This window comes from Astatotilapia calliptera, chromosome 2, assembly GCF_900246225.1.
Source record: "Astatotilapia calliptera chromosome 2, fAstCal1.2, whole genome shotgun sequence".
Taxonomy (NCBI): Eukaryota; Metazoa; Chordata; class Actinopteri; order Cichliformes; family Cichlidae; genus Astatotilapia; species Astatotilapia calliptera.
In genome coordinates, this window is record NC_039303.1 from 28,933,241 (window position 1) to 29,163,661 (window position 230,421).

Genomic DNA, 230,421 nt, shown 5'->3' on the forward strand with positions numbered 1-230,421 from the left:
CAAGTCCCGAGGTGCCAGCTAAACAGTAAAAACAAGGAAGGAGGAAGAGGAGGAACCATCATGGGAGGATAGGCCCCTGCAGAGCATGTACCACCGGCAGATAGAGGAGGTGACTGACATCCAGAAATCCTACCAGTGGCTGGATAAAGCTGGACTTAAAGTCAGCACAAAGGATATTGGAAGCACAGGAACAAGCTCTGAGCACAAAATCCATAGAGGCTGGGGTCTATCACACTAGGCAAGGCCCCAGGTGCAGACTGTGTAAAGATGCCCCTGAGCTAATCCAGCACATAACAGCAGGATGCAAGATGCTGACAGGCAGGGCATACATGGGACGCCATATCCAAGTGGCCAGCATAGTATACAGGAACATCTGTGCCAAGTATGGCCTGGAAGTCGAGAGGGGAATTTATTTTATTATTATTTTTAGAATGAAATCAAAATTTCAAGACAAATTTTAAAATGTTATTTTGAGAAAAAAGCTAAATTTGAATTTAAGTTGAATTTAATCTCAAAATAGTATTTCAAGTTTATTCTCAAATTTGTATGTTGAATTTCTCATTGAAATACTATTTTGGAGAATTAATTGGAAATTTTGAGATTAAAGTCGAAATAGTATCTTGACTTTCATCTTGGATATCTTTTATTGTCATCTTTAATTTTAAGAATTAAGTCAACATTTCTAGATTAATCTTGAAACACTTCTAAGAAAATGAAGTTGAAACAGAATCTAATTACTTTGGTAATCTCCAAGCTTTTCTGCCACTACAAGACTCATTTTGGTTTTGAGTGAAATTTCCTTTTAATACACTTAAGATCCATGTACCCTTTGAGTGACTTATGGAAGCTTTATGTGTAGATTTACATAATATCCCAATTCAGCTTTGGCTGTAACAGAGTTAACGCTAAATAGCAAAGATATATATGGGGTCAGTTATGTGACAGACAGAGCTCATTAAGCAGGCAGGTGTGAGCCTGGTTGCTATAGTGACACCATCCAGTGGCACCACACACACACACACACACACACACACACACACGCACACACACACACACCACACACACACACACACACACACGCACACACACACAAACAGACATACACCTCTCTGCTGCTGCTTTAACCCTTTAAAACCGGTCGGAGTTTGTTGTTGTTGTTTTTTTTTTACCTTCGGAGCCCTTATAAGCCTGTACTGGTGTTTTTAAAAGTCATGTTTGACTTCATACTTTTCTGAATAGTTTCTGGGATGCTTAGAACTCAAATTGCACTGCTGAAAATAGTTTATTTTGATGTACATGCTGTATTTTTGCAAATTTGCATTATGATATTTATTTTCATTTTTCTAGCAGTATATAAAAAATTGGTGTGAAGACACTCAAAATAAATTTCCTGTTGTTAGAAACTATTTTGTGCAACTTTTTTGTATTTACAAACTTCTTAAATTTCTCTAACTAGAAATATATGTAAAAAAAAAAAAGATTTTCAATTTTTTGTAGTGTATTGTACTTTTTTTTGCAATTTATGTAGTTATTATAGACTTAATGCACACATATTACCTAATTTTGGGCTATAACAGCTATACTGATGTACAGCAACTTGAAATGCTCCCAAAAATGGCACTACAGCATGTAAAAATATAAATATAACTCTAGTGGACTTGGTTCTATGGTAGGTCCTAAAGGTTTAAATAAACAGAAAAGTCATTGTGAAACAAATGCTTCCCAAGAAAATACTACAAGTCGTATTGACAAAAATAAATGCTTTTCAGCATTCACACTAATAAAGATTTGAATAACAATACTGTCAATACTTATCAGCATTCACACTAATTAACAAAAAATCCAATTTAGGATTTTTTTTTAAACAAGAACAAAAGACAGGGTGAACTTGTATTTAGAAATGCATATCTAACAGGGCTCTGGAGGTAGAGCAGGTCATCCACTAATCAGAAGGTTGGTGGTTCAATCCCTGGCTGTTATAATCTGCATGCCAAAGGATTCTTGGGATACTGAACCCCAAGTTACTCACCGATATGATAAGTGTGAATGCTACATAGAAAGCACTTAAGTACAAAAACAGTAGAAAAAAGTACTTCAAGTGGAAAGGTTCTTTATAAGAAACAGTCTATCTAAAAAATTCTATTATCAAACAGATTGGTTGATGCAGGATAGTTTAATTCTCATTAAGATTTTCAGTTACACAACAATAGCTGCCTGCCACCAAATGAGATGTAAAAACAATTCCTGATCCTGATTCTATCACATTTGTAAAACAAATTGAGCCAGGGGAGTCCTGAATTGGGGTCCTTTCCCCGAAATGTAAACACATATACATTCACTCAGGTGAGAACAGATTCTATTTATCATCACATACCAGGGTTTAATGTTTTCCAACAGAAGACAGCCCAGACATGGTCACACGGCACGTGGAGCAGCTTACCTTCAAACATTTACCACAAATTTTGAGCCTCCTTTACTTGGACTGAACTGTACTGGTCCATAATAAATAAATAAATAAATAAATAAATATATATATAAAATCAGATGAAAAGTTTAATCCCATGCCGTAGCAATTATTCTCAGGCTTTATACCAGGAATGGACCAGGAATGAACAGGTAGACAGGTATTATTAATGTAAGTTAGAGAATTTTTCATGGAGTTCCACAGAGTTCTGTCCTAGAACCAATACTTTTTACATTATACGTTTCCCCTCATGCAATGTTATTACAAAACACATGCATTTTCATTGCTATGCAGATGAAACCAAGTTATATTTATCTACGAAATATGATAACACCATGCAATTACTTAAACTACATGCATGTAGGCAAAGGAACATCCATGCAGGAATTAACATCTGCACATCAACTTGCTATAAGAGCTGCATAGTAGCAAACTCTCCAAAACCAGCTTTTTTAAATGTCTGTCAACATACAAATGCTCTTATAATTAAATGAGTTACAGTTGCATTAGAAGCTATTACAACTGTAACGCTAATTGTAATGTTGAAAATCTAACCCTCTAGTTTCCATGCAAATTTTAAGGGGCTCTTCCATTTAGATTTTTTAAAATGTAAGAAGTAGTGGTGTTGTTATTCCACTGTGTCCCCACACGTGTGCGTGTGCATGTGTGTGTGTGTGTGTTAGAGAGAGAGTGAGACAGAAAGAGGGAGCGAGACAGAGGGACAGAGTTGAAAAATTCATATAAGCTCTTTAAGGTCTTTTTCAAATCATTACACTAATTCCATATTCAGACATCTTCATGCAATGCAAACAACTATCAGAATTTTACATACATTATATAAACGATACATGTTTTTCAATGCCCGATAAAACTTTTATACAAGCTTCTGTTTAAAGATATACAGAAGCAGTTATACTTGTATTGCATTTGAGAATTTGACAATATAAAAAGGCATATTTAAAAATTGCCCACCATCCCTCAAAACACAATGATAAAAGCTACAAACAAGTGATGTATGGAGCTGGATGCACATAACAGAGGTAGAAAATACCCATGGAAGCAAAAGCTAGCAACATTATCCAGCCTGATATCACGGCAAAGCATGTAATAGGCACGTTGGTCCACCGTATCTATTACACACTTTGCCAAGATACTGGACTACATTATCTGTCATTCCATAAATATCCATAAATAGCCTGTGAAGAGAAGCAAAGCAGACACTATTTCATGCAAGTAACAATTCTAATTTATTGTAAATGCGTTTATATTGCACAATTTAATAAAACCCTGATTCCTGTAATTCACACTTAAGCTGCTGTAACAGAATATTTGGAGGACAACACTGAGTGAGATTTATGTTCTCATACCTGAGGAAAATTTAGGAAAAAAAATTAAAAATTCCAAAGCTTTCCAGAACCAAACTGTTTGCAAGACATGAACTTACAAATTTACAAGCAATCTTGTTAACTGAAAAAATATATTTGGAATCCATACATTTTACAACAGCACATCTTTGTGTGAAAGATAAAAAAACGGATCATGCATCAACACAGTGCGATTAACATCTGTCTGCATGGTCCTTTTCCTGTCCGTGTATGGCTTTGCAAAGATGAAAATGGAAACAATAATAAACTCTACCTGAATTTTCAGCATACTGTTTACGGAAAGTTTAGTTTGTCTGAGTTATAAACATCACAGATAGTTGTGTTTGAAGTAAGAGATGGTGCAAAAGGCATGTCTAATCCTTTCAGTTCAAATTGCGGCTCCGGGTCTGATGAGAGGAAGTCTGGACCGACTGAGGGAGCTGGAGTGGAAGCCTGGTTTTCAGGTACTGAAACCTGGAGACATCGGTAAAACGAAAAAAGGTGCATAAGCACAGTGGTTAAAATGAATCAGTCACTGACAAGCCAAAAATGCCTCTGAATGAGGAAATTTCTGTTCTTAGTTTTATGCATTCATGGGGATTTTTGTATGTTTGTTTGTGTGTATGTACCTCAGGCTGAGCGGGGTTCTCATGGATATTCACTTTGTGGTACAACTGTGAAGTTAGGAAAAAGCACATGAGTCAGAAGAGGATGAGCGCTAATGTGAGTTGCCAGGCAGTCCCAGACGAGATAAAGACTTAGTGCCCCAATCCATAAATAACTACTATTTCTTTTTAAAACAACAAAAGTGGCTGAGTTCCTTTCACCTCTCTTTTATCTTTGCCTTGAATATAAATCAAGCTTTACACCTACCAGTGGCTCAGAGGAGGTAGCTGAAGGTTGTGTAGAAATATGAGAATTCACAGGCTGATAAGACAAAGCTGAAGGATGTGAGTAACTTGGGCACGCAGGTTGATTCTCAATCTGTAATTGGAATAAGAATTTTAAAATAAGAACATCAAATATTAACACAGCTGGTCTTAATTTCCACTTAAAAGAATACTTACATGATAATATACAGCAGGTGCAGGTGAGGCTGCAGTCTGAGGAGCAGACTTGTCCCTTTTACAGCACTTTTTACAACAACAGCAACAGCAGATGATCCCGACGACAATCAAGGCAATAACGGCCATAAATATAAACTGTGGCAACATTTCTGTAAGAGTATGGAGAAAGTTAGGGAATATGGTGTAGAGGGTGGGGGTTGATGTTAGTTAGAACTTCTACTCTATGAGGAGAAATGCTCTGTTGCTTACCAGGGGTCACTTCAAGCCGAGCACTCAAGATCAGGTTGCCATCTGGGTCTCTGAACTCAAAGGTGCCAGAGTCTCTAATTTCTGTAGAATTTATAATTATGCCATCCATCACTGCATGAATTCTGCCAGAAAAGCGATTATCTTTTATGATCAGACTGCCATCCATCAGTGTTTCGGGATCCATTTGGCCCTCAGGTGTAAAAGTCACGGTCCACTTCTTAGGACCCCGAGGGTATTCAATGAGAATGTGCTCATTCCACCTTGTTTCATAGTGTCTGGTTTGTTCTGTTAGTGACACAGATCAGACTTCATTAGAACATTTAATCTGGTAAAATGCAGAAATCTCACAGGCAGCTTCTCACATCACCTTTTACTTTGAGCAGCACCTTGGCCAACACAGAGTGGTTCTTATCCATGAAGTTGTAGTACCCACTGTCTGCCTGAGTGAGGTAAGACAGCTGCCAATTACCGTTTTTCACCTCAGCTCTGCTTTCTCTGATCTGAGAGTCTGTGCGATTCCACAGGATCTTTGGCTGGTCCGGACTGTGAAGGGGAGTAAACTCCAGGATTTCAGCCCATCTAGGGATAGAGTCCTCCCACGTATAGTAGTAATCCCTTGTGACATTTTTAGCACATTCTTAAAATGCAGATTAAGAAAAAAAAGGAGGGGACTTGTGCTTAGGAACAGGTAGCTAAAACACATACCTATATATTTTTGATCTAAATATACAGTACAGTTCAAATTCTTACCCAAGACTTTCAGTTCAACAACATCTTGTCGCTGGTAGCCACCAGATGAGACAGAATAAATTCCTTCATCTCTTTTTTCTACATCTGTAAGATAAATTGAGCCAGGAGAGACTCTAAAGCGTGTGTCTTTTGCCTGAAAGATAGACAGCACATATATATTCCTCAGATTATAACATATTCTATATACTTTGATTTAATTGTTTCAAACATAGGCCTAACATTTATCATATTGCCGAAATGTAATGGTCACATAGAGGCTGCTCACCATTCCATTATTTATAACAACTTTTTTGGATCCCGTATTAGTTTCAGTAAAGTATATTGGTCCAGTATAACGTGAGGGTATATAATTAGATGGAAACTGCCACCTCCTGCCATAGCACACCTCATCAGTTTGTATACCAGAGGATGAACCTTTAATCAAAAAGATGCAAGAGAAGAAGAGACAGATGGAGGTAGTGTTAATGTAACTGAAACCACAAACATCTGACAACATAATATCAGTTGTTTCCATTAATATACCAAACACACACACACACATACCGGTATTTTGTTACACTCTGAAAGTAATTTTGAAGACAAGGTTCTGGAACCTCACTGAATTTACACAAATGCAGCAGCATAAAAAAGCATTCTCATCCCCAAAGCACGAGGCAGAGTAAAGTATAACTCTCAATCTGATGAATTAACTCACATTCGTCATAAAGCATCAGAAATAAACCAAGTTATTATTAGCTGAATGAAGGAAATACATGAACAACATCTCACATCAGTAAATTACCCTATTTTCAGCTCAGTCACCACAGCAGCTCCAAACCATTAAACCATTTCTGCCTTGCCTGTAACTTTGTCTCCAAACGGTTCAACCTGATTGGTCCCTCTGATGCACTCACTTCATCAGCCGCTATTCTCAAACCAGCAATGGCTGACCATCTTAGAACAGCAACTGGCCACTTTTAGATATCAGCACTACTGAGCCATTAACTCAAACCCATACATTACAAACAGCGAGGTGTATTAATGAAGCCAGATCTATGGCTTGACCAGCTATGCTGAGATGGCTAAGCTCAAAGTAAGAGTCACTGTGGTCATTTATGCTGGTGGCGGTCCTGGCCTGTTTGGCGCCCGGGGCGAACACTCCCTGTTTGTTTACTTGCACCGCGGTAACTGGAGCCTCGTCGTCTCGTCTCTCTATATACTGGACTGTATATAGCGGAGATGACAATAAAGTTTACTTTGACTTCAGCACAGCTACAAGCAGGCGCTCCTGCGCTCACTTTTCGCGTATAGAATTTCGAAAAAACATCGGTGCAAATTATAAGTCTGTATCATAATGTCTGGTGTTTTCGTGTTTGTTGTTTAGTTTTTATTTTGTTTTATTTTGCGAGTTGGTTATTAGATGCTGCTTCAGCCAGCCAGAGAATCCCCCGCCCTCTCCTCTCTGTGCCGTAAACAGCAGGCGCACCTCGCAAACGGAGGGCGCCCTTACTCCCAGGAAATGGGCGATAGAAAACCGATCGGTGCCTATGCCATTCCCAATATGCGCTGGCTGATGTCGGGGCAGCATGAGTACGAGCAATTTTTTATTTTTTGCCGATGCCCGTGATGCCGCCCCCCACCACGATGCCGCCCTGGGCAGCCGCCCGTTTCGCCCGTATCAAAAACCGCTAGGGAGCAGGTCAGGTTTCAATTTAAATCCTCCAGAAACGCAACGTGTTCACTGATTCTTTTATTTACAGCATGTTTTAGCTGTTAAGCGAAACCTTATTAAAAACCAATGAATGAAGCACAGAGTGTACAGGAATGTGCACATATAATTAATCAATTCGATATAAAAAGTATAAAAAAAAATTTAGCAACAGATTAAAACCACGTATTGTTATATATAGGAATACGTGGTTTTAATCTGTTGCTAAATTTCTTTAGCACTGCTGGAATTGCAGCTCCATGAACATTGAACATAAACCATGAACACCGTTTCAACTAATAAAATACCAAAAAGTTGACTCTGTTCATCTAGACACAGGATTAACTTTTTGGGATGTCCTTATCTGGATGATTGAGCATGCATCAAGACAACCAATAAAATAATTACACTTTGATCTGCTGACAAACTGCCATTCGGCAGAAACGCTGCCTATTCGGATATTGGACAATGGCCTTTAACGTTTAAATAGATCCAGTTTAAAGTTTCAGAGCTCTAATCTGCAGCTGTTACCTTAAACAGCAGTGATAACGTGATTAACTTGAATGGATATGATATATTTTTTTCTTTAAATATTATAAATGACCATTTTAAGCGCCACTCTTAGGGGATTATCGCATGCGGACGATGAGTCACGTGACGCTGCAAAACGCCCATATTTACGTGTGAGCGCTCACAGAACCGGAAGCAGAAGACAAATAAAGAATAAGAAAAAGTTGATTGCCACCGTCGTGCTACCCGTTATCTCTGACTGAGGTTATATGTTTTGTCAAACCAGCTAACGGAAAGAAATCTCGGCTGTGCTGAATTTTCTGGTTTCCGTCGTGTAAACATTTCCTTTCACTTTGCGGCTAAAGACATTAATGACAATGCATAAATACCGTGAATAGTTTAAAACACATAAATATGTAACTGTATATTTATATTTCAATGAAATTAATCAGATTATTGTTTTGTTTTCTTTCGAAAAACAATAAAAAAAACCCAATATGCTTGCTTATTTATTTATTTTTATTTATGGGTGGATGTACGTTGATAGGTGTTTATGTTTCCCAAATAATTTATTGATAAATGAAATGCACCAAGCACTAATTCTGGGAATAGCAGATGGGTGTGGAGACAATGCGTATTGTTCTTCCTGTGTTCTGCTACTGATTTAAATTGCATTAGTCTACAGCAGCCCCACAACACCAAACGTCTTTTACTACAACATGCACGCACTTTAATTCGCTCCGGCAGAGTGCCACTTAACACCTGGCTCCACGGAGAGATTGGATAACTTTGTACATGCTGTATCCACGGAGTGTGTGGCATGGAAATCAATTAACGTTTGTTGTAAATAATCCCAAACCATCGAGCGTTGTATTTCAGATTTCAGGTGTTTATATGTTAGAATGTGGGAATGAGCTCTACTCACCGAAGAAGACAATGGAAAACATCAAAAACACAAGCGACATGTCCTGCAGAAAAAGAGCAGAGAGGTGACTTGAGGCTCTTTTTTCTGAGTGTTTTTTCCCTCAGCTTCCAAGACCAAATCCGTACCGCATTCCCTTCTATAATGAAATGTTCGGATAACACACAAAAATTAACCCCGAAAATAGCAAATCAGTGACACAGGTGATGTTCAGTATTAAAAAGCCTGACTAAGAAGAAGTTGTGGACAAACAGAAAAAGAATAATGAGACCGTACTTCTTTTGTGTGATTGAGTTCTGTGCGTCCTGCAGCTGCTGGGTGGAGAAAAGAAGGACTGGGCGTGGCTTAGGCTCCACCTCTCCCACTGTAACTGCATACAGGGCCCATCTCCCAGGATACTTTTCAATAACAAACCAGGCATTTGTGTTGTTTCTGCCTCCAAGATCGCTTTTAAAACCACCATATCATAAATAAAAGCAGTTTAAAGGGGATAAAAATACAACTTTTTGCACCGTTTTGTTGGCTGCCGTCCCATTTCAAGTGAATTCAGTAGGAATGAATTCTAAAGGAATCGCAGTCAAGACGTTTTTAAACATGTTACATAAAAACACTGGGAAATAACTGGTCCGGCACCATAAAACCTGCTTTATTTTAATCATGTATATAACCTATACTAAAAACATATTTAAAGTGTCAGCATGTGCACTGTTAAGGACTTTACTTATCTCATGTGACACTTATCTCATGTAAACCTCCCCAAATAAAGATAAACCACACACCCTACACTCCTGAAACAGCAAGTTTGCTCATTTACAAAGACACGAACAGTCTCTAATTTTTATGTTTGTTTCATTTCAACGGAGAGAGACAAACGTCAGGTGTGCCCATGTGGCACACAGATAAATCAGTTTTGTCATTTTACATTTATTTCTTATCATTTAAGCCAGAAGAGTTGTGCTGGGTGATTTCTATAGATTTCTATTGATTTCTATATATTAAAATAGAACAAAATGTCTTTATCATGTAGTAAAACTAAGATGTATCAATGAAATTGGACTTCTTATATTGAGAAATCTGAGGGATGTTGTCTACCTACTTAAGATCAAAGTAGGCTGTATGTGTAATATGGTGTAATAAGAGTTTGACATTCCTGCCATAGAAAATCAATAGAGCGTTTCTGTAAAGAGGAGTAAAAGAGATGAGTCCAAACGTGGTGACCAACTACAAGAAACATCTGCTGCGCTTGCCAACAAGGGTTTCTCCACAAAGAACTTGCTTATGTCGTTCTTGGGGATAAAACACTCACTCAATGACATGAAATCAATTTATTATTTTTATGTAATGTGTTTTTTCCTGGATTTTTGGTCCATATTCTGTCTCTCCCATTAAAATGAAACTACCATCAAATCTAGAGACTCTTTATTTCTGGGGAGCTGGAGATCAAGTAATTTTCCCTCACTGTAGAAACTAACAAGTTAATTTTGTTAATTAACTTTTGTTAATTTTTTAACAAGAAGGAAAATTTAAGTGAGAGGTGTTCCATGTCGCGTTATGATCTCTTATATTTTCTAAGATCATCTCATCATTTGCACGTACAGTCAGAATCTGACGAGTTACTACAGAAGTCTAAAATCTAGCAGCATAGTAAGAGGGAGGGAAAATATGTTCCCTTACAAGAACTGCAAAATGTGACGCACTTTGCGTATCAGCGGCCGAGAATACGACGTATCCATCGCCATAACAGAAGGGGGAGCAGTGGGCATGCGCGCTCTGCGGAGGTCGTCGTTATCCTCTTATCCTCATCCACAAAAACATTTTTTTTTAAATTACCCTCACATCCTGCAGGTGAGTTCACATTACGCACAAACTGAGTAATCGTTTGTTGATGATCGGTAACTGATGACCCGGCAGCCAGTAGTAGCGCTACAATGGTTCAGAAGATGGGAAACATGCTGGACACCTGAGTGGACATGACTTCAAAGAGCGGACAGGACGTCATGGGGGGACATGAGTGTGTGCAGTGCGCTGAGTCCGCATCGACATCATTTGGGCTGTCGCTGAGCTCCCCGCCTTTTGCAGCTTGTTGATTAATGATCGCATGTCCCGTCTGGCCGCTTGTTTTCGGAGGAGGGTTGGTGTGAATGTCAATTACGTTTACAGATGAAACAATCCGCTGTCTTTTACAGGAGAAGATGTCCTCCTGCGTCCTCTACACTGCACTTTTCACCCTTCCTTTTGCACTGGGTAAGTGTGGCACCAGTTTTTAATAAGACTACCCGTAGTTTTTCTGTTTCTTTCTGCTTAAATAATTATTAATAATGCACTTACTGGTGCTTTATATTACGGTTAGGTTATTCGTAGTAAAAGTGAAGTCAATGTTACTATTTTAAAAAGTGACTAATTAATACATTTGTCGATAACGTCACCATTATCTGCAGAATGTTTCTAGAAAGCCATTTCATTAAAGGGTCTTGGATTAAGTAAAACAAAGGCAAAGAAGAATGGCCAGCCCAGATTTGAAGAGCAGAGATTTTTGTTTTTTAGCACTTCAACTCTGAAATATAATTCTCACAAATATAAATTTCCAACATGCAAAAATATAATAAATGTGAGAGGTGCCCAGAGAAAATGCAGTGGAAAAATATGCAGTATAAAGTCAGTACGTGAACAGTAACAATTAATAAACGTGTACATATGCTGAATTAAAGAGCTTAAAAGTTAAATCACATACCAGACTCTAAAAATCTGTTACAAAATAGATGACCTTAAATGACCTAATAACATAAAAGTAGGTCAACCTTTTACATATGTAGGAGAGTTTACAGTCCGTATCTGAGGTCTGAAGAAAATTATTAATTATGTTACTCGTACTTTTCCTGCAGGTTGGGAATTACTAGGTGAGTCAAAAGTCACATTTTACCGCTCATGCATCCTTCTTCTGCAGCACATGGTCTCCAATGATGTTGCTGACTTTCATTTGCACCTCGACAGGTGACCGAGAAAAAGTTCAGACTGTTTGCGTCGGGAAGGAGTTTCGTCTACCGGTGGACTCAACGTCGCGAATCGTGACTTTTACACCGTATCCCGACGGGCCGAAACGCATCCTGCTGGAGAAAACCACTGTGAGTGGACGAGTGTTGACACTTGGGGGTTTTTTGTGTGTGTGTGTGTGTGTTTGGTTGCTGTGTTGCCTAAAAATGGATCTGCCATGCAACTGTAGGTTAAGGACCCACGGTTTGAGTGGACCAAAGATAAGTCGTTAGTCCTGAAAGAAGTGAGTCATGCTGACCAGGGAGTTTATGCCAACAAGCTATCCATGGGCTTCACCTACGAGACTGTCCGTCTGATCGTTTCGGGTATGACAGTTGCCTCTCTTTGGCGAAATTCATTGCTTTGTGTCATGATGCAAAAGAGCCAGCTTTTTCAATGATCTGCCTCTCTTTGCTTGAAACATTAAGTTATTTAATAACTTAATGTGTCCCTATGCTTTGATGTCATAGGCAATCTATTCATTGCCTTAAAGCAGAGAAGTTGTAGCAACTGTTCTGACTCCGTGTCAGGTGTGTTTGTGTGTGTGTATATAACGTTTGCCAGCCACACCCCTGCTGCATAAAAAGAGGAGAGGTTAATTGGTATAAATATACAGCAGGTGTGGCATTACTTTACCTGCCACTGCCCCCTGAACCAATCTTTCCCACCTCTCCTGCAGCTGAACACTGCCGTAAGCATGCATAGCCTACGAATGGTCCCTACACAAGTAATGTCAGGAAAATGTACTCATCAAAGTATCATAAAGAAAGATATATTATCACTTTTCTTTTCGTTTTGATTTGTGATCATTTACAGTACACTGATGTGTGTTAGGAGTGGGTCTTTTGCAATATCACTTTCCTTTTCACCAGTTTAGTTAAAAAGAAAGTAACTTTTGCATCTCTAAATTGTACTTAAATAAACTTGTTCTCTTTCTGTCTTTCACTTACCTCGTGGTTCTTCGTCTTCCTTCAGAATGCATTAAACCCTACCGCAGAAACTATGGGGAGACCTTTGAGCACAGCATCCCCGAAAATGGCTCCCTGCTGGAGTTCTCTCACCGGGGCGCTCCGCCTGAGGCTGTGCCGGTCGTGCTTTGGAACCGGACAGACCCCGAAACCGGTAACGCTGGCCGGGGGCGGCTGCTAAGAGGGGGGAAGGTCTGGGTGGCGGAGAGAGTGACGCAAGCAGACCAAGGCAACTACACCATGAGAGACGACAACGGGAAGGTGCTGGGTCGCAGCACCCTCACCGTCCGTGGTGAGCAGAGCAGAAACGTGGGTTTTAAGAAGCTGACTGACTACCTTTAACTTTGTGACTTTACAGTGCTAATGGTTTTGTTTTATCCTTCCCTTTCTATCTGATGCCCTCTCATACTTCCACATTCACCACTACTCCATTTTTCATGATTTTACACATGGATGGATGCAGGGCATTCCTTCAACATCACACGCTTTACCAAAGAGTCCATAATCCTGCCTCTATATCTTCCTCTTGCTCATGCCCATCTCATTTTTACCCCTGGCCATTTTCCTGATGAATCCTCCCTGGGCCCCTTTGACCCCAAACCCCCACGTGGCCCTGTGCAGCTCATCCGTGAGGGGCAGATAACGGACCATGACCTGCACTACAGGGGTATCATCTCACTGAGTAGGAACGGCTCCATCTACGAGGTGGTCATTGCAAGGCTGACCTCAAGGCATGATGGGCTGTATGAAGTTAAAGACAGGAATGGCAACCTGGTATCCTCCACCTACTTGCACGTGATCAGTGGGTATTGTGCCACGTTTTTGGAAGCATGTATCAATCAGAAGTTGTTTGATCCATAGTTGCCACTCCTCCTAAAATCCATGTGTCTGCCATCTTCTCAGACAAAAGGGGAGGGAGTTGGCGAGCGCTCCTCAAATCCGTTACTGTCCCTTCTGGCATGTTCGTGTCCCTGGCTGGTTTCATCCTGTTCATGAAACGTTACCCAAACTGTAGCCTCTCCCAACTCATCACGTGCTTTAGAACACACCGCACGCTGCCAGCCAACCCCCCGAGGGTCAACATCCAGGTGAGGAAACCAGGAGAGTCCACAGCTAAATAAATGATTACAAGCCGTCGAGCCAATCTTATTGCAGATGCATGCACTTTGACACCGACAGAAGCCACTTGTTGACGTTTTTTGACATTTCTTTTTTGCTCCAGAGAGTCTGATGAACTGAAGTATCTTTAAAAAGTATGGAGAAAAAAAACTTATGGTAGAAGCTCTTTATTCAGTGGGTATGTTTTATTTCAGATATCCATCCATCCATCCATTCGCTACCGCTTATCCTTTTCAGGGTCGCGGGGGGCGCTGGAGCCTATCCCAGCTGTCATAGGGCGAGAGGCGGGGTACACCCTGGACAGGTTGCCAGTCTGTCGCAGGGCTAACACACAGGGACAGACAACCATTCACACTCAGATTCACTCGCACATTCACACCTAGTGGCAATTTGAATTATCCAATTAACCTATCCCCTCTAATTATTTCAGATAATTTGTAGATATTTTTATATATTCTGTCCGAAGTATTTTGACTGAAGCTCCGTAGATGTCAGCGTGATGATGCCACACACATCACTAGCAAGGAGCAACCTGATATCACGGCTAAACATTTAACAGACACACCGGTCCACGATGATCACTAAAGGTCACATTTATTGTTTTTACGAGCAGTAACCGGTGAATTGTGGTGGTCTGTGAGTCGGATGAGTTCCTAGGTCTTTGTCGTTATTGGTTTATTTATGTTTGTGGGGTTTTGTTTTTTCTTTTGCAGCACTACAGTCCCCCCTCTCCTCAGCCCCCAGGTCACTACAGCTACTCTCAGCAGACTGGAACACCAAGAAAATGGACCCCAAGAGCCAGTCCTGTTCACACTGTAAGACTGATTAACTAATATAATCTTCTTCTTTTTTAAGGGAGCTAAAATCATTCAATTGAATTGTGTCTTTGTGCATATCTGTTGTTGTTTGTATTTCTAGGGTTATGCTCCGGTAACGGTAGGGTCTCCAAGAGCCGAGAACCAGGATGTGCACAGAGCAACAGCTGGGAGTTCCCCTAGTCATAACTTAACTGTTGAGGTAATACAGCTCTCCAGCTGTGAATATTTAGATGCCACAGATTATTATGATATTTGCTTAAGCTTGTGTCTTCATCCCTTGCTAGCAGGCTAAATCTAATGAGGACGAGGACAGGATTTCCTTCCCTGTGCCCGGAGCTTCAGACTGCCTCCACTCATCCGAGGACTGCGTTCAGTTCCAAATCAAAAAGGATGGAGATAAGGGAAGGGGGAACAAATCACAAGACTTCTTTTCCACGCTGCCACTAGACACAGACACCTCTGAGTCCTGCAGTATTTACACGTCAAAGAATCTGAACTTTTCATAAAAGAGAGAACATGGAGAAATCACACAAACGGTGAAGCTCCTGACCGAGAAGAAGAACCTCACCTGTGCCTTATGCACGGTTTTAATAGTTTGCTTTGTGATGTAATTTTTCTGAAGCATGAGTTAGGGCTGCTCAATTAATCGAATTTTAATCACGATTACGATCTGGGCTTTCAACGATCATTAAAAATGACTGAGCCGATTATTGGCCCCTCCCTCATTTATCCGCGACACCTTAAAGGCCGGTCCGTGAAAATATTGTCGGGCATAAACCGTCTGTGGCGCAAAAAAGGTTGGAGACCGCTGATTAAGAGGACCCGAGGGAAGCTCGGAAAGCTAAGCAGAAGTTATTTGGAGAGGAGAGTGACTGCCGTTGGTTGAAAAGAGAGGTAAAAAAAACTTCAGTGGTGTTGCACACTATTTTATATTATTTTTTAAAGTCATTGTTAACCCTTTAGATCCGGTCAGAGCAGCACGCTCCGTTTTGCATAACTATTTTTAAATCCCTGTAGAACCTGGACCGTGTAAGCTAGCGCAATAATTTGTTTTGCATATGAAACCGGAGGAGTTGTACTTACATCTGATGCCATCAGCTTGTCCTCGGTCACGGTTTCCTTCCACATATAGCTTTGCAAAAACTTTTACTTGTAGGCCTTAAAAGCCTATACTGGTCATGTTTGACTTTTCTGAATAGTTTCTGGGATGCTTAGAACTCGAATTGCACTGCTGGAAATAGTTTATTTTGATGCTGTTTTCTTTGCAAATTTGCATCATAGGATTGTTTTTTCGTTTTTCCTGCAGTATATAAAAATTGATGTATCTCCAAAATAAAACTATGAAGACACTCAAAATAAATTTCCTGTTGTAAACTATTTTTTGCAACTTTTTTGTATTTAAAGTTTTGAAGGATAAGCCTCTTAAATTTCTCCAAGTAGAAATATATGCAAAAAAACCAAAAATGATTTTCAATTTTTTTTTGTAGTTTATTGCACTTTTTTGCAATTAATGTAGTTACTATGGACTTAATGCATACATATTATTAAAATATGGGCTATAATAGTTGTATAGCAACTTGAAATGCTCCCACAAATGGCACTACAACATGTAAAAATATAATATAAGCTCTGGCGGACTTGGTTCTATGGTAGGTCTTAAAGGGTTAAATAAATATCGTCAAATAATCGAGATCTCAATTTCAGTGAAAATAATCGTGATTATCATTTTTGCCATAATCGAGCAGCCCTAGCATGAGTTGAGCATAATCCTTCCTGTCTCATATTGTACTGCCTGATGGTGCTCCTGAAATCTCCTGCCGTTACCTACCTCCGGACCCTCAGGACCAATATGATCTGCACTGCTCCTGTGTTTAAGACAGTCTCTAGGGCTACCCACCAGTTGTTGTGGTAACGTTTGATAAATTTCATTTTTCAATACTGTACAGCAATATAGACTTAACTTAAGTTCTCACCCATCATGTTGTCCATACTTAATTATTATTCTAAATAGCTCGTCTGCATTTTTAACAATTTATGCAGTGTATTAAATCTTTGGGGTAATTCTACTTATAATAGTTATGTGACATGTTTCACCAAATACTGCAGTTAATATTTGAATGTTGTGTGCAGGATAACCTTTTATCCCCAAAGCTTGTAATATTTTCATAATGTCAAAATGTCATCACTCAAAAAATAAAAAAATAATCTTTAAGAAACACATTTTAGATGATGTCGTCTTTACACTGTATGTATATTGGCCACCCAGGGGTGGTCCTCTTCTCTTTGCTCTTCTCTCTCTATGCAAATGACTGTTTCTCAAAAGACCTGTCAGTCAGAATTGTGATGTTTGATGACGGTCTGAAGTCGGCCTTATCAAGGACACAGATGTGGAGTTGAACAGCTGGCCCTGTGGGGCAGTCAGATCAGCCTAGAGCTGAATACGCTCAAAACTGTAGCAGTAACAGTGGAGTTGAGGAGTCCCTCTCCATTATGCCTGCTTGCCACAATCTTCCAAGATCTAAAGTGGTCACTCCGTATAGACACTATTATCAAAAAGGCAGAGCAGAGCCTGCGCCAGCTCAGGAGGTTCAACCTGCCTCAGGAGGTGATGATCTATTCAACTCTGGAATAATCCAGTTTGTTCTCTGCTCACTCATGTCGGTATTGTTTGGATCAGCATCCATGCAGGACAAGAACAGACTATGATGGACAGTGAAGTCTGCAGGAAAAACAAATCCAGAGTCAGGACACAAGCAGGCAATATCACTCCATACCCTCTGGTAGGTGCTACAGAGCACCGTTTGCCCAAAAAAGCAGCCATCTGTACAGTTCCTTTCCACAGGCCATCACTCTGATAAACATTTAGGACACTCACATAGTCTCTGTATTTAAAACATCCACCATACCTGATGCTGAATCAAAGCATACTGTATATACTGTTCTGTCCTGTTGTACATAGCTATATGCCGTATATATATTTATAGTCAATCCTCATGGATATACTGTATATATACTAACTAGCTGTCCATCTCTTATTTATTCCAACAGATTTGCACTCTGCAACTTTGGACTATAAATATGCCATAAATGTATTATTGTCTGTGCCGTGTTGGTGTCATGTTGTTACTCTGCTTGTACGTTGGCTACTCTGTCATGTACACTGAGTGCAAAAACTCCTTGTATGTGTACACATACTTGATCAATAAAGCTGATTCTGACTCTTGTGTCGTGAGCGTCTATTTGGCTAAAACTCGTTCTCGTTCTCCTCAGCGCATGACGGTAGGTGGCAGAGTTTGGGACATTGAAGCTAAGTCAAAGCGTAGAAGAAGAATCTTCGTTGTAGCGGCAATGAAAGAACAGCGTGCTACTTCCAAACAGAAGTAAAGTCTACCTTAGCTGCAACAACTTTAAAGTAAAGCGCGAGCATAAATCACAATTAAGACGAGACTTGTAGGACTCTGCCTGGAACATGGCTTTGGTTTGTGCAAGTAGGTGAAGCTGAATTCATTGATATGACGGAGGCCGGTTAGCACGGTACCGCGCTAATGCTGCTAGCTGATTTAGCTAGCGTTAGCGGCCATGCAGCACCGCCTTCTGCTTTTATATAGTTCAGCGAGCTCTCTTTTTTTAATTGTGTGTTTATTTAAATTGCTGGTAGTTATGTGGTGTTAAAAAGCCGGAACTGAACTCTTTTACAGTTTCTAATGAAGTGCCAGAGCACCCGTGCGTCTCTCCGGTGTCCAACCAGGTGTTTGAACGGAGGCTGATCGAGAAGTACATCGCAGAGAATGGGACGGACCCGATGAACGGACAGCCGCTGTCCGAGGAGCAGCTCGTAGACATCAAAGGTGGGTTTCTGGGTGTTTTCTATAAGTCAATAGACCGTAATAAAGCTCATACAGAGTAATGCTACTTCCGTGAGAGAGGTCGTTATCAGTGGCATGATGCTCGGCTTTGGTTTAGTAGGCTGAAGTTTGCAGGCGTGTTGCATTGTACTGTATTGTATCTATCATATAAAAAAACCAAACAATACCTGAAAAATTCAAGTGAAGCGGAAAAATAAAACCTTCCAAACAAATCAACTTTTATTTTCAACTTCAGAAGAAGCAAAATATTCTACGTTTTAATTTTATTTGTGTGGCCTTCAGGGGTGAAGCAAACCTCGATTGGTGTTCGTGAACTACTCTTTGTGATATTCATAGAAACATAGAACATTATCAAGATTTATATATGAAAAGAAAATCAGTGCGTCATATGCCCTTAAATACTCAAATCTCATTGCAAATAAGCCTTGATAAGTTACTGAAGAGGTTTCCTGTCTTTTAGTGGCTCATCCTATTAGACCAAAGGCACCATCGGCAACCAGTATTCCTGCCATTCTCAAGTCCCTTCAAGATGAATGGGTAAGTCCTGTAAACTCTGAGATATCAAAGAACAGAGCACTTTATACTGTATCTATTGTATGTATCATTTTGTTTTTAAATTGATTTTTCTTATTAATGTTTAACACTACATCAACAACACATTACACACACACAACATTTAAGAACCTTTAAACAAGTAGGGAGTCAGCTATTAATCAATCAATATAAATTAATAATAATAATAATAATGGATTGGATTTATATAGCGCTTTTCAAGGCACCCAAAGCGCTTTACAATTCCACTATTGATTCACTCTCACATTCACACACTGGTGGAGGCAGCTACAGTTGTAGCCACAGCTGCCCTGGGGCAGACTGACAGAAGCGAGGCTGCCATATCGCGCCTTCGGCCCCTCTGGCCAACACCAGTAGGCAGTAGGGTAAAGTGTCTTGCCCAAGGACACAACGACCAGGACAGAGAGCCCGGGGCTCGAACCGACGACCTTCTGGTTACAGATCCGTTTCCCAACCCCCTGAGCCACGGTTGCCCCAAATTAGTTATAAATATGTAGAAGTAAAATCAATCTGTAGGGTGTTACATAGTTTAACAATTAAAAGTGTGTTACAGTGCACCATTTATCCCTCTCTGGCAGTTTTTAACAACAGGACAGTTGTTTTGGGTTTATTTTGTTTGTTTGTTTTCAATTGTGCATTGTATGATGGGTCACAACACATTATTATAAATCTAATCTGTGCCACAAAATAATAATCTAATGGAAGATTTGCCCCTTTCCTTTGTTGAATTGCAAGTTTTGTGACAAACCCTGGGTCTTTAGAATCAATTTTAATTCATTTCTATTAGTAGAGGATCAAAAAATATGTTTGTTTGGTACATTGATTTAAATAACTTGAATTCTTTAGCTGAGACCAAAAAAGCGAATTCGATCTTGTTATCCTCCTTTTTTCATTTAAACACATATTCCAGTGAGTCTGTTTGTTTTTGTTTGTTTATCTTCCTTTTTTAAAATTTGTGAAATAATACATGTGCTCCTTTCTCACTTTTTCCTTTTGATATCTGTTCTAGGATGCTGTAATGCTTCATAGTTTCACCTTGCGGCAGCAGCTGCAGACTACTCGCCAAGAACTTTCACATGCCCTCTATCAGCACGATGCCGCCTGCAGAGTCATCGCTCGACTCACCAAAGAGGTCACAGCTGCAAGAGAAGGTGGGTCGACAGCAGTTTGGGTTTCTACACAGTTATGAAACATGTAGAAATGGCTTTAATGTGATCGTCTGGTCCAAATGAACCTGGATTCATTGATATTATGTGTGTGTTTTATTTATTTTAATGAGTTGATTTCTTCTTTCCACAGCTCTTGCCACGCTCAAACCCCAGGCCGGATTGGTTGCCCCTCAGGCAGTGCCCGCCTCTCAGCCAGCTGCAGCAGTGAGTAGCTGGGCTTTATTTTCAGCTGATAAGACAATGATCAGACTGACAAATCATGCCATTTAAACAATATTTAATTCTGCCTTTTTTACACCAGGGGGCTGGTGGAGAGCCTATGGAGATTAGTGAACAAGTGGGAATGACTCCAGAAATCATCCAGAAGGTAATATTGATTTCTTTTTTTTAAATTGATTTTTTTTTACCATTATGACCTTTGTCATAATTGCTTGATGGTTTTAAATGTGCTTTTTTCTGTTTGCAGCTCCAAGACAAGGCTACTATCCTCACTACAGAGAGAAAGAAGGTATTATATTTCTCTTGTATTTAGCTGCTAATGTGCAAACACTTGTTTTACTTGTTTTGCCACAAGCTCTGTTTGTGCATAATTTACTCTCGCTCTCATTTAATTGCTTTACTGTGGTTCTCTACAGAGAGGCAAAACTGTCCCAGAGGATCTGGTTAGAGCCGAGGATCTTGGCAAATACCGCCAAGTGGCCTCCCATGCTGTAAGTATAGATTGTGCAGGATCACGAGGATGCGTTTGTTTCACAGAGCGATCCAATGTATCAACATTCTCTCTTATGTTGCTTTCAGGGTCTTCATAGTGCCAGTGTGCCGGGTATTCTGTCTCTGGATCTGTGTCCCTCAGACACCAACAAAGTGCTCACCGGTACACTGAATCAATCTTTCATTCTGTATTTCATTTGCTGGGATGCCAGACAAAGAATCTGATATTAAACCTGTTCTATCTCCCAGGTGGAGCTGATAAGAACGTGGTGGTGTTTGACAAGAACGAAGAGCAGATCGTGGCAACGCTTAAGGGTCACACCAAGAAGGTTACCTCTGTCATTTACCACCCATCTCAGGTAACATGTCCTCTGAGAACCTAAATGCAAACATTCACCTCCATTTTAATGGAGATGTGACTAACACGATTGTTCCTTTAATCCGTTGTTCCTCACTCGCTTGCTGTCTTTTCTCTTCTAGTCTGTGGTCTTCTCCGCCTCTCCAGACACCACCATCCGTGTGTGGTCTGTCACCGGGGGCAACTGTGTGCAGGTGGTGCGTGCTCACGAGGGAGGCGTCACTGGTCTCTCTCTTCATGCTACTGGAGACTACCTGCTCAGCTCCTCTGAGGATCAGGTGCGTGCTTGAAATTACCGACAGGCCATGAACTTAATCACTGAATGATCGACCTTTTTGCCATTAAACTGCTTCACCGCTCTAACTCTTATTATTTTTATCCTGTAGTACTGGGCCTTTTCTGATATCCAGACGGGCAGAGTCCTCACCAAAGTTACTGATGAAAGTGCTGGCTGTGGTAAGTTTCTCTTTGCTTGCTTAATGCGTTTGATAGTCATAATAACAGTCCTCTTCCAGGCATAATGTTTCTGATTGCACCCCTCAGCTCTCACATGCGCTCAGTTCCACCCTGATGGTCTCATTTTTGGCACTGGTACTGCGGACTCCCAGATTAAGATTTGGGATCTGAAGGAGCGCACCAACGTGGCCAACTTCCCCGGTCACTCTGGACCTGTCACCTCCATTGCTTTCTCTGAGAACGGATACTATCTGGCCACAGGTGAGACTGACTTGATAGCATTTTTTGCGTAGATTAGCCGTCAGTCTGTAATGTGCATAAACTTGTAGAGCTGCATGAACATTTTCTTTAGAGTATCAAAAGTGACTTGTGCATCAATGACTTGCATAGTTTTGGAGATTTCCCCGTGTCTTCAGCCTTACAAGAATAAAAATGGTGTGCCAATAGAAAAAAATTAACTTATCCTCGTTTGCTCCAGGTGCCCAGGACAGCTCTCTGAAACTGTGGGATTTGAGGAAGCTGAAGAACTTCAAGACCATTACTCTGGACAACAACTATGAGGTAAGAAATTTGGGATTTCTTCTTTCTAAAGGAATTTTTTAAGTGTTTGAGAAATAGTCTTAGCATCACCTGTAGGCTGTCATTGCACGCAGAGATAAATGGCTGTGGATGAAAAGTTGCATGTATAATTGTCAGGGTGCTGGTGGGTGGATTGTTTTAACTTCAGAAAGAACCAGATTATCAGTTTTTCCACTGCGTTCTCTTTATTTTTACTAAGCCGAACTCCAGCGTTTCACTGTGGACCAGCTTTGAAGTTGTCCAACCCATCTTAGGTTTGCTTCTGAGCCTAATCCATTCATTTTTTGTTTCAGGTGAAGTCCCTTGTGTTTGATCAGAGTGGTACCTACCTGGCTGTAGGAGGGTCTGACATCCGTGTCTACATCTGCAAGCAGTGGTCTGAGGTCCTCAACTTCACCGGTATGAAGACAAACAAAAAAAAGTCAAATCTCTTTCGAGATTTTCAACTAGTATGCACGTGACATTTACCCCTGATCTTTTTCTTTTCAACCATAGACCATACAGGATTGGTGACTGGGGTGGCCTTTGGAGAGAATGCCCGGTTCCTGACTTCTACAGCAATGGACAGAAGCCTCAAATTTTACAGTTTGTAAAAAATAAAAGCAGAAATTCAAGATGAGGGGAGGAGGGCAACTAAGACGAGAACAGTCTGTGTCAGAGCTGCCGCTACCTCCGACACATTCATTATCAGAAAAGGAAGAAAAAAAGAAATCTGTGCTAACTTTGCATCTTTTTTAGTGAGTCAGTCCTCATATCCAGTGAAGAAATCTGTGAGATTGTCAGCGATTTGAAGCAGCATGGTTAGTGCGACATGTTTGTTGGCTTTATGTGTTTGAAATCTAAATGATGTAAAATGACATGAAAAGCCTCTAAGTTCCTTTCCTGTTTGCCAGCAATTATGATTTTACTGTAGTATTTTCTTTTTTTTGTGTATGTATGAAAGGAGAGGGGGTCTTTGGAAACTATTATTGCTTCTTAGTGTAGACCAGCTTCATTATAATATCGTTAGGGTAAGATAAGATACATCTACAGTCATGTACAGTGAGATCAACAGGTGTAAGAAATTGATGTACTTCTGTGAAAAACCTTTGCCACATTTCATTTCCTGTTTTTATTGATTCCATTTAAACATTTTTGTCTTTTGTTTTCCCCCTGGGTGTGTATTTCTTATTACCTGCTGTTTTACCTGTTGCACATCTGCCCTTTTACAATTAAATAAAATATCTTTTGTATTGCCATACAAGTGTCTGTCCCTGTGGGGGTCCTCAGCTAGACTGGTTACTTTGTAGATACATCCAAAATATAAAGTTCCTTTCAAATCAAAATGCATTTTACTCATTGCTTTCTTGATGTTTGAGCTTTATACCAAACAATGAGAGTGATCTTTATTTTTGATACAGTCGCGGTCACCGGTTCACATACAAGGAGGATTGGATTGTTTTGTGTTTTTTACCCTCTTTTACGTACTTGCATTGATATTTGGTTAAATGTTTCCTTAGAAGGGCTTGCCTTGAGCAGACAATCTAGGTATCCATCAACAAGCTTCAGTTGAGCTTGAAGGTCTTGATTTTGGAGCAGGACCCTTTTTTTTTTTTTTTTTTTTTTTTTTTTTTTTCTTTCTTTTGACTGGCATCCTCAGTCTGTCGTGACGTAACACTCTAAAACTCACTTCACTGTGGACAGTGATGCTGCCTGTTCCAGCAGTTTCCAGTTTAATGGCATGCTTCATTGTAACCATTTTCCTCTTATCTGACAGTGACAGTTCAGGTCTTCCTCCAGACATACATGCAACCCCCCCCCCCCCCCCCTGACAAAGTAGTGACACATTTGCATAACAAATCCCTTTTATGTTGGCAAAGAGGAACTCATGATCACATGAACAAGAAGTTAATATGCGCTGGCCTTTTCAAGTAAAAAGACAGAACCTTCAACACCAATTAATTAAAAGACTTGATTGTGTGTGGATTAGAGGAAATCCACAATAAATTCAAACGTGCACTGAGTTCTTGTTTTTTTTTTTTTTTTTTTTAAACCATTAAAGATCTATGCTGTACAATCATTCCACCCTAGAGAAAGAATAGCTTGAAGAAATCAAAACGGCCATGGTTTTCACACCTATGATACATATCTGCATGCTTAGAGGCTGTGATTTCTACGCAAATCCTACACAACATCTCAGTTGAATTTTAAGTGTTCATTGTTGTGAACTTCTACATTCTTCCTTTGCCTGCTGCATAATAATGAAACTACTAAGAAAGGAACTATTTTTCAGTTTCTTTAAATGTAACAGAACTGAATTAAAAATCACTTTAAATGTATGGTTGACTTTTACTTTGAATAGTGTCCCTAACGTTAGCATGTATCTTTTGGAGACATCACATGCTACAAATTATGGTACTGACCTTGGTTTGTATGTATTTAATAAAGTTAGGAGAGAAAAAAAACAGGGCAGGTCTGGGTTTATCAAACGCACGTGACTGCGGTTTCCAGATGACTGTACACGGCCAAACCAGCTTCTCCAGATGAGCTTAACTCTAATATCAAACCGTGAATTATTAATAATAAGCTTCTGACTTCCTGTCAGACTAAAATTCTAATAAAAAAGAACAAAGAAAAACATCCACTTATTGGACTCGTTACCGCCATTAAAGATCCTAAAATCTCGACCTCTCGCGGTGGAGCGAGATTCAAATGGTAACTATCACGTGCCTCCTGCAGTAACGTGACTCTCACAAACAGGAAGTGCGGAGCCAGAGAACTTCTACCCCAAGTCTCGCAGACGCGTCTGCTTTGTCCAGGTTAGCAGTCCCGGGTCAGTCCGTCCCGCTGGGTACCAGACTGCCTGACAGACACCAGGTCGAACTGCAGCGGAGGTAAAGAACCAGACAGGTGAGGTTTCCGACATTCAGCTCAAATCTGTGTTTTTATCAAGCGGGTTTATCTCCTATAGTTGTCGCCGAGACTAAACCAAACCCCTCTGTTACTTTTCTTTAATGTGGCTGATATTAATGGGTTAAATATTTTTTAAACGCTTCAGTGTTTCGGCTTTTCCTTCACTGGAGTTGTGTGCTAGCGATGATAGAGAAAACGAAACTTTGCCCCAGGCAACAAAAGCTGAAAAGCAGAGACAATAGTCGATAGATCGAAGAAGACCCGAAGTCAAATGCTTTTTCCTTAACAGCATGGATCTTTTTACATTTATAAACTGAAGCCATGCTCCTTTCATGTAACATCTATTTTATGATATAAGTAATTTTGTATATATTCTTAGTGGTCGGTTTCTCACCCTCATGACACTCTTAACGCTCAGTTTATGAAGAAACTGTTCCAATTCACCGCTCATTCCTCCAAATGAATGAGGTTAGTCTGACTATAGTGCGAGCACCGCAATGCTTTGAAAAATGATCCAGCGCTATAAGCTTTTTTAAAAAAAAGGATCAAACACTGTAACCTTCATAAAGGGGGGGTTTACTGTAGAGCGCTTGTACAAAACAGCTTTGTATGTAGCTAGGGGAAAGCAGTAATAATGCACCTTATTGGGCCCTTCTAAAATATAGTAATGCTTTTTAATATATATGTACATCTTTGATTAATTTATTTAACTAAAAAAAGAGTCCCTGTGCTAATTTTGGCAGACACATGTACATGCAACAATGGAAACCCCACCTGATCATCTGGTCAGGAGGACCTGATGCTTCCTCTTTCTTAAGTTTCCACTTAGATACTTCTGCACTGAGTAGTTTTTATTGCTCTAACTGAAAGTAGATGCCATCTGTTAACACCATTGTCTGTCTTTTTTTTTTTTTTTTAAATTCATATTCCTCTTTATATGGTGCAGTACTTTCACTCAGCTGTATCCAGAGGACGGTGTGTGTGTAAAGTTGTTTCTTTGGTGTTGTACAGACATGGGCTCCATATTTCGCAGCGAGGAGGTGTGCCTGGTGCAGCTCTTTCTTCAGTCCGGCTCGGCCTATAATTGTGTCAGCGAGCTGGGAGAGCTGGGCCTGGTTGAGTTCAGAGACGTGAGTCTATTAAACCCTTTATTCCGTTCTTCTTCTTCTTGGTGCAGTTCATGGAGTCCAGTGCAATTGTTAACCTGCAACAGACTGTGTCATGGGTTTTGGTGAAGGTCATGTAGACTCGCTCAGTAACCTTATTCTCTGCTCTCCGCTTTCAGTTAAACCCCAACGTGAACTCCTTTCAGAGGAAATTTGTCAGCGAGGTCAGACGATGCGAGGATCTCGAGAAGACTTTCCGTGAGTACTGACTCATAATGCTCCCCTTTACATTTCCATTAATCTTCTTTATTTTCCATGATTCATCATCCACCTTTTCCACCCTCCAGACTTCTTGGAGCAGGAGATAAATCGCTCGCCATCCTTAAAGGGTCCACTCCCTCCTCCGTGTCCGATACCTTCTGCCCCTCAGCCCCGTGAGCTCATCACCATAGAGGAGGAGAGCGAGAGGCTCGCCAGGGAACTCAAGGAGGTGAGTGCCAAAATAGAGCCTGAGGAGTTAGTCTTCGGTTTTTTGCTTAGTGCACCACGAGAGACAGAACAATTTTTGGGATTAATGAAATATCGTGTATGTTTCCTACTAGGTATCCAGGAACAGAGATAGCCTTAGGGCTCAGCTGACGCAGCTCTCCCAGTATCAAGGAGTCCTGACCAGAACTCACTCTCTCACGGCGTCACACGTGGTGAAAAACTCCATTTCTGCTCCATTTTCTGTAATTGTTGTCATGAGGAAAACTAAAAAAGAATGTTCTCTGTCTTATTCTCACAGGTGCCACCTGCAGTGGAGAGCCAAGGTCTGTTTGATAACCGCCAAGATGTCCGACTCAGGTAGGTCTCAATTAAATGTTAAAGAGTAAAATGTTGTCTTTTTCCTCTCTATATAACAGTTTTCCTCTCCCTCAGTTTTGTGGCAGGAGTGGTCCACCCCTGGAAGGTGCCCTCGTTCGAGCGACTGTTATGGCGGGCGTGTCGCGGTTACATTATTGTGGATTTTAGAGAAATGGAGGATCGACTTCAGCACCCTGACACTGTAAGAGCTCGGGGAAAAGGAGAGGGGATCGCAGAGAGTTTCTGCTGTGAGTTTCATTCCAGGTGTTTTACCACAGCAGTTTGCTCTTTCTCCATTTGCAGGGGGAAATGGTGCAATGGACCGTGTTCCTCATTTCCTTCTGGGGAGATCAGATTGGACAGAAAGTCAAGAAGATCTGCGATTGGTGGGGATTTTTTTTTCTTTCTTTTATTTTTGAGATTCTGAAACTGCACCTTGCTGTGTTTTGAACTTGAATTTCTTTGGATTTTCCCCCCTCGCAGCTTCCGCACTGAGACATTTGCATACCCCGAGAGCTCTGCTGAGAGAGAGGAGGTTCTCCAGGGACTTCAAGGTAGAATTGAAGATATCAAATCAGTGAGTGATTTTCTTTTGGTTTTTGATAGTACATATTCACATCAAAATAATTAAAAGACTGTAATCTCTGGTTTTATAGTTTCTACATAGGATATTATATTACAGTGCTTCTAGAACATTCATCATGCCTCTTTTTGTGTTTCCTTCTGCGACTTCAGGTGTTGTCACAGACAGAAAGCTTCTTGCAGCAGCTGCTGATGAAGGCGGTGGCCGTTCTGCCCCAGTGGAAGGTGCGCGTCCAGAAATGCAAGGCGATCCAGTCGGTACTGAATCTCTGCAGCCCCTCTGTCACTGACAAATGCCTGATCGCTGAGGCCTGGTGTCCCACCGCCAAGCTGCCTGAACTGCAGAGTGCGCTGAGAGAGGGAGGGGTGAGACAACAGATGAGCAGAAACATAGAGCTGTAAAAAGCACAGATGAGCAAATCGCCTAATTTCCTGTTTTTATCCCACCCTGTTCTCTGACCTCAGAGGAAAAGCGGTAGTGGGGTTGACTCTTTCTACAACCGCTTGCCTTGCTCTACACCTCGACCTACTCTGTTTCCCCTCAACTCCTTCACAACAGGTTTCCAGAACATTGTAGATGCCTACGGAGTGGCAGCCTACCGTGAAGTCAATCCAGGTGCGTCATTAGATGACATAAATAATTTCTTCATGAAATGTGTTCAAAGTGAAGTCTTTCAGGTATTTGTCTTTGGCTAAATCTCGTCTCTCAATGCTCCTGCAGCATTGTTCACCATAATTACATTCCCCTTCCTGTTTGCGGTGATGTTTGGGGACGTGGGCCATGGTTTACTGATGACTCTGACTGCTCTCTGGATGGTCCTCGAGGAAAAGGATCCCAAACTTAGAAACAACAACAATGAGGTAACTTAGGAGAGGAGACACTCTGTATTTAACAAAATGTCTAACTTAAAGGCAACTTAATTTCAGACCAAGCAGCATCAGTAAAACAACAGACCACATTTAGATTGTTCCTCTGTTCCACAGGACCTGCTTGTCACCACACTAATAACCAAATGAACTCACTTCCTGTTTAACGGATGCCCCAAAAAGTGTACTGAAATTCCAGAATGCTTTCATAATCTGCGTGAGCCAAGGAATCCGCCAGTACCTTGTAAATTTTGCATGTGGTTTGAAATTTGCATGCACAAACATGCCTCTGGCTTCATTCTTTTAGTGGCATTACAAGTTGAACCAACATGAAAATCACCGAAGAGAAAAATGAGAGCAAAAGTAGCAATGGTTTCTGTGACCTCAATTCCAAAAACGTCATAGAACCTAAATAATAACAAAACGCATTCATTTGCAATTCTCATAAACCTATATTTGATTCACAGTAGGACATAGAAAACATGTTAACCGTTTAAACTGAAAGCATGTACCATTTTTAAGGAAAACAAAACAAAACATGGCAACAAGATGACGCAAAATATTTGGGACTAAATCATTGCATTCTGTTTTTTGTCACACAGCTTCCCATTTATGTTTAAATGTAAAAAACAAAAAACAAAAAGTCAAATAATTCTAATGTACTAAAACATGTCCTTGACCACTTTGTGTGTCAGATCTGGAGGATGATGTTCGGTGGAAGGTATTTGATTCTGCTGATGGGACTGTTCTCCATCTACACGGGAGCCATTTACAACGAGTGCTTCAGCAAAGGCCTCGCCACCTTCAGCTCGGCCTGGCACGTCGGCCCAATGTTTGAAAAAAACATATGGAAGTAAGAACATTTTCGTGTATTCACCCTGCTTTTTTTTTTTTTTTTTTTTTTTTCCAACAATGTGTTTATTGAGTTTTTAGTACACACAAAATACAGGTCAAATAAATCATAAACAATAATATAATAAGTAATATTTATTTTCTGTTTACTCCATTTTCAACACACTTTTTTACCTTCGTGGGGTCTCTTTCAGTTCATCGGTGCTGGCAGGGAGCCAGTACTTATCCATGGATCCTGTTGTGCCCGGCGTTTTCACAAGCCCCTATCCATTTGGCATTGACCCGGTGTGCCCATCATATTCATTGTCCTCCAATCAAATATGGACATAAATATGTATATATATGTCTCGATTGTAACTCCAGTTATTCTCTCTGTTGTCGTCAGGTCTGGGGGATGTCCAACAACAAACTAACATTCCTAAACTCTTACAAAATGAAGATGTCAGTCATCATCGGCATTATTCACATGACTTTTGGAGTCTGCTTGTCATTCTTCAACTACTGGTAAATAATCTTTACCCTTTGGTTGCATGTGTTTCGCTTGCACATGTGTTTTGTGTGTTTCAGATTAGCTCTGTGTTACCTTCACATCCTCATGTTCTTATCCTTGTTTCTCCCTGGTTGTTGTTTTTTTCTTTTTCTACAGGCACTTTCGCAAGTTCAGCAGTTTGATTTTTGTGCTGATCCCAGAGCTTTTCTTTCTGCTGTTTCTGTTTGGCTACCTGGTGTTCATGGTGGTCTATAAGTGGGTTGCTTACGCTCCTTCTCAGTCCAAAAGTGCTCCCAGCATACTGATCCACTTCATAGACATGTTCCTGTTTACGGAAAACCCTGACAACCCTCCGCTTTATCATGGACAGGTGTGTGCGTCGTTTGTGAGCTTCACTAATAGGAACATATCGGGTTTGCTTTATTCATTTTCTTAGCTTCCCACTTCCCGAAACGTGTGTGTTAGTTGGTCACACTGAGCAGTAGTTATCATGAAATCTTATTATAAACTGAATGATAGTCTTTATGTATGTTGTTACCATATTTACATCTTTCAGTGGTTGTTTGTGGTTTTTATTTTGTGAAAGTCTAGCATGTAAATGCAGCACTGCTTTGGCAGGTCAAACCCCAGATGCCACATCTATTACAAGCACATGAACACAATAAGGGACTTTCCAAATATAGTAATCAGCACTTTAACTGCATTATCAAGCAACAGTGATGTAGTTGTGTGTCCGTTTTGTTTTTTGAATGACAAAAATGCTGCATTCATTAAGTAGATAAATACATGCAAGCCCTGAACTGAATAAATTAACGGTCAAATGAGGTTAACCTCTTCTCTGTAACTCTGTGTAGGCTATAGTGCAGAAGGTCCTGGTGATACTGGCTCTGTGTTCTGTGCCATTCCTCCTCCTTGGGAAGCCCACGTTTGAATACATTATGTTCAAGAGAAGACAACGTCGAGTCGTGAGTCTGCGTTTGGTTGGATTTTAATTCCTTTTATGTAGCTGCATTTACTTTTCTGACTGATCTTTAATTCTCTGCAGCATCTGGATGAAGACAGGCGTCCACTGGTGTCTGACGAAGGCTCGATCAATGTTCATCAGGGGGAAGTAGAAGGAAGGCCGCTAGTAGAAGAGGTGAGGGTGAAGCTAGAGTAACTAAATTAGTTTACCTGTTTTAATACGGTCTGGTGAACTCCTTTTGTTTTTGTTTTTTTTTGTTGTTGTGCTTTCTGTAGGAGTTTGATGTTGCGGATGTGTTCATGCATCAGGCCATCCACACCATCGAGTACTGCTTGGGCTGCATCTCCAACACAGCCTCTTACCTCCGACTCTGGGCTCTCAGCCTGGCACACGCACGTCAGTGGCACTGCACATACAAACACAATGCTTATCTTCATACTCACATGATGCACACACACACACACACACGAGACTTCCTCTTTTAAAGGAAACTTACTCATACTGTTCTTCTTTTTTTTTTTTTTTTTTTTTTATCCATTTTATTTCTCTAGTTATACACACTCATGTTGTTGTTTTCCAGCCAGCTGTGATTCTCTAACAGTGATTCACTTGTGTCTCCACAGAGCTGTCAGAGGTGCTGTGGGAGATGGTCATGCGTAAGGCGCTGACGTGGCAAGGTTACGTGGGAGCTGTAGTCCTCTTTGTGATTTTCGCCTTCTTCGCTGTGCTGACAGTCTGCATCCTTCTGGTCATGGAGGGGCTCTCAGCTTTCTTGCACGCGCTCCGTCTGCACTGGTGAGAATGACAGAAGGGTTGAGACGAAGGGGGAAAATAGCTTTGCTTAACTAAGATTTTTAAAAGAAATAGGCTGTATGATTGGACTGGGTAAAATCCTGAACCACTTTTTAATTTATTTTTTATTTCGGAGTGTGTGTCAGGTTTTATGTGTCTGTGCATTGTTTAAGCCAGCAATCCATGGTCACATGTTTTTGTTACATGCTGGTGTAAACATTGCACTCTATTTGCTGTCTGTCGTGTGACAGATGTAGTGAAGGCAATGACTGTGCTAAACAGACTTTACAGCTGCCTCTGGCAATAACCCTGCATGCAAAGTGGAATTTGACTGTAGGAGACACCACCTACAGTATGTAGCATTAATGCTGTAGTTTTCTCAGGATGGTGGTGCTGGAGAAAAGATTGACTTAACCTTTAGGAACAACAAGTCAGACTATTACCAAAAAAAAGTCCACTGTAGAATAAGAGTATGGTACTTGCTCTGAGGTTTCTGTTTGTTGCTGGAGATTGACTTATGCCCGTCTCTTTCACAGGGTGGAGTTTCAGAACAAGTTCTACAGTGGAGATGGTTACAAACTCACCCCTTTCTCCTTCACATCTATAATAAATGTCTCAAACCCTATATGATCAGCCAACGGGTTATTCAGGGTTGCTAGCAAAGTTAATTTATGTGTCTATGAATCAGAACGACCCTGTCTTAACAACGGTACTCGACCTTTGGTTCCCTTTTGCTATGAAAGGGTTTAGTTAACTTGCACAATGATCGATGAATGATGTACTCTTATTTTTGCATCAGTAGAATGATTCCCTATACGTTAATTTACCACTATATCATATCATATATGAAACATATATTTTGTATCCCCATGCTAATTATTTTTCAAAGTGTAATGTACTGCTTTCTAATTACTCTATCAGTAGCATGAGAAATTGTTGGTAATCATGTGCTTTTCACTCTCTCAACATTTATAATAAGCATCAATTTTGAAAAGGGAAAGTACACTAGTGAATGGATTTGTTTTGCAGTTTAAGGGAAAGTTTAAGTTTTGACCTGAAGTATTAAAGTGCAAGTTCTTTAGAATTCTTCAGATAATGACTTGGATGATTTTTATGAGCCAAAGATTTTCCCACATTGTCATGTCTTCCAACAACACCACACCAAGTATTTATTGATAAATACATTTTTCTCGGGTGCCTTACTAGGACTGTTTGTTTATACATTATGTGTTATGGACAGATGGTGTCTTCTATTGTTAAACCACCACTTTGTACAAAACACTGCAATGGAATGAATTTTCCCCTCCCTGTTTACACTGTAAAATTGAAGAGTTTTCAGCAGAAAATAAATTAAATGTTGAGTTTTATTAAATGAAGCACTTGAAGTATCTGTTGCCAGCCGAGTGATACCATTTATATGCCACAGTACTGTTTTGAGAAGTTACCACAGATGAAAGTACTGTGCAGAAGTCTAGAGGAGCCAACTGTTATTGTTTCATATTTGGCTTCTGAGGAACATTTTTTGTCTTTAGGTCGTTTTTTCTTAACAGCCTGTGACAAAAAAAAAAAACGATTTTTTTTTTTCCATTTCTTTGATTCTATCCAACATCACACTAAGTATACATTTTATTTTTTGTACCAACAAGGTGATTCTCAGTCTGTAGCAGCATAACAATGATCCAAAACACAATAGGACAACTGTCAGCCATGGCTTGACCTCAACATTACTGAAGTAGTGTGGGATCATCTTGACAGAGAACTCAGCAACATCCAAATGAGAGCTTTGTTTGTCCTTCAAGATGTCTGGAAACTATTTGTGAAGACGACTTAAATAAATGACAAAAAAAGCTTGACTAAAAGAGTTCATAGAGTTCAGAGTTATTCCAAATTTTGACTTTCAAGCTCATAAGAATGGTAAAAACTCTTGTTTTTGTCTAATTTACTGTATTTCTATGTATGTTTTCACGTTTCAATAAATCACTGTACTAATTTCCCATTTTCCAAGTAACATACAGTATAAGGAAATGAGGGGTGGCTCGAGACGTTTGCTCATTAGTGTAAAAGATGTAAATACAACAATGTAACAACAACTCCTACACAAAAGGAGTCTGACATTAAATAATAGTAATAACTTCTTTTGCAGGGAAGAATCTTCAGATCACTGGTTACTCTTGTTGCCTGATAGTTTTAGTAGAATTAAAAAGTTGTTGGCGTTTCCCACCGTTTTAAGTTCCGGAGTTAGTGTAAACGGAACCTTAAGCGCGTGTTCGGTTTCTATCTGTGCTGTTTCCTAAGTAGCACAGAGTGAACCGGATATTATCGGAATGTCAAAGATGGGACTCCTCATGTAACGGTGGATTTTTCTTGAATAGTTTGTTTGCTTGTTTTTGGCGTCTTACCGGATGGTAACACATTGATTGGACTTTTTATTTGTGAGGGGAGCACTGCTCGGGAGGACATGGCTCTGAGCCAAGTTAGTCGCAGTGTGCGGCTGCTCTTAGGTCAAATTCAACACTGTCGGCCAGCCCTGCTTTCAAACCAGACGGGTAAGCAAGTAAAGCTAGAAAGCCTTAAACTTTCTATCTGCAGTCATGAAAGCTGACCAGACTCTAATTGTCACACAGCTCGGTGTCTGAGTCAAGCAGCTTCTCAGCCAGAGCCCTCCGCGGATGAAAATGAAGCCGTGAACCCGACCTTTGTAAACAGAAATCCCCGCAACCTGGAGCAGATGGCTCTGGCTGTGAAGGATCGGGGCTGGAAGACAACCTGGCCACACCGGGAGTTCTACCACAGGTCTGTAAAGGTTTAAGTTCTTACTGTGAAATCCAGAATCTGAGTACCACTGTGAGGGTGCATCCTGTTGATTTAAAGTGAAATTAGTCTGTGGAAACAGGTGGTTTCTCTATAACGGAATTCTGGATTCAGACGGAATATTGCTCATATATGAAATTGTAAAGGGCTTTTACTTTGAAGTCCAAAATCAGAGTAACGTTATACTGACCGAGTAGCACTGCTAGGGTGTCTCTTGTTTATCTAAAATCACAATAAAATACCAGAGTGTTAAAAAAGAAAAAGAGTGAACCAAACGTTAAAAAAGATCAGTATCAAACCAGAAATTTGACATGAGCATGAGAAGTGAAAGCAAAGTTACCCCAAGGTTCCTGATACAAGATTTAGCAAATATCAGAAGGGGACCAATCTGTCAGGGGCACAAACAAGGACTTCAGGTTTTTCCATCATTATTAAGTAGGAGAAAGTTGTCAGCCATCCATCTTTTAATAGCCTAAGCATATATTCAGGATCTGTAGATTATAAAATTCTTGGGCCTTAAAAGACGACCTATAACTGAACTTCGTCTGCATAGCAGTGATAAGAAATGTTCAGAAATGTTCAGAAGAGAGAGCAGATATAAAGGCCCCAATACAGAACCTTGTGGGACACCATAGACAGACCCCCCAACATGATTGCATTATAAGAGCTGTAATGTCACATTAGCTGTTGTATTTTTGTTTTTTTCTTCAAATGGCAGTTTTTAAATTTCATTCATATTTTAGTATTCCAGAAATAATTCTAGTTGTGATGAAATAAGCATAGTCGTGATACAGCTTACTGTAATTTAACAACTATTGTTAGTGAGGACTTGTGAATTACTTTCTAACTTTATAGTACCAAATGTTATGAGGTAACACATTGTTAGAAGGTTATACAATAACTATATCAGTGTAATTAGTAATGTAACCAGTTACCTTATCAAACTAAATTACACATTTAAAATGACTTCAGTCTATGAAGGATTATGACTTTGTAACAAGCAGTGACACAGTCATTGTTCTTGAGACGTGGTGGCGCACATGCATTGATCTAAAGAAACAGTCAAAGACACAAAATGAACAGAAAGATATGTTTAAAAGTGTAGCAGTTGTTGGTAACAAAATTCAAAGAGAAATGGAGACAACAGTCATGTGCATCAACCCCACATTGGATCACAGCTTACAGCCTACAAACAAGTATCTATTTATCTAAATTTATTAATTATTTTCTTAAATTAATGTTAAGTTGTATAACTAAAATTGGGAAACAAAGATAATTGTTTTTATATTCACTACTATTATTCTAGATTATACGAATATTCTGTATTTGTTCTACCCCATTGGGTTCAGAACTGTCAGTATGAAAGGACAAAAACGTAATGTAATCAGTCAGGTTGATATGAAACATAGCATATTCATGCATAAAGAACAATTATCTCTATTTAATTTCCTCTCATGCCTGTCATTGTTTCAGGTTGATGTTCTCCCGTAGCCAACACCATGTGACAGCCCAAGTGTTTTCCAGCTGCTCCCCTATTCCGGTGCTTTCTTGTTCGACCAAAGAGTGGGCTGTGAAGAAGGAGCTGGCTTCTACAAACTGCGTGGCAGCCTGTCAGGCTGTGGGCGAGGTGCTGGCGCATCGCTGCCAGCAGGCTGGCATCACCAGGATGGTGTATAGGGTGATTCCCTGGACATACCGCTCAGATTCTGTGAGTACATGCAGCAGGGACTGGAAATAAAGTTACTGTCATTTTCCTTCACTTAGGTAGCCATTTGCTTCACGTCTCTCTCTCTCTCTGGCTTTTCTGTTTTGCAGGTTCAGTCTTTCAGAGCTGCAATGAAAGCAGGAGGAATAATTCTAAGTGAACCCAGAAGGAAATACATTGGGACCTGACTTTAATTCATCAGTCAAATCAGCTGTTCTGTATAAATCTGCTCTTTATCCCCATTACCCCTCTCTTTTGTTAACTATTACTGTGCTGATATTAAGATTACAACTGCTACAGTAAAAAATAGGAATCAAAAGAAGGCTTGTCCCTGTGCCATGTCTCTTTTATATTAAATCAGTCTCCTCTGGTTTATTATTTAATCAAAAAATAAAGGTTCTTGTTTGGAGTACAATAATTTATTTTTTACTCAGGTGCATGTAAACAAGAGTGAGGTGCAGGCAGCAGAGAGTCTGTTACAATAAGGAAATGGATGACAATAAAAACCAATCACTGATCATTTTAATCATAGTACAGTGTGAAGTTGGCTCAGGCGGTGGGAACAGTGTGTTGGGATTATAAAGTGCATGTTTTCTTTTTTCCTCTTTTTTTTCCCTAATAGTGAGCATGCAGGTTAAATGCTTTCTTTCTTTTTAGCTTGGGTTCACTGGATAAAAAGTAATACCAGCATAAAATAAGAAATGTCCTCATCAGCATCTAGTGAAAACAGAACATGGAATAATTTAAGTTGATCCATTCAAAGTCCATATAAATACAAACTCAAACCCTGAACAGTGTCTTCTCACAGGCTGGTATAAAACACAAAACATGCACCCAGGCCATCAGCAATTATGTGACTATATATACTGTAATTGTGCACAAACTTGTAAAGTCACATTTATGATGACAAAAAAGTGGCAAATGGTACAAGAGAAATGCAATATATTACCACCACCTTGTACTTAAGCTAAAACATTAAAAACATCATTACAGAATCACTTTTCATTCTCAGGTTGAAGGCACTCATGTAGCCCTGGAGCCAAAATATAATGGATGAAAATAAAATGGGTGGGAAAGGTTCCTAGCAAACCGACATTTCCTTTAAATATATTGGCACACCGGCACAGAGGAATACAGTTTGGCAAACTGGCGTATGCCATAAAACTAGCCATGACATAATCCATAATGCACAGCTTAGATACAGTGAAATCCTCCATATCTGCACACGGTATGTGTTGTGAGAAGGAGGAAATGAACACTTTCTGCTTTGGGCTGGCAGGATACAGCCTCGTATAAGGAAATTAAAACAGTTATTGCATAGATACGTCTGAAGTGTTGAAAGGAGAGCTTAAAAAAACGGAAGAGGGACTGAGGGAGCTCGGCAGGGACATGCTGGTTCATATATGTTTGGATACCTTCATAAACATAAAACATAATAATACAATAATGCACAATGATTTCAGATATCCTGGCTTTCACTGGTACAGCAATACTGCAGCATGGCCCTTATAAAAATCAACTATCTACTATAGCTTTTATGAGGTGACATATGCAATCCAAGACCTGCAAAATATAAATTAAGACTTTAGGATCATTGTATAAAAACCTTGGCATGTTCCCAGAGCACACGTTCCTTCTTTTCTCCTCTGTGCCTCGTTTATAGTTCCTCTTGTACCTCCCTGCTTGTTCATCTTTTTAATCACTTTGCGGCTTGCTTTGGCCCGCGCCCGGCCGGCTGGATGGTTCAGGTGAAACATCCACACATGCTTTCTGGTGAGTGAGACACCGGCGCCCATAGCTACGCCTCCGCTGTCCTGGTGACCGCCTCGGACTGCCAGGCATCTTTGAAAAGAACAAAGTAGGAAAGTACAAAGTTATAACATTGGGATTAATTCTTCAGCAAGAAATCTACTCCACAGATACATCGCAACCCCAAATGCCTCTGAACGCTATGTGACTACCTGACGTAAACCTCGGTCGAAATCTAACTACACGTTGTAGCCGGCGACTACTGTGATTATCCTGCTTCAGTACCGTCAATACCTTCTATTTCTGGCTACTTATTCACAACAGTTTTTTAATTTATCAGAGATGGCATAACAGTCCTCGCTTCAAGATAAGGAATAACAACGAAAGGACTCACAAATGTCAAAACTATTGGAACTGATGTAAGGAAATGTACAAAGTAGACAAAAACTTGACAGATAAATATTTTTAACTGTAACTGTGAGATGATTAGCACCTAAAGCAACACAACCATAAATGCTGCCAAAAATAATGTTGACCCCTGAAGTGGATTACATCATAATCTCTAGAAAGATTCACACAGAAGACTAAATCAGCTACTATTTTGGTAGTATAGTTACTGGCAGGACACAAGGTGTGAAAAAGGGGGGATGGAAGGCCTTACAGGTCCTTATATAGAGTCAAACTAAAGATTTTGATTAAAAATGAAACCTAGTTTGGGTGTTTTTTCCAATATGTATGTCTGTAGAAATATTAACATAATCACAAGAAGAAAAAGTTGCTATAAAAACGGCCTCCAGTGCTACCCCTCAGTCTCCTAGTAGTAATGACAATATAAAAAAATCCTACATCACTTCATTCTTGCGGTGACGACAATGCTCCATCAGCCTTTTACAGCTGAGAGGTAAGAACCATGACTCATATAGTTAAAACCTTATTCATGAGCTATTTCAAACAACAGGCTTCGCTACATGTCCTCAATCTAAATTAGCCATTTCCAAACTGTCAGCTTAACTACAAAGAGGAGGCTAGAGAGACCAGCACTCTGCTTCTTTTACCTGATCATATCCTTTATCCACATCATCCATCTCGCTGATGGACTGCATTAATGAGTAGAGGTTCATTCTGCCACTACGATTAACACTCGGCATGACCTGGAGATTAAAGAGAAGTAAAAAGATGAGTAGCCTTTGATGCACTCTGCGTGAACATATGAGGACAAATGTAGGTCAGGCAGTCTGCTCACCTTTTCTGGTTCATTTACAGTAATCACAGGGCCTGTCTGCACAGGGTCTTGGATAGTGTCAGACTTTGGGGCAGGCTGTTCAAACACCTAGATGAGGTTGATAAGATATAAAGGAGTTAAAGCTGTAAAGGTAAAAAAATAAACAAATCCGGATTTTAAAAAGTGATAGATTGCTCAGGATCTGATTACCTCACAGTCTTCCCCTGAGTCATTTTTTTCATCTGGAATATCTACGCCATCATCCTCATCAAGTCCGTCATCGTCCTCATCATCTTCTTCCTCCTCCTCATCTTCTTCTTCTTCTTCACTTTCGGCTGTCTTTTCTTCCTCCCCTCTTTCCTCGTTTCGAACTGATTTTTGTCTTTGGTCTCTCGACTTTCGCTTCCAGAGAGCACTATGGCGCTGCTGGCTGGAATGATAAATGCACACAGAGCACATTCCTCAACTGAGCTCCCAAACTACAGAGAACAGGAAAAAAAGAGCACTAGGCCTAACCTTGCACTGAGGATGCCGCTGTAGGTCTGGAGCTGCTTCATGAAGCCCTCATTGGGCTTGATGATGGACCGGCGATCCCTGACGTAGGTCAGTGCCACATCCAGTGTCCAGTGCTGCTGCTTCATAGCGTAGGCAATCACTGTAGACGCAGAGCGGGACACGCCCATCTTGCAGTGAACCAACACCGCCTGACCACTCTTCCTGTAATACACAAAGATGAAGACGTAAACTCACACCGTGATTTTGGATTTTACTTAACAAATATTAAGTCGTGAAGGGAGAACTGCTGGGATGTATACACACATGCAAAATAATGCTCGGCAGTAAAACGCTTCTGGTTTGTGAACATGTGGCAGCTTTAAAACTGGCTGAGGAGCTGAACAAATTTAAGATTTGCAGCTTTAATTGTAGGGTAGCTTGGCCTTCTCTCACAGGTTTTGTTTCAAGACTCCAAACTGTAAACTGAAAACACAGAAGCAGTATTTTTCTATTTTCATTGTGTGAATACTGCCTGTCATGATGTTTCACAACTCAGTCGTCGTTTGTAGACATCATTCACACAGATTAGACTTGAAATGGGAAGCAGAGTCACAGTGTGAACTGCGAAATTGGTGGTTATTCCAATCTTGATGGAATTCAATATTTGAGGAAACGTAGCCTTTCATTTTCTGTTAAAAGTGGGCACAGAGACCGACAACACTCTCAGCAGTATCCATTAAATATGAAGCTGCATGAAGCAAGCATAGCTCATCATAAAGACTGGAAACAGGGGGAAGCACTTCGTCTATAAAGGATTAAAGTAACGCATATAGTGCGCCAGTGCTGCTAAATCTCTCTAACATTTTATATTTTACGCTCACTGGCCACTATATTAAGTACACCGTTCCAACTCCTCGATAATGCAAGATGGATGGAAGAATGGTGATTTCACCACACAAGCATCTCTGGGATTTACAGAGAATGGTCTGGAAAGACAAAATATCAGCTGAGCAGTGGTTCTCTGGATAAAAATGCTTTGTCAGTGTCAGAGGGGATTGCTTAGAGCTGACAGAAAGACAACAGTAATTCAAATAATAAGTTGTTAAAACTAAGGTATGCAGAAGAACATTTCTGAATTTATAACATGTCAGACTGTGAAGACTTGTACAGTCTTGTTGCAGACCATGGGAACATAGTGTACCCAGAGCATCTTCAGCTCTGCCACCTCCACCTCAGCCTTCTGTCTTTTTGTCACTGTCACTGTCAGGTCTCACAACCATCTTGCAAACCTTCCCTTTCACTCTTGCTGCTATCCTTCTTCACAAATAACCCCTGACACTCATCCCCACCCACGAAACCCTGTCTGCACTCTCTTGTGCATTTAAATCATCTACCTTTATTATCTCCACTCCTTTCTTCTTCACCTTTCCACCTGTCTCCCTCTTATTTACAGTATGTCATAGACAGACCTCTATGGATATTTAGATTCACACATTTCAGCCCCTAACCGAGCTTCTGTCCCACTGGAACAATTACAACCCTTTTTACAAGTCTCGATTTAAAAAGCCTCTGGTACCTTGCAGTGTTGATGAAGTTAAATGTAGCTGGCCAATGGGACAGCAAGTCTGTGGCTTCCACATCGTACACTCTGATGTTCATGTAATTGAAGGACTCTGGGAAAAAGTTGTCAATCTCCCTCGTCACATTCAGAATGTAGCCCACGCTGAAAAACGTGCAGAGACACACTCAGAGCCAGAGCAAAACATAGTGCATAGTTAAATATTACCCTTATAGTGAGTTAATGGGATACAGAGACAGACCACAACACACAGAGCTGCAGAAAGTGTTACAGGTTCAACTACTAACTTGTTTTTCTGCAGCTCCTCAAAGTTAGCTGCGTTCCACTCGGAGCCCTGAAACCAAATAAAAACAAAAAAGGTTAAAGAACGGTCAGAGAAGATGAAAAGGAAAGGGCTGACAGAGCCATCTTCCCTATCGCTGTCAACACAGATCTGAAAGGGGAAGTTACAGTCACATGACAACATCCTGGCACTAAAAGCCATGTCAATTTTTTTGACCAAACAAAAGTGGCTGTACATAATATGTCTTTTAACTCTATCTGACCTTTAACAATGACTCACCAGGTATAGATAGTCAAATATTTTAGAGGGCTTGTCCATCTGAGCCATGGTGACCAGGATCTCATTGTCGATGTACTCCTTGTAGGGTCTCATGTCAAAGCCTATCCTGGTCTCCAGGGTAGCGTGCACCTACAGCAGAGAATGAATGCATTTTGTCACATTTTTTCACCTCAGTTATGCTCTAATAATTTGACTTTTTTTTTTTCTAAAACCAACTTCCTGTCTCTAGCTTCCCACACTTCTCACCATTTTGGATGTGAGGTTGTCCAGGTCTTCAGTCCTCATGATGTCTCTCAGGTGTTCTTTGATCAGGATCTCACTGGAAACTCTCTCTGCCGAACTTCCCAGAGAACAAAAGGGAAATTTTAGTACCAACTGGCAGGGAGGCACAAGCAATAAGAACAGTTTCTCATTATTACTACATTAATAGCAACATTAAGCATTGAAAGTGCCATGTTTAATTAGTATTTTTGAGGTATTTTCCACTTGATGCTACAGCTGTTCCTTTTTTAAAACATGGGATTTTAAGCACACAACGTTTACGTGTGGTGGATTGTGAATTTTCCAACTCCGGGACCAATAACTTAAAATGATACTTTAGTAAATTATCTTAACGTACATTATTTTTTTCTATCACATCAACTCCCTTGGCTACTACAAATAAAAGCATACCTCTGTCCATCGCTGTCCTTACGGATCGACTCCAGGTCATTCATGACCTCCCACTCATTGAGGCAGTTGCGATCGGACTCGATGTGCCGGTGGTAGTGCCGAGCCCATTCCAGCCCAGAGCCTGGGATCAAAGCTGCCTTGATTGCACGCTCACAGCAGCCATGCAACACCTGCAGCACTGACCTTACAAGAGGAGAGAGGGGAGAGGAAAAGCAAACAGAACATCACTATGTGTATTAACGACTTATCTTGAAATTTAGAGCAAATGAAAGCTATTGATATGCAAAGTGAGCAGCTGGACGCTGCCACAGTGGGGATATAAGCATCACTCACCACATGGTCTGCATGGAAACCGGTTTAAAGATTCTGGTCTCTTTTGCTGAGCTCACGCTAAAGCCACTACAGGAAACACACAGAAATGTGAACGCTCATTATTAAGCCTGACGACGAGAAAGAGAAGAACGAGAAATAAGACAGTAACAGTGTTAAGAAGCATCATTGTACTACATCACAGTCTGACACACAAGAGAGAAATAATTCAGTGTGATTAGAATTAGTTCTTGTTCTTGTGGAATGAAAACGCGAGGACAGTGATTGATTAGCACAGTTGGAGGTGTGATCCAGCCTGATGAGGGGGAACATACTGGTGTGACATGGCAAACACACTTGGATGACACTAAAGCATGCACGCGCATTTAAAACACAGCAGATTAAGCACTCCATCATGTTAGCCCAACTGTTTTTAAACCCGACACCTCTCAGTTTACTGAGAGATCAGCTCTTCTATCCTTTTTTGAGCATCAGCAGCCCAAACTGTTTTAATCAAGACATAGCCGGCTATTTGAAGACACACTAAATGTGCTGGAATGGACATTTGATGTTCTTCACGCACTACAATGCAGTCAAAGAATAAATTTATTAAGACTTTAAATCAGCTAAACTCACTAACCTTTCAATACACAGTCGCATAAAGAAACTAACCATACTTTACTTTCATTTCATTATTAAAAACACATGACCTCCATGCTTATGCAATGATGTGACTGAGTGACAGGAGCTGTTGTAGTTCACAGAGAATGATTCAACTCCAAAAATAAGGACATTACTCATTCATATTATCTCTGGCCAAAATCCCAGAAATCAGGCTGCACCGTCTGTGCAGCAGCCTACCAATCACTTCCTCACGCTTGCTTTCACACTGAATATAATCCTTAATCCTTCTTTAAAAACATGCTTCTTACCCATCTCCGTCCAGATAAACTTGTGTATTGCTCCATATTGGCAGTACCAGACCGATGGTGCAATGATCACTAGAAACAGAAGGGGAGGACACATACACACAAGACAAAGGAGGAAATTGTACTTGTTAAACCTTAACCAGGAATTATTAACAGAACAGAAATCGTATCTTGTGCAACTGTACACCTTCGTCTTGGTTACACACACCTGTCTGAGTTGGGGAAATCCATGCCCAGCAGGATGCTCTCATGTTTGTTGGCCAGTGTGGAAACCACGATCAGATACCTGACTCTTACCGAGCTAACAGAATCTAACTGCACCGCCTGCATGAAAAGATACACAGAGGGAGGGATGACAGGGAAACACACAACTTGTGAGCACTGTGTTTTACATGCAAAAAAAAAATAATAATCATGGTTTTCTTTTTAAGTCTAAAGTTGCCAAATAAGGTTGGGTATTTGCAAGTGGTGTAAAATATCCTGCGTAGTTTATTTTCTTTGGCCTTAAAGGAAAACTCAAATCAGGGAAGTAAATGTTGTCTTTACAGAGATCATGGCTGGCTCCTGTCTGGTTAAAGGCCTCTACCTATAGTTTTGCTGAAACAAGCTGAAACGAGAAAAGCTACAAGTACAGTTTGTGACTTGGTGCTTTATAAATAAAATTGAATTGAATGAAATTTTGATGTGACATAAAAATATCATATCACCATTTCATTGCTATAGCAACACCATGCATTTACATTCCCTAGAGCAAGAATAAGACAAGCCCGGGCACGTCTGAGGGCAAGAGCCACGTGTCCCTGGCAAAATATGCAAGTAAATTGTTCCCACTGAAGGTGGACAGAACAAAAGTTTTTCACCACTTTAGGGCAAAAATGCAACCTGGCTATAAAAGTGAAGCAGCTAGTGATGTGCAACACAAAAGTAAACAAATGTCTTACATCAACAATGCTGAAGCAAGCTTCATATGACAGGAAGCAGAAACAGTGGATGGAAATTACTAATATATATTGTTTGGTCAAAGCGATGATACCAATCCAAATGGAAAAGGAGGGCTATAAGCAACTTGCTGAAAAGCTCAACCCAAGAGACAACAACCCAAATGGAAAACATTTTTTAGTTTTCTTATGTGACAATATCATGCTCCCCCTGAAGAGTTGCAAGGTTAAGTTACTTCAGCTGTTATTAACCCAAAGAATAAAACAATTATCTTATACTTTAACTAAAAAATTTTTTTAGGACAAACACTACCTGACTTTGCCCCTATTCTGTGTTATAATGCTGCTGCTGGTACATTGTTTCACAATTCAAATTTGGAAAGACAGTAGCTCATTGGAAAACAAAGTTTGAAAATGCCTTTCATTTAATTACTCTTAAAACTCCAGCTGCCTGCAAGCATCAATAAAATGTTGTTCCGTATTTTTCTCCATACATCCTCAACAATGTTCTTGTCGCAAATTTGCTTGGAATATTGCGATATACTTTCAAGATTAAATTGCCCACCCATCACACGTGATATTTTACTGATGCTTCCTACCAGGCAGTTTCACACATGCACTGGTGACTGGATATTTTCGGGATCTTATCCAGGAGGAGCTTTATGTGCTGCTAATTTCATAGTACAAAGTCTGTGTGATGCCTTATTAAGCCAGTTTGAGATTAAGGCAGGTAGTTTTTTGGCTACTATACAGAAAATTAAATGGGAGTATTGTGCCTTTCTTTGTGAATGCTGTCATTAACACCAAATAATAGCTCTGTACATAGCCACAAATTTTCCTATACCATACTATAGAAATATTACAAGAATAATATTTACGCAAGTTAGCTTGATGCTAGTGATACTGAGGACCAAAAAGCTGGTAACTCACTGTCTCTAAAGGTTTGTGACTTGTAGTGAGTCACTGAAATTTTCCCTTTAGTCACCTACCCTTTGAAAAAATCAATATGTGCAACAACACTCACCTTTAGGTTGTCTTAACATCATAAGCCATAATATTTACCAAAACTCAACATTTTGGAGTTACGGCCTTTGCCAGTGATACAATCGTATAAGTTTACTTGTTGATCAAAGACAAAAATAAATTGTTTCAGTGTGACATTTTTCTGATTTTGCTGATATGATCTGTAAAGACACGAGTCCTCACCAGCTTCACTGTATCTTCTGGTCTGAGGTGTTCAATCATTGCACGGAGATGTGTGTGGCGCATGTCTGGTGCGCCGCTGCTTTGCTTGACAGGAGAAGTCGGGGTGCGAGACATCTCCTGATGAAGGCTCCCGCTCTTGCCATCTTCCAGCAGGAGGACTGCCCCTTTAACGAGGGCAAAGCTCTCTCTACAGAGTTACAGAGAGGAGGTTACTGCTGCAGCCATCAAGTAACTGGTTATTGTCTTTCCTATGCAGTTTAGAACTATTTAAATGTCATGTGGGTTACAGCTACCTTTTCTGAAGTCTTCCTCTTCTTTGGAGGCCTTCATCCTTAGAAAATAAATACATTTAAAAAATAAATCTTCATCATCAGGAATCATGAACAAAAAAAAAAAGTCTGGTTGGTTTGTATGTGTGCAGTTCACCACGTTAACTTTGATTTACCTATAATTACATTTACAAAGCCTGTAATGATTTTGTTAGGCAGGCTGTTGGCAACTACAATAAAGTGAAAATATCTAGCTCCCAAAAGAGGGTCAGAGAAGATGCTGGAGATTCAAATGCTACTTAAAATGAAAAACCTGTTACACAGTGTTTCTAATGCTCTCAGAATTAATTCATTCCAACTTAATAAAGACCTGAAAGAAGGTCCTGAAAGAAGCCAACAAATATCCTGGAAACACTAGAAGCACTGTATGTACACATGTATGTACATGTTTGAGTGTGATGTCTTTCCTGTCTAAAATTTGGCCACAGAACAGTGGGGAGAAAAAAGTTCCTCGGGTGAAATGTGGTACAATACAGATAAGGTGCAGCAGTGAAGAGACAGACACAAAGAGCTAAGTGGCATAGGGGAGGTGGAGTAACATTAAGTAGGTAAACAATGAAATAACAGAAAAAAAATAACAGTAAATGAAAGAGAAATGCAATGCGTAAAGAGGGAAGGGGGGGAAAGAAACAAGAGAAGTAGCAGTAGTAACAAGGGTTTACAGAGAAAGAAACTTGAGACAGTAACATTACCTGTTACGCAACTGACAAGTCCAGACAGAGTCAAGAAAAAGAGAAAGAAAAAAAAGAAACAGAAGAGGAGAAGTGGGCAGGAGCCAGGAGCGGAACGATGAGGGTTTGAAGAAGGAAAAAAAAAAAAAAAGGAGAAAACACAAGTTAAGATAGCAGAGCGTTTAGATTCTGTGACATAAATATGCAAAAAATGAGACTTGGAAGCACAGTAAAGTTATTTATGGTTTAATTTGCAATGATAGAGACCAGAGGGGAAAGCCAGGCCTTTGACATAATGCTGAAAAAAAAAATTTATGATACAGCAGGAGAATGAGAGAAGAGGAGATGTGAGTGACAGAAGCAGATGATAGAGTATTGATGCAGTGGGCCTTTATATGCAAGTGATTTAATCACTATCTGACAATGCTTTAACAAGAGTTATATCTGTGGTATTTCTACCATGTAAGCCTATCAGTGCGATCGCATCCCTGTCTACAAGTGAAAAACAAATCTGCCTTGTTATCATTCAGGCAAATGTAGTGATGATATCCACAAAGGGACACATTCAGGAGCGGCTGCAGTTCACGCAGACCTTTTCAGGGGCTGGCATGAATGGCTTGTAGTCAACGTTCTGAATCATTCTTTATAAAAGAAAAGTAAACAACATAATATCTGCTGACACGATGCAAAATGTTTGTGTGCAGCAAAACGGGGAGATAACTGAACTCACTGGCGTGGTGGAAATGGATGGGATCCTATGCAGGGTCAACAGAGCCATTGTGCAGGTCCGTCTGCACTTAACCTGCTGTTTCTTGCAGACCTAGACAGGCTCTGCTGGTTCCTCAGCCAAAACTGTGCCGTGGGTGGGGTCAGTACTAGTATTATTTTCTGAAATGAAACATGGATGTTTGGAATGCAGTTTCGTTCAATAAATAAGCTTGGTATCAGTGTGGTTTTAGGAAGTCAGGAAAAATTGCTGCTGAACCATTTTCACAAATCCAGGTAAAGCGTAGTTGTGCAATATGAGGAAATACAATATCCATATATATATATATATATATATATATATATATATATATATATATATATATATATATATATATATATATATATATATGTGTGTGTGTGTGTATATGTGTGTATATATGTGTGTATATATATATATATATATATATATATATATATATATATATATATATATATGTGTGTGTGTGTGTGTGTGTGTGTGTGTGTGTGTGTGTGTGTGTGTGTGTGTGGAGCATCCACGAGCATCCACGTGCTGTCATATTTCTGTACGGATTACACCACTAATGGCAAACCATGGCTATATTTACAACATCTTACCATAATTGACTTAAAGTACCAAGAACTTTCAGCAATATCTAAAAACAGCATGCTCATCTAATTATTCTATATATAAAAAAACGTCATATTTTATAGATTGTAACTTTTAATAACAATGGATCAATTACCACCATTCCTCCCACAGAAATCAAACGGCATGACTTTAGCGCTGCAAAACCCCCTATTGTGTACATAACAACACGAACACGATTAGAAGCAGCCACAAAAACAACACTGCAAATGGCATTATATTAAAACAGATAAACCGATAACTGAGCGTCATGCTCGTTAGTTTTGTGCTGAAACATGCAGTCTATATAAGGATGTGGCTGGGGTAAAAAAAAAAATATATCGGCCAATAAAGATTAAACAGAAATTTAGATAACTGCTGGTTCTCCGTGGTTTGCAGGTTCAGACGCGTTCAGCGTAAATGGTGTTGAAGTTAAAAGCATATTGAAGTTAAACTACTAGAAAAAAAAGAGAGAGAGAGAGAGAGCCTCTTGCCGCTACCTTGGCTCTATTATTGACACATGAACACCGCGGTAACGCCTTCGTAATATGACAGCAAATATGCGATACGGCTTCAGCTCGGTGCATGCGGACAATAAAGTTATTTCTTTCCTGGAGCTGTTATCGAGTGAGTTATCGTAACTACATGGTTGTAATACTGACAGACGGGCTCGACGCAAAGAGTAGCTCCTTTTGCAGTGATCACAAACAAGCTAGCAGTAATATGTAGCCTCTTACAGCCAGTCTTGGCATTCAACAGATAACCTCTAAAGCCTCAAGAAGGGCTTTTTCTTACCTCTCCAAGCTGGGTCCTCACTCTAATTTCCTGCTTCGGAGCCTGCTTGTTTTCCTTCCGTACCGAGAGCTCCTTATTCCGCCCTCTGTTGCTTTCTGAGGGTGAGGACTTGACCATTTACAGAGCGCAGAGGCTACTCCTCTGGAGAGTTTTTTTTTTTTTTAAACCAGCGAGCGAAGAGCAGCGTCGCGCGGAGCAGGAGGAGACGGTGACGTCTTACGCAAGCAAATTGTTCAGGCGCGTGAAGAAAATTATGCGTCTAGTTCATGTCTAGTCCACGAGTCTCTGGAGCAGTAGGCTGAAAGATTTTGCACGTTTTGCTTTTGCTGTGCTGCTGCAGAATCAAATAAATATGAAGCAGCAAAAGAGGAAATATTAAGTCAAACGGTTTGCACGCGGTAAGTGCATTTCACTGTAGGGGGCAGCATTGAGCTTATAGGGTGAGTCCCAACAAACTGCATGTGTTGGACATGTTGCTAACAGGGAGAAATCATTTTAGATATACAGTGGATATACGTTTTGAGCCACTCCTTATTTAACAAATAATCTCTATATTTTATAGATTGTAGGTGTTTCTTTTTAATATTTTCTTGGGACCATTTTGCCTTTATTTGACTTGTAGCGATAGTGGAGACAGACAAAAAGCTTGGGGGGGGTGTGACACACAGCAAAGGCTCACAGGTCTGATTCAAACCTGGGCCACTGCCTTCTGGCCTGCTCGCCCAGTGAGCTAACCTGAACCATTTCTGTCTTTTAACTTTAGCATGCAGTTGTGTGAATTAATTCTTTAATTTTTATTAAACTAAAAACATACTTGAAGCATCCATTATTTAAAAAAAACAATTGTCTGAGTTTTTTGTGTTGATTGTCAGGTCTATTTTATTTATAGCTTATAGCACATTTAACCAACATAAGCTGTTTGATTATGAATTTATATACACATGCCTGTAATGAGGATCCCCGGGGAAAAAAACTTTACAGTTGTGTACTTTGACATTACAATGCGCATGCGTTTTACGACCACAGTTTATTGTTATGGTTTTGTCCACTCCTTTCATTTTCATCCCGCCAGGTGGCAAGGGGTAAAATCGGAAGAGTGATGTAAACATTCCTTTGCTGGGATTCCTGTATGATAATCCTGTTATTGTACCCCCAAAAATGAATAAAAACACGTGGAAGCAGGCTTTGAACTCTAACCAATAAGATAACAGGCAGATGGATACATGTCTTTTAAGGCTATCATTAAATTTTATTCGAATTGTATGGGAAAAGAAGTAGCGAGTCAAGTATCTGCACCCAGTCCCTACCACGCAGGCGCAGTGGTGTGAGTTTGACTACTTCCTGGCGTCTCGAGAGTAGCCCGGGCTCTGCTGACGTTGAAGGTTAAAAGCTTCAAGTTTCAGTCTTGAGTGTGCAGGTTTTCTGTCGTTAAAGTGGGATGCAGTCAGCGGGAAAACTCATGAAGGTTTTCATAACGAGGCGCATCCCGCAAGAGGGGCTGAAGATCCTGTCAGCGGCTGGAGTGTACGAAGTGTTTTTGTGTGTGAATGAACAGCAAGCTGTCGTTAACAGTGTTGTGCAGATCGGCTCATGCACGCTGTGATTCATGTTTATACACTCCTGTTGCCACACCATTACTCGAAGTTTTCTCTGCTTGCACAAGCTAGCCTGCATGTTTGAATGACATGCTACTTCATGCATCTCGTTCTTGTCGTGTCTCGTTGGAAGCAGGTGTGAGGTGTCTCAGTGGGACTCCGATGAGCCTGTTTCGAGGGCAGACCTTCTCAAAGGTATTCAGGGGGCTCACGGTCTTCTGTGCCTGCTGTCGGACAAGATCGATGCTGAGGTCCTGGAGGCTGCAGGTACGCACTGCCCTCAGGTGGTAGGGTGACCAGATCTAAGCAGACTAAATAAACAGTATGAGTGTGGGTGATTTTTAATAATGCTTTTGATATATTTATCACCAGAAAAAATAGTTTTTCCTATCTCCCTCTTTCTGCTAATCACCTCATGTGTGTTTTCCTAACTTTCATTCCCTGAGGGACCGTGGGGGTCAGGAAATATAAATGCTGTGCATTCCCACACAAAGTGGGGCACTTGATTACCCTGTGTAGTAGTACTGATTTGGATCTGTCTGTCAGGGTCTGTAGCACACTGGAATGGACAGGAGGCCAACTTTAACATGGGGGGGGGGTTAGACTCCAACACGCTATACAAGATTACAACCATACATTGTACACTCATAGAGTAATGTTTAAAAAGTTAAAACTAGCCGCTCAAGCACCTGTTTTTGGTTTCAAAGGGTTGCTGGAAGTCTGAGCTGGAAAGGCCTGTCCATTCAGCCACCTCAGCCATGCTTTGTTACCACAACTGCTGCAGAAGCAGTAAACTACTTTAAACCATGTGCATGAGTTAGAATTCCACTGAGGGGGGACAGTGACTTTATTTATCAGGCCTGAACCCCTTAGGTCTGTCCATAATCACTGTTAATCATTCAGCTTATATTGTCTGGATGAAGATGGCCATTTTGTTGCTTTTAACCTCGGGATTTGATTACATTTATTTGACAGCTACGTGACTGCTTAGCTGTTTTGTCTTTGATTTCAGGGCCGAACTTGAAAGTGATCAGCACGCTGTCTGTGGGATTCGACCACCTAGCCATCGATGAGATCAAAAAACGGTGAACCAACTGAACTTCACTTTTAACCAATAACAGGACACACTATATGCCTCCTCAGTTATACCTATGTTTTGTTTTCAACAGTGGTATTCGTGTTGGATACACCCCGGATGTCCTGACTGATGCCACAGCAGAGCTGACTGTGGCTCTGCTGCTGGCCACCGCTCGCAGATTACCAGAGGGAGTGGAGGAGGTGAAAAAGTCAGTCTCACCTCAACGGTTGTTTCTCTAACCGTTCAGCTCAAATTGCTGATATTAGTTATACAATGATCACACTTTTTCTTCCTGTAAGTGGTGGCTGGAGCTCATGGAAACCTCTCTGGCTGTGTGGTTACGGTCTTTCTGGCAGCACTGTAGGAGTCATTGGACTGGGACGCATAGGTTGACTTTATAACCATATCTAATTTGCAAAGTCTGATCAGATTTTCCTCCTAGCATTTAAGACTTGATGGTAGTTGAATAACTGCTTGTGTTCGTGTGCAGGCATGGCCATAGCTCAGAGACTCATGCCATTCGGAGTAAAGAGACTTCTGTACTCTGGGAGAACAGCCAAGCCGCACGCTGCTGAAGTGAACGGAGAGTTTGGTAAGGAATGAATAGAGAAATGCACACAGCGAGAGGGGGATGATAAAGCACAGCAAGGTAGAAAGGGGAGGGCAGTAGTTGTAAACCTAATTTAACCCTGTTTCCAAAGGCATGTGGACACAAAATGTGAATTATACAGAATGCAATGTGTTGCACATCAGTTAAACCCCACATTTAACTGTAAATGGCTGGATTGAAACAAAGAAACTACAGTGAAGATGCCATCTGAGCTCTCGTGCAAATTTACACACAAGGCCTGTCCAAAGGTTTTATTCCTGGCAATTAATGATGTAGATTTAATACGTGGTAGATTTAATGGATGGATAGATAGAATAGAATAGAAAAATAAAGATCAAATCACAGTACTCTCAAGTTGCTGAAGGGATTAAATAAATTAGGATAACACCATCTTACATCATCACTAATACATCCACAGGCCTTGGTATTTCCATCATCTTTAGATGTGACAATAAGTGTAACATATTTACTTCTACTGCAGATTTCTGTCTGTGATAAATGCAGCGCTGCCCAAGGGCCCAGAGATCACAGACACAGCCTTGTCCCTTGTTTTGTGAAGCAGACGTGATTATTGTACTTTTAATGTTTTGTATGTAGTGTTTACAGAGTGGTGAACCTCTCTGTCTCAGTTTTACTCACATCCTCTTTTTTTATACCCAGTCAGGCCTTTTGTTCCTCTCCTTTTAAAGGCGATGCTGGCACTGGAAGCAAACACTTTACAAAAAACAGGATGCGTGTTCTCATATAGGGCTTAAATTGCTTTATATCCTTATTTACATTGTACATAACAATTTTTGGAGGAGTACATTCACATTTATATTCCAACAAACTGGGTTTTGGGAAAGACGTTCATTCAAAACAATAATGAAGTGATGTGGATGAAAAGAATAAGTCACGGTCGGGTACATGATCAGTGTTGGCTTCATAGTTTCATAGTGGATATTTTATTGATTGTTAATCTACGTGTTTGTCCTGTGTCACCTCTTCTGTTGATCAGTTCCCCTGGACACACTTGTGTCTGAGAGCGACTTCATTGTTGTTTCCTGCTCCCTGACACCAGAAACCCAGGGCATGTGCGACAAGAGTTTCTTCAGCAAGATGAAACCCACCGCAGTCTTCATCAATACTAGCAGGTACTTTTTTTTTTGTACTTTTTTAATAACAATAAATCCCCATCATCATACAGTGAATTATTTGATTTAGGGGGGCTGTGGTGAATCAGGAGCATCTATATGAGGCACTGAGCAGTGGACAGATAGCTGCAGCTGGACTGGATGTCACAACACCTGAGCCACTTCCAACAAACCACCAGCTTCTCACGCTAAAGAACTGCGGTGAGCAGAAAGCTTGTTCCCCACGTAGATGTCTGCTTCTGACCTCTAATGTTTAATTTACTGTTTAAAAAATATTTTCTGTCCTGTTTTTATCCCATGCAGTGGTGTTACCTCACATTGGCAGTGCCACCTACTCCACGAGAGGCGTCATGTCGGCATTGGCAGTGCAAAACCTGCTGGGTGGTCTGCAGGGCACAGACATGCCCAGTGAACTCACCCTCTAAGAGCCTCAAAGTGAGCCGCTGTGCCTCTTCTGCTGACAGCAGAAAACAATAATGAAGTAATGTGGATGAAAAGAATAGTAAGAATGTAGTTCAGTCACGGTCGGGGTCATGATCAGTGTTGGCTTCATAGTTTCACTTTAATCTGTCATTTTTGACACCGATAGCACTTGTTATATTCATTGTGCATTTTTGAGGAAGGAAATGATTGGTGCATTTTTGTGAAATATATTCAAGTACTTAATGGCCTAAATAACAAACCATCGGCCCTTGTTAACCCTAAAACTTCTCAAAATACACTATAATGTATTCTTAAAACTCATCTCCCCCATTTTAAAATGCAATATTTACCACAATGAACTTACTTATCTGCACTTTCTCTGCTAATACTTCATCTCTCCCGTTACTGAAACAGCATAACACTCCAGTTTTTGTAATGAAATATGATTTTTCTGAAGAATAAAAAGCCAACTTTCATGCACAAAAGTGTGTAATTTTGTATTATCTCATGTTAAAAAATAGATTAGCGATCTATAAAAAAGACCAAATGAATCATTTATTCTCATTAACTTGTAGCACAGCAGCAATTTAAGCCATCATCAGTTCATTTGCATCAGTTTGGATACATTTTATAGACTTAATTTAATTAAATAGTAATAAATAACAGTCCATATTTAGAGCAAAGTGCCTGCCAAAGACTGGTCATCTTTCCAGTTTAAGCAGGTGTTCTTCGAGTGCTTATACAGGTGGGAGGACTGGCTGAAGCGCTTGCCACACTTGGGACAGGGGTAGGGCTTTTCTCCTGTGTGGACACGAATATGCTTCTTGCAGTCAGTCAAGTTCATGAAGGTTTTACAGCAGATTTTGCAGGCATATTTTTTCTCCCCTTCCACCAGTAGCACGTGGTCCTCAGCAGCTGCTTTCTTGCACTTGGAGAGAACATCCTCTGAAGCTCTTGTCAGAGGTGGCCGATCGGCGACGTCCCCCCCAGAGCCATGGGAAAGCTCTGTGCCGGCTTCTGATCCAGGTTGCGTTTTGGGGGCGATTCGACGGAAGGTTGTTGCTCCTGAGCTTTTCCCTGCCCTCGAGGGTTGGACGACAGGGGCTCCCGCACTGAGTGGTGATCTGACGGTGCTCAGGAACCCTGTTAGAGAGCTCTGGGTGGGCTGGAGGATGATGGTGTCACTAAATCCTGGACTCTGAGTTGGGAGAAGCTGCTGCAAGGGGACCGAGGTGACCGGAAAGATAAGTGAAGATGAAGAGTCTGAAGACTGAGCAGTAGAGGTGTTTGCTTCGTCTGACTTTTGATCGTGCTCACCTGCATCTACCAGAGCTGGAGGAGCTTCGCTGGCGGCGGCGGCAGCAGCTGTGGCAGCAGCTGTGAGGCTGGCTAGACTGTCATCTTCTTCCAGAGCTCCCATGACACTTTCAGTGCCGGGATTGAGGAAGCAGGAAAAGGCCAGGTCTGACAGGCTGTCCAGGCCCTCACCATCTGCCGAGTCCTCATCCAAATCTCCAGTTTCTCCCTGCTCCTCGGTGCGAAGATCTGTGCACAGCTCTGACTGTAAAGAGCCAACATTACATGTTGCTGGGCTGGCTGCAACCATCTTCTCGCCACTGAATTGTGCATTCAAATTATCTGTGCAGGCTTCCAGTGGAGACGGAGGAGAATTACTGGTTAACAAATCTGGAGAATATGAGCTTAGATTTTCTTTTTTCACCTCAATCACTGCCATCTGAGGTTTGTCTCCCTCTTCCTCTCCCACCTTTACCTTGACCACACTGTCTCCATCTGTATGTTCACACTTCTCCCACACACCTGCTATGCTGCTATCCGACTGGCTCGGCAGCTGGATTTCCTCTAATTCTCCTTTGGGTGCTTTGTACTTCTTCTCCTCATCATCACCTTGGTTTTCCCAGAGTGTGTCAGTGATCTGCAGGCAACCTGAAAACAACGGAGCTTCTCCTCTCTCCTCATGGCTCACACAGCTCCTGGTAACAATAGGCGAACACTCCTTATAGTTTGATCCAGGAAGTCTGCAGGTTCTCTTCTTGTCACTGAGCCTGTCCTCATGCAGCTTTCTCTTATGCCCCACTATCACCACACAGTCTTCATCCCCACCAGACTGACTCACCTCCTCTCCCATTTCCTCTTTATCGAGGTCCTCTTCCAGGCCTGATCTGACCCGTTGCTGTGAACTGCCTGCTACCTGGGAAGATGGACTTTCCTGCTCCTGCTGCTGCACAGACCTCCAACCTTTAGGCGCAGAGGCAGGGAAGTTTTTCCTGGACAGGTGTATCTTGCAGGCCTTGACCACGGCGTTGAGGTGCAGGTGCGATGCCGCCAGTAACACATCCATCACATTGGAGGTCCCTAGGGACAGAGTGGAGGTGTAAATCATATCGAGCAGGGTGGAGAAAGACTCTGGGGTCACCACCTCCGGATCGAGCTCTATCACATTGGGACCATCTCGACACCTGTCAGCCCCTGAACCTCCAGCCTCATCTGCAGTGTCGCTGGAGGTGAGGAGAGCCCTGAAGTGAGAACTGCATGCTGCCAGGATGGAGCGGTGAGCCTGAAAGGTCTGACCTCCAACCACCACTACACAGTCACACAGCTGAGCTTGGAGGCGCTGGTGGTTGAGCTGCTTGAAAATATGCTGGAAGTGACTTGGAAAGTTCATCACGGCCAATGGAGCTGGTTCTTAAACACTAAGGATATCAGATTATCATCGAGAATCCATCGGGCCGGTCGATCGATAAGAAACCGATCTTATCTCCTCATCCGCTGCGAACAGCCTCTTGGAGCACAGCTCCAGTGTTTAGCAGCGTTATTGTCTGATTCACCGGCTTTTCTAGAGATGTTCTGGAGTATGGGCGGGCCTGGTCCAACGGTAACACGGAGGAACGCGAAGGATCCCGCGTGCGCACAGCTGATGCTCTCCTCACCAAAACGAACCTCAAACTGCAGGCGTGATCACCCTTATGCGGTTGGTAAGCCACACAGCTCACACACGATAGCCCGGTTTAGCGTCCATTGCTGACGCCTCCATCACTTGCAGTCTCACTAGTCCGCAGACTTAAGTAGCAGCGCCCCCACATGGTACGATATAGGAAGTTCGGGCACAAACCAGCCAAAATATTTGATCAAATTTTTTAAATTGTAGCAACAATACAGCAATAATTTATCTTCAGAGAGCCAGAAATAGTTGTATATTATCTATAGTTTCATACTACATACATATTAGTGCTACTAATACGTGCTGTGTATTAAGTATATCTCTCAAATATTAGTTGCTGAAGAAACACTTTTACACTGGCAACATAAACATGGATTGACTTTATTATGACATCTGGAAGAAACTATTAAAGACAAAACATGTATAAACAAAGAGTGACAATGTGTTTTAATAATAATAGTTAAAAAAAGAAAAAGAAAAAAAAGTTTACAAAGTGAAACAAAACTGAATGTGTGTGAGCCGGTTTCTCCACTGCAGTGATGGACAAACGCTGGTAATTTTCCGCTGTGATTTTGTAATGGAACCAGCAGTCTGCTTCTGGACATCCATGCCGTCTCTGATGCAATCAGCTCTCTGTGAATGGATGGAGGAGGAGGAGGAGACCAGCTGCTCCGCTCATATGCTGTCCAGCTTCTTTAACACATACGGCGCTGTAAACACAGACAAACGTCATATAAGCTCAACCAGCACCAGTCCAAATAGATACACAGCTCTCAGGTACAGATGAACAGACACCGTCTTACCTGCTACAGGTAAACAAATTCTTATAGGAAGAGAACAGGAAAGACAGAAGCACGCACCAACACTAACATATACAGTACTGTGCACAAGTATTGAGTGACTAATCCAAATTTGGCATTTTGTGTTCAAATCATTGTCAGTATTTACAGAGGAGGTCAGGAGCTACACAAGTGTCATCTGTAAAACACGGTGGAGGCTTTCAAACTCATTAGAATTGAACTAACTGTGTTTTTCTGTTATATACCCCGTTTCTATGTATGTTTCCACATGTTTCGTTAAATCACTGCACAATTTCCCCCATTTGCCTAGCAATACATAAAGAATAAATGATGACCCTACACTTTTCCACAGTACTGTGTATCAAGCTCAGTACTCCCTGGCACGTGAGGTGTATGTGATTTATAAATACTGTAAACCACAACATAATATACCTGATTGTGGCAACATTTTGATGTGCTCGGGTTACTTCACATGCATGATTATTACAAAGAGAAGGTGAGCAAATGACACAGTTTACTGATAATGAGCTGCATTAGATACCCGTGAGCGGTCTACTCAGCTTTCAATGTCATCTGACGCTACTCACTGGCTCTAAGCAGAGCGACGTAAATAAGGAAGTTTCGTAAAGACAAGATGACATCTTGTCGCATTTTCTTCTTCATCTCCTCCGGGTCCATTTTGGGTCCCAGCCCTTCCAGTTTAAACATTGCTGCTGTAATTCTACTCGGTCTGGTTCGCCTGAAAAATTCACCGTTTCAGGCGCATGGACGAATTAGCTAAAACGGAAATACGCAACACCGGAAATTAAGACGAAATACGGTGCCTACATAGGGACAAACCATACAAAGGAATCAGAACGCGAACGTGTATAGTGGCGCCTTTATTAGACCTTAACAGTTTTATCGTATATTTAGTTAAAATTGGAATAGTTTAGTTATTTTAGTTATTTCTAATTATGTTTTATTTATTATATTATTCTTATGTATGCTCTGCTGGATACTTAAAATAGTCTTATCCAGTGTAATGCAGAAGAATTAATACTCCTCAGGAAATTGTCTTTCTGCTAAAACATAATATCATGTTAAGAAAATAAACTAATAATAATAATAATAATAATAATAATAATAATGTTGGTCTCTCGGGTGTGGTCCACAAGGGTCAATTTGACCCTGTTTTTCGGTGATTAGCTTTAAAAACATTTAATTTAGGAAGTGCATAGATCTTTTTGAGAGTGGCAGCAGCACAGGCTCCGCTTTGGGACCGTTGTTATTTAACTGAGTGATTATGTGTATGATGCCAGGCAAAGTTGTAATTAACTAAATTACCTGAGGCCAGCTGAAATAGCCTACAATAAATCGGGAACCCTTTGGGAACCCGGCCGTCTGGGGCCCCTGGCAAATTTCCTGTATAGCACAGCAGTCTATCTGTGCGTGTGGGCTGCTTTTAAAATTAAGATTATTTCAACACACACACACACACACACACACACACACACACACACACACACACACACACACACACACACACACACACACACACACACTACTATTATTATTATTATTATTATTATTATTATTATATGTTGATTTATTTGACAGTAAATCTAATTTTATGGTTTTGATTTGCTCTATAACTTCTTCACTTAACATACTAACCGAAGAACTTATCAGAAACGCCCAAATGAATCCTTACTGACTACAATGACTATAATAACTCATTTGCTGTAACTAACTGACCTTGTGGAGAAGGGGTGGGATGATCGGGTAGAGGGGGGGGGGGGGGGTCCTCCCGGACAGACAGCGATGGAGGCAGCGAGGGGGGGGAGAAGGAGAGAAAGCGAGAGAGAGAGAGAGAGAGAGAGAAAGAGAGACGAGCAGAGAGAGGGGGTGGGTTATTTCTGAGCTCAGGGCCGAGGATTAGGCAGGGAGCAGTCCCAGTACGATGACAGCATCCAGCTTTTAGCCAAACCCCCCGCACACCACATCACCATCATCATCTGGCGCGGGAGGATATTTTCGAGAAACGGATTTCGTCTCGTATAAAATCTCTCGTCTTTTAGTAGAAAAGAGGGGGGAAGCCTAACCACCAATCCCCCCCCTCCTTAGACTCCCGGTCTCCCGATCAACCACGAGGTGAGTCCTTTACTTATTTCGCGGCGTTTGCTGTCTGATGAAGGACAGGAGCGCCCGGCTGGTTACGCAGGCGCCGACCGGCACCTTGCGTTCAGACAGCCCTGCCATTTGCACCGATTATCATCTGAATATGAATAATTTAACTCGTGGTCACTTTCCCATCACCCGCGGGCTACACCCGGGACCCTATATTTGACGGAGGTGGCGGAGATTTAAATCCGATTAAGATTACGCTGTAAGGGAAACAACAAAAGAGTGACGTTTCTTCTTCTTCTCTCTTTGTTTAGCCCCCTGGATTGAGCGGCATGGCTGATCAAAGTTAGTGTCTGGCCTGTGAGATGGCAGATATCGATGCTTTTAGGGGCATTCATGATGGGTTTGTGAGAGAGGCGCTGAGGTTAAATCTCACAACCCCCAGTATATTAATATTATATCAACACAATATAATATACAGTTATAGCAAAATCTCAACAAAATAGTGCTCGGTCTATAATTCACCATATTCTCAAACGCATGTGTTATGCATCGGTATTGGAAATCCACGCTGTCGTGTGCGCAGTGAAATCACCGTCACTAGCTACAGATGGGAAATGCACGGACGAAATCCTGGCTGATCAGAGGAGGAGGGGGGTGGGTGGGTAGGGGGGATGCCAGGAGTCTGGGTAGTAAAACACGCACACTATGAATGGGCGTAGGCGATGTGCAGCCAGCCTGAGACAATCGTCTCTTCCGATTTTTTCTTCGCTCGTGTCCTTTGGCCATGCACCGCTCTCCCTGCTCTATCTCTCTCTCACGCTCCCGTGCCGTGTCGGGCATGACAAGAGCAACATAACTAGACCGGAACAATGCGTTTCGCTTGTTCTGGGGCCCTCCGTTTAACGCATGGCGTGATTTAATGTGACCGCTTTGTTGCGACCCAGACGTGTGTAGTAATGCAGCTTCCACTCATTGCTATCTTCTCATTGATATCTTCTTTTCATGCTTCTGTTTGCGGTCCGTATGGCGTTTTGGCGGATCCTAAACATAAAGCTGCTTTCACTCAGCGTGTATACATGTGAGCACGCCGCCTGCGCTCCTGCCAGCGCTGCAGGCTTTGTGCTATGACTCAGGGATGTATGCTGAAGCATGTGATGGGAATTGCTGCTCTGAGGTCACTCCGCCAGAGAAGAAAAGCGACGGGCAGAACTTGCACATCAGGAAAAACTTGATGCCTGGCTGCATTATCCTCGATCTTCTCTGCTGACTGCTCCTCTGCCCCACTTAACCAGAGCCAGTCTACCATCCTCTCCCTCTCTCTTCATCTTTAGTCTCAGCTCCATGTCTCCGGGGCAGACTGTGCTGCTGCTGAGCTGGTGTTTGGCTGCTCCTGCTCCCAATACGCTGACCAGTACGACCTGCTCAAGAATTCATCTTCAGTTCATGTTATTATAAAGAGGAAGATTTCCGCTAATTAGTAGTCACGGGTTGCCTAATGTGATTGTAGAGGCTGTTTCTGGTGGATATATGAAGGACTATATCCATGCATCATGGGTTTATTATTGAGTATTTTGCACCTGTTTCTTCCTAGAGCTGTCGCCAGAGGAAACAGGAGACGTGACCTCATTCATGTGACAGCTCTCTGGTGATGCCACCACTGACTGGCAGTGGTATCTTAATGTAGGCCAACCCCCCATTTCTGTGAACATATAGCAAAAGACTTTGAGAATGAAAAGAATTTTCCTTAAAAGCCCAAGCAAATCATCGGCTCCTAATAATCAGGTTTTCTGTTCTTAGCTGTGATATGAAATATTGAAAGCCTGCTGTATCTGCGTTATTACAGAACCCGGGCATTATTATAGCTTGTAGCAAACAGACTGAACTCTTATTGCTTTTACTTAAAGATAAGACTTGTATTGTGTTCCTCTTAAGGATCACCGACTTGAAGGAAATTGACTCAGACAGCAAAAGAAAAAAAGTGTTGCAGAAATTCCAGACTTGCTACATCTATCACCCTGGTATATCCAAAAGCTTTCCTCAGACATCAGACATCTCCTCTCTTTTTATGTCTGTCTGCATGTTTCCTTCTCTTTAGAACCATGAGAACCATTGATATAGATCTGTGACACAACACAACGTACCCATTATTTAATAGTGCACAGGGGAGCTCAAGCCTTGCCAGGTCGCTGATGAAAGGGGGAATGAAACAAGCGGTGCACGGTGAGCTCGGTCTCCATAATGCTAATGGAATGAGCTGACAGACGGAATGAGAAACAGAAGATGGGATTATGTCTGGAAGACAGGTTGCAGTAACAAACAACCAGCAAAACACAACATGCCGTGAAGTTAAACAAGCAAACAAGCTGTTCCTTTTAAAATCGACCTTATCAGTGATTTTATTCCTTCTTATTTTTTGCAATTGCATAGCATGGACCACTGCCACATGCCGCATCATATAAGGAAAACACGCAACCTCCACCAATAGAAAGTCAACAAAAACCCCTACAGCTAGCTTTGGTGATGTTTCTACTTAATTTTATGGCAGACCATCACCTGGAAATTTTGTACAGCATTTTATGCTGGCATGCTTAGTGGATGTTGAATCTAAATATTTAATGGGCACAAGAAAGCATCAGCCTCATGGTAGCCCTAAACAAAAAGTCAGAGATTCTCCAGAGTCAGCTGGATTCATCATCCATGCGCCTCAAGAGTCTCCCCCAAATTCTGTGGTAATATTTGTAGACATACACATCATGGTGCCCACGGAGCCACAGCCAATCTGGCTAAAAATACAAGACTATGTAGGGGCGTCTCACAGGTTTGGTGGTTTGATCTCTGCCTCCTGCTACTTTGTATCCTTTTACTGGATATCAAAGCACCTCTAAAAACCTCTTCCAATCTATGTATGTATGTGTAATACCATATAAATACACACGCTTTAACTCTTTACCCCCTGAAAGTCTATTAAGAGCAACACTTGAAATGCTTTTCTGAACTGAGCAGCTTCTGTCATATTTCAGGCCTGCTTATAGAAGAAAATTACTGGGTGTGTATCAGAAATTAGTGAGGGTGGTCTCTACCTCTGCAGCTAACCTCGGAAAAGGCCGGAAACTGTCCTAATGGCAGTCAAACCACAGCCTTATTGATATATACTGAGGTGTCAAAAGCTGTCATTAAGGGTGCGGGGAAGGTCGTCAAATGTCGTCTTTATGGAGAAAAGAGTTAATGAAAAGCATCTGATGATTCATCATGGAGTCGCTTTTTAATTACTTTAACCAAAGTTGAACATTATTTTAGACACGGTCCATTTTAAGTTCTGTGGTTATACAACATCCACATATTGAGCTTCTTACACGAAGCGACTTACAGTTCCTTACTTACACGCATAGAGCTACAGTGAGCACTCAAAAGCGTCTTTTTATTTAGACATTCATTAGCAAATTTAATGAAATAATCAACTTTTTTTGACTTTCTAAGAACACATTGTGAGCGTTTCCCCACCTTATATATAAGCAGTCAAGCATTTATTTACTTTATTTTTAAAGTCCTTCAGTATGAGTAAAGCAGGGCTGCCCAATCCCAGTCCTCGAGAGCTACTATCCTGCAGCTTTTAGATGCATCCCTAATCCAACACAGCTGAATCAAATGGTTTGATTACCTCTTCAGCATGCCATCGTGTTTGGCAAAGGCCTGATAACAAGCCATTCATTTGATTCGGGTGTGTGGGAACAAGGATGCATCTAAAAGCTGCAGGACGGTAGCTCTCGAGGACCGGGATTGGGCACCCCTGGAGTAAAGTATCTTGTTGCACTAAGTAAAAGACAAAGAACAAATCCTGCACTCTGACTGACTCTGGGGGGTTGTGTTGTGTGCTCTGCTTGTTGTTCTTCACGTTTACAACTTTGCATTTATGAAATCTGAATCATTTCAGCTGTCTCACATTAAATCCCCCCCCCCAAACACCACCACCACCACCTCCTCCAGTCCTCCAAGTATTGAAACACGCAGTATTTTCTGCCAAGCGTGCTGCTGTTGGACTGAATGTTCCCTGAAGTCTGTGTCCAACTTTATTGGCAACAACTGTGAGCCAAAATGAAATGTGGAGTTGCTGAACCAACCCCTGCTGCCGCTGTCCTGCACCTCATGCGGTGCAGCTGTATTCGGCGTGTCGTGCTCGGCTTGGGAAGGGGGTTGGGGTGCGTATGTGTGCACGGGACAGATTGGGAACAAGATGTCCAAAACACCCAACCGGTCCTTTCTAAATAAAATCTGTTGTCGAGTCAGTGGATTCATGCCCTGATGCGACTTCTCTGTGCCACGTTCAGGTTTTTCTGTACCGACGTGGTTTAGCCCAGCAGTGCTAATTGGGCTTAAAACCATTTTCTCTTCAGCTGACTGCACAGGAACTGCCCGTTCAGTACCACCTCTCAGCCCCCCTGAGGATAGAGTCCAGAAGCCCAATTCTATGAACTGCATGCGTCCTCAAACTGGGATTAAATAACTGGCTGTTTTGTCAGCGACAGAGAGACATTGTGTGAGGAAAATGAGCAGACGGGGGAGGGATTGTCTTAGAGAAATCAGACACAGACAAAAGAGAGAGAAAAAAAGAGGGAAGACAGACTTTATTACCTAACAGCATTCTTCTACGTTCGCCATGTAAAGTGAAGGCTGGTGTAGGGGTGAGAAGGTGAAGGGAAAAAGAGGAGGGAGACTGAGTGAAAGGCCAGGCAGGCTCTGAGGCTTACTGATGAGTTGTTTGCATGGTGAGCTCGGGGATTTCAGGACGTGACAGTGCAGGATGGCATTTAAGATTCACTATTGATTCAGAGAGAGATTAAGGAGCAGACCCGTCACCGTCTTCCACTGTGCTGGGTTTGGATAAAATGAAGATGCTGGCACATATTGAGAAAACTGAAGCGATCTCTCACAGTCAGAGAGGAGGGTTCTACCAACGCTACAGGTCTGAGTGTTGTCTATCTGTTTGTTAACAGCTCCTTCTGTCTCACTGTTTGCTCTCAAACGGTGGTAAAAAACCTCGCCTTCACTTGACCACCCTTTCGCCCGCTCCTCCTGATGAACGGACTCTGTCACCTTCCACTTTTTCTTCTTTATTTCCCCGTCCTCTCCAGCAGCTTTCTCCTTTCATTTCTTTTGGCGCTGCCCTCTTCACCCTTTTTAAAACTCTCCCCCTTTTCTTTTCCCTCTTCAATATCCTGTCCTTTCTTTCTTTTCTTTGCCCTGACCAATTCTCTTTCTGTATCCCTGCCCCTTTTCTCAGCCCCCTTAGAGCCACCCCCCCGCGCTCCTTTCTCCCCCTGCTTCCAACCCCCATTCGCCCTCTCTCCTTCTGTGCTCACTCTTCTTCTCCTGGCCTGTGTTGGCAAAGTGGCAGAAGGAGGCGGTTGGAGGCTGAGCTAGCTGCATTAGCCCCATACATTATTCATGTGCCCTGCAGTCTGTGTGGGTCCAGGTCCTCCTCTGCCTTGTCTGAGGGACACATGGGCCTCGTGAAAGAGCTCTGTGTGTGGGACACAGGGCCCGATGGAGGAGCTACATGATGGGACTATCAGCTCCTTGATTTCTGCTCCCTCTTGTAGAAGAAAGCAACAAAGAATGAGCGTTTACATCATAGATCAACATTCAAGTGCAGAATAAAGTGGTTTCCTTAGATGAGAGCAAGAATGTTTATCCAGTGTTTTCTCCTAATTCAAATTTCTCCTTGTACACATCAAAGCCCTTCATTTCCACTGAAAACCAGAGTCTGGCTTAGGTTTCCAACATATCTGCCCTGATGTTCACATGAAAGACTTGTCCCCTTTTAATATCGGCCAAGATCGCTGTTTGCCTGGCAGTGGTTCTCTCTCCAGCTCATCGGGATTCACAGGCTGTCCTCTCTGCTTTTAGAGCACACCCAGTTAACTGAACTGTTAACTGAACTGGGCTGTATGAAATTTTAATTTAGACAACCAGACGGAGATGGAGTGCCTCCTCTCTCCATCGCCATGAGCTTTTGAGGCTGTGGAGGAGCAGTGGATGAGAGCGAGAGAGCCTCTGGGACTAGAGGAGGAGCCTTTTTGGAAAACCACAACCAGATACTTGTTTCATGCTCACATCTGCTTTGCCTGACACACTTATGTGTTAACAAGAAAGTATACTGACTACTTGATTAGAATTCACTTTCTTTTAATGAACAGGTTAAAAATTGAGCTAATAGAGGTTAATCAGTCCCAGAAACCGGTTGTTTCCTGCTTCATTCTAATTATAAACTTGTCACGTGGATGTGTTTTGACAGGTTTTCCTGATAGTGTTCTGCTCTGCACAGGTGGTGTAGCTCCAGATTGGCATCGGCCCTGATGATCGCAACAACCCCTCTCCACCTCTTTTCAACCTACCCAGAGCTGATGTCTCAGAGGGCGAGGGGGTATGTTTGTTCCGGAGTCTTGAAGAGACAAGCTACATCACGGTGAGTCACGCACTCTCTGAGTCTTCAGTGAAAATGTGAAACACCGGGCTGTTTGCTTTCTCTCCTTTTTTCGAGAACTATGAGGGAAGTGCAGTCACAGTGTATTTCCTCTTGGATCTGCTAGACTAGCTTTACTAGTAAAGCTGCAAATGTGAGCTGCAGTTGATGATGGCCAAGATAGTAAACTCGTTGCTCCAGTGCTTAGGTTGTGTACAGTATGTATATAAAAAGTGCTGCCCACAGAGACTGTCACTGGAGATGACTACCTGACTCTGCAAGGGCAATGAAGGTGAGAGAAAGAGGGAGAAAATGACAGACAGAAGAGAGGAAGAATCATCTCACCCAGCACTTGAACGTGCACGTATTTGCCCATCCATACACCTGCACGTTTAACACATAGTGAATGTTTCTTCCAGTGATCAAAGGGGGAGCAGATGTAATACTAAGTGCACTTGGTTCCTTGTGTGCATTTGTCTACTACCTACTCTCACTCAGTCTTCTTCATCCATGTTTATCTGGCTCTATCCGGATAAGCAGGAGGTGCTAAAGTGACACCCTGACCAGTGCGGGCTTGTGCAGAGCGAGTACCTCTAATCCTCTTAAAGGACAAACCTACACTGCATGTTTTACTACCATTAAGGAGGGCTAGTCAGCGCTGGCCTCCATTCAGCAGAGACACTGAAGCAGAGGTGGGTGAATGTGAAGAAAAAGACAAATTCTATCCCATAGATGTACTTTTACACACAGTAGTAGTGCTTAATATCTACCGTTTACAGCACAACATGCATTGTTTTTACATAACTCAGAAGTACTGTGAGGTAATTCCTACTTTAATGACTCATCCTTCCTCATTTATTGGACACAGGCATGTTTTTAAAATGCTAGGAACAAGTGTGGCAGACGGCCAGAGCCCTGCCTCTTTTAAGCTCTTCACAGAACTGTTGGCATGCAGCAGTTTGATCCATATTTCCGAAGGCCGGTCAGACCGAGCACTTGGATTGGTTTCCCCCAGGCCAAGGTATGGATCATTAAGTTTCAGGAGGGCATTCATCATCGTTAGCCAAACAGATCAGATCTAGGTCACTGCTTTTCCCGTCCCTGCCAAATTTTCCCCTTTGTTTTCCCTCTTTCAGTGGATGAAACCGCCCAGCATGGCCACAAACAGCAGATGAAGTATATCACGAGGGAGTATCTGCTGAAAACAAAACTCAGCATAACTTAATTCCCCTTCATGCCGCAAATAAAGGCTGTCAAGTAATTATCAGGCGCTCTACAAGCCTCTTCCAGCTGCAGAGTATTGATTGGCTGAAAGAAACAAAACCCTTTTGAGGGGCGTAGTAAGTCTTGAGATTTGGTTTGCGTTCAGTCGAACTCCCCAGGGTTAAAATGAGCCCTCCATCGCTCTTTATGTCCTCACCACTGCCTTGTTTAAGGGGCAAGCTCAGCAGAAAATGTACAGCTGCAGAGTGGTGGTGTTGTGAACGTTCATACTGGGGCATACTTGTGAGTCCTTTTATTGTGTGATGATGCAGTTGTTGTTGTTTTTGAGAATCAGGTCATTTCGCCATGTTTTGCTGCTCATGCTGACTAAACTCCACCCCTTTCTCTCACAGCCTTTTTTTTTTTTTGCTTTCTGCTCACACATCTGATTATTCATAGTGTTCGAGGCAGGCTGCATGCGGTGCATATAAAAAAGGGCCTAGATGCAAATGTAGCTGGAGCACAATTCTCGCACTGATTGCACAGTCCAAAAAAGACAGAACTGAGCTCTGAGCTCAGTTTCATTTATTCCAACCAAATCCTTTCATCTTCCTCCCACGTTTCCCTGTTCCTCTGCGTGTTCATGCACTTTTCTCTCTTTGTCGCTTCAGATAAATGGAGGAGCAGGAGCGATGCAGGAGCAGGTCTCCGGCTCGGAGGGCCAGTCGGGTGCAGCAGGTGGTGGGGACAATAATACGACGCACTCGAGAGTCTCTTAGCAGGTACGGAATTAAAAGGAGTCTGAGCTGAGGGGGAAGATGTTTTTGTGGTGAAATCAGTGCAAAGGTGTTTAGAGGGTGGATTTTGATGGGAAGAAACTGAGTATGACAGAGTTTTAAAAAAATATATGCTTATATGCTAAAAACAACTAAACAATGTGTAAAGAGTGGAAGAGGAACTTTAAGCACGTCTAAGCCTGGTGCCAGATTCTTGAGTGACACAAAAATGAAAAATGTGGGAAGTGCAGGTGTGTATTTGTTCAGCATGCTGAGGAAATTTACTGACTCATTGTGAGTTAGCAATAGCTAAAAAAAAAGGGTAAACAGCACGTGAAAAACAAAAAGAGGCAAAAACTGAAGAAGAAGCTGCCTTTCTCAACCTGTTATGGACGCACTAAGACACAAACACAAACCAAACCTCCTCCCTACACCCACACACTGAGCCACATAGCTAAGTACATATTCAAACCCGAACTGCCTGACTGTCCCTCTCTCATACACAAACTTGTCCCACAGCAAACCACAAATATGTTTTAAAGAATCCTTCATATTTGGCTGTCCGCTAAGACACATTCTCAGCAATGAACGCGTTGCTGAGAAATCCCAGTAAACTTCCTCCTGGGAATTCCTGGCGAGAAGCATATTCGTAATCGTCCCCGAGGGGAATTTCGGTTCACAAATAGTTGTCATCACTGTCATCGCACATCATAAATAAACGACAAGCATACATTAAATGCAATCATGAAGAGAGCTGCAAATGCACTGAAAGTCCGCAGTTAAAAACTGTGTACTACCCTGGCCTGCAGCTTGTTTAGCAATCCAACAGCTGACAGAACAAATGATCTCATATATTTATTTGCTTTAGTCCTCCCCAGCCTTCTCATATGACTTGTGTTGAAGCTTTGCATAAAGAGGGTGTTGAAGGCCTGCCAGAGAGACCTTTGCCCTGTGACGGGGTCTTAGTTACCAAAACACAGCGAAGATCTATCAAGTTGGTGCAAATGATCTTTCACAATATTCTCCCGGCCTGTTTTTGTTAATCATGTTGAGGTTGTAAAACGCACAGATCACACCAAAACCTAAACCGATTCAATAAAAGTGTCAATGTCTGATGTGCCTTTGTGAAAACGTCAGACATTTTTTCATTCAAAAGTAAACCTATTTCCAGGGTGCATTCAAGCCAAGGATGTATGTTAATCTGTTGGTGTCATTTAGTCAGTGTTAATAACAGATACAGCTTCTGAAAGGTGATTATATGATACTTTTCTCTAATTAGTTATAAATTAAGTGTATTTAATAATAGTGAACAGACAACAACATGTCACCTTGAATTCTATATCATTTTGAGATTCACTTTGGTTCATTTTGACCTTCCATTGCCTTGAAAATGTTCAAGGTTAAAGGTTCAAGGTAAATGTACACCACAGTAGTTATTGTGACTTGAATAAATGCTGTTATTTTACACCAGTAAAGTGAACTTAGCATGCTTTTCCATTATCTTTGGTTATATATATCCTCTTATGATGGTTAATGTTCATTTAGACAAGTTTCTAAATAAAGAGGTTAAATAGAGAGTATTCCTGACCTGAATGATCAAAACACTCGATTTTAGAAAGTTTCTTTCTACTGCAGCTCTCGGTGTGGGTGTAGCAATCCCACTTTTGTGAGGAACAGCCAATCAGAAGAAAGTTGACTTAACTGTAGAGAAGCTAAAATAAGTTGTCTTCAGACAGTGAGTGAAATGAGAGGCTGCATATGGCCTAAAATATATACAAGCTGTCTGAACTGTGGAGCCGGAAATACTGTGTGACACCGCAGAGAAGGTTCGCTTTACAGGATTTCTGTGCTACGTTTTAATCAGCAGTCACTGTGGAACAAATAAGAAACGTGATCTGGAAGAGCAAAAAGTAAACTTTCTCCTCTTTGAATACACTACTTGAATACATAGTATCTCTTCATGGCTGTCGTCGCCTCCAGTTGGATAACCCATCACCCTGTCTGACTTCCTCAGAGAGCGGTTGCTAGGCGATGGGAGGTCGCAGCGCTCCAACAGTCTGTCCAATCAGAACTTCCAGGCCAAGCTGACATTGCAGATTACCAGGGACCCGGTCCTGGACAGCAGCACTGGACATGGCTTCACCCTCACCACAAACGCACCCCTGCTGGTCAGGGACATCGCCACAGGTACATCGGCCGTGCAGTGGCTGTGAGTTAGCGTTACCAAATTGCCACCTGCTTTATGCAATTTTCGCTGCATGCAGCAAGCATATTTACACTTTACCACTCTCTCTCTATCTCTCTCACACACACATAACACGCACACACACATTCCTGGCATTCAGGCCCCGGGGCACGGTGCCAGAGAAGCCACGAAAACAACAGAGCCACCTGCTCATCCTTTCTAAATTCAATCACTTTTCATTTATGCAACTTTGATGGGGGATAGAGAGACTGATAAAGAGAGACAGAGTGCAGGGGGGAGAGAGGGAGAGATGCTGATCCATTACTTTATGTCTATCCTGTAAAATAAGCTGATAAATGCAGTGAGGAGGGTCCCACCCTGCCACTAGCGCTGTAGCTGCTGCCAAGGAAAAGGAGAGACGAATGAGATAGGGAGAGTGAAGTGATAACAGAAGACAAGATTTAATTGAGAGAGAAGATGCCAGCAGGAAGACCCAGAGGGAAATACACAACCAAAGTGCAAACATGGCTAAAGAAAGCAAAGTAATGAGCGTGAAAGTGTACAGAAAGTAGAGAGGGGATGAACAGTTGGTGACACTTAGGGATTGGGAATAGTCAGAGAGGCCATGTTGGTAGATGCTGAAGGAAAGTGAAGGATGATGAAGTAGGGTAGAAAGAGGAAGAGGAGGAATCGCTATTATGAAAGCTTAACAGGAGGGGACTTTGGCTTTTGGGTGTGTGTGTTTATGTGCAAAAGCTTGCCATGCTGTACGGCTTGCCTTCAGTGGGTCACAAATCAGGGACAGACGGGGCTTTGCCAGGCAGACTGGGTGTGTGAAAATTTGTGGGTGCATGTGTTTACGTGCACAGATGCTCAGCGTGTCTGTGTGCTTGTGTGTTAGAGTAAGCTGAAACTGCTGTGCCTCAGTCGTGCTCGCTTGCCTGAAGACAAATGAGTATAAATAGCTACAGAAAGCAGAGCCGAGCCGGGCTGGAAGACACCCAGAATAACCTTAACCCTTCACGTCCCGGAGAGCTCAGCCGAACGCTGTTGAGTCAGCCATATTGAACAAGCACGTGTGTCATTCTGTGTGTGTGTGTGTGTGTGTGTGTGTGTGTGTGTGTGTGCGTGTGTGTTTCCCTTTGTCTCCACGTACGCAGGTGTGGGTTTTTTTGTTTTATGCAAGCACTCACTCTTTTCATTGTGTGAATTTGTGCATCTGTGTGTGTGTGTTGATGGGAATGCGTGTGTTTAGGAAGTCCTGCAGATGGGATACTATTCCCAGGGGACCAGGTGCTGCAGATTAATGATACAGCAATGGAGGATTTGAGTGAAGAGCAGGTGGAAAATGTCTTAAGGTGAGGAGATCCATCTATCTATCTACAGTTGTGGTCAGAAGTTTCCATGCACTCATCATGGGCATGAATCTCAGGGTAATTTGGGGCTTTTAATATTTTATTTGAACTTTTCTTTTTCCAGGGTTGAATTAATGCTTTTAAAGACTTTTGAAAGCAAGAATTGGGTGCAAAAAATCGAATTTATTTTCCATTTTTCTAAATCACACAGGATCAGTGGTATCCACACAGGCTCAAATATATAGCCCAACTAATATTTGGTTAAATGTTGTTTAGAAATCTTTCCAGCTTGTGTAAATCTCAAATTCTCCTTCTTAGAAAACTGTAGATTTAAGGGACTGTATGTATATAATTCAGCCTGTATGTGTACTTTCGATTATGTGTAAATTAGAGAAAATTCAAAATAAATTCTATTCTCGTTTTTCACAGTCATTAAAGAAATCAATGACAATTATTTCTGTTGTTTTCTGGGATTTTGACGCTGATTCATGTGTGACTGCGGGTGTAGAAGGCTTAGTGAGTTAGCGGTAGAGGTCAGAGCAGAAGATGCTGACTTAATAGCTGAGCAGAAAGGTTATGATCCCTCCTCCGTCTGTGTGAATGAATGCTTCTTCTCTGTGTTCAGGAACTTGGAGGATTGTATCAATGTGACTATCCTGCGGCACATGACAGTGAGTACAAAGAAGACATTAATGAGCTCCTCACTACACAGTCTGTATGCCATCGCTCATTTAAACATAAGCTGTCTGTGTGCTCCCAAGCATGTGACTCTTAGCTTGCCTCTTCTGACTGGATTAAGCACTTTACATTGTGCTGTGATGTATGTATCGACCGTCTGAGTACAGCTCTGAATGTTTGCATTTTAAAGCCTGCTGGCGTCAGTGTTACTCATGTGTGTCTTAGCCCATGCTTCATCCTTCATGTACAGTAATGGTGCTGATGTGTGTGTGTGCTACAGAATCCCAAGTCATCCATTATGTCAGCAGAGAAGAGAGCTCGTCTGAGGAGTAATCCAGTTAAAGTGCGCTTTGCAGAGGAGGTGGTGGTCAATGGGCACACTCAGGTGAGAAAACCTTATCTGATACAGAAGGAGGCTGCCAAACAAAAAAACAAGCATTTACTGTAAGGCTACAAGCAGCAGTCAATTCACAGTCTTCCACATAATGAAATATTCTTCATTAGGGCTTATGGGCTAACATTTCTTGCAATCATTTAATATTTGATCTTTTCTCATCTGATATCGATTATGTCTGACCACATCTCTCACTTCTTTCCACCAGGGAAACTCTCTTCTCTTCCTGCCCAATGTTCTGAAAGTCTATTTAGAGAACGGACAGACCAAGGCTTTCAAGTTCGACAACAACACCACCGTCAAGGTATGTAATAAACAGGATTACCGGCCTAGTTAGAAAGTTTTACCCGAAAAGAGCATTTAGAGCTTTTACTTGGTGGCTTCATTGAGTGGCTCCATCGTATAGTACGTTACACGTTCGCCTAACCAGCAAAAGGGGGTGTGATCCTGGGGCAGGAGGAATGGGGCAAATCCATCCAGGGTTATGTTAGAAATGGCCATATCAAACACGCAAAATTACCTGCTCTGGAAGCCCTCGTGAATAGGAGAACAGCTGAAAGTAGCTCGCTCATCGGCCTGATGGACTTGTTTATCTTTTGATAGATATAGTAACTAAGTGACCCAAGAGATGCCTACATCATTCATGGTTGACGTTTTTATTACATAACAGCAGTGTGCCCCAGTAATAAGAAGCCTGACAACAGCTATTTTTAGCGTAGTCTTGAGAAATAGTTCTTCTGGGTTTATAAAGGTCTTTCAAAGTTTTACCTTTGGACTTTTTCACTCATATTCAGTCTAGTCCTTGTGTCTTTACACACAACAGAAAATTTGGAATAGACCAATTTCAAATTTGAATTTCAATCTATGAGAAGATAACACAGTTTGACTGGCATAAAATAGTATTTTTGCACCAACAAAAAAAACAATTAGCCAAAACCAAGGCATATCTCACCATGGTGTGCAGTGTGCCCTTAAAGAAACTGAGGAAACAGGGTCTTAATCTACTCTTCACTGTAGCCTCATCAGAAATGGTCTCAGTAGAAGGATGGCCTCCCCAGAGCGTGGACCTCAACAATATTGAAGCAGTGAGGGATCATTTTGACAGAAAACTGAGTAAAATGAAGCCAACATCCAAAGAACAGCTTTGAATGTTTTTCAAGGAGCCTGGAGAACTGAAGACTACTTAAACAAATTACAGGAAGGCCTACCTAAGAGATTTCAGGCTATGGTGAAGAATAAGGGTGGTCACACCAAATACTGACTTTCAAGCTCATTAGAACTGTATAAACTCTATTGTTGCCCTATATATGGTATGTTTCATGTATGTTTGCATACATAACAATAAATTGCTGCACCTACTTACCATTTTCCTTGCAACATATAAAGAAATGACTCAAGACGGTCCTCTTATGAGCCAATAAAAAGCCCACACAGTTTCTTAAAACCACCACGAGACTGAGCACACAGGTGAATGTAGCTGTGAGATGCTTGGTAGGACCAGGTGGGACTATTTTGAAATTAAGTGCACCAGAAGCTAAGGTATGATTTCCCCCAAAGGTGTCACAGTGTGGGTTGGCTATAACAGTTGTAGTTCATTGGGAGATACTGTTTCTGAAAAAGAAAATTATGAAAAGGTCAGTAAGTCACCATCAGTAGGTACATGCTTCTGTCTTTATGAGCAGGGTATTATTTTTACAGCAGCTTTTGTATTTCTGTTTGTTTTCCCAGCTGAAGCAAATCTGAGACAGGGAATCAGCTTTGTCCCTTTGCCCTCAGTGGAGTGGGACGAAACATGTTTGTCTAAGAGGTGTGAGCTGTTGGTTTTTTTGTCATTCCAGGACATTGTTCTGACTCTGAAGGATAAGCTGTCCATCCGGGCCATCGAGTACTTCGCCCTGGTGCTAGAGCAACAGTACAGCATCACCAAACTGCTGCTACTGCATGAAGATGAGCTCATTCAGAGGGTGAAGGAAAAGAATCCATGTGGAGATATCTCGTAGATATGTATGAAGATTAAATGCTACAACTTTCCACCTCTATCTTTTGTCTTCACCAGGTGGTGCAAAAGAAAGACTCCCACGATTACAGGTGTCTGTTCAGGGTTTGTTTCATCCCCAGAGACCCAGGAGACCTACTGCAGGATGACCCCTCTGCCTTTGAGTACTTCTTTTTACAGGTCAGAGAAGCTCCTTTATTTGTTGTCACCATTACGGTCATGCATTGTTTATCTCAGAGACTTTTGCTCTGAATTATTTCGCAATTAGACTTTGGTCCTTTCTCTGCGTATGTACAGAAAATAAAACTTTGTACCCACTTTATGCTGAGTGTGCTCTGAAATTCTTCGAAAATATTGCAAAAGTAGCTCTGAAGTCAACATGCAGCCCCTCCTTATAGCTTCATGGCCTTATCCCTATAACACGTTGCTCACATTCTTTAGTCCTTCTTTTGTACAAAGCAGTTACATACTTGCTCTGATGATGCTAAGTCTTGATATTGTTACATGTGGCCTGTGCGTGTTTTTGTTGCTCACTAAAGCAGTGGAGAGTGCCGCTTATGTCATGCCAATTTACTGTTTCATTGTCTTCGCCGATTGTGTTTTCCCTGTCAGTGTCAGGTCGCTGGTTTACTTACAGATATGCTGATGAGCTACGTGCTTTGCAATGTCTGACATGCAGAGTATGCTGGGACAAAAATCAGGTCACTGTAAGGTGCGTGTGTATTATGTAATACTAAAACTGTGATTCTTTCTGCCTGCAGAGTGTTGGCGATGTGCTACGGGAGCGTTTCGCGGTGGAGATGAAGTGCAACACTGCACTCCGCCTGGCAGCCCTGCACATGCATGAGAGACTAGATAGTTGTGGACAGACCAGAACCTCAGTCAAGAGTATTACGTGAGTCATACGCGTGGGAGAGTTTCCGTTTAGGGGTCACACTAGTAGGACACTGTAATTGTGGTACTTCTCATTATAGGTTTTGAGTAATAGGGCCTTGACATTTTTTCACTGCTGCAATTACTGTGATTTGTCTAGGATGAGGCAGCTCACTAAATGCCTAATCTATTAATGTGATGGGAGAGGTTTAGTGGGTGTGTGGAGGATATTTGCCCCATTACTTGAGAGTGGAAGTGTCTCAAAATGCAAAGCAAACATCCATTTTTTCTAAGGATTGCGGCCTGGTTGTCATACATTGTTGTACATTGTATATATTGTAGTATAGAGCAGTTATCTGTACATTTCTATACTTATCCCACAAGTTATAATTGTGAAGACAACTTGCAATTAATGGGGCTGAAAGCTGAACTATGACTGTTTAGTAATATCTACTGGTAGTTTTTTTTTTTTTTTGGTTTGTTTTTTTAAAGAAATAAAGCTCAGTGAAATTTCTGAATTTAACTTCCGATATTAAGTGTATCTTTGTCCTTACATTACAACCTCTTTTCACTTTTCATGCATTTCTTTGTAACATTTTATTCACTGAGTACTTTCATGCCTCTGCAAATGTGGCGTTGACAGGAAGGAGTTCGGCTTGGACAGCTTCATCTCTCCTACGCTGCTGGGCAACATGAGAGAGAAGGACCTGAGGAAAGCCATTAGCTACCACCTCAAAAAGATCCAGTCCCTGCTAGAGCCACGCCAGAAGGTAAATGGATAAGTGGAAGGAAAATGTGAGAGGTGTAAAGAGACACATAGTGACAGCAGTGACTTCAGGCTACGTTTTAGCTGAGATGTATGAGGACTGCTAATCTTCCTAAGGTTTAAAGCGGTATATGGAAGAACAGCAGCTTGGAGGAAAAATAGATGTTGAGTAGGAGGCTAATTAAAAAGGTGAATAGTCAGTATCAGGCTTGGGTAATGCCACCCACCGCCTTTTTTGTCTGTCTTGCTCATACTGTATATCTTCTCTGTGGTGTTATAGGTAATATCTGCCAATCAGGCTCGTTTGGCCTACCTCACTCAGCTGGGAGAGCTCATTTCTTATGGGGGACGGTCGTACACAGCCACAATGATGGTAAGGGCTAAAGGCCTCATGTAAATTGGTGGATCCATTTGCTAAACGATGGAAATTGCAACCAATTAAAATGACTGCAACACTTATTTCCTTTCTTCCTTCTCCTTCCAGCTTCAGGACAGGGAAGTGCTGGTCACGCTGCTGGTGGGAGCCAAGTATGGGATGAGTCAGGTCATCAACCACAAGCTCAACGTGATCTCTACGCTGGTCGAGTTCAGCAGCATCAGCCGAGTGGAGCTGCTCACGGAGTCGGACAAAGTCAGCTTGCTGCGCATCTCGCTGCATGACATGAAGGTGAGGGGGCCTTAGGTGGGATATACATGTTCATCGAGTTGCAAGGCTGTATTATTCGTAAACATATAGACGTGGCACAGATGTTCATTCACCACACTATATTCATGAACATGACACTAAATATAGGTCAAGCATTCTTTCTCTACTATACATGCGATATAAAACAGTATACAGCCTAAGGCTAGCTATATATAATGTTAATTCATGAATGCAAAGGTGACTGTCTCTCCTTCTTTCTCCCACTCCATCGCTTTCCCCCTCTTACCCTTTGGCTTTAAACACTACTACTTTACCTTTTTTCTGCAATACCCTCCCCCTCTCAGCCATTTGCCTTACTGATGGACTCTCTGGCAGCCAAAGACTTAGGGTGTCTGCTGGGAGGCTACTGCAAACTCCTGGTGGATCCCAATGTCAACGTCTTCCGTCTGGGGCGCCCAAAAGTGAGGGTGCACCGGATTCCTGCTGAAGAAGGTGTGTGTGGGAGGTTCGCCGTAATAGAGGGCGTGTGCTATGAATCCCTATCAAGTGAGCAAAAACTGTTTCACTTAAAACGTATGACTTTCTGGCTTTGGCCTTTTTGATAGCCTTTTTTTCACCTCACATGTTTATTTATGTCACCATCCAGTACGGATACGGATAAAAAAAAAAAGATAAGATGTCATTTTTTTTTTTTACTATCAAAAATTAAATATTATTCTCCTTTATGAATGCACTAACACAGCTTTCGCAATGCTTGTCTGGTGTTTGTGCACTTTCTGGGTTTTATTAGGTTATGTGTCTCGCTGCTGCAGTGACTCAGACGACTCAACAGACGAGGATGACCCGATGGATTCTCAGAATTACAAACGCCCAGACCCAGCAAGTCAGGACTGGGAAGAGAGGAGAAGAGAGGAGGAAGAGAAGAGGAGAGAGGAAGAAAGAAAAGAGAGAGAGGAGCACAAAGGCAAACAGGAAGTGAGGATAATAGTGACAACAGAAGGTAAAGGAAATGAGAGTCCAGATGAAGGAGGAGCAACAGGAAGTGGTCTGCATAAATTCAGTGTTATGGATGAAGAAATGAACCTGGACTCTTCCTGGTACCACACTGACCTGCGAGTCACCAGCAGCTTCTCCAGCTTGTCCAGCAGTTCCTTGAGCACTGCACTTGAGGAGAGCAGTGCTGCCAGCAAATCCAAATCTCGCCTTCACGGGCCGCACGTAGGCGAGGATGTTCCGAGTTTTGATGTTCACCACCCCTACCTCCTGGAGCCAAAACGCTATCAAGGGCCACGTAGACCCACTAACCTCAATTACCGTGGGAATGACAACTCTTGCCTCTGCTTTGCTGACCTCTCCAAGTCTGACTTCCTACCAAGCCCGCCTGGGGCTACCAGTGATGACGATGATGACGATGAAGAGGAGGAAGATCGGGGCGCTGAGACACTTAGACGTATTTCTAAGATTCCTAGTTCAAGAGATTTGAGAATGATTGACAGCATACCCTTTCAAAGATCACCTATTAAAAGAAAGAAAAAGACCCCTCCCAAAGTCCCAGTAAGAACAAGTTCAATTCCTGGGAGCAAAGCAGGAAAGGCTGAGAACCGCCTATCAAAGGATGAAGACAGCATGTTTCTGACACCTTCACCCAACCCCAAGCCGAATCTTTTGGTCAAAGACAATGTCTCAGACTCTGAGGATGAGTTTTTCGATGCACAAGAGAGATTTACTCCTCCAGTTCCTGATCTCTCAGGTTTGTTTACAGCATGCTTGATAACTTAGTCCCTTGATGGTATATTTATCTGTGTACTGGTGACATGTGACAGCACTGTGACTACGATATGTTGAAAGGAGACGGGACAATTGTGAGAAGATGTGTGTCGGTCCATTAATACCTGTCTTTCTGTTGTTTTCATTTCATTTTTCTCATTCTCTCACAGATGCAGAGCTGGCTGACCGACGCAATGCTAATCGTTTGAGTGGAACCTGGAACAGTCTTCCAGCTGTCTCGCGGAAAGAGCCGTCATCTCCACTTGCCAATAAAAGCCAATCCTATAAAGCCAAGAAAGAAGCGGATACACTTAAAGCCCCTTCGAATCAACTCAACAACCAGCAAGGCAGTCCTTCAAAGCCATCACAGAAACCTGATGTTAAGGTCAAACCACCATTGGCACCGAAACCACAGCTGCCTCCCAAACCTCAGATCATTCCTCCCAAGTCTCCCCAGCATGGGAGATCATATGCCCAATGCAATGGAGATGCCTCTGGACGTTTGTCGTCGGAACTCCTTGAAATGGAGCCGGACACCATGGAGTTCAAGTCGGTCACATCAGGTGGATTGCCTATGTCGTCATCCTTGATCACAGCAGTGCGATATAGCAAGCAATCACTATCACAAGATGAAGAAAAGACAAAAAGACAGGAAAGCAGCACAAAACAAAGTAAAGATCTAGAAAATGGAGCGCGTGCTGTTTCCAAAAAAGAAAAATACATTCCTGATGAATCGCAAATTCCTGAAGCTGAGGGGAAAACCAGTGGAACTGACCTGCTAACAAAGAGGCCAGCAAGCCTAACCCCAATCACTCGCTCTAATTCAGGAACTAAGCTAACAATACCCCCTCCAGTGCCTCCCAAACCCACTTCACCAAGCAATCTTCACCCCTTATCGCTACCTGCCAGCTCTCCCGTCTCTCCTACTGATCCAAGCAAAGGGATCTGTAAGGATGGCGTCAGTACTCCAAATGGAATTCACCCTTGGAGCAGTCGTAATGGGAGCATCCAGTCAGGACCTAGAAGGGTCTCTCTGAGCCACGAGAGCCTTTCACCCAAAAATACAGATGCACCTCTTACAGTTACCACCTCGCTGACCTCAACCAATTCTAAAGGGGGCCTAGAAAGCAGAGAATCTGGAAGATCTGGTTCAGGATCTGACCTGAGAACCAGCTCCTCCAGTCTAGGAGGCAGGCTACCTGCCTCAGCCCTGAGAGGGAAGATTCAGGCCCTTCCTTGGTACATGACCCGTTCCCAGGAGATATTAGGAACTCTGGACTATCCGTCCACTAGTTCCATCAATGGCGACACATCTGGATTTGGCTCTGGTTTGTCTGTAGCCAGTGGCTTATCAGACCTAAACAAAACTCCTGTCAAGGACAAAGAGAGTGTGCCCTCAAAATCAGGAATCAAAGGGACCATTTTAGATGATGGAGCTGAAGTTGTCATAGCAACAATCAAAGAGGCCCAAGAATTGTCGGCACACATGAAAAAGGCCAGTGGAACAAACGGCTCCCACCCTAATCTAAGTTTTAGAGAAAATATTGCACGTAGCAGCAGCGTTTCATCAGAGCAGCCTCAATCGCGGTCTCACTCAGCAGTCGGGTTGGGAGGTGTGTCCAGCATGGAGATTGGAGGTGACTCACCGACCTCTTCACTGGCAGACAGCACTCCTCCACAGCAACACCGGGAGGCTTGTGGCTGCCGCACTGTTTACGCCAACTGTTTCAGCGGAGACACAGAGGATGGCGTTAGCTTTGATGATGAGCTCACAGTTTATGAGTTCTCCCGTCGCATACGCCCAAAACCTGTCCAGCCGGCACCTGCCCCATCTCCTACAACAACACCCTCTCTCAAACCCAATATTCTTTCACTGCTGAGGGACAACCCTCGCCCGCTGTCTACTTTCTCTACGACCTCTTCTGAACTCAGTCCTCTTGTTTCGTGTCCAGTTTCACCCACAACCTCATTCGGCGGCTCGCTTCGTTCCCTAACTAACAAGAATTATGGTGGGCTGAAAGGCGGCTTTGCCTCTCTGCGTCACGATATAGATCAGCTTCTTCTGGTCTTAGAACGAGGTGCACCTGAGCAAACAGAGCAAACATCATGCCAAGATGCAAAGCAAGATAGCACAAAGTTAAAAGTAGGGCCTGATCTAAATCATAATGGAACCGAAGACAGCCCTGCCCCAGAAGCAAGCCTAAAGTGTAATAGGATGACACCTGCTACCATGACAGAGGCCGAGAGGAGTCTTCTTCAGGCTGAGGCTCGACGGTTAGCATCTGGATGTCAACGAGCCACGCGGGTAGGCTGGGCGCCCGATGAAGCCCTGCGTTCTTTATCCAATAGTTTTAGTGCCCTGGTACAGCTGTCGGCAGCCTGTCTGCAAACAAACCCTTGCACTGGTTGTGACATGTGCCATAATACAAATCTGGTTCAAAAAGTTGAGGACAATGATGGCCAAGAGGCCATGGACAAGCTGAAAGAGATAGTGGGGCTGTATCGGGAGTTTGTTGGGGCTGTTGAGACAGCTGGAACTGGCGCTGGGGCAGTGGGTAGGAGCGGGGGCGTCAATGGGACCGTACAGGGTCAGGGAGAGGTCGACGGGGTAAGGCTGCTAGCCAAACGATGCACTGTGCTCATCTCGTCTGTATTCGCACTCACTCAGCTCTTCCGGACACCCACGGTAGAGCCCTCGGACACACCCGGACATGTACCTCTAAACTTTTGATCTGTGAACTTTTACCCACTAATAACGCACTGACTCTAGAGGTGAAGACAAGAAGAAGCAGCACAGAGCTATCTGGTGTGTAACGCTTGTGTTCTTGTACAGTAAGTGCCATGCACACCACACCACAGCACACACATCACACACACACCCACATTGAAACACAAACACCAAACACACCCCTAAAACGAAGCGATGTCACTTCGTTGCTAAACCTCTCCTTGGACGCATATGGACTATGCATTTGTACATATGAATTTTATAATTATCTCATAATTCTCTTATTTTATGATACAATATGTGTATGTATGTAATGATGAATTACCCATGTATGTATTTATGTATTTATTTTTACAATATTTGCACCATGATCTGTGACTGGCAGGTCTCTGGTGAGGAAAAAAAGAACTATGGATGTCACTGGAACTTTTTTTTTTTCCCCTCCCCTTTGAGACAGTATTACGTTATCTTTTTGCTGCTTTAAATATTGCTCCACTCCACAAGGTGTAATCTGTAAATTGTCATTTTCTACGTTTATGATTACGGTACATTTACTGACAAACTACAGGAACTATTCTGTATCTCACTTGCGAAATATAGTAATAAACTGATTTGTTTTATATGTGCAGGTTTTGCACCTTTGTAAGGATTTAGTTTTTCAACATTACAGTCACGACTATACCATTACACAGCAGGGAGAGCACTTTTGACTGTTACAGATTGCACCTTTTTTTGAGACATGTACCCTTGTGTAAACTGTTTTTCTGCCCCTTCCCGGTCCATACCTGACTTTGTGTGAATGCTTCCTGGATATAACCCCATTACCCAATCGTATGCAGTATTATAATATTACTCTAGTTTTCATCCAAAGGACACTACATACAGTATATATTTTCTGGGAATGTGTGGGTGAGGTCCACCCAAACAGGGGACCTTATTTATGTAGTTTTTTGGGTTTTTTTGACGAGGCACAAGAGTGACTGTTAAACTCTATCCAGATGTAGCAAAGATCCAAAGTCTTAAAACACTGAGCCACAACTGTTCCCTGCCAATGTTTCGTCTTTGGGTGCACCACTTTATTAACTGAGTACTGACTGATGGATGGGCTGATGGTCAATGCTGGGGTCAGAACTGTAGATATACATTTATATCTCTGTGTCCTATTCTGTCCCTACTTTAGTTTATGGCTATGCAAACATAAACCCCTCAACCCCCCCACATACTCTGTTGTTTTTTGCGCTAACATTAAAAACAAACAGCAGCTGCATTATGTTTGCTTGAATATAATGGATGCTTTCTTTGTTTGGAATGTTGGTTTTTGTCTTGTTTCTGGAAAACTTTCTGCATTAAGGAATGCAACATTTTGCAAGGTTGCATGGCATTAGCATTTTGTCAATATAAAGACTTCTGTCTATACTGATGTCTGTGAACTTTCAGTAAAAGGACTACGTTGCTCAATCGGTTTGCTGATGTACAGTGTTCACTTATCAGCTCCTCCATATCACATGACGCCATCCGATTTGAAGGATTTACTCGAGCCACCTACAAACAACAGGAAGCTAATTAAGCCAAATCAGTCAGCGGTTGCTTATTCAAATATGATAAGGGGATTAGCTGAAATAAAGACTGCTTAAGTGCTGAGAAACAGCTGGTGAGGGGAAAGGTAGTGTATTTAATCTTCCAGACTGATGACTGAGGGAAATTTTGTTAAGGTAGTTGTGCAGCCATTACCATGCTAACGTCAAGACGTTGTGTCTCAGGAGGGTCTCCTGTTGTTCATTAGGCTGGCTCCATCAGTAAAGAGTGCCTGTGTCACTAACTCTTTCCTGTACGGGAACATTGTATGAACAGCATTTCATAGTCAGAGAGTCCACTGTGTTTCTACAGAAGCAGCCACTTTTCCATCCCCACATAAAACATGAAGTTAGTGTACCAAGAAATGTATTGTTTGGGAATAAATGAAACACTGACCTTAATAATGCTGTCTTGAATATTTGGGAACTGTGTGTACTTTCATTTACCAACAAGCAATTCATGAAGCTCCATTCACAAATATCGAGTGTTATTTATGAGATCATAAGAGATATCACTGCACACCGATATTCAACCCCATGGTGAATATTTCACTTCAGCAGATAAACTAATATTTATGAATCTCATAGCCTCTGTACCATCTTTACGCTCCAACTCCAAAAGTCTTGGGTCACCCCTTATTTCTTTATATGTTGCAAGGAAAACTGTAAATTGGTGCAACAATTTATTGAAATGTATGTAAAGATACATGAAACATACAGCATAAAATGCAAAAACTGAGTTTGCACAATTCTAGTGAACTTGAAAGTCAACATTTGGTGTGACCACCTTCATTCTTCACCATAGTGTGAACTCTCTTAGTAGAGTAAATTCTTTAAGTAGTGTTCAGGAATGGTTCTCCAGGCTTCTTGAAGAAATAGCAAAGCTATTATTTGGCTATTAGGTGCCTTTTGCTCCCTTCTGGATCAAGATGATCCCACCCTGCTTCCGAAAACGATTGCTCAAGAGCAATATAACAAATCTGGTTTATTGGAAGCATAGTATAAAGAAATGAGGGGTGGCTCAAGATTTCTGCACAGTACAGTAACGAATGAAGATTGTAGGATTGTTTTTTCAGTGTTAATTTCCTACAGTTTCAAGATGGCAGTGTTTGTCTATGCATGAGGCCACCCCCTCCCCTTTTTGCTTTTTTGGTACTGGTCTTCAAACTATGTGGAGAGCCAATTAGCAGAGTTCAAGCAATATTTCTGCTACTATGATTAAAAAGGATTTTTAGATAAATTTGCACATAAAAAAAAGTTAGATTTCATCTAAGACAGCAGTCAGAAGGACACTTGATGTGGTGCAAAGAGAGCTGAGAGGCTTTGAAGCAACAGCAGTTCAGCGCTTCTTGATCTAAAGTCCCTCTGTCAGATTGTCCTTAATCTGATCATCATCTGCTGTCAGACTTCTTGACACAGCAAGCTAGAAAGTGGTACTCTGTGCTGACCCAAAACTCAGTCTCACAGTGCTGACTTGATGTCATTTCTTTTAAACAAAAATCCTTGACAACACTTACGCACATTGCATAAGTGTTGTCACTTACAAAGAAGGGATTATAATTAATAAACGGGAAAAACAGGTCGAATAGTTTACACATTATCATTGTATGACTCATAGGTACAGAGCAATGAGGTCACAAAACAGACACAAAAACTGTTTCATAACATATGTGTGTCTCAGTTACGTAAAGGAAAATCTTTCTTCTCTCTAGGTGAAAAAATGACAGTCAGCTCATTTTTCCTGAAGTACTTCTGTATTTATTCAGGTTTTAACTGAGATTTAAAACATTTTAGCACAATTACTAACGTGACATTTCATTTTCGTAGTGATCCAGAAACTTTTGCTTCAGGAAAGTGATAAACAGCGTTATTTGATACACTTTTGAAGAGGATATTAGAATGAAAAGACTTGAAGAAATAGGCCGAGTGATCCATTTACATGGCAGCTTGAGCTTTTTGTGCCACTGAACATTACCCTCTGTCCCCGTCTTCTCTCTGTGCCACTACTATGAAGCCTCTCTCTCAAGTGTCCAAGCAGCATGCCTTTCCTCTTCGGGTTGTCGAACTCAGCAAGAGCTGCAGTATGGTGACTGCAGCTACTCAAGCTTGAAATCTGAGCCCATTATGTCAACAGATGTTACAGACAGAGGGGAGAGCAAGCGTGACAAGAGAAGATATTAAAGTGAGAGCAAAAGGGGGGAGAGATACTGCCATTTATTTTATTTATGTAAGTTTTAAAAAAGGAAACAACCAGTGAGGAACATTTGTCTCATAGCCAATAAAAGAGCAGTAGTGATGCAGAACTCAACCACAGGTCTTCTTCTCCTATTTGCCATCTTACACATCAAGACTGTTTTTTTTCCTCCCTGTATTTCAATTAAAAAAAAAAAAAAAAAAAAAAAAAAAACTGACAAGAGAGTACACCACAGGGCACTTATCAAAACACACACACACACAAAAAACCCCCAAAATAAACAAAAACAAAACCAAAAAAAGGAAAAGAAAAAAACCCCACACACTGGCAATAGCACTTCAGAAAATAAATCAAGACAAAACATTATTTAACAAAAATGTCAATTAACTGACTCACGTGTGAAAACTGAGACCTTTCTGTTGTAAAAAATAGAAAAAAGGGAAAAATCTTCTTATTTCTTTGTTCCTTTTGTTGAAAATTCCTAGACTTTGTGCACTGCTAATACTGATTTCAACAGTCACTTAAACATTTGCCGTCTTATGTCTTACTTCAATCTGAACTGGTGAGCACAAGAACAATGCTCTAAACATGGGGAAAAAGCACAAAACTGTTTAAGTGGCAGAACTTCTCTTCACAGGAGGCGGCGCTCTTGGACAAACAAACATCACAGCAAACAGCATGTCCACAGAGAGGGATTCTCCCACAAAACAGGAAATCACTCAAGTTTTAAAGTTTCCTTTTAAATCTTTGAAAAAGATTGATGGAGCTTTGTGTGCGTCCTCAAACTTTACAACACAGACCAAACACGGGCATATTAACTGGACCCTGGCACAAGTTTTGCCTGCTTTTAACACTTTGACAACAGCAGAAAGTAACAATAGCAGGCAGTTATCTTACAGTGACTGTTGGCCCCAGTCAGAAGTACAACTTTACTGTTATCTTTTAGTTCTGGAAATGTTGGACAGCAAGTGCACCGACTTTACTTTACAACCTCTCATTTGTCACTTTAGACTGGCTCTGTTCCTCCGCTCAACACCCCTCCCTTAAAACACTTTCTCTTCCAATCTAGATCTCATTTTTCCTCTCCATTCCTCTTCTCATAAGAGCTTCAGCAGCAGCTCATAGGTGGCATTGATGATCCCCCAGGAGAGAAGAGAGCGATGGTAGTTGAGGTGGGCTCCTCTGAACAGCATGGCTATACTGCCACCCCTCTCTCTCCACACTGTTAACAGCACCTCTCTGCAAGGATTGAAGGCTCCACCCACCTGAGACTGAGCCCGCGATTTGACGACATTTAATGGGTAGAACATGATGCCAAGGCCTGCCCCCAGCAACCCTCCGCAAACAAAATCATTAACCAAGTTACCTGCCTTGCTAGTAGCTTCTGGGAGCTGCTCTTTAATGGGTCCCCTGAGCCCAAAGAAGAGAACATTGCTAGGGCCATTGCGCAGTAGTATGGGCACGAGGCCACGGTAGCACTCTCTCACACCATACTCTGTCACAAGTGTCCGGAAGGTGTGTGCTGTGTTGTTGAAGCGCCCGTGGTGCCGGTGGTCTTGTAGGAGAGTCTGCACACGCTCAAACGGTGTAAGGATGGCCTCTGCAGTTCCTGCCAAAGCTGCAGCAAAGCTTCTTGTAATCAGCTCTGGCACGCCACTGCTCCCAGCATGGTCTAGTAAGACTCTAGAGAAGTCCTCATACAAGCCAAACATGATGGCTACTGTAGTGCTCTTTTGGAGAAGTGGGGGAAGTAAGCCCCGATAAAGATTCCTCAGTCCATCCCTCTGGAGCTGTCGCACCGCATCGATGGCCAACACGCCATGCAGCTGTTGGCGGAAAAGGACTTTCTGGATCGGAAAGGTCAACAATATATTGGTAAAAGCTGCAAGGGAACCGCAAACATAGTGCTTCCCTTGAGGTCCAAACCTGGCGGTCAGAATGCCAGCAGACAACAGGGAATGGCCTCCTTTTGTCAGGGCTTGGGTCTGAGGTGTCCGCGCTGACTCGGAGTCCATGGTGCTAACAGCCATCAGAGGCCCGGTGCACCACAGCCTTATCCTCAAGCATCACATCAACATACTTCTGTAAATTTATGAAACACATTAAAAAGAAGAAATATCAGCAGGTGGTTTTTTTTTTTATATCTCTTCACCCAAACAAAGATATTAAGTATGACATTATTTCTGAAGTACAAATAAAAAATTTATCTGTGGCTCATATTCTCTAAATGTGGCCTAAAGCTGGCTGAACTTTTCCAACTCAATAACCTGCCTTAGACTTCTACAATTACACTGCAACAACTGCCAACTGATAAGAGTATTACACAACTTAGCAGCCTGATACGTGCATGCTACGTCATGAGGGAAGCAAACCTGTTATGTACAGACTACACCCTTTATTTGCCTTGAGCATTAAATTTAGTTATTTATACAAAACATGCAACGCATACATCTTGTAACATACAATAACAGCAGTACAAATGGATGTTCCCACCAAAATTATAAGAAATTGTCAAAAACATCTTTAGTATATAAAGCAACAGAAAGGAGAAGTGGTGGTAATGGTGCAAGGTCAGGAGAGGTCAAAGGAAATCTACCAAAAGACTCTTGACACAGTTTTAAGTCAGTATTACAACACGAGACGACCACATGGCTGCTTTTGCATGAAATTGCATTGTGACATTGAAAACACCTGCAAGTTTAAAGTAACCAATATTTTTGTGTCTCTGCGCCTCTTTGTTGCAGATTTGCTTCCATGATATTTTAGAAGAAATTACCCAACTTCCCTGCGATGAAAAACGGACATTCCATATCCAAGCATACAGATCACTGTTAGAATGGTGACATCTAATCAGAAATACAGTCCAACCATCCCTTTTATTATGCTGCATCTTGCATGTTATTGCATAACTATAACAATCAGTACATTACATTTACTTTGGATATTCGACTGCACCTTCTTGCTTAAAACCTCTACATTTACTTTAAAATAAGTCATAATCTAACACAATAAGGTATTATTGTCGCACTAAATAAATTGTTAGTCATAATCTTATTTTGATCTTGATATTTTGACTCAAATTTGAGCGGAAACAAACCATCTTAACACAACCTAATCTTAGGCGAACACGCCCTCTGTGTACCGTTTCTTTAGGATTCAGTAACGTGTCGCATCAAGATTTTTCCAAGTTTTCCAAGACAAATAGCAAGACCTCTCGAACATAGAAACACTATTACTTGTTTTCTGTATGAATTACTTAGTAAGGACAAACACATCACTGAGGAGTTAGCACGCTTAGCGTAGCAGCCACACATAGAAATGATGGACTGGTTAGCTAGCTAGCTCAACGGTGCTAGTACCTGCACCCCTCGCTTACGTTTACGTTTAAGATAAAATGAGGAAGTGATGAGATATATAGTCACTGCATGCTACGCAAAGACAATTGTCCAACTAGCATGCTAAGTGGCTAGCAAGAAGAGAGTCAAACGGACAAGTGTTGATCCATGTTTGGTTGGAAATATCGTCCGCTGCCACTGAAAGTCAACAGGCAAAATAAGAGTCGCGTAGTTTTGGTAACATGAGGACCTGGCCCACAACTGAACCTTTACCTGCAGTGAAACCAGCCGCTGTCCTATCCCTGGACAGGTAGAGCGCTGCTTTCTGCTGGGTAATTGGGCCACTACTGTAGGTCGCGTCTGCAGTCCTAACAAACGCAGGTGACAGCAGCGCTTTTCCACGCCTGCGCACTGCTGTCGATCTGAAACCGTATGCATTGGGTAACGGCTGATTCGGAGGTAGTTTTGAGATTTATTTTAGAATTTATTGTATTTAACAGTGCAAACCTCAATAACTTTAGTTGTTTAAATTTTCCTGATTGTTTTTAAAGTACGTCATATCAGAATAGTCGTGTTACAATTGTTCTTATTTTTGTTGTTGTATTTTACCTGATCCGGTAGCCATTCGACGTAGCTGTCGTAAAACGACACAACGCGTCGTGACGTCACTATCGTAAAGCTAGTGAGTGCGTCGGTAAATAGAGATTTATCTTTTACTTGCTTTCGCTTCTCATTATAAGTGTAGTAGTTGTATTGAAATAGAATAGTTGGATAATAGGCGGTGGTCTGATGATCAGTTATTGCAAATATGCCGGCTGAAAACCAAATAGCTGACGCTAGCTAGCTAGCTAATGTGGCTAACTGTAACGTTACATTTGGCTGCTACATTAAAACACGCATGCATATTTTGACATTTTGTCACATCCGGCACCTAAACCCAGAAGTATAGAATGTCAGCCCAAAAGGACTGTGAGTTTTTGGTGAAAAGAGCCCGGGAGCTGGTCTCTGATGATCCCTGTGCTGCCAAAGCCTGGCTCATCACTGCCAGGACCCTTTACCCTGCAGACTTCAACATACAGGTAACGCAAATCATCTCCTCTAGCTGCAAAAGCTGTCAGTAAAAACATCTTCTTACACATCGTGTTTCTGGACCTGTTTTTACAGTATGAAATGTACATCATTGAACGTAATGCAGAAAAGACAGCTTCAGCCGGGCGGCTGCTGTACGACATGTGAGTTACATTTTTAGCGTTAATGTCAAGTTTCCTATCATGAGTCTGACCTCTTACTTAGTTTTGATTTCCCTTTAGGTTCATAAACTTTCCAGATCAGCCCATTGTTTGGCGTGAGATCAGTGTTATTACAGCTGCCCTGCGGAGTGACTCTCAGGATAAGCAGGCACAGTTTCTGAGAGGTGAGAGGGTTTTAACCCTTCATTGCATGCATTAAAAAGTGTGACAATGAACAATGCTTCTTGTGAAAATCTAAAGACTATTTTTTTATTTTATTTTCAGGACTTTTTGAGACACTGCCTGGTCGAGTGCAGTGTGAGATGCTGCTGAAAGCCACGGAGCAGTGTTTCAACACTTTGGAGAAGGCAGAGATGCTGCTGTTACTGCTGAAGCGCTTTCCAGAGTCTGTGGTTCAACATGGGGTGTGTAATATTAGTATTTGCATTGTCTTTTGAAAACTATATGTAATGTTAAAAGCTATTAAAGAACCTGATGTGCTGTTAGGTCAATTTAGGAGAGACATTGCTGGAAGCAGAGGCATCAGAGAATTTGGAGACTCCTGTCAACTGCTTCAGGAAGCTTTTTGGTGAGTACATATTGTCTTTGAATCCATTTCATTTCATCTGAAAAAACAAACAACACTTGCTTCATACAGTTTTTTCCTCCTACAGTGTGTGATGTGCTTCCTTTGGTTATAAACAACATGGATATGCGTCTGCCTGCCAGCCTAATGCAGAAATACATGTTGAAAGCAGCAGAATTCTACATTGGTTATGTTACCCGTGGGCCCTCGCCGGATGGACAGATACAAGGTGAAGATACACTGTGGTGAACTTGTTCTTTGCTTTCTATTTTAGGGCTGTCACAGTGGGATCACTTTCACTCTTAAAAATTTCAGTTCTCTAGTGGGCTTTATAGTGAAGCCTTTGAAATATTTATTTTTTCTATTTACTTTGTTTTTCTTGTTTTCTGTTTCAGGCTCTCAAGAAGGTGGGGCTCTGAAGTCACCGAGTGTGTCACGTGCTTCCCAGCGTTACGTGATTGATGGCCTGACAGAAAAATCGTCGGTGGTGGCAGAACCTTGGGAGAAACTGCTGGATATTCTTGCTGTGGTTGGGGCACGATGTGAGTGGCAGGGAGACAAGGGACAGAGGTAATCTATCACTTGGCCTGTCACATTGTTATTTAGCTACTGCTGTTGTTCCTGCACAAAGGTGACATAAAGTGTAGGATACTTTGCTCAGGGATACCTGATTTGTCTGATTTGGACGCTAAGTGGGGTCAGGCTGAATGCTATCTGCTACCTTCTTGTTTTATGTTCATGTGTTGTAAATGTTTGAGTGTTTAAGGACCCCAGGAAGAATGCCTTTTTTAAAATTACATATGAGTTACATTGTGGGTAATAAGTAAAAAAAATCTTAATTTAATCAAAAACAAACAAAAACAAACACATAATAAAACAAATATAATGTGCCCACATGTAAAATATAAAGAATAGATGGTTAAAATGTGGATCGTTCAATGACTTTGAAGGGATTATTTAAAATTAAATTTTTCAAAGGAATGTTTTCATGTGTTTATTTGCACTGTAGGAGTTATATTGAGATGCTGCAGAGAGTGAAGGAGCTGTGTCGCTACCTGCCTGGTCTAGAAGGAGAGACGAGGGCCCGGTGCTGCAGTCAGGTGGTCATCTGCGCTGCACTTGTCCTCTTCCGTAGTGCCTTCTTCTACGTCTCAGCTGTACAGCCTGCACTGTTCCACGGTTAGCTTCTACCTTTGTAGATCTCCATCTTCATTTAATATATCTACGGTAATCTTTTGAGTAAAATGTTACAAATAGGTTTCAGTGTTATTTTTTTCTTTTTAGGAATCAGTGGGTTAAGTTCCGGGCCGTGGATCCTTGTAGAGGATTTGAGCTCAGTGTACAGTGATGTGGAGGTGGAGCGAGGAGCACTGAAACATGCGCATAAGAAACGCAAACTAGCAGATGGAAGAGAGAAGACTATGGTGAGAAAAGTTTAGATATAAGTAAGACACTTTAATTATCCCAGATTGGGAAATTCTTTTGATTATATTTGGATCTGTGTGTCATTATAGAGCTCAGATGATGAGGAAGGTTTGGGGAAAGGCCGTGGTCGACACATTTTAGTAAACAAGAATGACATGACCAACTGGTCAGAGACTTTGGAGAGCTTTCGCACAGCGAGAGAAAGCTGGGACCTTCTTCACTCCCATGATGGTCTGGAAGCTGGTAGGAGATTTTTATGTTCAGTCATGTTGTCACTACATCAAAAGGTTGTTATCAGAACAGCTGAAAATTGTACATTTTAATGTCTCTTAAAGAGTTCAAGAAGATCTGCGCCGCGTGGAAGACAGACAGCTGGCTGTGGTTCCGAATATTCCTCACCGACATGATTATATACCAGGCAAGAGTCGTTTTTAATTTACCTTTTCTGTTTGTGACAAATCATCTGCATCCCTTTTATTTGTTAGCAGCAGCATCTTTAGCTTATTATTTTAGCTTTAGGATCAAAATATGCCATCATTTTAATACTGCTTTGAATTAAATAGCCCCGATCAACGTTGGGAAATGCAATTATTGCATAAGAAAGAACAGATTATACAGATGCAGGCACTCACTGACCACTTTGCCTTCAAAAATTCCCTGTGACATGGCATGTTATCCTGCTGGAAACAACCAGAGAAATCAGAAGATGGCTACTGTGGCAATAAAGGGATGGAGATGGTCAGCAAAAGTACTCAGTTAGGCTGTGACTTTTAAATGATCCTCTCTGGGGGTTTTTGAGTTACCATCATCTTCCTATCAGCTCAAAGCCATCTGGACCTTCGCCTCTGACCTACAGATATACCTAATAAAGTGGCTGGAGAGTGTACATTTTAAGTTATATAGAATTTAAAGAATGAGGCAAATGCACGCAATAAAACTGGTTGAAGTTGGCAGATGAAACTGGCTATTTTAATATAATTTAAATACACTTAAGCTAACACATTAATCAACATTTGGATATAATATCTTTTCTAAGTTGTCTTTGGTTATATACTGATTATGTGCTAATGTATTATCTCCAGGGACAGTACCGCAAGGCCCTCTCTAGCCTGCACCAGATGGCTGCAGTGCAGCAGCCTCAGCCTGGGCCACAGAGTCCCTCAGGTCAGGCCAGTCTGGAGCACCACAGGGCCTTCATACAGCAGGCATCCTGCCACTACACCCTGGGAGAGTACAGGGTATACACATGCACACAAACACACTCTTAGCGTACATTATTTTGGTTTTGTCAGGAGACATGCATATGCTTATATGCCTTTCTTTTTCATAAATCATGTCAAATGTATTTATACAGTATGTTTTAAAACAAATGTAGCTGAGAGAAGTGATGAACTGAATTTGGGAATGTGCACACAATATTAAGGCAGAAAACTTAAATAAAGAAAATAAAGACAGTAATTGATTGAATATTTCAACTTTTTTATTTTTATTTTATGAAAGCACAGCTGGCAGGAAATATACTTTACTGTAACATTTATTGATTCACATTGAAACTTTTGATTTGTAATTGGTCATATATAATTTATTTGTTGTTTTTTTTTTTTACATATATATTTACTTAAAATATGTGATTGTATAATAAAATGTTTTGCAGGCCATGTATGAAAAACAAATCAGTGACACCAACTGGCCTGAAGGTGGCACTACAGTTAAAATGGGTTATAATGTCCTAGATTAAATTCAGGTGTTTAGAACAACTTGCATCACTTTTATTCAATTTTCTCTAAACCAAGCTGACAGACCTGGTCCATCACAGCTCTGTCATTTAGTCAGTTTTACTATATTAGTATAAGTTTCTTAGCCTAACAACATGTCCTTTGTCCAGTCAAATTGTGTGTAATAGTTTTGTATGGTGCTGTTTCTTTTGACAGATGGCCTGTGAGAAACTGCTTGAAGTTGTCAGTGGCCTACTACCCCCAAACCAGGAAGCACCAAAGACCCCAGAGGATCCGGTTAGAGTCAAGACCAAAACGAGGAAAGGTAAAAGTTTCCTGAATCTACTCACTGATTCTGTTCATGAACAGTTTTGATTTTTTTTTTTTTTTCGCTAATCTGAGATATGACTACGTTTGTGGCGTCTTCATACAGAGTCTGTATGAAGACGTCTGTATTTATATGTTGCTTTGAGTACTGTTAACATTCCCTGTTCTTTGGTTTTAACCAGGTAATGACTTGCGATTACTTCCATGCACCAGCAAATCTGTGCTGCCGTTCTGTCTCCAGCTGATGCTTGCCTGCTTTAAGGTACATAGACAGGATACATCTGTGGAAATAAGTGGGTGCAAGGGCTTGGATACGTTTTCTTATGCAGACTTTGAGGAGACATGCTCCGTGTTGTAAGGCTTAATGAGACTGTGACAATCTTTGTTTCCTTTTTTCCCCCTTTTTTGGCCAATCAGCTACGTGCCTTCACCGACAGTCGTGACGACCTGTCCCTTGGTCACGTGGTGGTGCTCCTGCAGTACGACTGGCCACAGGGCGAGATGCTGTTTTTAAAGGCAGTGGACAAAATCTGCCAACAAGGCAGCTTCCAGTATGAGAATTTCTTCAACTATGTCACCAGTATCCTTTTTGCCTTGATTTCTTGCCTTTATTTTGGTGTAAATAAACAGTTCTCTTTGTGATTCCTTTATGTGTTGGATGTTGGTTTCCTTAAACTCATGGTTTTTCTCAGACATTGACATGCTGGAAGAGTTTGCATACCTGCGTACTCCAGAAGGAGGTAGAATTCAGCTGGAGCTGCTGCCCAATCAGGGAATGCTGATCAAGTAAGCAACCTCCTTCCCATTATGAGCGTTTCTTTAGTTGGCATCGTGACTGCACTCTCCCTTTCTGTTGGTGTGCTTTTAAAAGAGGACAGTGCTACTGACTGATCTACATAGACAAGGCCTGTGGGAAAAATTGACCTTTTAAACTGAAAAAGCTGTAAATGGAGTGGGCGTTTATAAAGAGAAGGAGTTCATGGTTTAAGTGAAGAAAGAAAAAACTGTTTTCTGACTCCTTCGTTCATTACTGTAGAAGTTCAGACGTTTGAATGCACCCTCACTGACAGTTGTTGAATGTTGCTGTCCCTCAGGAACCCTAGCCCTGCCCTGGGGGTGGAGTTAAATACTCTCCTGCTACAAGGGGTGCAGACGATGGACAGGTACCCCAGGCCCCTCCTCCCACAGTCCCCATCCCGCCCCTACCACCCCACCAGTCACCCTTCCTTCATCCCCAGCTTCAAGGCTTGTCATCCCCCAGTTTTAATTTGGGCCTGTCATTTTACATCAAGAGTTAGTCGTTCTTTGATTTCTGTCGGCGTTTGTTTATTTGAGCCATTATTCGCCTTTCTGTGGTCATCACTGTTGTTGTTACAGAAGACGATGTTGGTGTTTTTGTATAGTGAATTTAGTTATTTTGCCTTGTCATAACTCTTGATCTCATTTCATGTGTGGACATGTTTCATGTGGTTTTGATTATTATTATAATGGAATGTTTTATTTTATGTTTTATTTGAAAAGACTGAAAATGCTGTTTGTCTGATTTATGTGTGTGTGTAAGGAAAATGTAACCTGAAGTATTTATGAGTTATTTTTATTGCATAGGTTATATAATCTAAGCCTCTGTTTATTTTAAGGTATCTCATAAAACCCTATTTCTGACCATGTCTATGTTTGCATTTATTTTTAAAAAAAAAAGTATTTTTCCTCTTCCAGACACCACACAGTGACTCGAGGAATCACCAAAGGAGTGAAGGAGGATTTCCGTCTGGCCATGGAGAGGCAGGTGTCGCGTTGTGGGGAAAACTTGCTTGCTGTGCTTCACCGTTTCTGCATTAATGAGAAAATAATCATCATCCAGTCGCTTCCCTGACACCTGGACTTTAGCTTGTGAGGTTTCAGGCACAATTTAAATGCAAGTGGACTGACTTAATGACCAAGAAAGCTGATTCTCTGCAGACACATTTCCAGCTCTCTTGTCTTTCTCAGCCAGCACTGAACTCTTAACATGCAGGCTTATTCTTTACCTTCATAGTGAACTTCTCTTTTTAGAGTGTTAGCAACAATACTGATAGACAACTGCTTTCATTTTCACATTACAGTATGTGTATTTTTTCTTCATCAGTGGTACAAAGTTGAGATGGTAACATAAATAACCACCACATTTCATATTGTGATGTCTTGCCGGAGTCAGTAATGACAGAAAACTTAAAGTGCATTTTTGATACTTTTTGTTAGGTAATGTTTTTGCTACAATCTTGAATCAAATTGTTAGTTTGTATGGATGTTTCCATTAAATGTTACTTGAATGGTTTAAACAAGTTTATGTGTTATTTCATAATTTATACATTGCAATCATATCAGATGGTCATTAAATGCTAATTAAACAAATGAGATAAATTAACCCTAAAAGGTGCCCGGTCTTTAAAGGTGCAGGGTAGCTATGACGTATTTCCAGTGTATCCAAATACTTCTGTAGCCCTTTTTTTACCCCTTTAATCTGTGTCCCTCTTCAAGTCTTTCCTCTGCCCAATGCTCCTGTACTTGTGTGACTGGAGCATTGGGCAGGTCAGTCTGTAGGGCAGCTCTGAGGTTAGCCCAGAATAACCTTTGTTTTGCCCTGTCTTGAGGCCACTCCAGATATGTGTGGCGGTTCATCATGGACTTCAGCTGGTAGTACTTGGATGGGATTAGGTATTGAGGCAGAGGCTCAAGCAGTACCAGCACAATGCTGTCTGAGCCCAGAGTGAGACGTTGGTGGGTGGCGAAGTAGAGCTCGTAATGACACCACTCGCTCTTGACAAAGTGAGCAGAGAGGACAAACACAGAGCGCCTGCATTTCTCCACACAGCTGATGATGTTCTCAATGATCGTCTTTCCCGGCACAAAATGTTTCTCGTGATGACAGATTCTAAGCCCTCCTGCGGGGCCTTCGAGGTTGGGAAGAAGGGAATTGCGCACCCAGTCAACATCGTGCTGGCTATAAGACACAAACGCGTGGAACTCCAGACCCACCAGATCCTCGGGCCGAGCTTGTTGCAGTCTTGCACGATGTTTGGCTCTTGTCCACTGCCAGATCATGCCCATGTACCAGGGAACATCCAAACAGTGACACAGAATCACAATGGAAATAATCAGTGTCCCTGCTGGAACCAAAATTGCAACCACTAGAAGGCCAATGCTGCAGGAGACCTCTGGGATCGAGATGTCTCTTAAAGTTGAGTTTCTAACGTCCTCGGGGTATGTGCAGTAATAGCCCTGTGGCCAATTCAGCAGCTCAATACCTGATTGGTTGTTGTTGTTCTTTTCAGAATTGGTAGCGAGCTTTATGAAACCTCTGAGAGTGCAGGTACAGGTGAAGGGGTTAAAACTGACATCTAGGATATGCAGTTCGGGACAGCTTTCCAATATGTTCACAGATGGGGCATGGAGAGAATTTGACCTGAGCAGAAGCTTGTGGAGTGTGGGGAAAGTGCCACAACCTGGCAGGTCCCGCAGCCGGTTAGCATTTAGATTCAGAGTTGAAAGGTTTCTCAGTTTAAAGATGGATTGCGGAACCACCGAAATCTGGTTGTTCTGGAGGTCCAGTATCTGTGTCCCATTTGGTAGACATTGAAAAACTGACTCAGTCAAACTATTAGAAGACAGATTTATATTGGTGATGCTTGCTGGCCAGATGCACTGTGATGACTGGTCATACCCTATGGAGTTGACGCTGAGGTCCAGATGTTGCAGGGACGACATATATCGAAAACGTTGGCTCAGTAACTCAAGTTTTTTAAGACTGTTGCCTACCAGAGTCAAGTTCTTCAGGTTACGCAGGTTCTGACATTCAACTACGTTTTTACCCACCGCACTTGAGAAGATGGAATCAGACATAGCACCAAAGGAAAAATCCAGCTGGCGTATTGGACTCTGTGACTTGGGACAGGTCATGTGTATCATTGGTGCGTCAGTAATCGCAACACTCTCCACTGGCATGCTGATGAAAAAGTTGTATAAAGCCTCCTGTGAGAATTGGAAACTTGTTACCACTGCCTGGCTGGCTGTGAAAGAAATCACCTGTGATGTTTTGATCACTTCAGTTGTGTAGTGAGGAGGATTCTTTACATTCATTTCAGAAACACGAACATGTTTCAAAGTTGTATTTAGAGCCACATTTACATATTCAGTTAAGTCTTGCCATTTAATTGTTATGTTGGTGAGATAAAAACTCGTTGTGTGGATTTTCACCGTCTCTCTTAGCTGCTTACTTAGGTCTTTGTAGCCATTTATCATATTCATCATCTCCACTTCAGCAAACAGAGACAGAGCATCAGCAGTCAGATTACGGTCAATTTTTGGATTATGTCCAAAGGCTATCTGCAGCCTTTGAGCATGAACATCCTCCAGGCTGCCTGCTTCATAATAAAGTCCATCCTCTAGTAATAACGTCAATGTACGTAGTTTCATTTTAGCAATGTTCTTGAAGTCACCCACGCTGATGTTTTTTGCTCCAACTGTTAATCTTTCCAGTTTTACAAGAGAGCTGAACTCACTCCCCAATGTCATGGTAAGAAATCTGTTAAAGGCCAAGTTTAGCACCAGGAGGTTCACTGTGTGTAGCAGGTATTGTTGACCTGAGAGATTCTTGAGATTGTTGTGCGACAGGTCCAGATGTTCCAGGAGAGGCGTGTCAAGAAAAGTCTGTGGATCGATCTCCTCCAAATTATTCCATGACACATTCAGGAACCTGAGGTGAGTGGTTTTTTGAAAGTCTCCATTGTGAAGCTGACGTATGTAGTTGCGAGAGAGGTCTAAAAACTCAGTCGTCTGTGGCAGGTCAGTTGGGACAGAGGAGAGGTTTTGGGATGATCGGTCTACAAAGTTGTCAGGTGATGAAGTGCTCTTCTGAAGTCCCACCAACACGGCTGCTGTCCAGAGTACGGCTGCTGTGACCCTCATTGTAGCTTGTATAAGAAAATATAGCCATTAAACGGGTAGCATTTGTCTGTGTGTCATTCTGTCTGTAAATATATAATAGCTTAAAATGATTTGAATAAATTCTGATAAATGTTCGTAATGTTAAAAAGTGGAGTCATGTTAACAATACATTATAATTTGGTTACATATACCAGGGTTATCAAGGTCAACTTAATAATAATTAACAATATTGATCAAAAATTAAAAAAAAAAGGAGATTCTAAATATCACGTTACCTTGGGTGTCTGACACTGAAGAAGAAGTCAGAAGATATGTTTAAAATTCTACTGCTTTTGTTCGTATTGCCAACATTTAGGGGAAGATACTGATGTTGTGGGATTTTAACGATCACATTATAGTTTGCATCCAAATTTCATTGCAAATTTGACCTCTGATCTCACATTTACATTTCACATCTGCCTTTCTTTTCAAGAGTTTTGGAGTCAATACAGCATTGGCTCCAAAATGCATATAATAATAATGCTCGGAGTCAAGTTCGTGACATATATAATGTAGTATAATGTCATATAATATGATTAAGTGATTTGTGTCCAGTCAATTGCAAATAACTAACTTTAAATTTTAATAAACAACAAAAGTAAATGCCACACATGTACTGCACCTACATGAATACAAATAAGAAAAAATAATTATACTCAAAAAAATGTCAGGTATATTAAAATGGGTTTCAAACTAAACAAATATATACAAAACACAATATTATATCCTTAAAAGTAAGAAACTACCCAGAGAGTGAGCTGCCTTAGTGGAGGTTTGCACTCTTGGAGTAGTTTTTGTTTAAAATAAATGCTGTCTACCTTTTTGTTGGCTACAATTCTCAGAAACTGCTGGGGAGAAGTAAGGATTTGACTTAACGATCACTTTATAGGAAGCAGTGTGAAACAGTATCCTTTCTAAACTTGTTTAAATAAGACAGGATTGATAAAAGCACAAATCAGGTTTTTATCATCTGAGTGATAACAAAAATCTGGTATTTGGAAATCATCATCATGTGTCTGTCATGAATAAATAAATGTGTAAAATTAAATAAATGGTTCTAGTAGCTCATCGGTCAGATGTCATGCAAATATAAAACAAAGTTTTTGTTAATTGACAGATGTCCCTTTTTCAGAATTGTCTGTAGTAGATAATGAAAAAATAAGAACTTTTCTCCCATTTATTTGTTGATCTATCAGTTAATGACTCTGGTGTAGTATGAAGTACCATGGTGGAGGTCTTTATACAGCTGACATTTCACAGAGCCACCCAGTGTGATGGATTGGTGTCTTTACTGGGTCGATTCTGCCCAGAATTTGATTTTATTTATTTCAATCTAAATCTTAAAATAAAGAAAACCCAAAACCACATTCACATTAATTCAAAGGAAAACACAATTTTATTCAAAGATGGTTAAGAGTCCACTAACCTGTGTTGCCGTCTGATGGTCACATTTTGAAGTCTCAAGTACCAAAAATATCAGAGTCACAATGGTTCAAAATCTCTATATGGGAAAAGAAATGGAAATCAGTCAAACAAAACTGACTGATAGAGGAACATGTAGCAGCAAATGAAGTCTGGCTCAAATGTGACCAAAAGGCAAGCATCAGCACTGAGTCAACAGTTGCTAATTTTAGTTTCTAAGTAACAGTAAAAAAAAACATGAAGTTGAGCAGAAACAGGCACAGAAATAAAAATAAGTTCCCAGGCTCTTCATCCTCTTTTACCTTCCCTTTTTATGCAACAGTGCATTTTATGGAGAGAAACTTATACAATAATGTATATTAAAAAATGGAGATAAAGTCCAGAAATTGGATTCAGTGTATATTATTGCCTTGAGGAGGGTTTTGCTCCTGGTCTCTAGACACATTTTTGTTTGTTTGTTTGGTTTTTAACACATTTTTTTTTGTGATGGGGAAGCTATGTGTGTGTGTGCAGACAGATAAACAGACACACACTCGCATTAACCCAGTTCCGAGCAATGTTTTTACTCTGGCAGTGCCAATCTTGCCTTGGGTCAGCGACTGCTACGCAAAAAGCAATAGGAGCTCAATTGAATATCATCTTATAAGCCAGTGTCACTAATCTCACCTGGAACAGTTTGATCAAATTCTAAAAGAACACTGCTGATTCGGTTATAGCAGCTTCTGGCTATAAGATAACAGAAAACTGGCTGTCTTTGTACAGCAAATGTAGTTATTTTGTCTTTTCATAACACTTGATTTCATTTGATATGTGAACATGTTTCATGTGGGTTTCATTATCATGATGCCATATTTTTCTTTTTTTAATTTGAAAACATCACGTTTTGCTAATTATGTGTGTGTATAAGGAAAATGGATCCTGCAGTATTTCTGACTTACTTTTATTGCATGGGCCATATAAATTTAAGCCTCTGTTTATTTTAAGCCAGCTCATAAAACCAGATTTCTGCTCATGTCTGTTTTCATTTATTACATGTATTTTTTTTTTTATCCTTTTCCTCCTCCAGAGAACACACAGTGACTTGATGAATTACCAAGACTCAAGAAGGATTTCTGTTTCTGTGAGAGTGACTCAAGTGACTCATTATGCAAATGTCCTGTTTATCAGACCCGTTGCCCTGACTTCACACCTGATGAAGACCATGGAGAGTGTTATGTATTTAGTAAAATCAGTTTATAGTTTGTGGTACTACTTTCTGTTACAAAGTAGAGAACACAAAGTGTGGTGTATGTGCGCATTGAGATGCCTGCGCCTTTCCTTAGACTGGTTATTAAAGTAAATTACTACAACTAAAGAAGGCGTCGTTACTTACCAGTTAAGTTATAAGAGAGAATATAACAGACTGGCGACGAGGATTAAAACGGATCCCTGATGTGCATTGGACGACAGAGAGGGGGAAATCCTTGTGAAAGTGGCCAAAAAGACACGAAAAAGGTTAGGGCCAAAACAACTAACCCTCCGTGTGGATGCTAGCTCACCTGCCTGGCTAAAGAGAGGACGTGAGTAACATCAATTCTTTTAAGTGAAGGACGCTTATAAAAATACCGAGAAAATGTCAGGAGGCGTTGGACAAATGGACGTTTTTGATAATGGCACAGAGGATTGGACAACATATGTAGAGAGAGTTGAACAGTATTGTCGGGCTAACAAAGTAGAGGATGAGAGGAAAGTTGCTGTGTTACTGAGTGTGATGGGAGCGAAAACATACAACTTGTTGCGCAGCCTCATCACACCGACCAAACCAGCTGACAAAAGTTTCAAGGAGATCACAGAAGTGCTCCAAAAACATTTCCAACCGAAGCCACTGGTTATAGCCGAACGTTTCCGATTTCATAAACGAAATCAATTAAAGAATGGATTTGGCATGCCTGGAACTGTACACAATGCAAGAGAAAGATAATGATGCAATATGGCTCACACCTAAAATACAAGGGATTGAGTTACAGATGGAACTGGACACTGGGTGTGCTCTCTCACTGATTTCATATGAAGATTACAGAAACAAATTCCCAATCTGAAACTGAAGCACACCTCAGTGAAACTGAAAACGTACACAGGTGAAAGAATAACTCCTCTGGGAAAACTAAAAGTGAAAGTGGAATATGAGAAAAAGAAATGCAACCTGGAACTTTATGTTCTGAAAAATGGAGGTGTGCCATTATTTGGGCGTGACTGGTTGAAACACATCCACCTCAACTGGAAAGAAATAAAGTCAATGAGACTAGAACGAGGCCTGAGTGCAAATTCTGTAGATGAAAGACTGAAACAGATCCTTAATAACCATGCCCAGGTGTTCAAAGATGGAATCGGCACCCTGAAAAATATTAAAGCACAGATCATACTAGAGGACAATGCAAAACCAAGATTCCACAAGGCACGCCCTGTACCTTATGCTTTACGCCCTAAAGTTGAAGCAGAGCTCCAACGCTTGGAAGAGCAAGGAATACTTACCAAGGTGGAATGGTCAGATTGGGCTACACCAATAGTATCAGTAAGCAAGAAAGCAAGTGACAGTGTGCGGATCTGTGGTGATTTTAAGGTTTCAGTGAACCCAGTTCTCCGCATAGATCAGTACCCACTTCCACGGATAGAAGACATATTCACAGCAGTAGCAGGTGGCAAACACTTTTCAAAAATTGACCTTGCCCAGGCTTATCTCCAGATGGAAGTAGAAGAGACATCCAGGAAATATCTGGTAATAAACACTGACAAAGGCCTATATCAGTACAACAGACTGGTATTTGGTATCGCCAGTGCCCCAGCAGTATGGCAACGTGCCATGGATCAGGTCCTACAAGGCATTCCAGGAACACAGTGTTTTCTGGATGACATAATCGTCACTGGTGCTGATGAGGAGACTCATCTGGCTAACCTAACAGCAGTCCTGGCCAGGCTAGAAAAATATGGACTGAGAGCAAACAAAAACAAATGTAAGTTCTTTAAGGATGCCATTGAGTATTGTGGACACAAGATCGACAGACATGGGCTCCACAAAACCAAGGACAAAGTTGAAGCAGTCCTGAAGGCACCAGAACCTAAAAATGTGAGTCAGCTACGCTCTTTCTTGGGCTTAGTTAATTATTACCACAAGTTTCTACCAAACCTTTCAACAGTCCTTCAAGCGGTCAATGAAAGCCAGTCGCACAGAGGGGAAGCCGCTACAACAGAAAATAGACAATTTCTTACTGGCTTACAGGAACGCCACTCATGCAACAACTGGACACACACCTGCAATGCTCTTCATGGGACGGAATCTGAGATCACGTCTAGATTTGCTGAAACCAGACATTCGCAAGGATGTCCAAGATAAACAGTCTTCCATGGTGGAAGCAACAAGAAACAAAACTAGATTCTTCAATGTTGGACAAAAAGTTCTCGCCAGGGACTACAGAGACCCAAGTCAGAAATGGCAGCCTGGCACGATTCTGTCACGGACCGGACCACTGACATATACTGTAAATGTTGGAGCCAACTTAGTCTGGCGTAGACATGTTGATCAGATTGTAGATGCGGAAAGTCACATGGTTCCACAGCAACCTGAGAGCACATCTACACATCAAGATTCAGAAGAGTTTGCCCTCGCTCCACCACCTGAGGTTCAGGATTTACGTAAAACTACCAATGCTCAAACACCTGAACTTCCCACACAGAGCACTATGGAGTCTGACCAAACAGGCAGACGGTACCCTGAGAGAAATCGCAGAGCACCTCAGAGACTGAACATATAGGTTTCAAGTTAATTCTGTAGGAAAGCAGTTCAAATGTTTAAGAGGAAACAACCTACCTCCATGTTGTAAATCACTGAGTAGGTGTCATATTTCAGTTCAAGTTAAATTATTGGTTTACAACATTTATCTGAAAATATTTTGATTGTTTGGTACCTATTGTGTTCATCAAAGTTGGATGGGAGGAACTGTTATGTATTTAGTAAAATCAGTTTATAGTTTGTGGTACTACTTTCTGTTACAAAGTAGAGAACACAAAGTGTGGTGTATGTGCGCATTGATATGCCTGCGCCTTTCCTTAGACTGGTTATTAAAGTAAATTACTACAACTAAAGAAGGCGTCGTTACTTACCAGTTAAGTTATAAGAGAGAATATAACAGAGAGTATCATTCTACACCACCTTTGCCCACTAGTCGGGAGAGATCTAGACTCGCTGCAGTTTACCTACCAGCTGAACATCGGGGCGGATGACGCTGTCACGTACCTGCTGCATCGGGCCTTCTCTCATCTGGAGAGCACCAGGTGCACACTGAGTCATGTTTTTTGATTTCTCCAGTGCCTTCAATACAATCCAACCCTCAGTGCTAAGGGAGAAGATGCAGGGAGCTGGAGTGGACCATCAGCTGTCCTCATGGATTATTGACTACCTCACCAGTAGACCCCAGTATGTGAGGCTGCGGGACTGTGTTTCTGAGGTGGTAGTCTGTAGCACGGGGGCCCCACAAGGAACAGTACTCGCCCCTTTTCGCTTCACCCTGTACACTGCGGACTACAGTTATAACACGGACACTTGCCATCTCCAGAAGTTGTCAGATGACACCGCCATTGTGGGTCAGGTGTCGGAGGGAAATACAGTGGGGTCGTCAATGACTTCGTCAACTGGTGTGAACAGAACAGATCTTTGCATCAATGCCAGCAAGACAAAGGAGCTGGTGATTGACTTCAGCAAGAAGCCACCCCCTATTACACCAGTGAACATCCAGGAATTGGACATTGAAACGGTGGAGGAGTACAAATACCTGGGTGTTCACCTCAACTACAAACTGGACTGGTCCACAAACACAAATGCACTTTACAAAAAGGGTTTAAGTCGTCTCCACCTGCTACAGCGGGTGAGATCCTTCAGGGTGAACAGGACACTCATGAGGACATTTTCCGACACTGTGGTGGTGTCTGCTATTTTCTATGCTGTGGTCTGCATGAGTGGTGGAATGGCAGAGAGGGACAGGGGGAAACTCAACAAACTAGTCAGGAGGGCCAGCTCTGTCCTGGACTGTCCACTGAAGTCCATCGAGCAGGTTGGGGAGGAGAGGATGTTGTCTAAGCTAATATCCATCATGGACAACACCTCCCACCCCCTGCATGAAACTGTATGAGCACTGAGCAGCTCATTCAGCAGTCGAGTTTTACACCCACAGTGTAGGAAGGAGCGCTACCGCAAGTCATTCTTACCAGCAGCTGTCAGACTCTATAATGCAGCTTAACATTCTTTTGGTCATCTTACTCACCAGCTTGTTTGTTTACCACCTTGTGTCTTCCTTTTATATTTTATTGTCCTTTGCTGTAAGAGTTCTGTAACACCGAAATTTCTCATCCGTGGGATAATAAAGGTTTATTCTATTCTATTCACACCCCGTTCTCTGTTTACCATCGGGGAAGGGGGTGTACGGAGGAATTGGCCATCTGATTGGGGTCTGGATGTGGGGCCTCCCTGCTGCTGGGGGCGGGGGCGGCCTGCTTGTCTCCACCCCAGGGAACAGGGTATCATCTCCTGGGTCTAGGTACCATCACCTCTCTGAGGGTGAAGGTGCCTGGACCTAGGGTATAGAGTATGTTTAGGGATTGTGAGTGTGTGTACAGTGTCCATTTATGTTTGTCTCCACGTTTGGCGAGTGACAAGTATTTGTATATGTGCGCATGAGAGTGGGAATGTACACTTGTGTCTGTGTGTGCCTGTTTGTCTGTGTCTATATGTCAGGTCAAGTCTTAGACTCCACCTCTCTGGGAACATCTCAGGCCCTCCCAGGTGTGGGGGCCTATCTCCCCCACCACACTATCTGTCGTTGGCTGATGCCCTCAGACATTGGTGCATTGGTGGTTCTGGGTGTCTGGGGCCGGGCGCTCAGGTATGTACCGGCTCACTCCCGGTGGCTACCTAGCGTGTAAACCAACTGATTACATTTTAACATTCTACTAGAGTTTATTCATTCATTCAAGTGTTAAAGTCTAATGTGAACTTCAAAGAAAGTTTCAATGACGCTGGCCAGCAGCAATTGACAGTAGCGTTGAGCAACTGAAAAGTTAAGGATATCCTCAACAACTTACCTTGGTACCAGAAAAGAGTCATTTTTGTTGCATCTTTGTGCTGCCATCCTGCCCTGGTTAATATATCATGATGACCATGCTATCTTACCATTTTTGACAACAAAAGTTTCTCATTCAACTTGAGGGGGTTTTTTTTGTCAGAAGATGCATGATTCTTCATGACTCTTCCATGGCAGCTGATATTTCACACACATGGTCTGGAACTGATTAGTTTCAAATTCACTGCACAGCAGGAACTGCAAAATGACACTGACCCTGATAATAACTCTTTCTTCAACATTAAAATCTGTTTTTATTACTCCCTGGACGACCAGTTTAATAGCACCATCACACAAGATAAATTTTCAATACTTCACAGTTTTACACTTTAATAACAACAGAAGCCTGTAGGCCAACTTTCACAACATCAAACATTACCCCAGTCACTTTGCACATATTTTAATACAATAGCTATATCATTTGAAATGTGTCACAACTGAAATTTTTATATGAAAAAAGAAAAAGGTTATTGTAATTTGTAGAACAACAGGCTCTAGTATAGTTGCATTTAATAGTTGGAAGAAAGACCTGGAATAAAATTTTACCAAAAACACCCACAAAAATAATGTTTATCTTTGGCAATGTCGATACTGATTTGTTGAATCCAAATTAGCACAAATCAACAGATGATTTTATCAACATATACAATATATACAGACTCAACTTATGTCCTAACCTCATTAGACCCGGCTGAATTCCTTCTCATTGTGTAACATATATTTACTAATAAAGAACATTCTAGAGAATAATATACTGAGTGCATTATTTAAAAAATGATATCAGTTACAACGTACCAGTATTTAAACGAACTGTTTTTAATGTAGCAATTTTCTACTCTGCTTGAGCACTCAAAGCACTTAGTACAACACATGCAGGCATCCATATAATCTAACATTCACTCACACTCCAGTGAATGCATTGCAGTTCAATATCTTGCAGAATGATACTTTGGCATGATTTATTGGCAATGATTTATTGAATCCAAACAAGCACAATTTGACAGCCAAGCATCGAACCACCAGCTTTCCAATTGGCAGACAACTTGTCAGGGATATCCTTGTAAAGTAATTTCCCCTTGTGTTCTACATAGTTGTTAAATTCGCAATTTACAGTTTACAGGTGAAGATTTTTCCGCAATTTTTGTGAATCGCCTGTTTTTAACTTAAATAACTTATAGAATGCTAATAAAATAGTAAATCAATCAATCAACATTTCATAATTTATGTATATCATGTCAGAGCTTCATTGACTAGAAAAAAAAACTATAATTTTTTATATTTTTTATATTATTATTTCTTCTTTTAATTCATGCTACCTAGAAGAGTGGCATGGTGGTGAACACTGTTGCCTCACAGAAAGGTTCTGGGTTCAAATCAACCATCTAACTGGGGCCTTCCTGTGTGGTGCTTACTTTTTCTACCTGTGTCTGCATAGGTTCTCTCTGGGTATTCTAGCTTCCTCTCACAGTCCAAAGTCAAGCAGTTATTGGTGTTAAATGGTGAATCGAAATTGTGTTTATGAGTATGAATGATTGTCTATCTCTATGTGTTAGTCCTGTGACAGGCTAGTGACTTGTACCCAGCATCTCACCCTATTTCAGCTGGGATATAGGGTAAACCTGAATTGGATAAGAGGAATAGATGGAATAGATAGGGTATTAGGTGACCATGTCTTTAAAGATTCAGGGTAGCTACGATGTATTTCCAGTGTATCCAAATGCTTTTGATGCCTCTTTTTACCCTATTAACCCCTGTCTCTCTTCAAGTCTTTCCTCTGCCCAATGCTCCTGTACTTGTGTGACTGGAGCATTGGGCAGGTCAGTCTGTAGGGCAGCTCTGAGGTTAGCCCAGAATAACCTTTGTTTTGCCCTGTCTTGAGGCCACTCCAGATATGTGTGGCGGTTCATCATGGACTTCAGCTGGTAGTACTTGGATGGGATTAGGTATTGAGGCAGAGGCTCAAGCAGTACCAGCACAATGCTGTCTGAGCCCAGAGTGAGACGTTGGTGGGTGGCGAAGTAGAGCTCGTAATGACACCACTCGCTCTTGACAAAGTGAGCAGAGAGGACAAACACAGAGCGCCTGCATTTCTCCACACAGCTGATGATGTTCTCAATGATCGTCTTTCCCGGCACAAAATGTTTCTCGTGATGACAGATTCTAAGCCCTCCTGCGGGGCCTTCGAGGTTGGGAAGAAGGGAATTGCGCACCCAGTCAACATCGTGCTGGCTATAAGACACAAACGCGTGGAACTCCAGACCCACCAGATCCTCGGGCCGAGCTTGTTGCAGTCTTGCACGATGTTTGGCTCTTGTCCACTGCCAGATCATGCCCGTGTACCAGGGAACATCCAAACAGTGACACAGAATCACAATGGAAATAATCAGTGTCCCTGCTGGAACCAAAATTGCAACCACTAGAAGGCCAATGCTGCAGGAGACCTCTGGGATCGAGATGTCTCTTAAAGTTGAGTTTCTAACATCCTCGGGGTATGTGCAGTAATAGCCCTGTGGCCAATTCAGCAGCTTAATTCCTGATTGGCTGTTGCTCTTTTCAGAATTGATAGCGAGCTTTATGAAACCTCTGAGAGTGCAGGTACAGGTGAAGGGGTTAAAACTGACATCTAGGATATGCAGTTCGGGACAGCTTTCTAATATGTTCACAGATGGGGCATGGAGAGAATTTGACCTGAGCAGAAGCTTGTGGAGTGTGGGGAAAGTGCCACAACCTGGCAGGTCCCGCAGCCGGTTAGCATTTAGATTCAGAGTTGAAAGGTTTTTCAGTTTAAAGATGGATTGCGGAACCACCGAAATCTGGTTGTTCTGGAGGTCCAGTATCTGTGTCCCATTTGGTAGACATTGAAAAACTGACTCAGTCAAACTATTAGAAGACAGATTTATATTGGTGATGCTTGCTGGCCAGATGCACTGTGATGACTGGTCATACCCTATGGAGTTGACGCTGAGGTCCAGATGTTGCAGGGACGACATATATTGAAAACGTTGGCTCAGTATCTCAAGTTTTTTAAGACTGTTGCCTATCAGAGTCAAGTTCTTCAGGTTACGCAGGTTCTGACATTCTACAAATTTATCATCCACCACACTTGAGAAGATGGAATCAGACATAGCACAATTAGAAAAATCCAGCTGGCGTATTGGACTCTGTGACTTGGGACAGGTCATGTGTATTATTGGCGTGTCAGTAATCGCAACACTGTCCACTGGCATGCTGATGAAAAAGTTGTATAAAGCCTCCTGTGAGAAGAAGAAACTTGTTACCACTGCCTGGCTGGCTGTGAAAGAAATCACCTGTGATGTTTTGATCACTTCTGTTTCAACTCGAGGAGGCTGCATTATGTGCACATCAGAGGCATCAAGATGTTTCAAAGTTGTATTTAGAGCCACATTTACATATTCAGTTAAGTCGTGCCATTTAATTGTTATGTTGGTGAGATAAAAACTCGTTGTGTGGATTTTCACCGTCTCTCTTAGCTGCTTACTTAGGTCTTTGTAGCCATTTATCATATTCATCATCTCCACTTCAGCAAACAGAGACAGAGCATCAGCAGTCAGATTACGGTCAATTTTTTGATTATGTCCAAAGGCTATCTGCAGCCTTTGAGCATGAACATCCTCCAGGCTGCCTGCTTCATAATAAAGTCCATCCTCTAGTAATAACGTCAATGTACGTAGTTTCATTTTAGCAATGTTCTTGAAGTCACCCACGCTGATGTTTTTTGCTCCAACTGTTAATCTTTCCAGTTTTACAAGAGAGCTGAACTCACTCCCCAATGTCATGGTAAGAAATCTGTTAAAGGCCAAGTTTAGCACCAGGAGGTTCACTGTGTGTAGCAGGTATTGTTGACTTGAGAGGTTCTTGAGATTGTTGTGCGACAGGTCCAGATGTTCCAGGAGAGGCGTGTTAAGAAAAGTCTGTGGATCGATCTCCTCCAAATTATTCCATGACACATTCAGGAACCTGAGGTGAGTGGTTTTTTGAAAGTCTCCATTGTGAAGCTGACGTATGTAGTTGCGAGAGAGGTCTAAAAACTCAGTCGTCTGTGGCAGGTCAGTTGGGACAGAGGAGAGGTTTTGGGATGATCGGTCTACAAAGTTGTCAGGTGATGAAGTGCTCTTCTGAAGTCCCACCAATACGGCTGCTGTCCAGAGTACGGCTGCTGTGACCCTCATTGTTGCCTAAATAAAAGATATAGGTATTAGCTTTCATAATATTATTTATTTTTACCATCAGTTGTCAGAGTGTTGGATACATCAAAAAGAAATGTTCAAAAGTCCTACAATAAATTCTTTGTGGTGGTTATAATGCTTAGTAATTGCTGTAGAGAGGTGTGGATTTGATGTAATCATTTTAAAGGATTCAGTGTGCAATGCCTTAATTAAACAGTTTAAGTTTTTAATTAGGGTAGACAAATTGATAAATGTACAAATTAGGTTTTTATCAACTGAATAATGCAAAAATTGGAAACTGAAACTTCAGTAGAGTGTTAGAAATAATTGTTACGTCTCAAATTAAAACATTTTAATTTGAAGTCAGACTTGCACTGTTAGAAAAATCTGTAATTTCAGAATTTTCATATAAATTTTACAGCATTTTCCTGTCATTTTAAACACATGAAATATCAGTAAAATTACAAGAAATATTCTCTGCATTAACATATCTGATTTAATAAAAAATAAATAGAGAAGTGTACTTATGAATAAACATGTTTTTTTACATGCATTTACAGAAAATGTATTCATTTTTACACATAAAAAGAGTGTAAAAATACAGTTGCAAGCTTAACATGATTTATAGAAGAGAATAGAATAGAACAGAATGCCTTTATTGTCTCTATACATTTGTACAATGAGATACAGAGCATCTCCTACTCACTTGGTGGGGGGTGGGGTAGGGTGGTGGCACAGTTCTGCAGCACTATATACAAATATACAAGCCAGTTTTAAAAAGTAATATGTAATAAATAGTGTTATTGCACATAGAATTTGGTATTGCACAGTGGGGAAACTGTTTTTGAAGAAAAAGAAACTGTGGGGAGTCGGTGCTCAGTGTGTGAGAGGAGGAGAGATAAGCTATGATACTGATCACTTATAAGCTATGTTTATTTAAAAAATATTACAGCTAAATTCTAATTTAATTCTAGAACTACATCCAAATTTTGATTCATTTAGTATAAAATTACACAAAACTGACTGATGAATGATGCAGGGTTACTTTACAGATAAATATGACAAGTACTGTAGTTAATGTCGTCTTGATAATAGACTTCAGGTTCTTCCCTCAGTGTTTTTCACTCTCCATGAGGTCCTTTGGTGTTAATTGTTATCATTATTATTACGTATTGTTATAATCTCTGTGTATTCCTGTTTCAAATGATTCTCTCTTCCAGTTTTTTGTTTTTGTTTTTTGGGGGGTAGTCATTTCTCTCCTGTGTCTTGCATTTAGTTTTGCTTCCTTTGTATCATTTCCTTTGTTCATGTTCAGGTCATTCTTTAACCTCCACTCATGTGCTCCCTGTTCTCCAGATGTTTTTATTTTTTCCCCGTGGATATTCTGCATACATTCTAATTAAATTGTAGGTTTCACTTTCATTTGAAGTACTGCATTTCTATGCCTCTCACTCGATCCTTCATGACAGATCACACATGCATATGCAAATGCTGCTCACGCTGTTACACAATATAATTAATTTAGACTTTCCACTTAACCTAAACTCTTTACATACACACTACTCTAGTGCAAGAATAACTCTACAAAAACTTTGCAAACTCTCAATGATTTGCTTGGTGATATATCAAAAAAATATATATTAATGTCAGTATCAATGTAATTGTAACCTGGACGTGTGTCCCTCTATCTATAAAGAGATGATCTATACTGCTCACCCAAGTGCAATCTCTACAATATCCGAATCTAGGTTTGGGAAGGAGATTGGCAGTAGCAACTCTGTAAGAGCAATAAGACTTCCAACCCACATAACACGCACAACCACAGGTTTATGAAACAAAGTTTGCTTTATATATATTTCCTTTGGATCAGTTCCCTTTACTCATCCTCAATGTAGGGATAACTTCAAATGCAGTAACTATCTCAAATGCATCACAAAAATAATTGAAACAATCAAAATAGATGTAAGACAAGAAACAATATTTCAACACCCCAAAGAAAAGGAAAAAGAAAAGAAAATAGCATGTGAGTGTCCAGTTCTTTATGGTGTCAGTTTATTCAGTTACCCACTGTCCTGGGTTAAGAACTGAAAACGACCTGATTCTCAGGCGGGGAAAAAGTAGCAAAAGAAAATGATAAGGTATCTCTCAGGTGGGCTTCCTTTTGTTTTTTTCCCTACCGCCCTCCTAGTACGGCAGGCATCAACGTGTCGGTGTCCTGACACACAGAAGGCCTCCACAACAGCAACAGTGTCTTAGACTCATGATACCAGCTCCTCACTCGGCACACATGGAACTGTACCTCAAAAAAAAAACAAAAAAAAAAAAAAACAGTCTGCACACAAATACGCAGAATGTTAGATGTCCACAATCCTTAAATGTCCTTGTTCCTAATGTCCTTGGTTCTTTTTAAATATTAAAATAAATTTGCATCTTGTGACACCTTAAAAGTAAATACACCGGTATTACTGTGCATCACCCGCAGTTACAGCTACAGCACAGCTATTGCACGTGAACTGCGCATAACCACTTAGCTGGCCGCGGCTGAACTAGCAGGCCCAAGAAAAGAAAAACACTAGACACTCATAATAAACAAAACTGTCACAACGTCACAATACTATAAAAACACATCTTAAACATCATTAAACACATTTACTACTATTCTGACTGGTTAGTTATTTTTTTCAGTGCATTGAACTGCAATCCGGTTCTTCAGTCTGACGTCACTAGCCGTGTCTGGGTCTAAACTCCGCTGTAGGTCCATATATCAAATGATCACTATGGCATTACTGAGAGTTGAAAAACTGTCTAAAGTCTTTCATCTTTAATAAAATGATCAGCGTTCTGCTCTACCAGGTGTAACAATTGAGTTTAACATCCAGGCATCCATGAAAACGGAATTTATGACATTTAACTGAGTTAGAAGTTAGCAGGGAGTTAGCTCGCTAGCTTCTATCTAAATACAATATAGCATGTCCTGACTGCGGGGTTTTGGAAACAAATTAAAACGTACAGCTCTGTTATCACTTCCAGCATAAATGAAGACAGAAAACTAAACAGCAGTGACGTTTGTAGGGTTACTGAAGTTGGGCTAGCTGGTATATAATGATGTGCTACGTGACCGCTAGCGACACAGCTATGTTAGCATAATATAAACAAGCTAACCTTTTTTCCACTCGATAAAAGTTAACGTGAGTGTTCTCGGTGGTCAGGAACAAATGTAATCGCATGGCAGGATGCTGTAAAATGACCAAACTTCAGCCAGGAGAACAACTGAGATAATCCATCCACAATACGAGGTTAGTCCACATCTCCTCAGACCTGACATGGGCTGCCCACATTCAGGTCCAGACCAAAAAGGCTAGGCAGCGCCTGTATCACCTACGACAACTGAGGAAGTTCAGGGTCTCTCCAAAGATCCTCAGGATTTTCTATACAGGCGCTGTGGAGAGCATCCTCACACAGAACATGACATCGTGGTTTGGGAACAGCTGTGTGAAGGACCAAAAAGCTCTCCAGAGAGTGATCCGTACAGCAGAACGCTGCTGCAGGATTGCTCTCCCCCCGCTTCAGGACACCTACACCAGGAGATGCCGGACTAGAGCAGCGCAGATACTGAAGGACCCGTCCCATCCTGGCAACAAACTGTTCCAACTTCTGCAATCTGGTAGAAGGTTCCGCATCTTCCGGGCAAGGACAGAGAGACTCAAGAGGAGCTTCTATCCCCAAGCCATCCGTGCCCTAAACACACACACCCGCCCTCTCACATCATCTATAATTGACTGAGTCAGGACTCTTCCAGACACTAAACCAAGGCACAATGTACATTTCAATTCCTTTAATTTTAAATATGTTTATATTGTCTATCCTGTAAAATAGTCAGATGTCTATTCATATTAATGTACAGAATTCACCTGCTTGCTGCTACTACTGCACATTCACCCAATGTATATACTATATACTATATATATATATATAATGTTCTTCCTCTACACCCCCCCCCCCCAATTTTTTTTGCACATGTCGAGGAGCGTGTCAGGCTACATTTCACTGTGTGTTATACTTGTATAACTATGCATGTGACAAATAAAGAACCTTGAACCTTGAACCTAGTCATTCATATACTGCTGCATGGGATGGGCTGTAGTTAGGGCTGCTCAATTAATCGAATTTTAATCACGATTACGATCTGGGCTTTCAACGATCATTAAAAATGACTGAGCCGATTATTGGCCCCTCCCTCATTTATCCGCGACACCTTAAAGGCCGGTCCGTGAAAATATTGTCGGGCATAAACCGTCCGTGGCGCAAAAAAGGTTGGAGACTGCTGATTAAGAGGACCCGAGGGAAGCTCGGAAAGCTAAGCAGAAGTTATTTGGAGAGGAGAGTGACTGCCGTTGGTTGAAAAGAGAGGTAAAAAAAACTTCAGTGGTGTTGCACACTATTTTATATTATTTTTTAAAGTCATTGTTAACCCTTTAGATCCGGTCAGAGCAGCACGCTCCGTTTTGCATAACTATTTTTAAATCCCTGTAGAACCTGGACCGTGTAAGCTAGCGCAATAATTTGTTTTGCATATGAAACCGGAGGAGTTGTACTTACATCTGATGCCATCAGTTTGTCCTCGGTCACGGTTTCCTTCCACATAAAGCTTTGCAAAAACTGCATAAAAAGCGCTTGCAGGAACAAAAACATAATATTCCAGAAACAGGCTTTGCCGATCCGATCAGCTGTTCGTAACACTTCCCACAGTTAAACAGACGTCAGCGCGAACTGTCACATGTCCGCCATTTCCTGCCCGAAACCGGAAGTGACGTCATTTTCGCGGAAATTGTAGTTTTTTTACTTGTAGGCCTTAAAAGCCTATACTGGTCATGTTTGACTTTTCTGAATAGTTTCTGGGATGCTTAGAACTTGAATTGCACTGCTGGAAATAGTTTATTTTGATGCTGTTTTCTTTGCAAATTTGCATCATAGGATTGTTTTTTCGTTTTTCCTGCAGTATATAAAAATTGATGTATCTCCAAAATAAAACTATGAAGACACTCAAAATAAATTTCCTGTTGTAAACTATTTTTTGCAACTTTTTTGTATTTAAAGTTTTGAAGGATAAGCCTCTTAAATTTCTCCAAGTAGAAATATATGCAAAAAAAACAAAAAATTTTTTTTGTAGTTTATTGCACTTTTTTACAATTAATGTAGTTACTATGGACTTAATGCATACATATTATTAAAATATGGGCTATAATAGTTGTATAGCAACTTGAAATGCTCCCACAAATGGCACTACAACATGTAAAAATATAATATAAGCTCTGGCGGACTTGGTTCTATGGTAGGTCTTAAAGAGTTAAATAAATATTGTCAAATAATCGAGATCTCAATTTCAGTGAAAATAATCGTGATTATCATTTTTGCCATAATCGAGCAGCCCTAGCTGTAGTTACATCGTAAGGTTTTAAAAACTGAGCTTAAATAAATGATTAGCGGTAATAAAAGCAGAGGGAGGTCAACAGTGATCACTGACTGTTTTAGGAGCTTTTTGAGATTAAATAGAAGAAAATACATAACATTAAACATGTTAACAACACAAAAGCCATATTAAACGCAGACTACTTTAGGCCCGGAAGTAGGATTCCTCACGTCATCACTTAACAATCGGATAGCGGTGCTAAGTGAGCTAGGCTAACTCACCAGAATAGTTCAAAAAGTTCAAAACACTCCGACTCCTTTGAGGTAGGTACCCGTCTGTGGTTCACCGCTAACGACAGCGCTCTCACAAATGTTAATAGAATCTCTTTTCTCTCTTTCAACTGGGAAAAACCGTGCTCGCGGCAGCATGGAGTTTTTCCTTGCCGTCCTTTTCCCCCTACACCACACCTTCACGCGCACCGAGCTGCAGATGATGCCTTCAGGGCAAGCCCGGAAATTAAACTATCAAACAAGAACTACGATGCATTCAAAGAACCCTGTACTTCTGATTGCTGTAAATCTTACCAGGGTTACATAATTAAAGTCAATGTTTACTTACTAACTACAAATTATTTTTTTGTTTGTTTTTTGTATTTAATTCAAATGATGCTTCTTGAAGATAAATCCTAGCACAAGATGATATAGAGAAGAACACTTTCAGCAGCCATCTTCCCTGAAATGAGAACATTTTCTCATCTTTAAGGAGAACTGGATGCTAGTCTGGTTCTGATATTCTTTGGAGAATGTCAGATGATTTTCACAGTGCGGTACTGTGAGCACGAGTCCCACTAAAAGGCTGCCAGCATTTATTCTGTACCTTTTTGCACAAAGAGATAGGTCCTAAGGCTCAGTCCTGTCCTGTCCTGCTTCCCTCATGCAATAGCCTCTCCCCTGGTATCCCCTCTACCACATGCAAAGCTTTTAAGAAAAAAAAAACTAAAAGCACAGAGCTGCAAAAAAAAAGAACTAGGTTGCAGGGCTGGCATTACCAAACTGTTAAATGGTGCGTTATACCCATTTCCCGGTGTGTACATTCACATGCATCTGAGGGAATTTTACCACACGTGCCTAGCCCCCACAACAAGCGACTGTGCCGCCACTAAAGCAAAATCAAAAAGAACCTAGAAGTTGTGGCATACAAAACAGCAAACAACTCAGGAAATAAAATATAAGGAGACAAGAACAAATGCACACACTCTAAAATACAACTCCTTTTAAAAGCACAATTACAATTTAACAAACAGTTAAGATGAAAACACCATAAAACAATGAACCAGTCAATGCCAGTCCATAAATAACAGCAAAGCAACAACAAGGCTACAACAAGACAGCAGCAGTGTGTAGGCCTGTAACAAGAGAGGGAAAACAATCATCCAGTGTCCACCCTACGATAGATAACCCATGAGGATCCTACTTACCCTTTAATAGTTATACATATTATTATTATAGTATTATTATTATATTCCTCCCTGCAGCTGTCAGACTGTACAATCAGAACTGTACTGTACAATCAGAACTGCTCCCAAAAAACATAGATGTTTACATCTGCGCTGTAACTGCAATAAGTTAATTAACCGATTCGCACTACAACCTGGTTTGCCTCTTACCTGTAGTTATTTTTATTTAATTTAATAACTGTACAGTACTCTGTTTATAGTAACCATTGTCCTTAATGTAAGAAAAATTGTGTATGTTTCTGTTCCGTGTCCTGTGTACTGTTTGTTTGTATATGTGTCTTTTTGGCTGCTGTTACAACCAAATTTCCCCTTGTGGGACAATTAAAGGATTATTCTATTCTATTCTATTCTATTCTATTCTATTCTATTCTATTCTATTCTATTCTATATTAACCAGTTGCCAGGGGAAATGAATGCGGTCTGCAATACTTAACAGGCTGTGATCTTTGCCACCTTGAACAGAAATTAGTGCAAACTGCCAGAGCTCAGGAGTAGACTACAGTTGTTCCTTATAACCAACATCTGATTAACAGCTAAGGGAGAGGTTAATGTTCATGCTGCATTCACAGAAAGCATGTTTGAACCAACATCCACCACATCTAACCCACTACATTTACTTTTACAAATTGTTAGGAGTTTTCTGTATTAGTGCATTACAGCAGTATTATGAAATTATTACACAAAGTAAATTTAGTGTTTTATTTAGCTAAACTCTTTCAATATTCACATCCATCAGTATGCACTTGATAAGATCTGTAATGTAATTACAATAACATTTTCTGTATATTTCTAATATTGTTTAATTTCCATTTACACCTAAAAGAACTGTATTTTAATGTAATACAACGTAAAAAAAAATATGGACTTTTTTGTGTATTTTAATTATAGACAATTTCTGTGTTTTTACATGATGACAAATGTAAACACGGTAAATTTCAGTTATTGTGCGCTATTTTTCTGCTGCTAGAATATTACTGGGTTTTATGGGTTTAAAAAAAAATAGTTTATGTAACACTTTTTGATTTTAGTCAGTATACTAAAAATATGCCAGACGTGTATTAAAAGCATCAAGGCTAAAAAGAAATTTGGCTGAGCAGAAAGATGAAAGAAATTTAAGGAACAGGCCAGAGTGATGTGAAAACATCATTTTGAAAGGAACTTACCTGGAACAACACTGGTTACTTTCTTTAAGATCAGACTTACTTTTAATTTTTTTGAACTGGTTAAATTCTAATTGGTTTGGTTTACCGTTTTTTCTGGAAGTGAGTTTTTCCTTTGTGAATGTGGCTTGCTGTGTGCTTATCATGGAATTGTTGCTCTGTTTTCTTTAATTCCCGTGGTTTTCTTGGTGTCAGTTTTGTTGGAATCTTTATATATATATATATATATAATATATATATATAATATATATATATATATATATATATATATATATATATATATATATATATATATATATATATATATATATATATATTGTTGGGGACAACAAAGAAAGCAAATAGACATTTAGAAAAGCTGCTTTTTCTAAATATCAAAAAACAGTGTGAGCAAAAAGGGAATGTTAATACTGTCATAAATATAAAATACTGCCATTTCATATCATGGTATGAGTTTATGATTATTTATGCATTCATAAATCCCACCAAAACTTTAAAAGCAGACATTTGACATCGTCATATTTTAGATTACTTTCAATTAAGTGTTTTTCTTGACTCATGTAATCTAGATATTAAAATAAAATAAAAAAATCCAAAACCACAATAAAAAAACCACTCTGGGAAAACACCATTTAGTTCATAGACGGATAAAAAAAAGAGCACTAACCTTTATTGTGGTCTGATGGTCACGTTTTTAAGTCTCACGTACAAAATCATCAGAGTCACAGTGGTTCCAAATCTCTGGATATGGGGAAAAAAGGAAATCAGTAAGACAAAACTGACTGATCGAGAAAGGTATACCACCAAATAAAATTTGGATTAAATGTGACCAAAAGTCATGCGTTAGCACTGCTCCAGCAGTAGTTGCTAATAGTTTTTAAGTTACAGTAAAAACAACATGAAGCTGAGCGGAAACAGGCATAGAAATGAAAGCAATTCCCAGACTACTTATGCTTTTCTCACTTCAACATCCTCTTTTCACTTCCCTTTTTATGTAACAGTGTATTTTATAGAAGTAAACTGTGATAAAAATGTATAAATAAGCGGAGCTAGTGAAAGTAATGAAATCAGTTCCTTGGATTTAGTTTACGTTATTGTTTTAAGCAAACTAATACTTCAGATTTTGTTTTGTTTTTTGTTTTGGCACCCTAAAAGACGTTGGTCTGTAGTTTGAGAAACATGAACTGATTTTAAAATATTCTAAAAATCAATGAAATGGGCCTTTACTAAGCAATGCCATGAGTATACTGTATCTTTAGTTTGTTCTACTATGTTGTGAAAAGTATGAATGAGAAGGCTAAACTACAGTGTTTCTGAGGTAGCTCTCTTGTATCATAGCGACCACACCGAGGTCACCTGGGTAGTACATGAACATTTTCCAACTCAATTGACTTATCGCACTAATGCCTTGAGGCAGAGTGGCTTCAGGTCCACTGTGTTGTTTACTCTAGACACTGTGTTAATGAAGGATGATGAGAAAGGGTTTCTTTTAAAATGGCTTTTTATTGTGATAGGGAAGCTATGTGTATGTACAGACAGACAGACACACAGACACACACACACACACACACACACACATATGCATGAACCTTCTTCCCAGCAGTGTTTCTAGCCTGACAGTGCTAATCTTGCCTTGGGTCAGCGACTGCTACGCATACAGCAAGTGGAGCTTAATTGAATATTGTCTTATAAGCCAGTGTCACTAATCCCACCTGGCACAGTTTGATCAAATCCTAAAAGAACACTGATGTGATTAGAAGCTTCTGGCTGTAAGAAAACAGAAAACAGCCTGTTTTTTCAGCGTCACAGTGTAAGATTATCTCTTATTTAATAAATGTGTCAAAATGTGCCGTTGCTGATTTGTTAGAAAGCTGAAATCCCCTAATGCAAGTGATTACAAAATACAGTGTGTGTGTTTGTAATGTGCAGTAAGTCTTTCTTATGAAGCTAAGATCAGAGTACAAGCTAATTATTGACACAAATGTTCTTTACAGCAATCAGCATGTGCCTGAGAGCTCTGAGTCAGTCTCTATGCACCCTTTGAAAGATAGCTCACTATTATCTTTATTAGCTGTGTTGAATTATGACTCTTTATTTATTTATTTTTATTAATTTGGCTGAGATCCAAGAATAATCAAGCGCTTTTTGAAGGACGGGTTAAATTAATGAGCCGGAATGGCCTCGGTAGTAAAACAAGTATGTGAGGACATGAGTCAACCTTTGTATGTGTGAACGTTATGTGGTAGGGAGGGGTTGAGTGGGAGCAGAAGTACACTGGGAGTGAGAGATAGGGACGCAGGGTGTCAGATGGAGAGCGCAAAACCTCGAAGCTTCAAATGTTCCACTCTGCTCGCTTTGATCACTTCAGCCTCTTCTTCACCCACATTATGGATCTCTTATCAGTCATAAAGGAATGCATTATTTTCAAACGTGCGCTGACGGACTGACATCAGCTGTCTCATTAAGGTGGATTTTGGAATCAAGGTAGAAACCTTCAGTATGCTGAACCAGCCCAAATGTCACTTCCTCTTGTCTTCTCTCCTGTTTTCCTTATATTCTTGGAACAAGGCAACCTGCTCTCTTGGGAAGGGCAGGGATATTTGGCAGCAGCCCAAACCGGATCCCACACTCAAAGGGCAATCTTTTCTACATGACACCTTCCCTCTAGGCTTCCTCTGGGGCTCTGGAACTTCTGCTTTCCAGACAGAAGGAGCCTGGAACCAGAATGGGAAAGGTGCCTCAATTTGGGACAGTTTCACCCACTCCTCTGTCAGTGGCAGCTTGGACAGAGAGGCTGCCAATGTGGCAAGTGACAGCTACAACAGATGGGAAGAAGATGTGAAAGCATTGGAGTATCTAGGTGTAAGGTCATACTCTTTTTCTCTCTCCTGGCCCAGACTCTTTCCTGATGGAAATGCCAGAGGTCAGCCCAATACTGCTACTGTGAAGCATTACAGCTACCTCATAGAGAGGCTTCTGGAAAAGAAAATTGAGCCCATCGTCACTCTCCATCACTGGGACCTGCCACAGGTGCTGCAAGAGGATTATGGAGGCTGGAAGAACGAAACTGTGGTGGAACTTTTCGAGGAGTATGCTACTTTTTGTTTCCACACTTTTGGGAGTCGTGTTAGGTATTGGCTCACAATGCATAATCCCTACCTGGTGGCTGTACAGGGATACGGGACAGGAGTCCATGCTCCTGGAGAAAAAGGGGGACCTGCCACCTCTCTTACTGTGGCACACAATCTGATAAAGGTCAGTTACACATGGGGACCTAGCAGATTTTGTCAAATTTCTCACAAGTATGTAATTTTTACTCTTCGTGTTCCTCATCTGTTTTGGTTGCAACGCCAGCGATATGAAGAATATCTCCAGTTACACACATACACAAACTGTGTAAACTTTGAACTCTCACAGCTTTATCATTTTACGATAGACAGTGAATCTGTATATTGCTCGAGTGATTTTAGGTCAGAGGACAGTGAAGCAAGAAAGCCCTGATATTTCATTTTAATACAATCAAATTGGTCAGGGCGTATAAAACTAGTGCAAACAAGTGCAAAACCTGGCTGCTTGCTTTGTTTTGTTTTTTTGTTTTATCTCCTTGATGACTCGTCAATTTTATTTATATTGATTGGCTTGTGATAAACATGACAGTTAAAGAGACACTGCGGTCAAAGTCCACCACATCAGCACTTGTCTACTGGAGAAAAATGGTGTGTGTCAGGAAGTCGGGGAGACATGCCTCATTAATAATCACTTTCAGTTTACGCAAAGAAGCACAGATGGTGTACCTGCAGCGCCCAGTGAGCAAACAAAACCAAAAAAAATTCAAATAAAATAACCATTTATATGTAATTGTTTTCATAATTACTCTCTTATCTCTCATTTTCCCTCTCCTTATCCAGAATTAACTATGTTATGTATACCTGTGCTTTTCATAGAGACACAGTAAATTTTGCTGAGTCAAATAAGTTTATTTTACAGTGAATATGTTCAGGAAAAAAAACAACAAAACTAAAAACATCACACTAATGTGTCTGCTGTTATTTCCAGGCTCACGCTAAAGCATGGCATGCCTACAACGCCAACTTCCGCACAACTCAGAAGGGTAAAGTGTCCATTGTTTTGGGCTCCCACTGGGTGGAACCTCAAAGAGGCAAAGCCATTGATGCAAGTGCTGAGCTCTGTCAGGAGTCAATAGAGGCAGCACTGGGCTGGTTTGCCAGTCCCATCTTTGGTGATGGGGACTACCCAGTCTCTTTAAAAACCAAGCTTGGGGCTCTTCTGCCAGCATTCACCCCTGAAGAGAAGCTCTGGGTGCAGAAGACAGCTGACTTTTTCGCCCTATCCTTTGGGCCTAACAACCTCCGTTTGGGGCAGAGTGTAATCAGCTACGGGCAGACGGTGACTCCAGACCTAAGACGACTCCTGGGCTGGATAAAGTTGGAATATGGGAATCCAAGTGTCTTAGTAGCTGAGGGAGGCTGGTTCTCTGAAGCCACTGTAGGAAAGGAAGACACAGTGGGCATCTATCTGATGAAAAGCTTTATCAACCAAGTCTTGCGAGGTAAGCAGAACGCTGGGAAGAACAAATAAATATGAGTTAGACAATAAAGTCATTGAGACACAAACATTTGTCTATCTTACTCTATTATTACTTTGTTTTCTTTCATAGCCATTAACCTTGACGGTGTACGGGTGTTTGGATACATGGCCTGGTCTTTAGTGGATGGATTTGAGTGGAATTATGGGTATAGTATTAGACGAGGCCTTTTTTATGTGGACTTCAGCCAACCAAACAGAACTAGGAGCCCCAAGAGCACCGCTCAGTACTACAGAGAAATAGTTAATGATAATGGCTTCCCAAGTGATGAAACCTCGCAAGAGGTGAAAGGCTATTTCCCCTGCAACTTTCACTGGGGTATTGCAGACTCCACTTTACAGGTAACATGACTTTATGATTATCAGCTATGGAAGATGTTCAATAATGCTCCGGACGCCTAAAGAACACATTTTAATTGTATTGTTTTGTTTTGTTTTTGTAGGTCAACTTCTACCCTTTCTCCCCACAGTTTACTGACCCTCATTTGTACAGTTGGAACTTGACAGGTGACGGATCGTTGCATCAGGTCCCAGGGGTGAAGCTCCAGACCAGGCGAGCACAGTGCACAGACTATTTGGCTATCCGTGATCATCTTAACCTGCTGGAATCGACAAGGGCATCTCACTATCGCTTCGCTCTAAACTGGTCTCTGATTTTACCCCAAGGAGACCTCTCTAATGTAAACACAGAAGCTCTGAGGTAAAGATGCGCACACACACACAGTGACAATTCAAATAACACAATTCATGTTATACCTGTAACTTTACCTGAGTCACACCCCGGTTATTGACAGAGCAATTTCGAGTTCATACGCACTTACTTTGCCTGAATCAGTCTCTCTGTGTCTACACTCTTTACTTTTACAAAGATACTACCGCTGTATCGTGACCGAACTCAAGAAGCGGGATCTCGAGGCTCTTGTGGTTATTTATTACCCAACACACCGATCTCCAAATCTGGGTTTACCTGTGCCGCTGCATGCCTCAGGTGGTTGGCTCAATTACAGCACAGTGAACGCTTTTCAGGAATATGCAGCACTTTGTTACCAGGAGCTGGGTCCCTGGGTTCAGAACTGGATCACTATTAATGAGCCAAACAGACTTGTAGACGTTTATTCGAGTGGGGAAGACAAGCATCTGGCAGCTCATAACCTTCTTCTGGCTCATGCAAAAGCCTGGAGGTTATATGAGAAGGAACATTACAGTCAACAGCAAGGACTGGTATCGTTAGCACTACATGCTGACTGGGCCAAACCTGCTAACCCCTTCCTGGAGTCACACACAGTGGCAGCTGAAAGATTCCTTCTGTTTGAACTTGGTCGCTTCTTAGACCCATTGTTGGGGACTAGACGTGAGGAGAAGCACAACATGGGGGACTACCCACAAGAAATGAGAACGTATCTAGAAGAGAGAGCTCGAGTAATGGGCCTTCCTGGATCTCCTCTTCCTAATTTTACTGAGACTGAGAGAGAGGAACTGAGAGGGGCCTTGAGTTTTATCGCACTAAACCATTTTACTACCCGTTTGGTCTCCCCGCGTTCCCACACACAGGACAGTTTTCAGCAGAAACCACCTCCTGATCATGACTGTCTGATTCTTTCTGATCCAACATGGCCCTCTTCTAGCCTGCGGCAAGCTATTGTGCCGTGGGGCTTGCGTAAGATGCTAAAGTGGGTTAGCCAGAGGTATGATGGAGCTATACCTATCATTGTCACCGGGAGTGGGATTGACGATCAGGCTCCTGTTGAGGATAAACTCCGGCAACACTACCTAAGGAGTTACCTGCAGGAGGCACTCAAAGGTAGGGCAAACATTTTAGACAATTTTCTACCTCAGTCTAGGATGTGTTGTGTAACAATATTTGGCAAGAATCAAAATAGAGTCTGCAGTGTTCAGGATGTTGAGACAGAGATACAGTTCCACATGTGATACAGGCTTAATGACCTTATTGCTTCCTACTATAAAAAGCTTTATATACTGAGAAACCATGAAAACCATAAAAGCAGAAACGAGGGACGAGGACAAACAGTGCCATAAAGGCCATATTGCCCTTTATGGCACTGCCCTTTATGACTCACCTGTATTTGCACATGGAAGCAGTGTAGTTTTCTAACACAATAAAAGCCGTGTTTTTTAGATAAAGTATTCATCTTACTTTTCTGTTGTTATATTTCTATTTCTTTGCAGCTTACCATCTTGATGGAGTCAACTTGCACGGCTTCTACGTGTGGAAACTCCAAGATCGACACGTACCGCAGTATGGCCTCTTCACCTCAGCCCAACACCAATCCAAAGCCAAAGCCTCCATTAATGTGTACAGAGAAATCATTGCTCTCAGCGGATCCCCTAACAATGACTCAGTGCAGCCCTGCAGGTTTAGCGAGCTGCATGAGCCTTGCTCTATATGCGCATGGATGTTCACAAACAAAGCAATGCTGGTTTTTGGGGGGTGCCTCCTAATAACAGCTGCAATGCTGGCAGCGCTAGTGGTTTTTGTCATAGTCACCAAAAGAAACCAAAGACATGGCAGAGGAAAAGCGAAAGTTGGGTTGAGCAGGAGGAGAAGAAAGGAAGGAGTGTGTTTGTGTCCACCTGGTGTAAAGCGATAACACTAGGAAAGACTGACTCATTCGTGTGTCATAAAAAACCCTGTGGCTCACTGACTGGGAAGGGCAACGACTTGTGTACGCTCCATTTGTGTCTGTTTCTGCTCATGTGACGAATGTGTGATTAGTTGTGTAAAATGTAAATAAAAGCAGAATGCAATGATTTGCAAATCTCATAAGTTTTATTCACAGCAGAGCACAGGAAATATATTAAATATTTAACAGTCCATTAAGATCTAGAAATCGAGAAGACCAGCTGTTCATCATTTAGGAGAGGAATATTGTCCCATTCATGTCTGATATAGCATTGTCTTGCTGAAATATGCAAGGCCTGACGTCATCTGGACGGGATCATATGTTGCCATAAAACTGTATATACCTTTCTTGTTTGATGGTACTTTTCCATACGCACTAATACACTTTCATACCATATGAGATGCAGGCTTTTTAAACTGAGAGCTGACAACAATACGATACTATTGGATATGTGAAGATCACGGGTCTTGTCTCTTGCACATAGGGATTTCTCCAAATTTTCTGAATCTTTTGATGATATGTAGTATAGATCAGTAGATATTCAAAACTTTCTGTATTTTACCTTGAGGAAAAATATTCTGAAATTGTGCCACAATTTGTAATCACAGTTCTTTTCCAGAGTGGTGAACTTCTACCCATTTTTACTTCTGAGAAACTGCCACTTTAAGATGTTCTTTTTATATCCAGTCATGTTACTTAACTGTTGCCAATGAAGTTAAACAGTTGTATCATGTTTCTCTACCTGTTTCTTAGTGGTACCACTTATTTTTCCGGCCTTTTGTTGTCACTCTCCCAACTTTTTGGGACTTGTTGCATTTTCACAAAATTGTAAAGTGTCTCAGTTTAAATGTCGGATATTGCCAAATCATTGCATTCTGTTTTTATTTACATTTTACACAACATCCCAATATTTTCAGAATTGTTTTTGTGAAGCTATTTTGTTTTATTGTTTCTACATATTTAAAAGACTGTAAAATGGCAACAGATTTAATGACTGTTGCAGTGAGAAGCTAGGGCATGTGTGAGTTTTTTATAACCTTACGTAAGTGATTACGTCAGCTCTATGTTTTATAATAAACAAATATGAGAAAACATACCAGTGCAAAACATCTCATAACAATAAAATCTAATAAAAACATGATCTCAAATCACCAATCAGTTTTATAAAAGTGGCTTTCTTTTCATAAGACAACAAAGGCATTTATTATAACATGTTTTTTTCATAGACTGGATGTTCATGGGGCAATGATGCCCCCTAGTGTGACTGTTTGCAGGTATGATGAAACACTATGAAACACTTCTCTGTTATTTGTTTAAAAAAACATGCATATTTCTCATGTGTGTCCTGTGATAAAGCAGTGTGGCTACAGAATGGGGTTTGTGTCTGATTGCTGCACAGCGCAGTTTAACTGACAAAAAAGTCACAAAAGCACAGTGGGGTACTTTTGGTGTTATTATATATATACATACATATACAATATTATACATGAAGATTAAAGATAAGTATTCCACCCTGATTACAGCATTTAGCCATGTTAGTCTGTAAAGGTTTGCTGATGCAGATATTTAAGACTATAACATAGTAGTTAATTTTGATCTGATTTTAACTGGGTTTTGACTCTTTTCTGAAGATATAATGAAAGTCCGATTTGACCAAAACGGAGCATAGCATTTTCCTTCTCATTAATAAACATATATTTTTTTAATGTTCCTATATAAAAATCACTTCTTTTTTTAAAAAAATAAAAGATGTAACGATCTTGTCTCTGATAAATTATGGTCCTAGGTACTTTGGACTATTCGTTGGGCTCATTTCAAACAAGTTACATTTGACTGATTGGTTTATAACTTTGTTAAGTTTTGAGTTATTAGTAAAAAGAATATTTTCGGTCTTCCTCAGATGAAGTGACAGCTTATTTTCCTCAAGCCAAATGTTAAGAGATTCTAATTCCTGACACAATTTGATATCCTTAGGATTTCTTCCCACTAACTCTAAAAGCAGAATTAGAATACAGCTAAGCAGGATCACATCTGAATGGCCACAGTGGCCTTTTAGTTGTTTCATTTTTGTTTTTTATTCTTTCTACACTTTTTCTACGCATATGTTTGTGTCGCCAAAATGCATAAGAGCTTTGCTCTGATCATCAGATGAAAACACCTCCTCATTTCTGTAATGTGTTAGAGGCAGTTTTCATACTGCATGTGGTGCTTTAACAGTAATAGTTATCAACAGCAGAGTTGTCAATTTTGACTAAAAGGAAGTTATCACATTTTACTGATTAAATGTAACCGTAAATGCATGCCCCCCACGGACACCCTAATATATTCATTGTAAGCCGATGAACCAATAGCAGAAGGGATTCGGGATGGCAATACTGATCACATGACCCCTCTCCTCCAGACTGCATGCAGTTTGGTATTAAAATGTTTTCAGTAGCCCCAACCATTGTGTTCTTATACATTTGAGATGACAGACAGACGTTGAGACATTTTGGCGAATTATAACTTTGTATAAATAGCGAGGACTGACGGCGCTCGGCGGCCAGCAGCCTTCCTGTTGTTATTTTTCAGAGTGTATTTAAAACGTGCAAAGGTACTGTAGGCAGAGCAAGCTAGCTTTAGCTTACGTTAGTCAGGTCGGACGGCGACGAGGCCCAAGCCGGACGGGAACACGGGTGAGCCATGGCTAACATCGCAGTTCAGAGGATAAAACGGGAATTCAAGGAAGTGCTTAAAAGTGAAGAGGTGGGTTGTCATGTTTGCCACTCGAAGCTGTGGCTTTAATTCTTTTCTTTCCTCTTTCCGTGACTGCGGGGGCTGAATGAGAGTGACGCGTCGCTGGCTCAGCTGTCAGACTGCTAATCACCGAACTGCTAGCTTGAGCTAGCAGCCTCGCCGATAGTTATTAATACACCACAGCGTGGAAGATAAAGCCAAGAAATTAACTTTTGCTCCAATTTGGAAGCATGACCGCATTAAATCATCCACAACTTCTTGTTGCTAGCAGTACTCGGTAGCTTACCATGCCTTCTGTGATGGTAAAGCTAATCGGGATAGCCATAGCAAAGAGTGTAAGGTGGTGTCCGCATGTTTTATTGAAGGTGTTCTTTGCACATTTACCCTGTACAAGCTCTTCCCTATTTAGATTAGTGTGTATATCAAACCTAAATCCAAAGGATTTGCGCAACAAGTTGATCAACTTTAGTTAACGCCTGTGGGGGGTGTTAACTTGTGCTGCATAGTCTTGTTTTATATTTGGTGACTTAACACCTTGCGTTTTCCTTTTCTACTTAAGCCATAACGCACATTTGGTTTTCCACCTTTCAGACTAGCAAAAACCAGATAAAGGTGGACCTGGTGGACGAAAACTTCACAGAACTTAAAGGAGAGATAGCAGGGCCACCTGACACGCCATATGAAGGTGAGGAGCTTTGGGGGACACGCTCTCGGCTCTCGTGAATACATGGTTGCATAACTTTTGTGATATTTATCATCACTGAGAAAAGGTTGATCCTGAAGTCTGCCAAACTCTTTAAATGCTTGAATTGTTCTGTATGATATCCCCATATTTTCTTCCAGGAGGTAGATATCAACTAGAAATTAAAATCCCAGAGACGTATCCATTCAATCCACCCAAGGTAGGGCTCAATGTCTCCTTCTCATACAGTATGAAATACTCTTGAAAGTATTCCCCTCAGAAGTTCTCATTTACTGTAAGAATCCAGCAATGCTTTTCTTCTGCGTTTTTCTCATCTCAGGTTCGGTTTATCACGAAGATCTGGCATCCCAATATCAGCTCAGTCACAGGTGCAATATGTCTGGACATTCTTAAAGACCAGTGGTGAGTAAATGTGCTCCAAGATTCTTGACATTCTTCATCTGTCAGACATCCATTATGAAATATTTTGTGAAATTTAAGGCCAACTGCAGGTTGCTTCTAATGCCTACATGATCAACAGTTGAAATTAGCACAAAGCTTTTGGATGGTAATTTAGGGAAAATGACTAGATATAAATAGGATTAAATAAAAGATTGTTTAATGCATTTTTTTTTTTAGTCATAATATTTAGGCCTTCTAAGAAAACTTGCAAGTGTCAGAGGCCACGGTGTATAGGTACTATGAATAGTGGTTGCTTTAAAAACTGCATGCATGTCATTTCAGGGCGGCAGCTATGACACTGAGGACAGTTCTCTTGTCATTACAAGCCTTACTGGCAGCCGCAGAACCAGATGATCCACAGGATGCTGTGGTAGCTAATCAGGTGGGTGTGTATTTATGTTTTCACTTCTTTTCCTGCTTGAACATGATGCATCTCTACTAGCAATTGTTACTAAATATGTATTCACATGTATACCATACTACAGACGTGCCTCATAGTGACTAACAGTACTACAGTATTGCTGTAATTTGGCTGATATATATGCAGTATGTTATTTATACTGAAAATTGAAAAAATGTGGGGTCATTGTGTAATTTTGTAGCGTTCTATTTAACTATTTAGCTACGTACTTTGAGGCCTGGTTGATTCTGCACCTTCTGATCACTTGCAGTGGAGAGTGTGTTCAGAATATATCAGTTTTGTTTTTAGCCACTTGTGTTAGCTTTACAGTTTGAAGCCCTGGATTCTTCCCTCAAAGACACAGTTTGGTGTTTTCTTACTGGTTGAGCAATGTTCAGTGGTATACCAATACTGCATGTAGGTTTAGTTTCTTTTTTGGTTGTCATAGTAAATAAAGTTTGCTACCAAAAACAGAGTATTATAAAACATGATCATTTTGGGAATACAGTCAAAATTTTAAGAAGAAATGAAATTGTATCCAGAAAAAGTCAAAATGTGCAGATTTCTTTTTGTTTATGTGCTGAAATAAAATTTTGTGTAACTGATTCTGTAATATGATTTCACTAACTCTCTAATCCACCTTGTAGAGGGTATAGCAGCCATGCTCTAATCTCCACATATAGGCTTTGTTTTTTCTCAAAATGGTATTTTCTTAATGTGGCCCTAATACTCTGTAATTTACTGGGATTTTTTAGAGAAAAGGAGGGGAAAAAAGGCCTCCCAAGCCCTTGGACTTTACATTATTTTGGCTTTGTATCAAATACTTTTATTCTTCCCATACACGGAAAATAGCAGCCAAACCCTGTAAAACTTGGCAGTTGATCCCTTCAAAGTTGATCGCAGTTATTTTTTAAGTGTAGGAAATGCATTATCCTGCGATCCTGTGAGAGGTTAGTGGGCAGTGTCTTGTCTTTTTATTTTAAAAGATTTCATTTTCTAGTAATCAGTGTAGCAATGGCATCCAGCCTATAATCTTTGGAAGGTATGTTCCTTCACCAGCTATTCCAGTTTTATAGTTAATAGCTTTTCTAGTTAACAAATGCAATCCTACTCTGAGCACATTACTAAACCTACTGTTACTAATCACTTGTACAGTTAATTTATCCTTTGGTGAACAAAATGCACTCCAATGAGAAACAAAGTAATGAAATGAGGTTAAATAAGAGGAGTGGTATAAACGTTTTTGATATGTATATCACAACAGTGAGTTTTTCTTTTTTAAGTTTACACTAAAAAGCGTTTCAAAGTTGATCGTCTCTTATAGTACACCAGTTTCAATGGCAAAGATTAATTTCTGTGATGTACAGTAACGGAAGTATCAGTTCCCTGAAATTGTTTATGACTAAAGAAAACTTCTAAAGTGCATCTGGGTAAACTTTAAAGAATCATATTACCATGTGGGATAGGTGACTCGTCAAAGCGCGTTAAAGGGATATGAATGCGCTCCCTATATGTATTTTATTACCCGACCCATCTACCAGCCACAATTGCATCAAACGATTTCAATAATAATCATGTTTTAACATTCACCAGACGTGAAGTTTGTGGTCTTGTTTTGTTTTTTGTTTTTTTTTTTCGATTTTATTCATGAGATTAGAATTATTGTATTGCTTGAAAAAAGCGTGACATACTGCGCTGCTTCATCATGACTACATTCCTGCCTCCTTCACCTTTGCACTGTGGTGCATACTTGAATGCTTCTATTTTGATAGAGGTGCTTAACCTTCAATTTTGAGGAAGTGGAACTGGCAGAGAAAGAAGTCTAGTAAGCAGAGCTGATGGCAAATGATTATGCTGGTGGCCCTGGGAGACATAACTTGGTGATTGTCAGTACACACACCTAAAAGGACAAGCATCCTGATCATACTTCTGCTAACCTAAATCGACTTTAGAAACTGAAACTTCATAGCTAGGGACCTGGCTCTCCTCACCAGCAACAATCCTCTACATGTTAGTTGGATTAGCTTCAAAGAGAAGTTGTTTTCTTGCTGTTTGAGGTAAATGCTGAAAATGCATTTTTGCAAGTATTGATACAGATCCTCTAGAGAGCAAGAGATAAATGTCCTCACCATTGTTGGGTATTACCAAAAGTTTCCAATCCCCCCCCCCCCCCCCCCACCCCAAAAAAGAAAGAAAAGAAATTGTATTAACAGGAACCTGCGTCTAATGTCTTATTCACTTAGCAGCTTCGTTGTTAATAGTTTATAGTGATGAGAAATCTACACTCTAAATTTCAGCTGAATAATGCCTACACAGCATGGAAACGGAGCGCTTGGCAGAATTGGCTACCTGGCAAAGTACAGCTCTACCACTTCCTCTGGCCCTGAATTATCATGTTAGTAATTTGTTGTGTACAGAAGAGTGACTATAGCACTTGCCCCAAAATATATGTTAATTGTGACACTGAATATTTAATTTCTTAACACAATGCCAACATGGTGCTTTTTAAATGTTTCAAATCTAGATAATTCTTCTCTTGGCATTGATGACCTATATACAAGAGTTTCTGTTATGGAGGGTGGTGTGCATTATTTTAATTCAAATGTAAAGCTGTTTTTTCCATTTGTTTTTACCGCGCAGTACAAGCAGAATCCAGAGATGTTTAAACAGACAGCGAGACTCTGGTCTCACGTCTACGCAGGCGCTCCCGTCTCCAGTCCGGAGTACACACGCAAAATAGACAAACTCTGTGCCATGGGCTTTGAAAAAGTAAGCGTCTCGAAATCTTGTCTCTCCTGCTTTGAATCGCGATGTGAAACTCTCGCAGAATAAATCAGCATGTGTGACTGGTTTTGTTTTCCTCCGCAGAATGCAGTAATAGTGGCATTGTCGTCGAAATCCTGGGATGTGGAGACGGCGACAGAGCTGCTGCTCAGTAACTGAGTACTTCTGGCACCTCCTTCATCTTCCACTTAATCCCAATCTCTCCTTCCTACCAAACACATCCTCTCTCTCTCTCTCTCTCGAATTCCCACTGTCTGAAGGCGTCTCTTCCCTTAATGTACCCTCTGTTTTAAAGTGGACTCCTCACATCTACACTCGCCCTCTTCTCCAGCCCCACCTTTATCCCCTCTGTGTTTCATCTCTCATCTGCACACGTCACCATCTGCTGTACAACACTCCAATCAGCCGCTCTGTGAGCTCTTATCTCTGGTTTCTGAATTCATTCAACATTCCACTCAGAGCTACAATCAGAAATTCAATCACACCTCACCACCTTTGAAGCAAATGCCAGACTTAAGACCCCGCCCACATCCGCCAATCTCCCAGCTCTTACTGGCTCTGTGCAAGAAGCAGCTGACAGCAGCTTATCCTTGCCTATGCAGTGCATTTTACTTTAATTTGTGAAAACTTTGGTGGGAGAGAGTCAAGCCATTTAGGGGAGGGGCTCTTTTGGACCTGGTCCTGATTTAACGCACTTTTGGGCTGTTTTTTCTGGACAAGGATTAAGCTGAGATTTTGAACTTTTCAATTGGAGACTCAGTCAAAACTTTCTTGCACTGTTTCCAAACCATACCTTAATCCCTTCACTATCCCAAAATAAAAACTTAGTAATGTTGGCGTCATTTCTAACAGCATAGATTGCTGAACAGAGAATTTATAATTTTAGGTGTAATATTAGGATTTTGCGAATAAGTTACTGGAAGTATCTAATTACAATCATAGACATATTTGTTATATTGTGGGAGTTTTCAGGGCAATAACAGTGCTTTAATTGGACATAAAATTGAGGGGAAAGTCACAAAATGCAACAAAGTAAATGCAGAATGCGTGCATCAGCTTATTCCGTGTTCTAGAAATCAGTTCATCAAGTGTCAAAAGGTGTTCACACAGTAGCCATATTCATTTTCATGCCATGTTTCACCCTCTTAAGCTGTTGGCAATTGACCCAAAATCCAGGCAATCTTCAGTTACTGTCCTCACAACCTGTTCTTCACTTGGCTTACTTCCTTTCTTCCTTTACCCCCACATTTTTTTTTTTTTTTTAAGAAAAAAATCGTGTTTTATTTGGATATGACTTCTACAGGAATACATTTTGATTCTTGTTTTTAAACGGAGAGAAAATAAACGCATTCAGCAGTAACACAACCTGTCACAAGTCTGGATAAAAAAAAAAAAATGGTTCAAAATGATAGAAAAATATAGCATCAACCTACCTAGGCCAACAGATAAAATGTCAATGATTCATCTGTAAATAAAATATTGAAGTCTGTGTAAATTAATCCACCCTCTGTCCTTTCTGTGTTGCCTCTCTCACGCACACCACTTGACAGTAATGTGAAGTTCAGTTTTAATGGATTTTTTTCAATCATTTGTGGCATTTTGAACATTTCTTTTGCTTTGTGTGAATTTGAATAAAAACTAGACTGAGCCACTAAAATTGCTATACTAATGTCATATAATAGAAATGTAATTACAGGGATTCAAGTTCCATACTGAAATTCAATTTTCAGTGTTTTGGGCATTAGTATTATAGATCATTTGTCCTTGCTCAAGAAGGTAAATTTTCTGTGCAGTCAGATCTTCAACGAGCAAAAGGATGCCGGAATTCTGATAATATTCAGAGCCTCTTTTTCATAGTGCAGATAACAGGTGGCCTGCTTGGTACCATGTTGTGCCATGTTGAACCTATCCAAGAAACCCTGGCAGTAATCTGAGGGCTGTTTCAGTCTGCACATTTGCACCACAAAGACAAGAAAAAAAGCAACCTCTGATATTTGTATTGTAATCCAAAGGGGATATTGTAGATTTAACTGTACAGCCTTCACTGCACAGTAAACCAGCCTCAGGCATCCTAAATAGCCAAAGCTCATTTTCTATCCTTTCATTAAAAGCTGACGTGTCTCTCGCATCTACCATCTGGAACTTTTTATAACATCCCCTAATCGACGGAGCCGCTCTAATCTGAATACGTGACACCGAAATAGTAAGCTTCCTGGCTCAGGTAATGGCACTGAGATAATCATTGTGTTATTAAAATGACACAAAATAAAGTAACTCGCTGCCTTATTAAAGTCCTGAAGGGTTCAAAGCAGCTGATTTCACCGCAGCTGCGTCACTTTCTGTCAGTCGTTCTGCCATAGATGATGATCGGTGTAATATTCAGGTGCATGGGAAGCAAAAGGCCTTATTAAATATTTTATCATGGCAAAACTAAAGCGCACAGCTTTTAACATCCTGACGCGGCGTTTCAGCGAGTTAAGAGTAGTGTTTCCACTGTGAGCATGTACTTTCAGCAGAAACTGCAGGGGTTTCTTTTCGTGGTGTATAAAAGCCCTGTGCTGTGCTTTGTGTGGCTGCCATCTTTCTGGAAAAGGGCCATATTGCATCAAATTCCAATAAGACATTACCAGTGTGATATATGAAGCTAAAGGAAATCCCTCAGCTGTAAAGTGAAAGGTGACACTTTGTTAATTGTGGGGAATAGATGCACACTAACAGCACCCCAATCACAAGCATTTCAGGAGTGTTATAATAAACATACATATTTTTCTCTAATTAATGATGAAAAATGTATTTTTATATTTGTATTGTAAATAATTGTTTAAATTAAAATGAGTATGCCTTTCCTATTTAAAAGCCTGGGCCTTACAAAACCTGCTACTTTAGGTTCTACTTTAGCTGATATGAAATGTTCATTTTTTATGAAGTCGATTCCAGTTGAAAAAATGCTACTTCTCACTTTTTCATTATGCCTTTCATTAATTTCAATGATTTGCTGCCAATCTGTACTTTGCTTGATTGAATGATAGATTTACAATCCCCTGAATTTCAAATTCCCATCTTTCCTCCGTTGACATAACAGCAGCATGTTGCAGGAGCAGACCAGTACCCCACCTGACTTCACAGGCGAATAGCCCCTTGTGTGGCGAGGCGATGATTCGTGGGCATCCTGTTTCTCTTGATCTGCTGCTGCTATGTGATAGCTGGAGTTTTATTCCGTGTCTCAGTCAGCAGACATGCTGCCTCCCCTGCCAAACATTAGGAGCTGGCCTTACAGCAAAGACGGCCAGAGGAAACAGCTCGCTGCTATCTGCATCTGAGTTCAACTGGGGTTGAATGCTCATCATGTAGATCTTGAGGAATGAAACCAAGAACTGTTAGATTACTTGTCGAGGCCACCTTTAATTTCTTCTTTGGAGTTATTAGTTACCAAGAGGCTTGCTAGCAATGTTCCCAATAATCTTTCTGGTGATGCTGCTTCCCAAAGGTGAGTCAAACTTAAGCCTGTCTTCCTTTGGGGAAAAAAAGAGACCTCTCCATTTTGCTTTTAATTCATTAGACTAGATTATATCATTTAACTCAGGTTTACATTATTTTTCATAACTGTATAAAGTCACAAATGCTTGCACTTTTACCACCTATAATAGTTTAAAATATTTTCTTCACGTGGCCTTAAAATGTATTGTTTTAACAAATGGCAAGAAAAAGTAAACCAATCATTTGTGACTAGAAGGAGCTAATTTAACCTCCTGCATGTTGACAGATGACCACTTGTGTCTCCTCTCAGTGATTCACTCTGCTCAGGGTCACTATGCCCAGAAACTCCTGAATGATTTGATGGAGAACTACTCCAGTGCCCTGCGGCCTGTGGATGACACAGACAGAGCCCTCAACGTCACCCTGCAGGTCACCCTCTCTCAAATCAAAGACATGGTGCGTGCTCTCTCATCAGCAAGTCTTGGTTCGTGTGCGACGCATTCTGGTTAAAGGCGAGTTATAAATGGAAGAGGTTAATTATGTCCACGACTAAAATTAAACACCTCACTGAGAGTCATAGCATTTCTTTTAAATAGTCTAGCTGCAGAAACGTAAAAATACACTTTCTGTTTTAGTGGTTAAGGTGATTTATGCACACAAACGGGGCATCAGCATCTGATTTATGTATGTTGAATAATATGTGGTAATCACGAATAGCGTGTTCTGCTTACAGCATTACTGTGCAGTCAATAGTTGGCATATAATGTATTGGCCAATACATTAGCCACACTGCAGTAAAACTGACATCGATTTAGCAGAAAACATGCAAATGCGAAGAACTGAGTTTTTTAACTTGACACTGAGCCCAGCATGAAGGAAAACATGGAGGTGAACAGACCTTTTATTCTTAACGTTGTCCATGACCTCCTATTGTACAAATCGACCGGCTGGTGGCTTACACGGCTGGGTCAGGTTCCCGTTTGGGTTCAGTGCTGCGTCACTCACTCCACAGTGAATTGCTAATTCACTGTGGAGTGAGTGTGGGTTTGGGCGTGCGTAGTTGAAGACACAAAACCAGCTGCTGAATGTAATGTTTCCATATAATATCTGGGCATTTGTTGTCGTCACTCTGTCATACTTTGGAAGAAACGGATGCGAGCCAGACAGCAAATGAGTGTGTGTGCACCCTGGAGTGTCCTGTTACCAAAGCGGTTATGTGTTCCCCCAACCTCCTGTACTGTGCTCATCCACCTGATATTGACAGACGGGTCTGGATTTCAGCCACTGTGAGGCTTTGTGTTTGTCCACCTGGTGTTGATGAGCAGTGAACCGAGAAGATCAAGAGGGATTTTTTTCTTACTGTCTGTTGTGTGTAGATATACAGTTATAAGACACAGTAACTGAGGCATGTGCAGAAAGTCATAACCTCTTATAGACCTTAAAAGTTTTTAGCAGTTGTGGATTTGACATTGGGAGTCTAGTGTTAACTGGTAACTGTAACCACTCATCAACAATTAGTTCTTCTAAGCATCCGAGTGAAGATGCTGAGAGAAATTCAAAGTTATCAAAGGTATCTTTGATGGAAAAATAGAGGAAGTATTTAATGTTAGGCTTTGGGTTATATGACAGCAATATGCACACGCTGCAAGAGTCAAAAATATAAAACTAAAATAAGGCCATATCCTGTCAGAGGACGGTAACCATAAACAGGCCTCAAAACTCACCACAAACTACTAAAGGAAAAACAAGCTGTAGCTGGTGTTTTTCACAACTGCCATGACATGACCATCAGTGGTCATGTCATTCTTGCAGATTGCAAGCATGCACTATGTCACATGGTCTAAAAATATCCCAGAGCTCTAAGCAATGTGGAACTATAATAGAGAATTTCTAAATGAAGAAGCTGGCAATAAAGTTTCTGCAAGGTGTGATATACGTCAATGAGGCAAATACCACAGTTCCTCTTTTTTCTGTCAGTTTCTTATTATTTTCATGTAGTATAAATTATAAATTGAAATGATCAGTGCAATAACATTTAATTTAGCATTATGAGCTGCAGGGATCATTGTGTGTGTGTGTGTGTTTTTTTTAATATCTTCACACTTAAAGTAATCAAAAACAAATTCTCCCAGAGGCACCAAAACGGTTGCATGCTAGTTTGTGTTTGCATACATTTGCAGGTCCTTTTTTGTGACTAGTATGACTGTGACCGTAGGATGAAAGGAACCAGGTGCTGATTGCCTACCTGTGGATTAGGCAGACGTGGCATGACGCTTACCTGAAGTGGAATAAGGAGGACTATGATGGACTGGATGTGATCCACATCCCTAGCAGCCTGGTGTGGAGGCCTGACCTCGTCCTGTATAATAAGTATGCTCACATAGATGAATTTTCCAGGAATGCAGAATGTGGACAAATCTTCTTGCTGCCATTAATGTCTCTTATATTATAATTCAATATAACGTTTATTCACAATGTTTAAAGACTACATGGTTATCTTTAAAGACTACTTGTGAGATTATAAATACTAGCAATTAGCAACAGAAGACGCTGAATCTGACCACTGTTTAACCAAATCACACACATGACTTGCCAGTTAGTCTCAACTTGTTTTCCTCCTCTAGAGCTGATGATGATTTCTCTGGGCCCATGGACACCAACGTGAGGCTGCGCTACAATGGGGAGATAACCTGGGATGCTCCTGCCATCACCAAAAGCTCCTGCGTGGTGGACGTCTCCTACTTCCCCTTTGACAGCCAGGAGTGTAACCTCACCTTTGGTTCCTGGACTTACAATGGCAACCAGGTCTGGAGAAATACTGCCCATCTACCATACCTTGTTTAACAAAATGTAGATGGAACAACATGCTGTGGAGGATAAACCCATATTGAGTCTGTGTAGCTTACATTTCCTTTCAGGATAGTGGCAATCTGGGTCACCTAAATTTACCAGGCCACTTAAAATGGTTAAATAACACAAGACCCAGCTCTTGCTGTGACTCTGGCCTCTGTGTTAGATCAGAGAGTAACTGAGATTGACCTTTTTGACATGTAGATCAGGTACACATTGCTCATTGTATTTGTCATCATTCATCTGTGTATACGTATACATAACGTTTTTCTCAGTAAATGTGTCCCTCCCCTCTATTTCCAGGTAGACATCATTATGGGCATGGACAGCGGTGACCTGTCAGACTTTGTGGAAAATGTTGAGTGGGAGTGCCGTGGAATGCCGGCCACCAAGAATGTAATAATGTATGGTTGTTGCTCTGACCCGTATCCAGACATCACCTATACAGTACTCCTGCAGCGTCGCTCCTCCTTTTACATCTTCAACCTCCTCCTCCCCTGCTTCCTCATCTCCTTTTTGGCCCCTCTGGGCTTCTATCTGCCTGCAGACTCTGGGGAAAAGGTTTCCCTGGGGGTGACAGTTCTTCTAGCTTTAACGGTGTTCCAGCTCATGGTGGCTGAGAGCATGCCGCCCTCAGAAAGTGTGCCTCTCATAGGTAAGAAGGTTTTGTTTTTTTTTAGAAATATATTTAATAACTTGTTTTTGTTGCATGGTTTATGTTTCTGTCACTCTATTATTAAAAAAAATATACCAGAAATCGTACAGGCATGCATAATTAACAACACTAAATTGTAAGTGTTGTTGCCATTGCACATTGCACTTTTTTCGATGGAATATCTAGGTTGTTTTATCAGGCTTATATTATATTATAGTATTTTTTTAATGAGTGTACGTGATGTGTTGGTTGTATGTTTGTTGTTTGTTTTGACATACTGCGAATCAATTTCCCATCAGGGACAATAAAGTTACCATTGACCATTGACCATGGTCCAAAAATGACCTATGATCTAGTGATGCATTGGTATGTTTTTAGTTTTCAAATTAAAGGTACCCTTAGGAATTTTACTGTTAAAACTTGGGCCATATTTATCTATGTAGCAATGTAGCATAGCACAAGGTTACACCTTTAAGGGTCACAGGGGCAGACACTGAATGAGAGGCAGGTGTACATGCTGGAGAAGATGACATTCCATATGTTACAGGACGAACATGTCCAAATATTTATAGCACACCCTATAATCTGACCTGGAGTTGGAAATTTTTAAATGTGAACAAAAAGTATTTGCTCGTCTGCTTTCATATGCATATGAACTTGAGTGACATCCCAATGCTAATCCATAGGGTTTAATAATGATGTCGGGCCACCTTCTAGTACCTACAGTGTGTTAATGGTCATGGACTTGTCTTCCATCTGTTTTTTGTTCCTTCCTGTTACACAGGGAAGTACTATATCGCCACTATGACAATGGTCACAGCCTCCACATCTCTCACCATCTTCATCATGAACATTCACTTCTGTGGTGTGGAGGCCAAACCAGTTCCACACTGGGCAAAAGTCCTCATCATTGACTACATGTCAAAGATTTGTTTTGTTTATGAAGTGGGTGAGAACTGTGCCTCTGCCTCGTCTTCGTCTTCTCGCTCCACCCAGGATGAAGTCCGTCACCAGCAGTTCAACACTCACATTCATTCAAATGGTAAACCTGGTAGGCAAAGTAGCCGAGAGGACCGGCATAGCGACAAGTATCCCAGATCCCAGAGCTCCAAGCTGCAGCAATATCCAAGAGTTCAGCACCACATCACCAGAGATGAGAGCGCCCACATATCTACTTTTGAACCCGGAAAGTATGAAAGCTCTAATGGTAAAATTCAGATAAACGACTACTATAAAGAAGACCATAAGGTGCTGTATTGTTCTGAGGACCAGAAGATTCCCTGCTGCCCTGAGGATAAAAAGCCTCTACCTCAGGGTCCCACTGTAACCTTTGGCCCCTGTGTCTTCTGCACCCATGGCAGTGGCTTCGCTGGTATGGACACTAAGCTAGTGCGCAATGTTGAGTACATAGCAAACTGTTTTAGAGAGCAGAGAGCCACGTGCGCCAAGGGGGCAGAATGGAAAAAGATAGCTAAGGTCATGGACAGATTCTTCATGTGGATTTTCTTTATCATGGTTTTCCTCATGAGCATCCTCATCATCGGTAAGGCACCATGACCAAACTGTGGTTCTACAGATTTTTTTTTAAAATTTGCATATTTATACAGAAGGTCAATTGGGACTATTTTCCCTTTTTTTCTAAACAAATGGGACAATCAAACATATGTGAACTTTCCAGCTTTTCTTTATTAATCATCGAAAAAACAAATTTCAGCTGTCATTCATTGTTTTGTCCACACGCATTCAAGCCACTCTGCATTCCTTACCTTTAAAAATATGTTTAACCTATTATGTCTTCAACACATAATGATTTCATGTACTGTACATAGTGATATAAGTTTTTTGTTGTTGATCTAAAACGCAACAAAATAAGCCAGATCATGACACATTCAGTATGTGCAGGCAATGCCAAATAACAGATCTATTGAAACCACAGTTCATAACTCATTGCTTTCAGTTTACTTCATCTCGTTAATACATTCGATTTTACTACTTTGTCAGCTATACAGTCTATAGCATCTCAATGTGTAGCTCGCTACAGCCTCCATCAATCATACCTTTGATGTAGGAGTACTTCATCATTTGACCATTGAATACATTTGAGGGGATCAGCTGTCAAGTTAAAATATGACCGGTGGAGACAGCACATGTCTTATTCACAACTGTGTAATCAGACGCCTGGGGCCGAGAGACGCAGCGCCAGTGCTAGCTCCTGATCGGCAGAATCATTTTTCTGTTCAAAATCATCCAGTGAATAGTTAATGAGCAAGCTTTGTTTGTAGCACAGCCAGGGCCGTCAGGATGTAAGGTAATATGGAGCATCAATTATGTAACACAATGTGCGCACTCTGACACCCCCGTTCTCCCGAAGGCCCATCCCTTTAACTTTGAAAGTCAAGTGAATGTGTTTGTGTGTGTGTGCATGCCTGAACACTGGAAAGCCAAGTAGAAAAGGAAGAAATAAAAGAGGTTAGGGCAAAAGGAATGCAGGAAAAATGAAAAGCAATCAATAAGAGGTTGAATGCAAATAATTGTATTCATTTTCTGAGCCTTGTATAATTGAAATTATTTGCATTTTTGCTGAACAATACAGTTACTCATACTACATTTTACATGGAAATAGTCTCCCAGAGTTCTCACCATAATAAATAGAAGACGTATTATGGCAATTCTATAGTTTAATACTTCCTCAAAGCAATAACTGGTCTATCTCAGTTTACTTTATAAATGTCCTAGTTTGTTTCAGTTCAGGGATGAAATTAAAATACACACTACAACACTCAAGCTGAATGCAGCGATGCATTATGTCAACTGGCACAATGAATGCCCACTGATATGTTTTAATAACTTTGGACAACATTAGAGCCTTGGGCCAACACTTTGAAATAAACTTGCACTTTAGTAAAATTACACTGTGATATACTTATTTAGGCGTGTAAATGATGGCTGCTTCTTCTTCGTATGCATTCTCATAAGTTTTCATTATTCCTGCTAAGAGCTGCAAATATGAAGAAAAATGAGTCGTATTCTTTAATTTCACATTACCTTAAGCTCACAGTAGAGGGCGCTCACTTCCCGCATACCATTGTAGTGGTGGTGGATGCCCCAAAGCTTACTGTTTGAAGCTGCATGTGGCAACAGAAGTGTACAAGATCTGCAGCTCAGAAGCATCCCCACTCATTTTTCATCTTCTACAGAGACCCGCTCACATAACTTCACTACTGAGAGGAGGCAAAAAATATTTGGAGAGTATTCATTCCTCTGGTACTCTGGGGTAGAGTATGGCAAGTGGCTATAGCTCTGTGTCTCACTCACTTCCATTCTGTAACCAGTTCATTAATTTTATTTGACCTGGAGGCTAATAATTAAATTAATTTTCTAAGTAAAAAGGTTTTAGCAGTAGGTGGCATAACTTTTGATTGTTCTGTGGGCTCTGTTTGACAGAATTTGATGGAGATGGTGAGATAGTGTTGTGTTTTTTCCCTCCACCTCTCCAAAGTGATTGTCATGGTGAAGCGGAGAGAGAGGTGAACCATGTAATCTGGGCAGGCTCAGAAGCTCAGGCACTCTGGGAAACAATGCTTGGGAAATTACCAAGAGCCTGGCACAATTTCACTTGAAAGCATTATTTATCTTTAGGTTGTTTTGTACAAAACAACAGAAATACAAAAATAAGGATCACTGTGATACGGTTATTTCACCAGTGAAAAGTAACTGCTTTCATGGCATTTTGTACTACTTTGAGACACTTTACAAAAGCCTTTATGCATCTAATGCATTTTAAAGACTGCACCATTTCTGTTTAATAGAGCTTTACACAAATTACACACATAAATCCATCCATCCATCGATTTTCTTTTACTTATCCATTTCAGAGTTGAGGAGGGAGCTGAAGCCTGTCACAGAGCGAGAGGCAGGGTACACCCTGTACCGGTCATTAGTCTTATCACAGGGCTCAGTAATGACATATAATAAATGTTAATCATTAATCTTTGATGTAAATTCATCGTTTACATCAAAGGAATTACAAAAGACCAAATACCCCACAAATACAATTAGCAGTTTACATCCTGTATGGGCGACTTTTGGAAAAAAAAAAGGAGGATACTTTTATTTATTGTATTTGTGTGTAGCAGGGAGGATCTGTTCTGGGTAAATTACAGTAATGTCTCTTAAAATGTTTAATAATTGTGAGGTGTTGTAAACTTGGACGTGCTCTCAGTAGAGTCAGATTTAGTGTGTCATAGAAAAAAATGGATTCTGTCATTGCATTTAAATACAATGGTCCTCTTGGTTATTGTCAGAGCTATAAAAATGAATGGTGTAGACTCCTGTCTTCTTTGAAGTATAGACAGCTCCCTGGATGAATGGGCAGGGAGGGATGCTGAGGCTGACGATCTCTGATGGATGTTCATGACCTTTGGCCACAGTGTTTGAACCGGAGTGCAGAGAAAGCGATCAGTTGAATGTAGACAATGCTGACATGTTACTTGTGACCCATCTGGTGCATTTTTGGGGCATTGTCAGCTGTTCATTTTTGTCAAAATACAGAATACTATACAAATCCTTCAAGACAGAATCTGTCTGGCACCCTTGTAGGTGGCCTATTTAAATTAAATGGAGAGATCCAAAACTTTAATGGTCACAGTAGATAAAAATGTCAAGCGCAGATTTACCATTCTAATGTAAAACAAATAAATAAATAAACCAATAAAATTTGAGTGTGTTTGTTACAAATAACCTGCATTTATTTGGCATACGATAAACAGTACTGTGCCAAAGTCTTCATTATTTCTTTATATATTGCTAATATAAATCACTGCACAGGAACATGTATTCATAAATAGAATGCAGCATGTAAAAACTTGCTGCCATTCTAATGAGCTTGAAAATCCATAATTGGTATGAGCATCCTCATTCTCCAACACAGCCACAACTCTTTTTTTGGCAAGCTTTCTTATCATTTCTTTAAGTAGTCTTCAGGAGTAGTTTTCCAGCCTTGAAGGACAATCAAAGCTCTTCTTTGGATGTTGGCAGCCTTTTGTTCTGTTCTCTGTCAAGATGATCCCAATAATGCTGAAGTCTGCACTCTGGGGAGTCCAGTTCATGACTGATGGTGTTCCTCTGTGTATGTTTTCTAACTACATATGCTTTTTCTGCACCTGTAGTGCATTTAGGAACACTATCATGCTGAAAACACTGAGTCATTGGCAATCAGATTCTTTCCAGATGGTATTGCAATCAAATTTTGGAAAATCTGACAGTACCTTTCTGCATTAATAATTCCATTAATGTTGACAAGATCCCCAACACCAAACTCTGACAGAGCCTCTGAGTAGACACTGACTATTTGTACCTTCTCCAGACTTCTTCCCTACATATTCATGACGATTTGTACCAAAACTTTGCAAATTTGCATCATCAATCCATAAGACCTGTTGCTGCTGATTTTCAGTCTAGTTCTTGTGTAATTTAGAGACAGTAACTCACCATTAAGATCATTCACTGGTGAGTTTTCAGAGAATGAAGACCAGACGCGTCTCTCAGGTCCTGTTTCTTCTCTAGAATTTTTTTTCCCTAATTCTTAAGGCCATGACTTTCAGGTAATTCTCATCTGCTGTAGATATTTTTTATTTATTTATTTATTTATTTATTTTATGTCTGCCAGATCTTATTTTGTCCTCTATTTGTCCAGTTATTTTAAATTCCTTAAGCACACTGCATACCATGCCACTAATAGCTCTTTGGGAATTACCTTGTGTATGTAAATACTATTTTATGTCTCTCAAAGGCTTTGTGTTGGCATTTTTTGTAGATTTAACTAAACAAATGGAACAAATGATGTGTTTTTTGATGAGCTGCTGGTAACAAAGTACCAAAAGATTTACTAAGTTGTCTGTTATGTGTAGACACAACACTTGATTTGAGTGTCTTTTTGTGCTTGAATGAGTCTGTGTTAAGTAGCGTAACAAACAAGCAAAAAGAACAGGACTGGACTGAACATGAACAGAAACAAAAAAGCAGTTACATACAAAGAAAAACTTCGAAAAAACTAAAAAAAAAAAGGTCCAGCTTATACAAAAGTATACAAAAAACATCATATGAGTTATTAAGTATTAAGACTTAAATGCAGGGCAGCACAGAGAGAAATTGAAGGTGGCAGAAAGTCCCCCCCACCTCCCCAGGGGGCAAAGGAACCAAGGCTTTTTATTTACGCCACTGCTTTTCTATTAACTTCCCTTGGATGAAACAACAGCTGCGTGCCATCTGCAAGCGATCTAATATTGTTAGCGGTTTTCTGACATAATGCCCTGTAAAATTTTAACAAGCCCATATGCTCTAGATAGATGGAGGGCATCCAGCGTTAAGGAGACTCTTGATCCGTGAAGAACGGGGCATTAAAATTAGCATGCTGTTGCCCTGGTGACGGAAGCAAGCTAACCCGAAGCTGCACCGTAATGTTGACGTTTAGAAAGTTTATTTGTAAGTGGAGACTCTGCGGTGTAGCATTTTTATAAATTACCCATTCAAGGCTGCCGGGGGGCTAGCAGTAAAACCCGAGGAAACCCCTGTTACTGCTTGGTAAGGGGTCAGGGTTTGTGTGTGTGTGTAGCGGGGAGTTGGCAATTAAAACTTGCTGAGCAGCTAGCAGCAGCGCCACTACCGTTAAGCTACCTGCGCAGGAAAATACGGAGAATCTCGGATAACGGGAGGCCGTCTCACAAGGTAACGAATAACAACACGAATTTTCCAGCTCTGCTACTACAGAAAGTGAGGTCTGCTTTGTTAAATCACTGCTGTGGTAAATGGCGAAACATACATAGCAATTACACACGTGTTTTGAAAATTGTAAGCAACGGTGAAACATGATAACAATTACTCCATATTATTTATTGGTTCATTTAGGGTCATTTTATTGATAATCTAATCTGTAATATTTTTATTTAAACTGGTTAAAACGTTTCTCTTTTTAAGGCTAACTGAAACTATTATAGGTATTTATATATTCTATACATTATTATTGTTACTTAATAAAATAAATTAATAAATGTGTTTGTATTGGCTTACAAACTTTGCATTTGGAATTTAATGTTGCCTTCTTACACTGCAAAATGTCGTGTTTAACTATTAAATTCAACTAAACGTAATGTCATCAGGGAAAAAAGTTTTAATTAATACACTTGTGAGATCATGTTAATAAATCTTTAGTTTAATCATGTCCTTTATTCTGGCTGTATTGTGGCTTTTATTTACAGATATCCTGTTTCACTTAATTAACCATCATATGTACAAAATAAAATCTCTTTTTTTAGGTAAAGTCGAGTCCATTATGTTTATATTGCCCCAAATCAGAAAATCTCTGAGCTTCAAGTTTAAATTTTTCAGTGCATTGTTTAACTTTAATATTAAGAGAGTCCAGCTTTGCATAAAGACTTTTCTATTTGTGTCTATTTTCTTATAATAACTAATATAACCATAGTCCAAGAGTGAGTATTTGAGTAGGGTAGGTAAGTCTAATTGCCTGAGGGTAAAAGCTCCTCAGAAATCTTTCTGTATTGGCCGCTGGTACGCAGGAGTATCTTCCTGATGGGAGCATATGGTATGATGTTTTTTATAGTGAAGAATAACTAAAATCAGGGGTGAAAAAGTCATTATAGTTAGCTTTAGCTTCTAAATATAACACCTTAAAATGAATCTCTGGAAGCAACTGGAAACTTGAATAAATCAGAAACAAAAGCAACTAAAAATAAATGCTAATTTTAAAAAAAAGAAACTATGATAACTCTGCACGGCATGCTTTCAGGTGTGCAAGAGAAAACCTGACCTTAGAAGATGGTGAAAAAAAAAAATGCCAAAGGGCGTCACAGGTGCCCTTTCACAGACAAGACACAAAAGTCTGTTTCTCACATCGCAAGCAGCAAAGACCTGATCCAGCTGGATGATGAAGCTGAAAGTGACACCTCTGCAGCTCCTCCACAGCCCCACATAACCATCCAAAGCTGCCAGGGCTTCCCAGACAGAGTTTACCTGCTGGCATCAGTAATCTATCAGAATAACCATCTGGAAAAGCCCGCTGCACAACGGTTAGTGAGTTATGGCAAAGAAAGAGGACTCCGGTTACCTGAAGTCAAAGATGAGGAGATGCATCGTGCAGCTTATGAGTTGGCCTTCAGCACACTAAAATGTAAGTTGGCAATTAACTGTTAGCTCAGGGTTATTTCTCGAACCTTTATTATTCCTTTTTTTTGCCTTTCTCTGCCCGCCTGCCATATAAACATAAATCAACAATCTCATATGAGGAGCAGCTGATGTTTCTGTTCATAGTTTGTTTAGTTTGTTTTTGCCTTGAGATGATCTTTCACAACACTACAGAAGGGAAAATGTCTTAATAAACATTACTTTCTAGCATCTGATTGTTAGAATCTGACTGGTATTAGATCCTAATGTGGCAGTCTAATTGAGATCATGGGATGAGTCGTTTAAGGGCCTGAAACAATTAAAGTCTCATTTAACCATTAATAAAATAAGTCACTGTTTGCTGTGGGTGGATAACCAGTCTGTTACCTCAAGTGCAGCACAAAGCATACAATTTTTTATGATTAAGAAACTGAGATTGTCCTTTGATATAGTATTAAAAGTCATAAAAGTCAATAACAAAATACCAAGACTGCATCTTCTCTGGGCCTGTGAAGCTGTGCTGACCCTCGACTTAAAAGTGTTAAAAAAAACAAACAAACAACAAACCGACAGATTAAAGCGATTCCTAATTTTTGATTTATACCTCTTGGTAATGGTCTGTGGTTTGGGTAAATGTGAAGCGACATCAGGAAACGTTTTCATCAGCTCTCATTTTGAATCATTTCTCTTTCTAGAAATTGCAAGCAAAATTGATTTGATTTCTGGCAAACAAACAGCTTTGGGCAAGTTAATTGACAGGTAGAATTGCATATAGATAGACTGATGAAGGGCGAGTAGAAGAGGGGGAAAAAAATGCTCGAGTGGTCATGGGGGAATTCTGCGTCATGCTACAAATCAATTTGTCCCTTAATCTGTTTGCTGGGACTAGGGTGAGGTCTGGGTGACCGAAGTCACAGGGTGTGTAATCACCATGGCAATAATGCAGAGGAGGCGAGCCAACAGCCAGGGCAGGAAGCCGGCTGGAATCGATTTAACGTGTTTTCAGTGGATGCCGAGGTCAGGTTGCTAGAACACCCCCATGGCCATGGATGATTTTTTTCATCTTCTCGCTGTGTGTCCACTGAATCTGGATGAATATCAGACATACATGTTAAACAGTTAATGCAGATCACCTCAAAAATATCCATCATCACCAGCTCCAGCACCTCATTTGAGTAACTTATATTAGATTTGTAGCTCTAGGTCATCACAGCCTGCTTGCATTACCAGGCGAAACTAGGAAGATTGCTAAGGATAATAGAAGAGAAACTAGCAACTAGTAACTAGTTACAAAATTTAAAGAAAGGAAGGGTGACTCAAGACTTCTCCACAATTTACTCCACATTTTACTTGTTTTTTTAATCACTCCTTTCTTATTATTTTAAAGATAAATACTGTTATAAGTTTGGACTAGACAAGGTAAGATCATTTAAAGAAGCTGTGGAGCCTCACCTCCTTGTGTTGAGTACTTGAGATAGATCAAGTCATTTTTACAGTAGGTGTGTATGTATATATATGACTATTTTGTGTTGCAGAGACATTGCTACTGACATACTTTAATCATGTATGTGTTTTGGATTCGTGTTTGTATTTTTGTGATGTTTGCTGTGTAGATGAAGCGACACACCCTCGAAGCGTCTTAGTTTTTCTTCTTCCTCCTGCAAACACGCCAGCTTTTCGTGCAGAATTTGATTTTCTCCTGACACGCAGCACTAGGATGCTGGGAGTCATGACAACACACATGCATCTTGTAGGTACATTCAATGACCGATCCAAAACTGAACAAAGGTCAGATGTTAACCTAAAGAAGAAGCGCTTCACCAGCGAAAAGCACACAGAGCAAAATGTCAGTGAGTATGAACTGGTATTGATCTTTGTGATTATAACTCTTATCTGTTCTAAACAAAAGGTTCAGTGAGCTCCATGTCGGTGGCGGAAGACACAGACACTCCCTTTCGGGGTGTTGTGAGGAGTGTCGAGCAATGCTCAATGTTATGGGGTTGGTGTTGAGGTTGATCTTTACCCTGGTTTAGAATTGCCATTTCATAAACAAAAGACAAAGCTGTTGGGATTTTCTCCACATCTTCTCCTTCTCTTACACTTCATTCTCACTCTTTTCTTCTTCTGTGCCTTCTTTTGTCTCTTAAAAAAACAATTTTCCAGTGTAGCTCTGCTAGATCAGCGACCTAAAGGCAGGTTATGTTTTCAAGGTTTCATATCTTATTCAGTGGTCATGCAGTGTGCTGTCATTGCTTGAGGAATACGCTCGTGTTAAGCTGTGTAAAGTAATTTTTGTGGGAATGTGGTAGAAATTCATTTGACCTTGTCAGTAGCCATAAAAGTCCTCCCTCCTCCTCTTTTTTTGCCTCTTTCTACTGGCTCCTCTGAGTATTTCTGTCTCATTGTCCACTGGCCAACTGGGCTGCCAGGCTGTCAAATGACTGAGGCTGCTCTTCTCTCTGTGCAATGAGAAAGGGCCACTCTGTGTGCTATGCTGGACTTGGAGTATAAGACAAAGAGAGAAAGATTTGTCTTTTATTTTTTTTTGTCCTTGACCACAATCAGGGCAGTTATCACCACTATGCCTCAGCAAATATTAAATTGTCAAGATGCATAATACGTAAGATAGATTGAGCATTTAGCCCAAAGGTGAATGTATAACTTACTGCAGGTACCTTCAATGGCTGTTCCAATGTTAGATTAATGTGCAATTGGGTGTACTGATGCAGAACACTGTGAGACAAAGACCTGCTGAAGAGGAAAAAGAGACGCCATTCAGGTCTGGCTCTTGTGCTGAGCATTTGTTTGACTACAGGCACCATCAGTCACTGCTCATTGTGTAACACCTGGATGGAAGCCACACGACACATAACCTCAGTTCTGCATCCTACAGTGCCTCCTGCTGATTGAGGATGCATCATAATTTATTTAATTTTTTTTTGTTAGACTCATTTCAAGCGACTGTTGCTTGTCAGACTTAAAAGAGTTTGCATCATCCCCCAGGTAAAAACCCAGCGTGGCGTCTGCTGTGCAAAGATGTCTCCTGTAAGTGATTTATAGCAGAATTCCCTCTGTGTTTTGCTCAAATTGCAGTGTGTGATTTATAGCATGTTAAAGACCATGACCTCTGCAGAATGAGGCGTCATGGCCTCTTTAGAGATCTGTTTTGCCGTGTACAGTGAGCGGTTATCTCTTAAGAGATTGTCTTTAAGGACTTCTGCAGTAATGGGGACAATTCTAAACCTTATTCACCTGCATCTGCAGTAAATTACACCACTGCTGATGTTGTAGAGTTCTGTTTCCTCAATTAAAGATAAGCTCTATCATGTGAAAACAGTTGTTTGTGTAGCCGCCTGTATGTGTGTGTGTGTGTGTGTGTACCTGCATGCAGATGCTTGCCTTGCCCTACACTGTATAGGGGTGCCCAGTGTGAATTTGTGATGTTGCGATAAGTTAACAGCAGTATGTGGTTTCCGTGGTGTCTCGGTGGATAGGGTCTGGTTTTAGATCCTATTTGCAGTCTTAGAGGTGTGTCTGTTAGGAATAGGAATCAACCAAAAGGCAAACCACCCTTGTGACAGACAAAATTTCAAAACTGTGGTTTCACACTTGAAGAAACACATGCATCTTATTGACAGCTTTCGCAGTTGTCTGTTTCTTCACTAGATGCGCATTCATATTAGAGAAATTATCCTTTTGCCCCATTCATTCACTGTGCAGAGAGCAAACGCTACCTGCAGAGAAACTTTGGAAGCAGCGGTTCTTTAATCCTAACATGATAGACGGGCAAGTGTTCCTGTCTCTCCATCTCATGCATATCGAAAAGGAGAGCCTGCTGTTCACAGATGGGAATGGTAAGGATAAGCCTGTTTGTTTTTATGTATATTTTAAGAGAAAGAATCCTGTTGGTTAGTGGGGCAGTTGCTGCTTTTATGATACGATAGCGTGGGTATGGGGGTGGAAAACCACTATAAACCGAGGAAAGATATCTGATAGCGAGCTCTCACCTTTTAGCAGTTTAAAGTCAGCCCTTTCAGACTTCTGTCACCTTTTTCATAAAGAAGGTCAAGAAGAGTTTCCCTGGACTAAAATGACAGAATTAAGTTATTGATTGCACCATAGCGGTGTGCAAATAATTTTTATAGGACAGCAAAGTATAGATGAGCAGGTACCTCTGTAATACTCTGTATACAACAAATTACAGCATCCCCATAATCAGGATGGATTTTTTTTTAATCCTTTCTTATTCCTGTTAAAAATTAAATATAATCAGAGATCGTGCAGTCAAAATGAGATGCCTCATTAAGGAATAATTACTATAAAAGCAAAAGTGAGCAAAAGTAGTGTTATGGGAAAAAAAATATATCCAAGGTCATAAATGTTCCCACACTACCTTGTGTTATCCTTGGTAAAAACGTTCTAGGAGAATTAGACTAAAAATATCATAATGACGTGCATATGGTTAGATATACTTGGGATCATAAATTACTTGGTTACTTGAGGGTTAATTAATGGTGTGAATAAAATGGAAAATTGAATCATACTGGCACATACTAGCCTGGTATGAAAAACACGCTCGCGCTCTATGTTTGGCTTCACTGATTATGTCTCAATCTGACCTTTTCATTATTTTATATGTCATTGGTGTCATTATTCCTCCAATTAAATGGGCTCTCATAGCAAAGACACACTAAGTGAAAGAAAAGAACCAAATGAAGAATCAGATTAGGTCTAATTAAACACCAAATAAGCATTTAATCACGGGAAATTAAACCCCCGATCTAATTGAATTATCTTTTGAAATTAAATTGCTATCATTCGGGGTGCCTCTAGGAGACTCTTTTGTTCTTTGTCTTCATCTCCTTTAGCTCTTTTTTTTGTGTGTTTTCTTGTTTTTATCATTAGATGTGGATTCATTAATGGATAGGAGTAATTTATTGTGCCTTTGTCTCCTCCTCCAAATGGAGGAGTCGGGATTGGTTTCGAGGGATAATTAGACATTGATATAAAAGATGCATTAATATGCATCATCGTTACTCACTCACAATTAGTTATTGAAATCTCTGTTATTACATTTCTATCCTTTTAACCTTGTTTTATTATTCCTGTGCAGATCAAGAACTGCTGGAGGACATGATGATTGACAGCTGCTGTTATCTTACTCAACCAATGGTAAATCATTTCATATAATTTTATATGTCCGTAATTTCTCAGTTTACCTTGTTATCCCTCTGTGTATAGTTTTGTTTACCTTAGTGCTTCCACAAACACTCTCCAGTGTTCATGTCTTGCTGTTTACACTCCACATATTGTTTGTTCTATTCTCTCTGATGTTATAATCAGTAACAGTAATATTGATTTATTGCACTGACATGCTCCTCTCACCAACTCACAAAGCGTCTCGTTTTGTTCATATTCCCTCCTCTAATCAATGACAATGTCTCCCTTTGGAGTAAAAAACATCTAAACGTTACTATGTGGCAGAACATATCTGGCTGTGTATTATCCTTTATTACACCCCATTAATTAGCGATGAAATCAAAACAACCCAGGGGCAGTGAGTTTGTATGTACCATCTGAGTGTATTCTGCACAGCGTGTATGCTGTATTTGTCCTCTAACCAATTTTTATTTTGTTATGATGCTGTGTACTCGTAAAAGAAAGCTTTGTAGCACAGCCGTGAACCTACAGCCTTCTTAAATGAAGAGGTATCCTCTGGAGGAGGCTGGCATGTACTTTTGCCCTACTTTTAACACACCACATAAAAGATTCTGAGCAAAGAGGAGGGCTGCTTAAGCTGTTTTCTCCGACGTTCTGGATGATGATAAAACATGGGCAGAATACAGAGCGACTGCGTGGCTGGTGAAGCAGGTGAAAGAGACGCGAAATGAAAGCGAACGGCGGTGAATGTGCAAACAGAAAACAGAGCTGTCATAGAGTTTACAGATCGAAGATAGCCAGTGTCTATTTCAGCGAGGGCCTAAGCATATCCGGGCACATTAATACACATGAATATATGTGTTTGCAGTGTAATCCCCACAGGCACACAGATGTACACTTGCATCGTAGCCTTGTGAAATATGGCCCTGGGTGAAATGAATGGCTCTCCCTACGGGATAGTGGCAGGTCGTTACTCTGCATTTCTCTAGCTAGACAATAAAGCCCAGACACAATGAGACAGTCTTTAGAGCTCACTCTCACCTTCTTTTACACTCCTGGCATCTATAAAGTTCAACCTTGGTAGAGAAATAGAGACGGGAGAAAGAGGTGAATGAGAGCGAATAGACTGCATGTAAAAAAGGGGGTACATGAGGGTATTGGATAGGGAAGAAAAAAAAAAAAGTAGAACGGAAAAATGAGGGTATACATAGGCTTTGAGCCTAAAGCACATTTGATCACAATGGAGGAGGAAATTGAAGCCTAAATCCCACAGAGGATGGAAGTAACCTGAATAAATTCTAGTCAGGAAGACAGAGAAGGTAGAAAGCATTTGACATGACAGAGTTCCAATCCACGTGTAAAATGAAGCATATGAAACTTTAATAGTAGATGCATTCGGGATATTTCATCTATAGTTTGTTCATTTGTGTTATATCAGTAATACACTACTGAATTGAAATTAGCCCTGAAATTAAACAGAGTGAGATGAAGACAGTCTCAAGAGACTGGGATAAGAGTTGCTAAGCAGAGCTGACATGTTTACTGTTTCCCACCATGGGACACTGTTTCCAGGCAAGCTTAGTGACTGGGAATTTTCCCACACCCAAGTGTTTAACCTTGGTGAAGGACAAGTGGAATTTGAGGTAATGAGGGAAGTCGAGTGAGCTAAAAAGCAAAGCGCCACAACCTGTCTCAGAAATCGACCTTTCAAAAAAAGAAAAGAAAAAAAAAAGAAATTAAAGGCCTCTGTACCGAATAATAAGGACAACCTAATTCCTCCCCTAAAACAGAAACCTTTGTAGCGTTCTAACTTCTCTGCCCATTAGCCCAGTTGTGAGGATGTGGCAAGCTGTTTCTGCAATGGAGCACCATCTGCCACTAATGCGGCTGGTGCCCTCCCACCCTCAGGGGGAGAAAGGTGGGGTTAGAGAGAGGAAAGGACAGGGATATGGAAAGAAGTGGAGAGAGGAAGATAGTGAGTTTAAGGGAGAGCGATAATTGTAGGGGAGTGGTGGAAACATAACTCAGACTTCCTCCGAGTTTTAATTAAGTACCAAACTTTGGGTCATGGCAGGACATCCTTGAGCTACTGTGTGTGTGTGTCAATTGTGTAAATGAGAAACAGTTCAGTCACTGAATCAATACAGATAAATAGTATCAGTCCACAGTTCTCCTCATTATGTAGCTGAAATAGGGCCATTTAAAAACCACTGAACTACACCGATGCAGGTGTAAATTCTGGACATGCAACATATGCTGACTTTTGAGCCGTTACCACTGAATAAAAACAAGGTTGTTCCTCAAGTTATTAAAATGAGAAATATTTCTATTATGCCTCTGCTCTTGTTCTTGCTTTTAAATGAAACGTGGTGCCTTTTGCTCTTACACTCTAGCCAGACGAACAGATGAGCCTTGTTGCCGTCATGCTCTATGACTTCCAGAACAGGAAGTTCCTCCCTCGGGAATGCAAGGTGGACGAGATCGTACAGGAAGTTAGACATGTGGAGGACTACCTCCTCAGGTGAGGAAAAAAACAAACCAAAAAACAAAAGCACAAAAAAGCTGAAATCACTGCGGGTGAAATTATTAAAAGACAAACACAATAAAACATGAGGAATTTTAGATAAAGTATTTAAAATCTACACAGCCTGGCTGGTATTGTCTTCATGTACATTTGCCTGTGTGTGGGTTTGTCATCACGTGTTTCTGTATTTGTTCTGGTTTTTTTTGTTTTGTTTTTTTTAAATCTGTTTCATTGTCTTCAGAGAGATTTTGTAAAAGCAAACCCCAAACAAACCATGATAGCTCTGCAGCTGTGCAAAACACAGTGACAAAACTTTACAGAGATAAAAGAAAAGGTCAATTTGGCAGATGGAAGTAGTCCAACCCATGAGTACTGAGCAAGGGGAGTCAGAAGAAAGGAAGCCAAGAGCTCACTGGTTACCATTCACACATTCTTTTTTTAATCTGTAATGTATTTGTAACTTTCCATGTAAGGTATCTGGTGGATAAACATAAAAAATGTTCAAAGTTCAAAGAGAAATCTGGCCTGTGTGCTGTCATCACAAGGATGCCCCTAGTGGTTTTTTTTTTGTTTGTTTGTCTTGTGTGCAGGTTTAAAACCAAACTGGCTGCCTCTCTGGCCCGCTGCAGGATCAAACATGATCTCTTGTCCATTGAGTGTATCCTGCCAGAGAGTGTGAAGAAGAAGCAGCAGAGGTCGAGCAACCTTCCACTTTATGCATGGGTCAACACGCTGAAGAGCAGGTCAGCTGAGCATGCTGAGAGTACATGCTCACCTTCCCAGAAGCAGATAGCACACACTTATACATTTACACCTGTACATAAACACAGACGTGCACTGTAAGCATACCCAGGATGTGTCCACACACACCTGCATTTACACAGACCTTTAACTTTGGGTGCTATCCAGTGTTTTATGGGCCAGGTACCCGGCTGACATCCAATTAAATGCTCGCCCTACACGCTGTGTGTGTGCGAGCGCTAATGTGTGTTCTTGCCTGGGCCTGACAGCCTGATTCAGTTAGGTGTAAATCCTGCTGCTGTAGACAGATTCAATCAGCAGCAACCCTCAGTGAGCTCTGGGACTGTAAAGGTCACCTGTTGGGACTAATGGTGTGTATGTACATGTGCACGTGTTTGTATGTGTATGTATGAATGTGTGTGTCTTAATGGCTTTTATAGACCATATTACTATTAAAGACTCTTAAAAGGCCAAATAGCAACTCTGACACTCTAACATTATTATTATCGAATAATGAGAGATAATAATAAGGAGAGGAGAGAGCCTTCCTCTTTTTGCTACCTCTGACCTTCGTCTTTTATCCCTTCTCTTGGGCTTCCGCTAATCTGCTCTCTCCTCTCTCTTCGCCTTATCGCTCCTCTCCTCTTTTACTTCCAGTCTTGATGAGATCCAGAGTGTCCTGAAGAGTGCAGGTTTCTCTCAGGTCAAATCGATTGGGCAGTTGGAGGGCCAGACCTTCTGCCAGGATCCCCACTGTGGGGATATACTGGTCTTCCCTGCACAGCTGAAAGCTCAGCTGTACTCCACCAAGCTGCTCAGCGATCACAAACTCATCATCCAGGTACTAGGTGCACTGAGAGACGAGGTTTCTGACAATATCAGCCTCCTCTCTGAATACTCTAATATAGCTGTGGAATCTCTTTAGCTCCATCAGTCTTCTGTGATATTTATGATTTCACTTTGATAGTGGACTTTCTCAAATTGATTGTAAGACTGAAATCGCTTATGCCAAGAAAGATTAGTTTGCCCAGATACAAATATTTCACATCACTTCCACTCATATGGGTGTGCTTCACTTTGAGCCATAAAGAATTATCCTGTTTGGGAGGATTGGACAGTTTAATCATTTAATTTCTGCTTCATAAAAGTCAAGCTGCCACATAAACTGTGAACAGTACGCAGCACCACAACACAAGTAAATCAGATTTTTGTGGCCAGATTCAATCAAATATTCACTGCCTCTCCCTAATTAATCATCTCTCCTTTATATTTGTTCACTGACTCTCCATCACTCTTTCCATTTTCTGTTTTTCTGCTTTTTCTCCTCCTTGGTTTGTCTCATAGCATTGCTGCAACAAACTAATACTTCCACTCCCTGTGCCTGTAGGATAAGTCATGCAGCTTGGGCCCAAATGCTGTGTGCTCCCTGCTACACGAGGAAGGAGATATTCTCATGGTGGGCTCCTTCTCCAGCCTCACTGTCTCCCACACTGCTGCCCTAATTGCAGAAAAGTATAAAGCCAACAGCATCAATTGGCCCAGCGTCTACGTTTGTGTCAACAACTGCACAGATGCTCAAAGGGAGGAGCTGGAGCTCACTGTCTCTGCAATGGGCTGCAACAGTAAGAGAAAACAGATGTATGTCCTTGAGTGGGCTGTCAGTATCGGTTTGTGTTTGTGTTGGAGACAAAAGAGGCTACAGAAGAAGATGGAACAAAAGAAAGCACCTGGCTGTTAACTGTCTTTGTCTTTAAATGAAGTGAAAACTTAATATAGACCAACAAAGACTGGGCGAGTTCTAGTGAGAAAAATGGATGTTGCTGTCAACAAAAATCCTAGGGACTCATATAAACTCAGTGTGCTTTAAACCAGGTTATTTTGCTGATAGTGGCTGCCACCTCAGCTAGTCATTAGAGAAATAAAAAAGGGGAAGGAACAAAGTTGACATTTTTATGATTGCAAACGACGCCTTCAGGCACAGAATTTTTCTATAAAGAAATATAGTGGGACATCATGGATTTAAGCACGGAGAACATGTGCATGCCTGGTGCTGATTATCATTATACTGTCTGTGTCTGGCGCTCAGATGTGAGACTGATACTGGAGGAATTCCAATCTTTGCACACCGGTGACAAGCGACTTCAAAGAGTGCGCGTTATCCTGTTGACCCCCAAGTGTTCTGTGTCTGCAGTTAGCAACCCAGTTGATTTCATACTACAAGAAAATGGAGGTAACCATTTAAGCACTGAGCCATACACTGTGGGCTTATTTACTATACTGATATAGACCTGGGAACATACAGTTGGTTAATGTGCACAAATCAAGATGTTGTGCACACTGGATATACTGTAGGATGTGATATATCAAGCTTACATTGTTTAAATGCAAATTATTGCTATTGCTTATCCTGTGCAGTTGTTGCAGTTGCATTCATAAAAAGTAAAAAACAAAAGCATGTCCTTAATGTTTTTATGCAACAGCTTAAAAACACTAAACTAGCTCTAAACTAGCCTTAATATTATATATTGAACATTTTCACCCTGAACAAATATCTGATGGAAGTCTTTCTTTGTGGCATAACAACTAGCGGATAACATACTTACTTAAAGATGCTTTTATACCCACTCGAAGGCAACAGTTAATAAAGTAAAGATTATTCTCTTCTGAAGCTCCTCTTTGTTTTTTCAGATACAGACCTGCTGCAGGACCTGTCCCAAGGCTCCATAGCCCAAAGCAAACTGGAATCCCTGGTAGCACAGCAGAGGAAGGATATTGATCATGCCTTGATGTGTGAGCGTACAACCACCCGCTCTCGTACGCGCACCACATAATCTGAGTTTCAAGCATGCAGCCTCTCTGACACGATGTTGCTTACACTTCCTAATTATCTAATCTCCTATGCCATTAGGCTGAAGTCTGTGGTGTTCCTTGGAGATTCTCTGAGTTTTAATTAAGGACCCTAATGTTACACTGTGCTGGTCATTCGCTGTCTTCTGCAGCAGTCTTTGCATATTTCAAAGTGTTTCGGTGTCCCGCTTTGTGTTGTATAAATTGTCTAGAGGTGATCGTGATAGAAGTATTCTGTTTTATGCCGATGCTACTCTTTTAATCTGCTGTCAGTGTGTTTTTGCTCAGTTGTATTCTACTGTATATATTTATACGCTGCATTTTCCTCTGTTCAGCAGTCTGTATCAGCGAGTTATGCTCATTAGCTTCAATCCATCTTGTTTTGTTCAGGGGATCCTTCTGTCTCTGCTCTGGGATGTGTTCATTGAGCAGGTGGAATCTGTAGGTTGGGGGAAATGTAAACTAGCTTCTCTAATTAAGGAGCTATTGATCAGCCCTTGTCTGTGGTTTTGCCAGTGTAGATGCTTTCTAATAGGACTAGTAATTAATGGCGGGTATGTATCGAGTGCCGTGGTTCAGTTGTGTCGATGGTCTCATTTCAGCGTCTCTCACACTCACACACACAGACACACACACCTCCAAAGCCTTTTGTGTCTGTTGTGAAGCATCTAATTGCAGGACACCTGAATGACATTTTGGCCTGGTTCTAATCTTTTTGTCTCCTTTTCACCTCTCTCCAAGTTATATTTCACATTTGATTGGAGCCGATTTGCCACATCTGAGCAGGTTTGCTTCTTTATCAGCCGAGTGTTAATTATTTCTGTCTGGCAATAATTAGCGAGCAAGAAAGAAATCAAAGCTCAAATAAAGGGAGTCAGACTGCCAGCAGCCAAACAAATCTTCAAGCCAGTCGCAGTTAAATAAAATGAGCAATGTACATGCATAAGCAGCGCGAAGAAATTAATATTCAAGAGCATATTTCTTCAAAGCGAGCAGTTGATGGGGAGGACGGCTCAGCTTGAATAATCAAATTTAATTGTTGTAAATAGGGATGAAGGGATGCTTTTTAACTAAATGTGTGTGTTTTTGTGTATAGTCCCCAAAGTTTTGGCAATTGTCTACGCCACATGCTCGTCATACCCAGAGGAAAATGCGGACGTGGTTAGAAAAGCGTTGCAGCAAGCCCAGGCCCGTGCAGACCAGGAGGGGGAACCAAAACAAGCAAAGTTCAGGTCAGCCTCACTCTCTGCACCCCAGTGTGCTTTCTGCTTCTGTCTCCATCATTGCCTTTCTTTGTCTGTTTGCATTGCTGTCTGTCTGTCTGTCTGTCTGTCAGCTTTGCAAGTTGTTTGTCTGCTTACCTTTAGACAGGCTTCTGTCAAAGCCTCAGCACACCTCAGACAGGAACAGAAGGAAATTCGGTGAAAATATAATCAAAGGTGCCATTTCATGTCTTTAAATGCTGTGTAAAGGCCACGGAAGAAACGATTTTCAGTCAGCTCGCCTTCCTGCTTTTTTTTTTTTTCCAGGATTCTTTTCTTTGTTTGTGGGGTTAAGAGCTAGAGTCTGGTTGAAGTTTTTCAGTCCTGTTGACTTGAATGCATCAAGGCTGAATCCTCTCTGCAGCAAGCTGGCCTGGTGTGCTGGCAGTGCCTTAGGCTAGCGTAAATAAAACAAAGGTAGTATTTCTGGTAGGGATCATACTGGTTTTACCCAGACATCTACTCCTGTGTGCAATGTTTGTGGATTTCAAATAACAAAGTAATAAAAAATTATAATTATAAAACGTTTATGTCAGTAATCAGAAAAAAATATCTTCAGCTGTTATTCCAATGTGTTTTCTTAATGTCACTGGTTATGTTTTTTTAAACTGTATTTTCCTGTTTTGCTGCGTATGTGTGTGTGTGTTTCATTCAGGCCAAGCCCTTCCCCTTTCATGTCCTCTGAGTATCCAAAGGCCATGGATGAAACAGACAGTTTCTTCATGCTGGAGCCAACAGAGCACACCAATGGCTCCTTTCTGGCTGTTCTTACCAGAGTGGTAAGCATCACTTTAGCAGATGAGCAAAGGAATTCTCTAATAAGCCACAATATACGCACCCTTGTTAGTAACTACTTTATTTATCCTGAGAATATACTGATGTACAACAGGACCTCCGTTTTAATAATGTGTTAAGGAGAGTTGTGACCACACAAAATTAACCATTTAAAGCCGGTTGGAGTAGACACGCTCCATTTTGTGTAACTATTTTAAAATCCCGATAGCACTGCCACCACGTAAGCTAGCGCAATAATTATTTTTGCATATGAAACCGGAGGAGTTTTACTTACATCTTATGCCATCAGCTTGTGGCTTACCATCAGGGCCTTATGAGCTTATACTGGTGTTTTTAAAAGTTATGTTTGACTTTATGACTTTCTGTGCCGTTTCTGGGATGCTTAGGACTCATATTGCACTGCTGGAAATAGTTTATTTTGATGCATATGCTGCTTTTTTGCAAATCTGCATTATAATATTTATTTTCGTTTTTCCTGCAGTATATAAAAATTGGTGTATTTCAAAAATAAAACTATGAAGACACTTAAAATAAATTTCCTGTGGTGGGAAACTATTTTGTGCAACTTTCTTGTCTTTACAGTTTTCAGGGATAAGCCTCTTAAATTTCTCTAACTAGAAATATATGTTAAAAAAACAAAAATGATTTTCAATTTTTTTGTAGTTTATTGCACTGTTTTGCAATTTATGTAATTACTTTATGTAATTACTATGCACTTAATGCAGACATATTATTAACATTTGGGCTATAATGGTTGTATTGATGTATATCAACTTGAAATGCTCTCAAAAATGGCACTACAAGATGTAAAAATATAATATAAGCTCTGGCGGACTTGGTTCTATGGTAGGTCTTAAAGGGTTAATGTACATGTACACAGAAAACACTTCTCATAACAGAGCAGCGCAGCTCCTATTGCTCCTTCATGAAGTCAGTTTGAAATCTTACAAAGCTGCTGTTTCCTTGTTGATGTCTGAGTGCTGCAACCACACTGTAAAAAGCCGCATCTGTCCTCGCATGCAGAGTCAACACTTTGTAATGTTAGCTACATTTTGCTTCTTACATGGGATCAGTGATAACTAAGCTCTGTGAAAATTAAATTCCTCCAGGCCACTGCTGCTGCTACTTTTAGGCAGTGCAGCCAAAGAGATAAGTACAGGCAAATGTAGCTCATTTACAGTACTGTGTAAATTCTCGAGTGACCCGTCGTGTCTTTATATTTTGTTTCCAAGGAGTCAAACTTTTTTGAGGAGTAAATCTGGCAGCTTAATGGTTTTTGGTTCAAATCAATGACCGTAGAAGGTCAGGAGGCTCTGTCACGATTTGGGGCTTCATTTCACCCGGTGGTGTTGGGGATCTTGTCAAAATTGATGTAAGTATTAAGACAGTAAAGTAAAGTCAGATTTTGATCCACTATGCAATACCATATTGAAAGAATCTGATTGGCAACAGCTTCATTTCTCAGCAAACACACACATTTTAACAGGGAAGGGAAGAAAAGGCACCAACATCCAAAGAAACGCTTTGGATGTCTTTCAAGAAGCCTGAGAACTATACCTTAAGACTACTTAAAGAAATTAAAGAAAGCTGCCTAAAAGAGCTCAGACTGAAAGAATGAAGGTGGTAAATTGACTGGTTCTTATGTAGTGCTTTTCTGCTCTAACTGAGCACTCAAAGCACATTATTCCAACATTCCACAATCACCCATTCACGCAAGCACTTTTTTTTTCTATGCTTAAGCAACTTGGTGTTAGTGTAGTGTCTTGCCCGAGGATATTTGGCACGTTGACTGGAGCAGGCAGGGATTGAACCGCCAACCATTCGATTAGTAGTACTGCTCTGCCTCCTGTACTACAGCTACCCCAATTATTGGCTCTGAAGCGCATTAAAAAAATGTCTATTTTTGCCTTATATATTCTATTTTCTTTGTACATGTTTCAATTACTTACAGCAGCCTTTTCTAATTTTACTAGCAAACCATAAAGAAACAAGGAATGGCTCAAGACTTTTGCACAGCACCGTTAAAATGATAAACTGTTTAAAAATAAAAGATAAACAGATGAATCAATAATGATTAAAGGAGATGCTGTGGTGTGGTGAATGTCACTCTGCCATTTATGACTGTCTCAGTATCGTGTAATGGACTTTAAATGTCTAAGTATTAACACATACTTGGCTGTATTCCCAATACGCCACTAAAACACACAGATGAATGTTTTCTCATTTAGGGTTAATATAAGAAACAGTAGAGAAATGGGAACAGTAAAAAGAGGAAATGATAGTTTTCTACAATCTCTACATATATTTCTCATTTTCCTAGCAAACTATAGAGACGTAAAGGGTGTCTGAATACTTTTGCACAATACTGTAGCATCCGTCACTGGCAAGCTGTCTGGTTTCAAGTGACAGATAAGTTCCATCATTAGTCCTGGACCTGACTGTGTGCCTCGCCGGTATGATACCAGGGTGTCATGCTGCTGACTTTTGTAAGACCGGCTGACAGTTTATTCAGCCTTCAAAATGAAAATGCTGTGTACCGACAGAGGTTGTGTGTGTGTATGGTTTTCACAAGCACAGACAGAATAGATTGGGTGATCCTTTATTTATGTCTGCAGAGAAAATATCTTGTTCTTCTTCCCCTGAGTCAGTCAGCTCTCTCATAGATAAACACAGACAATGGTGAAATAAGTTTAATTGGCGAAGCTTATTAGTGTGGGGAATTGTGATGAAGTAGATACACTGAGCTGGCTGCAGTCTGTCAAAAACAAGCAACTACCGGGAAACTGAAGCATGAACCATTTGAGTTGTTATGATATTTGGAGAGAAGGCAGGCAGTGCATAGGGACAAAGCAGCAGAAGCTGAGATTGGGTGAACATGAGGATCACAGTGTGTGACGGGCACTTGGTGAGACCCTTGAGGAAAGGGAAAAAGAACGGGTGGAAGGAGGTCACGGTGCTAGAGGAAATGAGAATGTCGAGTCAGAGATGCAGGCGTCTTTTCCTGGTTTACTTGGCATCTAGACCGAAGGTGTGACACGTAGGTGAAGAAAGAGAACATTGCCTGAACACAAACGCATAAGTCTGAACATGAGAGGCCAAAGTCAGTTTGAGAGCAAGTTGTTAAGAGTCAAATCTTGGGTTTTGCAGCCCAGAGGAGAAGAAAAAAAGGGCAGAGAGAGGGATTTAGTTTTGTTGCTATAATGTGTTTGAGAGCAAGCTTTGATAATTTTGGGACTTTTCTGTGAACACTGGTAATTGGGATGCACTCTGTCTCTCTCAAATTCTTTTGTGGTTTCTAGTCACGGGCTTTGATTGCTTAATAAAGACTCTCCCTCAAACGCATCTGCTCTCCAATCCACTTTCATTTTCTTCTCTTTGCCTGTTCTCCCTGTCTTCCTCGCCCTCGTTTATTTGTGTAGGTGTCTCTTTAGAGAGACTCTGTCCCAACTGGCTGCGGGTGCGCTGTGTTGCACTGGATCTTCAGGGTTGTTTTGGTAAAGGTGCATCAGCAATTCTCATCAAGTGTTTGTGACCGTTCTTCCCCACATCCTCATAATTCACAATATAGACCACCCCTCCCCATTACCGCCACAATATTATGAAATCTGCTTTCATGCTTTTGATGCCAGCGCGAGGTTATTAAGCCATCTTACCCCCACCGGGTGTGACGGAGCTCTCCCGCACCGTTTCCCTCTGACCATCCATCATGTTTTATACCTCCACAGATAGGAATGAAAAGATAATCAAAGTGCTGTAATGGTGCCTCAAACATGATTTTTTTCTTCTCGCCATACCTGCAATAAACTCAGCTAATCAAAAGTTATTGTGGCACACTGAAAAGCGTCATAAAAATAGCAATTATATAAGTGTTTGAATGCTGTCTGGCATATATTGCCTGTTGTAGTGGTGCCCACTGAAGTTCTTTATGAGCGGGAACAGCTGGGGACAATAAAGATATTCAAGTGATGCGTTTCTGGCCTAATTTCCCGAGAAAGCGACCCACGTCACAGGTGGACCTTTATCTAAAAAAACAAACTGCTGCTGCTGACGGATTAATTTGGACAGTATTAATGGGAGAGCCAATGCCCTTCAACATTGTCTTTATTTTCTTTTTTGTTCATAAATTTGGAAGCTGTTGACGAGATTCATTTCGGACGTAAATGTTAACAAAAGAGTGAGTTCAAATCCAGGAACTGCTCTGGCAGCTGAGTTTGGCAGAGAGTAGACGGAAGCGAGAGATTTACAGAGTATGGCATAGTTGGTTAGTGGAGATGGAGTAAGTGAGATTTACAGAGGTGAAGGGGAAGAAAAGGAGGCGAGGGAGAGAATCTGTTGAATAATTCAGCGCCCCCTCCGTCTGTATGAGTTAACGTCAGTGAAGTTCAGGGCGTCCACCAAAGACCGCATTACTGAGGTGCTTCTAGAACCATGTTTACCTGCCTAGAGTGCATCGAAGCACGCGGTGTCACACAGGTGCAAGATTCCCACCTTGACACAGTGTGCATGCACACATACAGAGAAATGATGTAGACTTATGGACAGCTTGTACAAACGCCTAAATGCATTTGCATTAAAGCACAGGCAAACACTCAAAAACTAAATACACACAAAGACTCACGCAGGCTGCATGTCCCTGTAGTGTGCACTGTGCTTGTGAATAATTCAGGCATTGAGGAGAGCAGTGGGCTGCTGCTGAGACAGCAGGTGACCCTGCAGCCAGCAGCAAGGACATGGTGGCTTCCTTTCCTGTCCTCTCTCCTTTTTCTCTCCTCTCGTTTCCAAAAATTTGTTTTTTGAATAAACATTAAATACAGTTAAAATGTACCATTCAGTGCACTTCCCCTTCCATGCTAATCACTTAAAAGAACAATGTCCATTAACAAATTTTCATGAAACGCTGCATTTTTCATGTCCCTATTCTTTTTTTCAATTCTCAAAAGCCTGAGCCAGCAGTCAAAGAGGCACCAAACGAGGTGATCGCCAGGGCAAATGCAAAAGGCATACTGGACAAACTGGGCTCCAACCACCTTACTAGAAAAGAACAACACGAAAACAGCAGCAGGATGAAAAAAGCAGCCAGTGTTCGCACTACCCAGTCCCAGCTCTCTGTCAGCATTCAGCCCAAGCATCATCAGACCAAGAGGAGTGACAGCGCTGTGCTCTGTGGACATCAGGATTTTACTAACATGAAGCAGTCTTCACAAGGTGGGTGTGCACCCAACAGTCAAATAACTCAAGTCAACTGAATGTGCAGTGGAGAGAAAAGACAGATACCACTCTCATGTGCCCATTAAAACTAAGCTAATGACATCTAAGTTAGAATAAAATGTGGAAATGAGGGCAGAGCTTGCCTACATCTCTAAAAAAGAAAAGAAATAGGCTGTGGATAATTAAGTGTCACTGATTGGTTGCATCATCTCTATTTAGTAAATTTTTTTTTCAAGCTGGGATTTATAGATGTTGTGTACCAGTAGTAATGTTTAGTTTGGTTGGAATGAGTTCAGCCTTTTCTCCCTAGCCTCCTACACTTTATTTCAAAATGATAAATTCCTTTTTTGTCCCATCTTATTGTTTTTATCCTTTAGAAAAACCCAAATCACTGCGCTTGCAAGCCACAAAGGGCACCACATCAAGCTCGTTCTCTTACTCCAGACCAGAATGCAACAGCGCTTCCTGTTCCTCCTCCAAACTAGAAAAAAGCTTACACACTGCTCCTGTCACCACCACTCTGCGTTATTCTTCTTCTTCTGCCGCTCCTGCGGTCCCAGCGGCCCGCTCACGTGGACCTCAAAAGGAGGTGCTGAAACCTGTGCTCTTCGTCCTGCCTCCCGTTCACTTCCCCAACTTTTTTCCACCCCAGCACAGCCGATCCAGATTCAGCCCCAGCCTCAGCTGCAAGTGGAAGAGACAGACTCCGATCGTTTCCTCCTGCTCCGGTGGCAGTCTCTCCAAAGATGCTCAGGAAATTCCCGTCCTCACATGTTTTGACCTCACAAACACAAAGAAGAGCATAAAGAAGAGCTAGCCTTTGTATCAAACGTCTAATGAAATAAAGCTAGCAGTGCCTAAAACCTGCACGAGAAGTTCTGCGTTGTTAATGAACTGCTTCATGACACACAGCATGTGAATGTTGTCTAACTCTAAACATTATTACTTATTGTAATTTAAGTGTCATTGGGTGCCATAAAGAACAACCTAGTCAAGTCCAGTCAGACTGTATATATTTATATTTCTGTGCCGTGTCATTTCAATGTCAGTACATGATGAAGGCCTATATTTCTGCACTTCTACTGACCTGAAAAATTAAAAAGGACATTTTTTTTTTCTTTTGGTAATGCATTTATTGTCACAACAGCTTACATTTACATGGTGTGGAGATGGGTGAAGAGCAGAAATGAAATGATTTATAGCATCTCTCTAGTTTGTTTAGTGTGGTTTTCATTTAGATCAGACTGCATTCACAGAGTTCACACTGAGTGCAGGTGGTGGCCCCGGGCCAAAGGAGCGCCGTTAAAAACTTTTGACAGCAGTGACAGCTGACACTCTCTCTCTCTCTCTCTCTCTTTTTTTTTAACTGCTATGAGTGCATATCTGTGTGTGAATACTTGTTTGTGAGTGGGAGGACACTGGCTGGATTTACTGAATTTCTCCTCAGCTTATGGCACAAATCTGATCTTTTTTGGTGTCCAGCAACATGAACACGCTTCACATCTGCCAAGTCGAGCGGAGTTTCTTGCTTCTTCGTACATTTTAGGTATATGTGGTAAAGTTTCCTGAGGAATTTAAGTTGAAAAGAAGCAATGTTACATTCCTTTTCATAATGTATGCAGGAAAAAAAATACAATCTTAACTGATTTATAGCACATTAAAAACTTTCTTTTGCTGATGGACCCATTTGTTAAAACTCATTAAAATACAATCCTTATTTGTGTGTTGTAAATTAGGCAGAAAGCAAGCTTTTAATTATGTTTGGTAAAAGGCCGGATTATTTTTATTATTTTCTTTTTGTGCCAGTGTGTAAATCCAGTTATGGTCAAGTGGAAATGAATTGTGCCGATAGCATCTATTTTTCTTTTTTTTGTCTTCCCAAATCATCAAGATAAAACAAACCCCATCAAGAAAACATGCAAAATCAAACTCTGCTTCTGTCTCATTATTTTAGTCACCAAAATCTTATGTCACTCTAATATCCACAAGCTTTATACCCTAAATTGTCTCTTCCCCCATACAATCATTTACATATGCTCGATTATTACAATCACTTCATTCGTCGTTAAAGGAGATGGTAAGTTTTTGCCTTTTCTTTTTTTTTTTTAAGTTTCTCATTCATCGAAACGATTGAAACATTTTTATGCCATTTGGTGGGCAGCTGCCAGCTGCATGATCTTGGTGCTTTTCTCATTCATCTGTCAGATATCCGTGACCACAGTCCTGGGAGGCTACAGCAGCTCATCCAGTTGAGTTCAGAAGGAGACAGAAGTGGAAAGAAAAACTGGCGAGGGCTTCCGTTACTAGTTTGTAAATAGAAATGTGATTTTTGTTTTCATCTTCTTGGTAATCCCGTATCCTGTCTGTATGATGTGCGATCGAGTAATCCATCTGTCTCAGAAAATCCACATACAGGAGGAATTATGTTCCACGTGGACAAAGTAGTGTCAAAGTTCAACAGTTGACGCCAGCTTTTCCCTTCTTTCACACAAAACAGGTGAATTTTCTTTTTTCTTTTTTTCTTTTTTTTAATCGTCAGGCAAGAATGGTTTTTCTTTCCTTTAATCTGTGTTGATGTTTGTTATACTGTATGTACATCGTTGGTTACCATGGCTGGTACTGATTAAGTGCTATTGTGGCGAAAGTGTGAGTGGCTTCCAGGCTGGGGAGGGGTGCAGTGGTCAGAGGTGACGGTCATTGCTGGGGGAGTTCTGATGGCTGTTTCTTGGGTTTCAGAGTGTCTATGAGAGACTGGACGCCGCGTTTCACGCTAGTGGTCACCCGCCGGGTCACTGAGTCTGCAGACGGCGAGGAGGAAGAGCCAGCACGCTGGGAGGGCGGCCGTGCTACCAGGCACTTCTGGTACCGAAGCTGAGAAGGAGAAGGGAAAGGTTTTTGTGAGGAAGTGTTGGAAATATTCCAACCAATGTCAAAAGTGCTAAACAAAGAAGAAAAAAATGTGAAACTAGCTGCAACAAAATCCAACACATACACTTTTACACTTCATTTTTAGTGCTTACCACACAAGCTGCCTGGACAGCCTCAGATACACTGCCTGCATTGGGTTCACACCAGAACACGTGACACTGGAAATGCTGGCTTCCAGTGTCCATAATGAAGGCAAATGAATGAACATCCCGTCCCACGCCCATGAAGGACAGAAAACGGACACGACACTCCACCAGTACCTCCTCTTCCTCCTCCTGCGCAGCCATGAAAGAGGACAGTTAGACTTTGCTCTCTGCCTGACAAGTACATTCACAACAAATATTCCCTTGCCTTTTCTTTGATGACTGCCAACGTGGTATCAGCGATGCTCAGTATAACAGGAGTCCAGTCCTCTTTGCCTGTAGAGGACACGAGGCTGTCTATGGCGCCATTTATGATGTCCATACCTGGTGACATAACGCAGGAGAGTCTCAGCAGTTTAGGATCTAAGAATCTACTACACGAGGTCTTCCAGTGGGTGTTTGAGTTTACCTATAGGTCGAGACACAGACGTCATCCCCAGATAGTGCACATGAAACTTTTGCACCAACTCGGTCTTTGGCATGGGAAACTCTGCAGGGAGAAACACAAAAACACAAATTTTAACACTCACACACACACACACACACACACACACACACACAGCCCCCAAGAGATTTAATCACGTGACAACATCTAAAGCAAATTTTCAAAAGAGTAGTCCACACATGATAATTGGCTTAAAGTGCAGAAATAAACAAACACTGCTGAATATTTTAATATACTGGGGCACTGTTCACATGATTAGAGCACAAAAAACACAGAAGCATGTAAGCTTAAGCGAGCTGGAGTGGTTTCCCTATGAAAACACAGCTTTGCCTGCTTATATGATCGCCTTTAGGCAGAAAATAGTGTCGTACGCAATGTTGTTGTATCACCTGCATCTCAGTTGGCACAAATGTTTGCATCATCTATCTAATAATGTGTGTAATTAGCTTTAAAAGTTATGGAAAACTCTTTGACTGTCAGTACGGGGTTTAAATTTGTACACACAGAGGCTTTAATGTGCAGTACTGTACAAAAGCCTTGAGACATCCCTCATTCCTTTATATTTTGCCAGGAAAAAGGAAAATATTTGAAAACATACATGAAAATACAGTTTAACAGGCAAAAACAGACTCTGTACAATACTAACTGGCTTAACAGTCAATATTTGGTAAGAGCACCTTTATATTTCTACACAGTCTGAATTCTCTTAGGGAAGATTCCTTCTAATTTCTGTAAGTAGTCTTCAGAAATAGTTATCCAGGCTTTTTAAAGGACATTCAAAGCTCTTCTTAGGATTTTGGCTGCCTTTTGTTCTGTTCTCTATCAAGGTGCTCCCACACTGATGATCTGGGGAAGCAACTCCATGACTGATAATGCTGCATTGTGTGTTTTCCAGTTATGCCTTTACTGCAATGATAGTGTGCTTTTATCATTATCGTGCTAAAAAATTATGCCATTGTTAAAGACTTTCCACATAGTATTGCCTGATCAATAATCTGACGATACTACTCGTACGTTCAGAATTGCATCAGATCTCCAAGAGGAGCTCCAACAATAATGGATAAAATAGCCTGCATTGTGTTTTACACAGTCCTGTGTCATGTCTTTGCTAGATATTTCGCTTAATGAGATGATTTTCACGTACACGTCACTTCTTTTTTTGTTCTCCACTTGTCCAGTTTCTTAATTATTAATGATTAAGGAGATTCTGCACATCATGCAAAGATGTGCAAAGTTTTCAGCTAATAGCTCTTTGGGAATCATGTTGGTGCAAACGTACTATTTTATGCCTGTCAAACCATATTATTTTTGGCATTTTTCACAGATTCAACTCAAGAAATGGGAAGAAATGATGTGTGAATTTAATTTGCTTCTCACATAAAAATTCTTGCATAATCAGGCCCCATCTTCTCTTAAAGACCTCATCAGCATATCACCCCAATAGAGCACTTCACTCTCAGCCTGCAGGCTTACTCGTGGTTCCTAGAGTATTTAAATGTAGAATGGGAGGCAGACCCTTCAGCTTTCATGCCCCTCTTCTGTAGAACCAACTCCCAGTTTGGATTCAGGAGACAGACACACTGAATCCTCCCTTAGTTATGCCGCAATAGGTCTAGGCTGTTGGGTCTTCCACTGAGTGTTTTTCTTCTTCATTCCCCTTTTTTCACTTATTGCATGTTTATTCACCACTCTGAATTTATTCATCAATTATTATTAATCTCTAGCTCTCTTCCACAGTATGTATTTGGTCCTGTCTTCCTCCCCTCACCCTCAATAGCTTGCAACAGAAGGCTGCTCTTCCATGAGCCTAGTTCTGCTGGAAGTTTCTTCCTGTTAAAAGCGAGTTCATCTTTCCCACTGTCACCACGTGCTAGCTAGTTCGTAAGTGGTTGTCTGATTACTTGGGTTTTCGCTCTATTATTTTAGGGTATTTAAAATACAATATAAAGTGGTCTCCTTGAGGCGTTGTTGCGCTATATACATAACACTGAATTAATAATAATAATAATGGATTGCATTTATATAGCGCTTTTTCGGGACCCCTCAAAGCGCTTTACAATACCACTATTCATTCACTCTCACATTCACACACTGGTGGAGGCAGCTACAGTTGTAGCCACAGCTGCCCTGGGACAGACTGACAGAGGCGAGGCTGCCATATCGCGCCATCGGCCCCTCTGGCCATCACCAGTAGGCGGTAGGTGAAGTGTCTCGCCCAAGGACACAACGACCGAGACTGTCTGAGCCGGGGCTTGAACCGGCAACCTTCCGATTACAAGACAAACACCCAACTCTTGAGCCACGATCGCCCTGAAATAGGAACTAGGGCTGCTCAATTAATCGAATTTTAATCACGATTACGATCTGGGCTTTCAACGATCATTAAAAATGACTGAGCCGATTATTGGCCCCTCCCTCATTTATCCGCGACATCTGTTCGACCAACGCCAGTTGATCTAAACGCCAGTAGATCTGGAACACCGGTCCGTGAAAATATTGTCGGGCATAAACCGTCCGTGACGCAAAAAAGGTTGGAGACCGCTGATTAAGAGGACCCGAGGGAAGCTTGGAAAGCTAAGCAGAAGTTATTTGGAGAGGAGAGTGACTGCCGTTGGTTGAAAAGAGAGGTAAAAAAAACTTCAGTGGTGTTGCACACTATTTTATATTATTTTTTAAAGTCATTGTTAACCCTTTAGATCCGGTCAGAGCAGCACGCTCCGTTTTGCATAACTATTTTTAAATCCCTGTAGAACCTGGACGTGTAAGCTAGCGCAATAATTTGTTTTGCATATGAAACCGGAGGAGTTGTACTTACATCTGATGCCATCAGTTTGTCCTCGGTCACGGTTTCCTTCCACATATAGCTTTGCAAAAATTGCATAAAAAGCGCTTGCAGGAACAAAAACATAATATTCCAGAAACACGCTTTGCCGATCCGATCAGCTGTTCGTAACACTTCCCACAGTTAAACAGACGTCAGCACGAACTGTCACATGTCCGCCATTTCCTGCCCGAAACCGGAAGTGACGTCATTTTCGCGGAAATTGTAGTTTTTTTACTTGTAGGCCTTAAAAGCCTATACTGGTCATGTTTGACTTTTCTGAATAGTTTCTGGGATGCTTAGAACTCGAATTGCACTGCTGGAAATAGTTTATTTTGATGCTGTTTTCTTTGCAAATTTGCATCATAGGATTGTTTTTTCGTTTTTCCTGCAGTATATAAAAATTGATGTATCTCCAAAATAAAACTATGAAGACACTCAAAATAAATTTCCTGTTGTAAACTATTTTTTGCAACTTTTTTGTATTTAAAGTTTTGAAGGATAAGCCTCTTAAATTTCTCCAAGTAGAAATATATGCAAAAAAAACAAAAATGATTTTCAATTTTTTTTTGTAGTTTATTGTACTTTTTTGCAATTAATGTAGTTACTATGGACTTAATGCATACATATTATTAAAATATGGGCTATAATAGTTGTATAGCAACTTGAAATGCTCCCACAAATGGCACTACAACATGTAAAAATATAATATAAGCTCTGGCGGACTTGGTTCTATGGTAGGTCTTAAAGGGTTAAATAAATATCGTCAAATAATCGAGATCTCAATTTCAGTGAAAATAATCGTGATTATCATTTTTGCCATAATCGAGCAGCCCTAATATTAGGAACTTTTGTGACAGGCTGCTAGAAACAAAGTGCCTAAAGATATCATTTAAAATTGGTTCTTTATATGTAGAAGCAACACTGGTTCACCCATGGAGTTTGTTGTATTTTATGTTTATAGTTTATACTTGAATGATTCAATAAACAAAAACATTCCTCTGAAAATGAGGGAAAAAGCAGTCAATGTTCAAAGAAAACCTTCACAAAAACCTGGAGATCTACTGCTGCTTTAAAAAAACTACAAAAAAGCCACTACTGGCTACTTCGAAGCAACATAAAGAAATGAGTGCTGACTCTGACGTTTTGCACAGTATAGTAACAATAAAAAAAATAGTGTTTTAATGGCCTTTGGTTACATGTGACCACACTAAGCCAAATCGATGTGTTCAGAGTTGAGCGCTCTTGCACCTGAAGCCAAAGCCAACAGTGACATCATGGACACAAGCAACTTAATTGCAATAGGAATCAGATAACATGGGAAGGTAGTAATTCAGAAATCTGAGCATATAGATTTACATGCGCTTACGTTGTCTCACCTTTTCAGGGCGCTAAAGCTTTCCGAACTGTACTTACACGAACAATGAATTGTGAAAGAGTTTTCTTACATTAATTCTGTTTTAAAGCAGAGCTCAGACAGGCCTGATCCGATGACAACACCGATGCGATTATCCTAGTGCTGGTGCTCATCCCAAATCATTTGGTGCTAATCTCCTCAATTGTGTCCCAACACAGGATTATGCGCTAACAGCTACCCAAAAAAGAGATCTAATCCAGGCGAAAACTGTTCCACACACAGAAGGAAAAATAAAAACCCAGCCAAGTTTTCAAGCTAACAGGCCGTTCTATCCATTTCAAGGGCAACACCTTACACTGTACCAACATTTTTAATGAAAAGTGTATGAGTTCAATCTATGAGTTCACGCAAGTTACAGCTACAAAAGATGTGAGGGATCCTCCACCATGAAGTTCTTTGATCCTGGGTTTGGGATGGGAGCTGTGGAGTACCAGGCCTCGCCTCAAAGAAACACTAATTGGGTTTTAATGAGGTCGACTGCCTCTGCGAGTGAAGAGCCGATATAGTTCTTTTATATTCTGATGTCAGAGCATCCCCCCCAACCATCATGCTCAGCAGATACGCATGGCAGCTGAAGTTATAGCAAAGGATGAATTGTGTCGTGGCTTTTTCTGCTGTCTTCCTATAATTATTTGGGACTAAAAGGAACAAGCAGTGGGAATTAGTGAAATGGAAAACAGTGAATAGAATTATTGTGAGGATAAAGCTCTGTTGAGTGAGGAGTTTATGGCGAGGAGTTATTCTGGTGTCAGCGTTATGTGAATGTAAGTGAACCTAACACTGCTGTCTTTTCTTTTAACAAATGTTCACAGCTGATTCTCAGGCAGTGAGGCCATTTTTTAAGAAGCATATACGTGGTTTCAGATTTGGATAAATGCTATAAGAGAAATGATAAGCTTACAATTCCAAATGCACATAAATCTCCTTAGAGAGTTACATGAAGTTACTTTTTTTTCTCTCTTCTAAGGATAAAAAAATCCTTATCATGTAATGCTTATGTTGAAGTTCTTGGCATTATGGTTATAGTTACCCTAATTCTTTTTTCTAATGTCCTCTGAAGTGATAAACACATGACTGTGCATGCATGTACCTTGCATGGGTACGTCGGAGCCGTTCTGGGAGGAGCTGCCAGCTGCAGCCTTGGCACTTTTCCTCTCAGCCATGATCTAACGAGGAGAGAAAAATTGAAGAGTGTTTGGGTGAAAACAGGGTGAGAGGAACAGAGTGCAAAGGAAAAAAGAGGAATTTGAAAAAAGGGAACACAAGAGGACTGCAAAAAAAAAAAAAATGGAGGAAAGTGATGAAAAAGGTTTGGTTTTAAAACAGGGACAGGAGTGATAAATATTAATAAGACTAGATCATCTGACAAATCTATTTTTATCAAAGATTTACAGCTAAAACACACCAGTAACAGACTGGGTATTAGTTAGTACTAGCAGTAAATAAGTGTTTCTACTAAAGACTGTATAATAAAGATAGTTGTAACCATCATGTTTTTGCCGATCAGTTTGTGAAGACTTGTTAACATCAAAAGCAAAGGGATGATCTCAATGGAAAAAGATAAGAAGCATTTCTAACTCATATTGTAGCTAACAGTCAATCAGAAGGTAACCACTCCCTAAATCATATTTATTTTTTATTCTAAATGTGATCATAAACCATAAAATGAACATCATGCTGTGACAAATAAATTTGAAACCACCAGCTGAGACCACAAATTAAATGAGAATAGTTTCACTAAGCTCATAAAGCAAGTAAAACTTTGACTATTTGAAAGATTTTAAAAATGCATTAGCTTCACCTTTGCAACGTCCTTCTTTTATATACAGTCTGTGCTGACAATGCACTCCTTAAAAACAGGCTACAAATAAGCAGTTTCATGTCCTTCAAAAGGTAAAAAAAAATCTCATAAAACAATGAAGCAGCCAAATTTTTTAGCAAAAGGAGTAAGAATGCTATTTGCAAAGGACTATTTTCAGCCTTATAGTTGGTGCACTATTCTGAATATTTAGGTAAGCCAGGGTGTGTGGGACTGAATCCAAGTAGACTGCAGTGCTCATTTGATTGCAATGAAAGATGTCACTTCAAATAACAGTGCAGCATATTGATTTTGGAAAAAAAAAAGTTAAAACATAATGGAGAAATCAGTATTTTACATCAGTTATATGTAGCAGCTGTTTTGGTCTTCTCAGTGACATCACCTGTTACTTCTTTCCCAATTATACTTCAGTTCTGCACTTAAAGAATGGTCTTTTCTCTCTATTTTCTTGCTTTCTCTTGTGCTGCAGTGGACACACTCTTTAAAGAGTGTTGAATATTTTGCATGGTCCCTGCACTCGAGCTGCTGCACTCTTTTCCTGCTACAGATACTTGATTAATTGGAGGTGTCATTAATCAAAGTCTGTGGTGAGTCTGCAACTCTGCTCACAGGGGAACATGCAAGAAGGCACACTCACTCCCACCCTCACACACACACACCCACACACAAAGGAGGGCCATTCAGCATGCTGCGCAGCTGCAAGGCTCAGGTCACCAAGTTTTTCCCCTGCAGTAAAGAGAAAACTACCACTGTGTTTAAAATAGGTGGCGTAAAGGTGTGAAGAGTCATGGTCACATCCAGATGCACTGATGCACACTCTTCCTTCGGTTTGGGGTTCGAGATAAGAAGAAATTAAATCTTCTCTCTAAATGGGTCGATGTGCCTCAAAGGGAGTAGATCAGTTGTTCCGGGTACAGTCATTCTTCACAAGGTCAGCGCTGGCCTGAGGACACACTGATTTCTCTTTGTACATAAAGCATTATGAGTCAGTGTGTGTGTCAGTGTGAAATCTAAAGTCTCTAAACAAGTGAACTATGTCACTGACTAGGAAAAGTGCTGTGTTAGTGTTGAAAATAGTATTTGCTCTTTATGCATTACACTGCAGTACACATTGCAAGATAACACACAACTCTCCAACCATACACTCCCTTGTGGATGAGCACACGGACACCTTTGGACATCACAGATGCGCAGTTGTTCTTATTATACTTCTTTCTAGTTGGCTTGGGACACACTTGCACGTGGTGCCCTGTTAGTGAAACAGCTATGCTGGCAGCTGAAAGGTATGCGGACGTCCATGAGGAGTCACTTATTTACCCTCCGAGCTAAAAGTATGATATAAAAAGAGAATTTAGAGCTCTATAAAGTTTCAGAACTGTATTCTGTGATGATGGATGTTTATGTAGTTATGACTATGACAGTTATCAGCAGGTTGTTCTTTTTTAATATTTATTTTTTGGCCTTTTTACTTTGTTTTACTGACATAGTGACAAGCAGCAAGCAAGCAGGTCAAACCTTGGCCACTGTGGTTGCATGCAGCACACGTTCTAGAGGATGAGTTAAGTTTCTGTGTTTGTACATGTAAACATTAGCATCCATGGAGTAGGCTAAGAGCAGAACTTATGTTGGGTTTTGATTAGGAATAGCTGAGGTATTTATCACTCTTTTATGGACCAAAATGTCCATAAAAAAATGTCCATTCCCATCCCACACTTTAGGGACATATATTGAAAACTAGCACTGCACATACTCTGCAACTGCAATCTTATCATCTCGCTGTAAAGGCTTTCTGCTATCTCTCCTCACAGCCCTACTTCTCGGGAAGAGAAATCAGAAATCTTATCAGGGCACTGGAACACGCATGTGCGAATATCATCTAAGATACAGGGTTGTTATAATGACCCCCCCCCCCCCCCCCTTTATAACATCTGAGCTGATTAAAACTTCCTAGCTTGTTTCAGAGCAGGAGATAAGGAGGCAGGAGAGGTTATGATACAAACCTTGGAACAGATTTCGTGGAGACTTGTGGCGATGGCTGCGGCAGGGGTATCACATCGGAACACGTGGCACTTCAGCACCCGTGTGTTTTTGTCTCTGGCCACATAGGCGAAATCCCTGAAGCACAGACAGAAGACACATGCAGATGTGACACTCAAAGTTTATCTCAAGGCACCCTAAAAGCAGTTGAACCAAACTCTTGTTAAAGGGACAGTATTTAAAAATCTTTTAAGCTTTTTTACAGATGCTCTCTAACATTTATGATTAGAAGACAAAGGACAACTTAAAAAAAAGTGGGACAAGATAATGAAATGAAAAAGGAAGGAGCATCCAGAAAATTGAGGCACATATCTTGAGGTGAGCAACAAAGCCATTAGGGAAAAGAAATAAGCCGTGGGATGCTGAATCACTGAATTAATTTCAATATGATTCCATCTTTTCGTTTATTTACATTTTTGATGCAGTGATATTTCAGTCTAACGTGTCTTAATTCCAGATATTTGTATGCAGGAGAGTAAGGTTTTATCCACTTAGGTTTAATGCACTTAATAGCTCCTGCAAGATGGATTTTTATCAAATAGATGATATTTTTCTGCTCAAAGGCGCCTGGTATTATTCCTTGGAGATCCATGTTTGAAAATTGTTGAATATTGTGATCAAACACTCTTTAAGGGCTTCATACATCCCCCTGCAGCCACTTAGCTCAGGGACAATATGGATTCATGATCGCTAATTTGTATATTACTGTTCCTTTAGCCGTTTTTGTTTTGTTGTTTCTTGGGTTCAATTTTATCCTCATCTACAGTGTGAATATATTTGGATTACTTGCGACATCTAACACAGTGTTTCAACCAATTGTTTTCTCTCCTTTGTAACAACAGCTTTTTACTGAACTGGGTTTTACATCTTTTCCCTCTTCTGTGTTGTTAGGAGGTGATGCTTGTCCTTGGACCTGTCCAGCCCTCTCCCTGCACCTGTTTGCTTTATCTTCTGTTCAGCGATGTAAAAAGGGGCTAGAAAAGAGAACACGCACAAGAACTAAAATCCACAAATGACAGCAACATTATTATGCCCATTTTGCATCATGATGTATTTACCTCTTCTCTAAGAACTTCTTTTGGGGCTGTGTCTAATTAGCTGAGTCACAAACTGCAGCTTCATTATTTGCGTCATTTACATGTTGCCTCGAGCTGTGCAGGCATTCACGTTAGGACCAGTCTCTTCATAGCAAAAACTGTATATAAAAGATGGGCATGTATTATGGGGTCTGAAAAGTGAAGCTATTACAGGAAGTGTTTTAAATCTGCATTCTTTTGCAGATTATGACTCATTTTTCTTAATGTATTACCTCAGTAAACATGCTTTTGATGAATTTATGATGTCATTCAAGTCTAATTTAGTATAGTATAATATGATTTCTGTAAATTATTACTCAACTAAGTGTTAAATTGATGCTAAACCATTGTGGTGTGGCTACCTTGCGATTGACTAGTTGCTACCAAATGCACATGCAGTGTCCACAGCTTTGCTGGTCATATCCACACCCTGCTTATAATGTCTAACAACCAAGATGGTGACAAGCAAATAGCTTGCTGTGAATATGTCCATCTTTTATATACAGTCTATGGTTCATATTGAACTGAACTGGAGGTGGCAGTTGCCAATATTGGATAAAATGACAAACACTTGGGCTTATGCAAATATTTAGGCAGACGTGTGTGTGTGCGTGCGTGTCCTTGAAGAAACTTCATGGCAAGAGCTTCTCAGTGGTGTCACACTGCAGCGTAAAATGAGGAGTATGAGGGTGATATTGAGGGAGGAAACTCGGCTAAGAAAGAAACTTTATTCAGTGTGGGTGGCAGATGAAAACCAGCCACATGTGGGAAATGCTACATACACACATACGCGCACAGACAAGATGAAAGACACATCTCTTCCCCATTAACAGGTGAGACAAGCGGAGGAACAAAAGGTAGGAGGATGTGTTTCCAGCTAGAACAGAAACAAATGAGTAATCGGTGAATACAGAGTGAAGCCAAAACAGATGGCAGTGTCACCAGATGCACACACATACATTGAACACTTCAGAATAACCACAGGCACAAACAGAAATACGCCAAACACTGCCATTTATCACAGCAGGCTCTTTGTGTTTATGAGTCCATTATCTGGCCCGTCTCTTCTGCTTAATTGTGTGCTCACACACTGTAAGTCGATAATGCTCTCTGATTGTGGCCACAAAGGAAAGTGCAATATGATGTGTGACTGAGTGTGTGTGTGTGTTTGGTGTCCAGTACACTTCATTCTGGGACATCTGAGCAGTGCGTCACCAAAGCAGCATGAGTGGCCTTGCTTCGCATACTACAAATGGTTCTTTTATGACTTCTGTATCCTCTCTCAGGGATCACAATGCTATAAAACAGCATGCAACTCTTAATAGGAAACAGCCCGTGGCCAGTCTGGCTCGCTGACGATTTGACACCAGTGATTTAGACTTTCAGTAGTCGGTCCTGCACTCTTGTAAAGAGCAACAGTGACTCTAGGCGAAGCAAAGCCACTGATTTGAAGCCTGAAGTGACAAATGTGATCGCACACAAGGGCGGGAGCCCTGACACAACGATTACAGAAAACAGCTGAAGAGCAAGATCGCACGTGAGCACGGCACAAAGAGCAGTTACCTTTCTCTGTGTCCCCGGAAGCAGAAGGAGGCAGAAGGAGGGCAAGAGGGGTTGTTGAAGAGATGGTGGTTAAAAATAGAAAGAAAGAAAATAAAGGTGATGGTTGTAAAGGAAACATAACATAAGGAATAAAAATAAATGTGTTAAAGGAAGAGTGTGGGACATAAAAAGACACATAAGAGTGGTGGGATGGGAAAGTTATATTATGGGAGAAGATGAAAACCAACAAAAAAGCAAAGTGAAAATGATGGTGAGGATAGGGAAGGCAAAGACACAACAGCAGCGTTAATACACAAAACATACAGAGTCAAAAACAGAGACAATGTTCTTTCGCTTCAGTCACCGCCTTCCCGTTAGGTGATGTATGTGTGTACTTTTCATTTCAGCGGATTAGCATTCTGCAACATTATATCGCAGGAAACCTTTCTTGTGGCTGCATACTTGCGTACCACACACACACACACACACACACACACACACACACACACACACACACACACACACAGGCGCGTGAACCCACCCTACCCCATTTCCCTCTACCTTTTCCTTCTCCCAGTGTCTTTCATTCGGCTCTTTGCTTCTGCTCTTTAATCTTGCTTTCACTTCCCTGAGCCGTCTCCATCTCTCACTCTTTCACTCACTTTTTCTTCCACACCAGGAGACATCCACCTCACAAAAAACCCCCAAAACAAAACATGCAACATAGAATGATTCACATCGAGAGCGTAACTCATCACAGCTGCACGCAATATAGGCTGTGATGCTCTACTATCAGAAACACTACAAAGAGGCACAGGCTGAATGAAGAACAGAGGGCTAATTCAAACATTGACTGCCTTTGATTCTTTGATGATCCACTTTGTAAGAAGCTGTGCGTGTGTGTTGGTGTAGACGTGTGTGTGTGTGTGTGTGTGTGTGTGTGTGTGTGTGTGTGTGTGTGTGTGTGTGTGTGTGGAGGGTAGAACAGCTGGTAGATTATTTCAAACAGGAATCCTATCTTCATTGTCAGAGCATCAGAACTGCTGCTGATCTCCAAACAGCCTTTATTCATGCAGACCTACTAACACACACACACACACACACACACACACACACACACACACACACACACACACACACACACACACACAGGCGCGTGAACCCACCCTACCCCATTTCCCTCTACCTTTTCCTTCTCCCAGTGTCTTTCATTCGGCTCTTTGCTTCTGCTCTTTAATCTTGCTTTCACTTCCCTGAGCCGTTTCCATCTCTCACTCTTTCACTCACTTTTTCTTCCACACCAGGAGCCATCCACCTCACAAAAAACCCCCAAAACAAAACATGCAACATAGAATGATTCACATCGAGAGCGTAACTCATCACAGCTGCACGCAATATAGGCTGTGATGCTCTACTATCAGAAACACTACAAAGAGGCACAGGCTGAATGAAGAACAGAGGGCTAATTCAAACATTGACTGCCTTTGATTCTTTGATGATCCACTTTGTAAGAAGCTGTGCGTGTGTGTTGGTGTAGACGTGTGTGTGTGTGTGTGTGTGTGTGTGTGTGTGTGTGTGGAGGGTAGAACAGCTGGTAGATTATTTCAAACAGGAATCCTATCTTCATTGTCAGAGCATCAGAACTGCTGCTGATCTCCAAACAGCCTTTATTCATGCAGACCTACTAACACACACACACACACACACACACACACACACACACACACACACACACACACACACACACACACACACACACACACACACACACACACACACACACACACACAAGTAGAGACACATGGAGACTAAATCAACACTTGTAGAAACTACCTAAAAGCTCTAACTCACCACATGTAAATGCATCTGCACACGTTTTAAAATGCATTGCTTTCTCATTGTGTTTGAATTTCATTCATGATTTTTTTCCTCACCCTGTTCCCATTATCTCGGATTCTACGGCCTTCTGTTCCATTTCAAATTCAGGCTCCCTGCTTTATTCGCTGTCTGTCACTTTGGAATTGCATTTCAGAGTCAGAAATTCTGAATGGCCCAAAAGTGACTGCTCTCCATTTACTTCAAAAATGAAAGCCTGTTGTTCTCGCGCCAGAACTAATTCATGTGTCAGTCTCAACTAGTTACAAGTGTTTTATTACTGATGAAAAAACTACATGAAAAGCCAAATAGAGTCTCACATTAACAAAACCTACAGTACTGTCACGATCACACCACATATATTTAGACTTTTACAGCCAGTCTGAGGATAACTTGGCTACATTTTTCTTCCTGCGGTGTCATTTCATTAACACTCAGCTGCATTTTTAACAGTTGCATGTGTTGTTTTTTAAAGAGGAAAAGATGACATTTTCTGATGTAACTTAAGTGTTTCGGGTGTCTCAGTTCTACAGTCACTCATTGAAAATGTCAGTAAAGCCACTGACCCACAGTGGGTGTTTTTGAGTTTGGCAGGTGACTTTTGGTAACCTTTGTAAGCTGTAATCACAGCACTAGTTTTAAATTACACATCTGTTAAACTGTATGACAAACAGAGACAACTAACATGTGAACTTGGCTTTCCTCCAACACTGTGCGAGTTTCTAAAGCTAGTTTAAGTGAGCCAGAAGCAGATGCAACTGACTTTAACTGGAACCCAGTCCCCGGAATTACCACCTCCAAGTCTAAGGACATGGTTCTCAGCTGTTAAATCATGAGTTCTGCCCTAAATTTTAATCACAAGTTAGGAATATGCAGTTCACTATTTAATGAGGATGTTTAACTTGTCAGTAGTGGTGAAGACAGAGTTGGGCGAGGCCAAAATATCTGGGTAGTGACCAAAAAAATAATAAGATTGTGGATTCAAGCAGCAGAAATGAGTTTCCTCCAAAGGGCTTCTTGGTTCGAAGCTCAGTCATTTGATAGGAACTTAACAACTACTCCACATCGAAAGCTCAGGTGTTTCAAACATGTCGAACTTAGAGGAGACCCCAGGATAGAACTAGGACATACAGGGGGTTTGGGCATGATTAGACTTTTGGCCCTGCAACCCAGATGCAGGTAAGTGGTAAAAGATGACTCAATCTATCCATTTATCTTGTAAAAAGGAAAAGGATGAGGATTGTTGCTTTTAACTGAATGACACACAGATTTCATAGACGTCGGAGGGCATTTTAGAGGGAAAAGTTAAGGAAGAGGATAGAGAGGTAAGATCTCAAGAGAGGAGAGTTATTGGCCAGAAAGTCAAAATGAAAGTGGGAGTGGAGAAGAGAGGAATGGAAATAGGGCTGGATGGTGAAGGAGGAGGTGGAAAGGGGAAAAAAATAGGTAAAAAAGAGGTACGAGATGAAAGGTGTGAAAGCACCAAAGCAGAAAGATGAGTTAAAGCAAGCCTCCCACCACTCGTGCGTTCTTTTTTTCTCTCTCTCTGTGCCGCACACACCTCCAGAGCTCAGTAAAGGATGACTGACTCACTACTACCAATCGCTCTTTGATCCTGATGGCTGCGAGGCAGCCTCGGCTGAAGACGATGTGTAAGACTCCGAGAATAAATGAGGTCACGGCTGCAGATGTGCGCTGAACTGGGTTTGAGAACGTCACAAAGAACTGTCAGTGTCTGCAGAGATGACAACTGTCACCTCCATCATGGTTCTAAGAGCACGATGTGTAGTACTAGTCTACAGCCGAAGGAGAATCCCATCCTGGCATGCCTAAACATGGCTTAGGTTTGTCATATTAATACTGGGATCATATCTCCATTTTATAAGATTCTGATTAAAAATGTAAGGGGAAAAAAGTTGGATCAAAAATGTATAATCCACAACAGTCTAGATCTAGTTCCAGAGGGTGGATGTACAACTCGTGTCTTAGGATACATTTATAATGGGTAAAGAATTTGCAGTCAATATGGTTATTAATTGGAAGTGTAAAAGCCATACATGTCATTAACCATATTTATTTATTTATGCTAATGAGTACATTTAATGTGACTTTGCAAAGTTTGTGGTTTTGTACACATACACACACACAAGTGAGGAGTAAGGATGGCGCAACAGGACACAGGAAGCAAGAGAAAGATTTCAAATAGAAATGTGCACATCCACAGTCTTTGTTATCTACACACACACACACATACAGTAAATCAAGTATTGAAGGTAAATTAGCAATAACTTCTTTCAAAAGTGGGGCTGGGAGAATAATTTCTTTAGATTTTTCGTCAAACAGCAATCAAAATGCTCGATAATTTTGCTGACAGCAGGATATTATTTAAATTTAAGTAGTTTTGAAAACTTTACAGTAAGCAGCTTCACAATGCATCTTCGGTTGCAGGAATGGTGTAATAAAGCTAAACTGTCCCAATACTGGTGCAGTAAAAGAGGCTGTTTAAGAGGCAGTCAAAACAGCACACATGTAACTAGTCCCCGACCAGCTCTGCAGCTCTTTCTTCTGCTCTGTAGCTTCCAGTATCGCTCAGTAGAGACTCATGTCTCCTCCAAACCATCTGTCACACACACACACACACACACACGCACACACACACACACACGCACACACACACACTAACCCTAACGCACAGAGCACCGTGGCATCACACAGACTTCAATTATCAAACGGCTTTGCAGAGTGTCTGCATACTGCTGGCCGCTATGCTAATGCACTTACATATGCTAATTGCAAAGCCAAATGCTGATTTGAAACGTCTGGGCGCTCCTGTCAGCAAAAAAGTCCACCGAGAGCCAAGGTCCACACCGAAGACCAGGTGTGTGCGTCGTATGCATGTGTTGTGTTACTCTTCCTATTGACTGCAACAGAAAAACTTCCTTTTATTATTGATACTGTTGTGACGTTGGCTGGAGTCCAAAGCAGACGTGGATCTGATCCATTTTCAGCCCCGAACTGTGACAGATGTGCGACACTGAAACAACAGCTAGAAAGCGATTTAGAGGATTGCCCTTTCATCATGCTGCAAAGAGAATAACAAAAGAGCTGTCAGGTATATTGATATTTGGAAACAGTTTCCTTCCAATTATTCTACTTTTTTTGAACTGTTGAGTGAGTCTCTTTGTTTGCTAGCTTACTTGAAAATCTGATGCAAGATAAAATCATCCACAGTAAGGAAATGCACAATTAAACCTGACTAATTTTATCAGTGCAAATTCTCGACTTCCATAAAAAAATTGATGTTAATACTGGAAGACAAATTTAGAGATAACAGTTCTGTTTACTGGTCTACAAATGCTTTCATAGCCATTCTAAGCTGCTTACAGACAATTATAATCTGCACATGTTAGTCAAAACTCAGTTAACTTTCCAGCACAAAAGCTGTTTTGTTTTTTTGTTTTTTTTAAATTGGACCCCTGAGTGTCGATAATTGTGTTTGCAAAAAACAGCAAATGTGGCTCATCACGGCAGTAAATTGTAGTTTATTGTAATGGAATGCAGAATATGGTGATAAAAAAGGGCATAAAAATCAAAGATAAAAACCAGATACATGAGGCACAAAGTGCACACTTTACAAAGCCTTTACAAATAGGACTGTACTGAGCTGCTGACAGTAATTAGCTTAGTTTTATTGCAGTATTGATGCTGTGTTGTGGTGCGCAGTCAGGTATTTACTGCACCGACTTATCAACAGAACATCAGCATTGGCTGATATTCGCCTTGTTGACTGCCATTTACTGATGGCAGAGGCTGCCGTTTATTTGTTGTGTGTCATCAGTTTTGTAGTCCTCGTGTCCGTCCGGTGTTTTAAATAGTCACAGTCACGTAAAAAGGGAAGTACATCCTCTTTTGATTCTAAGATTTTATGCGTCTGGGTGAACAATGATAAATGACATATTATAGTATACCGTTACTGCGTGCATAGAAACTAACAGGGTGAATCAAATACCTCTGATTAACTGATCGTAAGGAGGTCTGAGCACCTTTATAAAAGCAGATGTTTTGGAAGTTTGTTGTGTTGGTTAATAAAATGCCAAGAAACAGAGAAATCAGCAGCGATCTTAGAGAAACTGTTGCCGCCCATCAGTCTGGGCAGGGTTATAAGGACTTTTCTGAACAATTTAACTGTAGATTTTCCATAATTCTACAGTAAAAAAGAATTTTCACAAGTGGAAAACATTCAAGACAGCTGCCAAACTTCCCAGGAGTGGGCATCCCCGGAAACACACCCCGAGGTCATGCTCAGACTGTACAGGCCTCAGGTAGCATGTTAAATGTTAAAATTCATGATGGTACAACTGAACAGGTATCGGTTGTGTGGAATTGTAAACAAATATCAACACAGTGTTTTAAGTTATGTGTTCGTCTGAGGTGGAACCATATTTTAAACCTAGTATAAAATCCAGATAAATCTAGATAAATTATTATTATGTCTTGATACATAAAATCTTAGAATTTCTTTTTCACATGACACAATTTATGAGTCGATAAATTAGTTGTGATCAGGATTTGTTTGTTTCACCGCACAAAATGAGAAAAATGGGAAAATCCAGTTGTAGAAAACATGCATCTCCAGTATTTTTAGTTGTGTATAGATTAGTAAAAAAAAAAAATCAATCATTGCCCATTTACACCTTTGATAATTAGTTGATATAATTTTGCATAATGACTTGGATGAAGTGGCCCATTAGATATTTTATTTAGAAATATGTGGTTAATAGCAGCAGTTTTTAACAGAAAACTTTGTGCTGAAATATAGAGGAAAATAACATTTATAACGCTCGATCTTATAAGTGTTAAAGCTCCCAGTACATTTTTTGTGTACTTTTCCTTTGTCATTCTTTTTCTTTATGTTGGATTTCGCTGCACTTTCCGCCTTCTCTTACCTACAGAATCATATCTTTCAGTTCTTTGGAGAAGACATAACTGTGATTTAGGACAATGTAACTAAAGTTGACTTGCTGACATGTAGCTACCTCATATATGTTGTTGGCATATGCTTTTGCATATAAACTGAAATATCTGAGGTGATGAGCAAACACTGATATACATGTAGCATCGGTCTCCTTATTCCAGAAAACGTGGAACTGCTCCTTCTAATAGCAGGCATCAAAGTGATAAAAAATACAAAAGAGAGTCCATGTTTTGAGCTAATTTGGAACTAAGTGAAAGCAGCATCACTTAAACCTCTTCCACAGTTGTACTCCGACACTTAAACCTGTGTGCGACAGCTGAACAGGGTAAACCCCTCTGCGACCTGGTGAATTAGTCATGACCCACAGCCATTAGAGCCTAATGTAAAATGTCTGCACGTAATTACCATCCTACACCGTAAACTTGTTTACAGCACCAAGATGAGAAGCAAAACGAGCACCCGGGGCTTGAGTCCCCCCCCCTCCAACCTCCTCTGCATCAGAGGTACCACATGACACATACTCCTTGTTTCTCTAGGCACACATATACACACTCACAGGCAGAGAGACAAGAACACACTATCACCAATATTGCCAGAGGCGGCAAAGAACTGGGACAAAATCAAGTCGAAATAAAAATAAAACTCTTGTCTACGGTGTATTAAGCAGCGAACGCGGCGCACGACGCTGCCTGTGCGAATTGAGCAGCCAGTTGATGTTGTTTACAGCAGCAGCTACGCCTGCATTTGATTCATCCTCAAGCAACACATGTAAAACATTTTACAAATGCACAAATGACAATCTGAATGGTTATTAATATTTTACGCGCAGAACGCCAACTTCACAGATCTTCAGACGGCTTTCTGCGCATACAAACGCCTCAAAATATTTGAGCATCTTCTGCCTTGGCGGATAAATATGTGCACGCTCACACATATCCAAAAAAGCTGCGTTTAAATTGGGTCATATAGAGTGGATTACAGAGGGGTGTAATTTCTAGGAAGACTTTTTTTTTCATCTAAATAATAAACATTTTCTCCCCCCTTGATTACAGCTCAGACATTTCCCCCCTGTATACACTCTATACGGCACTATATACAGCATGGTTTTAAATGACTGAGCAGAAGGATAACTCAAAATACATTTGAGGCCAATTTCTCTTCACAAAAAAAAAAAAAAAAATGTTATACTGAGAGGAAGGAAAACACGCAACCCCAGTTTATTTTGATGCAGCTTTGTGACCCAAATCCGAGCATTCGTTGAGGCAGAGAGGCAAACGAGGGAGGGAAGGAGGGGCAACATGCAGAGGGAGCACACACAGTACCCATGTGTCAACACTCGTCATTTTTCATTACATATTTAAGAGTAGAGTTAGGTGGGTGGGTGAGACAGACAGACAGACAGAGAGAGAGAGGGGAACAAGAGATGAGTGGGGGGAGGAAAAAAGAGGGATGCTGGGTGGACGAGAGAGCAGGGGAAAGATGATGTCCTGCTGTTCTCTCTGCTCTTGATCATTTATACATCACAATTCACTGGTGTGTGCAACTATGTGAGCGCGTGCGTGTGTTTTCGTACATGAGCGCAATATTCTCGACAAAGCTTCAGTGAGATGTCACATCAGTGAGACGCCCCTCTTCATGTACCCTACCAACATGTGTCACAAAGTGTGGGAGAGAGCGCAGGGATTCGGTGACTAGTGGAGTGGAGTTACTGTGCCGTTTGGATCATTTGCATGTAACCTAATTAGCTGCATGTGCCATAAATCACTACATTTCCTGCACATGCGATATAGTAAACTGGAGTACACTGGATTTGCTGAATTCCTCAATGGAGCAAACACAATGCAGATAGTTGTTTTAAAGATACAGGATGCTGTGTTCAGCTTTAAAGAAATGTTGCTGCTGTTGAATTTTTCAAGTGGATTTTTTTTTTTTAAAGAACGGATCATCACTATTTCATTCCCATCTTTTTTAGCTGCAGGCAGAAATATCTGAGACCTAGCTCTTTAAATCATTGGTTCTCAAACTGTGGCATGGGCCCCACTGGTGGGGCATAGAGCCACTGCAGGTGGGGCAGGCAAAACCAGCGAAAAAATACAGAGTGGTAGTTCTTCTTGTTCTTGTTCTTCTGTTGGCTGTTCCCTTTAGGGGTCGCCACAGTGGATCATCTGCCTCCATCTCACCCTACCCCTCGCATCCTCCTCTGTTACATCAGCCCTCTGTGCGTTCTTTTTCACTACATCCATCAATCTTCTCTGTGGTCTTCCTCGTTTCCTCCTGCCTGCCAGCTCCATATTTAGGTTTGGCCAACCTAAGCTGTCCATCTGATAAATTGAATTACTAATCCATGTCCATTCTGGTCACTCCCAATAAACACTTTAACACCTCCAGCTCCACCTCCTGCCTTTTTTTGTGCCATCGTCTCCAAACCATACATTATAGCAGGTCTCGCTTTCTCTTTCCCTTTTACTGCTATCCTTCTGTCACAAGTCACCCGTTACACTCATCTCCGCCCACTCCACTCTGTCTACACTTTTCTCTACCTCTCTTGTGTACTGTCCATTGCGTTGGGTAGCTGTCAGCCTGTCCATCACCACTGCAAACAACAAGAAGCTCAGTAGGGAGAATGATCGATATTCTCTCCCTAGGAAAAACAAAAAATCACCTGGATGCTTTTATCAATAGCAGTTGTGATGTTAGACACTACTAATGCTATATTTGTTGTAATTTAACTAAAAGGCCTAATAGAAGATATAATTGAAATGATTAGAAAGTCCATCTGAAATAGTTTCATATAATATTAAAGTTTGTTTGATTTTTTGGGTATGCATTATTGGTAGACATCTGAAGATGTCACTGTGAGCATAAAGAACACTTTCCAGCGTTTTACTGGCACTTTGTAGATAAAAAAGATGCATTTTAGAAAATAATAATCATTTTTCATTCATAATGAAAAGAATCGTTAATTACATACCCACTGAATTATTTGAGCTGTACAATTAAATGCTGTTAGATTTTCAGAGCAATTAAAACTATACTTGATTAGGGTTCCTTTATAGTTGGCTTGTAAAAGTCCACACAAGCAACAAGGGAAACAGACTCTGAGCTTTCAGAGCCGACCAATTATCCATTTAATGTTCAGCTTAGTGCTGTTATCAAATCAAGTGGACCACGAACATGTTTACCAATTAGAGGTTTTAAATCATTTCTTTGAGTTTTTGTGAGTAGAGGGAGCTGAGGTAATATTTCTAAGAAACATTAAATGTGTAAACTTTGAAAATAAATGACAGGAGGTTAATTTACCACCTGGTATAGTCATCATAGTAGACATGTCTGCTGCAGGACGGCTGAAAACGTAATCAAAAGCTCAAACAAAACAGTGTTAAAGTATTCAAATATATTCAGCTTAAACAGTCTCTGTAGTCTGAATAAATGGAAGAGCTACAGGCAGACACTGACTGCACAAGGGTCCCGCTGCGTTCAGCCTTGTATGATCAGCTAACATCAGCTCACATCTGTGCCCACCATGGCTAGGACCAGGGAGAGTTTTATCTGTGAGGAGATTTATTGGCTGGCGGGGCCAGGGAGGGAATCTATAGGGGGAACGGGAGGAGTAATCTGTCAGGAAGACAAGGATTACAGCAGGTGTGCCTAACAATGCTAATGTAAGACAGAGAGTTAAAAAGCAAACTGAGAGAGAAAGAAGGAAGCTTTTTTTTGCAAAGCTTATTGTTTGTAATTCTCTGTCTGTGTGAATGCATGTGTGTGTCTGTGTGTGTGTGTGAGACATTGGACTGTGGGTTGGAGAGAGATGAGGGGACACAACATCATAATGACCCTTTGGAGAATGAGGGTTTCTGGGTTGCTGGGTGGACACATCCTGACAAGGGCTGCGTGTATGTGTGCGGAGAAGTGGGAGTGATGGATTGTGGGTAAATGGAAGGAGCTGACGCAGAGGAGCGATGACTTGCCGGGAAAGAAAGACGTAGGCATAGGGCTCAAATCGGTGCAGGACTGGGGAGGAAAGGTCATCAATCACTCTGGCGTCTATCGAGTGGGTCTAGGTGTTCGGGCTCTGTCCCTGTGGGCCATCAGTGGGGTCTTGCATGTTAATTAAAGCCACAAAGGCCTTGACATCAGCAAACAGGCTGTGGTTACACTGGGGCATCATGACTGAAACAGCTCGAAGAGCGGATATGAAAAGTCAAACACGCACATGCAAACTCATTTCACTGACATAAATGGAGGAGAACGCAAGAGTGTGTTCAGCATTAAAACATTTATGATACACGGGCTCTCTTCTCTTCTCTATGCCATGCCTGTCCATAGAAGGTCAAGCAGTGGGGGGAAATAAGCGAGCGCTGGAGGGAATAGGCGAGCAGGGTCTCACTGCTCCCCACTAATGAATATGAATGAAATGTGGAATCAGTGTGCATTTGTTGGAGTGTGTTGGTATGATATGTTTCTGCTTGTGTGTGTGGGTGTGAACTCGAGCATCTGCCGTTGAGCCATTAGTGAAAACAGGTAACATTAGTTCATTTAAATAGTAGAAAAAGGGACATAGACAGCAGGCTGGCGCAAAGATACTATTAAAAACGTACATTATTGGGTTTTCAACGGCGTTGTCTCAATCCTAACAAGTGTCACATGCCAAAGACACGAAAACAAGAAGACAGGGCCTCTCTGATGCCATAAATCATTTCTCTGTGGCTTTTTGTTCTACGCTTAGTGCTTCCCTGCTCATCCCTCTTCCCGCTTTCTCCTCCTCATCCTCTGCTAGGAGAGAGAAAGGGAAATTCCCTATATGCATATAGTAGCTTCTGCTATGCACACACACACACACACACACACACACACACACACACACACACACACACACACACACACACACACACACACACACACACACACACACACACACCGAGGTATTTAAACTAATTAAGGTTTAAGCTCATGATGTATATGTCTGCAGAATACACACACACAAGCCTACACACCCATACACACACATATCAAACAGCTCCAAACAGCCATGACAGACACTTTAAAAAATCCCTGCAGCATATCCAAACCCGTTAATCCTGTCTTTCTCATCCCTCCTTTGCCTACTTCATCTTTTTCTTTTCTCTTTTGCTCTTATGCCTTTTCTTTCTCATCTGACTCCCTGAATGAATGTCTTGCTCTTGTCTCAGTGACTCTGGCTGCAAACCTGCTGCCAACAGCCTGCATCCCTACACCTGCTGGCAAGCCAGAGAGAGAGAGAGAGAGAGTCAGAGGGACAAGGTACACAGCTTGAAGTCAAACACACAGCAGGAAGCTGAGACGTAAATGAGTGAAAAAATCAAGGGAAAGCTAATTAGAAAAAGTAGGGCCAAGGGACGTGTGCTGTGTCCTTTAAACAAACGGAGCAGTTAGAAATCATCAGAAAGGCTAGAGAGGGTGATAGTAAGGTGGAAAGAGAGGTGGTAATGGGTCACTGTAAGTGTATAGATGGCTTTGTGGATGGATGGATGGATGGATGGATGGATGGATGGATGGATGGATGGATGGATGGATAGATAGATGGGGAATAGAGGACTGAATGAACTACAGATCAGAGTACTCACACAAGCAGGCATCCTCGACCCGTTACCGACAACTACTTCTCTGCCTCGTTAGCTCCTTCGCCGCGGTGACATTGCTACAGCCCCTTCGCAGCAGTACCCCAGGGTAAATCTCTTCCTGTCTGCTTCCTCTCTTTTTCTTCTTATCCTTTTTTTTAATCCTCTGGGGCTTCTTCCCCCTTCTCCTCTCCCTCTTTTCTTCCCCTCCCCCTTCCTTCTCCCACTCCTCCTCCACTTTTTTCCGCTACACCTTTTCTCTCTCTATCTTCCCCTACAGCCGGCTTCCCTCGCTTTGCTTGCCTGGTCCGGAGAGTGTCCTGCGAGGTCCTGCTGTGTAAAGTGCAAGCAGGGAAGCATGCCTCTCTCCCTTTCTTATTGGCTTTCCATCACGCTGATCATTCCCGACACACTCTCTCAAAAGCAGTGCCGCGCTTTATTCCCCGTTCTCTCACTGTTTGTCTTGAGTATCTTCTCGCCTTCGTCCTATCTTTGTCTCTCCTTCTCTTGTCTGAGTGAAACTGGGAAAAAAGAGGGGGCTTCAACCCCACTAAAGTGCAGTGGCAGGACAAAGAAAGAGAGTCAGAAAGAAGAAGAAGAAGAAGAAGAAGAGGCAAAGCTGTGCAGCCAATGGCACAGGAGGGAGGCAGAAAGAGCGCTGGAGACAAAGAGTGGAAATAGCACAGACAGAAAGATGGGATGGGAAAAGTGGGGGAAAACACATGCACACCCACTCATTCACCATCACACACAAACAGAGCGCTCCGGATTTAGACCTATGACTTCATCAGTTCAAGTCCGCATGCATACACATAAATGTGAACAGCGTGCACGCGCAATTTGGGCGTGCACGCGGTCAGACTTGCTGAGTGCTCCAGATATAGCCTCATGACTTCATCGAAGCGCTAACCCCTCCTCTACCATCGTCCCGCCCTGCTTACGAGACGGGGGGACTCATTCATATTGAATCAAGCTGAAGGAGAGCGAGAGAGCGAACATTCGGGACAAGACTGGGAATATTCCACAGATAGATGGTTAAAGAAAGAGACAGCTGATGGAGAGAGAGCAAAGTGCGAGCTATCTTCTATGCTTGCTTTCAGAAACAGCCTTTATCTTTCACCTCTGCCTCCTCCTCTTTCCCTGTCAATTTATGGCCTTTTAAACATAATTAAGAAAGACATTTCTCTTCTGCATGTCTTTCACCGCCTACCAGCTTCAGTCAGTTAACAATATTACCAGTCTGACTTTATACACACACAGTGTGCAGGCAAGTAAGTCAACCACCTAGGCAGCACACTGAGCTGCCAATCATACAAAACATATAGTGGACTACCAAAACCTGGCTATTCCTAAAGTTTTTGCTATTACAATCTCAGCTCTATGGAGACTTTTCAAACCTCCCTGCAGGAGTTGCTTCTATACAGACCTGGCTCCAGTTTAACCACAAAGGGATTAGATGTGGTTAATGTTAGGGTTTTGTGTGGGTCAGTCATTTTTTTTTTTTAGATAGAGCACATAACATTAAAAATAAGAAGAATAACCAAGCAACGCATGACACGAAGAAGCTGACGTCAGCAACATCTCGCCAACGCTTCACAGGATCACAGTATCACTCCGAGACTGTCACAAAATAACTGAGCAAATTAACAAATGCAAAAATATTAATCACTCAGTAGTGACAGAAAAAGCACACTCCTACAAGAATAAATAAAAATCACAGCTGTAAAACAAACAACCAAGTTTTTCATTTTTCTACTAATGCTGTTTAACAGGCACTGTTTAAAATAATCAACCCGGGAGAAAATGATCATCTCAGTCCACAGGAGCAGGGGTGCTCACATATACTTTTGAGGATTCAGCTGCAAGCTTCTCTCCATGAGCAGGCTTTGATTACAGTGCACTCTAGTGGCAGGACTAACAGAGCAAAAATTCCAACCTGTGGCAAAATAATCTCAGATACAATTGCACACGCACAAACTGCAATGCAGGTTGCTGTAAAACAATTTGCTGCATACATGGAAAAGCTTTAACACCCTGTGCTGGTTTGAAGGCCAAGCTATCCAGTTTTTCACATCAGTCCCAAACAACTTATCACCATGAAAGCGGCTTCACAAAAAATCCCAGTGGATTCATCCTGTCCCCTGGACCACATGCTAAGCACTTTACTTCTTAAATGGATATCGAAAGCATTGAAGAAAATATTGTTTTAGTTACTTATGTATGAACATGTATCTAATAGAGTGAATGTAAATGTTTTCCTTTTTGTGACGTATGAGAGCAAGAGTGTTTCTGACTTTTTCATTCTGATTGTGGTACATCCAAAAGTCATGAGCGTAAAACCAAGCAGAGGAATGCAAGACTGCACCCTGCAGATTTTAAAGAGCTGCTGGGTGAGGTGGGGGTGGGGGTGGGGTGGTGGTGGTGGGGGAAGCTGTAATGTTATAAGTGAGAGAAAGAGATGCAGTGAGGGAATAAAGGATAAGAGGGAGAGCTATCCTGAGATGACCCTCCCCTCCTCTTTCCACTACACGCTTTATCCATTACCGCTGAGAGAGACAGCCACTGAAAGTTCCTCAATCCTCAGAGATGGAAGAGGGTGGAGGGACTTTCTTTCTTTATTTCACTCTCTTTATCTCACTCGCACACATACAGCTAATGTTGCTGTAGTGTTGTTGTTGGGGGAAGTCAAAAAGGAGGAAGACAGGAGGGATGGAGAAGAGTGGGAGGATGAGAGGGATGCTCTGAGAGAGAAAGAGAGAGAGCGAGAAAGAGACTATAGCAGTACTTAAAAGAGAAAGACGGAAATAAGATAGACAGAGAGACACTGAGGCAGGAAGAAGGAGAGGGGGTAACAAGCATGGCTGAGTGCGAGTGAGCCTTTTACACAGACTCTATTTTAAACTCCATTTTCACCCGATTCTTTAACAGCTGATTACACATGTCAGGACCCGACCGTTTCTTGGACTGAAACCTCCAGCCCATCTTCTCGTTTGATTTCATTTGACACATCTTTAAAGTAAATCCTCAAAAAAAAAAAACCCAAAACGTTTTAAAGTGCTTAGATTTTTAGCATTTTGTGTTCACAAGACTTTTGCTCTGTCTGTGCTAAGCTTCCAAATGCACATAGGTGTCTCATACATATGAAATCCATGCATGCCATGCATCAGCGCTAACGTTTCCACACGAGTGTATAGGTTAATATGCAGGTTAATGGAAACCCAGAGCGGCTCATATCAATGAGGGCTTGGCCAGCTCCCCTCATTAGCAGCTACGCTGCCCTCAGCACACTGTCAGCTCAATGGTGAGAAGTGAAAACCAAGACTATGAGATATTGCCAAATGACTAAAGGCCCCATAGGTCCTCAGTGTGGAAGTGAAGCATTAGGAATAATTGTGGAGTTTTAGCACAGTCTGTGAAAATACAGACTGAATAATAACAAGGCTAATGCTGTTCTCTGATGATTAGTTAAAACTCCTGAGTGTTTTACACACATGCAGTTTAAAAGGTTCCCGTATAAAACTGTGTTTGCACATATACAGAAGGATTATCTGCTCAACATGTTTGTGTGGGTTCTTGTCTGTTTCACTAAGAATGGCAGTCATTAACTCTTTACTCATGTCTATTAGGAGTAACCCTTGAAACTCTTTTTTAACTGAACAGTTTCTGTCATATTTCAGGGCTGCTTATACAACAAGATTACTAGGTTTGTGTCAGAAGTGAATGAGGGTGGCCCTTCCAGTTACCCTTTGGAAAACCTTAAAACTATTTTAATGGTTGTTAAACCACATGTTTATTGAAATTCATCAGGGAAGGTCATCAAAATATCGCCTCCACAACGGAAGAGTTATAAAAACAGAACAGCATGGTTTTAGTAAAGATTTCTGTAATGTCCTCCCTACCTGTCATGGTCTCTGCCAACACCCCAGACACGGATGCTGCTGATTGGCTGAGAGTGGAGCAAGCTGCGATCATCAGGGTCAACAAGAGTTAACATGCGATCCTGAAGCACTAAAAGCATCCCTTTGCCCTGCAAGATAGCAACCAAGGATACATCAGTGCTGTCATCCACAAGCCAGCCAGAGGTTTTTGTGAGGTAAGTTATATAATTTGTTGCAACATGATTTAAAAAAACAACTTGACAGTACTTTGAAAACTATAGAGCCGGCTCCTTCGGCTCCGAACCGGCTCTTCAGGTTGTTATGTTGCTTTAATTAATTTATTAATAACAATAATATAAAATTATGCACAAAAGGAATTACTAATGTAAAAAAAAAGTGGTTTTATTTATATATGTTTATATATAAATATATGCGGTGGCCCCTAGAGACAAAACACATACAAACTCCAAAACACATTTCTAGCTTTAACTGAACTTCCAAATCAGAGCTACCTAGATCACTTAAATTACACAATTGAAAGCATATGTGTATTGTTTGTGTATTTATACACAAGCACTCATATCTATTAAAATAATTAACTACTACCACACACCACGTGCTTCAGAGTTCGTAACTGTTTTGAATACAAAAACCAACTGTTCACATTTCAACTTTTAACTATTTAAATTTTCAGCTTTTTCCTTTTAAACAAATTTAAAGTGAAACAACACAAAACACTGCAAACCACAACACAATTAAATATAAATTTAAATATGAAAACAAAAAGAAGATGCATATTCTCTGTCATATGGACCTGCATGAATAAACTTTCTGAATCCTTTATCGTCTGCAACTGAAAATAGTTGTGGATGATTATTATACCTTTCTAATGTGATGCTGTTGTCCCTGGCTCTCTTTCTCTCTTTCCCTCCTGCTCTGTTTCTGTGCTACTGCGAGTGAAACTACCGCCCCTCCCCCTCTTCCCAGCGCAAAGCACAAGGCTCGCATGGGGAGTGAAGCAGAAAAAAAGTGCGAGAGAGAGGGTGAGAGAAAGGAAAAAAAAAAAAAACGGCTCGCGATAAGAAGCCGGCTCGCGTCGTTCACGTCAAAGATCCGGCTCTAAGAGCTATTTCGTTCGCGACCGACACATCACTAATAGCCAGGAACAACAGTTCACTGACTTCACATATACATCAGAGGTTGTGCACTCATAAACCTTCTTCCTACAATGTGTGCCTGCGAGGCATTTTCAGTTGGACTCAAGGAACTATTATGATTTCACATCACACACACACATCACTATAATTTAATTTAATTTATGCACTATTTGTGACATCATTTCAAACAAATGTCTAATAGCACAAAATTATAAATTGATGGACATCAATGTACAAAGCAGCCGGCAGTAACGCTGGTTCTCCACTGACACGCAGCAATACTGACTCATAAACATGTAAACAGTGTAAATACTGTATGTTGAGCTGATCTCTTTTGGACTGACCTCTCCCCAGACACCGGCCGAGTCTCGTATGTCCCTCCTGCAGTAGGACAGCTGTCTGATACAGTGGTGGACAGCCACGCTGCTCCTCCCTTCACACAAATCCTGCTCGGCCATCTCCACCCAGCCCAGAGATCTCACTGGAAATGACTGGAAGAGACACAGACTCTGTGATATCGCTAATAATCAGCACAACAAATATGTGTACGTGTGTGCACAACTACAGCACACGAGTGAGGTCCAGGATGTCACTCCACAGACTGTCATGATCAAGTTTACTGGATATGTTTGGTGATCATTTTAAAATAGGTTTAAGCACTCTGGTTGTTTATTTAAAACCTGTGTAAGTGCTCGTGTTTCTTGTTGTTGAATGCTACCATGATTAAAGATCTCAGGATGTAACATGATGGTTATAATCTTATTATAAGTACAAACAAAGGTGCACAAAACACTTCAATGATTACTGTTATCATTTATTTAAATTTTAACCAAGGTACACAAATCCACACAGCGCATGAATATGAGACACACACACAGAAGTTTCAGCTGTAATTTAATAATGCTTACAGTGAGAGAGTGTAGTGTGCAGGAACAACTCAGCAGTAACTGAGAGCTGCCTGACGTGAAAGACAACACATAAACTATGAAAGACTGTGTGTGTGTGTCTGTGTGTGTGTGTATCCGGGGGGGGGGGGGGGGGGCAATTTTGATTGCCTCAGGTCAGCAGCTATCACCATCCTCTCTTCTCTTCCTCACTCACTAACATATCAAGGAGGTTTCTTTTCTGCTGAGGAGAGGAGGCATCTCTTAAGCTGTCACACACACCCACACGCACAATCTTTTTTCCACTGGCCATAAAATTCCCTTTGGGTTTCTTCCTCAATAAACTTTCACACTTTCTAAGTCCATATCTTAATCCCCACAATTCCCTCAGAGCTATATAAATGGGGTGGGGGATATATAAATATAAATAATTTTGCTGTAATATACTCAATTTTGTTCCATCTGAGCCAACAACTTCCACTCAAAAGACTGCTCTTTCTGTTGTTCTTTATCTCTATTGTTATATGTTAAGTAGCATCCCCTTCCATTAGACTGCTCTTATATTCAGGCATCACAGCATCTCTATGCTTAAGCATGTGTACGTGAGATTCGTCCACAGGGGGGCAGCTAAAAATACTTTTGCTGTGAATGCGTTCACCATGTGTCAGTTCATGAAGTGACCACTGCGTGGCACTGCAGCAATCAGAAAGAGAGAGCAAGGAGCAGGTGCATTACATCATTGCATGCACTGCCTGGTGACTTCCTCTCATTAGCAGTATTTTCTTTTTTTGAAAGGTTCAAGTTTTTAAAGTGTAAATAAAACCACACACATGCACACACACACACACACACGCACACACACAGACAAATGTAAGCTATTCATAAGCCTCCTCACAAATGACATTACTTGTTTTGGGGCCTTTAACTGTATTGTAAATGCCTGTAACTTCGCCCCTGCTGGCTATAGTAAACCACAAGAAAACAAATAATCAAACTATAAAGAACGCTCTCTATTCAGTGAGCATTTTTATTTAGAAAAAATCCCAGCATATTATAGTTATTTCAGATGCCATTATAAAGCCTGTGTTATTATATGTTGTTGTTTTGAACTTACCATTGCCTCCGGATCAGAGAATGTGCTGTTAAGGTCCACTGTCTCTAGCTGGGCAGGAGGGCTGCAGAGAAACATCAGGGATTAAAACAGCCACATTAAAATCACATTTTACACGTGAATACATGCAAAATATCATGACTGAGTCCTTGCCACACAAGAAGAAAGTCTGTAGCACTAAGTGTGAGTATGTCTGTGACTATTACTTGAGCTTGAGTGAAGCATAGCGAAGAGTAGCTCCTTCAAATGCCTTAAGACTGGGATCAGGATAGACTGGATAGTCCTTTAGATCCTGGAGCATGAAAAAAAAACAGATATTCAGAAAGGAAATAAATCTTTGTATTTTTAAACAACCGACTTCTTCTCAAATAAAAAAAGAGACAGTTTCAATAATTGTGACTTACGGTGGCTGTGCAGGTGGTGGTGGTGTTGAGACTTTGTACAGAAGAGGTGATGTCATTGAAAGGGGTGGAGGAGGAGGAGGAAGGGGAGGGGGAGGATCCAGAGGGCGAGGGTACCGGCTCCACGGAGCTGTCGGATATCAGGCTGCTGGGGCGCTGTGGGAGAGACAGATGGGTGATGACAGAGAGACCGTAAGGGATCCAGGGTGAGAGACACAGAGCTGCACAAACAGACTGATGATGGAAGGTACATCATTGATCAGCAGCAGCTTTCATATATGGAGGATTCTTTCTAAACACAACACAGAAGATGGTAAAGCCTGTCTTTTAATTTGTGTTGGGTTTTTTTTACAAGCCACTACATGGACTTGTTCGAAAAAGCAACATTTTTTTAAAATAAATTTGTAAATTGAAGCTTTTTCAGACCTTTCAACCACATCTTACTGTTCATCAGCATCTGCTTGTAGTTATGTAGTGTAAAAAGTGTAGGGTTGACATCTCCAAAGGACGAAAATCCCATATAGTGAACATCTAAACATAAATTTCTCTCAAAGAAAACGCAGGGAACTTTTTAAAAGTATCTGCATTAATACATTATATTTAAACATCTGCATCTACATCTGTTTGCTGCGGTTAAAATTCAGCAGAATTAAATCCTGACTGAGAGCGTTAAGATACATAATGCTGTTAAGATCTTATACATAAAAGATCTCATTATACTTTTAAACGTGCTTTTAATCTTGAAGTCTATTTAGTTCTCTGGGTCGTCTCACCTCATTGGGTGGCTTAAGGGAGTCCTGTGTGACCTGTTGTGGGTCATTCTCAGCATCATTGCTAGAAACGGTGTGTTTGCTTGAGGCAACAGGTCGGTCGTACTGCGTAGTGCCGGTGGGCACGTGCCAAAAATAGACCTCTGATGAGTCTGAGATCTCCCGCCAGCCTGGGGGCAGCTCCCCTTCAACCCATACATCTGCTGCAGGATGACAGTGACAAATAAACACATACTATCATTCAGATAGTATTACACACAGATGGGCTCTGCAAAAATAAAGCAAACAAAAAAACAACAAGATAAAAACACATATATAACACAAGATAGATGTGGTCAGCCTGTCCCTGAACTTGTGCTTTATACTCTACAATAATATTTTACTACAGCCAGCCCTCCTCTTCTCTTCTTCCTGAATTCTCTTCCATCTTCGCAAACTGCTATCTGCACTATCCTGTCATTATGCCCATCCTAATCATCTCTGCACCACATGGGGTTTACAGGGGGCTTAAAGGTTCCAGCAGTATTTCACTGGAGTAAGTGACTTGCTTGCTTAATGTGATGCCTTTGATAAATTTCCAGATCAGACAGTCTGTAGGAGGTAGAGAAATGGAGAGAGAGGAGGAATGAAAGGAAGGTGTAATTGAGGCATGATTAAAGGCTGACACAGCTATGGAAATTTTTCAAGGGAACGATCAGATGGCAAGACAAACACACACACACACACACACACACACACACACACACACACACACACACACACACACACACACACACAGATATATATACTGAACCTGTCTCTTTTGGAGTCTGTGGAGAGGGTGACTCCTGAGATAGGGTGGTCCAACTGGAGTCTTCATCTTCTGATGGAGTCTCAGGAGTGAGATCCATTCTTAAGCCCACTTTTGGAAGGCCGGTTTCTGGTTCAGGCTGAGGAGGGGGCGCACGATTCCTGGTAGGCGTGGTCTTCTCTGCAGCTCTGGCCTGTTTAGGTGAAGAGGGTGGGTACTGCTGAAGAAACTGGTTCTCGTTGTTGGGGTGTAGCTCCACCTTGATCACCCGGGGCTGGGTGCTTCGGGGAGGCTTTGCAGGGCTGCGTGGGCTAGCCTGAACCTGGGCGCAGAGCTCCTCTTTGACCTGGGCTGGAGCTTGGTTCTGCAGGTGGTTGTGGTTGTCTGGAACCCACTCTGGGCTGTTACTAGAAGAAGACGGGGTGGAAGAAAGAGGGGCTTCGACTACCACAGGTAGCAGTGGCTGTCTTGCCGTTGGTGTGGGCTCATCATTTTCTTCATCCTCCTCCGCCACCGGCTCAACCTCCTCCTTCTCTTCCTGGCAGGTTTGCTTGCTGCTGGCCTTCTCCTCCTTCTGACTCTCCCTTTCTTTCGCAGGACTAGCCTGTTCCTTCTCTGGGGAGGGCTGCTGCTTCTTTTCCCCCTTGTCCTCTTTGTTTCCCTGGTTTAGGTCCAGATCCCAGCCCTTTCCATGGTACTCCAAGAAGCTCTTGGTCCTTCTTCGAAAGGGCGGAAGCTGCGAGTTATCTTTCTCAAATTCTAGCCAGTCTGAAGTGGGATTATTGATGAGATCGTTGTCAATTTTGCCCTCTGTATTGGCCCTGCTGAGCTCCAGCTGCTGGCTCTCAGCTCGTCTCTGCATGTTGGCGCCATTCTTCACCAGTTTGGGGTTAGTTGTATTAAACAGCGAGGAAGAGGAAGAAGAGGAGTAAAGGGCGGAGCTGGAGGAGGACTTGGTGGGAAGGCCGCGTCCTCTGGTTACAGGTTGGTTTTTAGACAGCAAAGCCAAGTTGTCACTTATCCCCATGGCGCTGCGCACGCTGGTCATCGCGTACCTCTGGCGGCTCTTCGGCAAGGTGGCCGAACTTCCGGTTTCCATGGACTCTTTAATGACATCTCGTCCAAGCAGCTGATTGTATGATGAGCGAAGGCTGAGAGAGGTCGGAGGGGTGGCAGAGGCCCCGCTGCGATTCGCTAGACCAACGGTGGAGGGCGAGGAGCCAGAGCGGGAGAGGGGAGGAGTTTTTACTGACATCATGGCTGACTGGAAAATCACTGCAGAGATAGAGCTGATGATAGAGGAGATGGCCTGTTAGAGGTTAAGTAACACATTATAACCTGACCTACAGCTTTATATGTAATTATTATTATTTTTGCCAGTATTGATTAAGCATGAAGAGGAGCTATTTTTGGCTTCTGCCACGTTTGCCGCAGCAGATTTTTAACACCGGATGCTCTTCCCGACTCAACCCCAAAAGGGTTCACTGACTATACTACCTTAAAAAGTCTTGGTGATGTTTTGGTCTTTCCAAATGAGGCACTTTGAGCTATGTAGTCTAATTTAAAAAGGTTTATTGGGTCAAATAATATATGGATTGACAAAAACATAACATAAAACCACATTAATGATACACTTATTTTACATATGTTTTTAAAATAAAAGATTTATAAATATCAACCAGCCTTGAAGCCTTACTGCTCACTCACTTTATTTTAAGAGCTTTTTTTGTGGTTGCAAGATTCTTTTACGCCCACTTACTCTACAACTGCCTATTGTTTAGTCACTGGGTTATTATATTTTCTAAAATCCTTGTTTTTCTGGACTCTCCTGCTTGCATGCTTCCCCAAATAATTACTTTTACATATAACATGATATAATTTAGTTTTTTTAACGTTACTTGCTTAGAATAACTGCTCACTGACATCATTCAATGTGCAGCATTATCACGCTGACACATTTCCCCAGCCTCACAACTGATCATCTCTCTTCCTGTGGCTTGACCAGTCTCAGAGGCTTTGATCAATGCACGATGGTGCAGATCTTCTTCCAGCCTCACACCCCTTTTACACACAAGGTGTCACTTCTGAAGTGTTAAAAAGAAACACTGCATCAAAGTCATGTAGCTGGAATGCATTTATATGATATCTGGAGTGAGTCAGACCCTCAATTTATTCAACTAGGACTGACATTCAAAGCCCGAGCTGAGCGGTAAGCTGGTCTGTGGGGAGGAGAAGTGCCAGCCAACTCCTGCTAACTAGCTAGCCGTGTCTCTTTTATCTCTGGGTGGATCAGCTTTGTGATGCGGAATGCAGACAGATGGATAGAAACAAAGACAGCGGCGGCAGAAAATCACCTTGCTCCTAAGATGTGACACGTAACACGGCTTTTTAGATAATTTAATTAGGCTCCCACCCTGCAGAAAGCTTGTAAACAACTAATAGATGCGGGGAAAAACATGCCCAGACACGCAATCTTAATGTATAAACATCTTTTCACAAATGCACACATCTCAAACAATGCTGGAGTCATCACTGGCACCTCTACTTAGAAACATGGAAAAGTCAGACACAGCAGATTTCAAAGCTTGACAAGATCCTGGGAAAAGATGGAGGCGGTAAGTTAAAGAGAGCAGATTCCCCGGACAGTGCACTTTTGTCCATGCGGGGACCCCTATCTGCTCTCCTCCCTCTGGGTGGTTGTTGTCGCCTCTGTAACCCAGTTTGTGCTGAACCTGCACTTCTCTCTTCACGCCTATGACTCAGACATAAACACAATCAAGTCAGGTCAACAGGTGCAGACTGTGCCATGCCATGTCTCAAGCAATGCTCTTTTTCTACTGTCATTTACAGGTCCATAAAGCCACATTTTAATGCTATGTCCTAAATTCTCTTGCCTGTAGTTTCACATACAGACGCACTAATATATGACTAAAACACACAAAATGGGACATCTGAGCAATACAAGCCTTAAATTAGATGGAAACAAAATATGCTGCAACCTACTGAATATAAAAATCCTAACAAATACACTGATTGAATCAACACAACTCCAAATCATCCCTTTCACCCATATTTGTGTCGGGTATGAGCCGCAGACAAACTGGATCATCTTAAACAGAGATTACGGCCTTTTCTTTTCCTTCTCCTCTTCCTCTACAACAGCACAGGCAGGTCTCTGCCGCTTAAATAAAAGTGGAGCAAGGAGAATATGTGAAGTGTGCGGAGGAGAAAGGATGGTTATAAGAGGGATAAAGCGGGGAGGATGACACAGCAGTTTGCTGGACAGTGAGGGCACAGTTAACACACGGAGGTAGTGAAACTGTTGTCCTCAATAAATCTGTTGTGCTGTGTAACAGCAGAGGTCATTCATGAGATGCACAAGATGTTAGCAGCTGGTCAGCAACGTGGATCCTTATTAAACAGTTGGGTCTCAGTCTAGTTGTTCATGCTGTTGATACTTGCCGGGCGCTGCATTGTCTGTTGTGATGATGCAAAATGTGAACGTGACACCAAAGTTAGTGAGGAAATGAGCAGATTTACATGGATGACAAAGGAGACTGCTAAAAAAATATTTAAAAGGTACTGACAGGAAAAGCATACTAGTACTAGTTTTGGAGGTAAGTGTTAGATTATGACTCTTATTTGCTCATTTGTTGCATAAAAGTGTTTTCACCTAAAGGTCATCAAAAAAGGAAAAGATCGGTTTCCTGTGTGTTATAGCTTTAGACATTAACACATAATTTCTAAATCTATATATATGTATATACATGTATAGATATGTTGGGAAACCAACTTGTTATGGTGGGCCCTCCTTTCCTCAGCGCAGAAGCAAGTGCAACAGATGAAAGCTCAAGCAGGAGGGGAAATGAACTTGAAAAAGTCGATGATGTCATGGGTGGAGTATTCTAGCTCCCCGCTTCTTGCTGCCTCCTTAATAAACTCCCCTCACTGACAAATCGGAAGCACCCCATCTTTAAATCTAGAGAAATACGCGGATGGATCGCCGTAAATGCCATTATTGCGGAAGATAATCTGTTAATATGTGAACAGACGCAGTGAATCTTTAGCATCCAGCCTCCCCTCCTCTCTCTCTAGCCCCATCACCACCACCAGCACCACCGCCGCCGCCGCACTGGGAGGGGAGCGCATCCCATCGAGAGCATCTATTTACATCCACTCACCGCTTCGGTCAGCCTCCGGGGCTTCTGCGCTTGCCTTTCCTCCGACGACACGCAAACACAGTAGTGAGCAGGGCTGAAGTCAGCGGCCGCTTTTTAACTGCCGAGTCCGCCCGTAACAGCAGCCGGCCGCCCGTATTATCATATCACATCACATCATAAACCCTCCCAGCCCGGCTCCTTGCTCGCAGGCGGCCAAGCTGCGCTTTCTCTCTGCGCCAGAGGATCCCGGAGTGGCGTGGCGCTGTGGAGCTCTTCAGCCAGCCGACCAATCGGAGCCGAGAACGCAGGACGCTCGGGTGCACGGAAGGAGACGCAATCGCAATCAATATACCGGTGTTATTTTGCGACTCAGGTAATGGAATCACACATCATCCGACTCTTACGTCATACACAAGTCTGAGGAAAAATGCATGGCTTCTGGTGCTCGAGCACACCTGACTGTGATAAAAAAAAACAACAACAGAAAAGCCATTTCCAAATCTGACAACGTTGTTTTGCAACACCGAACACAGAAAAACTACAATTTGAAGCCAGTTTTATGATGAGTATTAAAATAACGATAAAAGAAGCCAGGCAGCCTTTAGGATCTTTTTTTTTTTTAATGTGCGCATTTGACAACACAACATCCGCCTCACAGTGCATTAATTTTCCCTTTGGTTGGTTTATCACAAGCATGCAGTCTTTCTTTTACAACGGCAAGCCACACTGAACCGTTTAACCTAAAGACATAATTATATTATTTAAGGTTAAAATATAACATTCATGTGAAGCACTTCCTCAGTTTCAGAGGTTTAAAGTTGGCATTATTCTCTGCAGTAGACAGAAGATATCAGATACCTCATGATTAAATCCTTATTAGCAAGGAGGGAAATAAGTAACCACCTGATCCACCCAAAAGGCACATTTCTGGAGAACTTAGCAGAGAGAAGATTGTAAGAAACAAAACTGTAGTGTACAAAAACAAATGACAGATGGCTTCTTCTCTGATTCCAAGACCTTTTGCTCCACAGCTCTTTCTGACATAAAAAAATAACTCACATCTTTTAAAAACTAAATAAAACTTGTTTCTTTTTTGAGTATAAAAGCAATTCGCTCCGATTCAGACCTCACACACCGAACACACTTTGACCTTTCCCAGGTTTCTGAAAACTCATTCATACTTTGAAATACATTCCTCAATCTGTAATGCGGCTGGCTCTCGGTATTTATCCTATTCCTACAGTCCACTGGCAGCTTCTTCTCTCAGTGCTCGGAGAATGGAGATGGAGGGGTACGGAGGACAAAGATGGGAGCCCGCTGAGGCTCCCGGTGCTCCAGGAGTGAGGCAGGAGAGGGAGGGCGGTGGGTTGACTTGTGGAGGGAGTGACACAGCTTGACAGAGGAGAAAATGTCTTTGAGAAGCATGGAGCTGAATGGATGGACCGCAACACTGATTCTTTTGCTACAGATGGAGACAGAAAAATAAAAATAAAAGTATTATCACTGTTGTTTGGCTCACTGAAACTGTACTACAACAATGCAGTGACTAACATTAATGCACATTTTTTGCATCCTTACTATAGGTTTCATTAGGAGGCCTCAGTAATCTCTCAGCTTGCTTGTTCCCCGCTCGAGCGGCTTGTTTGTAAAATTTAATAGCTGTCCTCAAGTTCTGTTGCACAACAAAGCCGCTCTCATAGCAATTTCCCAAGAAGAGCTGAGCAGTGTCATCCTGAGAACAAAAGGAAACATGCAATTCAAGTAGGTAAACCTTCCAGGGCAAACTTTAAATGTACAGTCAGCAAAACCAGCCCTAAACGAATTGTAAAAACAGTAACTGATTATAATCTTTAACACAACTACACCAGAAAGTTGCAAAACATCTGTAACTGCAGATTTTTTTAATTATCAAAAACCAGGAGACTGTTGGAATAATCTTTTCCTATCGGATATCCCGACAACCTCCAGCATGATCGACTCTAAAAAGGGAGGCGATCTCTGAGATAAAGCATTGATTAAAGTCTAGAAACATCTAAAGGAAGCACTCACGCCACTCTCTGCTGCCATCTCCAGGTTCTGGATGGACTTACAACCATATTTCACTGTATCCTGGGCGTAGATGGAGGCCAGGCTGAGCTGAGCCTGAAGAGGAGAAATGGAAAGTTGATTTAATTCAATAAGGAAGCGCCAACATCAGCAAAAAACAAAAACAAAACCAAAAAAAACCCTGATACATGCTGATAGCAGTAAATGTGCTTGAATAACAATTAAGAGATGCTTAAAGATAGAAGGAAAAAAAGACTCCAGGTGGAGTTTGAGCCAGTTGTTTGATGCTTTCAGCTTATTTAATTTTAAAAGGCAAAAATCTTGCAATGTAAGAAAAAAATGGATATTATCTCTCAGTGCTCAGATAACAGAGGTGGAGAGAGCCTGCAGAGGTATCAATATCAGCATGTTAACAAATGCTTTACTTTCTCAGAGAAGTTTTGTTCCAGGGAAAAAAATATGAATGAAAAATTGTATTTACATTATCAGCTATTTGATTTCTACATTTTTCAAATGTAAGTGGGTACTTTTCCAAATGCAACATGCTGAATTCTTCTGTATTGAAAATGTTTTAAAGTTTGTTTGTTTTTTCTTTCAAATTACACAATATAATATATAAATGTACTAGAGTTGCAATGGTTCTCTGGGAGAAACTGATCATGACTTCTACCTTGGTCAGCCCAGCTGCAGCAGCTTGTTCCAGAAGGTCGATGGCTGTGCTCAGCTCCTCTGGACTCTGGTGCCCTCTGCTGGTCAGGAGCAGCTTTGCACAGCGGTACTGAGCTTGTCTGTGGCCACTCGCGGCTGCCTGCCTATAATAGTGCAGAGCCTTAAAGAGAAAGCACAGGAGATATTACAATAATGCAATTAGGAAATTAAATATCAGAAGTAAAAAATTCATGCTTAATTTTATACATTTACATGGTCCACAAAAGCAAAACTGTTTGCTACAAGAGTGATGGCCGGGGTCTCACCTTCTCCTTGTTCTTGCTCACTCCTCTACCTTTCTCATAGCACACCGCCACATTAAACTGGGCTTTGCTGTAGCCCTGCTGAGCTGCAGCGAGAAAACAGGTGAAAGCTTCCTGGTGGTTTTCCCTCTTGGCATTTTCTAGACCTGTTGTACACAAGGAGATATAGAACAGGAAATAAGGGAACATACAGGAGGAAAAAAAATAACCGTGCAAAGGCCATTTCATTTGACTCCAACAGCAGTATGTGTTAAGTTTATCTGATAGATATGTTTTTTTTTTTAAGTGCGCTGATAAATAATGACCAATTATGTTGAGGACAACAGGAACGCAGACGTCTTCCACACGTCTGAGGTTCAGTGCTGCCGCTGCCAGCCTCTCTTCATCAGATAACATTTCCTGGAAACATTAAAGAGGATAAAAACACAATAATAAAGATAAGACAAAAGGTCAAGTCTGTTTTTTTGAAAGTACAAAAAAACCCTTTCTTTAAAGTTGACAAACCAAATGATGAAGACTCACCTCATCACTGGTGTCGGGTTTCTCTGCCTTGTCTTGGCTGGCATCATCCTGCAGCGGACAGGAAGCTGACAGGAATTCATCCTCTACAAGTCAAGGAGGAAATACTTGTTGATTTTTCTATTTCATAAAATATAAATTAATAAAATGTATTTTTTTTAAGATACTTTTAAGCAATCTTTAAACTATGACAAGCACAGAACCAACCTGGTATAAGTGCATCCTGGATCAGGAGTTCCCTCTGGTGGTCAGAGATGGCAGTCAGCTGGTCCTGTGTGCTGCTGCTGTCACTGTCACTGCTCTGAGTTGGGGACTGATCTTGGTTCTGTCTCTCTAGCACCCCCTGCAGACACAACACATTCCTTCCTCTGGGCAGGACATCATGTCTTGATACTGCGTAAAAAGAGCGAAAGCAACAAAATAGCCAGGACACAAGTTAAAAGATAGAAGTGGGGTTTTTTTGTGGAAACGGTTACATGTCCACTGTATGAAACTATTTTGCCAAGGGATTTGCCTCGTGTAAATCTACTCCACAGCTACAACAATGCAGAAGAACTCACAGATCTCTAGTAGGATGTGATAGCCACAGTTGTGTAGAGTGGAGGGGGCTGACAGGGCTCCGGGGCTTGGACTGGGCTCTGTGCTTGAGGAAAACTGGGAGTGGATCCTCCTGCAGAGCTGCATGAACAGAACTGCTGCTGCACCCTGCAGACAAACAAATGAGAACATCTGATGTAGTGCACCCTCGCCTGGAACAGCCAACCAAGTGTGACAGAGGTTTCTATTTCAGCTAAAACTCATGAGTAATCAGTCCATGTGTATAAAACATGAACATTTCAGAGATAGTGGACATACGTATTATGATAAAAGCATAGTGCAGCTATTGTTCTGCTGCAGCAACATGAGAGCAAAATGTCCTCTGGGGTAAACAGCTGGGTCTGACCTGCTGGCCCACTGATGTCTGCCATTGCTGTAGCTTAAAAAGCAGTTACAAAGTGAAATCACTGAGCTGCGCTAAAGGAGTCAGAACACACTGAGTGCAGATACTGTGGATTTCAGCAGTGTGTGCAGCAAACTGTGCAGCTCCGGTGTTGATGATGTTGATGTTTAGCAGTCGTTTTAGTGGCTTTTGTCTTCAGGAATGTTACCATCTGAATATATTAAATCAACAGCAGCCCTCACATGTGTCCTGACAACTTTCTTATTAGAACATGAAGGCAATTCCTGATAAAGTTAATGACACAGAAAAAGTGATGCAGGACATGCTAAGAAATATGTTTGGTTACATGTTTGTATTTTAAATGCAAAAACACATGACTTACCCATCCCACAGCATCCAGAGCCGTGTAACGCGGAAACTCAGCATACTTGGACTGAAAGGTCCTCTGCTTCCTCCTCCTCTCTCCATCCTCCTCTTCCTGAGATCTGCAATAAACAAAGCAGAGAGTAATGAGAAAAAGAAGATTTGCACAAGATTCTGTGCAGCAGTCTGGTCAAAATATAAGTACACCCTTTCAACAGCTAGTACAACCACCTTTAGCAGCCGTGACTTGAATTGTTTTCTGTAGGACTTTATCAGTCTCTCACATCTTTGTGGAGGAATTATGGCCCACTCTTCTTCCTCCTTCTACTTCTACCGCTCACTGCATGTATTTATGCACAACTCTCTCACCACATCCCGCCACAGAAGCAGTTAAGGGTTTTTTTGTACAAAATCCTGTGAAAACTTTCTTTTCCAAATGTCTGTATTTCCAGTCTACTGTATTAAGGCACTGCATGAATTGGCTTTGTTTCTGTTCCCTTGACTTGCATTGTTCATACACCCACACCCACACCCACACACACACAAAGCAATTGCTTCTGGATGATGCAACCAGCTGAAAGGGCAGCAGCAAGGGCAAAATAGGTTCAAAGTGGGGCTAAAGAAACAGGAAAGGACAGCAATGAGGGCAGAGTCTGAGGTTTTACCCTATTTCAAAGGTTCTTTTTCGTCACCTGATGATACGGCCTGCATTTTGAGGGCAATAAAATTTGGACATCAAAGGGAGATGCTCAAAGCTCGCCTTGTAAAGTAAACAGGTAAAAGAAGAAAGGAGGCGTGGAGAGGAGGAGTACCTGTTGTCAGGGGAGTGTCGAGACGTGGAGAGGACAGCTGAGCTGTTGATGACCTCGTCCTCCACATGGTGGTTTTGGGACAGTCGCAGGGTGCTGTTGCCATGATATCGATGCAGAACTGAGCAGAAAGTTAGACAATGTAATTAGGAGACAGTCTCCTCAGAACTACAAAGCATTCTCTGTACCTTACTTATCACAGCCTAATTACTTCAGTTGTTTATAAGCATTGAGAGAGAGATTTTGCACCGCAGCTGGACCGCTATGCACTGAAACCACAATAACAACAACGCATTTCTAAAGAACTGACATTGCCTTTAATAAATTTTCTGAAACCTTTTTCTGAAGATCTAGATCCGATAATGAGCTAATTTTGGAAAATTAAAGCAAACTAAGACGTGGGCAGTGCAATCCAGACGGGAATCCAGATGTCTTGCCGTGTGGCACACACGACAGGTAGTGTTGGTGTATGGGAACTCTCCATAGCATTGACAATAAATGGATTAGCACGTTTTGCAACAGGAGCTAACCCTAGCTTTTAGCTCCGTACAACAGATTAGTAACTTCAATAACCTCAGTTTTCTGTTAATAAACGCTTGGTAAACTCTGAAATGTTGATAATAATTGACGTCAGTGTAGAAAGAGAGAAGAAGAAAAAGGGGCGTTCTCGACTTTTCTCTCACCTCTTCCAACAAAACCGTGGAGCCTCCACATGGTTTGTCTCTAACGGCTCCTTTAAATGAAAGGTTATGTCCGCACTGGCCTGTTTAAGTTATCTGGGGTCCGTATGGCTCCATACCGCTAACGGATTTCTTCCAGCACTGGTGGTAAATAAAAACCTGTCACGAGTTACGCCGTAAAAATACCGACCCGGAAGTGGAGGGTGGCGGGGTTTACGCAATCGATGCATTTGCAGTTGCATCTTCACAGCACCCACTTGCGGTGTATGAGGGTATCACACTTTCAGACGCTTAGGTTTCTGGAAATTTGAGAAGTTAATTGTCATGTGATATTTTATTTCATGTTATAAAGCGAAAAACAATATATATATTTTTTGTGTTCATGAACTGAGTCACCCACAGTTTTTTGTATTGCAGGAACTGTGCACTGATATTATTATCATTTTTATTATTACTGGACATCTCCTAGGTACTACATGACGACTGCAGATTTGTATGAGGCCATATTATTGTTCTTCTCTTACACCATGTGAATGTACTGGATATTTTATGCATTGCTGTTCTATGTGTCTTAGTATGGACCATCTCTTTATTTCTCTTGTCGTTTCACAAACAACCTGCACTTTTTTATCTGGGGATACATGAAGATAAAATTGAATTACATTAACTGATTTTAATGCCGAGGCAAAATTATTACTTAAAGAAATGCAAATCTGTAATCACTGAAAATGATCTTCTTTTGCTCTTAACAGATGTTTTTAAAGGTTTATCATTTATCGATACTAGTTACTGTTGTTTCTATTGTTATAATCATTTTTGTTTTGTCTTTTTTTCTTTTTGTTACATTTTCTTTCATATTTTTTTTATTGATATGTCATGACTTTAAAGCCTAACTATAGTCAAGATCTGCAAGTGAGCTGTGGCTAGAAGTCCTGTGTACAGTGCAGTGCTTGATGGTATATTATAGCAATCTTAATATATCCTCACTGAATACAATGAAAAACATGTTTTGACATTGTGGGTAAGCAAAGAAGGCTTAGACTACAAGCAGTAACCTGAACAGAACTAGAACTAGAACTAGATCTGTTCTGCTTTATTTAGCTTTAGATTTGAGATGATTTTCTGCACAAAGACAATGTAGATTGAGACAAGCTGCAATGTTTAATCCTGGTGCTTGCATCAATAAGCCATGCACACATTCACAACAGATAACATTAATGCTTTCCTTGTAGTAGATCATAACACCATCCAAGAGACAGAAGAAGAAATGCTACTGCAGAATCCAGCCATCAGTGAGTAAATGAGTTAATCATTTACCACAACTTTAATTAAAACGCCTCCAATGAGTTGTGAAGTTAACTGACAGACCAGAGAGGACAAGGGGGGAGCACATGTACACTAGGAGATCAAAACACAACCAACAACAAAAACTCAATTGAAAGACACCCTCAATCATGTCACGGTTCTTGGTAAAGTTTTCTTTAATCTTAAGGTTCAGTGGCAACAAGACTTTGTAGAAAGACTATTATCTTTGCAGTACACTGGCAAAAGTGTGAGCTATATTTCATATTGCATCCACAGCAACACACTGCTTGACTTTTAAATAAGAGGGCACACGTTGCGATATTGACTGAATAAATAAGCCAATGGATGTGATACAGTCCATACTTCACAATTTATTAGTTTAATATTGCAGCAGGGCTTAAACATTTTTTAAATAATTCTAAAAATTACAAGTTTTTTAAAGAGTCTGCTCATTAGGAAAGCAAAAACTGACTTTTTAATGAAGTCCCTGCCTAACTGATAGTATCTGATTAAGGATTAACTGCACTATGGGCCTTTTTTATATTATTATTATTTTTGCATCTGTAGCACTTCTCTCACACACATCAGCACTTGTAAGACCTGGTTAAGATTTCCAAGGATCAGAGTGCCCTCTTGGTAAGGTGGTCTCATGAATAAGGAGAATAAGATGCTCCTGATCTGAATCATTGATGGATTGAGGGGCTGATCTAAGCAACCATCCAGAGCTCATCCTCATCAGTCACTCTGCAGGAGCGTTTGGCCTTCTCTGCCCTCCATGTTGATCAAACGGTGACGCACACCCCTGTGCTTTACTGGAAACCCACATCCTTCCCGTCAGATGGGTCTAAACAAGGGGCGGGAGGTAAGAGGTCTGCAATTGTAAAGACAGATTAAACTTTGAATAACTCACTCCCTGACCAGTTGCCATGGTGACAAAGTCTTCATGTCTTTCATTTACGATCCTCCTCAGGCAAATAAGTCTAGCCTGAAGTAGTTTGTAACGTTAGCAAGATCGCTGCACAGCCAGATAGTGTTTGCTGCTTCGCCTGGGGCCAGATTTGTCTTGGCAATATGGAAAAACATCAGGGTGAGCTGGAAGCACAGTCCCACAAGTGCTGACTAATTGAGCAGTTTGTTTTTGCTCATAATACAATCTGCACTTCAGCTCTCAAATGTGAGACATTTAAAGCAGTGAGGGGACTTAATAATAAGTGCTAAACAAATTCAGAAATCTCATTTGCTCTTTTATTTTGTCCATTTTAAACAGTTTATGACAGCAGAAACTTGCTTCACCGCTGTTATCTGATAGCTACATTTATTTTTAGAGATTCATGCTTTGTGTTACAGCAGTCCTAAGTATTTTTAGTGGTTCAAAGACTAATCAGAATCCGACTCGTATGAGTAGCTATTAAACGAAATACAGCACTGTGTAAAGGTTTTGAGCCACTCCCTCATTTCTTCATATTTTGCTTCCAGTGAGCCAGATTTCATTTTTTTTCCAGGTGTTAGAAGGTCTTTCAAAGTTATTCTTTGAACATTGGCTGCTTTTCCTTCATTTTTCACCTGATCCCACTTGTTAAGCCACTTAACACAGACCTTTGACTCGTCCGAGCATGAAAAAGGTACCTAACCACAAAAATGAACAGAGATTGTTTCTTTACATAACAGACAGATTAGCAAGGAAGCTTTTTTAAACTGTATCTTTAGGTTTGTCACAAAATCCCATAATTTGTTCCCATATCTTTAGGTTAATCTTTGATAAAGATCAAAGATAATACAATTTGACAAGCTTAAATCAGTAATTTTACACCAGCAAGGTGATTCCCAGAGAGCTGTTAATTAAAATTTTTCCATATTTCAGCATGCTGTGCAATATGTCTTCAAAAGAAATCAGGGAAACAGTATCTGAAGGAAAATATGACAAAATCCAACAAAAACCTGATACAGGATCTGAGAGATGCATATGAAGTAGTTACAAATGTGTTACCTGGAACAGTAAATGACACTACTGACACTAACGATGTGATCATACTTTGATACAGTATATATATGTTTTCATATCTTACAGTATTCTGTTGGTAGACTTGCAGATAGTAGGACTTTTTCTAGTACAGACAGGAATTGAAAGCTTCTTTTGAAAAACTGCTGCATTACACCCCTTTGATCGCTTTCACCCCGACCTCTGGAATCTGAAGCCCCCTGTGTCTCATTTAGAGGACGGGGAGGGAGTGCAGACATGATCTGAGGTGGCTGGATGACCTGTTTATTTTGTTAGCTGTGTGCGTTGATGTGAAGCTGGATGTCAGGATGTGTGCGTGTGTGTCTGTGTGAGAGAGTTTTGTGTCCTGACTTATCATTGGACCTTGACTATCAATCCAGATAATCTGTGGACACTGAAGTGAGGATTACTGAGGATTTGTTCTGAGAAAAGTGAGCCTTACTTGAAGTTGTATTGTCTTAGCCTTTCTGCAGTCACTACGATAGAGCAGACACTGTGTGCCGGTGCAAAGAAGCTACTTTTATCCATCTGTGCAATGAAAGCCAAAGAGACAAGTCCTTCAAGGCTCCTAAAGCTTGAACGGGCAGAGAAAGAGTTTTGTGTACCAAACTAAGTGAAGGGGGCGGGGGATGTTTAAAAAAAAAAGACACAGGGGGTGTTTCTTGCCCCTCTCTCCCTTTTTTCTGTCCCTGTTGGTCTCCTTGGTCACACACATGCACACATACTCCTCGGAAACACACACACACACACACACACACACACAAAACCACTGACAAGGGCTCAGTCCTGCTATGGCCACCACTACCACAGAGGAAAGCTCTCCAGTCCCGACCACTGTAGCACCCCAGCAGCCTGACTTGGAAGACAGCCTAAAACCCAAACTCAGAGGCAGAAGCTGAGCTGGGCGAGACCCAGTGTGACAGAGAGGAAAAAGAGGATGAGGAACATGAAGAAGTGGGAAGAAGCTGTGATTCGGAGCAGGAGAATACAAAAGGGAAGAGTTTGGACCCAGAGTGGGTGGAGGAGAGGTTCAGGATCGATAGGAAGAAGCTGGAGACCATGTTGTATGGTGAGTTAAATGGGATTATCAATTTTTATGGATGGAACTGTCAGTGCTATGTGCCTGAACTTCTGGGCTTTCTTATCGACTTCATTCTCACAGTCTGCCTTGAACTCTACAACATCTGAATTTTGTGTTATTTTGAAACCTATCCTATCCTGTGTTCCTCATTGACCTTGTTATCTACCTGATCCCACGTGCCTCTGGGGGCCTCCAGCCGCCTGTGCCCTTGTTGTCGTCATCAGTAAACGCCATCCACTAAACCCCTGTTGCTGCATCATTGTGATTTATGACCTGCAATTGCTTATGCATTCGCAGGTCCTTTTGGCTATTATCATTCCCGTCTGTGAAGCAAAGGTAACTGCCTCTGTTAGTTATGGCTGCTTGGCGGGTTTATGACAAATGCCTCCCCTGTGTCGCCGGGGAAACTCTTTCTGACAGCGTGCCACCGCTGTAGACACAAGCTGATGTTTGCGCTTGATGGGAAAGTGCTTCAGCTCTGATAACCGCGGCTTGGTTTTTAATGCGCGCGCAGCTGGGACTTCTGCTTTTACTGCTGTTTGAGCAGCCTCAATCAGGCAGTAAACATCCCATCTCAACCCTTTAGGTAATAATCTGTCACACCGCATTCAGGCCTTCACACTGATTTTCGTACATCCCCCTCCCTCCCCTTTGGTTTTGTACTTTAATTTTTTTTTTCTTTTTGTTTGGGTAAAGTGGGAGGTATTTGCGTCAGCAAATGCCATTGATGTGATTAGTTGTCTCCAGGCTAATTTGTGGCTGCCTTTCCTAACCACCACCTTTTGCTCCACCCCATAGTGTTTTCTTCTCATTCCTCAGCTCTGGCCAGCGTAACCCGTAGTGATAAAAGGAGGGGGTTGAAGGCGTTCCTGGGGCTCCCCCTGAACCCTGTAAATGTCACCATGGAGCAATGGCCTTTTAAACTTGTTTATGTTCCCAGCAACCTCTTGTTCCACTGGCTTGACAAATTTCAGCCAAGTCAACATTGAAATGCAGACTTTGTGTTCACATGCGTCATATTGAACATTGCGTGGCGACCAATACAACCTGACAAATCTCTCTGCTGGGTTTTATTAGGGGTTTATTTTATCTTTATCTGCCTCGTTTTTACATTTGCCTACTTCTTCTTTCAGCTCCAAAGCATGAGGGTGTTGAGACGGGAGAGGAGTTTTTTGAGAGAGTAAGTGGCTCTACACACATTCAAACACTTTATTCATAAACCAAACAACTAATAATATTTGGCCATTTAATCACTAGTGTTTTAAAGCCTCGTGGTGAAATTTATCTTAGACCAGTGAAAACATCCCTGCTGCAGTTTTATTACTTGTTGGATGCTCTTCATTCAGTGATTACAGATTTTATGGTGGTGATAATTGGAGGTGGAGGCAGCTTTGTATCCTAAGATCTGCTGTGTTCTCTGAATGTGTGTGTTCTCATTGTATCTGTTACGATCTTTCCTGCATAGAGTGATAGCAGCTTCTTTGTTTCTCACTCTCTTCTATTGTCCGTGCTTTCACAGGTAATGAGAGAAACTAACACTCAGGTGAAATGGCCATCCAAACTGAAGATAGGAGCCAAATCAAAGAAAGGTGGCAAATTCTTCATGTTCCGTTCACACCAAAATCAGTGCTCTTTGTTTTGTGTTTTTCCCACAGCTTTGTGTGTGTGTGTGTGTGTGTGAACAGAGATTTATCATTTTCCATCTATTGTTTCTAGATCCACACGTGAAGGTGGAAGGGAAGAGAGCTAATGTCCTGGAAGCCAAAAGGAAGATACTAGAAGTGTTGGAAACCAGGGTGAGGTTGCTGGTGCCTTAAATTTACAATGTCAAGAATCCATAGAGGAATGTAAGCTTTTAATAAAAGTAGTTTTATGTTTTTTTTTTTTATGTTAAGGCCAGTATTGAACTGAAATCTGCTCAAATAACCAGTGTTTATATAAAACCAGGTAAACAAGGTGACTCTAAAAATGGACGTGGCCTATACGGAGCATTCTCATGTGATTGGAAAAGGCGGAGGAAATATCAAAAAAGTGATGGAGGTCACATCCTGTCATATTCATTTCCCTGACTCCAACCGTCACAATGCTACTGGAGAGAAAAGCAACCAGGTAGGTGGCATTTTAATTCCACTAACTGCTGCCACTATGACAGGAAACTGAAAACCAATTTGTTTACATGTTATTTATTTATTAATTACCAGGTCTCCATCGCTGGGCCCGTAGAAGGCGTAGAGGAAGCCAGGAGGAGGATAAGAGTGAGTTGTCAATGTGTAATTTGAGCAAACTGCACAGAATAGATTTTTATTTGTCTCAACACTCAATATTTTCACTCCTGTCAGACGGAAAGATCAATAGAGTGATTAAGAGGATGGCTGACACAAAAAGGACAGGTATATCTGTCAATGCACTGCCTGTCTTGTCTCTGTCTTTGTTTCTCTCCCACCTCTTCATTATCCCTCCCTTCTGTGTCTCCTTCTCATCGAACCCTTGCCCTTCTTATCCCAGGACCTCCAGCCGCTATCCTTGACCTTTGACCTGCCAGTGAGTCTTGTGCCCCAGGCTCTGCCAGATCCGGGTTCACCACTTATCCAGCAGGTAGTACAGACTCTGGGGGTCAGTGTGAGCTTCAGGGCCATGCCACCCCAGCCTCAAGCCCAGCCGCCCTTTTATGGAAGCTGCTGCACCGTCTGGGGTCTGCAGGGCAATGCAGATGTTGTAAAGGTTAGCATTAAAGATTAAGGAGACTACTGGGTAATGAGGTTTAAGTATCATGTCGTGACTATATATACCATCACCTCACAGAAGGCGACCTGCATCTTGATGGACCTCCTGCTGGGAGCAGAGGTTGCAGGCGGTATTGTCAACAGCCAGCTGGACGTCACCTCCCAGCAGCACCTATTCCTGCTGGGACAGAATGGCGCTCACTTCCTGAGCGTTATGCACCAGACCCAGACCCAGATCATCCTACCGGACCTCAGCGCCCCTCAGAGTCCTCCCTCGCTGCTCATTCAGGGCAGCCCTGATGGGGTTTGTCTGGCTAGGCAGCATCTCATGGTACAGCGGGGCTGTTTATTTTGTGTGCACATAACTGCTAAAAAACAATGCTGAGAAAACTTTGCTGCTTTTAATGTTTGACACTTTTACAATCTGTGTGATGTTTGCATATTTGTGTACACAATAGGACTGTCTGCCTGTGTGTTTGATGTTTGACATGCGTGAAGATGGGGAGGCCGATCCCTGTAAGCTAGCTCAGATGATGCGAAACCTTGGAGTCTTCATTAGCGTCAAGCCCAAAGTAAAACAGACCAGCAAGGTACATTTTACCTCGTGGCTCTGATGCTTATTGTTTGAGACACAACTGAAAAAAGAATGCTAATTTGATTGGGCTTTGTATTGATAAAAACTTGCCCTGAAATATTTCTTTGATTTTGAATGCAAAATATTCTCCCCTGTAGTTTTCTGCTGAGTTGAGTACTGATCTAAAAATCTGTGTTGGTTTATAATTGTCAGTCAGTTGTGGTGAAAGGTCTGGAAAGGAATATTTCCTGCCTCTATGAGGCCCGCCGTCTACTCCTGGGGCTGGATTCCTCTGAGACTGTTAAGATAGCTGAAATGACCCCTGGCTCTCTGCTACCTGGCAGTGGGCTGACCAATTACTGGCTCAATATGTTGCTGCAGCAGCTTCGCCTGTCTGAACAGGGTGAGAGCATTAACACATGTGATTTGTTTTTGCAATCAGAATAATTCTTTTTAAAATTTTTCTGCTTCATACTGATTCATTCATATCACCCTTCTTCTTGATGATCAGGCCCCGTGCCTGTTCCTGCTACAGAGATGCCGAACGGTACAAAGCCACGTCCCTCACCTCCACCAGGCCTCACCTCTCCCACTGAGGAGGGTAGGGTAGGGCCGAAGGGAACAGATGGTCGACCTCTGGAGAAGGTGTTTCACTGTTAATGTTCAAAATGACAAAACACAATGGGAAATTCTTCTGAAACTTTCCAATTCTCTTTTTCAGATTCTGGAAAATGAGGACCAGTTTGGTCAGCATGAGAGCTCTGAGTGTGTGGCGATGTCATCGTCTGAGACGTGTGACGCTTTGAAGAGCAGCATCAGCAGGATCGGACTGAATGGTCGGAGGGGGAGCCTTCAGGGTCCTGAAATTGCCAAGGTTTTCAGCCAGGGCAGGCGCCATTCAACAGGGCAGGTGTTAACATACAGGTGAGCGTTTTGCAGGTACACACACCTACTCTCTGATGACTCTTCATAATCTTTAAAGTCTTAACTTCTGGAAAATTCTTTTGTTGTTGTTTATACTTGCTCTACTTTGGTTTCTGTTTGATTTGATATAAATCAGCTCTACAGAGCGTGCAGTTTTAATGATGCAGCTCACATTTAACACACTCTATATTTAAACTGCACGATGACACTTTGAAAGAACTGCTGCAGCCAGGTGAAAGAAAGAGTTAGTAAGAACTCAAAGATTGCACAGAGCCATCACAGTTTCACCTAACCTTGCGTGCGTGTGTGTGTGTGTGCGCGCGCGCGCGTGTGTTCCTCCTGACTGTGCCAGACTGCTGAACGCAGACACTGAGGGGGGGAGGAGTGAGCGGAGGAACAGCCTGAGGAGAGATGTGACTCTGGCTCAAAATGTTCGCGCTGACTCATTCAAGGCTGAGGTGAGAAAAACAGGAGCTGCAGGTTTCTTCCTTGCTTGTTTCTTCACGAAGTTATGTACAGATCTGTGGCAGACATTTTGGTCACGGATGATGCTCAGTGGACAGATAATCACATCTCTGTAGGACAGTGGATGAGCGAACGCTGAAAATGTCACGTTAAACTGAAAATGGGAAGATCATTTTCTTTGTCACGGTCTATAATCTATTGATTTGCAGTTTGATTTTGAAAATTGGGTTCTCTCTTTGTTGGTCTCCCCTCTTATTTTTCTCCCATCTCACATACGCAAAGGTTATGCAAAGAAGGATTAACAAGTTTACTGCCACGGCAGCAGGACGTGTTTTCTTATGCAAGTGTTTGTTCCTGCTGTAAATTAGGTTCCCGCTATCCTCCCATCTCTCAGTAACCAAAGAAAAAAATTCAATTTCATGCATTATTTACCTACTCCATTTCCTGTTTGTACTTTGTAGGATTATGACTATGAAAAGAAGAAACTGCTGGCAACCAGAGGTTAGTCCTCCTAAATGTTTAATATTTCTTCCTGTCTTGCTGCGGTTTCAGAAACGTTCTGCAACAATGATTAGCACTGCTAAGCAAGCGTTCCTTCTTTTTTATTGATTCACAGTTGCTGTTCTGCAGATAGTTGCATGAAAATAGATTTTGGTGAAGTATATTGTTGTTTTGCTCATCAGCACACTTTTTTGTTTTGTTTTCGGAGCTGAACAGGAGCAGGAATAATTTAGTTTTGCTGGTAACAATCACATGTTTTGCTCACATCATTGCTGGGAAAATACTTAATGTCAGTGGATTAAGCCAGATGAAGTAGGCTTTTAAGTTTATTCAAGCATGCTATAGGGGAGACACATTAATATCCCAAGCAGAAGTAGGGATTTGATAAAGGGGTCCCATTTCCGCAGTGCTCACTGCCAAGACAACTGATGAAGGGGGCCTGTTTATGGGCTGCAGTGTGCCAAAGTTATAATAGAGTAGCACTGGCACTCCCACTTAATTCACCAGGGGTAGATACACAATGCAGACAACCCACGCACACATGCATCCAGGAATGGTGCGTGTGCTCTCATACACAAGCGTGCGTGGACACACACGTAGCATCCCTCACGCAGAATGAGAGATACTGAAGAGATCTGCAGCCAAATGGTACCAAATTCCCTCAGTGTTCCTTTATGGGATTATGAATTAGCAGTTTGAATGGGCCATCTGCCTCACAGCCATTAAGACACCCGTATGCCAGGATATGAATGGGACATTTACGGCACAAATACACACAAAGACACCCGAATGAAAACCTACCAGTAATAATCCTGTTGATATTGCACTCTTTATGGAGTACTGTTGCAGTTTTTATCACACATTCACACATGGAAGAGGCCCAGGGTCACTTGTTTGTCGATTGAATGCGTATGCCAGTCTAAGTCTTAGCGCTCAGAGTTTTATTAAGTATGCCACATGCTGGCAAGAGAAGTAACACTGTTCGTGATTCATTATTTAACACATGAACCCAGCCTGCTCACATCAGAGTACCAAAGAAGACGTGGAAAACCTGCAAAGCATTTTTATGATAGACAGACTGCGGATATGAGTATTGATGCTTGCTGCAAAATCCATTTATGTGAATTTAAAGCTGTAAAGCTTTCTGAAAGTGTTTCCTTATTCACTTCTTTTGCCACAGCACTACTACAGTCAGACTTTCCGCATTGAACATGCAACGTGCTGCATTTATGTGAAAGCTGGCAATCAGATTTCAGACAACATCACAGACGGTAATGCTTTTGATACCAGTTGGTCCCAAAGTCACATTTTCTAACTCTGTGTTTATGTGTATTTATGTTAGCCATGCAGAGGAAGCCTATAGTCACAGAGGTCCGCACGCCCACAGACACGTGGAGTGGCCTTGGCTTCTCCAAGTCTATGCCAGCTGAGGCTGTAAAAGAGCTTCGCAACATCAGCAGACGCAACTACAAACCCTACCTGAGCACCGGTAATAACCAGCAACAGGTACAGATGAGCCTACTGCTTACTTAAAAGCTGAAAAAATGGTCTCACAGATTAACATTTTGAGTTTTCGTTCAAAGTTATAGGTAGAGTTCATGATTTATAGGTACAGCTACTTTTGTTGGACTGAATTCAGTTGAAGCTTTTACTGCAGTGCAGTGAAACAAGCGCTGCCACAGTGGCCCTCTAACACAGTCTCATTTATTGGTTTTGCCCCCTAACAGTCTCGGGCATTTATCTCACTGTGTGGTAAGCACTGCCAATTTGTACGCTCAATTACCTGGAGTCTGATACCATCGGTGTGGTCAACACAGGCACTCTTTGGCAACCTGTTTACCTGAGCTGGTTCAGCTCATCTCCCCTGCTCTTTTAAAGCCTTTTGAATAGCTGCTCTCTGACTGCCCACTGGCCATTGATGTAGAAGCAGACTCACTTAGGATAATGAAAGCAAGAGGCATTTCTCCAATGAGTTCAATTTTCCTCTGAGACCCAGGCAACTGGGAGGAAGCATTTGCTATGCCCGCTGCATTGATAGATTCGAGTGAAGGACTTTTACTGTCACAGATCAGCCCACAGTGGCAAATAAGCTGGTTTAGAGACACGCTAAATGGATTTGGCTAAATCCTTGGATCTACAGGCATTAGGAAGTTTATGGCCACTTGCAGCTATTTGTCTCTGGGACAGAGACAGGGGAGAGATGACAGTAGGGCATGGTGGCAAAATGACACGATGATGCTATTGTGCAAAACGCTGTCAGAAGAAAGCAACATTAGCCTGTATAAGGGAACTTATTATAGATTCCCATATTTTCAGTTTGGATACAAGAACAGCAGTAACATCCACCTGGTTTTCAAACCTGTCAGACAAAGTGTCAGAGCAATACAAGAAAAAAAAAACAGACAGTGGATGAACGGAGGGGATGCACCAAGACCCAGTAAAAGATAAATAAGGAATATCTTTAACCTTGCATCATGCAAAGTTAATAGAGTCCAAGAGCAAAAATAGGTCCACTTTAATGCTGTTACTATCTCCTTCTAGTCTTGGGCTGCTCAGACAGGAAAGGTGGCTAATGGAAGCGACTCTGAGAACTGGAGGGACAGACGTGGATCCACATCTTCATCCCAGCCCATCTCTTCCTCTTCGTCCTCATCCTCATCTTCCCCATCCTCACCTCTGACTACTTTCTCCTCATCATCCTCTTTTCCTGCATTTGCCTCCTCAATGAACCGCAGTAGAAGCGACAAGCCCTGTAAGTCTGACCTCTGTGCACTCAGCTAAACAGAGATCACCTGCTCCCTGCTGCGTTTAACCTTTTCCTCTAAACTTTGGCCTCCGGTGTTCAGCGGAGAGCTTTGCGAGCAATGGCAGCAGCTACTTCGAAAGTGTGTGCTCACAGAGGAGGGGGTCGACCTGCAGTCAGCGGAGCCCCAGCCCCCACTTGACAGATGACCTGCCCGAGCTGCTCGGCCAGCTGGGCCTGCTCAAATACATCGATGTGTTTGAACAGCAAGAGGTAAACTCACACACAGAGTTGCACTTGATCATTTTTTGAAATCACTTTTTTTTTTCATTCAGCTTGCAAACACAAGCCGAAAGAGTTAATGCATTATAAATGAGCATCATGATGCAACTTCGGTCTACACTCCTCTAGATCGACTATCAGACATTCCTCACTCTGTCTGATGAAGATCTGAAGGAAGTGGGTGTATCTACCTTTGGAGCAAGGCGCAAGATGTTATTAGCAATCTCAGGTGAATCTCTGAAGCCTCAGCCGGGATTTATGCCGTATCCGCTTCTCTCTCTGTTTTGGCAGTATGCTGTGCTCCTCTCCTCTTGTAAAATTGATTATTTTTCCTCTGATACAGAACTGAACAAAAGCAAGAGGAGGCTCTCGGATACACCTGCTGTGAAGTCTGGCTACCTGGAAGGTGGTGCTAGTGGTAGACTTCCACGAATCATGGATGTGGAAGCTGCAGCTCAGAGTAACCGCTGGTGAGGGAAGACGCCAAATATGTGGAGATATTCTAATGGGAAAATATACAACAATGATGATGCCAGTGCAAAAGTCTTACTAGCTCATTTACTACAAAGGGAGAGGTGCGAGATTATCCTGAGAAACTACAAAAATTATGTAAAACATTTAAACAGGGTGCCTTTCTTCTACAGCGTAACCCAAAGTTTTTTTTATATAATAATTCAAAACAAGGAGGCTTTCCATCCAAAACTCAGTTATGACAAGAAACGAACTACACAAAGCACACAGGAACAGGAGAAAATGTTGATTTTTTTTTTTTGTCATAAAGTGCCTTTCTTATGCAAACTCTATATTTTGACCATATTAACCACAATCTTTATGCAACTGTAACATTTACCCAAGAAAAAAAACATGTCATAGTGATGATAATTAAAAGGTTGCTGTAAAAGACTGTTTTCTTTTATGAGAGTGAAAAAATAGTGAATGACATATTTAAAAAAAAAACACAACACGTCTATGGCCGGACTCAGTTATGTGTTCAACGCCTTAAATTGATAACCTCCTATGTCATCAGTGGAAATGTGTGAGGCAAGTAAAAACTGGGAGCAGACCACAAGAGGGCACTAGTGTCACACACAGTCTTCTTTTTACAAATTCACGTCACATTTGTGCTGCATGGAAAATAATGTCATTTGTTTCAAAGTGACAGCAGCATCACAGCTCCTGCTGGACAAGGTGGGGTTTGGTTTTGAATGATACAGGGCCTAGTATCAGATAAGACAAATGATTTAGAAACCATAAATACATTTATTTGTTTGAGGGTAATATGAAACTCCTATTATAGTGGTTTGCATCTTCTGACTTCTCGACAAAGAGTTTCAATTCGTTTTATCGCTACTCCCTGGAATGAAGCCAGTGCAGCCACTTTTTGCTACCTGTTAATATTATCTGCAGAAGGCTGCATGCAGCAAAATACGTGCCATCAGGGAGAGGGCGCTGACAGAAATGTGCAAATTTGGAATAGCAGTGCTGCTTATCACATGGAATTGAATGGGCCAAGATAGCTCCACTGGAGGGCATGAAGGGGTCTGATCTGTCTCGAGGCTCGACAAGCTGGTTGGTACAGTGGCAGCCAAGCATGAAAGAGAGCGTGAGTGCGATTGGTGGGCTGTGACAGATTAGGGGGAGATGATCCCTACTTATTACAATGTGTCTGCCAATTACATAGGCAGGCTTTAGACTCGTGATCCTCAAATCTGGTCCTTGGGCTCTGGAGGGATGCTGAATTTCTGTCCTGTCAGGTAGTTATTTGCAGTCCCCTGGGGTTGTGAGCGTGAATTGGTCCTTGATCACACAGCTAGAATGAAAACAACCTGGAAAAAAAATGAGCAGTGCTCTCATTCCTGAGGACTTTGGAGATCCACTTTGACTTTTAACATGTAAAGTGGCAATCTTGACTTATGGCCCAGTTAAATATGTAAAATGAAGGTATGAGTGACTCCAATAGCAGCTTGCCCACTTTAGAGAAGTCTGGTTTAGTACTGGACTTAGCTTGTCGATATTAATAACTTGTAGTATACCCTGCAGCTTTTAAATGGAAGCCCATGGATTTAACTGACGTGTATGTAGGGAACCTGATACCAACAAACAATCTAATTATTTCAGTATGAATGCATTCAAACATCACCACATCTTCATAAGCATCTCATCAATGAAACTACATGCATGGTGCTACATACAATCAGCTTCCTGTCATATTTTCCCCAGTGGGAAACTCCAAAACTGTGCAAATGACCTTTAAAACTACCAGTCTTTATTGTTACCAACACATACATGGCAAAAGATGGTGACTTATTAACCTGTGCTTGAGCCATGATGGCAGCTTTATCTGTTTTCTTCACAGCCATTAGATAAAGACAGAATGTAGGAATGCAACTGTGCCGCACTAGTGAGTTTCATAAAGTGGAGCAAATCCACATGTAGGACATTGTCTCCAAATGTGGGATGAGGGAAGAAAAATGCTGTGTAGTCCTACATAAATGATGACCCCTTGTCACTGTGGATCAGTCACATGGCCATTTACTGAATACATCTTGTGTGAATGTATGTATACGGGAAGCAGTTTTGGAAAATATGCTTTGTTACATTTTTGCCAAGTGTTAAATAACAATCTTTCAACTTCAATGTGAATCTCCATGCAAGCATCTTAATAAAAATTCACTAACAGAAAAACTACATGAAGAAACAAAGTATAGGTATAACATAAGGTTTTATGTGTTGGACAAGATCCTGACTAAAAGAAATTCCTTTTTTTGCTTTAACTCTTTAACTCCACCCAGGAGCTTGATTTCCATACGATAACTGCAGCCAACTGCATAAAGCCCCACTTGTGGCCATCACCGGTCTCTATGGAGACGCTGGGTGGATACGAGGATCCACCCAACAGGAAAAGTCATTTGGGGATAATAAAGAAGCAGCCAATAGAGAAACGAAACAGAGCAGTGAAGTGCCCTGAGGATAGAATGCAACCAAGCTTTCCCTTTTCTGAGATGAAGACAGAGCTCACTACAAGAGGAGTGAGTTTCAGTGGGAAAGCAGAAGAAAACAGAAACAATAATGAGACAGCATGTGAGTGGCTGAATGTGAGCCGTGGTGTGCAGTACACCACGTTAGCTGAAGTTCCTAAACAACCTTCCGTGTGTTCAAAATATCCATCATACTCCTGAACCCAGTGATACTTTGTCTGATTACTCCTTTTAGTAAAATGGCATCTGCACGAGTTGGAGTTCTGTTGCAGGTGGCTGGACGAACCCATGCTGTGACAAAAATTTCATAACAAAGATACCGAGATGTCTTCAAGCAAAAGCACAGAGTGAGAGGAAAGATGAAGAAAACAAGCTGATTTCACCTTAATTCTGAATAAACAAACCATTTCCTCCTTAAACATCACTCTGAATAACAGAAATTAAACACTTTATGTAACAGCTCTAAAGAGGAAGAGATGTTTTTCTGAAACTGCAAGGTCTTTCTCCTGAAGACAGACAAGCATGGCCTTGGTGCCACAGATGCTTAAGTAGATGCATTCCTACTTATGACTATATTTAAAGGTTTTCTTGGAGACCTTACCAAGGAGAGGAATCCCTGCATACAGGCAAGCTGTTTTGCATTTTATGTGAAAAAAATTAGCTATTATAATGCTATTTATTTGTAATAGGAATTTGAGCAAAATGTATTTTCGTTTTCTTTATGATTTGATAGACTGTGTTATCACTAGGGCGATCGTGGCTCAAGAGTTGGGAGTTCGCCTTGTAATCAGAAGGTTGCCGGTTCGAGCCCCGGCTTGGACAGCCCAGTTGTTATGTCCTTGGGCAAGACACTTCACCTACCGCCTACTAGCCAATGGCGCGATATGGCAGACTCGCTTCTGTCAGTCTGCCCTGCCCTGTTGTAGCAGGTGGTTCGTCCAGCCACCTGCTACAACTGTAGCTTGCCTCCACCAGTGTGTGAATGGGTGGATGACTGGGTGTGTAAAGTGCTTTGGGGTCCCTAGGGGGATCTAGTAAAAAGCGCTATACAAATACAGACCATTTACCACTAATTATTATTAAGGCTCCAGTGAAAGGAATAGCTGAGAGCCATATAGCACTGCAACTGGGAATATAGGCGGATACAGTAAAGACACAAGAAGCAGACATTTTCTTTCCAACTTTTCTCATGTAGCCTGATGACAGCAGAAGACGCACGAGCCAGGGTCCCAGAATCGGGTGATTATACACCCTCCACAGCTTCCAGCATAATTTGATGCACATAGTTAAGCCCATTGTCTATTCTGTGTGACAGAGAGTCCTGTGAACTGCTGAATAGGCTTTTTCAAGCCAGAAGATTCAGTTGTCCTTTTAGCTTCTGATTGTTGCTACAATGTGTTTTCAAAGTGCTGCGCAGGCTGTTTCAAGCCAGTGGGGTCAGCTGTCCCATTAGCCACTGATATTACAAAAACACTCATTAAGCTTTTATGTTCTTATGGGCACTGCTAGCTTTGTGATTCTCCTCTCTCAAAGGCAAGTGATAAGAGTATTTTCTGCAGCTACCATTTATGTCTGCTTCTAA

The 230,421-nt window shown here is 41.3% G+C and overlaps 21 protein-coding genes across 33 annotated transcripts; 12 read left to right on the forward strand and 9 right to left on the reverse strand.

Annotated features, from left to right (window-relative positions):
* Positions 1-2,201: 2,201 nt before the first annotated feature.
* LOC113036458 (uncharacterized) lies at positions 2,202-9,395 on the reverse strand. The gene is made up of 10 exons (XM_026192840.1): positions 9,290-9,395; positions 9,017-9,152; positions 6,160-6,308; positions 5,895-6,027; positions 5,512-5,781; positions 5,145-5,429; positions 4,896-5,044; positions 4,702-4,812; positions 4,458-4,502; positions 2,202-4,302 (listed from the first exon to the last, which is right to left on the reverse strand). Exons 2-10 carry the CDS (start codon positions 9,054-9,056, stop codon positions 4,123-4,125), a joined length of 1,362 nt encoding a protein of 453 aa, XP_026048625.1. The 5' UTR covers positions 9,057-9,152; positions 9,290-9,395; the 3' UTR covers positions 2,202-4,122.
* Positions 9,396-10,754: 1,359 nt separating this feature from the next.
* LOC113036466 (uncharacterized) lies at positions 10,755-15,626 on the forward strand. 3 transcript variants are annotated; one of them, XM_026192851.1, is made up of 11 exons: positions 10,755-10,858; positions 11,200-11,257; positions 11,896-11,910; positions 12,005-12,135; positions 12,234-12,369; positions 13,019-13,303; positions 13,475-13,813; positions 13,915-14,099; positions 14,844-14,945; positions 15,049-15,147; positions 15,233-15,626. In XM_026192851.1, the coding sequence occupies exons 1-11, from the start codon at positions 10,775-10,777 to the stop codon at positions 15,452-15,454; spliced, it is 1,656 nt and encodes a 551-aa protein (XP_026048636.1). In that variant the 5' UTR covers positions 10,755-10,774; the 3' UTR covers positions 15,455-15,626. The 3 variants fall into 3 exon arrangements, with proteins under 3 accessions (XP_026048636.1, XP_026048641.1, XP_026048651.1); XM_026192856.1 differs by having other exon boundaries at positions 15,236-15,626; XM_026192866.1 differs by lacking the exon at positions 11,896-11,910.
* Positions 15,627-18,207: 2,581 nt separating this feature from the next.
* prpf19 (pre-mRNA processing factor 19) lies at positions 18,208-23,898 on the forward strand. The gene is made up of 16 exons (XM_026192879.1): positions 18,208-18,436; positions 18,647-18,796; positions 19,275-19,351; positions 20,397-20,538; positions 20,687-20,760; positions 20,858-20,923; positions 21,023-21,064; positions 21,192-21,266; positions 21,355-21,430; positions 21,517-21,626; positions 21,748-21,903; positions 22,012-22,081; positions 22,169-22,342; positions 22,560-22,642; positions 22,954-23,059; positions 23,156-23,898. Exons 1-16 carry the CDS (start codon positions 18,418-18,420, stop codon positions 23,251-23,253), a joined length of 1,518 nt encoding a protein of 505 aa, XP_026048664.1. The 5' UTR covers positions 18,208-18,417; the 3' UTR covers positions 23,254-23,898.
* Positions 23,899-25,104: 1,206 nt separating this feature from the next.
* tcirg1b (T cell immune regulator 1, ATPase H+ transporting V0 subunit a3b) lies at positions 25,105-33,427 on the forward strand. 2 transcript variants are annotated; one of them, XM_026192889.1, is made up of 21 exons: positions 25,105-25,549; positions 26,564-26,682; positions 26,838-26,916; positions 27,006-27,148; positions 27,261-27,359; positions 27,446-27,504; positions 27,580-27,706; positions 27,808-27,890; positions 27,988-28,081; positions 28,240-28,452; positions 28,552-28,702; positions 28,808-28,947; positions 29,649-29,806; positions 30,000-30,090; positions 30,191-30,309; positions 30,452-30,665; positions 31,150-31,260; positions 31,341-31,433; positions 31,535-31,655; positions 31,883-32,054; positions 32,588-33,427. In XM_026192889.1, exons 2-21 carry the CDS (start codon positions 26,566-26,568, stop codon positions 32,679-32,681), a joined length of 2,478 nt encoding a protein of 825 aa, XP_026048674.1. In that variant the 5' UTR covers positions 25,105-25,549; positions 26,564-26,565; the 3' UTR covers positions 32,682-33,427. The 2 variants fall into 2 exon arrangements, with proteins under 2 accessions (XP_026048674.1, XP_026048682.1); XM_026192897.1 differs by having other exon boundaries at positions 27,261-27,356.
* An 878-nt stretch (positions 33,428-34,305) lies between these two features.
* mrpl18 (mitochondrial ribosomal protein L18) lies at positions 34,306-36,979 on the forward strand. Its single transcript, XM_026192918.1, has 4 exons — positions 34,306-34,597; positions 34,676-34,844; positions 36,336-36,570; positions 36,678-36,979. Exons 1-4 carry the CDS (start codon positions 34,510-34,512, stop codon positions 36,753-36,755), a joined length of 570 nt encoding a protein of 189 aa, XP_026048703.1. The 5' UTR covers positions 34,306-34,509; the 3' UTR covers positions 36,756-36,979.
* Positions 36,980-37,071: 92 nt separating this feature from the next.
* LOC113036508 (protein phosphatase Slingshot homolog 3) lies at positions 37,072-49,790 on the reverse strand. Its single transcript, XM_026192911.1, has 17 exons — positions 49,378-49,790; positions 47,959-48,116; positions 46,522-46,559; positions 46,229-46,415; positions 44,293-44,408; positions 44,088-44,156; positions 43,180-43,245; positions 42,847-43,029; positions 42,421-42,514; positions 42,175-42,303; positions 41,900-41,946; positions 41,610-41,756; positions 40,055-40,255; positions 39,749-39,968; positions 39,560-39,646; positions 39,372-39,467; positions 37,072-38,409 (listed from the first exon to the last, which is right to left on the reverse strand). Exons 2-17 carry the CDS (start codon positions 48,004-48,006, stop codon positions 38,263-38,265), a joined length of 1,875 nt encoding a protein of 624 aa, XP_026048696.1. The 5' UTR covers positions 48,007-48,116; positions 49,378-49,790; the 3' UTR covers positions 37,072-38,262.
* An 886-nt stretch (positions 49,791-50,676) lies between these two features.
* Positions 50,677-54,701, forward strand: grhpra (glyoxylate reductase/hydroxypyruvate reductase a). Its single transcript, XM_026192941.1, has 9 exons — positions 50,677-50,901; positions 51,109-51,239; positions 51,985-52,057; positions 52,142-52,258; positions 52,350-52,438; positions 52,541-52,642; positions 53,658-53,793; positions 53,864-53,994; positions 54,097-54,701. The coding sequence occupies exons 1-9, from the start codon at positions 50,816-50,818 to the stop codon at positions 54,216-54,218; spliced, it is 987 nt and encodes a 328-aa protein (XP_026048726.1). The 5' UTR covers positions 50,677-50,815; the 3' UTR covers positions 54,219-54,701.
* A 50-nt stretch (positions 54,702-54,751) lies between these two features.
* On the reverse strand, positions 54,752-57,468 carry LOC113036526 (zinc finger and BTB domain-containing protein 5-like). The gene has a single exon (XM_026192929.1). The coding sequence runs from the start codon at positions 56,897-56,899 to the stop codon at positions 54,890-54,892; it is 2,010 nt and encodes a 669-aa protein (XP_026048714.1). The 5' UTR covers positions 56,900-57,468; the 3' UTR covers positions 54,752-54,889.
* A 72-nt stretch (positions 57,469-57,540) lies between these two features.
* Positions 57,541-58,792, reverse strand: tomm5 (translocase of outer mitochondrial membrane 5 homolog (yeast)). Its single transcript, XM_026192951.1, has 2 exons — positions 58,563-58,792; positions 57,541-57,885 (listed from the first exon to the last, which is right to left on the reverse strand). The coding sequence occupies exons 1-2, from the start codon at positions 58,681-58,683 to the stop codon at positions 57,851-57,853; spliced, it is 156 nt and encodes a 51-aa protein (XP_026048736.1). The 5' UTR covers positions 58,684-58,792; the 3' UTR covers positions 57,541-57,850.
* Positions 58,793-59,853: 1,061 nt separating this feature from the next.
* frmpd1b (FERM and PDZ domain containing 1b) lies at positions 59,854-83,887 on the forward strand. Of its 2 annotated transcripts, none has more exons than XM_026192965.1 (17): positions 59,854-60,108; positions 66,407-66,547; positions 68,419-68,529; positions 70,538-70,710; positions 71,964-72,066; positions 72,689-72,734; positions 73,022-73,126; positions 73,344-73,439; positions 74,974-75,099; positions 75,192-75,311; positions 75,893-76,026; positions 76,648-76,774; positions 77,051-77,143; positions 77,255-77,437; positions 77,761-77,962; positions 78,207-79,166; positions 79,354-83,887. In XM_026192965.1, exons 3-17 carry the CDS (start codon positions 68,423-68,425, stop codon positions 81,912-81,914), a joined length of 5,136 nt encoding a protein of 1,711 aa, XP_026048750.1. In that variant the 5' UTR covers positions 59,854-60,108; positions 66,407-66,547; positions 68,419-68,422; the 3' UTR covers positions 81,915-83,887. The 2 variants fall into 2 exon arrangements, with proteins under 2 accessions (XP_026048750.1, XP_026048758.1); XM_026192973.1 differs by having other exon boundaries at positions 77,761-77,908.
* Positions 83,888-83,979: 92 nt separating this feature from the next.
* Positions 83,980-89,966, reverse strand: slc25a51b (solute carrier family 25 member 51b). Of its 3 annotated transcripts, none has more exons than XR_003274466.1 (3): positions 89,624-89,966; positions 86,076-87,761; positions 83,980-85,851 (listed from the first exon to the last, which is right to left on the reverse strand). XR_003274466.1 is itself a non-coding variant. In XM_026193008.1 (2 exons), exon 2 carries the CDS (start codon positions 87,707-87,709, stop codon positions 86,777-86,779), a length of 933 nt encoding a protein of 310 aa, XP_026048793.1. In that variant the 5' UTR covers positions 87,710-87,761; positions 89,288-89,351; the 3' UTR covers positions 85,864-86,776. The 3 variants fall into 3 exon arrangements, 1 of the variants encoding a protein (XP_026048793.1); XR_003274464.1 differs by lacking the exon at positions 89,624-89,966 and adding an exon at positions 89,288-89,351; XM_026193008.1 differs by lacking the exons at positions 83,980-85,851; positions 89,624-89,966 and adding an exon at positions 89,288-89,351 and having other exon boundaries at positions 85,864-87,761.
* ints10 (integrator complex subunit 10) lies at positions 89,426-96,617 on the forward strand. 2 transcript variants are annotated; one of them, XM_026192990.1, is made up of 19 exons: positions 89,426-89,473; positions 89,956-90,093; positions 90,179-90,246; positions 90,325-90,428; positions 90,529-90,668; positions 90,751-90,832; positions 90,918-91,058; positions 91,225-91,399; positions 91,839-92,008; positions 92,114-92,253; positions 92,344-92,497; positions 92,590-92,672; positions 93,337-93,492; positions 94,186-94,294; positions 94,479-94,558; positions 94,714-94,876; positions 94,989-95,082; positions 95,391-95,459; positions 96,013-96,617. In XM_026192990.1, exons 1-19 carry the CDS (start codon positions 89,447-89,449, stop codon positions 96,167-96,169), a joined length of 2,250 nt encoding a protein of 749 aa, XP_026048775.1. In that variant the 5' UTR covers positions 89,426-89,446; the 3' UTR covers positions 96,170-96,617. The 2 variants fall into 2 exon arrangements, with proteins under 2 accessions (XP_026048775.1, XP_026048780.1); XM_026192995.1 differs by lacking the exon at positions 95,391-95,459.
* Positions 96,618-96,670: 53 nt separating this feature from the next.
* LOC113036562 (toll-like receptor 1) lies at positions 96,671-99,333 on the reverse strand. The gene has a single exon (XM_026192983.1). The coding sequence runs from the start codon at positions 99,238-99,240 to the stop codon at positions 96,784-96,786; it is 2,457 nt and encodes an 818-aa protein (XP_026048768.1). The 5' UTR covers positions 99,241-99,333; the 3' UTR covers positions 96,671-96,783.
* Positions 99,334-107,142: 7,809 nt separating this feature from the next.
* Positions 107,143-120,001, reverse strand: LOC113036606 (toll-like receptor 1). Of its 2 annotated transcripts, none has more exons than XM_026193028.1 (2): positions 119,770-120,001; positions 107,143-111,025 (listed from the first exon to the last, which is right to left on the reverse strand). In XM_026193028.1, exon 2 carries the CDS (start codon positions 111,017-111,019, stop codon positions 108,566-108,568), a length of 2,454 nt encoding a protein of 817 aa, XP_026048813.1. In that variant the 5' UTR covers positions 111,020-111,025; positions 119,770-120,001; the 3' UTR covers positions 107,143-108,565. The 2 variants fall into 2 exon arrangements, with proteins under 2 accessions (XP_026048813.1, XP_026048804.1); XM_026193019.1 differs by lacking the exon at positions 119,770-120,001 and adding an exon at positions 116,708-116,899.
* A 1,396-nt stretch (positions 120,002-121,397) lies between these two features.
* Positions 121,398-127,782, forward strand: klb (klotho beta). The gene is made up of 6 exons (XM_026193034.1): positions 121,398-122,357; positions 123,159-123,672; positions 123,781-124,049; positions 124,151-124,407; positions 124,577-125,508; positions 125,895-127,782. The coding sequence occupies exons 1-6, from the start codon at positions 121,602-121,604 to the stop codon at positions 126,314-126,316; spliced, it is 3,150 nt and encodes a 1,049-aa protein (XP_026048819.1). The 5' UTR covers positions 121,398-121,601; the 3' UTR covers positions 126,317-127,782.
* Positions 127,783-128,707: 925 nt separating this feature from the next.
* On the forward strand, positions 128,708-134,912 carry ube2ka (ubiquitin-conjugating enzyme E2Ka (UBC1 homolog, yeast)). Its single transcript, XM_026193046.1, has 7 exons — positions 128,708-129,094; positions 129,677-129,770; positions 129,929-129,987; positions 130,108-130,190; positions 130,512-130,611; positions 133,270-133,398; positions 133,498-134,912. The coding sequence occupies exons 1-7, from the start codon at positions 129,032-129,034 to the stop codon at positions 133,570-133,572; spliced, it is 603 nt and encodes a 200-aa protein (XP_026048831.1). The 5' UTR covers positions 128,708-129,031; the 3' UTR covers positions 133,573-134,912.
* Positions 134,913-136,600: 1,688 nt separating this feature from the next.
* LOC113029448 (neuronal acetylcholine receptor subunit alpha-9-II) lies at positions 136,601-142,146 on the forward strand. The gene is made up of 6 exons (XM_026180308.1): positions 136,601-136,900; positions 137,201-137,346; positions 139,106-139,260; positions 139,515-139,695; positions 140,044-140,395; positions 141,180-142,146. The coding sequence occupies exons 1-6, from the start codon at positions 136,861-136,863 to the stop codon at positions 141,950-141,952; spliced, it is 1,647 nt and encodes a 548-aa protein (XP_026036093.1). The 5' UTR covers positions 136,601-136,860; the 3' UTR covers positions 141,953-142,146.
* Positions 142,147-146,606: 4,460 nt separating this feature from the next.
* On the forward strand, positions 146,607-167,977 carry LOC113036659 (putative methyltransferase NSUN7). Of its 3 annotated transcripts, none has more exons than XM_026193076.1 (13): positions 146,607-147,121; positions 148,200-148,580; positions 153,687-153,745; positions 156,127-156,254; positions 156,848-157,000; positions 157,656-157,839; positions 158,386-158,620; positions 159,085-159,228; positions 159,687-159,812; positions 160,942-161,077; positions 161,763-161,886; positions 166,843-167,107; positions 167,488-167,977. In XM_026193076.1, the coding sequence occupies exons 2-13, from the start codon at positions 148,229-148,231 to the stop codon at positions 167,925-167,927; spliced, it is 2,346 nt and encodes a 781-aa protein (XP_026048861.1). In that variant the 5' UTR covers positions 146,607-147,121; positions 148,200-148,228; the 3' UTR covers positions 167,928-167,977. The 3 variants fall into 3 exon arrangements, with proteins under 3 accessions (XP_026048861.1, XP_026048867.1, XP_026048876.1); XM_026193082.1 differs by having other exon boundaries at positions 146,608-147,121; positions 159,687-159,788; XM_026193091.1 differs by lacking the exon at positions 148,200-148,580 and having other exon boundaries at positions 146,608-147,121.
* A 991-nt stretch (positions 167,978-168,968) lies between these two features.
* Positions 168,969-207,407, reverse strand: apbb2a (amyloid beta (A4) precursor protein-binding, family B, member 2a). 3 transcript variants are annotated; one of them, XM_026193054.1, is made up of 15 exons: positions 206,958-207,406; positions 202,780-204,065; positions 201,990-202,189; positions 201,220-201,372; positions 201,022-201,107; positions 200,819-200,879; positions 199,165-199,311; positions 197,685-197,812; positions 181,360-181,365; positions 178,684-178,798; positions 175,955-176,030; positions 170,591-170,671; positions 170,390-170,505; positions 170,131-170,313; positions 168,969-169,981 (listed from the first exon to the last, which is right to left on the reverse strand). In XM_026193054.1, the coding sequence occupies exons 2-15, from the start codon at positions 204,032-204,034 to the stop codon at positions 169,805-169,807; spliced, it is 2,784 nt and encodes a 927-aa protein (XP_026048839.1). In that variant the 5' UTR covers positions 204,035-204,065; positions 206,958-207,406; the 3' UTR covers positions 168,969-169,804. The 3 variants fall into 3 exon arrangements, with proteins under 3 accessions (XP_026048839.1, XP_026048844.1, XP_026048851.1); XM_026193059.1 differs by lacking the exon at positions 206,958-207,406 and adding an exon at positions 206,570-206,910; XM_026193066.1 differs by lacking the exon at positions 181,360-181,365 and having other exon boundaries at positions 206,958-207,407.
* Positions 207,408-207,520: 113 nt separating this feature from the next.
* On the reverse strand, positions 207,521-213,490 carry dele1 (DAP3 binding cell death enhancer 1). Its single transcript, XM_026193103.1, has 12 exons — positions 213,268-213,490; positions 212,588-212,705; positions 211,795-211,897; positions 211,033-211,177; positions 210,680-210,865; positions 210,476-210,558; positions 210,259-210,352; positions 209,957-210,099; positions 209,653-209,811; positions 208,986-209,078; positions 208,515-208,668; positions 207,521-208,398 (listed from the first exon to the last, which is right to left on the reverse strand). The coding sequence occupies exons 1-12, from the start codon at positions 213,296-213,298 to the stop codon at positions 208,163-208,165; spliced, it is 1,545 nt and encodes a 514-aa protein (XP_026048888.1). The 5' UTR covers positions 213,299-213,490; the 3' UTR covers positions 207,521-208,162.
* Positions 213,491-217,293: 3,803 nt separating this feature from the next.
* LOC113036679 (protein bicaudal C homolog 1-B) lies at positions 217,294-228,560 on the forward strand. Its single transcript, XM_075410393.1, is given in 20 exon segments — positions 217,294-217,443; positions 217,445-217,637; positions 218,783-218,829; positions 219,169-219,238; positions 219,366-219,445; positions 219,597-219,758; positions 219,851-219,904; positions 220,155-220,370; positions 220,452-220,703; positions 220,831-220,962; positions 221,160-221,349; positions 221,458-221,591; positions 221,668-221,870; positions 222,223-222,328; positions 222,797-222,836; positions 224,179-224,342; positions 225,378-225,588; positions 225,683-225,852; positions 225,991-226,090; positions 226,205-228,560. Coding segments are annotated over 20 exon segments (2,739 nt in total). The 5' UTR covers positions 217,294-217,359; the 3' UTR covers positions 226,336-228,560.
* The last annotated feature ends 1,861 nt before the right edge of the window (positions 228,561-230,421 follow it).

Coding starts and splice junctions, on each gene's coding strand:
- ube2ka (XM_026193046.1), top strand. CDS start 129,032: ATGGCTAACATCGCAGTTCAGAGGATAAAACGGGAATTCAAGGAAGTG. Junction 129,988..130,107: donor ATCCATTCAATCCACCCAAG/GTAGGGCTCAAT, acceptor TTCTCATCTCAG/GTTCGGTTTATCACGAAGAT. Junction 133,399..133,497: donor GTGCCATGGGCTTTGAAAAA/GTAAGCGTCTCG, acceptor TTTCCTCCGCAG/AATGCAGTAATAGTGGCATT.
- frmpd1b (XM_026192965.1), top strand. CDS start 68,423: ATGGAGGAGCAGGAGCGATGCAGGAGCAGGTCTCCGGCTCGGAGGGCC. Junction 72,067..72,688: donor CAGGTGGAAAATGTCTTAAG/GTGAGGAGATCC, acceptor CTCTGTGTTCAG/GAACTTGGAGGATTGTATCA. Junction 73,440..74,973: donor ACAACAACACCACCGTCAAG/GTATGTAATAAA, acceptor TTGTCATTCCAG/GACATTGTTCTGACTCTGAA.
- LOC113036606 (XM_026193028.1), bottom strand. CDS start 111,019: ATGAGGGTCACAGCAGCCGTACTCTGGACAGCAGCCGTATTGGTGGGA.
- grhpra (XM_026192941.1), top strand. CDS start 50,816: ATGCAGTCAGCGGGAAAACTCATGAAGGTTTTCATAACGAGGCGCATC. Junction 52,439..52,540: donor CATTGGACTGGGACGCATAG/GTTGACTTTATA, acceptor GTTCGTGTGCAG/GCATGGCCATAGCTCAGAGA. Junction 53,794..53,863: donor GTCTTCATCAATACTAGCAG/GTACTTTTTTTT, acceptor TATTTGATTTAG/GGGGGCTGTGGTGAATCAGG.
- LOC113036466 (XM_026192851.1), top strand. CDS start 10,775: ATGCGCGCTCTGCGGAGGTCGTCGTTATCCTCTTATCCTCATCCACAA. Junction 12,370..13,018: donor TGTCCGTCTGATCGTTTCGG/GTATGACAGTTG, acceptor GTCTTCCTTCAG/AATGCATTAAACCCTACCGC. Junction 13,814..13,914: donor CACCTACTTGCACGTGATCA/GTGGGTATTGTG, acceptor CCATCTTCTCAG/ACAAAAGGGGAGGGAGTTGG.
- LOC113036659 (XM_026193076.1), top strand. CDS start 148,229: ATGGTGAAAAAAAAAAATGCCAAAGGGCGTCACAGGTGCCCTTTCACA. Junction 157,001..157,655: donor GTCAACACGCTGAAGAGCAG/GTCAGCTGAGCA, acceptor TTTTACTTCCAG/TCTTGATGAGATCCAGAGTG. Junction 161,078..161,762: donor CCAAAACAAGCAAAGTTCAG/GTCAGCCTCACT, acceptor TGTTTCATTCAG/GCCAAGCCCTTCCCCTTTCA.
- dele1 (XM_026193103.1), bottom strand. CDS start 213,298: ATGTGGAGGCTCCACGGTTTTGTTGGAAGAG. Junction 212,706..213,267: donor CCACGGTTTTGTTGGAAGAG/GTGAGAGAAAAG, acceptor CTTTCTGCTCAG/TTCTGCATCGATATCATGGC. Junction 210,866..211,032: donor TCACATCCTACTAGAGATCT/GTGAGTTCTTCT, acceptor CTTTTTACGCAG/TATCAAGACATGATGTCCTG.
- LOC113036508 (XM_026192911.1), bottom strand. CDS start 48,006: ATGGCTCTGTTGACCCTGCATAGGATCCCATCCATTTCCACCACGCCA. Junction 42,304..42,420: donor ACAACCTCACATCCAAAATG/GTGAGAAGTGTG, acceptor TCTCTGCTGTAG/GTGCACGCTACCCTGGAGAC. Junction 38,410..39,371: donor TGGATAAAGGATATGATCAG/GTAAAAGAAGCA, acceptor TTCTTTTCAAAG/ATGCCTGGCAGTCCGAGGCG.
- LOC113029448 (XM_026180308.1), top strand. CDS start 136,861: ATGTTCCCAATAATCTTTCTGGTGATGCTGCTTCCCAAAG. Junction 136,901..137,200: donor GGTGATGCTGCTTCCCAAAG/GTGAGTCAAACT, acceptor GTCTCCTCTCAG/TGATTCACTCTGCTCAGGGT. Junction 137,347..139,105: donor TCTCTCAAATCAAAGACATG/GTGCGTGCTCTC, acceptor CTGTGACCGTAG/GATGAAAGGAACCAGGTGCT.
- ints10 (XM_026192990.1), top strand. CDS start 89,447: ATGCATTGGGTAACGGCTGATTCGGAG. Junction 90,247..90,324: donor GGGCGGCTGCTGTACGACAT/GTGAGTTACATT, acceptor ATTTCCCTTTAG/GTTCATAAACTTTCCAGATC. Junction 91,400..91,838: donor CAGGGAGACAAGGGACAGAG/GTAATCTATCAC, acceptor TTTGCACTGTAG/GAGTTATATTGAGATGCTGC.
- apbb2a (XM_026193054.1), bottom strand. CDS start 204,034: ATGATGTCAGTAAAAACTCCTCCCCTCTCCCGCTCTGGCTCCTCGCCC. Junction 201,108..201,219: donor CCACCACCTGCACAGCCACC/GTAAGTCACAAT, acceptor TTCATGCTCCAG/GATCTAAAGGACTATCCAGT. Junction 199,312..200,818: donor TCTCTGATCCGGAGGCAATG/GTAAGTTCAAAA, acceptor TGTCTCTTCCAG/TCATTTCCAGTGAGATCTCT.
- LOC113036526 (XM_026192929.1), bottom strand. CDS start 56,899: ATGAACTTTCCAAGTCACTTCCAGCATATTTTCAAGCAGCTCAACCAC.
- tomm5 (XM_026192951.1), bottom strand. CDS start 58,683: ATGTTTAAACTGGAAGGGCTGGGACCCAAAATGGACCCGGAGGAGATG. Junction 57,886..58,562: donor CGTCGCTCTGCTTAGAGCCA/GTGAGTAGCGTC, acceptor CTGTGTTTACAG/CGCCGTATGTGTTAAAGAAG.
- slc25a51b (XM_026193008.1), bottom strand. CDS start 87,709: ATGGCTGTTAGCACCATGGACTCCGAGTCAGCGCGGACACCTCAGACC.
- mrpl18 (XM_026192918.1), top strand. CDS start 34,510: ATGGCTCTGAGCCAAGTTAGTCGCAGTGTGCGGCTGCTCTTAGGTCAA. Junction 34,845..36,335: donor CACCGGGAGTTCTACCACAG/GTCTGTAAAGGT, acceptor TCATTGTTTCAG/GTTGATGTTCTCCCGTAGCC. Junction 36,571..36,677: donor GGACATACCGCTCAGATTCT/GTGAGTACATGC, acceptor TCTGTTTTGCAG/GTTCAGTCTTTCAGAGCTGC.
- klb (XM_026193034.1), top strand. CDS start 121,602: ATGCTGAACCAGCCCAAATGTCACTTCCTCTTGTCTTCTCTCCTGTTT. Junction 122,358..123,158: donor TGGCACACAATCTGATAAAG/GTCAGTTACACA, acceptor TGTTATTTCCAG/GCTCACGCTAAAGCATGGCA. Junction 124,050..124,150: donor TTGCAGACTCCACTTTACAG/GTAACATGACTT, acceptor TTGTTTTTGTAG/GTCAACTTCTACCCTTTCTC.
- tcirg1b (XM_026192889.1), top strand. CDS start 26,566: ATGGGCTCCATATTTCGCAGCGAGGAGGTGTGCCTGGTGCAGCTCTTT. Junction 27,505..27,579: donor CGCCAAGATGTCCGACTCAG/GTAGGTCTCAAT, acceptor CCTCTCCCTCAG/TTTTGTGGCAGGAGTGGTCC. Junction 30,666..31,149: donor CTCCGCTTTATCATGGACAG/GTGTGTGCGTCG, acceptor AACTCTGTGTAG/GCTATAGTGCAGAAGGTCCT.
- prpf19 (XM_026192879.1), top strand. Junction 22,643..22,953: donor CTCTGGACAACAACTATGAG/GTAAGAAATTTG, acceptor TTTTTGTTTCAG/GTGAAGTCCCTTGTGTTTGA. Junction 23,060..23,155: donor TGAGGTCCTCAACTTCACCG/GTATGAAGACAA, acceptor TTTCAACCATAG/ACCATACAGGATTGGTGACT.
- LOC113036458 (XM_026192840.1), bottom strand. CDS start 9,056: ATGTCGCTTGTGTTTTTGATGTTTTCCATTGTCTTCTTCG. Junction 5,782..5,894: donor TGTTGAACTGAAAGTCTTGG/GTAAGAATTTGA, acceptor CTGCATTTTAAG/AATGTGCTAAAAATGTCACA. Junction 4,503..4,701: donor CTACCTCCTCTGAGCCACTG/GTAGGTGTAAAG, acceptor CTAACTTCACAG/TTGTACCACAAAGTGAATAT.
- LOC113036562 (XM_026192983.1), bottom strand. CDS start 99,240: ATGAGGGTCACAGCAGCCGTACTCTGGACAGCAGCCGTGTTGGTGGGA.